The sequence below is a fragment of the Mesocricetus auratus genome, unplaced genomic scaffold (genome assembly GCF_017639785.1).
Source record: "Mesocricetus auratus isolate SY011 unplaced genomic scaffold, BCM_Maur_2.0 Super-Scaffold_100009, whole genome shotgun sequence".
NCBI classification, from domain to species: Eukaryota; Metazoa; Chordata; class Mammalia; order Rodentia; family Cricetidae; genus Mesocricetus; species Mesocricetus auratus.
The window spans coordinates 43,270,311-43,558,668 of record NW_024429193.1 but is presented as its reverse complement, the minus strand read 5'-3'; the positions used below and the strand labels follow the sequence as shown (position 1 = coordinate 43,558,668).

At 35.6% G+C, this 288,358-nt stretch overlaps 1 protein-coding gene across 8 annotated transcripts; it reads left to right on the top strand.

Annotated features, from left to right (window-relative positions):
* Positions 1 to 62,821: 62,821 nt before the first annotated feature.
* Col11a1 (collagen type XI alpha 1 chain) lies at positions 62,822 to 252,525 on the top strand. 8 transcript variants are annotated; one of them, XM_040752004.1, is made up of 68 exons: positions 62,822 to 62,843; positions 65,065 to 65,256; positions 86,078 to 86,245; positions 90,788 to 91,001; positions 95,544 to 95,706; positions 116,066 to 116,191; positions 123,691 to 123,843; positions 124,030 to 124,122; positions 125,782 to 126,036; positions 126,535 to 126,597; positions 128,576 to 128,617; positions 129,301 to 129,363; positions 130,999 to 131,073; positions 132,103 to 132,186; positions 134,696 to 134,752; positions 137,880 to 137,933; positions 140,823 to 140,876; positions 140,986 to 141,039; positions 141,201 to 141,254; positions 142,287 to 142,340; positions 142,459 to 142,503; positions 143,595 to 143,648; positions 144,077 to 144,121; positions 144,300 to 144,353; positions 144,846 to 144,890; positions 150,021 to 150,074; positions 151,535 to 151,579; positions 151,932 to 151,985; positions 152,073 to 152,117; positions 160,061 to 160,114; positions 161,973 to 162,080; positions 164,619 to 164,672; positions 171,632 to 171,685; positions 171,814 to 171,858; positions 171,963 to 172,016; positions 172,146 to 172,190; positions 175,720 to 175,773; positions 180,865 to 180,918; positions 185,459 to 185,512; positions 186,561 to 186,668; positions 187,041 to 187,130; positions 187,353 to 187,406; positions 193,989 to 194,096; positions 198,610 to 198,717; positions 199,517 to 199,570; positions 201,205 to 201,258; positions 201,932 to 202,039; positions 206,042 to 206,095; positions 207,948 to 208,001; positions 209,266 to 209,319; positions 213,473 to 213,526; positions 214,111 to 214,218; positions 215,088 to 215,141; positions 215,707 to 215,760; positions 216,888 to 216,941; positions 229,786 to 229,839; positions 229,960 to 230,067; positions 230,563 to 230,616; positions 238,531 to 238,584; positions 239,690 to 239,797; positions 240,267 to 240,320; positions 240,418 to 240,453; positions 240,547 to 240,600; positions 242,041 to 242,290; positions 246,254 to 246,366; positions 247,391 to 247,459; positions 249,142 to 249,375; positions 250,885 to 252,525. In XM_040752004.1, exons 2-68 carry the CDS (start codon positions 65,154 to 65,156, stop codon positions 251,029 to 251,031), a joined length of 5,451 nt encoding a protein of 1,816 aa, XP_040607938.1. In that variant the 5' UTR covers positions 62,822 to 62,843; positions 65,065 to 65,153; the 3' UTR covers positions 251,032 to 252,525. The 8 variants fall into 8 exon arrangements, with proteins under 8 accessions (XP_040607938.1, XP_040607936.1, XP_040607937.1 ...); XM_040752002.1 differs by lacking the exon at positions 62,822 to 62,843 and adding an exon at positions 64,793 to 64,903; XM_040752003.1 differs by lacking the exon at positions 62,822 to 62,843 and adding an exon at positions 64,808 to 64,903 and having other exon boundaries at positions 65,068 to 65,256.
* The last annotated feature ends 35,833 nt before the right edge of the window (positions 252,526 to 288,358 follow it).

Below are 288,358 nucleotides of genomic sequence, written 5' to 3'. Positions count from 1 at the left end.
GAGCAGTTTTAGCAAAGTTATGGCAACTGATTATTTTCTAAGGTCTGTGACTTCACTAGCCTCAGGAAGATGGCTACATTTTCAGTAAAAAACAGGATGTATCTCATATTGAGTAGTCCTTAAGTCTAAATGAATAGCTGCTGTCATTGACGTGTGAGTGGCACTTACTGAATTTCTTTATGCATATTTGTTATGTTTGCTAGTAATTGTGGTTAGATAGGTTGAAGCTGATCGGGCAACGTCAATGGATATATTAAGGTGTAAAGGGAACATTTTGCATGGTCCAATGCCTTCATCAAAAACTACAAGCAACTAATGACTACTAAGAGAAGGAAAATTAATGTCTCCTTACTGGCTGTCTGATGCAATAGCAAGCCTTGAAACTGTATACACACAAACAAGAAAAATGGACTCAGCAGATTGTGTGTGTGTGAGAGAGAGCGAGAGAGAGGGAGAGAGAGAGAGAATATACATACATAAACATATAGGTGTGCATATAACAATAATAAAAGAAAAAAGAGACTGGCAACTTGAGGGAGAGGGAGGGACATGGGGCAGATTTGAGGGAGGGTAGCTTAGAAGGGCTGGTGGAGGGAAAGTGAGGTAATTCTATTTCATTTAAAAACATAAAGTATTTTGACATGATATATGTAAAGAAGCTATAATTGCTTCTTGTGTGATATACATGAAATATCAATTTCCAGAACTTAAAATATCAATTCATGTTCATGTGAAAATGTCTATTCATAATATATGCAAATAAATGTCCAACATGCATATGAATATCTCTCTGTCCTCCATGTTTTTGACATCATCTTGCTATGTAATGCAGAAAGGTCCAGAATTTAGAGTTTTTCTCAAAGTATTGAATATAAGATCCTCCTGACTCAGTCTTTCCATGCGGGGACTGTGTGCACCATCTTCTGTTACCGGATAAATTGTTATTAATCATTTCATTCTTTCCTCAGTTATTTTTACAATGATCCACAGGATTAAATATGTTTCAATAGAAGTGAACTGGTGAAGATATTTCTTTTCATTAAAGAATCAAATAATTTTCCTTTCAGAGTATTTACTTAGAATATCCAAAATCTATTAGTTTAGTTTTGTATTACTCATGGTTCTCTAGAGGAACATAGCTGACAAAATGAATACACACACACACACACACACACACACACACACACACACACACACATATATATATATATATATGTATATATATATATATATAGACTGTGGTATAGCTAGTCTAAAAATGGTTATCTACTAATGGAAGTTTCAAGAATCCAGCAGTATCCGGGCAGTGGTAGCCCACGCCTTTAATCCCAGCACTCGGGAGGCAGAGGCAGGTGGATCTCTGTGAGTTCGAGGCCGGGCTGGACCGATAGCCTCCAAAACAATACAGAGAAACCCTGTCTCGTAAAAACCAAAAAAAAAAAAAAAGAAGCCAGCAGTTATTCAGCCCACAAGGTTGGATTTCTCAGCTGGTCCTCAGTATTTGGCAGAATCCCAAAGAAATAGGTTCTAATGCTATGACCAGTGAGAGACCATATCTAGTAAAGAAAATCCTTTATTTTGCTCGGGCAATGGATGCTGGTCAGCTGGAGATGAAGCTAGCTTGTGTTCAGCAGACCAGCTGTGTGTGCTGCAAAGGATGGGGTTAGAAAAGCCTGATATCCCTTGACTTAGTGTTGATGGAGAGATTTAAAGACCCAAGGGCATCGCAATGCTATAATGTGTACACTGTGTAAAACCTTATCCTCTACAATAGGAAGATCAAGAAGACATACCCTCACTAATCCTATAAGACACAAAATGGTGAGAAGTGCACCAGAACATCTGAGGAGATTTGTTGTCACCCTCTTCATTGTGCCAGGCCTTAGGGTTGGAGATGCTCCAGCTCTATTGGATGAATTAAATTCGGCGGATTTAATTGGACCCAAAGATTCAGGGGTCAAGTGATAGCACAGAATTGCAAAAGGCAAGGTAGTTGTCATTATCATGATGGGAAGTATAGACAAAGCAAAGTCTATACTGGCCTAACTTGTAATGGTAGTACAGGAAAAATTATTTTTATGATGTCATGACTCGTATGGCTTTTTAGTAGCTTCTAAGCAAACATGGTATTTCCAAGCATGGAATAGGCAAGAAATCTATTGCAGTTTAGTTTGATCTGTATAAGAAGAAATATTCTCAAACAAATTAAAGAAAAGCTACAGTAGACTATGGCAAAAGGAGTCTGGGCCTGTGGACCAATTTCTAGAATGGAACAATTTTCAGGCCCAGAAATCCTTGAATTAAGGGACAGCCAGTTTCCTTGTAGGAAGGACCTTGATAAAACTCTATAGAGCTTTACTGTTAGCCTTTTTCCAGTCCTTCCCCAGAGGGACCTAAGGCCTTTGGCAAGGGTAACTGTATACTACCAGAGGAAACAGACTTTCTGGAGAATCTGAATAGTGTCTCTGAATTGACTCTGATTCCTGGAGACCCCGAAACATTGTGGCCCTCAGTTAAAGTAGAGGCTTACAGATATCAGATGATTACTGAAATTTTTGCTGAAGGCTGACTCACATTAGGTCCAGTGGGTTTCTGAACTCATCCTGCAGTTATATCCCAAATCTCAGAATTTATAACTGGAATAGATACACTTAGACTTTGACAGAATTCTCACACTGGTTCCTTGAACTGTAGAGTGAGGCCTATTGTGTTTGGAAAGATTAAATGGAAACCTTTAGATTGCCTCTGCCAAAGAACATACGAGACTCAAAAGCAGTATCACATCCTGGAGGAATTGCAGAAATTCGTGTCATCATCAAGAACTTAAAAGATGCAGGGGTGGCTTTTCCCACCTCATCTGGCCAGTGAAGAAGACAGATGGATCATGCAGAAAAACAATTGACTACCAAAGACTTAATAAAGCAGTGACTCTGAATGCAGTTGCTTTGTCTGATGTGATCCTGACTTGAGCAGATCAGCACATCTCCTGGTACGCGATATATAGCTGTTGATCCAGCAATGCCTTTTTAGTGGCTTGTGGTCATAAAACCACCAGAAGCAATTTGCTTCCATTGGCCTAAGACTGTGGTATACCTGTAAATAGTTTCACCTCGAGAACATATTTACTCTCCAGTCCTGTGTCATAACTTTCGGTAGATGGAATCTTGATTGTCTGTCTCTTCCACAAAATACCTCACTGCTTCACTATGTTGAGCCTTTGCTGATTGGACCAAGTTGAGCAGGAGGTAGCAAAAGCTTTGGACTTGCTGATAACACATATCTTCATCAAAGGATGGGAAACAAATCCCATTGGAATTCAAAGTCCTTTCCTCGAGGAAATTCTTACAAGTTCAGTGGTGTGGGTCATGCAGAGATTTTCCTCCAATAGTAAAGGATAAGTTATTACACCTGGCCCCTCTCACCACTGAGAAAGAAGCCAGCCAGTAACCAACAACTGTCCATGGGGTCTGTACAAGTTCCTGCCTCCAATACTGCCTTCCTTCAGTGATGAACAGTGATATGGATTTGTAAATCAAATCAATCCTTTTCTTTACAAGTTGCTTGATCATGGTGTTTTTGTCACAGCAATAGTAACCCTGAATAGGGCATTTATATTGTACTAGATATTTTATAACATATCATGCATGGATTAATACACTTAAATTTGTCAAGATGACTGTGAGAAAAGCTTTTGTATGCAGAGCATTTACAGTTAAGGAAGTTGACATTTACAGATATGAGTTGGATCATTTGTGATGAAGTCAAATAAATAAAAGAAATACAACCCAAATCCATATTTTCTTTCTTTAAAATCTGCATTCTCAAAATCTACATAACTTCAAGAATGTGTAACCTTGGCTACTCTGTGGAGGAGCCTCTGGACAAGTGACCCTAACTTATTTGCCAACCTCCTTCATTGTTTGCTTTGAATATTTAAGCCTTAAAATCATTCTGAGTTCTTGGTTTTGTTGTTAATGAGAAAAAATAGAAAAAACACTATTTTTGTAACTTTTATTAACTATTCACTTGAAAACAAAAGAAATTTTCCTGGGAGAAATCACACAGAAAAAATAAATCAACTACTGATGGTTTTACAGTTGTCTAGACTTCAGGAATCTTTGTTTTCAGAGTCATTCATTGTATTTTCACATCTTAATTAAATTCATACTGTGAGATTTTTGAATAGCAACTTTTCCAGACAAAAGCATTCCTTTCCCCATCAAATACTGCTGATAGTCATCCTTTTGAATTTAGAAGTATAGCTTTTTGAATACATTCTGCCTTTTGAGGGAGATTGTGGATCAGCCTTTCTGGAAAATCTTAATTTTCCCCTTATCTTTGTGGCAATGACCTCTGACATTACTAAAGCCTCTGAAAGGTCACCAGCTTGAGTCTATAATATATTAATATTTTACGTCAAATGCTATGATGGTTCCAAACACAAAAATGAACAGAAAATAACCAACCCAGGAGATAGCATTTTGCTGGCCAATAAATTTTCCCCTCTGTTATTCCTGAAAACAAATGTCATCTTAGAGAATATTTATAATAATCTTTAATGCCCTCTGAATTTCCTTTTCTATCTCACATAATAACCATACTTTAGAACTGAAGACATTTCTGAGTAGCTCCCTCCTTTTCTCTGCCCGCAAGATGATGGCTTCATCACAGTAGTTGCTTCCCACTCATATTTGTGAAAGTAGAACATGAGTTATCCACTTTCATGTTTCATGGGAACTGATAGACCTACTGTGTAAAAGAAGACATTATTCTATACTGTGATTGAAGATTCAAACTACAAATGCAGATGTATGGAGATAGAAAGGTATTCACATGTGAGCATTCCTTAAATACAAAGAAACTCACCTTTGGTTCTATTTAAGTTTATAATTTTTAGTGTACTCGATAGTTTCGAAAATTAAATCTTATGGATCAAATAAAAATTCCAGAATATAATTATTTGCTGTAAAACCATTGTAAACAATTCGAAACAAATCTTCATGGCAAGTGATTTTATTTGTTATTATGGTACAAATGTTGATGGAGGCATCTGTGTGAGAACGAAGAAGCACTGGGTTTCTTCTCAGTCTGCTCAATGTGTGAACTTCAATGTGCCAAAATGTGAACTTCAACTCACATTTCATGACCACTAAGCATATATGCAAACCCGGATAGGATAGGGAATGCGTAATTTATGTATAGACTTGTGTAAACTATAAAACAAGTAACACATAGTACATGCATATCTTCATATGGTGTTACTATTAAAGATAATATTCCTCAAATAACATAATTATCTGAAATCTATCATTTATTTCACAGTCAATATTCAACTGATTTCTAAATATATATTGCAGATCTGTTTTCTTTACAAGGGACTAAACCTCTGTTGACTATGAAACAGTTTATTTTAACCACTCTCTCACTATACTGCAAACATGATGGACATTCATATTATCTTAGCTAAACTCTTCCATCCCTGGCCTGCTTATGTTCTCACCCTCGACCTCTGAATATATGACTAGCTTTTTGCAACTTGTTGTGCTGTGTTTCTGAAGGGAAATAGAAGAGGAGTGGACCTGTGAGAGAGGGGAGGTGGAGGACACTGGGAAGAGGGAGGTACCAGAAGGAGGGAGGGGAAACAGAGGTTGGAATGTATTGAAAACAAAACATTAAAAAAAAAGAAAAAGTCTTAATTAAAAGCTTTCTAGAATATACACAAAAAATAGAGAGGTCACAAGTACTTTTCACTCCCTTCCTCAAATGGTAATACCTAATTTGTTTAACTTTTTATACTATTAAAACTTGAAGATTATCATCACTACAATTTCAAGGGTTTATTCTAATTTAACTACTTTTGTTCATTTGTTGTTACTCATATACTTTGTATGTGTGGTATATTGCATGTGTTCTGTAGGTACATATGTTAGTACACTGAGGCCATCAGACAAGGTTAGGTGTCTTGTTCTGTTTCTCTGTCTTATTCTTTTGAAGAGTGTCTCGGTGACCCGGGATCTGGATAGCCAGCATGGCCCAGCATTCTGGGTTCTGCCTCTACTCCCCAGTGCAGGTATTACAGACATAAATAGATATAACTGACTTCTTACTCTGGTGTCAAGGACTCACACTTGGCTTCACATGCTTGGATAGCAAGCAGTCTTACACATGGAACCATCTCTCCACCCCCGGATTTCACTTCTTTTCTTTTAATATTTTTTACTCTTTTAAATTAAAAGGAAGTTGCATCATTACAGTTCTCTCTTTACTGTGATAAACTATGTGGTATTAACCAGTGGAGATGGATATTTTTACTCAGGATTGTTTCTTTGGTACCCATCAGATTTTTATATTATTTATTTGTTTGTAATACTGTGTAGAATTTCAGAACATGGATATACCACAGTTTTAAGTATATTTTGATTACTTGCCATGTAAAATGATTACAAATAAAACTGATGAGACTCTTTGTGCGTGTCTTGTTGTGTGAATACTTCCTGACTCATTGGGGTCTCTGTACCAGGATGGCTAGGACAAAGTCTTCACAAAAGGGTTTGTGTGTCGGTGTTGACCTCACCACTTGTCTTTCCTCACCACTCACCATGCCCAACTTTTCTTCTCAAGGCAAGTAAATAAGTTTCAGCTTGATTCATCCTGGTTCTCAAAGTATCAGAAGGTGGATGTGAGCTGCCAATAGAGAGGAACTGTCATTAGTCCTACCCTGTTGTAAAACATAAATTACAACAGTGACTGGACTTGCAACATATTCACAATGGTGAAACAGTAGCACTTGGGGGTAAGTATCAAATTTCTTCCCTGACATAAGGTGCCACTCAACAGGAGGGACTTCATGCCTTGCACTGTAAAGCTAGTCAATTGTTGATAGCTGGAGAAGTGGTAACCTCTGAGAGTAAAAAGAGATAAGACTTGGTCATCTCTAGCTCTACTAGTAACTGGTCATAGGCCCTTAGGCAATAAAATTGATTTTCTAGGTCTAGTTCTCGAAATATCTTTAATTCGAACTATTAAAAAATATTGCTCGCATTATTTATAATAGCCAGAACTTGGATGCCCCTCAACTGAACAGTGGATAGAGAAAATGTGGTACATTTACACAATGGAGTACTATTCAGCAGAAAAAAAAACAATAGAATCCTGAAATTTACAGGCAAATGGATGGCACTAGAAGAAACCATCCTGAGTGAGGTAACCCAGTCACAAAAAGACAAACATGGTATGTACTCTCTCATATATGGATTTTAGGCATAGATCTGGGGAGTGCCAGCCTACAATCCCATGGCCAGAGAGTCTGGGGAACAGAACCTTCATCCAATGGCCGAAGGAAGCAGAGGCAGACTCCCTCAGCTAAACAATGAGCTGAACTCAAGGAACCCAGTGACAGAGAGGGAGGACTGATGAGCAATGTGGTTAAGACTGGGCTGGTTTACCCCCCAGAAACAGCTGACCTGACAAGGGTTAGCTCTTGAATCCCACACTGATGGCTGGGACTCCAGAAAGGGACTGATCAAGACCCCCCTGGGTGTCAGTAAGGAGACCTAGATAATCTATTGAGCCTTGGGTAGTAGATCATTATTTATCCTCGGCATACAAATGGAATCTGGGTGCCCATCCAACCCTGAGAGATGCACTCTCACCCTGGACTCTTGGGGGAGAGTCTAGGCCCTGCCCTGAATGAAATGACAGACTATGGACACCCCCATGGAGTGCCTTACCCTCCCTGCGGAAATGAGGGGATATTGGTGGAGTTGGTGGGAGGGCATGGGAGGAGGGAAGGGAAAGGGAGAGGGACCTGGGATTGACATGTGAAGCAACCTTGTTTCCAATTTAAATTTAAGTTTAAAAAATGTATTGCTCAAAATTCTTCATTTGAATTATTAATGAATGCTTTGTTATATGAAGACATTTTCTATCATATTTCTTAAATCTGGAAAATATCCAGAGTATTTCAAAGTTGCAGTGTCTTTGAATAGTAGTAAATAGAAGAGCATCTTACTACCATTTACCTAAACCAATATATTTTCTGAATTTATTCTCCACATTTATACTCACAGATATATGTAGATTACTCCTCACAAAGAGTCTTTTTGCAGCAAATAGAGAATATTATGGATGGGAAGAACTGGTCAAAATTCAGAGAATAAGTTGTCTGGGGATCACCAACCCCAACTTATACATCTGCAATGTAACACTTACACCCAAGGCTTGGGGAACATTAAGGAAGAGGGAGCAGAATGATTGTAAAGGCCAAATGTCCATAGAGACTGCTTTTAGATAGGGTCCCTTTTACAAGAATCTTATTTTCCAATACACACTACAATGTTTTGTTCTTGGAAAGCACAAAAAATACAAATTGAATGAAGCATGGCACTCAATATTTTCCCTTTATAAGAACTATAGTCCCTGTTGTACTTAGTGGTCTTTCCCTATGTTCTCAGCACTCAGGAGGCTGAGACAGTAGGACAACAAACTTGAGGCCAGCCTGAATGCATAGAAAGACCCCACCTCAAACAAACAAAACTATTAGTAATAGGGAGTTTACTCTGTAAGAAATAACCTAGGAATATAAAACTTTAGACAATAGAATATGTTGGAAATCATCTGTCTTTCCTCTGAGAGTAAAAGGTGATGAGATTGGGTAGTCCCTAGCATTAAGACTGATGTTCTAAATCTAATCCTCAAAATATCTTTTCAATTGAAATCTAAAATTGTATTTCTCAAAATTATTCATTTGAATTATTAATGAATGCTTTGTTATATGAAGATGCTTCCCATCTTATTTCCTAAATTTGGAAAATATCCAGAATATTTAAAAGTTGTAACTGCTTTGATTTTTCTGGTTACTGGGTCTCATATTGGTTTCTTGTGATGAGTCATGGTGATGGCACTTAAATTAAAACTGACATTTTGTGGTCTTTTAAAGTCTGCACACTGAAGTAACGTAACGAGGTAGACCATAAGTAGCTGTAAACCTTCCAGCTCCTATGTGTTTCCATTATTACTTGCTAATGTAGTACTTGTATGCCCAAGGGAACTCAAGGAAAATGTTTTCCATATGCTGTGAACACTATGTTGGAGACTTCCTGTATTCTAGGAGAAAATCCTTAAGAGCACTGTGGTCGTCGTCATGCCACACTAGTTTTTGCAGAGCTTTTCTTCCCAGCCCAGTGTAGGAATGCTCTTTAACACTTCCCCAGTTTGGGTGGAGTTGTATGATGAGTGTCAACTAATTTTTTGCAAATGGAAATGACATAGGGTGTCTGGACTTAAGCATTTATTTATGGAAACTCCCTTGGTTTCAGTTAATCACACCTATAATATAGTCGTTTCTCCCTCCACCTGTGTCACAGTCAGCATATGTGATGGAAAATCTGGACAATCCATGACAAACGTGTAACCTAAATAAAAAAGAACACTTCTGTTTAAAAGTCATGATGCTTGTCTCTCACTGCAGTGTAAGCAAGACTAATATTATCTATCTAACTTTAAAGATAAAAATAACTTCTATAGCTGATAAGGGAAACAACTGAGACACAGACTTGTGTATACTGCCAGATGTGAGTTTCTCCTGTCAATGTGTGCCTGTTATAACTTTCATTAACTCTTGGACATTCAAGGATAAATTTTAGAGCCTTTGAAAATAGTAAGAAGTATATGAAAAAACAACAAATGACATTCTTCTATACTTATAGATCACGTTCAGTCATCATCAGAGAATATTCCTCCTGCAGTAGACAGGAAATATAGAGACTCACAGCCAGACAATGTGCACAGAGTGAGAGACATTGGGACACTTGACTTTGTAAAGGATATTTTCATCAAATCCCTCCTTTCATGGCTCTGAAATGTATGCCAAAGATGAGTTAGAAAGAATGGAAGAGGCAGAGGAGGTAGAAGACACCAAGGAAGCAAAGTCTTCTAGACACTACAGGAATGACACACGTATGAAGTCATAGAGACTGTGGCAGCATGGACAGGGCCTGCACATGTCTAAGCTAGATGGGGCCATAGTACTGACAAGGGAAGTGAACACAAGCTTCCACCCCTAACCAGAAGCTATCTCCATTTGATAACCACTCATGAAGGAAAAATTACTTTTCTTCAATGGAGTCTCACTGGTTTTAAAGACAACATTTAAAGGTAGAACCTATGCTGACCAATAGATGGCAAATACTAAATGAAGTCTGATTTTTGGAGATTTTTCTTTGTTTACACTATGGGTTCTGATTTTGTGTGTTTCTGGGATTCCTGTGTGTGTCTCTCTGTGTCTATATGTATTTCTTGTGCTTTCACTTTGAATCTTTCTTCTTTTTGCTTGTTTTGTCCCACTCATATTTGTTTGTTTCTTTTATGTATTTATTTGATACCTGTGTGCTTTCTGAAAAATGGCATGGATTGGGATGGTAAGGAGTTGACAAAAGGGAAGGATGGAGACGGGAAGGGTGAGGTGAGAAGGAAGGTGGGGATGAAGGGGACCTGCGAGGGCTTTGGGGAAGGGAAACCATGTTGAGAATATCTTGCATGAAAAACCCATTTTCAGTTAATAAAGGAAAATACATCAGATGCTTGATATTGTTAAATATATACAAGGGTCATTTCTCCAAAAACTATATTAAAATGGATAATTTATCTGAGGCTTAAGCTCTGTGAGGTTCTGCATAAGAAGTGCATCAGGAATTATGCAGAATAGCATTTCATGGTTTTGATGTTGCATAACTCCCAGCTGCGGCCCATATGAAGGAGTCACACAGACAATAGCAAAGACACAACAGAGAACTCTACAGAAATATGTGAGGTTTGCCACTTGAACAAACTCAAAATTTTTCTATGACTTAAAATATATAACAAACATTACTATCAATAGTTTAGTTACAATGCACAGTGCACAATTCCAACTCTTTTCTTTTTTGCTTAAACTAATATTTTCTTTAAAGGAGACATGTTTTATTATTGTTATTTTGATTCATTTTCTATTAAAATCAGAAGTTAGAGGGAAAGTGGGCATTCTTTGTAGGACATTAGTCACTTAATTACTACACAGATTTTATTCATTTCACATTAGAGATGCTGCTTTGAATAAATTAAGATCCAGTTTTCACTTAACCTTGCAAAATATGAAAATGAAAACTGGAACATATTTTATAGGCCTCCAAGAAACTCTTTTCAAGTTTATATTCTTTTTTGTATTTATTTTTCCTTTAGAACACTCTTATTTACCTATCAATCCTCTCAATCCCTTGCCCTTCCATTCTGCCATGCTCCCCACTGACCCCGCCAACCCACTTTCCAGGGCCCTCTACAGGGGACCATCAAAGTATGTTACATCATTTGGGGGAGGTCTCAGGCCCTCCTTCACTTAGCTGGGCTGCAATAGTATCCCTATATAGGTAATGGGCACCCAAAGTCCATTTGTGCTCTAGGGATAAACACAGACTCCACTGTTAGAGGTCCCATAGACTGCCCTTGCCTCTTAGCTGGCACCCACATTCAGAGGGCTTGGTTTGGTCCAATGCTGGTTCCCCCGATTTATCTCTGCTCTCACTAGGTCAGGTCAACTGTTTCTGTGAGATTCTCCATCACCTTCTTGGCTCCCTTGCTCATCCCTCCTCCCTCTCTACAAATGGATTCTAGGAGTATGGCTCAGTGTTTAGTTGTTTAGTTGTGGCTCCTGATTATGCTTTGATCAGCTACTAGATGAAGGCTCTAGGAATGGCAACCAAGGTAGTGATCAATCTCATTATAGGAGACGGACATCAAAGGCAGCCTCTCCACCACTGCCTATATTCTTAGTTGGGGTCATCCAGGTGGATCCCCTATCATTTCCCCTGTGCCAGTCCTCTCTCCAAACCTATACTGAATCCCTCTATCAAGGGATCTCCTTTCTTGCCCTCCCCTATTCCTCCCCTGTCACAGTCCTCCTGTTCTCCTCCCAAACCCCCATCTCCCCCTCTCCCCTTCCCAACTTCCTCCTCTCTTCCTCCCTACTTCCAATTTGCTCAGGGGTTCCTGTCTTCTTTTGCTTCTTCGGGAGACCATTCATTATTCTCTTGGGGTCCTCCTTGTTTTCTAGTTTCTCTGGTGGAACAGATTGTAGGCTGTAGTCGTCCTTTGCTCTACATCTAATATCCATTTATGAGAGAGTAAATACCCTGCTTGTCTTTGTGTGATTGGATTACCTCACTCAGGATGTTTTCTTCCAGTTCTATCCATTTGCCTGTAAATTGCAAGATTTCATTTTTTTCCACTGAGTAGTAATTACTGAGTAGTACTCCATTGTGCAAATATACTACATTTTATCCAACCATTCTACACCTGAGGGGCATCTAGGTTGCTTCCAGGTTTTGACGATTACAAACAATGCTGCCATGAACGTAGTTGAACATATGTCCTTGTTGTGTGAATGTGCATTCTTTGGGTATATGCCCATGAGAGGAATTTTGGATCTAGATGTAGACTGATTTCCATCTTCCTTAGAAACTGCCATACTGATTTCCATAGTGGCTGTACGAGTTTGCACTACCACCAGCAATGGAGGAGTGTTCTCCTCTCTCCACATCCTCCCTAGCATAGACTGTCATTGGTATTTTTGATTTTTGCCATTCTGACAGGTATAGGATAGTATCTAAGAGTTGTTTTGATTTGCATTTCCCTGAAGGCTAAGGATGTTGAGCAAATTCTTACGTGTCTTTCAGCCATTTTAGATTCCTCTATTGAGAATTCTCTATTTAGTTCTACAAGCCACTTTTCAATCAGATTGTTTGGTGTTGTGGTGGCTAGCTTCTTGAGTTCATTGTATATTTTGGATATCAGCCCTCTGTCAGATGTGAAGTTAGTGAATATCTTTTCCCATTCTGTAGGCTGCCTTTTTGTCTTGCTGACTATGTCCTTTGTCTTACAGAAGATTCTCAGTTTCAGGAGGTCCCATTTATTAATTGTCAATCTCAATGTCTGTGCTACTAGTGTTATGTTCAGTAAGCGGTCTCCTGTACTAATTCATTCGAGGGTACCTCCTACTTTCTCTTCTAAGACATTCACTGTTTCTGGATTTATTTTAAGGTCTTTGATCCATTTGAACTTAAGTTTTTTTGCATGGTGATAGACGCAGATCTATATGCAATCTTCTACATGTTTGAATTTAGTTATGCCAGCACCATTTGTTGAAGACACTTTCTTTTTCCCATTGTATAACCTTAGCTTCTTTGTCAAAAATCAGGTGTTCATACGTGTGTGGGTTAATATTAGGGTTTTCAATTTGATTCCACTGGTCTACCTGTCTATTTTTGTGCCAATACCAAGCTGTTTTCAGGACTATTATTCTATAATAGATGTGGAATCAGTGATGGTGATGTCTCCCAAAGTTTCCTTATTGTACAGGATTGTTTAGGTTATTTTCAGCATCTTCTCATTCTGTGTTTTCTTTATTGTTTCTGTTTCAGCTTTCAAGCCTTGAAATGTTTGAATTGTTGCCTTCACTTATATTGGTTGTTTTTCTTGGCTTTCTTTAGATTTTTTAAGAGACTTGTCTATTTCTTGCATTTCTTGGTTTGTCTTTTCTTCCATTTCATGTAATTTTTTGTTTGTTTTTCTCTTCTATTTCTTTAGGTGATTTTATCATTTCCTCTTTAATGATCTCTATAGTCTCCATAAAAGAGTTTTTAAGGTCCTTTTCTTCAGCTTCATCTTCGTTGGGCTTTTCAGATCTTGCTTGTTTGGAGACCCTAGATTCCGGTTATGTCATGTTGGTCTTCCTGTTGCTGAGTGTGTTTTTCTATTGCTTTCTTCCCAACCCTTCTTCAAATGGGTGCAGGTGAGTCTCTCCTCCTTGCCTAGTCTCCTGGTGGTGTATGTGGGCCACGACTTCAGTCTTTGCAACTCTGGATGGGCAGAGGGTAACAAGAGTGAAGGGTGGCCAGACTCAGGATCGTCCTTCCTTCCGGAGCAGATAGGCTCTATTCGAGTAGCAGTCCCAGGATGATCCAAGGAGGGGATGATTGATGGAGTTAGAATCTGAGAATAAACCACACTCACCTCAAACACAGGGTGTGGGAAGGAATGGGAAACCAAATGTGAGGTGTACCTGGACTCAGGGTGGTCCTTCCTGCCAGGGTGGATCCACTCTATGTGAGGAGCAGGCCCAGGAAAATTCAAGGAGGTGGCGGTGGTGGGAGTTGGGGCCCAAGCAGAGCCCACACTCACCTCAAGCAGAGGGCAGAGGGCCAAATTCATGATCTTACTTAGTGTTTTAGTATACATGAATCCATGTGTTTCACTAGGTTTTAGTTGCTAAGATAGGTTGATTTTGCATTCTCTAATGCCAAAAGCCACTAAGAACATCTCAACTCTAAACACAGGGTCAAGGGCCCACAATAATGTACTGGGGAAAATGACAAAAATACCTTCTTCACAAGCCTGAAGACCTGAGTTGGAATTCACAGGATCCATGTGAACACATTGCACACATCTGTAATGCTGATGTTCCTTCAATGGGGATTGAAGACAGGAGAATTGCTAGGCAATAGGAGACAGTCTGGTGCATGAGTTTAATGAAATAATGTCTCAGAGAAGGACCAAGATTTGAACATTTGAGGTATTCACCAACATCCATGTGTGCTCTGGCATGGATGAATATCCCCCTACACACACACACACACACACACACACACACACACACACACACACACACACACAGAGAGAGCTTTAATATGAGAACATGCCTTTATTTTAAAATAAAATGCCCTGAAAATCAGTATGTTATGAATAACGATCAAAAAAATCCTAGCCTAGAAAAAAATGGTTTTCAATGGCAGTTCGTATTGGTTCAGGAAATAACCTTTCCCCTTAAATGGCATTTTATCCCTTAAAGAGTGGCATAATCTGGCATAATCTGGCATGTTATTCCTTCGGCAGCATAGCTTCTCTCCCTCAGCCTTTCTCTGCCTTCCTCTTCCCAGCCTTCTTCTGGTCAGGTAGCCCCACCTGTGCTACCTCTCTAGCTATTGGCCAGTCAGTGTTTTATTCATCAACCAATAAGAGAAACATATATGCATGAGTAAGGGACCAGATCTGGGAAATTTTTTTTTTGTTTTTACGAGACAGGGTTTCTCTGTATTGTTTTGGAGGCTGTCGGTCCAGCCAGGCCACAAACTCACAGAGATCCACCTGCCTCTTCCTCCTGAGTGCTGGGATTAAAGGCGTGCACCACCACCACCTGGCCAGATCTGGGAAACTTCTGTGCCAGCTCATTGTATAGATTTCAACTCAACTATTTGTGTGTGAAATAACAAACGATACATAACACAGAAAAGAAATGTCATTCTTTCTTTCCTTTCATTAATTTTATTTCCTTTTTATTCATTTATAAAGAAAATATCAAATACTGTAGGTTCAGTTGCTAGGTAAAACTATACTATTTCTGCTTGTGTCCCTTTTCTATTCCTGTTGTTACTGAGCACAAACTGAATATCTCCTGATATTATTGGAATTTAGTTGGTAGAACTAAAACCAAAACAGCAGAAGTTAATCCTCTCACAGTTGAGATAAAAAGTCTAAAAATATGTTCTCTTGGCCAGTTTAGAACAGAGGCATAGGAAGTTTCTCTCATCATCAAGGATCAAAAAATACAACAATGTAACACTGATAACTTGTTTAATAATTTACCTTAAAAATCTTGGTAATCTGCAATTTCAATTATACCTATAGTTGTTCCAGAGTCAGAAACTAAATTTTCAAGTAAACTGTTAAGCTTTAGCATTTAATCAATGTGAATTGTCAATTGAAATCAATCAAAGTATGTTGTATACAGTAAATAGTGCCTTTTCTTACATGTCTGCCATTGGCGCTGGTCTGTCTGTCTGTCTCTCACTGTGTGTCGTCTCTCTCAGGTGTGTATGTGTGTGTAAATGTACATACTTGATTTGTTAGTCTTTTCCATTGATTTCTATAATGTAAGCAATATTTTAAAAATGGCCTTGTGCTGGGCGTTGTTGGCACATGTTTTTAATCCCAGCACTCAGAAGACAGAGGCAAGAGGATCTCTGTGAGTTCAAAGCCAGCCTGGTCTATAGAGCAAGTGCCAAGAGAAGTGCCCAAACTACACAGAGAAACCCTGTCTTAAACAACAACAACAACAAAATGGCCTTCCTTAGTATCCTAATGTCACCAAGCTTGTGTCACTGACAGACTTGTGTTCATATATTCCTTTTGAATAAACTATTCCAACAGGTCTTAAGTTAGGATACAGTCTCCTTCATACAAGCATTGCAATTATCCATAATACACAATGAAGAAAGAACTGTATAGCTTACATTCTTTAGATTCTTGTCATTCCAACAGGGGAAACATCTTTTAGGCACAATCACAGAATATCACAGTCATGCAATATGCATGAATTTAATGAAGGGATATTAACATAAAAGAAAAGGGAATAAGGTTTAGATAAGTCTACATTTCAGGACGTATACAATAGGAAATTAAAATGCACTTTTGTCTATGATAGATCTATTTTTTTTTGTATTTACGAGACAGGGTTTCTCTGTATTGTTTTGGAGGCTGTCGGTCCAGCCTGGCCTTGAACTCACAGAGATATGCCTGCCTCTGCCTCCTGAGTGCTGGGATTAAAAGTGTGCGCCACCACCGCCCGGCAATAGATCTATTTCTAATTTTGATCCAGTTATACATCTTCTGGACGTAAACACAAAGGACTATATGTTACTACCAAAAAACAGACTCAGCTATGTTCATGACTGCATTTTTCATAATAACTAACATCGAAATAGACTAGATATTCATCAACTTATGAATGAATAATGAAAATGTGATGCTTGTACACAAAGTAATTTCATTTAACTCTAAAAAGTGAAATTACAAAATTTTCAGGTAAATGGATTAAACTGGAAAACATTATATTGAGTGACATAACCTGATCCACAAGATAAATATTGCATGTTCTCATTAATATGTGAGATCCTAGTGTAGATACTTACATTTGCACATTTTGTTTGGAAATCAGGAAACAAAAAGGAGGTAATTTGGGGGATAAGAGAAGACAAATCATAAGTGATTAATACAAATCTTAAGTAGACCATAGGAAATATGATGTGGAAAGAAGAATTAGTGAGGAAGTAGATTTAAGTGGGGGAGTAATGGAATAGAAAGGAAGAGGAAAGGCTTGAAGGAAGGATTTTACAATAATGATGTCTGAGGAAGCCATGTTAATTTTCTTACACTTGTATCACAGACAAACATACATGTATTCATTCAAACATATGTTCCTCCCAGAAAACGAAGCTACCAAATAAAAAAGTATAGTGTCAGGTTTGGACAACTTCCTTGAGTTATTGTCTGGATTATCCCAGAGGTACCCCAAAGAATATAGGTTATTCACATTGTTCTTGAAAATAGGATGATTTTGTTGAAGACACCACATACTTTGGTCACAGGACATGGATAAATCAAGTTAGTTATGACCAAGAAGTGGCATCCCTGCTGGGTAGTTTTCATAGCACCAGAAGTTGCTATGCAGACATCTACAGGAGAAAAGTCATCAGTCATCTTAGTCTGCTGTGAAGACATATAGTAATGACCAGCCTGGAAAGATGTGTCTAATGAATGAAATAGTGGCACAATGTTTATAGATGTAATCAAATACTTTGCAAGGGTTTAAGGCCACCTCCACAAGGGAAAGTGGGGAATGTGTGTCTGATGTTACAAATCTGGTCAACAACTGAGACTGGAGAACTTGTAGGCCTCAGGAGTAAACATATTGTTATTATTTTGCTAAAGATTCATAGTATCAAACTGCCCTCTCAATTTGAATTTCTGTACCCTTAGATTAGTGCAGCTCTCAGACCTCATAAGAGAATTTGCAATGTGCCTGGGATCATGATTAATGCAGAAACTCAAAAACTTATCAAAATACATAAACTAAGAGATTGAGTAGAGCTTTGAAATAAGTAGGACATCTGAATCTCACCCTCTCCACAAATTCTGGGACTATTGTGGAAGTGTGGATGGAAAGATTGCAAAAGACAGAGGTCAGGCAATACTGCTCAAAACAGTGTCTCCTGGATGTGACAGAACCACTGCATGCATGAATTCACATAAGCTATGGTTGCCTGCATTAAAATCATGACAGTTAGCATTTATGCATGGATTGGAGGGAGGAATTCTCAACCATTAGCACCTGGCCGAAGAGCTGTGGACAGTTGACTGCTGCAAAATGAGAAAGAGCAAGTTTTCTTTAGGGGTGTGGTCCCTGGTAAGCCAGTCATATTCCATTGTATGTCTCCACACCCATGGGCATATGGGCAGCATAAATTGAACTAAGTATGTTATTAACATAGAATAAAAAATAGAAAGTGGGGAGTTGGGTAGGAGAGGACATAAGAGGAGTTAGGGGAAAATGTGGTGTGGATATGAGCAAAACACTAGTGTGTTTTGCTAATAATTAGGCATTTATGAAATCCTCAAAGAATTTGTGAAACTATTATGTTTAAAAACAAAGCATAGCAGCAAAAGACGTCTTTCACTTAATTTTTGCAACTTTCATAATTAAAGTATATGTTAGAGTTCCAATGACTTCAAACTTTTGTTTTCTACAGACAGATTATTTTCTTCTCATGAAAATGAAATAATTACTTCATTGAGAGAAACTTACTTGCTGTTGTCTCAAGCAGGCCAGTGCAAATTGCTGGAATTAAAATTTTTGATGGTTTTAATCACATACCACTTTTGTTTTCTGCAACAAAAGGATTTTCTTATACAAAATCAAGCTAAAGAAAGTAAGAATGGAATTTTTAAGTGTCATTACGGATTACATGCATACTGGTCAAGCGGTATTATTTTTTTAGACACACAGTTGAGTCTTCCTTATCTTTAAGACTTGGAAAATATTTTGGATTTTTTTATATTTGTGTATGTGAAATATTGACTTTTGGGAATTGATCCCAAGATTGGACACACAACTTATGCTTCATTTATATTTACTTGCTTCTACAGGTAATTTTGTCTAATTATTTTCCTGTACTCACTTGCATTTTTATTGGTTTCAACCACTGGAGATCAGAAACACAATGCTAAATTGGACAATAAGTAGGTACTCAAAAGAGTGTTGGGTTTTAGATAATTTCTAATTTGGTATTTTCAGATTAGAGATGCTGGGCCCGCACTTAATTACACATAGGCCATTGCCTCTGTGAGAGTGAAGTGCTGCCTACATTGCTCACTGGCTGTATAAGTAAGTTTGTGAATCAGTGAGTGCTATGCAACCATTATCTTCTGGTACATGTATTTAATTTTTGTCTATAATACATGAAGATTGTGTTAATCTCAAGCAATGCTGACTTTGACTCCTAGATTCTGCTGGGCTGCCCCTCCTTGGTCTATTTTTGTAAATGCAGAGGATCGGAATGCTTATTGAGTAAAGCTTGCTTTAGGTCTATCTCAAGAAGCACATAGTAAGATCATTCTCTATTTTTTTGTAAAATTAGTTCTTGTGGTGAAGTCAGACAACAGAGTGAAAAATCATATTCACCCAATGTTTCATGATCCATCTAAGCAGAAACAAGTCTTACAGGGAGAATGGGTGAATGAGCTATGGTACTATCTACCACACCAACTCAACCCAAGCATTTAAAATGACATTTGTCCAATAAGTGTATACTGAATGAATGTTGCTAAAAATGATTGAAACAAGGAAATAAATTCGTGAACTAAATTTAGAAAACAAATTAAAGACTGTTGATCTAGCAAAATCATATAAAAATAGGCTGTGCATTCATCTTAGCACATTCAAAAGCTTTGTGGTGAACTCTGAGAACAGCAGTAACGTTTAGGGAATCCCACATCCAAGTCTTCCATGCATGGGCAATTTTTCCTGAGAGTGTTCCTTATGGAGAAATATTTCTAGTATAGCCTTTCTAAATTCTCTTTATATAGTTGCTCTTCCTCCATGTTATCAAGGAAGACCTACTTCTTACTCATTAAGAATCTTCACAGTCACTACGTCCAACTTCTCCAGGACACCCAATAAAAATGTAGCTGCCAGTGAGAGCAAAGCAAGGGTTGTCTCATGAATACAAGAATATCACTCATTTATACTTTGATGAACTTCCATTTCTGTCTCACTTTCTTTCGTGACTGTTTTAGGATTAGACAGGGTTTATCATGTGCATGTGTGTATTGATGCATGCATTTTCATTGAAATGATATATACATGAGAATGTATTAGATTAAATAACTTGTGATATTTCTAACAGAAAATAAAACTTATTTTGTTCATTGATTTGACAATGAGGACTGACAGACTGTGAACTGGATAATATTGTAGAAGTGTACTATGTGTTGAGTTAGGTAAATATATTACTCCAGGAATATATTAATATAAAGATGTGTAGTCTTTGTTGCTATTTAAAAGGATTTTGTATTAAAACTTAGCAAAAGGGGCATAGTTTTTCATATTTACTTAACAAGGCATGCAAGCAAAGCTATTTCACCTTGAAGATGGAATGGAGGATAATGAGCTAGCACTGTGAAACTGAAAAAAACTGAAGATATCTTCTCTCTAATGATGGTACTGCCCCTAGATACTACTAACAAAAGACTATGTCTTCCTAACAAATCTCTAAGGTCTCTACACAGAAAGACAAACTGCTTGGTCTTGCAATTGATACTTTCCAAAGTTTTATTTTGATGAGCTGTTACAAGAGCTGGTGATTCAGTTGCTGCAAAATAATCACAGGAAATGCAGTGTAATGATATGGGTCTCGCAGCCATAATAGCTATTCTTTTTTACCTAAATTATGTAGTCACAAGTCCTTCATAAAGTTTTCATTTGCACATGCCAAACCCCAATTACCAAGCTGGAGGGGCTTGTGTTGAGGGTGTAAAGTCAATCATTTCAGGTCTATAGTGAGTATAGAGTTGGGCTCAGCATCAATTGTTTTTGCTATCAGAACAGGAGCTGAGACAGTGGGATTTAACACAACTAACTCTAAAAGTACCCATGCTACTCATACAATGCCTGCAGTACATAGAAACAGAAAGCACTGTTTGAACTCATTTATCTCCATCAGAAAAATCCTGCTAGGCATTTTAATCTATATTCTTTTATGAAGCATTCATCAATAACATTTCTTTATTCAGATTTTGAACCTGTATAAACTAAAATTGCTTGGGAAATTCTATAAGATTGTTCTTGTGGATTCCTGAGAATTTCCCTAGCACCAGGTTTCTCCTAAATCCAACATGGCTCCCTCTATCAAGATACCTCTTTCATTGCTCTCACTCTGCATCCCTCTCCAGACTCAAACTCCCTGACTCCTCCTGTTCTTATCCCCCAGCTAAGACTCCTAGCAATAGTAGAGAGGGTGCCTAAACTGGCCTTCTCTTATAATCAAATTGATGACTACCTTCATTGACACCATTGAACCTTCATCCAGTAACTGATGGAAGCAGATGCAGAGATCCACAGCCAAACAACAGGTCAATTTCCAGAAGTCCAGATGAAGAGAGGGTGTAGGGATTGATTATATGTACAAGGGTATACATCATGATGGGAAACCCAAATAGACAGTTGACCTGAGGTTTTGGGTGTTCAAGGACTCTAGACCAATTCCTGGGGAGCCTACATAGGACCAAACTAGGCCCTTTGCATGTGAGTGACAGTTGTGTGGCTTGGTCTTAATACATACTAATAATTTGCTAAGTAACTAATCCTTTTCCAGATGTTGAGGCTATATCTGTAAATAAAATAAATGGTTTAACTGAATTATGCATACTTATTAATGAGCACAACTCTTAAATTTATCATAATATGTCCTTTCTCCTGGGGAGGGCATGGAAATTTCAGCTGGAAATGTCATACTAAATGTTTTCATTTAAATATAATTTGTTCTTGATTCATTTCTAGAGGAAGAGAATTTTGAAGCAGTAGATGAAACAGCTCTGCTTCCCATTTAAGAAAAAGGAGAAAGTAGCAGTTTGCAAAAATGTGAGGCAGACTGTAATTCTCAGTTCCTCTTTCTTCTTAGCCTTAAAATAATATACTCTTTATTCTAGTTTGGGAACATATAGATAGAATTTTCAAACAAGAGGTCATTTTCAATTTCTGCAGTTTCATGCTGGAGAAAGAAGCCAACAATAGGTGCCAGTGAGAGGGCAGTAGCCCTCTGTCTAGCCAATGCTGTGGAGCAGTTTGCCTCTCTCCCACTTTCATTCTTAGAAACTTGTTAAAGGCTTCTTTGGGGTTTCTTCTCTCTCTCTTTTGAAAACTTCTATATTTTGCCTTTCCTTTGGCTGCATTTTCAAAATGTTTCTTTAGTGCCTATGAACATGTGTCAATGAACATAGCAGAACATATGTAGTAGCTGTCCTGTATTTTGTTGTGGTTGGAAAATGAGGAAGAGAATTTACTCTTAATATGCTCAGCCTCTGTGCTTATTTGAATACTCATAGGTACACATAAATGTGACACTTCCATGGCAATGAGAGTATAATTGAGGTGAGTGGTAAATTCCTTACATTAAAGGCAAATTGGTTGCCTGTCCTTCATGCCTTTGAATTCTGAGTAGAGGAAAAAGCAAACAGTAAAACAGTGCTTTAGCCAAATTCCATATGTAATGCCATTGGGAGAGTATTGCCTGAAATATCATTCAAGTCAGGGAGATAAATGATAATTTTTTAACATACTTTTCCTGGGTAAATAAATGAGCCTTCAGTTTGTATACATTCCAAATGCCCCAAAATGCATCTGCAACATTTTGTTCTTTGAAGTATTACCTCTTAACCTTTGTTAATGCTTTTCATCTTGTCTTATATAATTCGTTTTGAAAGTGAATTCGATCATTTCAAATGTCACCTTTTTATAAGTACTTTTTCATTAAATTATGAAAACTATTAAAAAGTAAAGAGTAGTTCTGTCCATACTTTATTTTTATTTATTTTGAATTTTGGAAAATAAGTGTGACTGCTGCAGAAAAGCTCCAAAATATGTAAAACTTGGGTTTTGTTTTTTATTACTATTTGAAGGGTTTTTTTAAACTTCAATTTTCATAAAGTATTTTTCATTGGATAGATACTGGTATACTCTCATGTCGCACTATTTAAATTAAATTTTCATATATTTTAGCTAAGAATCATTTTTATTGTAAAGAGATGTCTGGGAGTTCAACCCAGTATTGTGAATAGTGAAATTTATAAGGTAAATATAAGCAAAGTAGGGACAGCACTGGATTGGCTGCAGCAAGGGGATTTTTCTGACTTGGGCATGCTTTCATGAGTTGGCTGCTTCTGATAGTCTGATGCTCTGCTACCTTTTTTATTTGATTGAATCATAGCTCTGAGTTGAATTAATCTTTATGATTCTTCTCTCTACCCTTGCTTTATCTTCCATCATCTACTACCAATCATATATATCAGCCACCTATTTTTAAGTGTATTTTTCTGCTAGATAATATATGATTCATTGTATAGAAGCTCAAAGCGCAGAGATAACCTTATTTAATAAGACAACAGGACAAGGAAAAAACAGTGTGGGAGGATAGGCTTCTCTTTTGATGGGGAATCTGTCACTTAAGAGCTGCATATTACCATGATACTAAACGTCTAGAAAATCAAATTGGGAACTGACACAGTTTCTGAGAAAAAGACATGATAATACTATTTATAAGGGCCTGAAAGAAAAACATGAGACAAAGACAACGCTGGATAGAATGTCTTTCCTATACTTTTACTATGATAAACGTATGATATCTGATGCCTGCTACACAACTTCATGGAGTTCTGGGGACTGGGTATTTCAGGAAAAATTCAGAACATATTAAAGAAGAGTGAAATTCTCCTGAAGGTGAGGTTTTTTTTTTTCAGAACATCCCATTAGTTTTGTGGCAAAGATTACTATCACCCCACATTCAGGGCTTTGTTTGCCTGCAGTCAATTCCTGTGGTTCCCATAGTTGGCAGGCAATCAGTAGAAGGAGGGAAGACAGATGCTGGGCAACACTAACCCTTATTCAGCAACAGCAGCTTCACATGTTTGAAATCATGTTGTGGTTTTTTAAGTTTGATTTTTATTATCTGTTTGGGCTACACACTTGCCACTCCCATTGTGAAGCCATGTTCCTTAATACCACACTGCTGACACACTTCACCATCCTGGTGATGGCCATCCATCTGGTTTTCACAGGAAACATATTAAGTCACAGATTCTGGCAGTTCTCTTCTCTCTTCTTCTGACATTTTTCTCTTCTCCTATCCTTTCTTCTTGCCTTGCCTTTTCTTTATTTTTGGATTTGAGATAGGGCTTCACTCTGAAACCAAGGCAAATAATCTTCACCTCATTATGTAACCCAGGATAGCCTCATACTTACAGTGATTCCTCTCCCTTATCCTCCTGTGTTCTAAACCCACTGAGGTTTGGTTCATCCTGAAGGTTTCATTTGTTTGATGGGAGATAAGTATTGTCTGGGGCTTAATATTTCACCCTAACTTCAAGCCAATGTATTGACTATTTTAATTGCCATAGATACTGGTGAAAGATATGAAGCTAATATGTCAGAAACAAAAAGAAATTGGTTTGTCACAGTACTAGTAACAGCTGGAAATCATCATTTTCTTGTGTTAGTTCTCTAGTTTTAATTGCCACAGAGAAACACGGTCCATGATTTTGAGTACCCAGGCATAGAAGAAACTTTTATGCTGACACTGACTTAATCAACGGTATTTTTGTACTTAATTTTTCAAACAATATATTCTGATCATGGTTTCCCCTCCCCACATCCTTCTCACTTCTTCACTCACTCTCTAGAAAATAAACAAATGGGCAAAGAATTAAAATTAGAAGAAAAATACTACAGGAAACATGCAAAAAAACCCATAAAAACAAAATCAGAAACCATACTATAAAAGCAAAAATGAAATAGTAAAACAAACAAGAAAAATTCCCAAAGCAACATGAGGAAAAAAATCTAGGAAAACAGCATTGATATATTTTGCATTTACCAAATAGCACTAAGCATGGACCATGCCCATAAGTATGGTTAATATGCTCAGTGAGATTCCCTCTGCAAGAGGATGACAATTAGAGGTAACTTTTTGCTGTAGATGGGAACTCATGTATACTTCCCCCCTGAGCACTGGGACACTATCTATCTTGAACCTGTGCAGGCCCTGTGGATGATGCTACAATCTCTATGAGTTCATACTGTGTCAGTGCTGCTGTATTTGGAAGACATTGCTTCCATGGTGACCTCCATTCCCTTTGATTTTCACCACCATTCAGCTTCTTCCTCTTTTGGTAGTTCCCTGAGCCCAGAAGGGAGGAAGTTTGGTGAAGACATCTCACTTAAGACTGAGTATTCCAAAAATCTCTCAGTCTCTACACATTGTCCAAAGTATATTCCCATGTCTTTTAAAAATAACATTGCCTAATGCACTCCCTTGGTTTTACTTCTGTCTTTGGGTGAAAAGATGACTTATTCAGGCTGTGCACATTCTTGTTCCAGAAAAACTTTTGTAGACAAACTTAACTATATTTTCAAACAGGAGAAAGGCTCATAGTCTGAATGTGTCTTACAGGATTGATATTTGTTAACAGTTCTTCCCTAGAGATACCCTATGCCTTGGGATTCTAAGACCAATTGGATTATTTGGTATAAAAGTTTTATTTCCTGACTTCCTCTCTATAGAACTGGGTTTTATTTTCTTCCAATCTTCTAAATCTAGTTGCACTTTCCATCATAAAGACTTCTAGAAGATTATTGACATGACCAGTGTATGGTTGTTTCTTGATCCTCTCTTTTAGTCTTTCTTGGCTTCTGTCAATATACTTCCCTGGCTCACATTAAAATCAATACTCAGGGTAACCCCACAATATAGTAACAAAGATTCTGACAAGCATTGTGTTTCTGGATGTTGCAAGTGATTTGTGGGATCCTTTTGATAGTTTGTTTTGCTAATTTTTTACATTAGTATAACTGCAAAGTTAGTAGTTTGTAAACACAAACTGAAAATAAGTGGTTCTACAACATTTGATCACCTTGTTTAATCTTTTCTCCACTAGCAATTGCAATGAAGACCTCAAGACACAAATGCATATTCACTAATTTCTTAAAATAATGACCATTATTAAATCTTTGGAATAAATTTACATCATATGATGTAATGTTAATTCTTAACATGACCCTTTGTCTAATTTGTTCTGCCACTGGGCCTGTTTTCATCATAAGTTAGACCAATGTTTTGTAAACATTGACTAAAGCATTATATACATTCAGATTATCTGGAATATATTCCATACTCAAAGAACTGATTATTAAAAAGAAAACACTAAATGTACTTACAAGTTTATTAAAACCATGACATTTTTGTAAAAGTTACCAAATTGTGGTTTTAAAATTCTATGACATCCACTTACTTTTTAAGAGTGCTGTGTATCCTTTCCTCTTAGACATCTTTAAAAGCAAATAACCAGGGCTAAGCAGAGTTCTCTCTGTCCTAGTGCATTACAATAATGGCAAGCTTTTGAAAAATATTAGGAATTCTATTTTAACAAATGTCACTGTGATATCCAGTTCTTCAAAAATAACCATATCCATTTTCCAAAACACATGAGGAAGTCCTCTGACCCTTCAAATTTTATTTTCACTATATGGATACAGCAGTATGTATTCACTGAAGATTTCTTTCTCTTGCACATCCAGAAATCCCTGATTACACAGTGACACTTTCAGTGTTGACGATGGCTTTTAAAGAACAAAACTGTAGAGTAGCAACTGCTATCTAACATCATATCCTTTCAATTACAAGCTTGCTAGGTATCTTTAAGATCAGGGATTCACTACAAGTAATAAGTGAGACTGGCTCAGAGGAGCTGGATATTCAGTCCTAAATCTGGAACTTAGCATGGGAAAACTGACAGTATTTGTAAATCAAAACCTGAAAATTGAAGTGATCTGATATCTATCACACAAAGCTAGAGTTTATGATAAAATGTTTGTGTTTATTTTAGCTTATTTTTTCTTCGACCCTTTGATTGAAAAATACCTTTTTTTCTCACCTTTTCCCTAATTACAGTTTTCCCTCCCTTTACTCCTCCCATATCCTTCCCCTTCCCACCTACCCTTTCTTCATCATCCACCCCCATTCTCTCTCATTAGAAAAAAAAGGCTTCAATGGGATAATAATAAAATAAGAGTGTTAAAATAAATGACACTACCAGGTGTTGGTGGAACACACACCTTTAACCCCAGCACTCAGGATGCTGAGTCAGGGAGATCTCTGAGTTTGAAGCCAGTCGGGTCTAGAGAGTGAGTTCCAGGATAGTCAGGGCTACACAGAGAAATTCTGTCTTGAAAACAAAACAAAACAAAGGTTAAGCAAAAATAACGTATCAGAATTGGACAACACAATCGGGAAAGAGGCCAAGAGAAGGAGCAAGAAACAAACAACTACTTCCTTTTATTCTAAAGATTTTTATTTAGAAACAATCTTATTTTGCATATCAATCCCCCTGCCCCATTCCCTCTCCCTCCCATCCTCTCACATCCCCCACTGACTCCTCCCAACCCACCCCCACCCACTAACCAAGGAAAGTTAAGTTTTCCATGGGGGATCATCAAAGTGTGTCACATCATTTGGAGGAGGTCCTAGACCCTCCTCCTTGTATCTGGCTGGAAATAGTATCCCTCCATAGGGAAAGGGCTCCCAAAGTCCATTTGTGCACTAGGGATAAATACTGGTTCCAATGTTAAAGGTTCCATACAATGCCCAGGCCTCCTAACTAGCACCCACATTCAAAGAGCTTGGTTCCGTCCAATGCTGCTTCTCCAGCTTTACTACTGGGGTCCCTGTGCTTGTACTAGGTCAGGTCAACAGTTTCTGTAGGTTACTCCGCATTGGTTTTGATTCTTTGATCATCCCTCCTCCCTCTCTACAACTGGATTCCAGGAGTATAGCTCAGTGTTTAGCTGAGGGTGCCTGATTCTACTTCCATCAGCTACTGGATGAAAGCTCTTGGATGGCAATTAAGGTAGTCATCAATCTCATTATAGAAGAAGAGCAGCAAAGGTGGCCTCTCCACTACTGCCTAGTTTTTTAGTTGGGGTCATCTTTGTGAGTCTCTCATCGTTTTCCTAGTGCCAGATTTCTCTTTAAAACTATACTGGCTCCCTCTATTAAGGTATCTCTTTTCTTGCTCTCCTCTAGTCCTCCCCTGACTTAGTCTTCCTGATCTGTATTGTTCTCCTCTCCCTCCTCTTCTTTGCTTCTATTTGTCCTACCCCTACCCCTTTCCCTCTCCCTCAGCTCCCACTCCCATGATCCCAATTTGCTCTGGAGTTCTTGTCCCTTACCCTTCTTCAGGGTCCTCCTTGTTTCTCAGTTTCTCCAGTGGTTTGGATGGTAGTCCTTTGCTCCATGTCTAATATCCACAGATTAGTGAGTATGTACCATGCTTGTCTTTCTGTGACTGGGTTCCCTCACTCAGTATGGTTCTTCCAGTTCCAGTCATTTACCTTTGGATTTCAAGATTTCATTTTTTTTCTGAGTAATACTCCATTGTGCAAATGTATCACATTTCCTCCATCCATTTTTAGGTTGAGGGGCATCTAGGTTACTTCCAAGTTCTGGCTGTTGCAGGCAATGCTGCTATGAACATAGTGGAACAGATGTCCTTGTTGTATGTATGTGCATCCTTTGGATATATGCCCAAGAGTGGAATTGCTGGGTTTTGAGGCAGACTGATTCCTATTTTCCTGAGAAACTGCCATACTGGTTTCCAAAGTCACACAAGTTTGCACTCCCACCAGTAATGGAGGGGTGATCTCCTTTCTCCACATCCTCTCTAGCATTGTTTGTTTTAGCAATTTTGGGTGGTGTAAGATGATATCTTAGAGTTGTTTTGATTTGCATTTCCCTGATAGCTAAGGATGTTGAGCACTTCTTAAATGTCTTTCAGCAATTTTAGATTCCTGTATTGAGAATTCTCTAATTAGTTCTGTAGCCTACATTTTAATTGGATTGTTTGGTGACTTGGTGACTAGCTTCTTGAGTTCTTTGTAAATTTTGAAAACCAGTCCTCTGTCAGACGCGGAGTTGGTGAGGATCTTTTCCCATTGTGTGGGTTGCCATTTTAACTTCCTGTGTCCTTTGCCTTACAGAAGTTTCTCAGTTTCAGGAGGTCCCATTTATTAATTGTTGATCTCAGTGTCTGTGCTACTGGTGTTATGTTCATGAAATGATCTCCTGTACCAATTTATTCAAGGGTACCTCCCACTTTCTCTTCTAAGAGGTTCAATGTGGCTGGATTTATGTTGAGGGCTATGATCCATTTGGACTTAAGGTTTGTGCATGGTGACAAATAAGGATCTATCTGCAGTATCCTACATGTCAGCATCCAGTTATGCCAGCACCATTTGTTGAATATGCTTTCTTTTTTCCATAGTATAATTTTAGCTTCTTTGTCAAAAATCAGATGTCCATACATGTGTGGGTTAATATCTGGGTGATCAATTCGATTCCATTGGTCTACCTGTCTATTTTTGTGCCAATACAAAGCTGTTTTCAGGACTATATCTCTATAATAGTGCTTGAAGTCAGGGATGGTGATGCCTCCTGATGTTCCTTTGTTGAACATGGTTGTTTGTGGCTATCCTGGGTCATTTGTTTTTCCATATAAAGTTGAGAATTGTTTTTCAAAGTTTGTGAAAAATTATGCTGATATTTTGATGGGGATTGCATTGAATCTGTAGATTTCTTTTGGCAAGATTTTCATTTTTACTATGTTGATTTTACATATCCAAGAGCATGGGAGATCTTTCCATTTTCTGGCATCTTCCATAATTTCTTTCTTTAAAGACTTTAAGTTCTTCCTTGGTAGAATTTTTGGGTCACTTATGTAAACTATCATATCATCTGCAAATAGTGAAAATTTGACTTTTTCATTTCTAATTTGTATCCTCCTGATCTCGTTTTGATGTCTTGTTGCTGTAACTAGAATTTCAGGTGCAACATTGGAGAGATATGGAGAGAGTGGACAGCCTTGTTAGTTTTCTTAATTTTAGAGGAATTGCATTGAATTTTTCTCCATTCAGTTTAACATTAGCTATTGGTGTGCTATATATTGTTTTTAGTATGTTTAGGTATGTTCCTGTTGTCCCTGATGTCTCTCTCCAAGACCTTTATCATGAATTGGTGTTGCAATTTTTCAAAGGCTTGTCAGCATCTAGTGAGATGATCATGTGGTTTTTATTATTCAGTTTGTTTATATGGTGGATTACATTGATGGATATTCAGATGTTGAACCAACCCTGCATCCCTGGGATAAAGCCTATATGATCATGGTGGATGATTTTTCTGATGTGTTTTTCAATTCAATTTGCCAGTATTTTGTTGAGTATTTTGCATCAATGTTCATGAGGGATATTGGTCTGTAGTTCCCTTCCTTAGTTGTGTCTTTGCGTGGCTTGGGTACTAAGGTAATTGTAGCCTCAAGAGAGTTGGACAATGTCCCGTCTTCTACTATTTTATGGAACAATTTGAGGAGTACTAGTATTAGCTATTCTTTGAATTTCTAGTAGAATTCTGCGCTGAAACAATCTGGACCTGGACTTTTTTTGGTTGGGAGACTTTGATGACTGCTTCTATTTCACTAGGCGTTATAGGTTTATTTAAATTGCTTATCTGTTCTTGATTTAATTTTGGTTAGTGATGTATATGCAGAAAATTGCCCATTTCCTTTAGCTTTTCGATTTTGTAGACTACAGGTATCCAAAGTATGACCTAATGATTCTCTGGATTTCTTCATTCCTGTTGTTGTATTCCCCTATTCATTTCATTGAATATATTATTGATTTTCTCAAGAACCAATTCGTAGGTTCATTGATTCTTTGTATTGTGTTCCTAGTTTCTACTTTATTGATTTCAGCCCTCAATTTGATTATTTTCTGGCATCTACTCTTCTGGAATGAGTTTCCTTCTTTTTGTTCTAGAGTTTTCAATTGTTCTGTTAATTATCTAGTGAGACTATTCCCCACTTTTTCCATGTGGGCACTTAGTGCTATAAACTTTCCTCTTTGCCCTGATTTCAAAGTGTCCCATAAGTTTGATTATGTTTTGTCTTACTTCCATTGACTTCTAGGAAGTCTTTGCTTTCTTTTTTATTACTTCCTTGACCCAGGATTGATGCAGTTGAGCATTGTTCAATTTCCATGTGTTTGCAGGGTTTCTGCAATTTGTGTTGTTGAATTCTAACTTTAAAGCATGTTGGTCTAATAAGATACAGGGGGTTATTCCAATTTTTTTGTACTTGTTGAGGTGTGCTTGTTGTGGTTGATTTTAGAGAAGGTTCCATGTGGCTCTCAGAAGAATGTATATTCTTTTGTGTTTGGATGGAATGTTCTGTAGATGTCTTTTAAGCCAATTGCCTCAAAACTTCTGTTAATTCCTTTGTTTCTTTGTTAAGTTTCTGTCTGGTGGCTCTGTCTAGTTCTTTGCCTTCTATAACTATTATTAGGTTTGGCCTTTTTATGGTATCCTGTATTTCCTGGATATTTTCTGTTAGGGATTAGTTGGGCTTAGGATTTTCTTTGGTCGATGACTTTATTTCCTCTAGTTAGTCTTCAACCTTTGAAATTTTCTTTTGCATCTCTTGTATTCTATTGGTTATACTTACATCTGTAGTTCTTGACATTTACACAGCTTTTCTATTTCCAGCATTCCCTCATTCTGTGTTTTTTTAAATTTATTTTTCAGTATAAATTTAGATAAGAAACAAGGTTGCTTCACAAGTCAGTTCCAGGTCCCTCTCCCTTTCCCTTCCCTCCTCCCGTGCCCTCCCCCCAACCCCCCCATTATCCCCTCATTTCCCCAGGGAGGGTGAGGCCCTCCATGGGGGTGTCCATAGTCTGTCGTTTCATACAGGGCAGGGCCTAGACCTGTGGTTTTTTTTATTGTTTCTGTTTCAGCTTTCAAGCCTTGAACTGTTTGAATTGTTGCTTTCACTTGTTTGTTTTTTCTTGGCTTTCTTTGTTTTAAGAGATTTGCTTATTTGTTGAATATTTTGGTTTGTCTTTTCCTCAATTCCCTGTATTTTTTTGTTTGTTTATTTGTTTCTTCCATTTCTTTAAGGAGTTTTCTCATTCCTCTTTGAGGATCTCTATCATCTTCAATAATGTTGTTTTTTTTTTTAGGTCCTTCTCTTCTGCTTCATCTGTGTTGGGATATTCAAGTCTTGCTGGTGTAAAGTGTTTTATTGTTCTTTCCAATGTTGAATGTGTTCTTATAATGTCATGTTGCTATCTCTTGTTCCAGTGGGTCTCCCTCTCTCCTGTCATCTCCCAGTGGGAGTAGGTGGGCCAAGGCTTCAATGTCAGAAACTCTGGATAATCTGGCCTCTCCTGGAGTTCTCCTCATCCAGAGGGTTTATGTGTGTCAAGACTGAGGTGTGGGCAGACTCTGGCTGGTCTGGTCTGCCAAGGTGGGTCCAATGAAGATGGAGTAGACCCTGGAAGCTCCAAGGAGGGAATGGGGGGGCTTGCGCCTAAGAGGAACCCTCACTAACCCCAAAGGGAGGGCGCAGGGGTATCAAGACTGTGATGTGGGCAAACTCTAGGTGGTCCTACATGTGGAGCCAACCTAGGAAGTTCCAAGAAGGTTATTGGAGAGTTGGTCCTCTCATTCTAAAAATGTTAGGACAATATTTATATGTATTAAAGGCTTCTGTGGCACATAATTTTATATGCATTTTTATGCAATGACTATCACAGTCAGGCTAGCTCCACAGCCATTGCTATTCATGTTTTTCACTTAGTCTTCAGAACGTTTAACCAAAAAGTCAAGAAATGACTTTATTTCTACACAACTCTACCCCTTGGCACCCACTTAACTTTTTGTTTCTATAAACATGATGTTTTAGATTATGTATATAAATGAAATCACATGCTATTTTTATTTCTGGGTCTGACTTATTTTATAATCATAATTCCCTCCAGGTTCTCTATGTCTTTATAAACAGTGGCAGTTCTTTTTCTAATCATGAATAATATTTATATGATAATTAAATATGTATCACAATTAATTAATTCAATTATCAATGAATATGTAGGTGGTTTCTAAGTCTGGATTACTACCAATGATGCTGCAATGAATATAAGAGTTCACTTATCTCGCCATTGATTGACTCCTTTAAATTCATGTATGAAATTACTGGATCATGTGGTAGTTCCATCAATAAGTTCCTGAGTTGTTTCTATACTGTTTTCTATGATAGACATAGACATTTTTTCTTTAAAATTTATTTGATGGATATTGGAATTTTTTTCTCTGTTCACCTCTTGTATGCCTACTGCCCATGGAGTCTAGAGCTGAGAGTTAACAATCTAAAACTTCAGTAACAAATTGTTGTGAGTTGCTATGTGGGTGCAAGGATGAGAGCCTGTGTCATCTGAAATAAAAAGCAGTGCTATTAAGGACTGTACCACCTTGAGTTTTCTTTTCACCATACCCTTGAAAATTTTGTTAGCACTCATCTTTTTTTGAAACACTTTCTTTATTATGTATTTAAATTAGAAACAAGCTTGCTTCCCATTTCAGTCCCAGCTCCCTCTCCCTCCCCTACATGCCTGCTCCCACCCACCAGCCCCTCCAACCCAATCTCCACTCCATTCCTCCTCAGGGAGGGTAAGGCCCTCCATGGGGATCTCTAGAATCTGTCATTTCATTCCAGGGAGGGCCCAGGCCCACCCCAAAGTGTCCAGATTGAGAGACCATCCCTTATTGTGGGATGGGCATGCAAAGACCATTTGTATTTCAGGGATAGATACTGATCTTCTACCCAAAGCCCCATAGATTGCCTAGGTCTCCACACTGACACCCACATTCAGGGGGTCTGGATCAGTTTCATGCTGGCTTCTCAGTCATCAGTCTGGGGTCCAAGATCTCCCCCTTGTTCAGGTCAACTGTAGCACTTATGTTTTTGACAGTAATCATTAGTGGTGGTTGGGTTGATATGTTTTCTGGATAATTCTTGAAGTTCAAAACTCTTTTTGTATGCATCTTTTTGTAGATTGTTTGTTGGGTCTTTTTGCCATTACTAAGTCAAGTTTTCTTCTCCTGTTGTTTGAATTCCTTAGTTGTTTTGCATTAACATCTAATATATTTATTCATATAGTCTATAACACAAACTTTCTAACCTGACAGGTCCTGCTGCCCTTCTCTGCCCCAAATGAACATGCAGATGCAATATTAGTTATAAAACTGTAGGTCGCTGGCTTGGGTTTCTTAACTAGCTAGATCTGTCTTTATCTCATTTCTATTAATCTAAATATTTCCATGTGGTCTGGTCTTACCATCTTACTAGGGAATGCGGGACCTGCCCCTCCTTTGCCTACTACATTTTGATTGCTCAGCATCTCTGCAGAGAAGAGATGACAGCAATTTCCTGTTTGTCCCAGTTTATATCCTGATTCTGCCCAGTTTTGTCATTTCCTGCCTGTCTGTTCAGACCTCCAGACCTGTATGGTTAACTATTGGCAGTTTCTTCCCAGATGCATCACTTCCTGGGATCACATGACTACTCCTCTCTGCCTGCACTTCCCAGAATCCTCCTCATATCCTAGTCCCACCTACCTCACTGTCCCATTGGCCAACAGTGTTTTATTCATCAAACAATAAGATAAACATATACACAGAAGAACATTCTTCATCAATAATCTGTAGGGTGGCTTTTCCAGAAGCTTATGGTGTCTTTAGCAATTGAGTTTTATCAGTCAGATGAGATGTTGTCAATTGCATTGCAGAGATCACTTTCTCAAATATTATCAGCTACTGTCATTATTGTTGGCTATCCTCCAGTTTATTTAATTTAAATCTTTTTCCTTTTGTGTTCTTTTTACAATACCATACCATGAAATGGCCTTTTTATGATTTTCCTAACTCTTTCCATGTATTTTATATATATTTCCCACATTTCATGTGAACTTAGTTTTGGACACATTTCATCTTTTTCCCAAATTATAGACCTAAATTCTTATGTAAATAATAAAAATCTGAAAGGACGATATTGTAGGCATTTTAATTCCTAAATATATTTACTCTGTGGAGTATAAATGGCCTGTTTATCTCTTCTCTCAATGGCCTCAAAAAACTTGAATACAAAACAAGTTTAACACTGTCAGTTTTCCCTTTAAAACACCTCTTGAACCTAGTCATTATCTCCATGTTTTGCAACCACTTACCTTCAAGCTCACGTCTTCTCTGACATGCATTCCTTCAGTTGACTTTAAATACTGCCAAACATCCACTGTGACCTGTGTCTAATCTGTTCTCATACCACCAGAAGGGAAAAGTACTTGCAATGCAAATATAATTGGGACCACCTGTTCATAGTTTATTACTGGTTTCCATCTAGCTCACATTCCGGGTAGAGTCAAATTCATTTTTTAAAACTTTAGTTTTAAAAACTTTAGTTTAAAGGTAAACATGGTTTACTTTTCTTATACATTTAAACATAGCAGTTTAACGATGACACCATAGTGATTGTAAACAGACCGGTGACTGCCAATCACCTGAGAGTTTGATTGAGTAAAACAAAATATTTTATTGTTATGAAGCTAAGTTGTGTGACATTTAAAAACTAATATTGTAGTGTGAAACCCATATAAATACACAGCATAAAAATTTAACTTAATGTATGTGTATTAAAATAAAAAAATTCTGACTGGAGTTAATAATTCTGAAACTTCTCTTTCTAGAAGGTGATGATTCTGGTGATGATGGTGGTAGTGGTGATGGTGGGTATTTATTGAAAGGAACTAAGATACAACCAAATTGTCCAAAATGACTCTCCATAAACCCACTCTACTTTATATCTCTGGATAAGAAATTAAAACTTATTTGACAACTTAAAACAACAAATTTTATTTTGTATAGCTATGTGGGATTTCTTCTTGAGGATCTCACTAAAGCATAAGTTACCTGTTGGACACAGTCTCATCTAATACAGAACAATACTTTGGGTTTGGGACAGTATTCATTTGCTTTATTTGAAAGGATTGGAATATTTGTAGTAGTTGTTTGGAGGTAGTTCTTGACCCCTGGAAGACATTTCTGTGCCACACAGTCTTCTTACTTGGCTTTTTGTTATGTTGCCAACTTCTGGAGGACTGTAAGGAAAGCACTTATAAGTTTGTAGTGAGCATATGCCTCACACAATAGAAATGAAAAGAGAATCAACAACAGAAAAATCTCAATATCTCCCAACCAGAATTGTTCAAATAAAGACAGTAAATGACTACCAGGTTTAAAACCAAGTGGGAACTTGATGACTCCAGACTGACAGCTGGGGAACCTGCATAAGACCAAGACTGAAGTAGGACTCCTGAATGTGGGTGTCAGTTGGGGGACTTGGGCAATCTATGGGACCACTGGCAGTTAAATCATTATTTATCTCTAGTGCATGAATTTGATTTTTGGAGCTCTTCCCTATGGAGGGAGATGTTTCTCAGCCTAGACACAGGAGGGGTGGTCTTGGTCTTTCCCCATATGATGTAGCAGACTTTGAATATTCCCCATGGGAGGTCTTAAACTTTCTGAGGAGATAATTGTGTGGGGGCTAGAAAGATGGGATTGGTATTTAAAATAATATTGCTTTGAGAATAAAATAAAAACAAACGAAAACCCTACATAAATGTAAAATGCAATAATAGATTAGTTACATAAATATAAACCAATGCTGTTGTAACCTTAGTGTTGGGTCAAAAACAATTCCAGCCACATCTTATCAAAATCTTCTGACACTGACCCTGAACATGAAGGGGCCAATATCATTTGTTGAATATTTTGTTTCCTAGAAAATTACCCTGGTGAGTTTTAAACTGGGTTGGAAGGCCTTTTATTCATGACATGCATGGGATCATTCAAAATGTATTTTTCCAAATGTTTTTTTTCAGAAAATATTGAAAGTTTTTTTGTGGAAATTTGCACTTTAGGCAAACTGTGTTCTACCACACTTACTACTCCACTTATAGATGGAAATTTTTCCAGGAAAAGAGTGCGCTCTCACTTGATGCTGTGTTAGCACTCTCAAATGTCCTGAAGAGCTCTAGGCATGATTGCTTTTAGATTTTTCCAAAAAAGAAAAGTCAGAGTTTTCCCCATACCATTTCTATTAATGGACTTACAAAGAATGCCATTTCATCATAGACTTTTGGTTGGGAAAAATTTAATTCCTTTGTAAGTGTTAGAAAGAACAAGTGGCAGTTTCTACTGGTGTTAGTTCTGTCACGTTATTGCTAACACAGAGCAAGGCACACTGAAAGTGTTCAGTTTTGTAAACACATTCCTATACACACACACACACACACACACACACACATATATATATATATATAAACACAAATATACTTACAAAGCTAAAGGAGGGACAGAAGTACAAATTTATAAACATAGAAAAAGCCCAGCATAGAAAAATAGGAGGAGTCTATAGGCAGACTGTAACAGCGCTCTCTGAGAGCTGGAGAGATGGCTCTGTAGTTTGGAGAACTTGCTGTAAGCCAAATAAGGTTTATAGTCATATCTGGCAGGTCACTACCTTCTAATTCTAGCTGCATAGCATCTAATACCCTCTTCAGGGGTCCACAGTCTCCCATACACACTTAGCATACACTTGCTAACATACACATACTTTAAAAATTAAATAAAACTTCCCTTAAAAAGATTTGGGAAGTAGAACTGAAAACAATAGCATATGAAAACAAATTTCAGAAGAAAACCAGTATGTTCTTAGTATGGTATATCTGTTTCTCAATATGAGAAAGTGCTCTAGCAAAAAAAAAACTGAGGGCACAATCTACCATATCCAGGAAGTCATGATAGCAAGGACATGTAGTAGCTGATCTTCACTGAGAGACGCATGCTACTGCTCAGATTGCTTACACAAATATATTTACAAAACTAAAGGAAGTAAACTACACAAATTTATTCAGATAGAAAAAGCACAACATATAATAGTGGGAGGCATTTACAGGCTCAAGGGTGACTGGTACAAGACTCTGGGGCTCTGGAGAGATGGATTAGCAGTTTAGAGAGTTTGCTGCTCTTCTGTTATTACTGAATAAGTTGCCACCCATATTCAAAGTAACTCTTCCTCAATTAAACCATTTTGAGAAAACCATCACAGACCTGTCCCATGAGTATCTCAAGTGAATCCAAGTTCCTTTATGTTTCCAGCCAATATTAAGCATCATATAAGGCACCAGATACAAGTTATATGAGAATATTGATTTATGGAAAAATATAAATTTTAAGGAAAAGCTAAATCAAGAAACCAATCTGGAACAGTCTACATGTAGTCAGGCAGGCTAGTTCATAAGTAAGTAAATTAATTTTTAGAAGTTGATAGTTTTGTAATGAGGCAAAACACCAATTAATATGCACTGTATTCCTACAAATTTTTATGTAGCTGAAGCTAATTTATATTGCTAGATTTCAGAAATGACAATTAACCTAAATATCATGGGAGCATCTCAGAAGAAGAAAATACTGGTTTAGTGAAATACAATTGTATACTTTCCAAAATTCTTTAATATATATATATATATACATATATATTCTCCACATTACAATTATAGATCAAAATATTACTGTTTAAACATATCCATATTATTTAGCCAATACAAAATGTGTAATCTTATAAAAGTGTTTTAGCACCATGCCTATTAATAATTGAAAGATGATTGTTGTTCATTTTTTCTAAAAAAATGAACTGAAGCCCTATAACAAGGTTATAAAACTCTGCCACTCTCTATTTTCCTACCATATCAATAAAAATCTATTCAGAAAAACTCTTCATACTCAATACCACATCTGAAAATCAACAAAATATAACCATAAATACTAACTAAAGATTTTATAGAAATGGAAATGTTGATTTCTTCTATAAGCTCAGAAACTGCAATATCTTAACAAGCAGATTTGTGAAAGAAATGGAAAGTAAGAGGCCATAAGAACAAAAGGGGTGCTTAAATTTAATACTTCTTATCACTTTTGCATACATTCCTGTCTTGCAGGTGGGAGTGTAAACTTTACAGCCATTTTGGAAATCAGTATGGCAGCTATGAAATGAATGATGACGAAGGGTGATTCCAAAGAATGAAAGCAGGACTTAGTTGTGGTATCAAGGAGAATGCTTCCCAGACAATAACACACTTGTGCACTTGGTCTCTCATTGGTGGTTTCTTTTTGGAGGTTGTAAAATCTTTAATATGGGGCACCTAGCTGAAAGATGTGGGTTACTTCAAGTGAACTTTTGAAACGTGAAAAGATTACTATTGTTCTAGGCTAGACTGTTTCTAGTTTGAGGTCATGATATAAACATGTGGTTATATCATGGTTAAACCTTACACAGTGATGCCTTGAAATCCCCAGAAAATGTGATCCAGAATGAATAATTTGTTTTAAGATATTTTTGTCAAGTATTTTTAACAGCAAAAGAAATAATACAGGTTCAGAAGAACATAGTCTGAAGGCTATGAAGAAGAGAAGGCATTAAACATCATGCAAGAAAATGCCTGAGGCTAGTGTTTCAGGGATGCAGACTTGGAAAATGAACACCTAGCACAGAAACAGGAAGCACAGGTTGTCAAACTGCTGGAACTGGATGGAACATTGTTACTGTTGTTTTGACATAAGCTACAGTGGCAGGACATCCAATAACCTAAGGAAGGAAGTTTTTAAAGCTTTCTTTATGCAGTGTATGATCATGTGACTGCAAAACAACAAATGTATATACATCTGAGCTATTAATGAAACTTTTATTGACAAATGTCACACTTGATTGACTTCTATGCTCTGTTCTTTCAGCCATATTGTTTTCAATGAGAGATTCTGACCACAATCTCTGTATGCTGCAGAAGTCTTACATTATTTTTAAAAGCTATTTTAAGTGTAGTCTGTTTTGTTGTTTTTGTTGATATTTATAACTTGAAGTTACCAATTTTAACATAAAACCTTAATGATTTTCTCAGAAAGAATTACTTTTTATACTCTATATGGTTTTCTTTTTTCATGTTGAAGTAACTATTTTTTAAATTTTTTATTCATTTCACACACCAACCACAGTTCTACCTCCCTCCCCTCCTCTAGCTCCCTTCCACCTCCTCGCAACAGACTTCCTTCTACTCCTCAGAAAGGGTAAGGCCTCCCATAGGGAGTTAACAAATTGGCATATTCAGTAAAGGCAGTACCTGGCTCTCCCTCCTGTATCAAGGCTGAGCAAGGCATCCCACCACAGAGAATGGGTTCCAAAAAGTCAGCTAATGTACTAGGGATAGATCCTAGTCCTATTTCCAGGGGTATCTCAAACAGACCAGGCTACAAATCTGTCACCCACATACAGAGGAACTAGTTTGGCCCCATGCAAGCTCCCCAGCTATTGGTCTAGAGTCCTTGAACTCCCAAGACCTCAAATCAGCTGTCTCTGTGGGTCTTCCCATCATGGTCTTGACCCTCCTTGCTCATAATTCCTTTTCCCACTCTTCAACTGGACTCCTGGAACTAGGGCTAGTGCTTGTCTGTTTATCTCTGCATCTGTTTCCTTCAGTTACTGGATGAAGGTTCTATGATAACAATTAAGGTAGCCACCAATTTGAATACTGGGGAAGGCTAGTTCAGGAATTATCTCCACTGTTGCTAGGAGTCTTAACTGGGGTCACCCTTGTGGATTTCTAGGAATTTTCCTAGTACCAGGTTTCTCCCTAACCCCATAAAGGCCCCTTCTATCAAGTTATCTCTTTTATTGCTCTCCCTTTCAGTCTCTCATCCAACTCTACCATAGCATTCCCTCATGTAACTATTCCCCTTGCCCTCCTCTTGAGATCTCATCTATTTCCCCTTCCCAGGGTGGTCCATGCATCCCTCTTAGGATCTCCGTAGTTACCTAGGTTCTCTGGAGCTGTGGGTTTTAGTCTGATTATCCTTTGCTTTACATCTAGGATATACTTATGAGTGAGTACATACTGTGTTTGTCTTTCTGGGTCTGAGTTACTTCACTCAGGTTGATTTTTTTTCTAGTTCCAGTGCTTTTCTTAACTGTCTTCCAGTAGATGTAAACTGTATTGTTACTTAGTTATGTATGTTACTTCCAAAATAAGCCACGCATTCTATGGAGGTAGGGACACCATTATATACTATTTGTATTCTAAGTCTTTGCATTGGTATTTTGTGTCATAATAAGGCCCAGAGATGGAGTCATGAGAGAATTCTCATTGCTTGCCAGAACACTCCAAGGAAACAAGAGTTTGTGACCCCAGTTTCTTCAAAACCGGATTGTTCTTGAAATTTATTTTTGCATTCCTCCCAGGTGTAGTGAGTAGGAGTGGGCTTATTTCAGATCATGCAATATTGCTTGCTGTTGTTATTCAATTAAATGTTTGAACTCTCCTTTATATGCTGCTATGTAAAAACATATCTTGGTCACATACACCTTGTCCTTGAACTAATAGGAACTTTACTCATGTGACCTTTCTTAACCCCAAGAGCATAAATTATGTGAGTCTATGCATAAATCACACTCTTGCATGAGACTTTATTCTCCTTCATTTATCAGCTTTTTTTTCTCCCAGGTCCCACAACTTCTAGAGTGATGACTTTTGAATGAATGATAAATGATAAGTAAAGAATGAGAGTTCTATATACAAGACTCACTTCTGGAAATTGACTGTTTTACATACATAGTTACTGTGATGTTCATTCTGCGAAATAATGAAATGGGGCTACCAGCACAATCTCAGGACTCAAAGAACTGATGTGGATATAAAACAATACCTATCACTGCATTGTTTCACTGAAAATTCGGATTTCATAACTCAGACAAAGGGCATATCCTCAAAGCCAACTCACGCTGAATGCACCAGTGGAATAATTGCAGACGTGTTGTAGTGAAGGACCAACATTCACTTCAATTTTCCTGTTTTTACTGTATGTTTGTACAGTTTATTTTAGGATTATTAAAGTAACTGATGAACTATTTCCAATGCATTCCTTTTTGGTTCAAGGTTGCCACAGGAGTTTCAGTTATTTATAGCAAAGTAAACTATAGAATGCAAGGAGATATGGACTGGATATGGAATGGTGGGCCATACTTGCAGTGACTTCTGATTACTGCACATGGTAGGTGCTAGTGAAGAAAGTGAGAAAAATCAGGGAAGTAAGACACTTTAATGATTCTATTATGAAAGGTTGGATCAGCAGGCACATTTGAAAGAAAATATTAGTTTCAGTTGTGTAGGTGATAGAATCCATAGTACTTTGGAGGAATGCAGAAGTCACTCACTACAGCCATTTCTCAGGTAGACAAATCAGTCTACAAATGTCTAAGTAACCGTTGTCAACCACAGGCTTGCCAGAAATAGAACTCAAGAAATTAAGATATAAGTCTCCTTCTCTAACCGCTAACACCACTCCCTTCCTACAGTGAATTTAGTGTGAAATAGTTTCTAGGTTTCTGTTCATGCTTGTAGGCGACTGAAGTAGGATGGAAAAATTAAAAACAGACTCTTCACTACAAATGCATTCTTTCTTCCATTTAAGGACCTTGAATCTACAAAAGAAGTAATTTCAGTGATTTCATGGAAATTAGAATCCCAAACTGTAGTTTTATTCTAAAAGATCTCTTTAAAAACTCACTGCAGCTCCTAAAAATAAGCTGAGACGCTTTTCAACTGAAAGGGACCAAACAGCTTTTCATTCTCAGAAATAGCATCTCTCCAAGAGAGACTTATTTCTTCAAACAAATCTTGACAGAAGATTATTAAAAAGATGAAACTACACTTTCTCCCTAAATTACATTAGATTATTAATTTGCTGCATGTGTTAATTTTTCCAGGATAAAAGTAAGTTAGTACTTTTTCCATGCAGAGAATTCAGAGGTGAAAGGAGCTTGGAGTCTAGAGACTCAGTAATTCATGAAAGGGCCTCTTTTTCCCTTCCATTTCCTGTTTTCCAACTCCTTCCCCTATCACCATTCAAGCTCAGAGTAGTACTGAACTTCAACACAAACAGCTGAAAGTGACGTTAATTATTGTATTTATTTACTTTGTGTTTTGTTGTTGTTGTTTCCTTAGGCAGCCAGCCTGAGACAGAGGAGTTTGGCTGGCTGTCCTGCCTTGCAGATGTGTTACATTTAATTTTTTCTCTGACAGAGACAATAGCTTAATGATACTAACTTACATGGGACAGGAGAGTTAACTCCCGGAACATTAATTGGAAATGTTTGTCTGACAGTGCCTAACATTTAGGCAAAATTTTTGTGGCCATGTATTTATCATATTGGAAAATGTAGATGTAGACAAGTGATTAAATAAACATTTTTAAATTTAAGTACTGTGCAATTTACTATACCCCTGGAATTCATTTTGTTGTTCAGAAAGGCTGAAACTGCAAAGTGTTTTTCATGTGATAAGATAACTATCTTCTTCAAACATGTATTATATATTATCTTAAATATGTATATCCTAAGTAGGATCAATAGTTAGTGGTAAAGAGTAATGAAATTTCATTTTCAAACAATGAAGTCTTTTCCAAGTAAATGTTTTTATTAAAATGATTTTGCATGGTGTAAAGTTGTAGTTGAAATAAGGAATATGAAACTGAAGAGTCATGAATAGAAGTATTCAGAACACCATGAGCCTTGTAAGGGTGGTTTTAGGGTACCCCTGGCCTTCCCAGAGTTCACGCCTACCTAATTTACTTTGGTTTTCAAACCTCACATTCTTTTCCTCGCCTCAGACTCCTAGCTCTCAAGACTTTGAATTCTTCTTTAATAATTTCAGTTTTTCATATCTCTTTGAAATACAAAGTTTCCAGAAATAGAATATTAGTACCAAGTAGGAAGTTAGTTTGGTTTCATCGTCAGAATTCTCCCTCATATTTCAGTTTGTCCCATAATAAAGCAAAGAGATCAAATTTTCAGACTGGAATGGAATTTTCCATGTCCCTTACATGCTTAGGCTCCAGTTTTATTCTATTTTGCTAATTGTAATGATTATGCAAATGTAAAGAAATATTTAATTCTGTGATTAAATACCTTTCTAGTGTGATTTTTAAAAATAATTTTGATATTATCTTTACGACATTTTGACAAATATTTTCTGAACATGGTCAAAGATATTTGACAAATGGGATGTCAAAAAAATATGAACATGTTAGTGGTAGGGCTTTTTCCCCTTTAAAAAATGTTCAAAGCAGGGTGTTTCAAACTACCAGTTTGCAGTGAACAGTTATTTACTGTTTGAGTGAATGATAAATCAGCAAACATTTTTCCAATTTACAGAAGCAGACACTGAGAATATAGCTCTGGCAGCTGTTGGGGACAGAAGTTTCACACAGAATTGTAGAGTCAGACTATTGCAAATTTTGAAAATTCAGTTAACTTATTTTTGAATGAATATTAGATTAGTTACTAATGTTGAACAAATTCACTACTATAGCACCATATATTGGTGAACTTGAATTGTATTTCTTATCTCTTTAATGTCATGATCACATAATTTCTACCATGAAAAATGTTTCCCTTTCATATTTTAGATTCTTGGAGAAATTATAGATTTAAACGCTCCCCCACACACTCTTGTACACAATTCAGGATTTGAGAAGATAAGGGAATTACTTCCTTTTTAAAAATTTATATATCCAGTGACTGCATATGAATAAAAATATAGATGCTTTAATGATTTCATATTTTTCCATGACTGTAAACCAGTGTTTACCCAAAGCTTTCAGTCCAAACTTCATGTTTTCCCACATGCCAAGGCAAATGTGAAAAAAAGAACAATTGTCTTAATTTTATTAATTAAATTTGGTTTTAGACAATTTCTCACAGATATATAAGCTTCCCCAGCCACTTTTACCCCACACCTCTCTATTAATCTTGTCTGTCTATTTTCACATTTTGCCAATTCTCCAATTCTTTTATGAAGCTATCGAAATTAAACTACAGCTACATTGACTCTTCTTTAAGAAAGGGAATTTATCTACTTCAATAAAACTGTGAAGTTGCTTACCTGAATGTTTCTCATTAGGCTATAGGTACAACCAGTTAAGTAATGATGAACAGAGTCATGGTACATTTATAACACTCAGCAGCTACTAATTTTAATTAATGCCACTCCCCCAAATTAAGCATTGAAAATAGCTGAACTCATATCATAGTATGTTGGAAGTACTTTCAGTTCATTAATTTGAGTTTTTCCATACTTTATCAAATTACTTTCAGACATATACTTACTAAACTAATGATTACTGATCTCTAGTAAATACATCTTTTTTGATCTGGAACTCTGTTACTTTTATCTAAAATTATTTTTATGCCTTCTTGTTTGTTTGTGTGTTTTGAGACAGAGTTTAGTATGTGTAGCCCTGGCTGTCCTGGAACTCAGTCTGTAGACCAGACTGGCTTCAAACTCATTGGCTCTGTCTCCAGAGTGCCTGGATTAAAGGTGTATACCACCACTTACCATTAAAAATGATTTGTAAATAGAATTTTTTGGGTTTGTAGCCTACTAAAAAGGGACAGTTGATTATTAACACTGATAAAAATCATTCCTTCGGGTGCTTGGGCAGTCTCTTGTAGGATAAGTACTTCCAAAAAACAAGACAACTGGGCAGCAGTTGCAAAGAAGAAGCAATTTTACAAGTGAAAATACACAAAACAAGTATATAAAACTTCAATGTTTGTCAATTTATTACCAATTAACATTCATAAATTAAAACAATAGAGAATTACTCTGTCAACAGTAGAATAAATTCAACCTCTTCTTGCATTATTAAAGTAGAACCTACTTTTTTCAAGTCTTGGAAGCCTTAGAAAAATAAAAATTTTTTTTGGTTTTAACAGTCAGGGTTTCTCTGTATTGTTTTGGAAGCTGTCGGTCCAGCCTGGTCTCGAACTCACAGAGATCCTCCTGCCTCTGCCTCCCGAGTGCTGGGACTAAAGGCATGCGCCACCACCGCCCAGCTAGAAAAATAAAAATATTTAATGATCTTACCTTTAGATTTATGATTTTAAGTTTTACAAGTATATTTCAGTACATGACATTTAAAAGGGAAAGTAGCAAACAATAACGCATTGGGAAATCAATTCTTATACATGGAAATAAAAGATCAAGTGTAGTATCTGTTCTTTTTTATTTTAATTTTAAATAGCTTGTTTTACATGTCAGTCCCAGTTCCCTCCTCTCCTCTGTCAACCCCCCATCCCCCCATCCGCCCACCCTATTGCCAATTCCTTCCGCATAGGGGATATCTAGAGTCTATCATTTCACTCAGGGTAGGGTCCAGGCACTTCCCTAAGAGTCCAGGCAGAGACAGCAACCCTCTTTGTGTTATGGACACACGATGTCTGTTAGTATTCGAGGGATAAACATAGGTAGCCCAGGCCTCCTCACTGACTCTCACATTCAGGGGGTCTGGATCAGTCCCATGCTGGCCTCCCAGCTGTCGGTCTGGGGTCCAAGAGCTCTCCCCTGTTTGGATCAGCTGTCTCTGCTGGTTTTGCCAGCCCATTCTTTGCCAATTTGCTCATCGCTCCTCTCTCTCTGTCGCTGGGTTCCTTGAGTTCTGTTCAGTATTTAACTGTGGGTGTTTGCCTCTGCTTCCATCAGTCATTGGATGAAGGCTCCCGGATGGTTATAGACATCAAGTTCACTATCAGGAATGGTCAATGTTTAACAGAATTATATATAGTAATTGAAATATTATTGAAGAAAAATGACAGAATTAAAAAAGCTATGTTAAAAAACTAGTAAAATGTAGATATGAGTAAATTGCATAGCATATTTCAGTATTTATTTTAAAATACTTTAGAGTTTAGTGTGCAACAGTGTAGAAACAGGATTCTAGCAACCACACTAAAAGATTAACAGGTAATATGGAATTACAGAATGTTTTTACGTATTGTGTGCTTTAATCACTTGAAATGTTATTTCAGACAAGCAGCAGGATAAATGCAAAGGCAGCTAAGGAATAAAAGCATCAGGAGTTGACCGGGATTCTGATAAGTATGTGGAGGAGGTTGTTAGGAAGGAATTTATTTTCTTGGTAACAGAACAATGTATGTCCTGAGTGTTTCCTACTGGAGGAAAAGTTACTTCGTTGTGTGACTTGATCACAGGAAGAACAATTATCATTACCTAAGAAATTAACGGTTAGTTGTTTGTTAGAAAAGATTCCATAGCCTTCCTGTTATTGAAGTAAACCATTAAAGCTTATGGGAATTAGAAATGTTTCAACTTTAAACACACATTCAGATGTTTTACCTTTACTTAAGTAAATTGTGGCAGAAAATGAGTCTCATTATTCAGATTCCTATGTTGAAAAGGAATGAGCACCTTACTCAACACAGATGCTCAGTTACCACCTACTGACTAAACTGTATTTTTGTTTCTTTATAATCCTTCAAATCCCTTCCAGGGAGAAGCTAGCAATACAAACCCCTTTCCCACTGTGCACTTTTCTAAGCATGCCAACACTTGGCACAGCTATGTCTTAAGTAACATTAGTCCCAAGTCCAGCTATGTGTCTGCGTTATAATTCTAAAATGTAGTATCTATAGAAAGTCAGTCATCACTTCTGAAGACAATGGTGTTTAGTAACCCTATGATTTTGGATTGTGTGTTGGCCCTGTAATTGGGGAATACATAATTTGAGGAAGAAAGAAACAAAGAAATGAATCTTAGTTGCATATATATATATATATATATATATAATATATATAGGTAGAAGCCAAGTTACTGTGTGCTTGAATGCTAACAAAAATTTGTACATAGCAAGAATGGATCTCTTCATTCATGAGAGAGGACCCACTACTGCTTCAGGATGATTTTCCAAGAGGGACTAGTCTGTTGAATCATTTAAAAGTTGTCTTCATTTATATCTTTATTAAAATTCTTCTCGTGGTTTTTTACCAATTTGATGTTAATTGAAAATATAGAAATACTTGTTCATGAGAGATATTAAATATGGGGACATTTTTATAATATATGTCTCATGCATTTCCTACCTAAATCTCAAGGTAGTTTGTATTTATAATTGCTGATTAACTTTCAGAGGGGTTTAGAAGCATTGCTGTCTTCCAATGAGTAATAATAATCTGTGTTTCATGATCAATCTCTCCATTTTCTGCTTGAGGAAGAATTTTAGTTGTTTGTATAATTTGAATAAAAAACTTTAAATTTAATTTTAAAACAATACATTTATATTTTTAGCTTTTATGATATCAGTGATCAAAACAACTTCATTTTCTGCAACATTCAATGCATTTTATTAATGGCTTGACAGACATTATTTACAAAGAAGCATTTTGCTTAATATCCTGGCTATTTCAGTGAAGGACTTGAGTCCTCAGTGCAATTCTGAATGCTCATATATTTCACATAAATTGTTTGTAGATTCAACAAGTGTAGTCCTTCATTTGCCTTTGAACACTTAAGTCAGTACAATTTTAAAATTGTTTAAGAGTGCGGCTACAACATTGGATCACTCCACTCAGAATCAGACAACATTCCTAGTAGTGTGTTTTTAAGCATTTAAAAGACAGAAAATTTAATTCATAAAACCCAATGAATAAAGTTTTTGTCTTTGAAGAACAGCAGGCACTGCAGAAATTAGCAGCTACTCCCAGTGTCATCTCTAATGCCAGGGATAGCCAGACCCTGGAGAAAAATACCTGGCTTTTCCCTATAATCTATCCTCTAAGTGCAGCCAAGGCCTGCCATTCATGATCTATGCACGCCAGAATCAAGTTGACTATAGAGCCTGGGAAAGGGTGCTTGCAGAGGTCATTTAGCTTGTGTAACCAAGACTAGACAAGGGAACAGATCCTAGGATAAGCAGGACAGAGCCAGCACAAACAGAAAGCACTGACTTCGGAAAGAACAAAACAATCTTTTTCTTCCTAAGAACCAAACGTACCTAAAAAAGAAGAGAAAAGCACTAGTAATAATAAATGAGTCCTAGATGAACCAAGTGTAGTGATTTGTTTGGTTGTCAAAATATTAAGAAGAAAATGGGAAGGGGAAGGAAATCCTCTTGCCTTGGGAATGTCTTCACCTGTTTTATACTATGTTAGCTGGTGAACTCCTACTCTAGTCTATTTTTCTTAGTATCTCTGAGTATGTTACCACTAACAACTCTTTTTACATTTTCTTTTACATCTGAATATCAGTAAACACCAAGAGATTCCCTGTCCACAGGTGAGAGAAACTAGATGAGGTTTTAGAAACAAAGGAAAACTTTGACATTTCAGAATGTATAAAAAGGTTAATGAAATCCATTATTTTGCAGAATGAACATATGCTAATAAAAACTTACGTAAATATCTAACATGTTTGCTTGTATTTTCAAAGATTTCACTTTCCAAAAAGGCATGTTTATGCCTAATCATTTCATGAATTTACTGTAATCTCCATCGAACATAAGTAATACGATCTGATGATGTATAACAATAAAAATAAAATAAGAGATTCTTTTTTATTTAGGAATTATGAGAAGTGTGCATTTCACATGGTGTGGAAGTGTAATTTTTACTCATTCATTCACAAGGAGCACTTCACCATGCAATATGATGTCATATCTCATAAAAAAAGAGAAATTCTTTTCTTTTATATGTAGTTTCCATTATAATGAAGAGAATAGAAAATAAGTGAGAAAATAACTAAGCAATATCATTACAGATTATTATATATTCTGAAAAGTATGTTGTAGGACCTTACCATAGCAAAATTGATTGGAAAATTTCTTTTTGAGTAATGTTGAACAAGATGAGAGTCAGAAATTAGTCCTGTGCATTGACTCAAGAATTCTAACTGCATGACCCAAGACTTTCATTTTGTAATTTGTCATGTTCTTCATCTGGAAAATAGGGATGCTGTAGAATTTACCCCACAGAAATGTCAGGAAAAGGTGAATACTGATGTGGAGATACTGAAAATATCACCACAAACACATTACATGTTCAACAAATATTGACAGTCTTTCAAAAACAAATTTTATGAACTACACAAAAATCAGTAATAATCAGAAAATTTGGTCAGAGAAAAAATGACTATTAATAGCATTTACATGCAATTTACTCTTATTAGCCATTCAAAATGTAGTATATACAGAAGATCAGATTGACAGAATTATAGATGTTGTGGGTGAGAAATGAAAAGTACCTATTCTTTTAGGGATATGCCTATGGGAATTTTCCTGTGCTCCAATGGATGTCTGTATTCTCATGCACATAGGAATGACAGTAATTGAACTTAGTGCTTTATAGAAACAATAAAAAGGAGAGCATATCAAAATAATTGATATTTTAATTTCAAAAACATGAAAACAATGAATGACTACATCTTGAATATAAAGAACTTCTATTTTAAATTGTTATTAATCTATAATTAAAACAAAAGCCGAAGACTAATTGGTGGGTGGTGTAAAAACTAGCAGTTTGTTGGCCAATTTACAGAATTGAGCAAGTTCTCTTATTTTTATCTGAATTGATTGGGGACAAGGCCATGCAACTGGGAATAAGGCTATATACCACCACACTGGGAAAAGGGATATCTAGAAATGATGGTAAGATAGGGATATCCTTGAAGCAAAAGTCATAGCTCCCTTTGTTATCTTTAAGAGCAGGATATGAAGAACTGAGAGTGTGCATATATCCTAGCCTTGGTCTACTTTTCTATGGGCATTAGCCACAGGCATTCATTTTGTCCCTGAGTGTATAACTGTAATGAATATACCATAACCTTATCTCAACCCTTATATATGTTTTCTATGCTGAAGTATAGCAAGTACTGTAATAGGATCAACTAAGCTACATAATTCAAGACTGAAGACCTAATACATATAAATTTAAAACAAAACATTATTTCAGTATGAAGTGAGGGTCAAAAACTTGCAATTAGAATAAGATAAGTAAGCACATACACTGACTGTTCTAGCTGCTATTCCAGATAAGACATTTTTATTACTTTGACCTTGGGTATATGGGTTATACTGATCTCATGAACCATTTCTGTTCATCCTATTGGGAAGACAGTTAAGGACATTACACATTCATTCATAAAGGAGTATGTAGTCAGGGTTAAGTTTCTACCTCAATAAAAAGGGGATTCTATGTTATCTGGAAATTATATATAAAATTATACTGGCTAACAATATCGATGTCATATTAAATTGAATAACTGTTGAGATTACTATATTGAAGATGTAGACAAGGTGCATATGTATGTGATGCACAAGATAAAGTATAGAAATATAAAAATTGAGAGACTGCATATCAGCGTCTTACAGGATCCAGTTATGTGGCCAAAAATCTTTTATTGTAAAAAGCATTTTTCATTACATTAAGGATGATACTTAACATGAAGTATATTCTATACTATGACTACTGATCTATGCTCTGTGATAGGTTAAGGATATGCTATCTGGAAGTTCTGACAATATTAAGGTATCAGTAAGGCTACAAATCTCTGTGAGAATTTTATGAAGTACACACCTCAAAGAATCTGGACTTATTGGAATAGGAATTCAGTTTAAGACTGACTGTCCTGTGGTCACTGGAGCGTTTCCTATGAAAAAAGCAGAAGCAGAGCACATGAAGCTAAAGCTGGCATCTGTAATTAGCTGCCTTAGGGCGAACACAATGAGCTTAATGACAGCACTCAGGAGACTGTGCGTGGGCCCGGGACTTAAGAACCAATACAGATAAAATTACTGCCACTCGTGATGTCCAACCAAGTCATGACCAATGCTGACTGCCAGTATACTATCATCTTTCTAAAGAATCCAACAGCATTTTTGTGGAATTTTGTGACATTGTATATATCCTTACCTTTCAAACCGCCAGAAATTCATCTTAACTACGGATCATCACATCCATAGGTATGACTTTGTCTTGATACTTAGATGTCTTCCACCTGATTATGGTATGCTTGGTCTATCAGATCAGTTGGATCACAATAAATCTGAAAAAATACATTGTAATAGAAAAAAATAAAATTTATTTAGCAATAAGAGTTATGGTATGGAACCTATTGCTCTATCACATAATGTATGAAAAACTTTTGTCTGAATACAGTGATAGAATAAGTTTTTTAAAGGTAATAATTTGGAATTAACATCTGATTAACCATAAATATACAATTTGTCACTACACACATTAATATATATATAAATATACTACTATATGATATAATATTAATATATATTGATCATACATACAATATATTTTTATACAAAATGCTACACAATTACTTAATATTTGTAACATTAAAGTTTACATAAAGATTAACCTGTGACAAAAATCAAATTTGTATACTCAAAGTTTTCAAAACTTTAATATATACATTATTTGTAATAACATTACTGTATTCTTATATTTTAACAAATCCATTTTTTAACGAATTTATTTATTTTACATCATGGTTGGAATTTCCTCCTCTGTCCTCTTCCTGCAGTCCCTCCCCTTGACTCCCTTCTCTGTTCCCATTCTGCAATCCATTCCTCCTTTTATGTTTAGGAAAGGGCAGGTCTCCCATGAGTATCAACAAAACATGGCATATCAAGTAGCAGAAAGACTAAGCCCCTCCCCATATATTAAGAGAGGGCAAAATGACCCAGTTTGAGAAATAGGGTCACAAAAGCCTGTAAAAGAGTCAGGAACAGACAGTCCCTGTTCCCACTGTTAGAAGTCACACAAGAGGACCACGTTATACAACTGTTCCATTTATGCAGAGTGCATAGGTCAGTCCCATGCAGGCTCATGGGTTGTCGGTTCAGTCTCTGCGGGCCCCTATTAGTCCAGGTTAGTTGTTTCTGTGAGTTTTCTTATGGTGTCCTTGGCCCCTCTGACTCCTACAGTCTTTCCTCCCCCACTCTTCTGCAGGATTCCTCTAACTCTGCCTAACATTTGAACTTGAATCTGCATCTTTTTCCAACACTTGCTGGATGATTCCTCTCTGGTGACAATTGAACTAGGTAGGCACTGATATGGTTACAAGAGATGACTGGCTTAGAGTTTTAGCTGTGGTAATCCTTATAGATCCCTGGGAGATTCCCTTGTGCCAGATTTTTACCTGGTCCTGAAATGGACCCTCTTTCCAGGAATCTCTTTCAGTACTCTCCTCTGCCCTTCCAGCAACTTGATTGCTCGTGTTCCCATCCCCACCACGCTTTGTCCACTCAGGAATCTCTTCCATTTCCCCTTCCTAGAGAGATCTGCTCTTCCTTCCCCCACACCCTACCCTGGACCCTCCTGCTTACCTCTTTGGGTTAGTGGATTGTAGCATAGTTATTCTTTATTTTAAACGTAATATCCACTTATGAGTGAGTACATACTGTTAGTATGTGAGTATTCAGGCAACTGTACTGGCCTGCCCTTGGGGTTCTGACAGGATATGTCCTCAGCTGCAGCCACTAAGAATACCCACTCTGCACATTCTCTATATTCCCTTTTAAAAGGGACCCGCTGACCTCCCATTTTTCTCTCTTTGTCTATTCCTTTTTCTCTCCCTATCTCTGCTTCTCTACCTGTCTCTCTGTTCCCCTCCCCCCCACCTCTCTTTTCTACTACTCCTGTCCCCAGAGACAAGTCTCCCAGTTGCCCTCCCTCTGCCCCCTTTTCTCATTCCCCTTCCCTCAATAAAAAAAAAAAAACCTTGAACCCTTGTGAGTTCTGTTGCATGGTGTCTTTCTCTCTCATGCCACTTTTTAAATTATAACACATGCAATGTTTGTCTTTCTGGGTCTGGGTCAGGACGATTTTATCTTCCTACATTTTGTCATGGTTAGATGGGTGTTTTGTTCCTTGGTTTCTCTTTCTTCTCTGGTGTTCTTGCCCAAATGGCCAAGGGTACTGGTGGTTAGCATTTCTGCAGGTTCATTAGGATGTGTCCTCTAGCGGTTTGGTGGCTAGGGTATCCCTAGAACTGAAGTGGCCTCTGGTAAAGCTGACATCTTCTTCTGAAGTTGTACACCAGGATATGGAGCCCAGGGGTGGGGGTGAAGACTGTGGTTGTTGGACAGGCTTAAAAGGTTTTAGTGTGGTCCATAGGATGACTCTGGCCTCCATAGGCTGTAGTGTGGAGCCTAGGGGAAGGGATCACCAAGTCTATTCTCAATTTGTATTATTGTACGTGTGTCTGTGGTGTAGGCGCATGAATACAGGTACATTTATACCGCGTTTCAAATCGTTAATTTAAAAATTATTATTATTAATAAATGTGGGACACACACATGCCACAGTACATAATAGAGTCAGCAGACAATTGGGCAAAACATATTTTTCTCCTTCTATTTTTATATGGATTCTGTGGATTTAACTGGAGTGATTAGGCTTGTGCTTGAGGCCCCTATACATATTCTTGCTGGACCTACAAATTCATTATTAATACTTTTGACTCTGTTTTAAAGTTTTGTTCTACTGAAAGGCTCTTAAAGCTTCCAAACCGATTTCATGGTGTCCTTTCTTCATATGACCCACTTTCTGTTTTTTTGTTTTCAAAATGATTGCGAAATGTGACTAATATTTGTGTAAATAGCACAAATATGAATTATGTGTGGGTAGATTTGGGTAATGCCAATGATCAACCTATTCCTTTAGAAACATACATGATAGGGCACAATTATAAGGTGAATTTATTCTTTGCTACCTACCTCTGAAAGTGAAGAATCTGCTGTCAGTCCACAGGTCCCAGAAGTATTAATAACTCATGTTTTTCAATTATGATTATGTCATCCATGTGTGATATTAAAACTATAGACTCTCATTCACTTAAAAACTACAAGGAACATTAGTAGTTGGATTCCTTCTTTCTTTTTCCTTTATTTTTGTGCTATCTTCACAAAATTGCAGTCTTTTGGAAGACAGAAACTAAGCTGAAGAATTGCCTCCATCAGATGGGCCTGTGGACAAATCTATTGGGACATTTCCTAGATTAATTATTGAAGCAGGGTAGCCCAGCCCACCGTGGATGGCATCATATCTGGGCAGGTGGTCTTTGAACGTACAAAAAAATCACACTGAGCAAGCCATGAGAACAAGCCAGTAGGCAATATGAAACCATAACCTCTGCTTCAGTTCCTGTACCAGGTTCCTGCTTTGAGATCCTGCCTGACTTCCCTCAGTGCCAGAATTTGATGAAACAAATGTAAGAAAAATAAATATTTTCCTTCTCCAGTTGCTTTTTATAAGTGATTTAACCCAGCAACAGAAAGTAAACTAGGACAGATGTATAAGACAATATAATATATATGGGAAAGAATGTGAGCTTCTGTCTTCTGTCTCAATTTGCATACCTGAAAAGATGATCTTCAAAGTAAATGACATTAGAAACATAAAAGAAAGGATGTGGCAAATATTATGTGCACATCAGTTTGGGTCAAGAAACAATTATCTCTGTACCTAAAACATCATACTGGAAAACAGCGAAATTCTAGTTCATGTTTTATTTTATATAGCCTCTTGGGCTGCTTAGTGGTTTTTGTTATTATTATTAATTTGAGACAAATCGGGTCACCTGGGACAGGGAATCTCAATTGAGGACATGCCTCTATCAGTTTCTCTTGTAGGTAAGTATGCATTTTCTTGATTAATAACTTTTGTGAGAGGGTAAAGCACATTGTGGGCAGTGCCATCCCTGAGCAACTATAAGAAAGATAGATGAGTGGAAAAAGCCAAGCAATAAATATATTCCTCTAAAATTTTTCCTTTAGTTCCTGCCTCCATGTTCCTGCCCTGACTTCCTTCAATGTTATTAATTGTGGCCCACAAGCCAAATAAACACTTTCCTCTTCTAAACAAGGATACTTTTCAATTCAACAACAAGATTTATAGATGCATCATCTTAAAAAGTAGAAGTGTTCATTTAGTTAAAAGTCTGCCTGAGAAAAACTATCTATTTAACTTTGTATAAGATTCATGAAAATATGTTTTCTAAGATATTCTCTTGTCGTCCTAAACTGACAGTTAGGATGCCTGACTAGCTGACTGTAGAAGGGTTCCAATTAGAGTCCAGCATTTATAACCACTTCAGCTGAGACACTAGAGAGGAATAAATCCATCTTTTACATTTAAACTCTAGTCTACTCCCTTTTCATGCTGGTGTGTGAGTGGCCTATGTAGGGGAAAGATCTCATTCCTATGATACTGGGGGTGTGGACAGGGATATGTGGGATAGGTGAGGATAAAAGGGGAAGGGAAAGCAAATCTCTCTCTCTCTCTTGGACCCTGATCGCTGAGAGGACGTTAGAGCTATTCTCAGTAAGTGATATATTTAAATCCAATAAAATATCTTAGACCTCCTTGTCAGGTAGCATTATTACCATTGTCAGGCCCAGGCCTATTTTTTAGGCCCCTCATGATAGTCCAACAGAGCCCAATAGATTTATAGAATCAAGAGAATTTGTTTACATTGGTGAATCCCTTAATTATAAGTTGGTTTGTTTTGCTTCTTAGATAATTGACATAGGATGCTAATAGTGGTTCAGTTAAACTTGGAGGACACTTGAATTCTCTCATCTGTAATTTCTTTATACATGGAGTCATACTTATCCAATAGGTGGCCAATCTACACCCTACTTAGCTTTTATATTTTATAATGCATTCTCAGACAACTTTGTCAGATAACATATCCTTTCAACAGAAATCCCCAAAGTTTATTTGGAAATAAACGATTCAGCAAACTAAGTATTTTTCCTTAAAGTGGGGAGTGAGACTGTTAGAAACAAATGCCTTGGAGCAGTGTTTCCTAAGAGCCTTCCGGGCTTCTCTTTCAGCACTCATTTGCCCACGCTGTTGCCAGTGTCTTCTTTCCTGATCCCACATGCTCGCTTCTCATCTATTTCTTCCACCATGCCCTAGCATTTTCCCCGGAGAGTTGCAATTTTCTCTCAAGCTGATTGCTTTTCTTGAAAAATACCCTTTTACCTTTGTCTTAACCACTGAGATTTTTGAAAAATAAAATCCTCTCCCAATTCCAGACACAGGAGACTTAGTAATACATCTGGAATTCATATCAAAGACACCCATATGTTAATACTATATGGAGTAAGGACTAAGAGACATTCCTTGTGAATGTCCCTTCGAACTCAAAGATCGGGTATGGTATAAAATGAATCAGGTTAAAAAATCTTTTCTATTCTGCAGTTAGAAACTAAACAAAACACACATCTGTATATTCATTCCAACTCCTATGTATGCATTGCCAGAATTTTGAATTGTTTTTACTTTATGTTTGAACTTTCTATGTATCTATTTCTAAATATGTGTATGCATGTGTGCTTATATAATTAAAATATCATTAAATTTCACTTCTTATATTTCCAAATAAAGTTCCATTTAAGACCACACTAGTAAATAAACAGAGATCTTGTAAATTTGCTTCCAACTGTGAATTCATATGGAAAGTAATTGTTTCCTGGTAGTTAATTAACTTATTACTGAACATTTTCTCCCTTGAATATAAGTTAAGTTGTAGGATTTAGGCCAATTCAAACATTTATGGGGCTCCTCGCTGTGCATACAGCATAGTGCTTTTATATTTCATGCCACTGTTTGATATGTTTCTTTAAACATATTGTGTGAAAACAGATAAACATATTTTTGTAACTTAGGTGCTTGCAATCTTAGTAAGAATCCTTTGATATTTTCTTCTTTCCATTATTAACAATGTATTAAAAATTTCACAGAAATCTACCTTCAAAGTGTTGAGTGCAAATAACAACGAGGAATGTGGATAATACAAGTGGTAGTGATTATTGGTTATGTTCATGTGATCATAAACACAAATTACACAGCATCCTTATGTCTATGAGGAGTTTTTTGGCATTTGATGGGTTCTCTATGTGCAGAACTGATATCTCTGATTTTTTATTTATTATTTGTTTTTGACTCTGAAATATTAAATATTCTAGTAAGCTTTGACTAATGCAATGTCAAACTGTCTTCATTGTCCTCATTTGAAAAATTACTGTTTTGCAGGTAGATAGCTAAGCTGTACTTTTCCTTCTGGGTTGGTAAGATCTCCATAGCATAGCTAGTTATAGTACTCTTGCCCTAATCCACGCCTCTCCTAAAGCAAGACAGTGATTTTTATATAAAGATTCAATTCTCTTGAATAACAGTGAAAAAAATCAATCTGGCTCCTTTGTGTGTTTTAGAATACCTTTAAAAACCCAAATATTTAAATGTCAGTAAAACCTTAGGACAAAAAAAATGAGAAGAGGAAACAAATATTCTGAATATAAAATGAGGGCTTCTGCTTTCAGAGTTTGTAATATGTAGAAAATCATTTTCCCTGGCAACGTTGCCTCTTCACAGTGAGATTCATGCACCTCATGGTGACCCTCCTTGAACCTTGCCTGTGACCTGGGTAAGGGAACTAGAAGGATTAATGGAATTGGGAACAGATGAGTCAGGTGCGGGGAGGATGGAAAGAAAGAGTACTGGGAGAGGCAACTGGAATCTGGGGGCATCTCTGAGATGAACAAGAAACCTAGAGCAATGGAAACTGAAGATTCTAGAGGGTGACCCTAGCTAAGACTCCTGCCAGTGGAGGAATACGAACCCTGAGCCAGCCATCTCCTATAACTAGGCAAGATTTCCAGTGAAGTAAATAGGACACCACCCCAGCCACTTAGATCTAAAATTTTTCTGACCTGAAATATGTTCTAGGGTAAAGACGGAGCAGAAATTGTGGATGTGACCAACTAATGAGTGATCCAGCTGGAGACTCATACCCTGAGAGGGAACTCACTATCCCCTGAGATCTAGGACCCAGAGGCCAGATACTCCAGAGATCTAGGAGCTTGGAGAATTCCATGGAAGAGGGGGAGGAAGGATATTAGGAGCCAGAGGGGGAAGGAAAACCCACCGAATCAATTAACCTGGGCTTATAGGAGCTCACAGAGATTGAATCAAGAACCAGGGAGCCTGTATGGGATGACCTAAGCCTTCTGCATACACGATACAGTTGTGTAGCTTGCTCCTCTTATGAGTCTCCTAAGAGTGGCAACAGGGGCTATCTCTGTCTTTGTTGCTTGCTGTAGAGACCCATTCCTCCTGGATTGCCTCATCAAGACTTAGTAGAATAGTAGGAGCCTAGTTTTACTGTAACATGATATAACTTGGCTGGGTAATATCAGTGGGAGGCCTGACTATATCTGAAGATAGTCAGGGAAGGAGGAATGGCAGAGGGGAATGGGTGAAGGAATTGGGAAGACACGAGGAAGGGGAAACTTGGTTGTGATGTAGAAATAACAACAAAAAATAAACAACAAGGACAAAAGAAAATAGTTTTCAAATACTTATGAAATTTAGTGGCTCAGTTTAGTTCAGGCTACTTATGACTTTCATAACATTTTTAGTTTCGTGAAATATTAGCATATCAAATCTTCCTTAGAATATATTATATAAGATCTAACATCAGTGTTTTTTATTTTATAGACTCATATGAAATAAGTTTATAATCCTCTAAGAGAGTGAAAACAGAAGATAGGTTCTCAGAAAAAAAACAACTCCCTTCTCATTGATTTTCTTTAAAACACGGTGGGATTTTTATTTAGTAGAAATGTACAGAGAATATAATGGTTGATTGATTGATGGGTTATTTATTGGTTGGTTGTTTTTAGATGCCTGTCTGTATGTGTGTGCAGGCATGTACTTCCTGTGGTGCATGTGGGGAGATCAGAGAACAACTTACAGAGGCCAGTTCTCTCCTTCTACCAAGTGGGTGCTGAGGATCAAACTCAGGTTGACAGACTTGAGAGCAGGCACATTTACCCACTGTTGAGGCTCACTGGTCCTGAGATGTAAGTGTTCATTTAGACTCACACTTAACACTGAAGCTTTAAATGGTTCTTACATTATCTTTCCATTATCATAAGAGTTATAGTACTAAATTTTTCACTTATTTTAATATTAAGCCTGCAAGATATAAAATATAGTCTAAAATGCATCTTTTAAAGAGAAAGAATTAATAATGAGAACAGAATTGTGCAAATTCTAATGGATCTCACATATTCCATCTGTTTCTGTATTCTTAATTTAAACTTTGATTGTCCCAGATCTTAACCTTAAAAATAAAACCACTTATGTTGCCACATTCTTACCTCATGAAGACGCTATGAGGGCTAAGCAAAACATTAAGGATTTTAAATAAAAGTAACATTCTTATAATAACAAACGCATTCTACTTTTGATAAAGAAAATCTTTCAGATTAAATGTTACTTTGCAAACATTTATGTCCATATGTGGTTCCAAGTCTTTCCAGATTAGATCGCAAAAACTTTTGAAATAGTATCTATTATTGTTCGTCCAGTATTTGAATGTTCAATAATTTGACCATACTGAAACTGCAGAGAATACAATATTGGGAGGACTACTAAGCACTGAGGAGCTGTAAAACAAATTAACTTCAAGTTATTCAATACAGATGTTTTAAGAAGCAGATTGCTGCTGGGCGTTGGTGGCGCACGCCTTTAATCCCAGCACTCGGGAGGCAGAGGCAGGTGGATCTCTGTGAGTTCGAGACCAGCCTGGACTACCAAGTGAGTTCCAGGACAGCCTCCAAAGCCACAGAGAAACCCTGTCTCGAAAAACCAAAAAAAAAAAAAAAAGAAGCAGATTGCTTTCCATTTATAACCATGTTTACCTGTCCTAGATATCCTACATGGCATCTGTTGGGAAACATATAAGAAGGGCACATAAAAATAATATCTTCATTGAATATGATTCACAAATATTCAGATCTCCTGAAGCTGGAGTTACAAATGGTTGTGGCCATCTCATAATGCTGTTGGGAATGGAACTTGGGTCCTCTGGAAGAGCGGCAAGAGCTGTTAACTGTTGAACCATCTCTTTTGTTCCACTAAAAGGTCTTAAGTAATAAAAAATATAGAGAAGCAGAATAAACACACACAACCATACCGTTTTCATTCTTGGAGTTCACTTATCTTTTTTTTTTTTAACCCTAGACCCTTTCAGACAGGGTGGACCTCCATTTTCTCTCAATTGGTTCATTCAGTGTTCCAACGTAGAAAATGTTTATCTGAAAATTCTGTTGGAAATTGACCTAAATTTGAGTTCCTCTAAAAGTTTTGTGAGTTATTTCATAGTAAAATTACAAACACAACAATCAGTTGCCATTGTGAGTTCTTGAGGACCTGGTTATGTTATGGAAGTAAATATGTCTGGCCCCTCTCGGTTCCCACTTTCTACAAGACAATGGCCCATCTGTGAGGTAAGAGGAACTAACTGCACTTTTAAAGAGACTAATTTCTTCCACTCATGTAATAGGAAAACTATAAAGTGAATGTCAAACTGCTTTTTCAGTTTTTCCTCAAAATAATTGACCTGAAGTTCAGAAAAGAACACGAAAGGCAAACCATGAGATTTTTGTAAAAGAAAGACTGCATTAAAAACACTTTATTAAATATTTCTGGCCACTTCATGTCTTTTCTTAGTAATTAGTATGTCAAAATATGGTAAAACCAGAGAAAATTTTAGTCTGGTTATGTATATATGTATGTATGCATCTATTCATCGGTTGAAGCTAGGAAGGATGAGCAGATGTAGTTCAGGGATGTGGTCCTAAGTAGCACATGGAATGTGATGTTTCTATCCCCATCACTTCAGGAAGGAATAGGTTAAAGCATGAACATGGGAAAAGAGAAGAATGAATGCCAAATATTTTAGAACATATGACTTTTGTAATATGTACTTCTTTACCTTAATTCTGCCTATAGCAATTTAAAATTATTGAACAACTCCTTCTACCTCCACTACTGTAACAGTGTTTACATTAGGGACACTGAACTTAGATAATGTGTCTTTGGTGTCTATGTGGTTATTGAGGTCTCAGTACATGAAATATTGGCTCTGAAACTGGAGAAGATGATATTAGGGAGGAGTTTTAGGTTTTCCCCAATAGGTAACAAAATTTCATGAACTCTAAAGATTTTATAGAACATTCCATCTCTTTATCTGACTTCCCAGTCCATAATAAAAAATGCTGTTTTAGTATAGAAATATGGACAAACGGTTGATTTAAAATATTGTTACAAAGAAAGTGATTGTTCTTTATTTGGCTTTAAATGGCTGTTATGAGACTCAGAAATCAAAGTTGACAACATGCCTTCAACATTGTTTTTCATTTGACAAAATGGAAGTATGTTACAAACTACACTTCAAACCTAATAACTTGCATCAATGAAACTGTCACATTTTATTACGTTCTGAATCTATGTATAAACAATTAGCCATTGCAGGCTGAAAGATCACCCAGGAAATAACTACTAGAACTTCCCCAGGGTGAAGCTGAAGGCAACTTGGAGTGGTGGCTCTCTTTGGTTTTTCCCTGTTTGCTGCTTTTATCCATTCTTTCATTGAGTTCATCTGAAAGTCCGTGGACAGGTTTCTAGGAGACTCAACATCTGGCAGTCAGCTACAGGCTAGAAAGGTTAGACATAATTATACCTCACTGTGACTCCAGTATGTTTCCTTCCAGCGGCATAAATTCAGACCTAGGTTATGCCTTGTTGGGCAAGGACCAGAGGAATTCAGACCACAGAGTACAGATGCATAAGACAGCAATAACTCTATTCACTCAAGATATTTTGCCTGAAAGAACCCTTTTACAAGCTGTGAGGTCTGACTGAGATGTGAACAGAAGGCAGAGGCTGAATCATTCTCACCTAGAACAGGACCACGCACACCATGGAGCTCTCAGTACAGTAGAGAGTGAGGGGAAACACATTAGAACACTAGACAAGCTCTGTAACCGACCAGCTCACAGGTAAGTATTTCTAAACTAATACATATTCATTTCACTGCCTTATGCTTAAGTGAAGACCTAGAAAGTGATTTTTACACGCAAAGAGAATTGGGCAGAAAAGGCAAGTTTAAAAAGGGTTGGAAATTGTAAATGAATAGAAAATGTCCAATGAAGAAGATGAGGCTGAATTACTTATGTTTTCAATGCCAGGTTCTCAATTTGTAGCTAGACATTCCAGGGTCAAATACAATATGCTAGTAAATTGTTTCAGTAAAATATGCGAACAAACTGCAGTTCTAATTTGAAGAGCTAGTTGGCACTATTTCTCTAATAAATGGCATCTCAAACATTCTCTGGCCTCATTAGAAGAAGAAATATTTCTCCTCCCCTTCTCCCTCTCTCTCTCTCTCTCTCTCTCTCTCTCTCTCCTCTCTCAAACTGTGATCTCAAAGAAACTCCATGATTAGGAAATGATTCTTTGGTGCAGAGACATGTATGTATGTATTTCTAATTGCCTTTAATATGTTCTGTTCCCTATTTTTATCTATTCTAGCTAGTTTACCAGTATCGAACCACACGAAAAATTTTTATCTAGTTCAATTAGTCATATTTTAACGGATCATTTATAAAAGACCCCATGGTTTTAAAGACCAGTGGCAAATAAAGAAATTAACATGCATGCCTGATAAGCTTAATTGAAGACCCTTGAGCACTGACATGACATAAACACTGACAGTAGGCCTTTGCTTCTAGTATCTGTGTCAATAGAAAAAAAGCAAAACAGAAAAACATGATGGTATTCATTCATTCAAAACTTCTCTGTTGAGTGTCTAATACATGCTGGTATCTTTTTCCTACTTCAGTCCACTGTTGGATTTGTCACTCATTGCTGAGAGAAATATTTCAGAATCTATTAAAAGCAGAAAGGACCAGTCAAGAGGATGGAACAATTCAGACATGGGAAAAACTGAGCAGGAAATCTAATATTTAGGGTTAAAATGACAGCTCTAAGGAGAGGAAGTTTCTCAGAAAGAAGTCCCTCCTCTTAGGTTTTCCCTGTGAGGTGACCATGTATTTGTCCCTAAGGCAGTGCCCAGTATACGAACTGTGGGGTCTGCCAGTTGGAGAATTCTGCCCTTAGGTTTCCCTTTATAATTCCCTCCTCTGCCTGTTTCATTCAAGTTCGGGGCTGAATTTGCTGGAGAAGCAGATGACTGATATCTTAGCTCCAGGAGCCATGCTTTCTCCCTCTCCCTTTCCCTCACAGAGCAACTCCGTTCTTGAAGAGGCTAGCCCCTCTGTGAGTCCTTAACAGGCTTTGCACAACTGAGAAGCCTTTCACTTTTCAGCTCCTCACTGCTACAAGATGAGCACTGCGATCTTTAGAGTCCATCCACACCATCGTCTTGCCTTCCTTAGTCTCTTGTTTAATATAATAATAAAAAATACCTCTGGGATCAGGCAGCGTAGAGCCCACTGATTCCATGCCTGCCTTAGGAAGCAAGGTTTTTGCAGAGGGATAAGGTTACAACTGCCAGCCCAGGACTCAAGCCGTTCGGCCAGGGAAACGTGGACTTTCTCCCCTCTTCTCCCTCTCGCCTCTTAGGGACCAGGGGCTCCCAGATCGGAGCAAGTAGAGTATCTTTATTCAATACAGAAGCTCCTCGAACGACCCGTGTGCTCCGTGACTCCTCAGCAATTCCTTTCATTCCCAAAGTGCAGTAGCCAAGCGCGGGTCCCGCCTAACTCCCTCCCATTTCTTTTCGGGGATTTGGGGGGGGGGGTGAGGAGGGGGAGGAGAATAGGCAAGACTGGTGGGGGTGGCCGGTGGGCTGGGCTTGCATAAGTCTGGATCCTCCGGCAAGAGACTGGGCGGGCTTGGGGCTGCGGGGAAGCGTGTGATTGGGTGTGACCTTCAGTCTGCTTGTCAGTTTCGCTGGCACACCGGGGGGGAAGGGGAGTGGGCGGAGGAGGGGGCTGCCTGCGCCTCTTGTCCAGCCCACCGACAGCATGAAGCCTTTAGGAGTGCTCAGCGCTTTGAGTTCTTTTCTTGAAACGTCTCATCTGCCCTCAGTCTGAAGGTAGGGCTAGGTGTAGGACGCATCTCAGGGTCCCGGTCTGGGGGACCAGAGAGAGAGAGAGGAGGGGGCGAGAGACAGGAAGGAAGCAAACCATTAAATTAAAAAAAAAATAGAGCCCTTTGACTTTTTTTTTCACCCCCTCTCCCTTCCGGATGGCTCAGTAGCAAACGTAGGCGACACCTTGGAAGGGACGAAGTTGGTCTGCAGTGGCATTTTCGTGGGTTCACAGTCCTGAGCGCGGAGCTTGGAGATGGAACCCTGGTCCAGGTGGAAAATGAAACGGTGTATCTGGAATCTCACCATCTCAACCATCGCCTGGACTTTCCTCTTCCAAGCCAGAGAGGTCAGAGGAGGTAAGGAGAAAAAAAAAAGTTTGGGGAGGTGGGACATTGCCACCCGGCTTTCTTCTTTTTGTGCCCTTCCCCCTTGTCTTCGCCCTACTTCTTTTAAATAAAATCCAGATTGTAGCTGCCACCAAGTTAAGAGTGGAAACTGGAGAGACAGCGAGATGGATGGAGGCGGGACAGTAATGGGAGAGGAGGTAGGTGGCAGGATTAAAAATCTGTCAGGCACACATCAGGCTGAGAAAGTCCTGCATCCCTTTCCACTAACTTTGCAAAAAGGAAAAAAAAAATTACTTTGAACGCGAAGGCAGTCGTACAAAGCTTTTGTTTCGAGAACAGTCTTTGCTCAGAGTACTCTGCCCTTTGAACAACTCTTTGGGTTTCTCCAGGTTCTAATGGGGATATCTTTTGAAGGGTGAACTGAGGAGAAAATGTAGAGAAAGGGTATAAAGTGAACTGTGATAAACTTCTTTGTCTGCGAGGAAGTGAGAAACAGGCTGTTTTTTACTTTGGGGGATATAAGAGAAACCAGGGGGATGAATTTAGAAGATTGGGAGCACTTTGTGTGTGGCATTTTGAAATGCTTCTCAGTGGAATAATTTTCACAGATGATAAGTGGAGTTCAGGACAGCGCGCGTCTGTGTGCGTGGGGGGGCACTTTCCCCTGATGTTTAGCCCCCTCCTCCTCTTCATGACTCCCACACATTCATTAGTCCCCTGTGCCCACAAGCAACTTCTTCTTGCAGGTTGGACACGTAAATGTCTTGGAGGGTAATGAAAGTCTTCAAGCAAATAGGGTGGGGGGCAGACGAATAGGGATTGGGAGGAAGAGGAAGGGGCCTGGGGTGGGAGGAGGGAGGTAAGGAAAAGTTCCTACGTGGCACCACCAAATATTGAATGGCCAGACCTGTGTAGCTCACTGTAGCCCTGTCAGGACCGGAGGAGGGAGAGCGACTTCACTCCTCCCACCGCTTCCTCCCTCCCCTGCCCCCGCCCTTTCCCTAAAAGGCATCTGGCTGCAGCGGTCCCTTAGGTGCTGTAGACTCGGCTGGCAGGAGAAAGCCTTTGGAGTTGGGGAGCCAGAGCAATTCATAGTAGAAAGCAAGCTTTGTCAGGAGTGCGGAGAGAAGTTGGGAAATAGGGAGGAGAGGAGAGGAAAACAGAAAACAATGCCAACCCAACTCTGGACGTGCAAGTTTAGGAGAAACCTGAGTCAGGTCATTGGTCTTGTTCCCCAGATCCGAGAGCTCCTTAAAGAGAGTTAGCTCTTCAGGAGGCCCAGCCCTATCCTTGGCTCAGATGCTTGGGGACTTTCTGCTCCCAGGAGCAGGCAGCTCCTCATTCAGCCTGTGATGAGCACTGGTGATCCTATGGTCACAGTTGAACTTCGTTCGAATTTTGCAGTGATTTAGGTTACTTACGTTGATTCATTTCAAGTTCTTCAAGGACAAGCATAAGCATCCTTGAAAGAAGACTACTTCAAAAAGTTTGCATTTTACCTTTGGTACTCTGTTGCCTGTTGGGTTGGCTAGCAGGTCTGCCCTCTGCTGGTTTGCTTTAGTATTCAAAATTCAAGCCTCAGCCCCAGCAAGTCTACTCCTTAGTGTTAATGAAAAATGTCACTTGCCTAAGGAAGAATAGATTGCTATTGCATCTCAGCTTGTCATATACAAGTTTAGATATGAATGTACTAGTGACAGTTATGTAAAAGTACAGAATCTGAGGCACTCTGCAATAATTGCCAGTATTTTGGGTTACCTGAATGCATTATCCTCCTCAAGATATTTATTTTTCTTTTCTTGTTGGGATTTAGAAAGTATCTCAGGACCACACTACATACATTGCAGGAAGTGATGTTTCCGTGTTGTATAAAGAATGAGAGAAACAGTGAAGCATAGGGTCAGATGCTATTCCTGATGAAATATTTTGAAAATATTATAGGCCGTTAGACAGTTACATGGAAAGATTTAAGTATTTATCTTTATGAAGTTGCTAGGTCCTTGTTACTTAATGGAAAGCTACTTATGCCAGTCTTGTTGGCATTCATTCTTTAAACCCATTAAAATTCAGAATAAGAAATAATAGGAAGTACATGCTTAAAAGAGAAACATCATCATCAAAGCCCCGATCACTGCAGAAGGAGAAAGTGAACTCTCTTTCTCCAGTTCTAAAGTCAGCATTTAGAATTGTAGCTGGAAGACTGAGTTATTTTCTAGATAGAGGTATAATTCTAGTATCATCCTGACTTAACTGATTTCCCAAAGGTATGCATGTATGCTTCAGTTGTCAAATCAGAAGATAATTTAAAATGAGCTGATATCCATATACAATTTGAACATTAAAACAACAAGGAAGTTTTGGTGGTTTTTTGGAAGTGAATGGATTAATGAAATTGATTTCACATAACAGTTTATTTTGAAAATCTAAAGTAATTTTAAAATCTTCAACATATAGTCTCTACCATGACTACACACACACACACACACACACACACACACACACACACACACTTTTATTTAATGGGTATCCATTGGTATTAGCTTTTTAAATGTTTGATATAGTTGCTATGTTTCACCTCAGGACTTCATGGATTTTATATGTGCATAAATTAGTCCATAACTTACCATAAAAGGACCTGCGATTTAAATTTATAGTGACTATGCTATGCCTATATTGAAATACACTCCATATTGTGTGAGTTTTAAATAACAGTCTCAGAAAGAGCAGGCTATAACTGAATAGTATCACTGTAAAATGTCTCAATGAACTTAAAAAAAAAACACTACTTGTAATGGCCTTTAGTCTTAGGCTATTCATCCAAATGTGTCCTGTAGACTGTTTGTGTATTCTAAGAGGGATTTTAATGGCTGACCAGCACTGGGTAGTGAGTACTGTGGAAAAGCTAGCTGGTTTGAGTGCCCGGGATCAGCAGGTGAAATGGTGCAGACTCCCAGAGTGTGAGCTAATTCAACCTGTGAGGAGCTCATACTTGTCTCTCTAGTTACTTAATTAGAGTAAGTTAAAGTATGAGTTATGCTCTTGCTATTAAGTGTGGTATTTGGTAGGATAATTAATATTGTATATTTTCATAAAAATTAAAGAACTCATGAGTAAAACCACTTTTGCACAGATTATATATCAAGGGTGAGTTGGAGTAGTGCATATTTATTTAGTTAACAGGGACTCTTTCATCTAATGCCTATTTGTTTTGTTATCATAGTGTGTAATTTATATGTTTGAAACAATTTTATTAAATAGACAAATAAAAACTATATGTACAAAGACAACATCATTGCTTACTCTTTAATTTTTTAAACTGTAACTAAAACAAAAGGTCAACATTTTAAAAATTATTCTTAAAACAGCAAAGTAAACACTGCTTTTTGTATTAGGTTGAATTTACCTTCTAATTATTTTTGGAGATTGATTTTACTCATGTTAATTTCTTATGGCTCTAGTGTAGTATGAAAAATAATTTAAGAATATTTATAAAAGGTCAACTCATTTACAGGAGTTAAAAGTGCTCAGATAAATTTCTCTCTTGAGAATTCTAGTGTTAGAATCTACAGTAAGTACTAATTCATTCTACTTTTTCATTTCAGTAAAGAGGAAACTGAGGCACAAAATGGTGTTATTTAAATAATCCTTATAAAACATTAAATGCAGTAAAAGGTTTTCTGAGTATGTAGAATGAACCATCTGTAATGTACCTCTCAGATTGATGTACAAGTTTGTGTGATGTTGGAATTTTGATTAGCAAGAAACCGCTTTATATGGTAATTTAGGGAAAATCAAGTTGAAGGGCATGCATTTAAAAATTTTAATTTTTTTAAGTTTGGAGAAAGGCAATGTCTCATCACATAATCCTGCACATATTGTTAATACACCCTGTGAAGTTGATTTCAGATCACGAGGATTGGAGTAACTCTTAAAAAAATATAGTGTACAATTGTTGCTGGTTGAGGACAAAGTGTTTAGTAATAGTATTGGAAGTAATAGCAATAGAAGGCACAATTTAAAAATTTAAATAACCCAAGGAAATTACATGTATACATATGTATATGTATTAGATATGAATATAAATGTATTTCAAATGATCATACCAATTCCAATCAAGAATCATTATGTTTTACTTCATATATGTTATTCTTTTTAACAATGTGTTGATTTTTAAAAATAAAGAAATATAGTAGTTCAAATTAATATCAAAGCTTTTATTTTCCATTGATAAAATTGGAATAACCTTTAAATTGTGAATAAGTGTGCAGTTAATTAAGAAAAAGTTCAGTTTGAATGAGTGGCCATGATGTCTTTTATACTGAGGATTTCTGAGTAATTGTTGGGAAGTAGGGAAGAAACTTTCAATTCTGTATTGAATATTAATTTCTAGAAGTACTATCTTCAAGAGCTAGTGTGTCTTTTGAAGTAAGAGCCATTAATTTTTTCAGGAATCACTGTTCCTAGGGGCCTGAAGCTGCTTCTATGGATTCACCATGAGTTCTCTTAATAATGTTTAACAGTGCATTGGTATATGGGGGTTATAAATAATCAGTCATATCATCATTGTAAATAACTTTGAATGATTTACTTTTAAGTACTTCAAAGGCAGATTTTTATCATAGCCAAAGTATGCTCTTCTTCTACCACTCACCTATGGAGAAGTAATTAAGGGCAGTTGGTGTAATCGTTAAGAAATCAAGTTGAGGGTTGGTCTGCAGTTCTGCTTTTGTTCCTTTATGCTCCTCATTTAACACTGGGGATATGTGATCTAGGCTGAAGTGGTGAGAGGAAACTTCCTTCCTTCCTTCCTTCCTTCCTTCCTTCCTTCCTTCCTTCCTTCCTTCCTTCCTTCCTGCTTCCACCTCTCTCCCTCCCCCCTCTCTCTCTGTTTTTCTTTTCTTTCTTTCTTTGTTTTGTTTTCTGTTTTTGTTATTTTTTTTGGTTTGGGTTTTCGAGACAGGATTTCTCTGTGGCTTTGGAGGTTGTCCTGGAACTAGCTCTTGTAGAACAGGCTGGTCTCGAACTCACAAATATCTGCCTGCCTTTGCCTCCCAAGTGCTGGGATTAAAAGAGTGCTGGGATTAAAGGAATGCACCACCACCACCTGGACCTATTTTTCAAACCCTAGCAATTTTATTCCCCAGTGACAAAGAGGACTACATAGATGCTATAAATGTCACAACTTTCCACCTTCCTTAAATTCTCTAACCTCATTCCTTTTAAGTGCAGCTTTCAGATCACTCTCTGTACACTGTCTAAATGAGACTCTTCTCATTTCTCTTGCAATTTAATTAAAAATTTATGGCTTTTAATTTAATTTTAAACTATGTCTATAATATTTGAATGTGTCAAGTACATTCATTTCTCCTTTCAAGACTATAATATGATTAATTTGTACAGGTAAGAGATTTCTTATTAAAATTCTGTAATATTCCATTGTGTCAGGACAACATGAATAATGCTTGCTTGCAGAGAAGATGAAAAAACAATTTTAAAGTGATTTAGAGAGTAATATCTATCGATCAGTTGCAGTCTCTGGCCTACTACTGACTTGGCTAATGGTTCCTTAGGCGTTGGCTGATCACCAGACCTACTGTTATCTGGTAAAACAAACTCTTTGCTTGCTGCGTGTGGAATTAGAGACAGTGCTATTAGCTTAGCAGAAAGAACTCAGAGAAAAGAAAGGTTATCGGATTTCAGAGTAAGAGACCAGCTTAAATACAACTTGACAAATGAGAACTAAAACAAACCTGTGTAAAAGTGCTCTAGCACAATCAACTTTTGCAATCCCCTCAAACCTCTCTCTCTCTCTCTCTCTCTTTTTTTCTTAAAAAGCATTTCTTTCTTATTTTAACCAAATTTAATTGCTCTTGAATGGCCCAGGACTGTTCAGCAAATGAAGGTCCCTATTCACAGAACCTGAGCTCATAGAATATCAGTAGATGCTTCCTTCCTCTGTCTCCCTGGTAAACTGACATCCGGGCTTAAGGGAATGAATCCTGGACAGCATGCACTGGTTGGCTTAGCTTCCCCACTGTGATGTCACATACAACTTTTGAAAGGATGACTACCAGAAAGAATGGTAGCTGCAGTCTTTGACAAGGCTAATAGGGACTCTACTGAATTTTCATACTTGATAGTCCCAGTTCTGCAGGAAAACAATTAAAATGATGTTGACTATTTCTCCTTAGACTGAAATCTAACAGATGGACAAAACCTACTGCTTGTTGACATAATTCCTTTGAAATGTGGATGGTGCTTTATTTTCATTGAGAACTAAAGTTACTGTCTAAATGACTTAGTGGTATAGAGTACCCCTGTATGTTGTTCAGCCTGTGATAAATCTCTTCTCACCCTTCCAGTTGGCCTTCATTGAACATGCATTTGTGCCATGGTAAGGCTATTGTCTTTATTCCCTTTGTTTTGGATTTATTTCTCTAAATTATTTGTTTTTTTTTCTTGCCCATCTCAGATACACTCATACTTTATATCTCAAGTAACTCAAATATCATAGTTCTATAACACTTTTTCTCACATTTTCTGGCCCATATAATAGTGAGTATTAACACCAAATAATTGCTTGTTGTATACAATTCTCTATTGTATATTGTTTGTGCAGAATATATCTTCGTTGTTATCAATCTCCCAGGAATAAAGTAACATAAAAGACCCAGATTACCTGTGAGGGAACTGGAAAAAATAAAATAATTACCTTATCTGACATCACATAGGAAATTGTAGATCCAAGCATCAGACAGTCTTGTATCAGGGTCGTAACCTTGGCTCTGCCTACTTCATTGGATGTTTTAATGTTATAGATTTATTAACCTTATGATAATGGCGAACTGAAGCCTAAAATTAATGTGCATATCCTGCAGCTTCACTAAGCAGATAAATTGTCAACTGTGAGTGTCTCTAAAGGGTTCTTGCGAAGCACACTCTTGGAATTGAAGTTGCTCCTCACTCTGCATTTAAGTAATGATAAAAGCCCATTACTCTTACTTTTTGGACAAGCGAAGTCAAGAAGGTGTTGGGAAGCTTGAAAAGGCGTGACTCGAAGCTGTGACTATTATTTTGACTCCGACTAATTTAATAAATATTAGTTTAGCGATCTGATTATTTACTCAACTAACAATGACACTTAGCAATTGCTACTTCTTCTAATAAGAAGCAATAAACATCAAGTCAGTCTCTGGGAATTGATGGCTATGTACTAACTTATTGCCTCCAGTGTACAAATATCTGCCAAGATTATTCAAAAGACTCTTTGAATATAATCAGTGTGAAGAATGCAGCAAAAGACAGAGAGCTAACAAAAACAAAACACTATTATGATTATGAAGTTCCTCATGTGTTATTTTTCTTCCAGAAGTTGCTGAGTGGATGATAATTGATACAATTTATTTGTGTTCCTGTTGTCTTACCAAGTTGCAGATAAAATGTATAGGATAGTATTACAATCTGGTTTGTAGTTATCTTCTTCTACCATACAGAAGAATGGAACAAGATAAAAACAATTTAGTTAACTTAGTCATCTAAAGTGAAAGTTTGAGGACCTTTTCCCTTTCTGCTCCCCAGAGAAGATGAAGCTTTCCATGGGGGGATATCCAAAGTCTGTCATATCATTTGGAGCAGGGTCTAGTTCCTCCCCCTCTAGGCTGAGAGAGTATCCCTCTTTGTGGAATAGTCTCCCAATGTCCATTCATGTACTAGGGATAAATACTGAACCACTACCAGAGGCCCCATAGATTGCCAAGGCCTCCTAACTGACACCCACATTCAGGGGGTCTGGATTCAGTCCTATTCTGGTTTCCCAGCTATCAGTCTGGAGTCAATGGGTTACCACTTGTTCAGGTCAACTGTTTCTGTGGGTTTCTCCAGCCTTGTCTTTACCCCTTTGCTCTTCACTCCTCATTCTCTGTAACTGGATTCCATCTTAGTTTTTAAAATCAGCATCTTTTATAAATTTTTGTAACAGTTATCCATTCTCAGATTGCTTTTTAAATTTTTTTGCCATACTGTATTCATTTCAGTTCATGTAAGCTTTTATGGTATGAGAACTTTGAGAATTCAGTCTACTGAACAACTTCAAGAATTAAGATTTTTTTTCATTTCTTTGTATAACCACTATGGTAGATGCTAGAGGTACAATGGAAGGCAGTATACCAGTATGTGCTACCGTGGAGTATGTGTGTAACTACAAGAGTGAGAGTGAAATTGGAAATGTACTTCATCAATTTATTTGCTTAACAAATACATGTTAACTCACTATTGTATACTTATGCTAGGCTGGGCTCTATGCTGGCTCATTTATTCACAAATACAACGAGTGGTGTGACTTCCTTGCTTGAAATATCCTCAGGCCAGTGGCAGAGACAACAGCAGAATCTGGTCTTAAAGAATTAATGGTCTACTTGAGAAGCTAGTAATTCACGAATAGTCACATGAGTAAATATGTAACAATAGTAATGATAAATGGTATTGTTTTTTCATAAGGCACATTGTTCATAGATGTAGGAAAATAGAACATAGAAAAAGAACTAAAGAAAGTCACCCGTGAAATAACAGTTGAGCACTGAACAACCAAGTGAATTCATTCTGAGAAGTAGCATGAATGCCCTAGACAGAAAAGCATCTGACACTATGGAGTACTTAAAAGAAAGCACGTGAAAAAGGAAGTGTGGACAGAAGATGAAATGCAGGTATGATGTGAGATAGGGTTGAGGAAGAGTGTAGAGGCCACATGATCTTATGCATATTTTTTCCTCTGCAGCTCAGAATAATGTGGCAAAAAGAAGCCTTGTACTTCAGCTAATTTTTCAGGGTCGGTGTATCAGCACATGGGAGAAGCTCCCAGCTGTTTACCTCCCTGGGTCCTCAGACATGCATATTATGGAGCACCATTGTTTTCTGTAGAATACCCAGAATACTAAAACACCACCCAGTGTTCTCAATAGTAATAGTCTACTTTGAAATAGTTTCAGCATATATCTGACTATGTTCATGATGTGTCTGCAAACATATGACTAAATAATCCTATTTATAAGAAAATGTTTGAAACAAATGTGCCTTCACATCTATAAAACCCCTTTGTAAGAAAAATAAACATCGTAAATTTCTAAATCTTGTGTGATTTTTCTGCAATCACTAAGTATGGCTCAGTTTGGAGCACAAAATTGCAATGTGATTTTAAAAACATCTGAAACATTGTACCTCTAAAGCAACTTTGGCTTAAAGAACAACATATTTATTATAAATATTTGTTAAGTTTTAATGATTTCATGCAGATGAAATTATATAAGTACTGTTTAAAATAACCACATTATTAATTAATATGACTTTGAATAATATTGGTAGACTCTGAACTCTTGATGTTTTCTTCTAGCTTATATTTTTCCTTAATTACTCTAGTTTCTAAATTTGTATGCCTATTCATCTGTAGTGCTTAAGTTAGTTCAAAGTTCATATTCTCTAAACTGAATTTGCCTTCTTCCTAAACTTGTTTGTTCATTTTCTCAGTCTCAGGTTGTGTCAATATAGTTAGTTGTAATGTTCAAACACAAAACAAACTCAGAATCTGCTTTGAGTTTTGATCCCTTTCTCCCATACACCACAGGCAGCCCTTCATCTACTGCTATTTGTGCTGGCCTCACAGGATGTTCAGAATCTGATCCAGTAATTCATCTCTCAGCCCCAGATTGCACCATCTCACACCTGCAGGATTGCAAATTGCTCTTTAAGACCATGTGGCTAGGCTTCAGTGCCCTCAAGGATTTTATCAATGCGGAAATCTCAATAGCTTAAAAAATAGTTGAATGTGAAATCTTTATTTCACCTTAGTTTTCTATGAAATTTAAACCTCACAGGGCTGGGGTGGGTAGTCATAAAAATTTTGTATTCTATCAGTTGTCTCCTGTTAACCTACAAATGGTTTTCTTAGTCATTTGTAATAAAATTCATTTTCCATGGAGATACCCATAGACTTTCACATCATTCTTACATCTTTGACCTCACCTCTTACCGTTTTTTTATTCTCTTAGCAGGAGGCTTTGTTTCCTCTCATTTCTCCACCATTTTGAGTTGCTTCTTGAATTAGGTTCTTTGTGCTCATTCCCTTTGCTTCTAATCCAATTGAGCAAAAACAACCAGGATAGGGCGCTTTCTCTGACTTCTTAGAATTTTCTCAAATATCATTTACTCAACTCTTTCTTAATTGAGTAATTCATGTCACTGCAAACTTTCATGAAACCTTTCCTTATTACTCATTTTCCTACTATGAGTCTGAAACCTGTTACATATAACGAATAAAGCACTAATAGTTAAAGACAGAGAAGTTATTTTCTGTTACATAAAACAGAGAGCTGATAATGTTGACCTATAAATGTTGTCATAAATTATTTGCATTTTGGAATGTTAGTAGAATCCAGGTGTTACATAGCCAATAATTCCCATTGTTGATAAGACTTCCACACAGTTATTACAGTCAAATCTCAAACAAAAGTTCAGCTTTTCTGATTTGGAGGGTGCAGTGGCCATCTACAAATATGTTTGGAGAGATTGTATTGCATTAAAATTGCCATATTAGTTTCTATTTTTTTCTAAGACTTTGAACTCTGATGATAGCTAACTCTAGACATTCCTAGACAAAGAACTTTAAAGCAGATTAAATGCTGTCAAGGATATAAGCACACATGCTTCTGTTCATATAAAGTATTCTTGATAGAATTAAACCCAAGATTTTCTGTTTTATGCACGTTTCTTCAACCTTAGAACCCATAATTAGAATAACCACTAATGGAGTATAGATATATTTTATTTTGTTGAGATTTACTTTGTCTTCCTTCTTTTCTTTCTTTCTTCCTTCCTCCTTTCTTTCTTCTTTTCTTCTTCTTCTTCTTCTTCTTCTTCTTCTTCTTCTTCTTCTTCTTCTTTCTTCTTCTTCTTCTTCTTCTTCTTCTTCTTCTTCTTCTTCTTCTCTTTCATCTTTTTACAGTAGGTTTACTTCAGTATATGTCATGGTGTAGTTTTTCTTGACATTTCAATAGCAAAATTTGTTGTGAAATTAAAAGCATATTTTCAAAATATTGTAAGATACCATATTTATATTTGATTATTTCTTTTTCATTTTCCTAAAAATTGGCAAAATAGGACTATATTTTTAATAATGGAATTAATTATAAAATTCAGAATACTGTAGGTAACTGACTTTATTTTTTTTCATGTCATTCTCAACTTGGTGCTCTCCCTTGTATGAATATTGTATACTCATATTTTCTGAGAATGGCTATTAAAATCTGTAGCCTTGAGAACTGACATTTGCTTTATTTGTATTAATTATAAGTGTAAGTCAATATGCAAACATAGTGTGTTAATTGTGATATATTTAACTTGATTATAGAATGGTTTGTGGGAAACTGAATTTGAAATGATATCATTAACCTATTCCCATGCACAATAATAATTAATACATACTGAGCAATTGTAATGGCTTCTAAATGTATACTATAATATACTATTGTTTGCAAGCTGCCCACTTTAGCTTACACACAACACATCAACAGATCATCAATAGGAATGAATGGTCTTGGAAAGCTCTTCAAGATGATGCTGAAAGTTAGAACATCTGAAATGGGAGTAACCGATATGGGTGCTAGGAAAAAACTTAATTTTCTTCAAGAGCAGCATGTGCAGTTAACCTCTGAACATCACTCAGCCCTTTCCTCCTCTTCTAGAGACAGGATCTCACTCTGTAATCGAGGTTGGCTGGAGTTAATTACGTAATTTAAATTCTCCTCAAATGTGAGGCAGTCTCTGTCTCAGCTTATTTTGGTGCTAGGATTACAGGCATGAGCCGTCATGTTTATACCAATTTATGTGCAATAAAAAGTATTTTACCTTCATGTTGTGCTGGAGGGTGGCTGAATAGGAAAGCATAGGCTCCCAGAGAGGTCTGGGACACAATGAGAACACAGTCCACAGAATCAACTGACCCGTACTCATGGGGTCTTGTAGAGATCAGGGAGCCAGAAGGGGTCTGACTTAGGCCCCCTACATATGTATTATAGCTGACTGGCTTGATGATCTTATGGGATTCATAACAGTGGGAGCGGGGACTGTCTATGACTCTTTTGCCTGCTTGTGGGACCCTTTTCTTCTTACTGGGTTGTCTCTTCAACTTTTCATGTGATGGTATGTGCCTGGTTTTGTAGCTTGCTGTGCTCTGTTTGGTTGATATCTCTGGGAATTCTATTCTTTTCTGAGTGGAGGCAGAGGAGGGTAGATCTGGAGGGAAGGGGGGGGAACTGGTTTGGACATAGTATAGGAGAAAATTATTAGAAAAATGAAAGTGTAGGGCCTGTACTCATAGGTGCATTAGCTATTTACAACAACAACAAAAAAAAAACATTAAAAAGCCTGAGTGTTGTATATTCTGGTATAGCAGGGCATACTTTTTTCTTTTTTTTTTTCTTTTGAGAATTTTATGTATGAGTAGTATATTTGTACATCCCCTCTTCCTCCCTCATCTCACTTCTAACTCCTATATTTCCTAAATTGTTCCATATATTCCTGACTATTTTATATATATAATATTTATTTATATGTAAATATTATAGTAACAAATAAAACTATCACACACACATGTTAGGAATGGATAGCCTATCTGGGGCTTATCTCTAGAAAAGATTTTCTCCTTCTCTCAGCAACCATTAATTGCCTGTAGCTCTTCATCTAAGGGTAAGGACTTGTAAAATTTCTCCCCTCCATGTTGCCATGTCAACTGGTTTTGTTCTGCAGTTCCAATTCAGGTGACTATTTTTGAGATTTCCTATGAGAAGCTATCCTGTCTGTGGAGAAACACTCCCTCAGTACACAGCCTTCTCCTCTAGCTCCAGCAATCTTTCTACCCCTTCATATGTAATGTCCTATGAGCCTTAGATATAAGGGCGTTGGTTGTAGATTCACCAGGTTGGGTTGGGAACCTAGTGTTTAGCTGTTTTCAGCATTTTGATCAGTTGTGGATTTCCCCTGTTTATTAATTTTATTATTTTTTCAAACAATGTATTTCAGTCATATAATTTTCCTTTCCCTTGTTCCTCCTACATATTGCTACATATTGCCCACCTCATGTAACTTCATGCTCTCTCTGTCTCAGAAAGTCTATGAAAGTAACAATAACAACAAAAATCAAAACAAACACATTTTTAAAAGTATAGAATATTAGTAAGACCCCCAAAATACCAAAATAGAGTGCACACACACACACACACACACACATACACATACACACACAAAGGAAGTGTGTTTTGTGTTGGCCAACTACTCTTGAGTGTGATTGATATACTCAGTGACACTCCATTGGAGAACACTGATTTTCCCTGTTCCAGCAGGTATCAGTTGCAAGTAGCCTCTTGGTTAAGGATAAGACTTTGTGTCCATTTCCCCTTCTTGGTAGTGGGATTTTGTTTGGTTTGAACCTCTTATACACTGTTGCAATCTCTGAGTTCATATATGTATTAGTCTTGTTGTGTCTGGAAGACACTGTTTCTTTGAATTCATTCATCACCTATGGCTCTTTAATCTTTCCACCTCTTCTTTTGCATAGATACCTGAGTCTTGAAGGGAGTCATTTGGGGCTGAGTGCTCCAAACTCTCTTGCTCTCTTCATGCTGTCCAGTTGTGGGTCTCTGTGTTTTCCCATAGACTCAGAACCTATCCAATCTCATCTTGTCCACTTTAGTATCCTTGGATATGGGTTGTATCCATGGAGGGAGCTTTACATCCTATCAAAAAGTGGTTAGTTACTCCTGTGACATTTGTGCTAATAGTGTATCAGCATATCCTGCATGCAAGTTGCTGATATAAATTACAGAGTTTGTAGGTGGGTGATAGTAATCATATTGGCCTTTTCAGGAAAATATTCTTACAAAGAACCTTCCATCATCATGGACTCTACTCAGTAGGATTGGTGTTTCTAGGCAGGCACCAGCATGTCTTTTCCGTGTTCTATGACATACGCAAGTGTTTTCTTCAGCAGTAGGGTTCTACCATCAGGTTTTGGAGAACAACAACCAATAGCTTTGGTAATATCCTCTGATTTGGGGGGAATGTTTATGGGACACTCCTGGATAATTATTTAAAAAGATGTAATCCATTCTTGGCACTGGAGGTTTTACTTTTTGCCATAAGATGTCTAGTTGTGACTTTATATCCTCCATTTTATAGTGACTTCATTTAAATTCTTTTCATATATGCGTATATAATTTAGAAACCTTCTATAGGTGTAGATTTTCATATGGATTTTCAAATGACCTTCAGTGTTAGTTTCCCCTCCTCATATTCTCTTCACTACTTTGTCTTCTCATCCCCCTCCCAATTTTATCATCATACTCTAATTTCCCCCTTTTCTCTATACTCTATTTCTTTTTTCTTGGAAGAGCTCCTCCTCTGCCCTGATCCCTTTTTAGCTACCTAAACTCTATGGTTATTTGGATGTAAACACACATATGAAAACATTAAAAGCTAACATTTACATCTAAATAAAACATGCAATATTTGTCTATTTGAATCTGGGCTACCTCACTGAAGATGATTGCTCCTAGTTTTGAAGTTGTGGATTTGTATATGTGCTCCGTTTGCTTCAAAAGAAGCTTCTTTGATGAGGTGTGCAATCTACACTTATCTGTGTGTCTATGACCTCATCAGGCATGGGTAGTTAATCAAGTTCTAAGCACCAGGCATGGATTCCCACTTATGGAGCAAGCATTAAGTCTAATTACTCAGCTATTGGTTACAGCCAAGAGCAAATAAATGCCACTGTTGTACTAAAAGAAGTTATGCTGGGCTGGTCATTGCTGTGGCCATAGGCTTTACAGCTGGGTAGTGATGGTGACTGATATTTTTCCCATAGCAGCTTGCTTATCACCTAGTCCTCAAGGAGAAGACTTTCAGGTCAGTTCCATGTTAATTCCTCCAGGCCTGTGTCTGAAGCATGTGGTGTCCTCTGCAGTAGAGATCTATCTTCAAGTTCTGGGAGGCAACCAAGGGCATAATTTTTATGGAGGATATGTGGTAAATATCTAGAGATACAATGTCATTTATTATTCTACTCTACTGCAAAAAGTATTTCCTAATGTAGGCAATAAATGCGGGTGTAACAGGAATCAGCTTAATTATGGCTTAGAGAAGCAAGTTTGGGGCTTTTAGAAAGCAATCATTATAGAAGTGATTTTTGATGAGTATTTATATGTTTCATCGTCTTTACCCTTTATTCATTATCATGTTAAATTCTCAAAAATGAGGTAAAGTTGGATAAAGTATTTGGGGGAGGATATAAGTAGCTTACACAAAGTTATTTAACTGCTGCGATTGTAGAAATCCCTCAGTAAAGAGAACTTGCTATACAGCATGCAGGACACTGGGTGTGGTGGGGTGAATTTTAACTCCTGCACTAGGTAAGGGTATGTAGAGATGGGTGGATCTTAGAAGCTCGACTGCCAGGCAGCTCTGCTCTGAATCAAAGAGTTCTGGGTTTAGGAAGAAACCTTGTCTGCAAACGTAAAGAGAGTGTTAGAGAAAGTCATGCCATGTTAACCTATGTCACACAAGCACAGGTATGCATATTAACATACACATGTATGCATCCAGAAAGATAATAGTTTCTGAGCTTGAGTTAGAACTTCAACAGCTTCAGCTATAGAAATTGAATTATTGATTACCTATATAGTTGGCAGATAAATTTTGTTAAGGAATCTTATGAGTTTTGTAAAACTGTCAGAATATTGGTAGTCAGTAAATTACAATAAATGACCACTTTCTGTCATTATTTAATACTATATCTCATAGTATTAGAATTATAGTTTTTTAAATTGTTTTTTATTTATTAAATTTTATCTACTTGTAGGGTATGGGTCAAGAAAGGTGAGGAATGGTAGAAAATTAGGTGGTGTACATCAGGAAACAATTCAGTGACTTAATCCATGTATAAATGCATGAAATATAGAGTCACAATGAGATAATTTAACAAACACAAACTAATGTGTTGCTTATGGGAGCATGAGGCACTAGAATATGGTCACACAACCTATACAAAGGAATACGATTTTCTGAATGATTCTGTGTTGTAGGTTCAGATGAAGATGCTTAGTAAATCTAAATTTATCAGATCTTATTACTGGCTGTGCATTAGGTTCATTTGAGAAAAACAAAAAATATTTTTGGTTTGTCTAAGGTGTAGAAGAAAGACATTCTAGACTGGCCTGGTGGTATATGCCTGCAATTCCAGGTGTTAAGTAGGAGAAAGCAGAGGGAGTGCAAATTGAGGGTCATTATGGTAAATGAAGTGATATCAAAGCCAGCCTGCTACTCAAATTAGTAAGATTTTGTTCAGAAAATATAGGTCAATTGAGTGCCTGCAATGGCTGAGGCCCTAAATCCAACCCCAAGTCAGAGAGAGACAGAGAGAGAGACAGAGAGAGAGAGAGAGAGAGAGAGAGAGAGAGAGAGAGAGAGAGAGAGAGAGGGAGAAATTACAGATACCTGATTTTTATGATCTGTTTAGACTTTGTTGAAGCCATGGATAACTGACTTTAGTATGTCAAAATAGCTGTGGGTAACAGATGAGTGAATGCGTGTAGTTGTTTCCAACACTTCCCAGGTGGATACTAAGTTTAAGTTGCATACAGTAGTTCTCTTGTCTAGCAAGGTCTTCAACCATTTAAAATGTAAAACAATATATATATCAGGCACCATAAAAAGTCCATGTAGGAAGGCAGTGCTGATCATTAGAACTGTGTTCCAAGCCTGTTCTCCAAGGTTTCAACAAATCCACTGGAAAACAGGTCTTTGAGGTCAAGATTTTTAATTATTGCCATTTTTTGTTTGTTTTTGAAACTGTGGCACACAGAGTGTGATATTTTGCTGTGTATTCACACCACAATACACTAAATGGTAGAGGTGGAACTCAGAGGCAGTCAGAATTTCCAACACTATCTCACATAGGCTTTAGCTGCATATGGAGAAGCTTAGGGAAGAAATCCATATGGATGCTGTAGGCAACAGAAATATATGATCAAAAACATAGGAATGGACTGATGAATTGATGGAGATGTTCAGTGGCTAATGGAACACACAGAAAGTCCATTAAGGTCCTTACAAGTCTCGTTTCTTGATGAGAACGTATGTGGCACTTAGACAGTCATTTCCATACAGTATCTCTTGCAGATTGCTCATTTGTTCAGCATTCTCTCTCTCTCTCTCTCTCTCTCTCTCTCTCTCTCTCTCTCTCTCTCTCTCTCTCTCTCTCTTTCTCCTCTCTTTATCTCTCTCTCTCTGTGTATGTGTGTGTGTGTTTATATATTGTGTAAAGACTCATGTATGTGTGAGTATGTGAGTGTGGTACACATCTCTGTATATACATCTATTATCCTATAATTTGGGAATAAGAATCAAAGGATAGCCAAATGAGTGTGAATGGTACAATGCCAGAATAAGCACACCAGAATAAGATTCAGGAAAGAGATGCGTTTTAAATATTCCCATCTTGGTTATCTTCTCTTTCCCATTCAGGCAAAGTATGTTAATTGTTTCAGACAGTGGATAAGGATATATAAAGTCTAAGAGTAGACAAAAGTATGTGATATATTTTTTTCTATGAAGTCTCAACTAGTATTTCTACAACACTGACTGTGGTGATATTTCTGGGTCAGTGAAACATCAGAATAGACATGTACTGTGTTTGGTGGGGTGGGGAGTTGGAACCAAGAGGGAAATTGGGTATGACTAGATCATCAAGATTTTCTGTGGAAGGAATGTGGAATGTGGATGCCATCTGGAAGTCAGTGGGGTTGACTGAAGGAATTTAAGCAGCAGAGTTGCTTGAACCATGGAATTTAGGAAGGTCAATAAAGCAGTGGAATGCGAACGGATGGGGAAAGCATGGAAGTCCTTTAAATGGTGTCCACAGTGATAATCAGGCTCTTGTGTCCTATGTTCCTGATTGATAAACCTACTATACACTAGGACGGGTATTTACTGAACGGGTTACTGACTGAATTATATATGCCATAAAATGCTTAATGATGGAGGTATGAAAGACATAAAATACCAGGAATATCTAAGAGTAGCTTTGAATAGTAGATATTGCATTTTTCAGATATACTGTAATTATACATAATAAGTGATTGCTTTTTATCTTTAAACAGTTGGAACTAAGAAAGGCAGAAGAATATTGTTTTGCACATACCTGTACATATGTGTGTAAAGCAACAGAACCTGTATTATGAGAGTTTAGTAAATACTATGGCTAACAGGATGACAAGATTAAGAATCAGGCAGAATTTCAAAATGATTTACCATTCTGTTCAGTAGAAAGAGAAAAAAATAGACCTTTTCAAGCTGAATTTTATCTTTAAACAATAAAAAATTTACATTGCTTTACAGAAAAATAATTTAAACTGAAATTTGTTTTTAAGCTGTGAATTAGGGGCTGAATGGTGATATTACATCCTGGCACTGGTGAGAAATTTGTTAGACATTAATGGCAGAGCCTCTCCGTTGAATCAAGCAATTGGAGGGTGCTTTTATCACATTCATGTCAAACTGGAAATGTTTGTGCACTGGTAGATGTCCTGTGTTAGAAATCACTGTGAAGAAAGGGAAGTTGTGCCTATCCTGTGCTCTGTCTTTTGATACCTGTTATCATGGAATTGCATCGTTCTGTCTTGCTCATCTTTGAGCAAGAAGATAAAATAAGCAGATAATATGCCTTGGTTTTCAGGCACATTCTCTTTCAGAGTAATTTTTAATCCTAAAAAGTAAATTGAGTTTAACCTAAAGTAAATATCAATATCAGGAATCAATTAGCTGACTTATGATAATTTCAGACTATTTGAAGTACGTTTTAAGTTTTCTTTTGTAGTTTTCATCTGTGGGTTATTACAGCAAGAATGGGGGAAGGGGGAAACAGGCTTGAGATTTACACAGATCCAGAGAGTATCCTTAGCTTAGTCTTTGATGCTCAGTTCTCTTCTATGCATAACAGGAAAAGACATAATTTGTGAAGGTTTTTGCTTTTAAGGAAATAGTCTGGTTACAAGCCACATATTAGGGTCTTTGAACATGGCATTTAATATATTTTCCTAGTTTTATCACTTTAGAAAACAAGACAGCAAGAATCACTTTAAAAACCTTTTGTAGCAGGACTAGTGAAAACAAAGTTTTTCAAATACTATTCAGATTTTGAAACAAATATTCAAAGACTGAACTAAAAGTCCACTGTATTTGATCACTTCATCCTCTCTTATTTCCACAAAGATATTTTTCCTTTCCAATAATTACACTGTATGCTATATTGAATGTGGATTTTCATTTGTCAGCTACATGCCATAGGTGCACATAGACTTGTTATTAGACCAAATTATATTCATGACACCATATAAAGCAGGGTCTATAAATCTCTACCTGTGTATGCTGGCAGACGAAGAAGCCAGTTCTGGAGTTAATAAACTCAGGGAATTGTCATGTACATATATTTGACAACTTTCATTCAGTTGCTCATTCATGCATTCTGTGACAAGCTGGCTATTAAAATTGAAATGATAATTCTTGAAGACTAACCAGTTGCTGGTTAGTCTGTCCTTTGAGAAAAGATGTGGTGATGTTTTCTCTCTGTTTCTAGAATCAATCCCAATTTCTTTCTGACCAAATTCTTGCACAAACAACATCCTAAGAGGGGCAGTATGTAGGTAGTGACTGTTAAGAGCTCACCATTGCAGTATTTTGTATTAGCTAGAACTTTTAGTCATAAGTGAACAAGGTAACTATTTTTGTACACTCCTAAAAGTACACCTGACTTCTTACCTAGCTATTGAAACAATTTAGTACTGGCTCCATTAGGATCTCAATATTTTAAAGGCTATGTCTCAGACTGTTGAATTACAAATTGGCCAGCACATGGACTGTTTGGAACATTTTTGTTTATTTTTGAACACAGACAGGAGCTAATACATCATAAGCATATTGACATTACGGGTTTCAATATTCATTTGCAAACAAGAACTAATTACTCAGTGGATTAAATTCATTGTTTGAACCAGGGATTTTGAAAGTCCAATGGAACCAATTATACCTTTATTTTTCTGGTTTATTCCATGTGGTGAACCCTCAGTGTTTTGAAGGTTCATCCATGCTGTCATAGGGTCAGCATATCCATCACCCCACAGAGCTAGCTAGGTAATTTCCTCTATCAGAACGTCACTACTTTAAATGACTAAATAGAATTCTATCATATGTGTATATCACATGTTGTAGTCACCTCTTATAGTAGACTCACTTTGTTTTAGACTTACTGAATAATACCATAGTGAACACACTTTGAATTTGTTTGACATATCTATTGGGGTTTTGGAGTTATATGCTGCTTCTTTGTTTTGAGATCGTTCATGATATTACTTTCCTAAAATTTCTAGAATAAGGAGTTATGATGCATGTCAGGGAGCATTTGGTACCAACAGAATCAGAAAGAGGAAAAGTATCATTGTCATCATTTGTGTAACCACCAATGAATCAATTAGTTCCAGTGATGGTTCAACCCAGGAGTCATACAGTTGGCCCTGGTTACACTAAACAGGTCACAAAATCTGAGAAAGGAACTAGTAGGGACGAAGAAGTTTTGGTAGAATTAGGGAGTAAGAGAAAGTAGGGGGAAAGAACGATCAGAATGCATTATATCATATATGGATAGAATTGTTATATAACAAATTTCATAATTAAATATTGAAACCAAAAAAAGTATTTTTGTATTAAACTTTTCAATTTTCTTCACTTTTTTCAGCTGCTCCAGTTGATATACTAAAAGCACTAGATTTTCACAATTCTCCAGTGGGGATATCTAAAACAACAGGATTTTGTACAAACAGAAAGAATTCTAGAGATTCAGACACTGCTTACAGAGTTACAGAGGAAGCACAAATCAGTGCCCCAACAAAACAGCTATTTCCAGGTATGTTCACTTCATCTTTGCTCCTGCTGCTATTTATTGTTATCGTTACAGTACCTCTTTTCTCTTTTAGCTTATTATAGCTTATTAGTCTTACCATGGAGTTCTCCATAGTGTCTATTCTTCAATACCTGAAGAACTCATGTCTGACTTCATGCATCAGTTTTTAAATCAGTCAGAAAATATGACAGAGGAATTCAATATTATAAATATAAGATTATTTTTATGGAAGGATGTTATGCTATTTACCCTATCCCTTCCTTCCTTCCCTCCTTCCTTCTTTCCTTCCTTCCCTCCTTCTTTCCTTCCTTCCTTCCTTCCCTCCTTCTTTCCTTCCTTCCTTCCCTCCTTCTTTCCTTCCTTCCTTCCTTCCTTCCTTCCTTCCTTTCTTCCTTCCTTCCCTCCCTCTTTCCTTCCTTCCTTCATATCTTTTTCTTTCTTTCTTTGCTTCTTTGTTTGATTGTGTGTGTATGTGTGTGTCTTTTTTTCTGCTAAGAGGAGTGTGCCAGACAGGGCCTCACTGTGTAGTAGAGTCCTGATCCAAAACTAGTGAACTTTCTATATTAGCCTCCTTCAGAACCACCATACTCTCTTCTAAAGTATTTTGAAAACACATTTATCTTTGGCAGTCATTACATTTTCCATTATGTTTTCTGATTTTCATTATGTTTTAGTGAATAAAAGCAAAATATTGACACAAAATGCTATAATGAAAATTTGACCGAACTTAAAAGTTAAAGGTTAAAAGTTCTTAAAATATTAAGACCATGCTCTATTTTGCAACTCATTTTAATTTTTAAAAAATAATAGTAACATTACTTTTACCTTTTTAATTAACTATGTATCTTCTATATCTAAGAGGAAAACAATAATTTTGAGAAGAAAATAAAAACAAAAATGTGGGCTAAAGGAACTGTTCTAGTAATACTAAATAAGATACAGTTTATAATGTTTTTATAATTGACTCATTATCTCAAGGTCATGGAAGTTAATTTAATTAATTTGGTGTTTGATTATTTCTTCATGGAGAGTGAACATTATGTATGCCTGTGGAATCTTCTACTCCAGTTAACAGAACTTATGTGTATGAATGTTCTACCCCAGTTAGCACTCGTATTCTGGCCTAGGTTTTGGTAATAACTACTCCAGTAAGAGACTCCTATGATAGGTGTCTCCTGTACATTTCTTCTTGGACAGAAGAACTTCCTGAAAATTATTCATTAAGGGTAATTAAAAATAATTAATGAACATTATTTAAAAAGTAGTGAATTTTCTGATGAACACAGTTGGAGGACTGGACACTTTAGCGTCATCATTGAAAGGGTGGACATATTTCAGGGAGAGAGATTAATGTATTTTTTTTGGTTTGTTTTGTTTTTCGAGACAGGGTTTCTCTGTGGCTTTGGAGGCTGTCCTGGAACTAGCTCTTATAGACCAGGCTGGTCTTGAACTCACAGAGATCTACCTGACTCTGTCTCCAGAGTGCTGGGATTAGATGCGTGTGCCACCACTGCCCAGCTGAGATTAATGTATAGTTGCAGAATGAGAATATATGTCCTCTAAAGCTCCAGGAAAAGATAAAAATCAGAAGATCTGAAAATGTGCGCTTTTAAATTAAATAAAGCTGTTGTTTTTCAAATTCCCATTGTCACCTTTGGAGTATTTGATATAAATATCCTGCAGAAAAACATGTATATGGACTTACATGTTCATAACCACCAAAGGAAGAGGGCATTTAAGTTCAATTCATAGGTGAGGAGTTGGATAGATGGAGTATTTTAGTTAGGTAGAAATGTCAAGCCATCTAAGGCCCTAGACCAAAACATATTATATATTTAAATATAATTGTAATTATAGTAGAGAATATCATTGAATCATTATCACCATGAAAACATACAGATATTTTTGAAAGATATATTCTGCTTGCAAAAATATTGAACAAAATTTAGACTCTTAAAATCATTGCTGTTATGCCATTTTTCATATTATTTATTAATGATAGCAACATCTATTGATATTAACAACCAATTCTAATAGTTGTAGCTGAACCTATAATAATCATAGTAGTTATTATAGGCACATTCTTCTAGATAAATGTACATATCAAACATTGGACACTGACACTTTTAACAACAGTCATTGAGCATGTCTAAAATCTGTGTTTATATTTCAAAATAATGGATTTTAACAGATGTTAAACTTTACATTTGATGGGTATGCTAAGTGTTGATGACTGTTGTTTCATGTATTTAATGTAATGTAGTATTAGTACTGTATTAACAAGGTAGAATTTTCAGAACTTAAATATACAAAGTCAATGGCTTTTAAAACTTCACACAATCCCCTTACTCTTGTATGAGTACAATTATTTCTGATGTTTAACCATACGTGAATATCTCTATATACACTTATTCACTTTTTTGGTTAAAATGTACAAAGTATTTTTCCCCAGATCATAATGTTTTAATTCCCCATTTTTTTCCACTATGAGATCATGGAAAATTTGAGTTTATTTACCTTGGGCCCTCTTCAGTAATAGACTAAATTACCTAACTATATGTTTCAATAGCATAGCAAAAATAAAGCATGCCGTTAAGTGATGTGCTTTACAGTTTTTCCATTTTACTTCTATGATTTCCCTCCTAGTGATTTTCACAAAACTATGAAATCAGAGTCATATAAAAGCTGAAATTTCCTGTTAGGTTTAAATCAAGTTAGAAAACAGAGATGTACTTTGAGGTAAAGTTCTGGAGCAGTATGTATGAGATACTTGGTTTAATCTTCATACCAAGTAAAAATTCTAGTTGAACAATATACATTTATATAGGAACATGCATAATTCATTTCAACTGGTTAGAAATAATTTGATTACTTGAGAAATTGAAAAATACCTTTTATTGTGGAAATTTGTTTAGTATTAACTTAAAAATATGAGACCTCATTATCAGCCCACATTAGCTAACATTAGTTCGCATCAACAAATATTAGTTAACATTAATTGACTCCTTTTAGGTGGCATACTACTTAATTTCTATAGAAGCTCTAGAGTTCAGTCTACATCATTACCTCAGTTAAGGGATATTATATAATATTCTAAGAACGTATGACAAAAATATCTTGTGGCCAGTGGATCTGACAAAACCTAGGAAAATGACATTTTATTTATGTGCATGTCTAAATTCATTTATATGATTGTGTGTGTGTGTGTGTGCATTCATGTGCATGTATATGACAGAGGATAACATGTAAGTGTTGCTTCTCTTTTTTTCACCATGTGGTTCTGGATATTGAACTCAGGTCATCAGGTTTGGCAGCAAATCCCTTACCCATGAAGCCATTTTACCAATTCAGTACCCCAACATTTTAACTGAGATATTATAATACTTACCAATTCCTGTGTAGATGTGCAATGCAAAAATATACTTCAACACAACCTGTCAGTGTTCCCCTTTAAACACATTTGTAAGATTTCACATTCAGGAAACATCTTTCTGTCACTGTTATTTGTAGCAGATTCATAAAGTTCCATTTTGAATGATATTTACTGAACCAGCCTCAGTCATTTAAGTGTATTTGAAAAAACCATTTGTGCTATAATAAATCATGCCTTGATGAGATGCAAACATAATATCTTTACAAATAAGCATCTTTTCATCATGAACAGAAACAGAACTGCATATCTTTGTAATCCTTGGTATTTGAACGTATGGCAGTCATATTCACAGTGCCTTTTAAAAACTCATTTTGCACTACAACCTGCAATTGAATTAAAATGAATGGATTTAACATGAAAGCTCTTGATACTAGCTCAGACATAATCCATAACAAAACACCTGTTTTGTAATGGATAATATTTTAACTGAAGTAATCAATTTCTCCTAAAGGATGTTATAAATATATGTATTACATATAATCAAATACATACTATATATGAATAGTGGTTATATATCATATTTATTGTTACTTTGAAAAATAAAACCTACCATGTAGTATGTAATGTGTCCATAATACTACAAAGAGTCCAATTATAAGAGAGACATATTAAGGCAATCCCTAAATTGACATATTCAGCACATGTTTAGTAAGCACTTGTGTAGGTTAGGTAGTAGGCTCGGTACTTGAGATAAGATCATGGCAAGAGAAAACAAAAAGGAGAGTATTCCTTCATTACTTAAAAGTTCTGATTTTCAGTGGCATGCTTTTCAATGGTGAAACTGAATTGTGTGACAAAAATTCTACTAAGTGTTTACATAGATGATGAAATAATGCCTTTATATTATCTTCTTACAGTGCCTTTTTACAAAGAACAGTGTGGCCAAAGCTTAGACATACAAAGCTTATGTCAAAACTAGTAGCTAAATAAATGTTTGATTGTTTTCTGGGGCTGGAGAGATTCCTCTGCTGTTCAGAGCCCTTACTGCTCTTGCAGAAGTATGGGGTTTACTCCCCAACACCCTTGCCAGGGTTATATAAAAAGTTCAGGTAAAATTGTGAGCTAGGAACAATTTAGAAATCTGGACTTTCTAACTCATTTTGTCTTTTCAGGTGGAATTTTTCCTGAAGATTTTTCAATACTATTTACAATAAAACCCAAAAAAGGAACTCAAGCTTTCCTTTTATCAATATATAATGAACACGGTATTCAGCAGCTTGGTGTTGAGGTTGGGAGATCACCTGTCTTTCTATTTGAAGACCACAATGGAAAACCCAGTCCTGAAGACTATCCCATATTCTCAACAGTTAACATCGCTGATGGAAAGTAAGTCACACAGTGAGAGAGTGTTAGCCGTGCTGAAAATTTTAATTAATCATTCAGCAGTCTTTATGAAGTGTGTTTTCTAGTGACTATTGATGGAAAACACCCCAAAAGACCACCACAAAATCCCCAATATTGGTGTACTCTATTTCATAGTCTGTACTGGTAAAGGCTGAAAAAAAAAGAAAACTTGTGTGGATGAGAGGGAAAAGCAGGGCAGGAAACTAAAAGATGATACAACCTTAAGAACAGAGATGAGGGAAGACCTGTGGTTCTGATGGTTCAGCGGATAAAGGCACTTGCAGCCAAGCCTGTCCACTTGGTTTCAGTCCCTGGGAATGACATAGCGGAAGGAAAGCACACATATCTTGAGGCTCATTCCTGGATAGGACTGATTCTCCCTATGTTAGCAGCTGTTAATTTCCTGTAGCTCTTCGTTTAGGGCTTGGGCCTTGTAAGAATTCTCCCACGCACGTTGGCATGTCAACTGGCATTGCCACTGGTCAGGTTTTATTTAGGTGACTGAATTGGTAAGATTTCATGTGTACAATTCCTTCTCAAATATAGAAGACTATCTTTTAGCAAATGCCTGGGTTCTGGCTATAACCATCCTGCCCACTCTTATGTGATGCTCCCTGATCCTTAGGTATAGCGGTTATACTATAAATTTATCAACTAGGGATAATAACGCATGGTTAGTTGTGTAGAAGACATACTTAGTGCATCATATTGCAGAAATATTTTTAATCTATGTTGTTTTTTTTTAAACTATTTCATTTTACATACCAGTCCCAGTTCCCTCTCCCTCTACCTCCCATTCCCCACACCAACTCCCCCATCCCACCCACCATCCACTCCTTAGAGAGGGTGAGACCTCCCCTGGGGATCATCAAAGTCTGTCACATTTGGGGCAGGACCTAGGCTCTCCCCCATGTATCTAAGCTGAGAGAGTATCCCTCCATGGGGGAATGGGCTCCCGAAGCCCATTCATGCACTACGGTTAAATAATGGTTCCACTGCCCAAGCCCCCCAACTGACACCCACGTTCAAGAGGTCTAGTTTAATCTTATACTAGTTCCCCAGCTGTCAGTTAGGGTCATGAGCTCCCACTTGTTCAGGTCATCTATGCTGTCTTTTTAACCGGAAAAAAATCTTAGTGTATCTTTGATCTAATTTGATAGCAATTGTTTTAAGTTTTAATAATTCTTAAAATAAAAATAAAACTCAGTAAATAATTTTGAGATGATTATGAAGTAGATAAGAAGAAGTTGTATGTATGTACTCTATAGTGGTAAAATACTATTTGATAATATGATGAGTAAATCAATAGTTAGAAATATTCACTCATTTTTCTTTTATTTATTTCTTTATTTATTCGTTCATATAATGCGTCATAACTGCATCTTCCCCTCTATCTCCCTTCTACATCCTCTCTTTCCCAGCACCACTGCTTCTCAGTTTCCCTTCAGAAAAGTACAAACTCTCAGTGGTATCAACTGAATTCAACATAACAAGATGTAAAAAGACTAGGTTTATACCCTCATATCAAGGCTGGGCTAGGCAACCCAGTAGGAGGAAATAGGTTCCAGGAGCAGAAAAAAAGAGTCAGGGGAAACTCCAGTACCATTATTAAGAGTCCTTGACTTCCCTCACTCCTACAATCATTCTTCCCTCTCTTATGCAGAGCTCCTCTAGCTCCTCTAGTGTTTGGTTGTGGGTCTCTGAATCGTTCCCATCAGCTGCTGGAGGAAGCCTCTGGGATTATTGGCCTGCTAGTCACCAATCCTATGAGTATTATGAGTATAGCAGAATATCATTAGGAATAATTTCATTAACTTTTTTTTGTCAGTCCTGTTTGATTCTACTCTATGTATCTGAGTCATGATTCATTTCTATTTCAGGAATTTTTAGTAGATGTTTAGTATGCACAAGTTCTGTGGTCTTTTCTTGAGACTACTAAAATGTGACGGTTTATTAAGATCAAATGACACAACAACAGTTGGAATGCAAAAATTATTGGAATTTAAATACACTTTAGTTTGTTAAGAACAACCTCATGGATTTCATCATAATTGACTACTCAACCCATAAGTATTTATATACTATTACTTTGCCGGCAGTTACCAAGGTACAGGTGTTGAAGCCATGAATATTGTAGGAAAAGTCCCTCCACTCTTATTTACATGGATATTGTTAGTGTTTTGTAGATCAAAGTAACTTAAACTTAAATTCAAAGTACTGGTAATAATGTCTGTGAATAAAACCACATGAAAGTAAAGGAAGAAATGCACTATGTAGTAGTATTTTGTACTTGGCAGTCTGTTATGAAGAAAGTACAGGAAGTAAGTCCCTGTTTGCATGAGAATGTGGAAGGAAAACTGTTCATATGGTGTGTTTGCATGGAGCAGTCAGGAGACCAGTATGTGATCAGCAACTGGATATCAGAAAGCAAACTTGTAGGAGGTGGGGGTGAGAGCACAAGGAGGTTTCTATGAGAGAGACAAGAATAGAAATGAACAGCTCTGGGAATATTTGCTGGGCTTATTTAATATAAAGATTTAATTTGATGTCTTTTAATTTAATTTATTCATGACTGTGTGCTTTGCATCTCTCTTTTTCTCTCTCGCATGTGTGTGTGTGTGTGTGAGAGAGAGAGAGAGAGAGAGAGAGACAGAGACAGAGACAGAGACAGAGACAGAGAGAATATGCATCTTTGTACAGGCTGATGCCCAGGACAACCTTTAGGGTGTCAGTCCTCAGGAACTATCCCCCCTGCCCCTTTTTTTAAGATGGTCTCGCACTGGGATAGAGCTTTAGCTTGAGGATTAGGGTAGAGTGGCTAGTCATAAAACACCAGATGACCACCTGTCTTTACTATGCTGGCACTAGGGTTAGAAATGCATGCTGCCAAGTCTCTGATCACATGGATGCTGGGAATTGGACTCACGTCTTAATTATGCATCAGTTATCTTCTGGACTAAGTTCTTCCCAGTCCCTTCATTCATGTTTTGATGGTTGCTAGGGTCACAAAGGCGAGGAAGCACAGAGCAGTTAGGAGCATAAGCTAGAGAGGTGATGGCTTCTACTAAAAGCTGAAAATCACCAGCTTTTGTTTCATCATAAAAATACATGATGTTCTATTGTAAGTATAGATACCATGAAACAAAAGGAGCAATTGAGAATTCAGAACTGAGTTAATATTATACTATTTAAATTATTATTACTATTATTATTTAAAATGCTATATTTAATTCTTTGGTTTTTGTCATCTCATTAACACAGCTTAACCTAACTAAAAAACAATTGATCAGATTTTAGCAATTAAAATTATTTTTATCTTCTGCTAATGAAAAGAACATACCTCAAGACTAGGAGTGGTTTAACTTAGCACACAGGCTTCTTGGCATAAAGTATGTGTAGATTTTACTCTCAGTGTATGAAGTTCCTCCAAGGCTCCTTATATAACCCTTCACTCTACTCAAATCTTCACTAGTTGAGTGTGCTATTGGAAATACCAAACACAAAGCCTGTATGGAAATTTACTTGGTCATCACCAGTACTCATGCCAAATATCATGAAACCAACATTTGGGAACACTCATACAAATTTCTGGGTATTCTATTTTATGGATCTACTCCTAGACACTTCTGGAATATTAATCTAGCACTTTTCATTTGGAAGAAAATATAAACCACAGTGGCTTAAAGAATCCAAGCGAGTTTCACTTAATGGTTTCTGTTAGCAGTAGACATTGTTAATAAAACCCTTTCTAGGATGCAGGGAGAGCATGCATGCTTCCAAGGGCTGGTCAAATTCTCCCGTCTAAGCCTGTCATCACTGCCCTGAATTAGCTGGGGCAGTAGCTACAGTGTGAATTGAACTTCCCACTCCACACATGCGCTGACTCTGCTTTCTTTCAGTGTTTCTTCTTGTTGCCAGACCTGGAATAAAGAAGAGATATTGTTTCTCAGTTTTGGATCCTGCCCACGGTGGTGATCTATAACTGTCTTGAAATTAAAGTGGAAAAAGAACATGAAAACACTTGAAATAAATGGAGTTCAGGACAGAGTAGCACATTGTGTTTTACAATTAGGACATTCAGCTGCTCCAGATGGAGCTGCCATTCAGTCAAGAGACAGAACCTTTCACAGTCACTCTCAGGGGATCACCAGAGCAGAAGTTTTCTCGTGGAATTCCACTTAGGAAGAAAGCATTTGCACACAGAGAAACCCAAATCCATCTCAATCTCTGTCAGATGTGCTCATCAGAAAACACAAAGTGAAGCAGAGGGTGGGCATGTCCTTATCAGCACAGGTGCCTAATCCATCCCTGTATCTTAGGAACCTGGGCCGTTTGAATAGTTGGTGTTGTCCCGGATAAGCAGGAAGCTGTCACTAGCTAAACCACTGAGGCATAAGTGTGCCTCTGTTTTTATACCATTTTGGCTCTCTGTTGCCATTTAAAGCTCACGTTCTAATGAATGAGTCTGTTGATTTGGCAGCCAGAGGCTCTGAAGTTTACACATGAATTGGTTCGGTTTTACAGGTGGCATCGGGTCGCAATCAGTGTGGAGAAGAAAACTGTGACAATGATTGTTGATTGTAAGAAGAAAATCACAAAACCCCTCGATAGAAGTGAGAGATCAATAGTCGATACCAACGGAATCATGGTGTTCGGAACAAGAATTTTAGAAACAGATGTTTTTCAGGTAAAAATCAATCAAGTTTATTTAAGATGAGTTTTGTTAGGTCAACTAGGCTAATAATACTAGCGATCATTACGTTGTAAAACAGTTTAAAGGTCTAAAGGGTGACCTAATTTCTCCCTCTGTGAGTGGAGTGGTGATGATTTCTGTTGTTGGGCCAGAGGAGCATTAGACAAAGGTTTCTACAGGGCCAGGGAAGCTTTGCAGAGATTGGTTGATTTGAAAAAAAAAAGTGTCCAGTTCTCTTGGCAAGTGCAATTCTTTTCACTCTTAAATTTTATTCTCAGTACTTTAGCTTAGAGAAAGTAACTTCTTAAATTCCCATTCTAGAAGATTAATTCAGAGATTATGTTGATAAAGATGAACTTTAAATTGGAGAATCTACTTTTAAAAATGAAGTTCAAGTCACGATGGAAGCTTGTCCAATTGTATTTTGCTAATTATCACTATGAGGCTTTTTTAAAAATCTGTCAGTCATTGTATCTGACAACTTGCATTTGTCTTTTTATTGTATAAATAGAACTGAGGCCTGACTCTACTAGGGGGTGCACTGAGGCATTATTAACACAAATTCTGACTCAGTATTTGGAATATAATTGCTTAAAGCTGAATAATATGATTTATGTATTTTGTTTACACATACCCATCTATTAATATGCACATATGTATACAAATTTAGATAGTATATGTTTTTTAAAAATAAAAGATTGTAAAGTCAGAGTCTCAGCTAGACCACTGCATATGCATTTATATGAACCATCTAGGGCACAGTATTAAATAAAATGAACACTCATGATATTGTCAGATTCTGTATTTGGGATACTATTCATTAATGACTTTTTCCATTACTCTGCACTTAGCCATTTGACTCTATATAAAATATTTGAATCCCTTACAATATGATGAATGAATTGTGGATATATATAATGACAATATGCTATCTGTACATTATTACATATTAATTGTATACACAAGGATGACTACTGACTTATTGTATGTTCGGATGTCATAGAAAAGTATTATAACTTTTCTTCCCACAGAAACTTACTTGAAAAGTTCATTAACAGTTTCATAGGTTAATTTTCTAGTTTTGTAAATAAGGGTATGAAAGAACATGACTGGATTTCTTTATTTCTTCCCTTCTGAACTTCTCTTTATCTTCCATCCTCCAAAGACTGGTTTTATGACATAACATTTAACTTCTGAAGTAACGGCAAGTGTTAATTTGAAGAATGTATTCAAACATTAAGAACAATAATGTGGAAACAATTCTTCTATGAAGCCTGTAGTGACTATGACAAGGAACTGTGGGACATTTCTCTACAAATATGCTTTGTATTTTGAGCTTTCATGGAACCATATGAAACTTTTAAAGTGAATTTATTTATTATTAGTTTTTAAAATGTAAATGAGCTTAGGAACTTCCCATGTTAGGTTTACAGCATACCATATTTTAGTTACTCCAAAAGAAAAATCTCCTATTTTTGCTCATTAAAATAATGCACAAATTTTTAAGAAAACAATTAAATAGAATGAGATTTTATATTTATCTAATTCAAATATCCACAGCTGTCATCCATGAGAGTAGTATTTACTTTATTTACTAAATACTGTTATTGTGTGGGTATATGAAACTTCAGACTAGACTCTGTCCATGTGAACATAGGGTATGGAGAAACTGAATGCTTAAAATAAATACACTTGTTCAACACTCCTTTTTTTAATTAGCTCATAAGATATGAATAGTATCACTGACTTGTTTTTTTCTAAAACTTTACTGAAATTCCTTTTTTATATATTTTGTTTATAATTTGGTACTTTCGTAGAACTTCCACTCTTAAAAATTGTGTGAACAATGCATAGTAGAATATACCTTATTTTAGTGTTTCATAAATAGTTACAGTGATACTGTTGCTATGGTAACATTAGATATTCATTAGTCTGAACACTGCAAGTGCCAATTTGTCACAAATATTGTGACTCAATATTTATCTAAGAACTTAATATATATAATTCAATGAATGTACTCCTTCATACTGCTGGATTGATACAATCATGCTAAAATAGACATTATAAATCACAATATGTTGATTTTTTACCACTTCAAATTACATAGGACTGAAAATGATTTAAAGTTTTTCTAGAATGGTTTTCATGTGCATGTAATGAGATGTATTTATTTACCGTCCATATATCTATAGAGTAAGTATAATGACTTATTCTGGATGGGGAACATTCTTATTCTTAATCCCAGGTTCTGGATTCCTATTTAAATTTCTCCAACTTTCAGTTCCCCATTTCTCAACTGAGGAGTATAAAAGACTATCCTTCACAGTAATTGAAAATATAGTAATTGAACAGGTGTAGGAAAGACTTGCATGGTAGAGTTTGAGAGTATACATACGTGAATTTGTAATTTGTAAGAAATTATGGTTTTCAATTTACTCTTGAATGATAATACAGCTGTCTCTTTCATTATGATTCCATGTATTTTGATAGCATTGCATTTAAATATTTTTGTAAATTTTTGAATTGGAGTAACTAGTGTGACCTATATCTTTTTTATTAAAATACTTTATTTATTTATTATGTATACAGTCCTCTGCATGCATACCAGCAGAGGGTATCAGAGCTCATTCAAGGTGGTTGTGAGCCACCATGTTGTTGCTGGGAATTGAACTCAGGACCTTTGAAAGAACAATCAGTTCTCTTATCCGCTGAGCCATCTCTCCAGCCCCAGTGACCTATATCTTAATGAAAATTTCTAGTGGGTCTGTTTGTTTGTTCTGTAAACAGGAGTTCTTTTTAGGCCTACTGCTTGTGTACCAAACACTTTGGACTGTTTAAATCTGCTTGTTCCCTCTATATATAACAGCACCTTAGATGGGCCTTCTTAAGAGGAATGCGGTGTGGGTGGATGTAGACTCCAAGCAGGCACAAAGTGTCCAGCCAACAGAGGTCTGGTTTTTCCACCCTGATGATACGCTTTGAAGACGTGAGGAAAGACTTACCAGGAACAATGCATCATTAAATCAGAACTCAGAGCCATGATTTCTTATGTGTTCTAAGCACTATCATTTTAAACTTCAATATCTTAAAGTTTATTCATCAAACTCTCTTATACTTTTAAGAAAAACTGACTGGGGTAAGAGTCTCATGAGTGGTGAATGAATTATGATGGCAATTTTGCAAAACCACTCAGAAAGCTTAAGAAAGATTTACATTTATTATTACTACTATTATTTTATAAAGTTCACACATGTGTGTGAGGGCAGCCACAGATGATGGAAATGGGTATCTGACTTGGAACTTACTTTGTAGACCAGGCTGGCGTTGAACCTACAGAGACCCACTTGCCTCTGCCTCCCAAGTGCTGGGATTAAAGTTGTGTGCCACCACCACCACTTGCTATAAATTCATTTTTACTTAATACCCAGTCCATGCCAGCAAGATGGAGTAGAAAAAAATCCAAGAGCCAGAAGAACAGGTAGTTGCTATGAGATTATGTCTCCAGGGAAAGTCAGAAGCTACACCCACCAAGGCTCACCAACATAACTCCTTAAACACGACCTATATTCCCATAGGTCTAGAATACTCTGTTCTTGTTTTTTGTGCTCCCTCATTGTTTCTGTTGTGTGGTGGATCCCACCTTGAGTCTCATGAATGTTATTTTACAAATCCCCTACCACTGCACCACCTTCCAAGGTTTTCTCTTTTCATTTATTAATTAATTCAATTCAATTCTTTTTTTCCCCTCTTTGCTCTTTAGTCTGGGTAGTTTCCATTATCAGTGTTTGAACTGAAATTCTCTCCCCTGCTGTGTCTGTGCAATTGATATTCTTATAAAGTTACACTCCATTTCTGTTAGCTTTATTGATCTGTAGCACATTTTATTGTGATTATTTATTCCTGAGTTCCATTAGCCATATGTGCTTGCAAAAGGTTTGCTTTGTTCCATTAAAACCTTAAGCATAGTAATCAGAGATATAAAGAATCCTGTTACATTAATTCTGACCTTGCTATACTGATTTATAGTTTTGTTGCTATTTGTTGTCATAAATTGTATGCTGGATCTAACAATAAGCCTTGAAATTTTGCTCTGGAAAGGAATACATGATAAGCTGAGTAAACTGATGTGTGGTAAGTGTCAGGAAGACAAAAGTTTGTAGCTGTATTAAGTGTGACTCTTGTGAGGAGTTTGAGCTCTCGGAAGGTCAGTTTTGTCAGTGCTTCTCAGTTATGTTCCCTGAGGTGTCTAGGAAGACTTGGGTGATTGGGTATTATGCATTTTCCTCCTTCTGTGTAGAAGGCCAAATTATGATCTGCAGTTCTGAATATTTCTGTGTATTTAAAAGCTATTCTTCCACACTCTTTTCTAGATACCTACCAGAATTATCTGTCTATTTGTTAGTGTGGTATCTTATAGAACCTTTTAAATAAAACTCATGGAAGTATAACCTTTACCACCCACGAATGAGTTCCAGTGGAGTTTTTAACTCCTGTGGGGGCGTATTTCATAGAATTTTGTCTGCTCTGCAAGAAAGGGGGGTGGGGTAGTTTTAATTCCTCTTTAGTATTTACTAAACTAGTTTTAATTGTGATACATGCTGTAGTTTTGTAGATAGTTTAAAATTTGTGGTATTAAAATAGAAATTTAGGTGATTCTTCACTTTTCCTACTGCATATCCCATTTGCAATCTGTTTTCCTTTTTCTTCTATGCACAGACTCAGAATTTCTTGCATAGTTTTAGCTACAGCATTTCCTTTCTTTATTCAGATATTGTATTCTATACCTGGGGCAAAAATCAGGACTAAAAAAAGAGCGAAATAAAAAGAGAAGGCCTGGGCAACCTATGGGGCCCTGAGCTGTGGATCAGTGTCTATCCCTGGTATACAAACAGTCTTTGTGTGCCTATAGCACAAAGAGGGATGCTCTCTCAGCCTGGACTCTTAGGGGAGTGCCTGGACCCTACCCAGAGTAAAATGACAGACTCTGATATCCCCTATGTGGAAGGATTTGGCAATAGGGTGGGAGGGTGGAGGGGAAGGGGAGTGCGGGAGGAGGGGAGGGAGAGGGAACTTGGATTGACATGTAAAACAAGCTATTTAAAATTTTTTAAAAATGATAAAAAATTAAAAAAAAGAAACCCCCAGACCAGGCAAAGCATCACCAGTGGATCTGTGTGATTCTCTTCCAGCGTGCCTACATTTTCATAGGTCAGAAAATGATGCTGTTATCACCAGCCAGTTCACGTGTACTTCTACTGCCCTAGGATTAATGGCAATATTAATGATGATATTTGAAGGTTTAATTCTTTATAATAAAAACAGGTACTATGGAAACTGCATCATAATATCATGCTTCATCTTATCCTCTAGACCTCTAAAATTAGGATAACTTTACTATCTTACCATTCATTTATAAAACAGTCTTGTTCTGAGTTCTCTGTGAAATGTCTGTGATTAAAAAATACAAATGTAAATTGTCACTGTTACATTCATGAAACACTTTTCATAGTCTTTGTTTCACAAATATTGAGAACGTATTTCATAGAATATAAATCTTAGAAGGTTTCAAGTGAATAATGATAACAATTTCAGTTATTTCACTTGAGAAATTAAAGCTGATGCTAAAGGCTTCATTCAGTATCTAAGAAGTACAATGACTGTGGAGGGAACAAAGTTATGATGAAGATAACCAGGTGTTGTAACTTGATAACTAAGTGTTGTAATTTCAAGGAATCAAAGCTTTTATCTCAATATTCCAAATTGATATGTTATTTTGTACTCTAATTATTGGAGTAATTTGCTTAACTGAGTGCCATTTGCAGTCTTTTGAGAGAGATGTCTTTCCCAACTTAAGGTGGAAAATAACTTTAACCACTAGAGATGGATAATTGAGGCTGAAATGAACTGAAATAAATAAGTACTTGTCTTCCAGAAAGTTTTACATCCTCCCCCATGTCTAATGAAATCTGTAAAGTTTTTACCTTAGGACAGAGACTTATTTGTTTAGCATTCATCATGAACTGTTTGTTGGCTTTTTTGAGAAGTGTAAAATCAATAACGAATGATTCTATCTCTCTCCCTGTAACTGATGGATTTCCCGCGCTTCTGTGGATGGCCCACCTAAGATGTCAGAAAGTACAGATATTTACATCATTACTCATAAGATAACAAAATTACAGTTATTAAGTAGCAACAAAATAATTTTATGGTTGGGGATTCACCACAACATGAAGAACTGTATTATAGCGTCTCAGCATTAGGAAGGTTGAGACCCTCTGTGGCAGAAGGAGTGGAATTTCTTTCTCTAGGCAGTTGTGTAATCAAATGCCAGGTTGTTAGTATGTTCACTCTGGAGTCACATTGCCATGATGTGATGCTCAGAATGAGAACGAGAGTGGGGATCATGGCTCTATTTAATCTCACACATAAAATGAGGAGTGTTGTTATTATTACTGAAAATTTGAAGATTAATAACTTAACATTTGAAAAGACACATCCATGCGAGGAGAGGATTCTGTGAGAATTGACTTAATTCAAAACTGTTGTTTACTTCTGGAATTTAGTGGAAATGTAGTTAACATAGTAGCTTCATGTCACTTTGTATATAAAGTCATAATTTATGGTTTTAATGAACTTTCCAGTACCTGAAAACAAAAAAAACAAGTGTTATTACCCACTAGGACTTCATTCTTTACCCTCCTGAAGCACTATACATTATGTACAGAAGAAAAGGAGAGGCACTTTTCAGTGATTTATGGTTGTTTGCTTTATTCTTGCCTGCAGGCATTTGGTTAACTGCATTTATTATATAGCTCTGGCTTTGAAAGAAAATGTCAAAATTCTTATCTAAAACATTTGTGATTCATGTTTTGTGTAATATATTCTAAGACCAAAATTATTTGTTCTATAAGTGTAAGAAAATATATGATTGCAAGAGGAACAGTAAGCTGTATTTGACAAATATGAATTGATAATTTGTTAAATTTAATATTCACACTTAAAATCCAAATTGGGCATTGTAGCAAGTTCAATAGAGATTTGTGTTAAAATGCCTTCAACCTATCCAGAAAAATCTATGCATCCTGCAGCTTTTCTGCTAGAAGGACTCCGTGTGTTCATAGATAATTGTAAATTTTCTAACATGTGGTGGAAAGCTTTTTCATAGAATCAGCTAAATGTAAATACACAAGTGTCTTATATCAGGTTTATAAAAATAGTTTTATTACTTTGTTGTGATTGTGTGAATGTGCATGTGTGCGCATGCACGTATGTGTGTGTGTGTGTGTGTGTGTGTGTGTGTGTGTGCTCACCCACTCATTAAGGTGAGAGACAGGCATCAGGTGTCTTCTTCAGTTTCCTTATGTTTTAGTTTTTGAGACAGACTCTCTCACTGAACTTGTGTACTGACTTGGCTAGACTTTCTGGCCAGCCATGAAGAGGGACTCTTCTCTCTCCAGTTCTCCAATAATAGTTTGAAAAGGCACATGTATCCATGTCAGACTGTTAATCATTTGTTTGTTGTTTTTAAGTGAGTATAAGGAATTGAATTTAGATCCTCATGCTTATACACCAAGTACATTATCAACTGAATAATTGCTCTTTGGTCCCCAGTCTTGTTATCTACTAGTTTAGCTTGTCAGATTTTGTTTAGAATTGGTGTAATGAAGTCTTTACAGGTTGAAACGCTAAACACGACAATTTCTCTTCTGAGTTTCTGTTTTAGGAGAAACTTAAGTTCTGCTTCTTGCTATATGTACACAACATTGGTTTTACCCAGTGTCTAGAGTTTTCCATCGTCATGACTGGAAGGAGCATCTGGTTTTGGATTTTCAGTGTGTAATTACATTCCTGAGTGCTGCAGACTGAGTTCATATGGCATGTGTGGTGAAGAACAACACACAAAAATTCACTACATGAGTTACAACCAGCCTTCAGGGAGCATGTGCAAACTCGCTTAGTCTGCTCTTTGAGATGTCACTGTACTTCATTAAAAGGCTGTTGGGTGTCCGATTGATCATCCGCATGTGTAGGATCACTTATGCATCAGTGAAATTTAATTGCCAGATGGGGGATGTATTTTATATATTAGGACTTTATTGACTTCTTGTTAAATTTCATATTTAGTATGCTTTTTGACTGAGATTGCTTATAGATACAAATGAAGCATTTGATGCAGAGTCAGATTTCGGTACTCTGTACAGACACAAAGCACCACCATGCACACAATACTTTTTTCTCTAAGAGGAACTCAATAAACTCCAGACATTGTGTATATTAAAATATCGAATTTGTATGTCTCTGCTTTTACAAGTTTGTCTCTGTATAGCTCATCTTTGAAAAAGGCGGTACCTCTTCCCTTGTCATTTCAAATGTTAAGAACTAGTATTCTTCAGCATTTTGTTAACTTTTAAAAATGGTTGGAGCATTTCATACCATGCCTATAATGTGTTTTTATGATAGTCACATTCCATTCCCTCGGTTCAATTATCCTTTCTATGTTCCCTCACTACCTTTTTCTCCTGACTTTATGTCCTCTGCTCTGCTCTTTTTAAAAATCTACTTTGTGCTGTCTATGTGCACATAGGCGCCAGACCATCTACTATGGTTAGCTCACTCAGAAGCTTCATGATCCTCTCTGCCATCCTTGTTGGGATTTTGACTGTCTTGATCTTGTGCGTGTAATTACTGCCTCTATGAGTTCAGGTGAACAGTAGGGCAATCATGTCTACAAATAATTGTTACACTATGGATACCTACTACCTCTGTGATAATACTTGAGGCTTGAAGAAAAGTTATGTGGTATAGTTATCTAGTAGAACTTGGCACTTGTGCTCGTTGTTTTTTGACAGCTTGACAAAAAGCTAAAGATACCTGGGAAGAGACAGCATCAGTTGAGGGAGTGTTGCCATCAGACTGACCTATGGCACATTTTCTTGATTGCTGATAGATGGAGGAGGGCTCAAACCAGTAAGGTTGTCACCACTACTGGACAGGTTGCCTTACATGTATGAAAATGGTGGTTGGAAGCAAGCAAGCCAGGAGCACCCCTCCTTGTTTTCTACTTTAGTGACTGCCTCCAAGTTCATCCTTGAGTTACTGACCTGACTTCATATGGACTGTGTCATGTAAGTGAAATTTAAGCTAAATCACACTTTCCTTACCCCGATGGGCCATAGTGTTTATCAAGCAACAGGAAAAATAATAGGCCAGCACTCAAGAGGACTGTGTGAGCACTTGGAGCTATTTGAAAAGGAACTATTTACTTTAGGTTTCTGATGCTGCTACTCTGAGTAACTATGTGGTGTTTACAGAAATGAATTCTTTGGAATGTTAGCTAAAAGCAAAGGGCTTTAACTCTCTTTTTATAGTTTATGAACTACATTTACAACTCTTAAAAATCTTTAAAAGGAATATCCTGGACAGAATTTTGTTTCATCATCTTTTCTATCCTCTATTTTCTGGTAAACACACCATTAATGTGAAAGCATCTCTATCTCAAATGAGTATACAAGGGAAGTAATTAATCTCATTATTGTTGAGCTACTTTTAGAATGTGATAGTTTAAAGACATGGTCTAGTTCACTTCTTTCTATGAATGGCTGTATATAGTTCCCACATGAGTGAAAAGAATGCCATTAAGACCACTGAAGGCTTGTCTATTAGTTTCCTCTGTTCAAGCCTCTGTGTAATGGCTCCACAATTCCTAGTCTTTATTTCTCGAAAGCAGCTTCTGAGTGGATGATGGAATGGGAGAATGGCTGATGTCACTTCTTTGTTTATAATATCTCAGGGACTTTTCTTTTGATTTGAATATACACTTCGTTCTTTCACACGTCTGCAGATTGCATCTCATCCTTTGCAATTCTCTCCAACTTCATCAGTGATTTCTTTCCTCCTTGCTCTTTCTAGGCCACAGTGTGTCCTTTTCCTCAAAAATGCTACCCCAGATTAATGGCTGAGAGGCCAACAGGGGACTGATCCAGACTCCATGAATGTAATGTCAGTGATGAGGCCTCAGAAATCGCTGGGGCCTTGGGTAGTAGTTCAGTGTTCACCATGGTGTATGAATGAACTTTGAGAGCCCATTCCAAATAGAGGGATGCTCTCTCAGCCTGGACACATGGGGAAGGTCCTAGGTCCTGCCCTGGATGAAATGACAGACCGTGGAGATACCCCCAAGGAGGGTCTCACCTTTCCTGGGGAATGATATGGAGATTGGGTGGGGGCTTGAGGGGTCTGGTGGAGGAACAAGTAGGGGTGGGAGAGGGAGCTGGGATTGACATGTGAAACATTCATGTTTCCAATTTAAATAAAAACATTTATCGAGGAAAAAAAGAAAAGTAAAACATAAAAAAACATGCTACTTAGAGCATAGTTCCAACCTATTCTTCTGACAGTCTCTATGGTTTGAGGGTTCTGGCTTAGTTCCATTTTTCCCTCCTTAGTTCATTCTTGGTGTTCTTTAGTCAGTCAAATCTTCCATTATTGAATTAGCTACATAAGAGTCTGTCCCTCTGATATATCACCCTTTTTCATTATTGCTGTATTTTTCTTTTGCAATAGTTTCTGGAATTCTGCATTTTTTCCTTTCTACTTTTAGAATACAAAGTTTGTGAGGGGAGAAGCTTTCTGTAGTACTAAAAATGTATATGCGTGTCTTACAAATCATTTAATTGATAAAATTTAAAAGCCTAATATACTCTCCCGAGCTTATTAATTTAAGAAACATAGATGACTTGTGGCTTCAAGGAAGCACTGGATAAGGTATACTACCTTTTTACTAACTACTGTATTCATTTCACATGTTCACTGTATGGAGTGGGTCCGCATTAATACTTATACTTAAAAATCAACTCTTTTACAACTGATCGTATAGAAAGTATAAGATGAATGTGTTCTTTTGAGGAAGAATTTTCTCTTGTGTCAGATGTTTTCTGTAATGCTTAGTAAATGTTTATTGAATTAGAAATACATTTAAACAATGTAGGACACAGATCAACTTCATGAAATTGGTTTCTTCAGCAGGCTTTGATGCACTATCAGGGCTGTGTGGGCTGCAGTTATGACAGTGACTATGTGGTTTCTCTCATTCTTTCCTTTGAATTATGGCACTGATGCAATCTCTGGTGTATATTTCAATCACACTAAAACTCTAAGCATTTTGGCAGCTTTCCTTCATCCCACAACACTTGAGAAAGTATCAGTAACTTTATGGAATGTTTGAAAGCCAAACACTGATGAGACTTCCTGTCTCATCAAATCCAGAAGTCTCAGTGGGTGGGAAGCACAGAACAGCTGATTGATATTCTTGACCAGTCCTTAAGAGATGCAACCCCATGTAAGAGCTATTGTCCACCTTCTTTCTGGGTACACAATTAGAAACTCTACCAAGACCCACTTGGTTTTTTACAACATTTCAAGTATAAATAGATAATTAAAAATGAGGGAAGCATGTATCAGAGAGAGAGTGTAACATTGTGCTATACCACTGCCTTTACTGCAGCCAATGCCAGACAGTTCAGCTGCAAAGATTTTTCTTTTCTATTACATGTTTGTTTTTCTTTCCCTTTTCCTGGCATGCTTACCTTATGGATAATCACTTTAAGATTCATGAAGCTGATTTTCCTGGCATAGAGTAATTACAAGTGAAATCTATAACCACATTCCTTAAACTTCATACTGATATTTCACTTGCCTCAACATTTTTGAAAAAAAAATGTCTTTACCATTTTCAATTTAAAATTTACAAACAGCTTAAATTTTACTTCTGATTTTTCAAACTTTGGGGGCAATTCAAGACAACTAATGAACCTTTCTAAATATTTATAGTTGTAATTTATTATAAAATAACAAGAGAGATTAACATCGGAATCGGGGAGGCTGGGGGGGGTGGCTTGGTGGTTAACAGCACTTGTTGCTCTTACAAAGGACCTAAATTCAGCATCTCCATAGATGCTCATCACTGGCTGTAACTGCAGTTCCAGGGGATATGATGTCCCTTTGTGATCTCTGTGACCTCCAGGCATGCTCTTGGTACACTTATGTATATGCAGACAAAATAGTCATCCACATTAAAAAAAAAACCTTTAAAATCACCAGCAGAAGAAGATGTCTATGGCAAGGTTCAGAAGACAAGGAACTTGTTTACTTGTTCTTAGTTTACACATATTGAAATGGAATCTTTTAATGATGAAAAATATTTGACAGGAAATCCAAATATTAGGTCTTTACTTAAAACCTAGTACATGTAAGCTAAGTATGGACACAGTGAGCATCACAAAGAATACAACCCCTGCTTTTGTGTAGTTTACAGTCTAGTGAATTAGACTGTCTTCCAGTATATGACCAGATCTTTTCTAGCAAATGACAAACCTACACTTTTTATATAAATGTTTATAAAGATATTTACTTGTATGTATGTATAATTATAATACAAAATTGTCATCTTAGGGCCTTTAAATACATCGAACTCCTTCAACTTCTTTAGGCAACAAAAACCTCACTTGTAGAAGTTCAAACTGCAAAACTGAGCACCACCATTACCTTCTTGGGGGCTAAAGAGGAAGGGAAGTAAAGAGATGTGTTAATAGTACCAGCTTTGCCTTACAGCAGTGAAATACCCATGATACGCCACACAAAGAGAAAAGACTTATGAAGCTCAGGTTTGAAAGTTCAGAGTCCAGGGGAGGGTCCCATTTGTCTGATCTCTGGACAGGATGGTGGATGTCAGCACATGCTGGCAAGAATGCACATAGCCTTTCAAGACTAATGGCTCAAACCATAGTAGAGGAAAGGAAAGTGATCCTAATCCTACCATCTTTAGTAAAGTAATGTCTATAATGACCTTATATATTGCCACCATTTCTAATCAGTAGTACTAGACTAACTTTTAATGTTAGGCTTGTTAAAGGAATTTTCAATATTCAATGAATAATATCCCATCCCTGCTTTCCTTAATTAGCTCTATTCTCTGAATAATCAAAATGAATTCATTCCCATAAGTTCCAAGTCCCTAAGTCTCTCAACTCTTCCAGTGCTGCTCAAAACTCAAAACCAAATTTTAATCCGAGACACAGGAAAATGGTCAGTTGTGTGCCACTGTAAAAGTAAAATATCAACTTACATGCTTCTGATATCTAGTGATGGGGCATGTATGGGTTGAATACTCCTCCCTATTCCAGAAGGGAGATACCAAGCAGTAGATGGAAGAAATTAGCCAAAGACTGGATATTAGCAAGATAATTGCTACATCCTTATGTTTCATCCATTGCATATGGCTGACACTGGGGCAAACTGGGCACTCAAGGGCTTGAGGAGTCCTGCCCATACTGCTGTGCTGAGTTCAATCACGTGATCTTCTGGGCTCCTTTCATATGTTGTTCACAGCTTTCCTCAGCAACCATTGCATGCTGCTGGAATCTCTGCTGTGACTTCAACTTTATGTTCACTCAGAGAGCTCTTCTATGCCCTGCTGCATCAGGAATTCCCTGTGGAGGTTCCATCCATGCAGAATACTACCATATTCTAAGGCTTAAAGGAAAAAAATCTCGGTAGAATCTTCCACTACCCTAACTCTTGTATTTTCACCTAAAAAGTAGATTGCATGATACATGCTGAGACTAGTCATCATGTGGGCCCAGCTGTAACAGTCGTGGTGTACTTAACTGCTCACTGTGCAACAGAAGGTCTCTGAAATAAATTTGTTCCTCCGAGTCCTTAATAACCTATAATGGGATTGGGGCCTTGAAGATATTTGAGATTCCTTCCATAGTTAACATCCCCAGTATTTTCTTTGGCAAGAGGCTGTTCAACCACACACTTATTCCAGTGAGCTTTCTTTGCTCTCTTTGTCCAGGCTGCAATATTTTAAAACAATTTTGCCTTGCCTCCTTTTTGTCACTCTGCATGTAATTTAAACCAGTCTCTCACTGCTATCAGGATGCTTTTCTGTGTGCAATAAACAAGTCAGTTGTTTCTAAATTGAGCCTTCTTAGAGGACACCTACAATGCCCAGGATAATTCTCATTTTCACATGAAATCTAACCAGTAGATCTTTGCTATACTCATCTATTGTGTATACATGCCACATTTTCATGGCCCATTCATCCACTGAAGAGAACCGATGATATCATAACTTGAGTAGTGATACAGAGCATGGGTACCTCTACTGTGTACTGACTTAAGTACATTTCCATATATACCCCTAATATAGGTGTAACAAGGTAAAATAATCCTCCTTTTATATTTTGAGGAAACTCCATGCAGACTTCCATTGTGACTGGATAACACTTCCAATTCGTATGTATAAGGGTTTGTCCCCCACCACACATTTGTCTTCCTAGTGATTTTTACCATGGTGAATTTCACTGCAGCTTTGATTTACGTTTCCATTACGAGTAACCATGTTAGAGGTTTTTTTTTTATGTCTTTGTTGGACATTTATATTTTTGAGAGCCATTCACTTGATTGGGTTATTTATTTATTGGGGGTATAAGTCTTGAGTTCTTTATATGTACTGAATATTAATATTCTTTTTGATGAAAGTTGACATAGATTCCCTCCCAGTCTGTAGGCTGTCTTTTCACTCTGTTGTTTTATTTGCTGCACAGAAAGAGTTTAGCTTGTTACGATCTTACTTGTAAAATCTTAGAATTATGTTTTGAGTTCTTTCAGACCTATTTTGGAAATAGCTACCTAGTTGATATTTTGAAATACTCCTAGTAGTTTCAGAGCTTCAGGTTTTATATTAAGGTGCTTGACTAATTACAAATTGATTATTTTCTATGGTGAGGCATAGACTTCTACTTTGTTATTCTACACCTGGGTAGCCAGTTCTCTGAGCACCATTTGTTGAAAAATCTAACCTTCCTACTCTTCAATGTTCAGTGAATCTAAACCCTGCTTGTCATATTTAGACAAATCATTATAATGGATTCACTAGTTTGTAGAACTTTTGCATTAGATGATTTTCAATATTTAAATACAATTACTGAGTCAGCTACCTTAAGGAAACGTATGTGTACTTCATTATTTGGAAATATCAGTTACTACAATAAGTGAACATCACTGGTTTGGCATTTGATGAAGGCAGCACATGAGACCACATCATGGTGGAATTATATGTTTGAGAAGTGACAAATTGAAAAGGGAATGAAAAATACTCAGAGTCCCAAATCTACTTTGAGAGTCTGCCTACTCCATGATCAAAGCATCACACACTTGACTCAACCTTCTAAAATTTGACCACTTTCCAAGAGCAAACCCTCTACTCTGTAGGGACAGTCTTAGGATGACAAACAATCTATTACAAAAGATCAATGAGAACAGGATGTCTTCCTAAGTACTTCTCAATAGTAACATTAATGATAAGGCAGGGAGACACCAAACTAGGCATGGAAGTGAGGGTTGGTCCTACCTTCCCAGCCCTAGGTGATCATTTCTGTTTTCTATACCTGTAAAGGTTCTAATAAAAAAATTCTTCACCATAATAAAAGAGGCAGGAGTAGTAACAATGTGATTCATGGAGTCAGAAGACAATAAACATTGTTATGTTAAAAAGAAAACTTAAAAGTAAGTCATCTCATTTATGTAGCATATTGCTGAAAAATTCCTCTGATTTTGCCATGTAAAAGTCCTGTCCTTAATTTTCGCAGATTTCTGTCTTCTTTATAGACATAAAATAAAGCAATAAACAAATTGTGTTCTTGTAATTATTTTGGTGCATAGTAACCTTAAGAACAAGATGGAGTAGCTGTGTGAAAGCAGTATGTACCGTTCACCTTCTTCCTCGTTCCTTTCACTTCTCCCCATTTAGTCAGCACGGTAGTTAGCCTTCAGAAGCATTTACTAAACGAATGGATTCAAGATCTATCTGTACACAGACAAAATAAGGATTCTGGAATTTACCTGTTAAAATCCTTGCAGGAGTTACTTTAAAATTATTGGGAAAATATTTTTTTTAATATATCTGTAGTATCAAGCTACGCTTATATACAAAAAAAGAAAAGTATTTTTCTGGGTAGATTTCTGAGATTTCAAATACAATAAAGTGGGTTTCTATTGCCAACTGTTAAAATACTAGCTCGCCCTCCAAAATACTTCCAATGCATTAGGAAATTCTGGCTTTCAAGTTTGAACACGCCTCCCATCTTTGGCTAATCAATAGTGGTTATACATATAGACTATAAATCCTGATGTACAAAGAAATTTGAAGATTTGAAACTTGATAATCTCTGTTATTTTTAAATAAAGAAAAATATAAGGTATATAAATTCATGTATATGTACATATATACACATATATTTCATCATTTCTCTTGGATGTATTGCATAACATGGCTAATTTTGATTTAATGAAATTTTCAGGTTCGTACAGGAACTGTATCAGTCATTTTTTAGAAAAGCATACATAAAGATAAAGATAAGGACATAATTTTAAAATAGTTTTTTAAGAAAAACTTAGAACAGCATCATTTTATGTAGATTAGAAGAATAAGATAACATTTCTATACGTTTATATAAGATACTTTTTTGCACCTTTTTTTTATCAGAAATATGAGGGCATGTAAGAAGACAAAAAATGATGATGCTGTAGCTGACGTATCTGATCACTCCCTGGTTACATTTGTGCCTGCCTTCCGCGTGTCTCTCAGCTCCCATCTCATGACTCGACATTCATAGCTTATCTCTTTTCCTTCCCTTCTGTAGAGAGCTAAAATCTGAATCACTTATCTGAGACAACTTATCTGAGCCTAAGTTTCCATTGTTTATTCTGTGAGGTTCACTGCTGTATGGCATAGTCAGTGAGTGGGTGGTCAGACTTGGAGTTGACCAAACTCTGAGTGGTCCCACACAGAGGGGACAGCTGGATTTGAAACCAGACTCTTAATATTTACATACAATAGACATATTTTATGTGAAACATTCTTACAGTAAATGTAGTTCTTTATTTATAAACTGAATTTCAATTTAAAAATACTACATAGAATATTGTGTAAACCCTATCTAGACAGAATATAGATATAAACCATCGTCATGGAAATTTACTAAATAATGATGTGTGGTGTGTATGTATGTATACAGTCTATATAAAAATACTATATTGTATAGAGCTAGTTTATACAGCTGTGGATCACATGGTAATTCTGTGCTCTCTACCTTAGCCTTAGCTTTTAGAGCATTAGAGAAAGAAGATGTCTTTTTCATCCCTCTAACGTTACAGTAGTACAGATGCCAGGTTTGCTTCATAATTTCACCCCTTTCTATCTCTAGAAAATTTTATAGCATCTAAAATAATATTTACAGGCCACTACACCTGTTATACTCAGGTTCACTTATAGACTGTCTCACAACACAACACATGATTAATACAAAACACTTGGAAATATATTCTGGGAAAATAATACTATTGGATTTTTACAGAAATTTCCAGTTTTTACCTATACTATAATTTATGGCTAACCATTAAATACTAAAATGGGAATTTATAGGGGAAACACTAGCAACACTCCATTAGAGAAGTAAAGCCCCAAAAATAGAATAGTAAGTGGTTGCAAAAACAATATGCCTCTCAAAATCCTATTTAAAAATAGAATTCATATATGAGGCACTAAATTTTCTGGGTTTCAGCAACTAAATAAGGAAGTTGATAATTTGTAACTCTGGAATGGATGTTAGGTAGGATTTCTCAATTTGTTCATTTGAATTCAATTAAAGGAACTCAGAAGTCCAGACAATTGGGGAAGATAATTTGGAATTAGAGGTCCTAATTAAGACCATTGGTGAAGTTATTCCTCAGTGTATTGGTTGTGGCCAGGGTTGCCAATTATTGTTTTGTGGGCAACAGAATAAAGAACTGTGCATTCAATGTTCCCCTTTTATTCTTGGTGAATCTTGATCTCTAGCACCTACTGTGTGCTTGATTGATGAGTTTTGGTTCATCAAATGCTGTGAACATATTTTAGGTACTTTCCTGCGTTTATTTTAAGCCTGCCAAAAATCAGTAGTCAATGACATAAATCATCCACATATTTACAAACTATTGCAAAGTCACACAGAAAAATGTTTATTTGGTCAACTTCCTATACCGTTTGTGATATATGCAAGTAAATATTGGAAAAGTTAATAACAGTATGACCATTGAAAGTCCCATCATATTTTTACTTGGATATTAACTGTACTTGCTGTATTTCATGTTTAGTGGAAAATATATTAGTTTTTTTCCTCCTTATGTATGTACCACCTGAACATACATAGAACATACATATATATGTTTGCTTAAAGGACTTTTAAAGGGATCAAACTAATGAATTTAATAGCAAAATGAAGGTTCCTTGAGGTTCCGTGTACTTGAGGTCCCTGATATAAATGCAGTTTCTTGAATAAATGTAACATATTCAGAGTTCAGCTTCCTTCCCTCTGATTATAAAGAACTGTGTGTAAATCCAGTGAAGACCTAAAAAAGGTCCTCGTAATTCATGTATTGCTGACCTTGAGCCTGTGCAGCAAGCTTGAAGACTTAATTTAGTAGACGTGCTCTAACATTCAGGAAGCCTTCTGAGACACTTGAAGGTTCTAACCAGTTAGCATGGCAAATATCAAATCCTTGTTCATCACCATAAAATGGAACTGATAATTCCATGTCCAAAATAAAGAAAAAAATACAGTGTTACAAGCAAGCAGCAAATACCACAAAAAACCAATAGGCCCTGACACAGTTTTCACCTAAGATGTTCAACTTTAAACTAAAATAAAATTATGAATAAATTAGTAGCAATACATGTATACACATATATAGTATAAATTTCTCTTGACCTTTCAGAACAAAGATGTTAAATTAACAATTGGAATGCTGTATACTAGCCCATCTTCAAGCACATATTTTTATATTATGTATTTTTATTATTTTTTAGAGAATTTCATATAATTTATTTTGGTTATATTTATCCCTACTACTCTCTTACATGTCATATATGTATATATATATTTAATGCATAGATAGATATATTACATATGTATGTTGTGTACATAGTTCTTTTTAAAATGGTAATAATGTATAACTGTGTGCATTATCAGGAGTTATATATATTAGTAGAACATATAAACAATTAAGTATATTTAAAAATCCTAATAATCAGTAGGCACAGATTGGTGTTATTAGATCTTTGCGTGTCTCATTGGGTCAAGATACTGGTTGCCAAGCTTCATGACTTGAGAGTTAAATCCCCAGGAACTAAAACATGGAAGTGTCCCAAGAGTTTTCCTGCATGTATACATTCTTCCACACATAATATTTACTTATATTTACATAAGTAAATAAATAATACAAGAAATGAAATTTTATTATCAAAAAGACAGAAAATAGCTAATGTTAAGGGGATGTGGAGTACATTTAGTTACTGTTGGTGAGACTGTAAATCAACCTAATCATTTTGGAAAATGTTATGGCAGGTTTAAAATGAATTAAAATAGAAATACTGTGATATACAGAAATCCCAGTATTGACTGTACTTTCAGAGGAAAGGAAGTTTGTAGACCGAGCAGTAATGAAGTTAAGTTTATGTCTTGTCTGTGACAGTTACTTCTCTCAATGTCATGATCAAGTACTTGGCATGAGGGATTTAAGAGAAAAATTTATCTCAGCTCACACATTGATGGCACAGTCACCTACAGTTGGGAAGGCACAGCAGCAAGAGCTTCAGGCTATTGGTTTATTGTGTTCCTATACAAGAGAAGAGACCCATGAGTACCAGTGGATGCTTGCAGTGAATTTTCCTTTTGATTCAATCCAGGGCCCCATATCCATGTTGACTCATCCCAATTTAGTTAATCCAATAGAGACTTTCTGGAAGATGTTGCTAGAGGGATTTTTTTCCTAAGTGGTTATATGTCTAAATATATTGATAACCAAATTTAACCATTCAGTGTCTATAATACTGTGTTCAATATTTTGTATGTAATACTTTCTCAATAAGCATATATTCATGACTAAAGGGTGGAGAACATTGAGTTGCTATTGGCGAGACTGTAAATCAGCCTAATCATTTTGCAAAATGTTATGGCAGGTTAAAAATGAATTAAAAATAGAAATACTGTGAGATACAAAAATCCCAGTATTGACTGCTTTATAATGATGTCATAAGTTGTTTATTGGTTCTTAATTTTCAGACATTTATATTTAGTGTTCATACTTTCATCCAGTCTTAGGTAACTATAACACTCATCTTTATAATGATACACATTTAAGTAATTTGTCCTCTTTGTACGTTTAAATGTAGGCTACTGTGATCTCACAAACATGAGGAAGACATGTTTGTTTGCCTATGCTGACTATCTTTGGGTCTGACTCTTTGCAGGGCGATATTCAGCAGTTCTTGATCACTGGTGACCCCAAGGCAGCATATGACTACTGTGACCATTATAGTCCAGACTGTGACTCAACATCCAAGGCTGCTCAAGCTCAGGAGCCACAGATAGATGAGGTGAGGATGAAGGATAAAGGGGGCCTTCAGGTCCAGAGGTATGGCTGTGACCTCCATTTAAAGAATACTTACTCAGTTTTAATTAAACTATACTTTTAATGGAGAGTCTGAATATTTTGAGGAAGAATTTATGCAAAGTTAATTTGTTCTTTTTCCTTTTTTGTGATTAATTATTGATTGCTATATTTCAGCTCTTTGCTTTAACCAGTCAATACCATTTGCTGTGGGGAGAGTACATCTTATGATGTGGTAGCTATTTGCCATCTTTTGACATTTCATAGTGAACAGAAAAGACACTGAGATTGGTATTGAAGATTTTAGGCCTATTATATAATCAAAAGCTTACTTATTTTTTAATTTTCTAAAATACTTCTTTTCTCATAGGAAAATGCAGAAATAAAATAGAACATAGTTTGTGCTTTAATTTGTATTGAAAATATTGATTTTACCTTAATAAAATGTAGAACACCTTTGAGATGATATAATTACATTTCCTGCCTTCCTTCTCCTACTCCTAAGCTCTCCCATGTACTCCCCACTCTTTTTTCAAATATATCTATACAACCTGATTACTCCCTAATGTGTTATTTGTGTGACTAAGTTTTCAGGGCTAAACACTGGTACTGAACTCCAATTGATATACTATTTTCCTAGATGACTATCTTTTTCACATTTATTTTCTGAAAACTAAGAGATTACAATTGTGGAAGGGTATTAAATTTTGAGAACAAAATTCTATTTCAAAAATAACTCAAGTATTATGTATGTTATTTTTAAAAACTACATTATTAGTTGCAAAATTGAATTTTAACTACTCACAATAAATGAACATTTGATTTGTCTTATTGTCATAACTGATACAAAATGTGTTGGTTTTTATAACTCAAAGTTGCAAAATTTTGATGATATTTCAGCTTGTAATATATCCCTTTGACTTCTGTTGTCCCAATCTTTCCCACAATTTAACATTAGCATCCTTTTAAAGAAGGGTAAAGTCGTAAGAAGCCAGTGAAAGAGCTAAGAAAAATTGCTTGGATCTCTCCTGTGTTCAATTTTCAAGTGCCTTATTCTTTTGTTTCTTTATGACTTATTAATATGTGTTTGGTAATTTTGACAGAGAAAAACCATTAGGTTAGGTTTACGTTTCTATAGCTGTTAGGTTAAAAGTATGTCACTAGTTCTTTGTTCAAAAACTAATGTTATTTATTTGGTATCTGCCACTTTCATAAGTAAAATAAAATCTGTTTCTTATAGCAAAGAAGGTACTCCGCTTAGTGGAAGAAGTGACACAGATGTTCTGTGAATAATGATTGGCAGTGTGTCACAATGAAGTTTACTTTAAGTTTTCCAGGAAGAATTGACTCTTACCCCCCCTAATTTGCTACATTATGTTTGAGTGGAATGAACATTCTATATGAGCACCAAAGTTAAAAAAATATGCAGTTTTTATAATAATTTTAGATATTAGTAATTACACTTGTCATCATATACTGAATGTGTTTTCCTAGTGAATTTTCAGGTAGTCTGCCTTAAAAATATCAAAGCAATGCTATCTTCTCAAGTCTAAACATAAATTGTAATGCGGAACATGGGTCAGAGCATTGCTTAATATTCCATTAATAATTTTTTGAATTTACATAGGTAAGCTAATTCAAATATTTTATTTTTTTCTAACTATTTTTTAAAGTAACATATCTAATCCATTCAAAATTCAGTTGTGTGTGCATTTGCCACAGTTATATTCTTATCATTGGAATGACAGATGTGCTCTGTAGATAGGTTTCTGTTCAGTGCTAACATCTTTACTCAGCAGTGAATTTAAATTTCCCTGATACAGCAGCATAAGTGATATTGAGATTATGTCTCTTTGGGATATTCTTACCTTGTTAAAGTGTCTTCCTGATTTATATGGAATTATAAGAAATTAGATACTGAAATTCTGTAATTATGTATGACTTCTTATGTTGGTTTTTGGGACCAGGTTTCTCTGTGTAACAGTACTGGCTCACCTGCAACTCACTCTGTAGATCAGTCTGGCCTTGAACTCACAGCCTATTTCTGCCTGCCTGGTGCCTGAATTAAAAGCTTGTGCCACCACCACCCAGTTTGTATTATTCATTCTTAATGTGTCATACATGGTCTACTTACCTGTAAAAATGAAGCAATTGACATTCTTCACTGACTAAAATCAAAGCTGAAGCAAAGAGGAAAGATGATTTTTAATGAAAGACTATTTGAGAAACCTGGCTTCCTGACATGGCAGTCTCCCACCATAGTTATGTTAGTGCCTGTTGTCAATGACAGTTCTTGTCAAGGCACACGTTTTTATGGTTGCACTATTCTTTGTTTTTTCTAAACAAACACGTAACGAAAGAAAAATTTCAGAAAACTCATCTTCTAGCTAGTTCCAAATTTCTCCTGGACTACTGATGGAGTCAAGTTTAATTTATTTGTCATATCATACTTCTGTTTTTGTTTTCATTTATTTTTTTATTGAACATAGATTCTCTTCTCATACTATACACCCCTATTATACTTTCCTAGATCTCTACTCCTCTTTCCTTTCCTCTTCCCATCCTCTTTGGATCCATTCCCCTTCTACCTCTCATTAGAAAAGAATAGGTCGCTAAGAGGTGAGAATCAAACATGACAAAATGTAATAAAATGAAGCAAAACTGAAATTGGACACCTCCACCCAACAAAAGGAAAAGAGTCCCAAGACCAGGCATAAGTGTCAGAGATCCACTTGTTCTCACAGTCGAGAGTCCCATAGAAACACCAAGGTATAAACCACAATCTATACACAGAGGACCCGGCGGTGACACATGTAGCCATGTGCTTGCTGCCCCAGGCTCTGTGAGCTCATATGAATCTTGCTGAGTTGAACCAGAGGGACTTGTTCTCCCAGTGTCAGTGTCCGTCATCCCTTCTGTTTCCCACATCCCTCCAACCTCAGCCTATGGGAGACTACTAGAGTCCCAAGTGGAGAGACCTGATTGAGACCTCCCATTTAGACTCTCTCTCTGCATAATTTTGGGCTGTGAGTCTCTGCACCTGATCCCATCAGCTGCTGGAGGATGACTCTCTGATGATGGCTTGTACAGGAGAATATAATTGGAAGTAATTTTATTGATACTAATTTTTGTTTTGTTTTGTTTTGTTATATTTTTTGTTTTTTTTTTGTTTTTTTGAGACCAATAATTTTTGGTCTTACCCTAGGTCCCTGGGCTATTTAATCTCTGATTCTTGGTCACCCAAGCAGTGATATATTTGGGCTTTCTTTCATGGACTAGGTCTTAACATCAAACCAGACTCTGGTTGACCACTCCCACATGTTCTGTTTCACCATTGCTCTAGCATATTCTTCAGGCAGGACATATTGTAGGTAAAATAGTTTTGTGGCTGGGTTGGCTTCCATGCATCTCCTAGCCTGTAGAATACCTTCCAGTAACAAAGAGACCAGAACATAGGGGTGAAGGCTCCATTCAGACTTGAACTTGACCACTCCATGTTCAAAGAGTTGTATGGGTGTAGTCCTCAGCAACAGGGCCCCACTGTTAGTTTTCAGGAGAGCAACCCTTTGTTTCAGCAACAGTCTGGATTATTTGGGGATCTCCCTGGGATCCCTTTTGTTAACAAGTCAATACAACTCAACCCAAACCCACTATTGGAAGCTTTGTCTGCTTACTAGAGTTAGGCAGATGTGACTGAATATTCCCCACCTCTAGGAGTCCTCCATAGGATCATCATCACACATTCCAGGAGGCTTCCACACCACCACTAATGTGCTCTCCAATTCCAGTCATGTATCCCCTCACTGTCTCCCTCCATCATATCTCCCCATACACCTGATCTCTCTGGTCCCACATCTACCCACCCCCATTCCTTTTGTAAAATATATTTTATTTTCCCCTCCCAAGGTTTAAAGGTTTCATTATATTTATTACAACTGCTTCTTTTCTATACCCATTCTCTGCACATTTTCAAAATTAGCGAGAAGTGAAAAGTAGTCTCCAAAGTATGCTATACAGCTTCATGTGGAGAAAGAATCGTATCGGTATACTAAACAGTGCTTTTTTAAAGAAGTGACTCAGCAGACAGAGAAATATTAATACAAGGAAGTGCAGTCCTTTTGATTGACTCCTGAGTAATTCTCTAAGAAAGTTGTGGTCCACTGCCTGAGGAAGCATAGTCACCAGTTCCTTCACTTCCCCTGTAAGCATCTGGCATTCTTCATTTGCGGAAATATCCAGGAGTAGAGAGAACTGTGAAGACTGGAAGACATTTCTTCTACCAGAAGAAACGCGACATATATTAATTACTTTGATAAGCGCTGACAAACATTGACAAGTGCATCTCCAAATCCTAGAACTTAGCCTAAATGTTTTTATTGATCATATTTAAAACTGGTTTTCATTGTTTTACTGACATTTCTTTTAGTAGTTTATAATGTACAATTTGATTACATTAAAAACTGTGAACAGTAAAGTAATCTGCAAATATTTCTTGTTTTTCATATTTTATTTCAAGCCAGTGATGAATAGTTATAGTTATTCTCACATGAATGATGGTAGCTACAGAAAATTACTCTTTGGTGCATCGTTCTCTTTAATACATATTATATAAAATATATATGTATATGTATATATAATCCTATATAAAGTATATATATACATGAACAGTCTGTTATATAAAAAGTAGACACATATATGGAAAATCTATATATAAAGCATATATTCATGTATATAAAGAATATATATATATTTATTTCAATATATACAGTCTACACACAAGTATATACATTACATATATGCTTTATATAAACACTCCATGTATATGTGTACATATATATATTTATATATATATATATATATACACTTTCTAGATATACATAGACTTCCCATATATGTATAGATATTTACATATATGGAGAGAGAAAATTTTTCCTAATAGTTGTAAATATTTTATTTAACTTATTCAATTAAAATGGTATTTTAATATGCTGTTTATACATATCCTTATATTTTATTAAATTCTAAATAATATCTACTAATTTTTGTCAAGTTGGTATTTTGATTCTTACCAAACTCTAAAGGTATTTTTGTGTTCATATTTCATTATTATCTTTGGCTACATCATCTAGAAAAATTCTCAGAGACCGAGGAAAGGTAACTATATACCAGGTTTGCAGACTTGCCACAGGATCAGTTTAGACATGTCTCATAGTCTGCCTGTGGAACTGCATTTGTTTGCATTGCTGCATATACTAGAGCTTAGCAGAAGGTACTGTGATCACAATTTTCCAAATGGTTTGTCGTCACTAGTTACTTTCCTGGAGGATTGGAAAGAATTCACTGACAATCAGGAGATGCTAGCAGAGGAGCAAGTTTTAGCAATTACAGTATCTGGGGAATTTTGTAGATGCTGCCTTGTATTATTTTAGGTATAATATTTGGGGATTTAAACACTGAGTTTAGCTCTTAATTTGTATATACTGTATAATCTTAGTGTAGTTATTCTGATTAAAAATATAAATTGAAATTTTCAAAAGACAGCTTTGTGGATGAACACACTGTCCTCCCATCATTCCATAAATAGGTTGTGGCTGTCCTCAGGAAATAAACTTGGTACCCAATTAAATTATTAATGCAGAAATATCTAAGGGTAAAATATTGTGAATCAAGTTAAACTATTTTAAGATATGTAAACATTGAGCACTAAATTCAGTAAAAAATAGTAAAATGATGGAAATGATTTATTAATTGATTATACCTAATTTTGAAAATGTAATGCTTCAGCAGTTCTTGTGTTCGCTTAGATTTTAGTTTAGAGAAGTAGTTCTTAACCTGTGAGTTATAGCCCCTTTAGGAGTCAAATTACCCTTTCACAGGGTTTGCCTTAGACTATTGGAAAACATTGATATTTACATTATGACTCATAACAGCAAAGTCACAGTGATAAAGTAGTAACAAAATAATTTTATGATTGGGGGTCACAACATCACCAGGAAATGTGTGGAAGGGTTGCAGTGTTAGGAAAGTTGAGAATCACTAGTTTAAAGAAAATGAGAGATTGGGAACAAATCTTAAGTTAACTATATATACAGTCATATATATTTCATGCTTTTTTTTCAATTTTCCCTTGATAGATGTGAAAATTATCTCACATTTTCATGAGACTGCTCTCCATGTTTTTCTGTTTTTGTGGGTTTTTTTTTCTTGTTTTTGTTTTGTTTTTCAAGACAGGAGTTCTCTGTAGCTTTGGAGCCTGACCTGGAACTCACTCTGTAGACCAGGGTGACTATAACTCACATAGATCCACTTGCCTCTTCCTCCTGAGTACTGGGATTAAAGGTGGGTGCTACCACTACCTGGCCAGGCTTTATTTTTCATCTGGCCATGTTTGTATTTTTCTTCATGTTACTTATTGAAGAAATATCCTTATTGAAACACTGTCTGTTTTTATCTAATTTTCTTTTTTTCTTCCTTCTTTTTAAAATTTAAGTTAGACACAAAGCTTGCTTCACATGTCAATCCCAGCTCCTTCTCCCTTCCCTCCTTCCCTACCCACCCCACTAGGCTCCCCCAGTCCCCCACTCAATCCCCACTCCGATTCCCAGGAAGGGTGAGGCTCTCCATGGAGGATCTCCAGAGTCTGTCATTTCATCCAGGGCAGGGCCTAAGCCCTCCCCCAAGAGTCCAGGCTGAGAGAGCATTCCACATTATTGCTTGTGATTGAAGCCAATGCCTGTTGAGTGCTTGCCTACTTAGCTGCAGCCCCAGAAAAATTACTATTTTTATAAGGAAACATTTCACAGAATATTTATTACATATAAAAATTAAGGTAGATATTTAACAAGTATGTCCAAAACTATAAATCATATCTTTGAATTAATATTTAATGTTTAATAAAAGTTTGAATTATTATTCAAAACTTTTATTATTCCCACAGCACTAACCACTTGCTCTTTTCTTAGACTGCTTAGTGGATAACTCTGATGTTGTCAGCTTCTATGTACAATAGAATAATATTCTTGTTTAAAACCAGATCTCTCTTAACATTTACTTTGAGTAAAGGTTAAGCAGATGATATCCACTCTGTCAATAATATTACTTGCAACTAACCAAATTGCCTAATATTGTTTCCTTTGTGACATAGTATGCACCTGAGGATATAATCGAGTATGACTATGAGTATGGGGAAACAGACTATAAAGAGATTGAGAGTATAACAGAGACACCCACTGTCACTGAAGAAGCAGTAGCCCAAACAGAGGTAAAACCAACTGCCTGTTGTGTGTGGTGTCCTACTCTTTGTCCTCCCTCATATTCACCCCACACCTGTCGTTCACTTCTGTGAATTAAAAGTATATTTTATTTGACAGAGTCTGCCTTGAGGATTGCTGACCATTTTCCCATTTGCACTTCCTCACTTTTCCATGGTCTTTGTTTTCTTTCTCACTGCATGTTTTCCATTCCATCTTTCATGACATTTTACAGAAGATGAAATCCAATTACACAAAGAAGAAGAGGACAATGACCACTAACTCAAAGAAAAAGTCTAAAAAGTTCACATCCCCCAAATCTGAAAAATATGCATCCAAGAAGAAGAAACGTTACCAAGCTACAGCCAAAGCCAAACTAGGGGCTCAGGTAGCCAGAAAAAGCAATCAAGATCTGTCCTAGATGAGATGGAAGATCTCTGATGAGTCTTAGTCTTAACCCAATTAGACCAATTCCAATTTGGCTAACACTTTACCTCATTTATATCATGGTTTTCACCTACAAGAGGTTACTTTACAAATTTCCTAACCCTCTTTCTTCTCAACTTATCATCAGGCAAATATTGTGGATGATTTTCAAGACTACAACTATGGAACAATGGAAACTTACCAGACAGAGTCTCCTAGGCGCTTATCAGGATCAAATGAGGTAATTCACTTAGACAACAATGATCACAGCGTAGCTTTCTAAATGTGTGATGTATTTTGATGGATTTCCTTGGAAAAGTATCCCAGTCCCTGAGAACTTTGAGTTGTCGTTCTTAGAGAAATGAGGTCATTGGTTCATAATTACGAAACACTTTACATTTACAGTGGATGCCATTTCAAGACTTTCATGACACTTTGCTTCATGCAAATACTATAAATGTCAAACTGAATTGACTGCTACCATTTTCTTTAATTCTCCTACAGCTGAGCAAGCCTTTGTAACATCTTACAAAGAGTGTTCACAGCATGATCCTTCCAGGAGAAGAATCCTCTGATGTGAGAATTGTATCAGCAATTGATACAATTTGCAATTATTGCAATCATTCATTTTGATGACAGCAAGCATTTTAGCAAATGTGGTCTTAGACTTCATAGTTACTTACATTGTAAACTTTCCTTACAATATTAAAGTTAATTATGATTAAAATAATGCTGTTTAAACATTCAATTGGTTTCCATGAAAGTGTTCCAAGTTAGGAAGGTCTAATTAGGTCCTTTTAAATTTGATATTGCATGTAAAATATGAAATTTTATGCTCATATAATAACAATCAGCAAAAATTCGGTTTAGTATTGTTAAATTTTCTGCTGCCATTCTTTATATTATTATCATCAGTGAGTACTAGAGTAGTGAAACTAATTAAGTTATTTGAAACATATTTGTCCCAATAGAATATAACTATAATACAAACATATTGTTTATAGTTGTAAGCATTTAGGGTGTGTAAATAGATTTTAACTTGACCTAGTCACAGTCCTGTCTTATGAGATGTTACAACAGCTAAAGATGTTGACTTTCTTGTCTAAATTCATTCTGGTCTATTTCTTGAGTGCTAAGAACATAATTACATCATAGGTGAGATGAAACATATTTGCAGAAGCACGTGTTTCATATTTAAGAGTAATATTATCTGATTGTTTGACTTTGTATACCTACTACACTAATGTAACAGGTATGCATAATTTTCCATATTGCTTATTATGTAGTCCATACTTCTCTATTATCTATATTCAGTTAGTCTTGTAACAAATTTTTACATGTAACTCAAAGGGTGACAAGGAAAATTGTTTAATTTTTAACTTGATTACAATCATAAGGCATGATAACATCACTTCCTTATGTGAACAACATTCTGAATAGATAATGAAAAAAAGTTTTAAGGTATTGGTACTAATATTTAACTGAGTGAATAGCTAATTACAAGAATTATCTTTGTAACATATTATCCAATATGATGTGAAAACTAAGCAAATATTCAGCTATATACATAATTTATTTGTTCCGATCTTGTGCTACTAATAAGGTCTCATTAAGGAACAAGTTTTCTTAAGTGAGAGTAAATACACATGTTGACTTCATGTGAATATTTGCAGTCGATGCAGAAAGGCACTTTGAAAGAAATATTTCTTTGTACATATCAATGTATGTACAAGCTTATTTCTTTCAGTGGTAGTGAGCAGCCTCTTCCCAGGCTCTGTTCTTGCTTGATTAGTAAGCTCTCTTCCTGTCACATGCCATTAAGCTGTAGTTACAGATGCTTGCCTTGCTTTGCTAACAGTAAACTTCATGTTCTCCAATTCCCTGCAACTTAAATGAATAGCCAAATCCAGTTGAAGAAGGTTTTACTGAAGAATATCTAACTGGAGAGGATTATGATGTCCAGAGAAACATTTCTGAGGATATTCTATATGGAAACAAAGGAATAGACGGCAGGGACTCTGATCTGCTGGTAGATGGAGATTTAGGCGAATATGATTTTTATGAATACAAGGAATATGAAGAAAGGACAACAACTTCCCCTAATGAAGAATTTGGCCCTGGTGTTCCAGCAGAAACTGATTTCACAGAAACAAGCGTAAGTCAGTATGTGCCCTGCAAGTGTCTTATCTGGGGATGCTTCTGTGTTCATTCTTATGTGTTTTCAGGCTGTGTCTTGGATTCTCACTACGGTCTCCATTTGAAAGTACTACAAATAGAATTGTACCCTAAATTTTTCATCAGTGATAAATTTATATAGTTTTGTCATTATTTTTCTGACTACTAGCTCTTTTTAATTTAGATTCTTTTCTACACTTGATTTGATGACATTTCTTATGTCTTTGAGCACTTTTGTGGCTTCAAATGCACTTAACTTCCTGCAACACAAATTTAAAGAAGCAACATTTTGTTCTTAGTTAAACAATGTTGATGTGTATTTGGCAGTATTGAAATCATTAGCTTCTTTTAAAAATGATCACATGTTAAAAGGTAGCTTAAATATATCTAGAGGGTTAAATTACTTTCTGGCAAAAATTGAAACATTTCCTCATCTATTAAAATGTATTTTGTCCATTTTTAATTTGTCACTTAATAGATAAACGGCCATGGCGCATATGGAGAGAAAGGGCAGAAGGGGGAACCAGCTGTAGTTGAACCTGTAAGTATGTTTAATGCATTTTAAAGATTGCTATAACTGTTTAATTTGTAAACTACTATTAGCTTAAGTCATTATGTATGTCCATGCATTTTCAATAAAAATGATACTGTTTCTAACTTAACACAAGTAGGTGAGCTGGCAATGACTTTAAGAAGCAAGTTTTCAGTAAAATAAGACACTTATCTATTTATGGAGTTTTGGAACTTGAAAGTGGCTGACATTTTTTCTCCTCCAATTCTCTTACTTTGCAAATCAGAACTTGCATATCTTTCTCCCTAGTTTCAAATGTGTAGTGGTTGAGATATAATGACTTCAGCTCTTTTAACTTCAGTCTATGATTTTACTATATAATTTATATAAGTGCATTTTTAGAAATGTATTATTTGGCATATGTTGTGATTGTTTTTGCTACTTTAATTTTTCGAGGGGCCCGCCATCTAGCTCACAAATAAATCACACACAGAGGCTTATTCTTAGCTGTGAGTGCCTGGACCCAGCTTGGCTTGTTGCCAGCGATCTTTTCTTATCTTTAAGTTATCCCATCTACCTTTTCCCTCTCCGCTTTTATTTTTACTTCTGTGTATCTTACTTGCTTTGTTACTCCATGGCTTGCTGTGTAGCTGGGTGCCACTATTCTTGCTCTTTCCTGCTTCTCACTTCCTTTCTCCTATTTATACTCTCTGCCTGCCAGCCACACCTGTTCTTGCTCCTGCCTCACTATTGGTCGTTCAGCTCCTTATTAGACCATCAGCTGTTTTAGCTTGGCACATAGCACAGCTTCACAGAGTTAAACATTTGCAGCATAAACAAAAGTTACACACCTGAAAATAACATTCCATCACAGGCATGCATTTTTTTTACATCTGATCCAAAGTATATCATGCAGTAATAAAACAGACTGAATAGGCATGGAATTGAGAGAGAGAGAGGGAGAGAGGGAGAGAAGGAGAGAGAGAGAGAGAGAGAGAGAGAGAGAGAGAGAGAGAGAGAGAGAGAGAGAGAGAGGGAGGGAGGGAGGGAGGGAGGGAGGGAGGGAGGGAGGGAGGTAATGAGGGAGGAAAGGAGGAAGGGAGGAAGGGTGGGAGGGAGGAAGGGAGGTAGGGTGGGAGGGAGGAAGGGAGGGAGGGAGGAAGGGAGGTAGGGAGGGAGGGAGACTGATTTATGGAGAGTGAGGTGGACAGGAGTGTTAAGGAGGGTACTGGTGAGTGTGGTCAGGATGTATGATGTTATGTGTAAAATTACAAGACCAGAATATTCTCAAAAATATTATGTTTACTTGCACTATTATGTGGAGTTTTGTGTATATTACCCCAGATTATTGCTCTTTCTGTTTGTATTAATTCTATGAACTGTTAAGATACTGTTAAGGTGTATGGGTTTTCTAGAAGAAATTTTAAAAACCACAATTTTAATTAACCATTGACTTAGGAAAAGCAATGCATGAGACTTGGGAGTTGTGTGTTTACCTGTTCACTTCAGATACATGTTATTCTTTCAGTAACCACAGAGAAATAGAGTTTTCTGGAATTAAAGTGTTTATTTATCATTTCCTTTCATTGTTTTATATTTCAATTCATCAGATAAATTTATGAAGCTCCTGTTTTTATTTTGATATTTTTGTTGTTTTTATTGTTTTATTTTGTTTTGTTAGAAATTATCAAAGTGCTAGTGAAAAGATTGGTCAGGCCTTTCTGCTGTACTCTCCACAGAAGCATTAAGTATATTCTGTCTCTAACATATTCTTTCTCTTTCCTAACATTACTTGTCTAAATAACTATCTTTCTTCCAATTAGTCTACAGGCCCTCCGATATCAATAATTATATCTTCTATCATTTTAGATGGTTTCATTTTGCAATAAAACATTTTTTCAGTGGTTCATATACTAGGAATTTAGAATTTACTTTAAAATTATAAAGTGTAAAGTGATCTGATAGTCAGTGGAAAGGCTAAAGCTTACATGGCTATTTTCGCTTATAGGGGATGCTTGTTGAAGGACCACCTGGGCCAGCAGGACCAGCGGTATGTAAACTTGATTGTTAAAATTACTGATATTAGTATTCCCATTATGTAGTGAATAGTTTATAATTTAGCCTGACTTGATTTATAGAGGAAAACTACCAGGTTTAGGAGCTGGTAGTCACCTATCCTTCATTTGTCTGTAAAATGATACTACTTACAGCACTGAAGACAAATTTTGAATTTTTTTCTTTCTTCATTCATTTTCTTTGTGCACATGTATATGTGCATGTGTGAGTTATGAACTTTTTGCCATATAAATATATGACATTGATGGATTTAAGTGGTAGCAAAAACAAAATATTAAAATGCTGAAAAGCTAAATGCTTCCCTGTTCAACTTTGCAAGCACATTTTTGAGGTCTAGCATTATGAATAGCCATTTCTTCAAGAGGAGCTGGGGAGCAGCTTTCACAACAGCAACTTTCATCAGCATACCCTCTTCCTGTTTCCCTTGGCATCTGCTTCCACTCTGAGCACAGCCTCATAGTGGAGTAGTTGTGCGGGATACAGAACTGTTTCCTATATGTTGTGTTTTCACAAGAAACTAAATAGAGCAGTTGTTTTGGAGTCAAGTGTATATTTATAAAATATAAATGAAGCACCCTTTGATTTTTAGGGGAATTCCTTTACTTGAATACTAATGAGTCAGGAAGTTGCTTCTGATGCTGTTTTGTTTCTCTGCAGGGTCTAATGGGTCCTCCAGGTCAACAAGGCCCTTCTGGGCCCCCCGGTGACCCTGGTGATAGGGTAAGTAAAGCAAGGATGTCACATTAAACTGCACAGCACTTGGACTTAAATTTAGTTTAGTCTTCAACTTACCATGGTACCAGTCTTCTCTAAGTAGAGAGGAAGTGAGAATTCTACAAATTCGAGGTTGTGCAGCCATTTACTTAACTTTTCAGACATGTTTAGATGGAGATAAAGAATTTATTAAGAATTTTTAAAGAATTTATCCGCAACATGATTAATAAGCCAATTTCGTTGTCAAGTCCCCTTTGCACAGGAACAGTTAGCGTAGACACGAGTTTTCAAATTTGAATTTAAGACATTTGTTATTGATATTCCTGTCGATACCCTATTTTTAAATCCTCATCTATATAATTTCATTGGATGGAAATGCTTATTTTTTATTTTTTAATCTACATGGGATGTGTATGTGATGTGTGCATTTATGTATCTGTATTCACATGCTTGTTAGCACATATGTGTTTGTGCTGAAAGTGTGTATATATGCAAATATGTGTCAGCTTGTGTATAGGACTGTCAGATGTTGATGGCAGATATATTTCTCAATCTCTCTCCATCTTATATTTCGAACAAGTTTCTCTAGTTGAACCCAGAGGTTGCTAGCCAGGTTGACCAGGGAACTCCCAGGCTCTGCTTCCTCCAGAGTTCTAGAATTTTAGGCCAGTAACTAACATGCTAGTTAGGCATTTGTGTGGGATCAGAATATTTGAATTAAAATCCTCAGGATTGCTTGGCAAGTACTTTACCCAATGATGTATCTTCCACAGCCATCAATATTGCTATTTATTTTTAAATTAATTTTAATTGAGTTTGAATTGCATCCTTTATATCTTGTTATTAATTTTTAGAAATGTATCATTCTTTTACTAAATATAATTAGACTGTATAAAAGTAAGTTTTCTATTACTGAATGCTTATGCTTATATACTTCACAAATATGTATCATCTACCCACACATGAATTCATGTATCTTTATATATATATGTATACACACATATATATATATATTTGATTCTCAATGATCATATATAGCTATGTTTTAAACATATGCAACTTTCAACATACATGTATATGCATGCATACACACATTGAGTATATTCTGTTTTCAGCATATTTTTAAACACAATTTTAAGACAAATTAGTAATGACAAAACTCAATGTTAGTCTTATGTTAACCTTAGTTATTATGCTAATAAACTAACTATTTTGAAGGTAATATTTAATTTAATATAGCTGGAAGATACACTTAAAACATCTATTTACATATTACATGATTATTGCCTAAATGTATATTAAGTAATACTTAAACAAATTTGTTTAATTATGTTTTCAATTGTTGCAATTGAACACTTTTTCTTCACACTGATACACCTCCAGAATATGTAAGAAGACTTCATTTACAATTGTAAGCTGTAAATCAATTTTGAACATAATTGGCATTATACATTGATCATACATTAGTAACTATGCTTTATTTGAGTTCTTTGCAACTAGTACAATGAGATTCAATAATGCCTATGTATATTTGCATAAAGGAGATTAACTAACTTGGAATGGACAGGTGCATGTTCAGCAATTTCAGACTCCCTGCCATAATTCATTGCACTAATTACTTTTGTCTATTTCTTTTCCTAGGGACCCCCAGGACGTCCTGGCTTACCAGGGGCTGATGGTCTACCTGGTCCTCCTGGAACCATGTTGATGCTACCCGTATGTTACAGAAAGTGTTTTATCAAGATATTTTCATTATTGTGATAAATCTGCTCTTTATGTAATGTAACTAAAATAATACTCTAGCTGAATCATTGAGTAGAAACATTTCTGAACGATGGGAATATAGGAAAACAAGGACCCTTGAAAGTAGGTGGATTTTAATGAACAGAACTCTGGTAGATAAATATCTATCTCTACAAAAAACCAGTTTTAATTTCTGATTATTTTTCATTTGGCAAAATTTACACAATCTTTCTAATCATGTCGGCAATCCTGGATTATGGATTACCATTAGGTTATTTAACACATTAGTATACGGTTTCCCCTAATATTGACTACCACTGAAGTTTTTTGAAGAATCTAAGTCCTTAGTGTCATCATTACTCAAAAATTATTTATCTTAATATTGAGTCTCTTGTAAAATGTATTGTTTGCCTCACAGCTATGGAAAATGTTTTTATTAGGTTTAGTAGAATAAAATTAAAGGAAATAATTATGTGGATTGGAAAATTGACTCAAGCTACATTTTAAATAAAAAAATTAAGGGAGAACATAAGAATTTTATGTAGTAATAAAGAAAGCAGATGCTCATGGTAGATAAGGGAGACATTTATGTTTCCTTTGTCTTCTTGGAGACTCCAGAAGTTTTGATCAGCAGAACAGAACTGTATCTCTAAATTTTACTGAATTTATTATACTTGAAATTCTTATGAATGAATTTCTAGAGCAGGAAGCATTTCCATAGACTAAATAAGGAACGACATTTCAAAAAGAATAGAAATAAATGTAAAATTTGAAATTGGAAAGTGATTTATTTTTGCTTTGAAAATGACAGATTGTATGATACAGTACTGTGTGAGGTAGAGGAAGAATTGCACTCACACACATATATATGCACATATATCTCAATATGAAGTGACTTTGGTAAATATTAGCTTCTTAATTGACTTTCAATCTAATGGTTAAAGGACCTAATTCCATAAATTTGCCAAAGGCCAATTTTGAGCTTGCCTTATCCATCCCTAGTTCCGCTATGGGGGTGACAGTTCCAAAGGACCAACCATCTCTGCGCAGGAAGCTCAAGCTCAGGCAATTCTTCAGCAGGCTCGGGTAAGACAACGTTAACATGTGTTCACATGATTTAATTCTGTATCAAATCTCAGTGTGTAGGTCTGCAAAATGTGTTTCTAAACATCACATGGAATTTAAATGGAAAAGTTCTGAAAGTATATTAATCTTTCCAGTAGTGATAATTGCTAATTTAATATTAAATAAAAGACCTTGTACATGTAATTCTGACAATATCCCACCAGGACATAGAAACATTCTATTCTTAACAGAATATCTAGTATTCCTTCTCCTTCACATCCTGATTTTTCTCTAATAAGGTGTAAGCCGATGATTACAGCAATAACTATGAGAACACAGTATGAAATTCTTTTTGAAAATTAGCTTTATAGCAGTTAGGTTTTACATAGGAAAATTCAGACAACAAACAAGAAGTTTTATAATGTCTTTGTCCATATGCTTCTAGTTATTATCAAGGAAGAAAGCAAGTGTAGTATTTTGGATTGTTATGGATATGATAACTTATTTGTATCATGTCTAAGGGAATGTTTTATTCACCACCATAACTTACATATGTGTAAAATACTGAATATGTAGGTGAAACTATTAATTCATTTCTAATATTTATTCCCTAATGACTATTTCATTTGAAAATATTATTTGATTATTTGATGCTTTGGTGTCGTCTGCCTTATTTTTGTGCAGGTTTTTAGCGCACCGTCACGTTAGTTCTCAGTTCATGTTCTGTTATATTCAGAGATCACTGCCTCATTGTGTTCATACACTGTTTCTGTCCCTCACTATCTTTCTGCCTCTTCTGCCATGGTCCCAGAGTGAGGAGAGGCGTGGTGTAGATGTCTCATTTACAACTGTAAACTCTTCAATCCCTCTTTCTCTGCACACTGTCCAGTTGTTGGTCTCTGTGTTAATCACCTGTTGCAAAAAAGAATGAGGATTGAGAGTTCACTATTGATCACTGATATCATCACTGCAGTATAATGATGTCTTTACAGCCAGCTTATACTAGTCTCCTTTTTAATTTTTTTTTAAATTTAAGTTGAAAACAATAATATTTTATATACCAATTCCAGTTTTCTCTCCCACCTGTCCTACTCCTCTCCCCACCTCACCACCTATCAATTCCACAGAGAGGGAGGCCTCCCATGGGGAATCATCAAAGTCTGTCACATCATTAGGGAGGAAACTGAGGCCCTCCCCCATATATCTAGGCTGAAAGAATATCCCTTCATAAGGAATGGGCTCCAAAAAGTCAGTTCATGCACTATGGATAAATAATTGTTCTGCTGCCAGTGGTCCCATACACTGCCCATGCCTCCCAGTTGACACCCACATTTAGGGAGCCTAGTTAGGTCTTATGCAGGTTCCCCAGCTGTCATTCTGGAGTCTGTAAGCTCCCACTTTCTTGGGTCCCTTGCTTCTATGGGTTTTCCCAGCATGGTCTTGATCCCTTTGCTCATCACTCCTCCCTCTCTACAATTGGACTCCAGGAGTTCAGCTCAGTAATTAGCTATCAATCTCATAGAGGAAGGGCTTTAAGGTAGCCTCACCACTATTGCTTAGATTTTTAGTTAGGGTCATCCTTGTGGATTCCTGAGAATTTCCCTAGTGCCAGCATGATTAGTCCTCTTAACCTGTTTTAAAAGCAAATAGCAAGATTTTTGAATTGCATTTTTCCAGATTTAATCTCAAAAATTAAGATATATATTGTTCAAACCTCTTGGTGAATTAGTGGTAGAATTTTAAAGATCTTACTGATTTAGGTTCATGTACTTTTATTTTATGATTTTTCATATTTTCTGTTACAAGGTTGTTTTGGAAATGCACATTCATATTTCAGTCATTAATATATAAAATAGTACACTAATTTAACATCTTTCAAGTATTTTTCTTTGCTCTGTTTTCCAGCTTTTCAAATATCCTAATTTAACATTTCTGGTTTTTGAGTCTAACGATAATGCATCCTTTCAGTCTGTTTTGTCTGTATATAACAAATATATGAATTGCATAGTACTAAGTACAAGATTCATTTAAAAATATTTATTGCCATAAAACTTTCTGCCCAATTCTTCATGTTACTAGCTCAATTTAATAATCTTGCCTTTCCTAAAATACAACTAGAAAAATTTAAGTGAAAATATGACTAATTGTTCACCTAATAAATATCTTCAACAAAGATTATGCCTGCACAATGAAGACAAAGAATGCTGTAAATTTTGTGAGTTCACTTCATAGTAAATATTACTAAACATGCTATTATTTTCTCTGAAATCTATTTTGGTATTTTTTAACTGGTTAAAATTTGGCAGTATAGTATATAAAACTATATAGTGTAACAGTGTGAAACATGACTGAAAAATAAACAGGATATTCTATCTAGTTGAATTTCACCATTGAGTATACTTTTCCTAGCATGTAGCTATTATACCTTTGTTTGTTATGTAATACATAAGACAATCCTGTCCAAATAACTCTTGTGTTACCATATATTACTAAGCAAGTTTTTCTGAACTTGGTGAATTTTATCTTTTAGATTGCTCTGAGAGGCCCACCTGGCCCAATGGGTCTAACTGGAAGACCAGGTCCTGTGGTAGGTTACATAAAATATATTTTAACAATTTCCTATTTATATACCTTCCCACTTCATACCTCATGATAGCAAACCTATTATATATGACTGATATTGACTCATTTTAAAAGTTTTCAGTTTAATTTTTAATAATTCTAATAGAATTTTTATTATCAAAGCTCCCATCAAATTAGATTAAAATATGTAGTAAAGTCATATATCTGTTAATCAAACTATATTTAGAATTTATTTTCATTCCATTTAATTATTAAAATGTAATTGTAATATTACATTTAATTCTTGAATATTATTTATTAGACTTTTCACTAAAGTTCATTTGAAATCTTTGATAATTATTGTGCAAATATTTATGCTTCATTTTATTGAAAATATTTGTTATACAACATATTTTGGTTAGTTTCTCTCCCTCACCTGTTCTCAATTGTTTTTCACTTTAGTCCATTTTCACTATTTAAGACAATTTTTAAATTTAAATTGGTTTTGTTCATATTTCTCCATTCCCTCAGGTGGAAAGAAAAAAATTAAAGTATCTATTTGCAGATGAAAAGATAGAATATAAAAGTGACATTAAAAACTCCATTAGAAAACTCCTATAGATGGTAAACACTTTCAACAAAGTATATGGATGGAAAAATAAACTCATACAAAATTGTACCTCTCCTATATACAAATGACAAATGAACAGAGAAAGAAATAAAGGAAACAATACCTTTTACAATAGCCTTAAATAATATAAAATATCTTGAGGCACCTAACTAAGGAAGTGAAAGAGGTGTGTGTCATTAACTTCAAGTCTTTGAAGAAAGATATTGAAGAAGGTATCAGAAGATAGATCTCCCATGCTCATGGGCTGGAAGGATTAACATAGTAAAAATGCCAACAAAACAGACATATTGATCAATGGAAACAAACTGAAGACTCAGACATAAATACACACATCTATGGACACCTGATTTTTTTATAAACAGGCTAGAAATTCACCTAGGAAAAGAGACAACATAGCATATTCAGTATATTTTCTCATTGAGAATATTAATATGACAGTTAGTTTTGTTGATGACTTTTATGTGTGCCTTGTTACAATCCATCCTGATTATTCAAGCCTGCAACCCCAGGTATTCAAGAGACCATCGTAAGTAGATTGTATGCTCATTTCCTGGGGTTATATGGCCAGCTTCAGTTATGTAGGAAGATCCTGCATCACAATGAAAGAGTTAAGGAGCCTAGAGAGATGGTTCAGTGGTTAAGAATATTTACTTTTTTTCACGAATTTCTCAGGTTTTTTTTCCCAGAGCATGTAGGGTTGGAGCAATATCTCTAGCTTCAGATCTGACAACTACTTCTGACTTCTGGTGTACCTGCTTAGACAAGTGCATTTGAACACAGAAACACACATGTATAGAGAAAAGTAAAAATTTAAAAAAATGAATATTTTTTTAAAAAATTAAAGCATTGACAAGAGCTGTATATATCTGTCAGAGTTGCTGCTTGTCCAATGAGTATGAGGCATGTGTGCAATTCCTGAACTATAATGACTGTACATTAACTAATAAATACTTATATATACATATATTATAATAAAATGAAAGTGCAACTATTTTCCATGAAGTTATAATTCCTTTAACTAAATCTTAAAATTGCATGCTACATATGTTTTGATATATAGTCCTGTGTTAAATGTTATGATTACATATTCAATATACCTTTAATTATACACACTATTGAGCAGAATATCAATGTTAATTTATTCTTACAGTTCTGCTTTTTTAAACCCAAGAAATAAAAAAATAGTAAGCCACTTAACAAATAAATTTGATTTTCATTTTAGTGATACAAATGTATATTCACATTGGGGAAATGTAACATTTTACAAAATTTTGAGATAGAAGGGAAGGTAGAAACAATATTCTTGTTCATGATCTTTCCCATCAATTGTGTGATATTTTTGGTTACATGTAAGAGAATGTACCTACAGTCTTTTTTTTTTTTTTGGTTTTTTACGAGACAGGGTTTCTCTGTATTGTTTTGGAGGCTGTCGGTTCAGCCTGGCCTCGAACTCAGTAACTACAGTCTTTTGATCAATAATACATATGTACAGAGGATATAATGTGACCAATTAATTAAATATAAACTGACCCCTCTATAATTGTATTCAGTTTAAGGATTAATAAAAAATTCAATACAAATCTTCAATTTTTAAAAGGAAATCAGTTATAAGACTTCTTTGTTAGAAGCTTGGAAGTGATCTCTATAATTTAAAAAATTTAAAAATGCATTCGACTTGACTGCACAGCTTTCCTGGGAGGCAGAATAGGAGTTACTTTACGATGAAGCCACCAGGGGGCCCTGGAAAGCTGCTTTCAGATTTTGCAATTTTTACTGTGTTTTATCTTGTTGTAAATCAGTTTAGTAGAGTGTATAGTGATTTAAATAAATCAGAATACATGAGGTAAGTTACTGTAGCCATATTAAATTTTTACATTCCAAAGCTTTCAGAGAGTATGGATGACCTAGTATGTGTTCTTAAATTCTACTCCTTTATAAAGCAATTTATTTTTTCCCCTCCAGTTAATCTACCGGGCCTTCATTGTGCTGTTGAAATTATATGAACATTTGTAAACTTTATGTGCTATAATGATTCATTTTTATGGGAAATAATCAAAACAATATAAGGGAAATATGTTGACATTAATCCACAAAATTATAGTGAAAACAACAGCATCTTTCCCCAAACAGTTTATGTATATAAAAGAATCGATTTTGTAAATTCCTTTCGGTGTGAATGAATTCAGTGTTCACCATACACTGCCAGTTAGAAGGTTACTCACTCCTTGTTTATCAGGCGACATTTGTTACAGTAAAAACTTTAAAGAAAATTTCAGTATGATTTAAGAGTTGGCTTCCATTCATTTGCGAGTGGAATATAGTGCTTTATGTGCAGTCCATACATTGGCATGCACTTGCTATGCCTCGAGGAAGCACACCAGCACAGGACTTGAACAGGTCATTACATTAGTAAGATCAAGCTAATTAAGGAAACATGTTGATTTATTTTGGTTGAAAGTAGTGAAATAACGAGTTTAGGTGACATAAATTAATTAGTTTTCTGTTTTACTTTTCTCTTCAGGGGGGTCCTGGTTCAGCTGGAGCTAAAGGTGAGAGTGGGGATCCAGGTCCCCAGGTAAGAAACAACTTGCTTTCTTGCTTATTTATCATTGTCTATATTTATGTAGTAAAGCTGTTGAAATGTTGAGTAAAGAGTGCATTTACGTTACCTTTAAGCCAAAAGCATGGTTTCCAAGTAGACGGTTGGTTTTCTGTTAATTTGCTAATTAAACAACTTTAAAATGTGGACCTACTCAGCTTGAAATAGATGGCCCTTCCAAGGTGCTATTAGTTAGAGAAGCAGTTGCATCTGTGTTACAAGGTTCTCTCCTCTGTTCTGGAGCCTATGATTCTGCAGACAGTAAACCTAGTATATTGTCTCATGAAGATTGCTGAGCACACTCAATGTAAGCTAATGTTAGACCTTTGTGTATTAGATAGTATGTAGATACATAGGTAGGACCGTTATATTGACAGATTACTTACAGCAGAAACAGGAAACTAAAAACAGTGTTATTTCCAAACAGACTCATTTTTAAAAAATGAAAATGATGCATGATAAACTGAAGAAATATAAATTTACACTGACTGCAGGAGTTTTGATTTATATATCCTCTTATTGTTTTCCTTTCTTGAGGTTTTTGTGTTCATACTTTATTCCTAATAATGTATTTTTATGTCATTCTTATACATGTATATATATTTGTAACATTCTCCATTACATTCTCTACATATTCTTAACTAGAATTAGATTTATTTAAACATGAGAAGGTGTAATAGAATCATAGTCTACTATGTACCTTTTTAACCATAATTAAGATAAAATACTCTATAAATCTAAACAATTTTCTTTTAAAATATTTTATAATGCTTTGTTATTTTTTTAAGAATATCAAATGTGGTATTTCAACCATATTTACTTCCAGCTGCTCTTCCTAACATATCTCATGCCTACCCCTAACCTGCTACCACCCACTAGCCTGGTGTCCTCCCTTATTAATTTTTCTTTTGAATAAAACATTTAGTAGCTTGTACTGTTCATACACTCATAGTGATAGGGCCATCCACTGGAATATGGTTGAGCTACAAGGAGCTATACTTTTATAGAAAATGGACTCTACCTTCCCACAAAGTCCTCAATTAAGAGTAATGGTCACTCCATCCTAGAATGTTGAATGCTTTATCGTGTGCAGGCAACCAAGCTGCTTTGGTTTCATGAGCACAACATTCCTACTATGTTCAAAAGACACCCATCTATTTTATATTGCCCTTTTGCACTTAGAACCTTGTTTAACCCACAAATACTGGTAATCACTAGTTTATTCTTTATCATGGAATTTTTCTATTTTCCAGAAAAATAAATAAAATTATATCTTATATGATCTTCTATTATTTGCTCTTTTGATACAGGGAAAGTTTACAGGTTCATTATACTTGAGTACATCAATACTACATTCATTTTCTTGTTGATAGATAATGCATTGTATAGACACTACTACTTCTTGTGACAAAACACAAAGAAAATTGATAACAATATTTAACTAGCTCGAGATGTGTTAGCTTTGCTTTGAATGTTTAATTTACATTGCTGTAAAGGCATAAACCACCATTGCCCTGGCATTTCTGAGTTTAAGTCCAGTCTGGTCTACTGAGTGAATTTCAAGACAGCCAAGGCTACACAGAGAAACCCTTTTCACAAAAATCTAAAGAAAACCAAAACACAAAAACCAACCAACTAAACAAAAAACAGCATTGCTCTGAGAAGGAGGGAAAACATTGACTGGTTCACTGTCAATTTCAGGAAAATATTAAAATACATTACATAAAAATCTTGGAAGTTTATTTTTTCATAAAATTTTTGAAGCAAAATGTGTGCTTATCTCTATTTACAGAATTATGAATCTGAAAGTGTGCTATGACAGTGTTTTAGGATATAAAGTCTGAATGGATTCTCTAAATCCAAAGAGTTAGATGATTCATAGATGCCTAGTTTTTATTAAAGACTATCCTTATTGCACAGCTGGATACATGGCTTGGCCACTAAGAGTATCGTTTTCAGAAGTCACAGCTTTGATTTCCCAGCACCTGTTCACAACCACCTGTGAGCACCAGATGCCCTCTTCTGAAGTTCTCAGGCTCAAGCATATTTAGGATGGTGGTCTATAGGCAGCCTCAGGCATATGTATGGTGTGCTTACATAACCAAGATACTCATAAAATAAAACTAGCTAATTAAGAAAACAAAACCTAGCAGCAATTATGTTGGTATTCATTCTCTTTCCTTTCTGGCTAGATTCATGATAGACCCCTCTCCATCAGTTTCTAAGCTATACTCTTTGATTTCCAGCTATTAGACAGTCTCATTCTTACATTTCCAGTTAGAAAATGATGCTCCCTTACTTTGGGGATGGTTGTAGTCATGCAGCAAGTACTGTGCAAAGTTACATAAGGATATACTTGAAAGAGGTTTTTGCTGAAAACTGTAACAGACAATAGTGTTATAGGAGAGTTCACTGTGCCATAATGGTGATTAAATCCAATGTGATCAGTGGATTGAGAGATGAATCATCTAGGAGAGTACACTGAAATAATGAAAAGAAAGGTGATTGGAGAAGGTCTGGAATAAAATCAAAATGACTGTTGTTGGAGCTCAGTGACTGCTATCTAGAAACCTTTTTTCTGAGAATTAAATGAGTAATTGATCATAAAGGCTTACAAGTATATTGCTATATTTCTTTTGTTTGAATTTTTCACATGTACATAAAACAGTATGCAATATAGTCACATATTTTTTAATATGAAAAGCCACTTAAGAAAATTGCTTTTTCTGACCTGCCATGTCAGAATTTTAAACCAAAAAAGATTTCCTTGTATTTAAATAATTACAGAAAACAGAGTGTATCTATACCTAAAACCAACTCTTTTGAATATACTTATCAATATTTCTGTAATGTGATTCCCTATAGGGCCCTCGAGGTGTTCAAGGTCCACCTGGCCCTACAGGAAAACCTGGAAAGAGGGTATGGCTATTTTTACTTGTATGTTTTGAGTTGTAACTTTAGCCATCAATTAGTCTTCGTATACTGCTAGTAGATTTCCTTTGCTTAACTTTGCTTTGGCCATTTTCAGGGCCGTCCAGGTGCAGATGGAGGAAGAGGGATGCCAGGAGAACCTGGGTCTAAGGTCAGGACTTGAAATTTTAAGTTCAGATTGTGTATGCCAGTTTAACACTGACAATGCCAGGTTTTAAAATAACATTTCTTGATATGAAGTGAACTCGACATTAAAATTAGAGTCCTTATCCATAATGAGACTGTAATGGTAACATGTTTGCGATTTTACAGGGAGACCAAGGATTTGATGGACTTCCAGGTCTGCCAGGTGACAAAGGTCATAGGGTAAGATGTAGTTATTGCTTTTCATCCCAGGTGTAATAGTAGTATTGGTATACTTTTGGAAATCAGGAGAAATCATAACACAAACATTGGTGACTCCTTTGGGAAATTTTTACATCTAATGGATATTGACAAATATAGCTACAACTTTGTAGGTGGTACTAATATAGTTTTTCACTATTTATAGGCATCCAGATAGATAGATGTAGAATGTCTATGATTACAGATGTGATTAAGATCACATTCATAGAACAGTTAGAGCATTTAAATGAGAATTTTATTTTTGAACATTGGCAATTTTTTTACATCATGTTGTGGAAATAACTCACACGAGGACATCTTCAGGCATCCTGGCTACATTGTTTCTTTGTGATGCACAATTCAATGCAGGAGCTCAATAATTGTAAGGCTAAAGTAGGTTCTCTTTTTGTGGGAAATTAGGGAGATGGGTATTTTATTTTGTTTTATTTTATAAGATTGGTTATTTGTATCTTTTTCACCAGAATGGAGAAAAAAACCTAGGACTATATTTAGGTAAATTGGAGGATGAAAAGAAATTTAATCATATAGTCACCTAACAAAATAACTGAAGTTTGCCTAACACATGCTAAAATGCACCTGCAATCGTGTTTCGTGAAAGGAATCCAAAATATCTTTAAATCTTTATCAGTTGTGCTGTTTTAATATGAAGTATTCCAAAATTTTTAAACAACAATGTGCAACTGTTTTTAGGACAATCATTAAACAAAATCATTTTCTAAATGATTCACCTTAATAACTGCCTGAAAATATTTTACCTATGTATTCTTTTAATCAATTTTATTAAAACTTGATAAACATTTTTCTAGCATATTGACTTGTAAAACTGGTTAGAGTTTAAAAATTTACCTATCTGGACACTATTCTACTAAAGGTAAAGGCAACATAAGTTTTCCTTGGCCAGTTTCTTGTTTTACCTTGTTGTGTTGACCATCTTATGTAATTACAAAGAATCACCTTCTTTCTATATTTATCCTGTTTATGTTTATTCCTTAGGGAGAAAGAGGCCCACAAGGTCCCCCCGGCCTTCCTGGTGATGATGGAATGAGGGTATAATAACATTTTACTCCTTTTAGAATAAAATTATTTTACAATTAGAATACAAATGACAAAGTCCTTCTGAAAGATGCCTCTCTAATAGTAGTCCCTTCCCTCTTGTGAATGCCAGGGAGAAGATGGGGAGATCGGGCCCAGGGGTCTTCCAGGTGAAGCTGTAAGCAATTATTTTATTTATTTTTAAGTACCAGTGTCTTCTTTGAGGAATAGCTACTATTGTTTCTTATTTGGGCAATGCTAACCTGAGTAACATTGCATTTTACATAAATTCACCAATGACTTACATATTAAAAAGTGAAGTGAATAGTCTTTTGTTGTTAAGAAAAACTTTGTAACTTGAAAAAAGGAAACGTGGAATGCAACATCTTGCATGTCATAAACCTTATTGTTTAGTTTTTATTGCAGATGAAAACATTTTTTATCTTCAAATATTACCAGTAACCTCAGAATTCATTTTTCTTGTGTGTAAATTGACCTTGTCAGAAGCAAGACACAAAGATGACACATACTAGACATGAAGATTATATGAATTTTCTCAAATGAATGTTGATAATAAGGAAGCTCAGCTGTGGTAATGCACTCAAAGCCAGACTGGAAAAAAAACACTGGAAAACCTTTCCTAACTTCAGCCTTCTGTTACCAGAAGACTGCCAGCTCAACTCTAGTCAAGGATGTAGATAGAGTAATTATTACCCTGACTATACTAAAGCTGGAAAAGAACATTGACCAGAAGAGGAGAGAAAGATTCTGTGAATGTAAATGTTAGTAGTTTAGAACCCCTTTATCTAGAAAATGGTTTTATAATCTGAGAAGATAAATACCCAGCTATTTGCTCATAACTGAATGCTCTCCCAAGATGGAATTTAAATAAAAATAAAATGAATGAGATTCAGGCGTTTTGTGTTTGTTCAAGATGTGTGATCATAACAGCAAAACTGAGTGTGTAAATCAAAGTAGAATATTATTAAAAACATTAAACTATTTTTAAAAGTATTCCTAGTGATGCATCTATAAATACATTGGTTTTAGAAGGTGTCTGTGCTGACCACTATTATCTACTTGCCTTTGTGTCTGTATAAACATTCAATATTTATATTACATAAGATGCTACTAGAACATTTATGTTCAATGTACTGAGAAATGAATAAATATTTTAATCCATATTTTCTATTTAAAATTTCAGTGACAGTGGTCTGTTTTGAGGGCATTTATGATACGATCTTTCTCTTTTCATTTTATTCCTTCTAGGGTCCACGAGGCTTGCTGGGACCACGGGGAACTCCAGGACCTCCCGGGCAGCCTGTATGTATTTCTGGGAACAATCTGGGTTTTGTAGAGGAAAACTTGTTGCCAGATTTCCCACAAGATATTTGTATAGACTATAACATAGAACCTAGTTAACGGTCTTGCTAACTTTAGCTAACTGTCTTAACTCTGCGTGCTGTCTGTAAGAGTAACTGATCACTTTCTTATAATTGCTCTTTCCTGCTGTTTCAGTAGGTCTTACAGATTTTATGCTTAATCCCTGGCACACAATGGAAGATGATGTTAGCTTATCTTTAAGGTAGAAATATATGGGAGAGTACAGACCTTCCCTAATTTTTGTTAAATCCTGAATCCCATTTCTGTTTATTCTTAAAAGAATCATAAAGCACCATAGGCTATTGTCTCTTCTTTATATTTTCCTTTTTAATACCTTGATTTTAAACCTATTTTGTTCTTCATTGAAGGGTATTGCAGGTATAGATGGCCCACAAGGACCTAAAGGAAACATGGTACGTACTTAAGATATACAGATTCATGTCCATAGACATTTCTTTGTTAAATTAAAAAAAATCTTACACATTGCTAAATATATTTTTCAGCACTGATTTGGGGATAATTTTCAACAATTAGAATAAAATCTCCTATAATGAAAATGCCTTATTAAGTATTTTATTTCTTCCAATACAGGGTCCTCAAGGAGAGCCTGGACCTCCTGGTCAGCAAGGGAATCCAGGACCTCAGGTAACTCTAATCCATCATTTTTCCTGGGAGATAATAGGTTAAGATGGTATGTTTTTAAATAAAACACAGTGCGTCACAATGTTATGTACAGAATCAAATATAGAGAGTATTTCCTTTGTCAATATATTTAAAAATAAAAAAGAAAAGACTCATTCAGCTCATGGGATGCCATAGAGAAAATTCACTCCTGCAGAAATTTAGGGATAGAATCATGCTACAAGTTCTTGGCAAAAAGGAGCTGTGTAAAACTCCTCAAAGTTCTCCAAAACTTTCTGGTGTAGTGCTAGAGGGAGTGTGTGTGTGTGTGTGTGTGAGAGAGAGAGAGAGAGAGAGGGAGAGAGAGAGAGAGAGAGAGAGAGAGAGAGAGAGAGAGAGAGAGAGAGAGAGAGAGAAAGAGGTTTTGTGACCCATATGTCTTAGATTTTATCATCTATTGTGAAGGTGAGTCCTTGTGAAATTATTCCTTACAGAAAATAAATTCTTTTATTCTAGGGTCTTCCTGGTCCACAAGGCCCTATTGGCCCACCTGGTGAAAAAGTAAGTTGTTATTTTATTCTCATAATCACTGGTAAGTTAGTTTGTGCCTGCCACCCTCAGTAGGTGTTAGGTTTGTGCCTCTGGATGTCTCTGTACATGGTTTTATGAAAGTAATATAGTAACTTGAAGTAGAGGAATTGCATAAAAGTTGGATAGAATTCATTTATCAACGTTAAGATGTAAATAAAAAAAGAAATTTTTACTTAGATTGTGATGATTTCAGAAACTATATGAGTGTTTCTCTTTGTTTTGGTTTATCTTGTTTTCTCATTATTTAAAAACTGTAATTTGAATCAAAGTCTGTATACTTTGAACTTCTATACTGTTAGAATTAGGCATTCAGAATGGAAGCCTCGAGACTTCACATTAAATTTTATATTTTCAGTATTCAATATATTTCATGTACTTATCGATCACCAAAAGCAAAGTATCCATGACAATTATAACTAGAAAAACAGTTAATATAATCTTTATGTCTGGCTAATGTTTCGTATGTAATGTTTTGATTTACTTCCAAGATTTTTTTAAATAAAAAGTATATAATATATTTAAAGTTTTATTTTTTATGTATAGTAATGAATTTCTTTCATGAATGTCTCTACACCTCATGTGTGCAGTGCACACATCAGTGGTCATAGAACGTCTGGAACTGGTATTACAGATGGTTGTGAGCTGCCAAGTGGGTGCTTGAAATTGAAACCAGGTCATTTGGAAGACCAGTCAGTGCTCTTCACTACTGTCTAGTCCATAAAATATATAGATATTTTCAACTGTAATTAGGTTTGCTTTTAACCAAACTTGTTTCATGATCTCCTTAAAGGGAAATTGGAACTTTCAATTGGCTCATTTCTCTTGCATAAATGACAGATGCTGGTCTTGTTACTAGCTCAGGTCTTGATCACAGCAGCAGAAAGTAGTACTTAAAAGGATGACTTTCCCTGGTTTCCCTTGTAGATTGCTTAAGTATTTCCTATCTGCTAGGTTGCAGTACAGTCATTAGCTTGCTCTTTGTGTGATTTTTTTCTTCTTATTGTTGTGAATTTCAGCGAATGTAATTGGTTCTTCTGAGAAAAATCAGTACATTTACAGATGTATAATTTATCTATTACAAAGTTCACTTATATGCCTTAGTATGAGACAGTGGATTTTTAGTAAATTTTCTGAGTTGTGCAAACATGTAACTTTTAGTTTTTATACCACCCTAGAAAAACTTTCTGGGTCTAGTTACTGTCCTCTTTTCCACACTACAATCCTAATCAACAGCTTGTTTTCTTTCTGACTGTGTACATTTCTTTTACCTGAATATTTCATAATGCAGAAATGTTAATGTTTTAATGCATAAATTTCATCAGTGGACTGAGTATATGGCCTTAGTGCTTATTCTTCGTTTTTATAATGATTTTGGGATTTATGCATGTCAGAGCATATATTTATAATTTTATCTCTTTGACAATTAGTATCACACTCAGAATTATATTTATTTATCAGTTGATGATCATTTAAGTTGTTTATACATTTTAACCATTCCCATAAATAGTGATGCTACGAATATTTTCAGGCAAATGTTTGCATAGACATAGTTTATTTATTTATTGCACATACTTATAAATTGTAGGTCATATAGTAACCATATATATATATATATATAATGTTTTTACAAGATTCTAAAGTATCAAGTGGTTGTACCATTTATTTTTATTTCCTTCAGATACACATGGAAATACTAGTTTTTCCACATCTTCATTAATACGTGTCATTCTTGATTTTCATCATTTCCCTTGAGGTTCCAAGTTCTTCTCATCATGCTCATAATTAGCATTTATTGTACTGGACATCTTTAGTTTTTCATAGCTTATTGGTCATTTCCACTAATCTCTGTTTTCTTTATTTTATCCTTCTCTTTCTTCTTCTATTTGTTTCTGTTTGGTTTGTTTTTGTATTGTGTTTTAGACAGGGTTTCTCTGTTTATCCCTGGCTGTCTTGCAATTCACTTTGTAGCCTGCGCCAGCCTTAAACTCACAGAGATCCAACTGCCTCTCCTTCCTGAGTAATGGAATTAAAGTCATGTGCCACTACTACCAGGCTTCCTTCTTTCTTTCTGACCTGAAACTCTATGTAGTACAGATTGACTTCCAACTCACTGGGACCTGCCTGCCTCTGCCTCCTGAGTGCTAGGATTAAAGGTGTGCACTACCAAATTTGAACAATTTACAACACAACTTCATTCTGAAGTTATTATTGAAGTGCATTATTTTTATGAATAGATGTCTGGTGCAATATAAGGGTGGTTTTGAAACACAGTATGAAATTTAGGTGTGTCCAGCAGAGTATTTTTATGCCATTTATGTAGGCAAGCAGTATATCATTGAGTAGCACAGCCCTCTCCATCTTCGGTCTTTATTTTAAATAAGTGACTTTTCCACTTGATCACTCTAGCACTTCATAATTATTAGGTAGCTAATATTTTATTTACATGTTATCTTCTATTATTCTGTCTAAAACACTTGTTTCAGTCTTGGTGAATTATAACTATTTCATGTACAATTTAGCATTTACATATGATCATATTGGCATTAGATGTTTTAGTCTCTAAGAACTTTCATATGAAGTTATTATATCTTATATTTTATTCTATTTCTAATAAAGGTTACTAGTGGTTTGCAGTGATAAACTACCTCTGTTATTTATTCTGACAATTTTGACAAGTAAAATATTTCCTATGATTTAATTTGTGAGTTCAGAGTTCATATTACTCACATGTTAATTGATTTACAGAAAACAAGTGATGTGTCTCTATGAGCTCAGTGAGAAATACCAAGACACAAAGTAAATGTCTGTTAAAGACAGTGACTTTGAAAACTTGAGTACGTATCTACATGTGTTCAGACTATGTGTCTGTAAGTCACCTAATAACAGATGTTGATGTTTCCCAGGACTCACTGAGAACATGTGGATAATGCATATAAATGGCTTAACATAGTGCACAGAAGCACTTCATAAATTTAAACTTTTATTAAAATATGAAGCATATGATGTTCATTCATCTTTATTTTTACCTTACCAGGGAAAGCACAGGGAGTTAAAAATTTAGATAAAACATTCATTTGTCATGAAACTGCATTAAAAAGGAGATGGATTGAATTCAATTTCATTAAATATCATCTTATTTTGTGAGAATTTTAATATTTCTTGCTTTTCCTCAAATATAATCAATGGTAAAGGTTCACGTAACATTGCTTGCTAAGTCATTGGCACATCTCCTGGTAACAATAATTAATAGACTCATTCTACGTTGGTGTACTGTATTTGTTTGAAGAAACAAGACTAGTGTCTTGAAAGTAAAGAATAATTTAAATGACAGGCAAAATATTGTAATTAAATATTTAGTGTTTTATGGTAATAACTGTTGAATGCAATAGGACTGCTGATTGGTGGAAGGGATTGAAATTGTAAGTCTTTCCAAAAGGAAGCACGTGATTTAGGGTATAAAAACTATTTCTCAAAAAGTGATTTTCCTGCTCTTTCTTCCACATGGTTTAATTGATGCTTTCCTGTAAAGCTCTGCAAGTCCAGTCCACATGGGTACAACGCTTATGTTAAGTACCCTCTAATAACAGAAGTTCTGTAAGCTGTGTTGGAGACTAAGATGCAATGATGACACCCTTATCCTCTATCAACTATTTTCATGTCTTTGCTAGTGAAATGACCTGAAAGCAGTACTGCCCTAAACTTGATATATTTAATATTCCCATTAGAAGAATGCCTAATATTCTCTCAAGAAATGGTACAATTACAGTATTTCTCTTTCTCTTTTTTTTTTCTTTTTGAGACAGGGTTTCTCTGTGTAGCTTTGGAGTCTGTCCTGAAACTCACGTTGTAGATCAGGCTAGCCTCAAACTCACAGAGATCTGCTTGTCTATGCCTCCTGAGTCCTGGCATTAAAGGTGTACAACACTACCACATAGCTAAAGTATTTATCTTTATAATATTCTAAACATTAGCAATGATAGGTGACACGGAATTAGAGACACTTAGTAAAGAAATGAGTAGAATGACCCACTGAGTAGTTATACTTTAGTTTTCTTTTAGATGCCCATAAGTTTATGCACTACTGACATCAGCATAGATGTACATGTCTTCAGGTTCTAATAACTGACACAGGAACTTACATTTACTAGAACAGTTTAAAAATCTAATATCCTGTCACTAGAACTCCAAGATGTACCCTTGTCTACTAACAATATCATCAGGCAGCCAGCTACATCATGATATAAGCAACACATCCAGCATATGTGCATATCTAGTTGACAAAGGTCAGTGACCTGATGCTTGTCAGAATCAACAGATGTAAATAGGGCATGTATGGGCTGACAAAATGAGAGCATTGTTTTATAGTAAACTTTATCTTCACTAACTGGAAAAGTTGGAATCTAATAAAAACATAGTATAGTAAGTATTGTAATTGTTATTGTATTCATTCATCACCATAATCAAGAGTCATGTACTATATATAGTTATGTATGTGATACCCTTATAAAACTGGCAGCACAATGCATTTCTTTATATCACTGCAAACACCCTGGCAATAAGTTGTTTTCTCTGATATCAAGAGGAGAGCACCAGGAATTTTTCATCTCTGTTTTAATCCTCAGGGGCCTCAATTGTGTATATGGTCTGCTATTTACCAAAGCCTTCAATTCAGCTATGGCTGAATCTTTGGATAGGTATTATCATGATGTTGTCAAGGGGACTACCCAAAGCTTTACTTATCAGTGTCGGAAGTGAATGCATTTCTCAGTTTCATTATTTGCATTTTTGTTCTGTTAACACCAGTTTATTGTATTATTTAAAAACTAATTTGTCAACCTTAATAGCAAAAGATTTAGAACAGCCAAGCTGACTATACATAGCATATTTCATATCTTCTGACATCTGTTAAGTTCAGTTTTTATTTGCTTTTATGTAGTATGTTTTTCGTTATCAAGAATTTAAAACACTTTCTGCTTGTCTTACATATAGAAGCCACTCTCTCAAGTGAATGCTGTTACTAGTGACATATTGATACCCACAATATTGAGTCTTTCATAATTTCCTTTCTTTTAAATCATATTTGCTCCTCTTTTTGATTAGGGACCACAAGGAAAGCCAGGGCTTGCTGGTCTACCAGGTGCAGATGGGCCTCCGGTAAGTCAATGCTGTCTCTCTCCTAACTGACATTTCCATCAGCAGTCTTAAACAATAAAATTTACATGATTCTTAGAAATGTTTACATGTAGGTAGTCGTAAGAGTGAGTTGATTCAGTAATTATGCCTTGGTTTCTTTACAATGCAATATCATTTCTTTATATCACATTTGTTGAGAACTCTTCAAGAAATTCACAGTAGCCTCTAGATAAACTCATCCACACACTACATACCAGACCCTGCCAGAATCCTTCCTTCCTAATTCCACATGTTCTTCTCTGACATCTGTTTGAGCCTGCTTTGATTTTAAGTGACTGTAGGGTTGAAGAAACTGACACTTAATGCAGTGGATGAGCTCATCTAAAACATGAGCTCATCTACTTTCGACTTATTTCTCAGAGTCTGTCAGTCTTAGGATTTTTATTGCTGTGTTAAAACTCCATGGCCCAAAGTAAACTGTGGAGGAAAGGTGTTCATTTTCTTCCAGGTAACATCACTAAGGGAAGTCAGGGAAGGAACTCAAGCAGGCAAGGAACATAAGGAGGGCATAATGCAGAAGTCATGCAAGTGTGATGAGTATATCTTGCTCCTCTTGGCTTGCTCAGCCTGCATTTCCCACAGCACTCAAGACCACTTTTCCAGGCTTGGCACCATACTCAATGGGCTGGGATCTCAAAACACCAATCAAGAAAATGCCCCCACAGGATTATTTACAGACTAGTCTGATTGGGCTAGTTTCTCATTTAAGATGTCCTCTTCCCAAAGGAATCTAGCTTGTGTAAGTTGACATAAAATTAGACAACATATAGGCCAGTTGAGGGTGCACAGGACTGAATTCTTTCTTCTTATAATATCTATGAACGTTCTTCAGACTGTAGGGGAGTTTCCTCATCCTCTAGAAATCTATAAAGATCTCCACCTATATAGAAATATAGAAATATCTCTCACACAATATAATTTCTACCTTCATTTAAAAATTATTTTTGATGTTGTCTCTTCAAACTTCTTATTTAAATTTGTGGCAAGCAAGATACAAAATTTCCTGTCTTATTTCTACCTGCAACAATAGAATATATTTGTCTTATAACTATGTATTTTTCTTTATGGAATCTCAATAAAATAATAAAATGATTACTTCCTTTGCTCTTTCTATGTATTTCCTTCACATGCTTTTGTTGCCTGTTGAGGATGCGTACATGCATCATCTTTTTATTTCCTGACAGAATATAAATCAGATGTAACTTACTGTGTGTAAGAGTATGAGACTGAATTGTTAATAGCATGATGTATTGCTCTAATAGCCATAACTGAAAGTCATGAAACTTCTACATTTTTCAACAATTTTTTAAAGAAAGTATGCGATCTCTGATTTTTTTATAAAATGGGGAAGAATTTAACAAGATTAACAGTTACCATTAATGTCATATCTTCTTCACCAAGTGTATGTTTGCTCCATATAGGGACACCCTGGAAAAGAAGGCCAGTCTGGAGAAAAGGGGGCCCTGGTAGGTACAAAGTCTGTCTGAAGATGCTGCCAATTATAAGGTCCTATCAATTATAAGTGCTTTTGGTATAACCAGGAAGTTAACCTCAGGATCGTTCTTTTTTAATTTAGGAAATAGACTGTATTATTATTTTTGTATTAGTAATTCTCATAGTGGTAGATCTGCATGCTAAATATTTAGTATATATAGAGAGAATAAATTATGATGAACACTAATAAGACTTACTGAGTATCTGTACATTATGTAAATATTAATCTTTTACCTACTATTTCATAAAATCATTATTTGAAGGATGTAAATGAGCAGTATTGCCAATGTACAATCCATTTAAATCACAATGGATCTTTTCCAGGGTCCTCCTGGTCCACAAGGTCCTATTGGCTATCCTGGTCCCCGTGGAGTAAAGGTAAATGCTAAATTATTGGTACATTATTTCATTTCAAGGTGAAGTGTTACTATCTTTTAATATTAACATTTTCATTTTGTCCCATAGGGCGCTGATGGTGTCAGAGGTCTTAAGGGATCTAAAGGTGAAAAGGTAAAATATTTTAAGCAATTTTAATTTCTAAAAAACCAGTGTATAAAATTAAAGTGTACTCAGCATTTATTTTTCTCTTTGAAATATACAGAGCAGTTACTTATGAGCCACTGATTACAAGTATCAGTTTTTTTCTAGTACCCTTAAAGATACTTTGGTATCCTAGGTGTGAACTACATTGTAGCAGATGCAAAAGAATGTGGAGTTACTCCCAAATCCCCTTTTAATTACATGTAATTAACTTGAGTAAACTACAAATTCTTCTGTCTATATAGGTTGGCTATGACAGGAGGACAATTTCTAGTTTCTCAAACCAGGGATCATTCATTTCATCTCTTATGAAATCCCTGAAACTCATAAACTGAAAGTAGTAGAAAATATAAGATTTTGTTTTGTTTTTGTGTAAAAGAAATTTTCGTACGTGAATCTGCGTGCACTAATGATATTATTGGGAGGAAATAAAAAAAAACAAGCAAAGGTTGATAAATGTAGGTGCCTCAGGCTATGTAAGGTTATGACTTCTTAATAGGACTTTAAGTGATTACCCATCTTTTCCTAAAGAACAATGCATTTGGATTCGTTTTGGTAAATATTTAACGTATTTGGACATTCCTAAATCCTTCAAAGATAGTTTTCAGTGTGAAGGAACTACTTCTGACAATCAGGATTAGGCTAATTTATACTAAAATTACATAACATTTCCAACTCAAAATATAGACACAAGACATTTTCATTAGTAGCTTTGTTGAGGTGAATGAAGCTATATATAGTAATATGCATTAGTATTAAGTGAGTGATTTATTTTTGAATCACAATATTAGGAGATATTATTGAATATATTTGCTAATAGTTGGTGTTAGATAACTAAACATAAATTTATTATCACTACTAAAATTTATTTTTGTACAGAAAATATTCCTGTGAGATAGTAAAGGTGTACAAGATACTGTTAAATGTATTCTTAAAAAAGTGTGATGCACTATCCACTAAGTTAGCTACTTTGATGACAATCCTAATTCTTCTTGATCATCATGACTTAAGTCTTTTTGTTGTGACAGGGCAGTGCTGTGATAGTCTGACAGTTCTGAACTTAAAATATCTGTATTTTATTTTGTCTGTGCATAGACATTTATTCATGTTCATGTAAATACCTATATACCAATTCAGTTTGCCTACTGGAGTCAGCGCCCACCAAAGATTTTTAAGTGGCCAATATTTAAAAGAAAGGTATTTAATTGAGGAGGCATATGCTAAATTTAGGGAGTGGGAATTAGTTGAAAAGTGAAAAATAAATTATAGATGATTAGAAGCAAATGGGAAAGCATCCATGCAAATAAATGTAGCACACTTCTCCAAGGAAACACCAAATAATTATTGGTTACTTTGAGTTGTGTTTAGTTTCAGAAGAAACAAGGCACAAAAACAAAACTACTTGAAAGTTTTCATTGGAGTCAAAGTTCTGTATTCTGACCCAAGTGTCATCGAAAATAAATGTATAAAAGGGAAACTTAGGATCTGGGATGCTTGGCTAAAATAAAAAACACCAACGACAATTTATGCAGGAGAGGTGGTGGTGAAAGGGGAATACTCATCCAACTGCTGGTGGGAGTGCCAACTTGTACTGCCACTTTGGAAATCAGTATGGAGATTCCTCAGAATAACGGGAATAAACCTACCACAAGACCCAGCAACTCCACTCTTAGTCATATATCCAAAAGATGAAAATTCATACAACAAGGATGTCTGTTCCACTATGCTCATAGCAGCATTATTTGTAATAGCCAGAACTTGGAAGCAACCTAGATGCCCCTCAACCAAAGAGTGGATAGAGAAAATGTGGTACATTTACACAATGGAGTACTATTCAGCAGAAAAAAACAATGGAATCCTGAAATTTGCAGGCAAATGGATGGCACTAGAAGAAACCAACCTGAGTGTGGTAACCCAGTCACAAAAAGAGATATGTGGCATATACTCTCTCATATATGGATTTTAGACATAGATCTGGGGAGTGCCAGCCTACAATCCCATGGCCAGAGAGTCTGGGAAACATAACCTTCATTCAGTGGCTGATGAAAGCACAGGCAAACTCCCACGGCTAAGCACTGAGCTGAACTCAAGAAAGCCAGTGAAAGAGAGGGAGGACTGATGACCAAAGGAGTTAAGACTGGGCTGATTTAACCCCAGAAACAGCTGACCTGACAAGGGTTAACTCTTGAATCCCAGGCTGAAGCCTGGGAATCCAACATGGGACTGATCAAGACCCCCCTGAATGTGGGTGTCAGTGAGGAGGCCTACGTAATCTATTGAGCCTTGGGCAGTAGATCAGTATTTATCCTGAGTATACACATTACTTTGGACTCCCATCCAACAATGTGAGATGCACTCTCACCCTGAACTCTTGGGGGAGGGTCTAGGTCATGCCCTGGATGAAATTACAGACTATGGACACCCTCATGGAGGGCCTCACCCTCCCTGGGGAAATGAGGGGATATTTGGGAGGGTTGGAGGGGGGCACGGGAGGAGGGGAGGGAAAGGGAGAGGGACCTGGAATCAACATGTGAAGCAACCTTGTTTCTACTCTAAATTTAAATTTAAAAATAAAAAATGAAATATATATTATAAAGAGAAACTTAACATTTTTAAGCTTCACTTTTAATCTAAGTTTTAAATGCTATGCCTTTATTTCTAACTAATATAACAGTGTATTAATATGTATCTTAATTTGGGAATTCTAGGTAAATGAATAAAAGTTTTTAAAATAGAATTATTCTTGTTATACTGTGTTGAAATGAATTTTAATATACATTTGTCTTTTTGAAATATGAAAATAATAGATTAAGAAGAGACAGAAAGGTTTTTAAAGAGCAGTGTACCTCAGTGGTAGAACCTTTCCTAGGATGTAAAGTAAGGAGGTCAAATCCCCAAAGCCTCTAAAATCTGAAGAAAATAAAAATCCTTACTACTCAACAATGGTGTTTATGGATATCAAATGGTGAAAGAGGAATTTAGCACACTGAGATTAAGATTCTCTTTGATTTTGAATTCATATCATTCTCTAAATCTTCCACTATAACAGCAAATAAACCAAAGCACATAGCTTTTGTTCTATAGCTCTAGCCAGATTCTGCACTTTCGTTTTGTTACTCTAAAATTAATTAATTTTAGCACTTGAAATCTAGTGACTTGACACATCATTTGCTTAGTCATGGTGATCAATGATAAACCTAAAGAAATCGGGTATTATATTTTTTAATGTTTTAAGAGTATTTCAGGCCTGGCAAAAATTGTTTGAAAGAATTAAATAAATGAGTAAATAAATAAATTCAAATGAAAAAAATAAAATTAGCCAACTAACTAGGATTGTTCAAAATAATCCCCAATACTTTTACTGATTCTTAGACACAACAAACAGCTTTCTTTAAACTAAACTTGGCAACTGTGTAATTACCTTTGTCTCAGGGGAAACAGTAATGACAGTAATGAATAGGCAGTGAATGGCCATTTCAGCTCTTCAGCCTCTCTCTTAGCTCTAGTACCTTTGAGCACACAGAGCAGACTGCTTTTTAAAAGGCCACTTTTCCACTAGGATCTTGAAAACCGCATTGTTTACTCCTGAGGAAAAAGACTACAAATTCTTAATTTATATGTGTCTCAGGTTTGTGTCACTGTTTCCAGGCTTATGTCTTTGTGCTTTCCTGCATCAAAACATTTCATGCAACAATTCAAGGCCCTCGGATTTTTATAATGGCTAAGTATTGCCTTCCTTTAAAAGCTAAACAACATTTCCTCACATATATCAGCTGTTTTCGCATACCCATTAGTACATCAGTGAACACTTTGATTGCTGCTATAGGTTTGCTTATCATTCTCACGACAAGTGTATGAATACATTTAAGATTCTGCATACAACTGTCATGTACATACTCAGACCTAAAATTTCCACTTTAATTTTATAATTTTGTAGTACATCTACTTTCCATTCTCACTGATAGTACAGTGAACTCACAGTTTCTCTGCACTCTCATCAACACATATATCCTTTCCTTGTGTTTAACAGCAGTCATCCCAGTAGCTTCATTTTCATTTTCATAATGATCAACAACGTTGCACATTGATGTTGAACATTCTTTAATGTACTTATGAGTTTTTCCTATTTGTTTTCTCATATTTTGTGAGTTACCTCTTTATTCTGTCCTCAATGTCTTTTGATGAACGTTGAAAACATACTATACAAACATTCAAGGTTGAAAAGTTCTATTTGCAGGCATAGTGCCAGCAGTTTCAGTCAATCATGGTGGGGAAGCTATGGCAGATAGGACTCCATCTGTGCAGTATGGACATAGCAAGAACTCAAGGCTGGTTAAGATGCTCAAATGATGCCTTAGGGAACTCTTTCTGCTAGAGTGGGCACAGCTTATGAACTCCCACAGCCTTCAAAATGGTGTTAGCAGAAAACAACAAGCATTCAACACATGAACCTGGGGCTCACATTTCATGTAGCCATAATAGCTTAATGTATGCCATTTTCTGGACCTTTACCTAATTTGTAAATCACCAGCTGAAACATGGACATTTTCCCATTTGTTCACTTAATGCTTATTGAGCATCATGGATTTTAAGGTGTCAAATAGGTTAAGCACCAGGGATTCAATGGCTAATCAGGAATGCTTATTGGTTCTACTGTTTATTGAAGACAATGCTTTCTTGTGATTAAGTGCAAATTGACTTATTTTTGTCATAACAAATACATATTTGGGGACACACAGGAAACAGAGGTTAATTATATGAGGAACAATTTTAACCAAGGAAAATTTATGAATTATGGGTCAGGAAAGTGAATGAGCCACCATGTGTGGTGTGAAGGACTCTGACGATATAGCTCAAACCCCAGTTTTATGGAAGTCAGTCCCAGGACTTGGATGAGGATGGAAGAGCAATTCAAGACAAAAGGCATTAGAAGTGATTAAGGGTTAAATTATGGCTTAGCCTGGGTCTAATTTAACTTCATCATTAAGGTATTTTGAGGTAAAAAATGGTGTTTGTGCTTTCGTGAAAATATATAATGACAATGAAAAATATATTCATGTAATAATGATTAATAAAAGAAAAGGCCAAGAATTTGAAAGACACTAAGGAGGGATATATCGGAATATTTGGAGGAGAAAAGGCAAGGGAGAAGTGGTGTAATTATAGTATAATATCAAAATAAAGGAAAGGAGTAGGAATGTGTATTTATATGCGTGTCTTCAATTCTATTCATTGACTGATGGCTCTGCTTTTATGTCAGTACTAAGCTGTTTCTGAAATTTGATCTAGAAATCTGTAGTATAATTTTACAACTAAGATAGTGATACCCTCGGCTCTTTATTTTTCCTTAGTATTACTCTGACTGTCATGGATATTTTGTATTGCCATATGAAAAGTGAGATTTTTTTCAGTCTCTGTTAAGGATTACATTGGGATCATCTTTTTTTGTTACTATAATATCCATACAATATTTCTCCATTTTCTTTCTTCCTACCAAAGCTCCCATGCAACTGTCCACATTCTCTATCAAATCAGGGCCTCTCATGTCATTATTTGCATATATGTTGGTGGGGTTTCATTGAATGAGTTGATTTTGAAACACAGGGCAACCTCATGATATTAAACTTGCCAATTCATGAGTACATACTAGAATCTTTCCTGTCAATATATTTCACTGGCAATATTATTACAAATTCTGTTGTCACTTCTCTTCTAAATCTATTCATTATTCATTTATATATACCTTTAATATATCTTTCTTCAATACATAAATTCTTTTCCTCCAAGCATTTAGGAATTATTCAGCACCTTGGGGAAAGAAAACTTTTTAATTCCATATAAACAGTGTATTTACAGCATATTGACCTCCCCTATTATTTCCCTTCTAGGTCTTTCTATTACCCTCTTCAAATGCATGACCTCTTCTGTTGGTAGTTTTATACATGTACATATACAAACAGCACTCTCTCTATATATTTAAACATAACCTAATGACTCTGTGGGTTTAGGGCTGACAGCTTAAGATCATATAGCATATAAGTGGCTCTTTCCTAGGAGAAGGATGATCTCTGTTAGTACTCATTAAATGCCCATAACTCTTCATTTCAGGGTGAAGCCTAGTGAAAATTCTATCCATGTTGGCTGGTCAATTGGTGTTGTCTTTCCACAGGTCATGTTTATGCTACCATATGGTTAAAAGTTCATATAATCAGAATATTTTTGAAATCTTATAAAGCTGTATAAAAATTTGAAAACTTTTATTTTTCTTTTTTGGGCAAGATTTATTGCAAAGATATGTATCAGAATAGTTGAGTATTTTAATAATTATTTTAATTAATTCCATGTCTTTATCTTAATGATATATTGTGATAGGAATTTATTTACATTATAAGCACAGATTATAGTATACTCCTCATTATCTAATGTCATAAATAGTGGGAATGCTAATGAGATAAAATGTGATGTGATTACTTTTTGTGTTTTAAAGGTAATTTTATTAATGTGTGTACCTATATACCTATGTATATATATTTAATAACAATTAATAAAAAAGAGGCCAACAATTTGAAAGAGACCAAGGAAGGGTATTTGGAAGGGTTTGGAGGGATGTCTGGAGTCTGGCAAGAAGGAGATGATGTAATTATAGCATCATCTCAAAAATGAAGGAAATATTTAAAGAACAACGGACATAGAATTTAATGTAGGGAAGGGTTCTGTGTCTGAGAAGTGTTGGGAGAGAGTATAAAAGTCATCAAAATTTAATATGTAAAATCCTGAAAGAACTAATAACTATGTCTATGTCATGTTCTGTTTTCATCTATTGCTGGTACCAGAAAAATACACAAAATGTTTTACATTTCTTTGTACACAGTAAATGTCCATTTAAAGTGTATTGAAAAATAAATCAGTTTGTTTTATTTGAACTTCAAATAGCAGTAAGACTCTTCCTGAATCTTTCTAGTTCTAGTTTTCTAGTAGATAAAAATATTTCCATAGTCAAAATATCCCCTCCCTGTGCCAAAGGATGCACCATTTTTAGTGTCACCTACCTTATCAAGTTATGGATAATTGATAGTCTCTACCTGTAAGATGTATTATAAATTTTCTAATTCATCATCAGATAATAGAGGACAGTTTAAACAATAATTTGAGTTAAAATTTATTTATTGAATGCAAATTACATAAAAATCATGAAAACTCTCCTTTTATAATATTTCTATAATTTAAAAAATTTTAAAAATAAATTATAGTTTGATCATATGCTTCCCCTTCTCCAAATCCTTCCAGATCCTCTCCCCCTCCCTACTCACAGAACTTTAAGTTTGATCAAAACAAACAACCCCCTCTCAAACCAAGAAAACAAAACAGTACCCAAAAGAAAAAAAGACAATAAAGCCTCATATCAAACTATACCTAATAAAAGCATACAAAAAATTATGGAGCCCGTTTTTTGTTAGTCAACTACTTCTGCACATGAGGTTGATAAGCCCAGTGTCATTCCATTGAAGAAAACTGAAAATCATGAACATTCCAATGTAACAATGTGTCTCTTTGAGTAAAAATATTTTTAAGTTAGTTAATTTATGTTAGTGATAACTATTTAAATACTCTTTCTTTGTTTATATATTGAAAAGGAATGCTATTATTAATAAACTATTTTTCTTCCAAGAAGCAGAGAGATAGTAATGAATATTTTTGTAAAAATTCTCTAATTTATAGCCAATCACTATGGAAGGATGATAAAATTCTGGGGATACAGAAATAAGTCCAGGATGGAACAGAGAATCTGTGGTTTCATGACTGCAAATTTTTTGCTCAGAAGATATTTCTTCTAATTATTAATATTTATTATACATAGACTTATATTTTAGTAATTCAAAATAATTGAGTAAAATCTTCTTTATTCATAATAGGGTGAAGATGGCTTTCCAGGGTTCAAAGGTGACATGGGGCTTAAAGGTGACAGAGTGAGTAAAAAGATTTACGTGAATATATAAATTTGAAAACATTGTATGTTTTAGGTCAGCTTTCTACTGCTATGGTAAAACACAATGATGAAAAGCAATTTAAGGAAAAAAGGATTTATTTCCTTCACACTTCCAGGTAGCATTATATCATTGAGAAATTTAGAAGTAAAGGGAAGAATTCAAGTAGGAGAGGAACCTGGAGGTATGAGCTGATACAGAGGCTGTGAATATGTGCTACATACTGGCATTCTCTTCCTAGCTAGCTCAGTTTGCTTCTTACAGCATCCAGGACTATCATCCCAGGATGGCACAAACATTCTACCTCCAACTTCAAATCATGAAAACGCATTGCAGTCTTGCCTTCAGACCAATCTTGTGGGGGCATTTTTTCGATTGAGCTTTCTTTCTCCAAAGTGACCCTAGCTTGTTTCAATGGGACATAAACATTAGCTATCACCTTGTACAAATATATTTTTCTTAGCAAGCAAAGGTTAAATAAAATACTGTCAAAGGCACCTCATTTCAATTGTTGTATGAATATTGGACAATATAACGACAGTGGGGAGAGTATAGTACCAGTGTTTTTCTAGTTATTGTGTTCAATTTTATAGGACACACACACATGTATGAAAATACCTCTTGGGTTAAATTTTAATAAAGCCATCATGTTAAAGACACAGTTTTAATGGGGAATGAATTTGATACCTCTGGCTCCCAAAAATGCTTGCTTTGTGTTGGATGCTAGATGCATTTATTCTGCTATTCATCAAGTATATTTGTCATTTCTTTTCATATTTTGCTTTTGCTTTTGTTTTTGAGACAGGAACTCACTATGTAGTCATAGATAGACTTGAACTAGTTAGTAGCCCAGCCTGTGACAAAACTCACAAAGACCACTTGCTCCTGCCTTCTGGGTGTTGTGATTAAAGGCATGCACCTACCAGCATGTCTGGCATATTTGCCTTTTTAAGATAAGCTATGCTTAATTGATTTCAGGAGGATGTGTGCATGATGTGCATTTGGTTTTTTTTTAGTGTTGAGGATGTAAGTATGTACTTTCACAATGCTAGACAGACATTCTGCCATAGAGTTACACAGCCAAATACAAGTTTGATAGTCTCACCTCAATAGTAGGTTTATTAAGATAATACCTCAACAGCATCTCTACAGAGACGAATACTGTTGTTTATGGCAGTTTCACAATAGTATGATAGTATGGTCAAAATTACTAGAAGAAAGAAATGCAGTTTTACTGGTAATGACAGATTTTAAAGTGGATTAATTCAACTAGCATAAATTAAATACTTTATTTCATAACTGATATAAACACTTCATCTAATCAAAGAAGCAGACGTTAGAGTGGTTATAATTCCCTGTATTTCATGTGAAGGCTGCCAGGACGGGAGACTGTTTGAAATTCAGCTCCCAATTGGCTCAAGATAAAAAAATTCCAAACGAAGGCTTCTAAATGATAGTTTCCAAAGTTGCTTTCTAATCTTTATTCTTCCTTCTCTCCCATATGCATGCTTTGTCTCTCTGTGTCTCTGTCTCTGTCTCTATCTTTGTGTCTCTGTCTGTTTCTCCTTCCATTGCAGATAAAATGTAAGCAGTAAGGGAATACGTTTTACCATCAAGCTTCCACACTTTTTAAATATTAGGCCACATACAATTATTTATTCAAGAATGAAATGCTTGTGGACATCAAATATTTCAACTCTTTTCTCATAAGAAAGCAAGGAAACAGAAAATGAGGCAGCAAACCAAGAGTCAAAAAAACCCCAATCTTTTCTGAAAGACTAGAATCTCCACCTCCAAATGTGGAAGTGTTTTAAATGAACAATATTATTTTTTATTTCAGGGAGAGGTGGGTCAAGTTGGCCCAAGAGGGGAAGATGGCCCTGAGGGCCCCAAAGGCCGTGCAGGTCCAACTGGAGACCCAGGACCCTCTGGTCAAGCAGGAGAGAAGGTTGGTGGGCTTTCATCTATCAGAGTGCAGGGCAGAGTACTTCTGTGTCACTTTAATCACAAAGTCCTTGTATTCAGTGTGCAATACTCTTACAGTAATGAGAGAGCTCTCAGTTTTGAGCTGGCTACATTTGTACTTTTCTTCCCATGGGCTAAATCAGGTGCAGCCATTCCTAAAGCTTGCCAGCACTTGATGATGATTATAAATATCCTGAGTTTAAAGCAAACAGTGGATGATGGCTTACTTATTGTATCAGATCAAACCAAAGTATATTTGTCCCAAAACAAAGTAGGTCTTTTCTTTTTGTGTATAAATGTATTTTCTTGGGTACTATATAAAGTATATATATATGTATGTATTCAGGCTTCTTTACAAGAGATTTTAATTTAACCTGATATTAAGAAAGTATTTCCAAGTAAATACAATATTAATTGTTTTGAAAGAACCTAGGTCATATGGGCTATGACAAAATATTTCCATTATCATTTTTAAATGTAGTAAACAACGTTAATTTTGCCTCATGGACAATCTAGCTATTTAGGAAACTTTTTATTTAGTATGAGCTTAAGTTACTATGATTTAGGAGTCTATTGAGGATTAATGCCATGGCCTTAAACATGCCAGGCAGGTTCTGTGTTTATCCACAATCTAAGAACTTAATTGATGGAGGGAAAATGAGAAATATTAAATGATAATAATTGTTTCATAGGAATAATAAAGCAACGTAAAAATAGTTGCTCTATCCAGTTGATAGAGTTCTTATGAATTCCCTTCTTTGTTTAAATATTTTTCTCCAGCAAGAACATTGCTTGTCTGGAAAATGAAGAAATTACGTTCTTGATTAGAAAATTGTAATATTTCCACCTGCACACATTTTGTTGTAGAAGTAAGTTTGGTTGTTACTGTGTAGATATTGTGGAGAGATGAATGAAAGTGTCTCCCTTCTAGAATCACTGCTCTGGCAGTTTTACAGGGCTCATGCTTTAGAAACCATTTACAAATGAGCACCATAGTATTTAAGAGTAGGGCAAGAGATGACGGGAAGCCAAGGCATCGAGGTTGTAGATGCTTTGATGTTCATTTTCATTTGGTCAAGGTTCTCTGATGACCTTCCTCCCATTTAAGCTATACTGTTATGTACAATGATCCCAGAAAATATTCTAAAGCTCTGCCCTGCGCTTTTCCACATGTAGCATCTCATTATGAAATGCCTATTTATAGATATTTGTATCATGATCATCATTATTTAAAACAACACAAGTTTTCTGTCTATATTTATTATAAAATGATTCTATAATATAAGAGTATATAGTCTCATATAGCAATTAAAATAGAACACAAATAGCCTGGTGATCATTAGAGATTATCATTCGCCTTGAAATCAATGGCATATAAACAAGAAATAAGCTATTGTAGCATAATATATCTAAAGGGTTGTCATTAAAAGCAGCTTCTTAGGGCTTGTTAGCATATTCTCCATCTGAGAATTGCTTGTCTATGCAGTGTCAGTTGTAACTCTTATAATTCTTTATTTCAGTGTGTATGACAAGGTCATAAACTCTGTTCTTGTCTGACTTTCTCCAGGAAAACTTTTGTTTTTGTTTTTAAAAATTTGTTTTTATTTAATATTGCACCTGTGAGTTTATGCCTATATTGGCTCCTATTATTTTTGAAAATGTACATTATCAGTAATGATACTTTTATATGCTGAAGTTTAAAAATTTAATGTAAAATTATATGGTACTCATTTAGAATTTTGTTGTAAAAAGAGATGTCCAGAATTCCACAAAAAATTTAGTCAATTCATTTAATGCATTTCTTACTTGTGCTATTTTTTTCTTTATGCAAAAAGAAATATATGAGACTAATTCATCAGAAAAACTTCTTAAGTCACAGTATTTGTTATACAACTTTGGAACTGATTATAATATAACTTTTGTTTTTAAAATTTTTACTTTGAGGAATAACTTCATTGGACTGGATCAAAATAGTTACATACTCAAGCACTTACTTCCAGGAATAACACTTCATGTAAATTATCATCACTTGCTATAGTTCTCAACATATGTTAAATGTATTGACCTAGATTTAACCAGTATTTATACAAATGAACATTTTCATTTGTAAATTTAAGTAGGGTATTAAAATACAATTACTTAGAAAAAGTTACATAACCCTATAGCTTGATTTACTATTAGAATGTGACAAATAAAATATCTTATCATAAAGGTTTTCTTTGTTAAATTGGTAAATTCTGAATGTATCCCAACTATGTTAACTAATTTGTTCTCATGTTTAATTAAAACCTTGTTTTCTTCAGTTATGCTTTATAATTAAAAAGTGGGTGAGAATAGTCTTCTATGTCCTTAAAGAAGATATTATCATTTGCACAATGATGGTTTTCAGGTATCAGTAAAGCATTAAACACTTGCATTATTACAAGTATCTGAATCGTTTGTTCAAGCACCCAGAAAATTCTCCCTAAAGCATTGCTTCATAGGGTGTTTATATTTATCTTTGTGTTTTTCATAATTTTAGGGGAAACTTGGGGTTCCAGGATTGCCGGGATATCCAGGAAGACAAGGTCCTAAGGTAAAATAATTTGAACATTTTAGTTTTGTCTGTGTGATACACAGTTAAACTAAGAATCTATTAAACAGTTAAACTAATAACGTATCTCTAGAGACTTAGTTTTTGAGATAGAGAAAAAAGAGAAACAAACATCATTTTCCTCTGATCAATACTTATCACCAAGTAAAAAATACGCTTACATGTATAATACTATACACACAAACACACACACATACACACACATACACTCACCTGAAGTGGTGTTTGGGTGTTTCAGAGAGCCTGTGATTGTGTGATGTCCTGCAGAATTACTAGCTTGTTATGATAAAAATGTTTAGTTGTATAGTTATTGTTTAGTTATATAGGGGATATAGTTGGAGGATGTTTGAGAGAGGAAAACGGAAATATTTTTAATTATATACTGGATATCATGTGGAAGATAATAGATTTTTATTTTACTTCTATTAACCTTGTTGTTTGACCTGTTTTTTTCTTTTATATCCATTTATTTATTTGTGTGTATGTGAACATGTGTGTACACATCTACACATATGTGCTCACATCCCAAGGCACATATATAGAAAATAGGAAACAATTTTCAGGGATCAGTTTCTTCCTTCCACCATGTGGTTTCAGGGATCAAAGTCTGACTCTCTCTTTTGGTGGGAAGGGCCAATAGCCAAAGAACCATTTCATTCCCTCTGTTCCATTGTTTTAACAATTCTGAATTTTATTTATCACAGCATTCATTTTCCTAGAGTTTCATTGCAAGTCTCTGAAATTTGGTTGATTTCAAACAATATAAACATTCACTGATACATTTCTCGAGGCCAGGGGTCTGTGGTGAAGGTGCTGTTAAAACGATATTCCCTTCAAAACTTCTGGGAGCCAGTCTGTCCTGGCTGCTTGTGACTTACGCTGACTCTGGGATTCCCTAGCTGGGGGCTGCACCCTTATATCCCTTCTATTTTCCCATGATCTTGTTTTGTTCCTCCCTTCCCATCTGTGTCTCATAATACACTTGTCTTTGAATTTAGGAAAAACCTATATGATCCTGAATCCTTTCAAGATTCTTTTTTTTTTAGGTGAAAGAACACTTTTATTTTTTAATTTTTATTGCTTTTATTTTTTATAGTGATCTTTTCTTTTTTTGTCATTTTTTTATTTTAAATAGCTTGTTTTACATGTCAATCCCAGTTCCCTCTCCCTCCCCTCCTCCCCACTCCCCTTTCCCCCCACCCTCCCACCCTATTGCCAAATCCTTCCACATAGGGGATATCAGAGTCTGTCATTTTACTCTGGGTAGGGTCCAGGCACTCCCCTAAGAGTCCAGGCTGAGAGAGCATCCCTCTTTGTGCTATAGGCACACGAAGACTGTTTGTATATCAGGGATAGACACTGATCCACAGCACAGGGCCCCATAGGTTGCCCAGGCCTTCTCGCTGACACTCACATTTGGGGGGTCTAGATCAGTCCCATACTGGCCTCCTCACTGTCAGTCTGGAATCCAAGAGCTCTCCCCTGTTCAGATCAGCTGTCTCTGCTGGTTTTGCCAGCCCATTCTTTGCCAATTTGCTCATCACTCCTCTCCCTCTGTCATTGGGCTCCTTGGGTTCAGTTCAGTGATTAATTGTGTGTTTGCCTCTGCTTCCACCAGTCACAGGATGAAGGCTCCCGGATGGTTATAGACATCAAGTTCATTATCAGGAATGGGCATTCGAGGTGGTCTCTCCACTATTGCTAAGCTTGCCAATTGGTGTTATCCCTTTAGATCACTCGAGGTCGCTCTGGTGCCTGATCTGTATTCGATCCTATGATTCCCTCTTCCCCCTATTCTGCCCCCACCCCCTCAACTTCCTTTTCCCCCATGACCAACTCACTTCCTCTTCACCCCCTCTCTTCTTCCCAGGTCCCACTCCCCCCCACTCCTCTCCGTGTTCCCCATCCATTCAGAGGATCTTGTCTCCATCCTCTTCTCTTGGATACTATGCATATATGCATATCTTTTAGGTCCTTTCTTGTTTCCCAGACTCTCTATCAGTGGAAGTGCAGACTGGCACTATCCTGATCCATGTCTAAAAATCCATATATGAGTGAGTACATACCATGTTTGTCTTTTTGCGACTGGGTTACCTCACTCAGGATGGTTTCTTCCAGTGCTATCCATTTCCCTGCGAATTTCAAGATTCCATTGTTTTTTTCTGCTGAGTAATACTCCATTGTGTAAATGTACCACATTTTCTCTATCCACTCTTCAGTTGAGGGGCATCTAGGTTGCTTCCAGGTTCTGGCTATTACAAATAATGCTGCTATGAACATAGTGGAGCAGATGCCCTTGTTGTATGAACTTGCCTCATTTGGATATATGTCTAAGAGTAGAATTGCTGGGTCTTGTGGTAGATTAATTCCCATTTTCCTGAGGAATCTCCATACTGATTTCCAAAGAGGCTGTATGAGTCGGCACTCCCACCAGCAGTGGAGGAGTGTCCCTCTCTCTCCACATCCTCTCCAGCATAAATTGTCTTCGGTGTTTTTGATTTTAGCCATTCTGACAGGAGTAAGATGGTATCTCAGAGTTGTTTTGATTTGCATTTCCCTGATGGCTAAGGATGTAAGATTCTTAATGTATTTACCTCTTACTACTTTTCAGTCAAAATAACATTACAGGTTTCATCTTTTGGATGCTCAGTATAATCACTTATACTGCTCAAGTTTCAGTCTGTGATATTTGAAACATTTACAAATATTTTAATTTTAAAAGATATGTGATTTTTTATGATTGCCCATTTAATTTGAAACGAACTTTGCTTTAGCTTATAAAAAAACTGTCATTGAATAGCCTTAATATATTTACTAATCATACTGGTAGGTCTATTAATTGATTTGCAAATGTTAATAATTTGGATAGTTATTCTTTTTTTCTTTAAAGACAGGGACTTGCTATACAGTGCATTCTGGCCTAGAACTCTCAGTCTACCTGTTTCAAACCCAGTGTGTGTAGATGGTCCTGCAGCCATTCAGTCCCAAATAAACACCAAGGCTTATATTAATTATGAACTTTTTGGCCAATTGTTCAAGCTTATTACTTACATACTCTTTCAGTTTAAATTAACCCATAATTCTTATCTATGTTTATTCACGTGGCTCCGTACACTTTCTCTGTAAAGGGGACTGCTTCTTGGCCTTTCCTCTTCCCGAATTCTTCTAGTCTGGTAGCTGTGCCTACACTTCCTGGTTACTGGCCATTCATCATTTTATAAGACAATCTGAGTGGGAATTCTTTACAGTGAACAAGAATATTATCCCACATCAAGTGTGCTTTTATTACAGCCATGCACCACCATACTTAGTTCATTTTTAAAATAGATGTACATGAGATGCATTTTTACATTAGTCTGTTTTCTTATATTTCCTATTTAAACCACTAAGCATAGCAAGTATAACAGATAAAGGAAATTCTAGTTATATTGCAACCTCAAGCATTTGCTAATAAGCTTCACAGATAACACATGGATGGAAAAACTCTCCTTTCTCAATATGTGGACTGAATATTACTGTTTTCACTCATTTTCATGTACTGGGTGTATTAATCTTGCTATGTGTTTTTAACTGTTTCCAAAATACTGTTTATTTCCTTATGTAATAAGATATATTTTTAAAATGGTATGTGTGAGTTAAATGTATTTGAGATTGAAAATGCTGTTTACTTGTCCTTTACATTTTCTATCTTATATGTAATATATTGCTCAATCTTCCATTTACATTCTTTTCAAATGTTAGGAATTTGCAATACTTATGTCTGTAGAGATCCATTTATTGTTGTGAATTCTTAATCTGTTTACTAAGATGCATAGAAATCATGATATACTTTCATTTTGATTTAAAAATAATAGGAAACTCTCATAATATCATTTGAATGAGCACAATTGTATCTTGCAAGTTCATATGAATTTATGATGTATTCCATTTTGCCAGCAGCAAATTTCTGATTAGTTTTCTCTGAAATCTTATTACTCAAATGCAAGAGTTAACAAAAGTAAAGTGTTCCTTAAACAAGATGATGCTTTTCTTTATCCTTTAACCTTAATGTCTATACTTGAGGCATCCATATTTAATAACACTTTTCCTTATAACTCCTATTATTTTGCTGTGATAGAAACATTTGCCTTCCACTTAAAAACATCAGTGATGCTTATAGAGATCAAAGAGAGCCTTAAGTCTCTTTTCTATATAGAAGCTAGATACATTACAATATGCAATATTTCATGAAAATTTAATTTGACTGCTAAATCTAAGTAGTTGAAGACATATAGTTAAACACTCGTTTATTCAATGTCTTAGGAGTGAAATAAGCCAGGAAGACAAACCACCAAATGTTAAAAAAATAACAGTTGTCTTAAAACCTAAGATAGCATAAATAGAATACTTTCATAATTAAACATTATGTACAAATAATTTGCAAGTTTTTTTATTGACAGAATAATTTCAGTACTAACTTTGACATGTCATCTTTTGTTTCTCTTTTTGCCATTTTAAAGGTAGTATTTACTTTGAACATGCATTGTGTATATTTTTTATAAAATCTTAAAAGAAAAATTGGTGGACTGAGAATTTTCCTATTTTTCCACATACTATGTAAAAAATAATTTAAAACAACAAAACTTAATATTAAGAATTTTTCAATAGTGCATTTTAAAATAGGGTAGTTATCTATTCCAATAGTCGTTTGTATATAAAATTTAGGGGACAAATGTCATTTAGGTCTCAGGTTGTACTTACACATTGAATTCATAGTCACACAAAAACTAACAGATATGTCTTCTCAGACTCTGAAGACATGGAAAGCAAAGGTTTAGAATCCCTTAAGGTTGTAATATACAGTTTTCTTCTCTGGTTTAAACATATTATCATTGGTTCTCAAGTGAATCATGTTACCTCTATACTCAACACAAAATATATTGAAAATCAAATCATGCAAACAATATTGTATGTTCTTTGGATCACCATTTGACCCCGTGGTGAAGTGGGAGATCACATACAATTTTCTTGACCAGATTTCTTTGTAAATATGAAATATTTGCTACATTCAAATGGCACCGAGCTTGTAACATTCTGGATGTGGGTTTACAGGTGACTGTTCTTAATGTCCATTCATTACCTCCAGCATCCAACTTTTCTCCATCATTAGTTCAGGACTACAATTTCTAAGTGCCTATCTGAGTTTTTCAGTTTCAGTAATTCTGGAGTGCTAGTCACCATTTGCATTTTTAAAGCATTACAGTTTATTTTGATATTTTTGGACCATTTCTCACTTGGAGGGTATTGTTCTAGGGAGCAATTAGATGCAAAGAAGTTGATTTAAAAACAAAGACAAAAAGTCAAGGAATGTTGCTATATACCCCTTAATACATGGAGATGTGTATAAAATTTTAAAGTCAGCGCTGCTCTCACCAAGGTATTTTATATATTATTGAATTTCAACCATACAATGATTTAAGTAAGAAATATAGGAGTGTTTTTTTAAGTCATTCCACTCCATTTTTAGGGGAATATTTAGAAAATTGAAAGGAAAAGATTTAAAATTCTATCTTATCTATTTCTTTACTCAAAAAAGACATAAAATTACTTGGATAGTGGTCAAAGAAATTTCTGAGAAGATGAAAGACTGGGCGTATGCCCAAGATAAAATGGGGTATTTTATTGTTGGGAATTAAGTTGTATTTCACTTCTAAAATATATCCATTCATATTAAGTGCTCTATGGGCTTTTTACATTTTTAAACAATCATTGTTTATTATCCATGTTTCTATATTGGTGATCCCTGAATTTATTTTTTCCAATCTCCCATAAATTTCAAAGTATTAAGACGTATTAATAGTAGTTCACTGCCCTCTTTTGCAACAGAAAAATGGACTCAAAGTAGACAAGATATATCCTCGGTTTGTTTGCATGGTTCTTGGGAGGCATAAGATGTGAATTAAGGTCTTTAGGATTCTAAACACAGGGTTTTACATCTTTATCTAAAACAGAGTTTCAAAATGTAAAGGAAGCTTTTCAGGGTGTGTGATATACTACAGTTTAAAAATAAAAGTTTCTGGAGACCCACAGACAAACATTAGGCTCAATTTGGTAATTCCTGAAGAAGAAGTGGAGGAAAGATTGTATGAGCCAGAGAGGTCCAGGACCGCAAGAACATGGCTCACATAGTCATCTAAGTAAGACTCACAGGGGCTCACAGAGACTAAAGGGGTGTATCCGTATCAGGGAATCTGTACAGGTCTGAGATATGTCGCCTGCATATATGTTACAGTTGTGTAGCTTAGTGTTGTTGTGGGACTCCTAACAATGGGAGGGGGTTGTTTCATACTCTTTTTCCAGCTTTTGAGACTCTTTGCCTCCTATGGTTGCCCCGTCCAGCCTCGATATGAGTGTATGTGCCTAGTCTTGTAACTAGTTATGTTGTGTTTGCTTGATAGCCTTGAGTGGCCTGCTCTTTTCTCAGGGAAACAGAGAAGAAGTAGATCTGGGGAAGAGGGAAGGCATAACGATGTTTGAAACATGTTTTATATTGTAACTGCCCTTTAAGAAAATACGTTTTTTCTTTAGAATTTGAACAAATGTATGGACTATTAAAGTTTATTTTTCATAAAATATCCATTAATTTCTATTTCATAATAATAACTATGCTGAATATTTTATTATTTAGTTTTTAAATTTAAATAGTAAAACAGTTTTTATCAATTCATGCTTCCAGGATTTCAGACATCACTGTAAGTTAACTATCAAATGCAAGAAGAGATCTTCTGTAGTGCCTTAATTATTTTTAAAGATTTTTTTTATTTTTATCATGAACTTCCAAAGCAAACACACACATTTTACCTTTTCTGACCAAATCAATGTTCTCCAAAATAATGGGAGCCTGGATGGGGGTGTGGATATTAAAAATATCATATTCATGTTTTGTGTTTTTATTCTTTTAGGGCTCCACTGGATTTCCTGGATTTCCAGGTGCCAACGGGGAGAAAGGTGCCCGGGTATGGAGCTTAAGTACATTGTCCAGACATGACTAGTGAATATATCCCTACATGATCCCCTGTTTCTCACCCCCATTTACTGTGACAAATTTACTATACACTGAAACTCTTTGAACTATCTTTGTCAGGGAGTTGCTGGCAAACCGGGCCCCCGGGGTCAACGTGGTCCAACGGTACGTACTTTGTTTCACTATATGGTTTCCATTGTGACATTAGTTTTTCACATTTGTTTTTGAATTTGCTTTACACTGAGTATATTCTCTCATCTCTTATGCAGGGTCCTCGAGGTTCCAGAGGTGCCAGAGGTCCTACAGGGAAGCCTGGGCCAAAGGTATCATCCAACTTTACTATGATTTGTATTAACAAATCCTTGTTTGTGAAAGCAGTGATATGAGGAAGTTTGACTTTCTTTTCACTCTTTTTATTTCTTTCTTTCTTTCTTTCTTTTTTTTGTTTTCAGGGTACTTCAGGTGGTGATGGTCCTCCTGGCCCTCCAGGTGAAAGAGTACGTATTACCCAGCTGAATAATACACAATGAAAATCAATACTTTTGCAAGCACTTAAATTCTGAAAAAGGGGTGTCTAAAGACACATTGTACATATTCATATACAGATTCCAGTCTGAGTTAAGAAATTCTTACTTTTTATAATTCCTTTCCTCTGCTAATTTAAAAGCGTGCTAGGTAAGGTACCAATAATATTATAGAAATGAGAGAAATGATGTGTATAATTGGCCTAAGTTATAACAGTTACTCCAACTAAAATACAGTTGGATCCCTATGCTTCCTCTTGTTTTCCATATTAGTACTCGGTTTGTCAGTGGAACTGACAGTAACATTGTGTTGGTAAAATGCAAGTACCAGAAGCCATTAAGTCACAATCAATATGCATCCAAGGCAAGATAAAACAACTATTCCAGTAAATAAAAAACTATTTAGTAAATTGATTTTCAATTGACATAAAATAAAGCCAGATACAGATGAGCAACCAAGACCTTTGTTTGGCTGTTTTGGCAAGAGGCAGAAAGCAATATTGGAAAGCAATGGTCTTGAAATCATTTTAAATTTTAAAGTTTGTATTATATCCAATGAAATTATAATCAGCCTTTGTTGTCTATAATGAATCCAAGTATTATTAATTTATGCTTCTTTAATTTTGTAGATCTTTTGTGTGTAAGATATGTAAGTGTGTGTGTGTGTGTGTGTGTGTGTGTGTGTGTGTGCGCACGCTTGGGCACCACTGTGTCGTAATGAAAGTACATGTGTGGAAGTCAGAGGTCAACCTCTAATAATGGTTCTTGTTTTCCACCTTTTTTTAATTTTGAGATGCGCTCTTTTTATTGTGTTTCTGCTCTGTGTCACAGGCTATTTGGCCTAAGTGAGTCCAAGGATTCATCTCTCTGTGCCTTCCATCTCCCCATGGGAACAGTCAGATTACATATGCAGTCTCCAGCATCCAGCTTCCTTATTAGGCTTCTGCGTTTCAAATATGGGTCTTTGTGCTTGAGCCATCTCTTCAGCCCATATTTTTTGTATATTTTTATTTGAAACTCAAGTTGATGTTTCACAAAGGGAACACAGAGACACCTGTTATAGATAACTGGAAACAGAGCATGAAAGTTTGAGAGATGGCTCAGCTATTAAAGGCTAGGCTCACAACCAAAACTACAAGAAAGTTTGAATTCCTGGATAAAAAAATGCAGTGAAATATAATTTCTATATTTTAATAAAATAGGAATAGATTAGAAGAAAAGAATAAGCATTTAATTAAAATTTCCTTATGGCCTGGTTCCTATTTAATTAAAATACATATTTTTTCTGTAGATTAACTATTCATCTTCTACATTTTGAATTCATAAATAATGTACATATTTGATATATTTTATGGTTCAAGTAATGTTCATAAAAAGATATAGTTGACTTAAATGATTGAATCATTAAATTAATAGGAAAATTTAGCAAACCATCCAACAGCTGAGTTTTATCACGCTTTAGAGCCCCTATGAACGTGCATGTTGATTTGTAAGACAGCATGATTAAACAAATGGAGTCCGTGGGAAAAGACATTGAGAGGGAGATTGTACATTCTGAATACCAGAATGAAGGGTGTTTTCTTTGCTTTGTTTTTTTCTGTTTTCACCCTAGAATGGCTCATTTCCAATAAAACTATTCAATTATTCATTTTCTCCATAGGAGGAAAATATTACTGCTCTTTTTTGGTAAATGACATATATCTCTATATTATTCCCCATTTATTGGCAGGGATGTAACTGTTCTTTATTCTTTTACTATGTTGTATTTTGCTTTAATTTTTAATTATCATGTAAAGTATCAGATTTCTTTATGACATTTCAAAACAGTTTGTTTCTTCTGCCCTCACCTTCCTCTTCTTCCCATATTCCTTTCCACATACAACACCATTTTGTCTTTGTGTGTATGCGTGTCACAAGTGTCGTGTAACACATTCTTCAACTCCTCTTTTTCACCTGATATTTTCCCAAGTGACCATCAATTATTAATTCTTCAGTGTTTGGTGATTTCATAACAGTTTTCAAAGCTACATGAATACACTGAAGTTTCTTTTTGATTTTAAGATAGATGCTGGCAAGAGCAAAAGGTCAGATTTTTTTGTGATGTGCCATTGGATTAGAATGGTAATAAAAATTTTCCTTATGAAGCCAAAGCTGATAATGTAAAAAGTAAGGTATTTTGAAGACCCACTTCAGTAAGCTATTGTTTTTTTGGCTTTGGAAACAGTAAATTTAATATTTGTTTTATTATACAGGACATTTCATATGTATTTGTCACATTTTATATGTCTTCATTTTATAGATATAATTATGTGCTTGTCACGTACAGGCTTAACTTTTACTGATCCATTTTTTGATACCAAAACAATCAGCATTTTAAAGATATGTAAATAAGAACCTGAATAATATAACTAATTATGTATCAAGATAGGAATAGTATTATGAATGCACACTGGGGTAGAATGTTAATAAGAATAATTATGAAGTGAAGTTCATCTTGTCTACAAAAGACTCTAATGAAGGGAGCAGAGCTGACAAATGACAGAACTATTGTCACAGCTTATTTGGTAAGGACAAGGCTATGTGATGCATTAGAGATGATCTCATATGTTGACTATATTACTAGAGACATAACTCTATTGGATTCTATTGCGGTTTACATTTTGGAGGTCTATTGAAACTATTTTTAATGTCTTCCTCCATAAATGTTTCCAGTTAATACTAAAAGTGTGAAGCCTCTCAGTACAGATGGATATGCTCTGTTTTTTTTTTAATGATTTTAATTAATAAAATTTCTCCTTAGACAAGTTCATATCAATGCACAAAGTACTGACCAATCTCCCACCATTCTTTTCCTTTCTCCTTCCCATCATCGTTTATCACTCCATTCTTTCCACAAACCTCTCCCTTACTTTCATGTCTATATTTTATTTTGTAACGTACCGACATTAACTGGGGTATCTATGTGACCCTTGGTTTGGAGCTGTCTGTCTGAGCCCAGTGGGTTCATCCAAGGGTGCAATGTAAAGGCATCGGATCCTAATCTCCCAGATTCTATCACTAGCCAATAGTTCAGTGGTTAAGGATAAAGCCACCACAAGAAACCACCCACCTTTCATAACGGATGTTTGATAAGGCCAGTGATATGGGTTTGTTAGTAATTGATGTGTGTGTGGTGAGTTTACTTCCTGTCCTCTCCATTATTTCCCAAGCCCTTGGAGGGTGTATAACTGTCTTGTTTATGAATATTAGCATTTTATATGAACTGTAAATATTCACAATGATCTTGAGATAGGAGCATTGGTGTGTTGCACATTTTACAAGATTAAAAATTGTTTGGCTTCTAATTTAGGACTGGCCAAAATATTAAATTACCATGCATTCATGTCTAAATTAGGGGATATTCATTCTTTCAGTGTTTTATCTAAAGAAATGAACTGCAAAAACTCAAGATATATTATTGAAACTTTATTGTTAAATGTTCTCCACTGTTTTTTATTCTCAGGGCCCTCAAGGACCTCAGGGTCCAGTTGGATTCCCTGGACCAAAAGGCCCCCCTGTAAGTGTAACAGATTCTCTTTTGCTTTATTTGATAGTATTTTATTGCTTGACAGTTGTAACTTACACTTTTACACTTTCTTTTTAAAAAGTTTATTTATTTAATTTTTTACACTCTGACTGTAGTTCTGCTTCCTCCTTTCTTCCAATTCTCTCCCTCTCCAACCCCCCTCCCTGCCTGGTCCACTTTTCTTCTGTTTCTGTTTAGAATGGGGTAGGTCTCCCATGGGAATCAACAAAGCATGGCATATCCATTTACAGTTAGGCTAAGCTCCTCCCCTTACATTAAGGCTGGACAATGCAACCCAGTATGAGGAAAAAGGTTCCCAAAAACCAGCCAAAGCATTAGGAACAGTCCTTGCTTGCACTGTTTTGAGTCCCACAAGTAGACCAAGGTTTTCAACTGTCACATATATAGAGAGGGCTTACCTCAGTCCCATGCTGGCTCCCTGGCTGTTGGTTCAGACACTGAGAGCTCCTATGAGCCCAGATTAGTTGTTTCTATGGGTTTTCTTGTGATGTCCTTGCTTTCAAATGTAAATATTGTAAGAAATCCTTAAAAAATAAAATTTGATTTAAATATTACATAATATATTTTCAGTGTTTTAAGTTCATGTGTGTTTTTGGAAGATAGTTTAAATGTCTCTTGTTAAGCAATATCTTAAATAAAAGCTAGTGTAGTTGTTATTTGTCAGTCATTTTTATAATCAGTATAGTTTATAGAAACTGAAAGTAATTGCTAAATAGGACAGACAAGATATGCTTGAATTTTCCCATTAAATTCTGTAATTAAATGGATTCTTCCATGTTTCTTCAGTGATCACTTCCTAAACTCCTTCCAACATCATGATGCTTCCTAAACCACCTAAAAATATTTATTCATATATTGCCACTGTTGTATTTCTAAAATATATTTGCTATTGAATTTCTCATTATGTATCCATGTGTGGCCTGAATGTACTATGTCGACCCAGCTGAACTCCAATTCACAGCAATCCGTTTACTGAATGCTAGGATTAAAGTCATGTGCTACCATGCCTGGCTGCAGTAGATTCTTAGAACTTTTTTATAAAATCTTTATAAAATCTTTGTAGTCCAGCACTATTTTGGATGTTTTCCTTATTAATCTCCACAAAGTTACCGAAAACACTGTTTTAAACCTTAAATACTTAAGGAAATGTCAGGTAGGATATGTTCACTTGTTTCTCTCTCTCTCTCTTTCACTCTCTCTCTCTCTCTCTCTCTCTCTCTCTGTGTCTCTGTCTCTCTGTTTCTGTCTCTCTCTCTCCCCCCCTCTCTCTCTGTCTCCCATTGTGAGCTATAATGAGTTTATTCACTTGTTTGGTGCAGAAGCACTAAAGTATAGTCTGTCCCCAGCAGCAGCATCACGTGGGACATTTTTCAAGATGCAATCTACTTAAATAAAGTCTCAGGAGAAAGGTACCAGCCACAGTTTAACGGATCTCCACATTGTCTGAAAATGCTAATGTTTTGAACCATTACTGTAATCTAGGCTAGCCAGTCTTCCTCAGAATTTATCATTTACGTAAGTCATTCTGATAAATTTCTCAGTTTGAAATACCAGCATGAATGAAATGTGCAACACAAGCACCTTATCAGAAGTTTTACAGTAATTTTTGATGGTGATTAGATTGTGTTTTGAAACTAAACAATTCTATTTATCACCTTAAATGTATCAAGAAACATTTTTGTCTGTACTCAGAGGTGAAGAACAGGTCAGGTAGCTGACATTAAAATAAACTGTTACTTTTTTCTCTATGTAAATTTTTTACATACTGTCTGTATATTGTTTAAGTGAGCAGTAAACTCTATGTAAAGTTTCATATCCAAGTGAAATCATAGTTCCTAAACTTATACATGCATATTGTTTGTGATAATTTCCATAAGTATTTTGATATCATGTATTTAGATCATTTTTACCAAATCAGTCTAATGAAGTGTACAATATTTTCATAACATTTTACTCCTTTTCAATGTTACAAACTGCTTCCTTGTGTAATATAACCTTGTTAAACAAAGTCATTGGACTCATTTTATTCAGATATTTACAGCATTCTCTTCCATGTTTTTCAGTAAGCTTTGGATAATTGATCATGCACTCTTATTTTTTTTTCACTGTGAGGGATTAGAGACACAGTAATGATCTACAATTGAGAAGAGAATCATTTACAGTTGATTTGATAGATGTCACTTTAAGGAGAATTATTTACTCTTTTCTGACAAATAAAATTAGTAAAGCTTGAAATAAAGCTATCTTCCATTTTTCTGACATTATTATATAACCTTTGGCAAAAAGAATACTATATTTGTGACATATATAGTATTAAAATTGAGAACTAATTTCTACAATTAATTGTTGCAACTTGCATTAAAATATTATGTAAAAATACACATATATTAGACTTGGAATCTTTCATTTATAATCCGTAAATCTCATTTCAATTATAGACTGTTGTTTACTGTTTTTTGAGGTTTATGTTTTCATGGTCATTCCCTCTTTTCCTCCCTCTTTTCTTCTCTTCCTTCCTCACTCCCTCTTTCCCTCCCTTCTCTTCCTTTCTGTCATCTGTCTGTCTGTCTGTCTTTCTAGATGTCATCTCAACACTCTAATGTAGTCTCTCCCGGACTCCTGGCTTTCCCTCTTGTCTCTGTCTCCAAAATATTGGAATTCCAGTCTCAATGTTACCATATTTCAATGCTGTATAGTTTTGTAATTTAAGAACAAATATTAAAATTTGTAGCATGACTATCATGAGGAATTGCTCAGGGTCAGTTAGAAGGAATCAAACAGCTCTAAGCAATTACTTGTATCATCACAGAAGCCCATGGTCAATATGTGAGTTTTCATGGAGATTAACTTGACTCTTCTATTCATTTTCCAACCCTATTGAGGGAGCTGTCTCCTTTCATGAATAAAATAATTATTTTAAAATTGGTGTTTTGGTCTGCTGGGAAATTAGTTGGCTTTATTTTATTGATTAGTAATATAGATTAAAAACAGTTAATTCAGAATAGTTACATAATTCTGAAATTTATACTGAAGAAAAGCCTGATGCTGTTGTTTTTGGCCCAATAACTCTATCCCTCAGATTGTCTAGGAACTCCATTCAAAGTCATGATGTGTTCGTTCCAAGTTAGCATCCTTTAGATCTAAGGTCATCATTTCAAAGGATGATCATTTTAGTAACTGAAATATAATTTGTACTAGTAAGGAATGGGATGCTTATTGCTTACACCCATGGGTTTATTAGAAATATGTGTAGGTCTTGCACTGATAACTATGCATATATTTGATGGCATTTTAGTGTCCTGGGGGAATAAGCAGGGTACATTTTGTAATCCTTCATCTAACATCCTATGGTCTGAAAACTTTATAATGGCCTCAGACTGGAAGCACATTTCTTCCATCTCTGTTAAAACAGTAGCAGTATAGAAAAAAGTTTGCTTGCTGGTTTGTAAACCTGTGTATAGACCAGTCTACCAGCAATTAACTATGTATATCTTTGTCTCTCTAAGCTCTGGGTAAAACTTCATACTTTATTACTACACACCTAATGGCTAAGGCAGAGATAATTGGCATATGGTGTTAAATGAAATGAAAGTTATTTTACAAAATGTTTTGGATCTTTTATTAATGACTCCTAATTTTGGCTTTGTGGGGGAGGATGACAGTGAAATCACAACACTGATCTTGGACAATAAGAAAATGAAAACATTCAACAAGCCTTATTATATGAACTGTCATAGTCACAATGTTTAAATAAAATCTGATAATTTTGTGTTGAAATGGATGGGTCAGGTAGAAGACATGGTACAGGGCATTGTCAGAAGCAGCCATGAAACATGCCAGTGACTCTAAAAGTCTCATCAAAATGAAAGATACCCATGGAAGTGTTCTTTTTTAATTCAAAGGCTTTTGTTCAAAACAACTCCATATTAGCATATATAACAATAGACCCTTGAAAACAACACTACTTAAATAATTAACAGTAGTGAGGACTGATATGCCTGTCATAAAAATACCTTGATTAAAATGTCTATCTATCCTCATTTATTTAGAATAGAATGTTTGTATAAACCTACAATTTATGCTTTGAAAAATGAACTGGTGTCGAATAGCTTCTTTTTTGTTGTTGTTTTTTTTTGTTTTGTTTTGTTTTTCGAGACAGGATTTCTCCGTATTGCTTTGGAGGTTGTCCTGAAACTCACTCTGTAAACCAGGCTGACCTCGAATTTACAGAGATCCCTCTGCCTCTGCCTCCCGAGTGCTGGGTTTAAAGGCGTGTGCCACCAATGCCCGATGTCGAATAGCTTCTTAGGAGTATAATCTATAAGACTGTTAAAAGAACCGATCAATGTCTATTAGGTTTTTAGAATATGGAAACCTTATAAAGTTGCTTTTTTAAAATACTTAGTTAATTGCTTCATTTCTTTCCTCAGACATGGCAAACAGCCCCCTGGCAGAAAGCTATAATGTAGTAAAAATTTCCCTAGTAGTTCATAAGTATTTTGCTTCTTGGAGGACATGTTAGGAAAGATACAACTCTTTTTGAAGACTTTTACAATTGAGCGGTTTTTCCATTTGCTTGAAGTAGTTTTACAAATTAGCATTTCTTTCTCATTTTTTGTCAGAAATTCGATGACCACTAGAGGGCACTCACTTTCTCTTTCACCCACAGTTTATTTCCTTGGAATTGAGTTGTGAAGAAAAAGCACAGGGAAATCTCATTCTGTTTCAAGCACTGAAAAACTAATGCTTTGCTAAAGTAAAACTATGCATATGTATATGTTTTCAAAATACAGAGGCATATGAAAAAATTCATTGAAATGCCAAGTCCCTGAATAGTTTTACAAATTTCCCATGGTCTCCGTTTTTCATTAAGAAGTCAATTCACAAACAAGTATACATAAAATCAGTCAAATATCACCTTTTATAAGAGTAAAACCATCAAAATGAAATGTGCTATGAAATGCAAGATGGTGATTTCTACAATACTCTTGAGCTATAACGTCATGCAAGAAGTAGTTCTGCAGTATTTATGACATGGATATTTAATGTTTTTTATCCCAGGGCCCTGCTGGGAAGGATGGACTACCAGGACACCCTGGGCAGCGTGGAGAGACCGTAAGTGACTCATGTTTTTGTTTTTATTTTTTATAATGAAATTTACTCTCACACAACACAATTTCACAAAAAACTACAAAAACCAAACCTGTATTATTATCAGTTAAATTACTTTTTTTCTGTACAGTGTCATAATTAAGTTTCTTTAATTTGTAGTATCTCACTCAGTTTAATTTTATTCTACTCATGCCCACTGTAATTAACTTTTTCTTTTTTCTTTCTCTTTTCCATTTATTGAAGAAAAATATTTACTCATACAGTATATCTTAGAGTTTCCCCTCCCTCTGTTCCTCCCAGTTCCTTCCTACCTATCTCCTCTCCAGAATCCATTCATTTTCTGTTTCTCACAAGAAAAGAACAGGCTTGTTAAAGATGACAACCAAACACTAAAAAATAAAATATGATAAGCTAAAACAAAAACTATCACATTGAAGTTTGACACAGAAATCTAATAGAAGAAGAAGAGTCCCAAGAGCAGGCACCAGAGTCAGAGACCCTCCCATTATCACAGCTGGAGTCCCATAAAAATACTAAGCTAGTAGCTATTACACATACTCAGAAGACCTGGTGCAGACCGATGTAGGCCTTGTGATTGCTATAAGCTCACATATGCCTTGCTTAGCTGAGTCAGGCATGGGTCCTTGCTTTCCTGGTGTCGTCTAATTCCTCTGGCTCTTACAATATCTGTAGCATTCCCTGAGTATTGAGATGAGGGATTTGATGGAGATCTCCCATTTAGATACTCTTTGCACAGGATGTATGGCTGTGGGTCTCTGGATCTGTACCCATATGCTACCACTGAGCCTTTTATTAAAATATTTTAGCAAATGCATAAATAGACCCAAGTGTTAGCCTTTTCAAGTTCACCTGAAAAAATGAGATGCTTGTTAGTATGATTATTGATACAACCAGCATTTTTAGAAGGATCTAACAGAGATGACATCATAGCTGGGATATCCTCTACTAGATGCCACCTGGATTCATCCACTACAGACTGTTTATAGCTATACCTCACCTAATCCCTCAGTGCTAGAATATTCTAGCAGTCTTAGAGGTTGAGATTTTTCTGAAATGGCAACTGTAAGGAAAAAGTTGAATTGAAAATAAGCTTTATGTCTAATAGGAAATGTAGGTTGAAAATTGTAATTTGATTTTTAAAATGTCAGTGGGAAATACAACTATAACCTGATTGAACAGCTCACCCTATTTTGGAATTCATGGGCAGAGGGAAAACAAAGCTCCCCTGGTGTGCTGCTGTGTTTGTTTTTTTGCTTATTTTGCTTCTCTTAAACTCCACATCTGTTTAGCTCAGTGGGTTGTTATTTTAATCAAAAATCCTCACTGCTGGCCATGATTGCATGGAGCAAATCATTGGATCTCACAGTTAGTTAATTTTATTCACTGTTCTTGAGGAAACCAGGATACAAACTACCTTTGACTATTTTGTTGAAAACCCCATTTAGTGCATGCATTCTGTCTGCTAGCATTAAAACATATTTATAATTACATGGCAGTACATCATAACAAATGCTGAACTTTTTTATTAATTTTCTGCAATGGGAAAAACAATCCATCATTAGTAATATAGTTCCCGTCTTGCTCACCATCTTACAATTCTTGGTTTATCAAATATTAATTTTAGCTGACATTTTCAGTGTAAGTTTTCCAAAAGAAAATCAAGAAATACATACTGGGGCCCAAAATAAAATTTATTCTTGGAATGGTATATCCAGAGGAAGAACAATAACTCACACTCAAATTTACAAAGACCGTCTTATTAAAATCCTGTAACCCACATTTTTTACCAAAGTCATGGACCTCCTGAGAACAATTCTAGCATACTTCTAACGTGTCATTGAAGAATCAATAACTAGAGAATTAATAATTAAGAGTTTCCTCATCTCTAAATGTAAGGTTGAATATGATGAAAATATGTTGTTTGGAATTCTCTAAAGAATTAATTTTAAATACACCTTTTTTTTTAAGAAACTGTATCATAAAACATTAAAATGTAAAACAAGAGGAAAAAGAATTTGTTAGTTAGAGCTTCAGGGAAGTTTCTATCCAGTTATTTTTCATGAAAAGATGGTTAGTTTTGAAAAATTGTATCATGATTTCTACAGTTAAGAGAACAGTGAACAACCCTATAGCTAGAAATTAACTATTTTCTTTCAACTTTTTTCTGTGTTGACTAGAATTCAAACATTTCCTTTAAAATATTCCAAAATTAATGTGGATATTCTTTGTTGTATATGTGTTTCCTTATTTCAAAGAAGAAATTATTTATTTACATTTGAAACTCATCTCCAGTTAAAATCCTTCCAAATAAATTTTTGAGTCTTATTTGAAAGCCTTTTTGTTTTTGTTGGGGTGACTGCCCAATAAAAACTATTAATAATTTTAATATATCTTGAAAATATACTAATTCATGTGAGGGCCACTGTAGAATTCATTATTGTCCATGAAATGAATTAAGTTCATTTTGATATTATCACAATAAAAACTATTTTTTGTTGGGCATTGCAACAAATTCTCCAATCACTCATTAATGTATGAGGTTAATTTCTGTTCACAGAGACTTTGAAAAGTACTACCTTAACTTAAACTATTCCAAAATTAAGCCAGGTGATAGTGGCCCATGCCTTTAATCCCAGCACTCAGGAGGCAGAGGCAGGCATATGTCCGTGAGTTTGAGACAAGTCTGGTCTACAAGAGCTAGTTCTAGGACAGCCTCCAAAGCCACAGAGTGAACCCTGTCTGGAAAAACCAAAACAAACAAACAAAACTTCCAAACACAGTTTTATAATGTGGCATTCTGAAGTAAGAAAATTCCATTCTGAATTGTAATAATTTAATTTATTTATATGATTCTAATGTCAAATCCATTAGATATTTATACATGCTCTGGATGCTTTGTATGGGCAGGCATATGGACAGGACTACTTTTCCGTTCTCTCCAAAACCATCATTTACACTATTGAGCTAGCAGCCATGTGGCTCGTTGTATGTAAATTTTCAGTTCTCCACTTTTTCTTCATCACTGACGTTAATCAATTCATTGTAGTAAGTTGTTACTCAATTAATTCTATGTACTATCCATGTTCCTGCAGTTACTAAGACAAAGCTTCATAAAATGTTATGTCTTTTAAAGGCCAGAATTGCATATTTTGCCTTAAAATCAAACTTAATTGATCAGAAGTTTAGAGAATACAATGCAGGCCTCAGGAATGGGTAAATTCAAACAGGCAGTTATGACTGTTTAAGAGTGAGAGAGGCAAGATCAATGTGTTTCAAAACTATGGCCACTTCCAAAGCAAAGCCACACTGTAATAGCTGTCTAAGATGATACTATGTGGAATTTTTTTTTACTGATGTGGCTTGATACATGTATGGGATCTAGTTGAATAGATCAGATGGATTCTGATGGTGGTTCGGGGTAACATGCACAAGTGAGTGAACCTGATATAATGTCTGAAGTTATCAAGGAAAGAATTCAATATAGCTTGAATGTCTACTAGGGAAGTAAAGAGAAGGTTGTATGTTGAATACTTTCTCACATGATGCAATGCGCTTTATGTGAGATTGAAGGAAGCCTAGGAACTGAATGGGTTTTGTCAATAAAAATATTGTCCATAGAATCTTGTGTCATCCAGGAGGAAAACTTCCAAAGAATCATAGCAGGCCTCCATGCTGAGATGGAAATGGCAGCAGACACTGCTGGTACTGTCCAGTGGAGACCAATTGAGAAAGAGCAGAGTTCAGCACAGATCAGCAATTTATAAACAGTATTGGGTAAATGGAAGAGTTTCCCAGTATGGGGATATGATTGCAATAATAGAGGTCGTTGGCATAACATGGAAGCATTAAGTATATGTGAATACATTCTACATTTGTGTATACACATATACCATTTGAATATTCATGCATATGGTGTACACACATGTAGATATGTAATTATATGTGAGTGTACATAGCATGTAGTCTGAGCATGGATTTTTCAAACTCATTAGTTGATTCCATGTTAAAATTATAAAATAGTAAATAAATTCTATTAATTTTCTTAGAACATCATCATTTTGTCATTGAGGATTATTGCACAAGTAGAAGTCTAGTGATCTTAAATTTAAAAATAGGAGAAATATACTTTCTTTCCCTGAAATATGAACTGTAGTATGAAAAATTCAGACTTTTTTTTAACTTTCCTATAATTTAAAAATCATACACTTTTGTAAGTTTTAATACAATCATAGAAAGAGCATAGAAAGGCCAGTTTCTATTTGTTTCCTGCTTTTCTTGTTTATGCTGTTTCCATATTTTATTGATTAAAGATAGTGTAAGCACTATATGCTTTTATTGTTTATGGGGAGAAGACTTTTCTCTCCAGGTTTTTGTATTTATTTTTCCAACTTTTACTGTAGATTATAATACTTGAGAAAGAAATCTATAATAATAAAATCACATGAAAAAGTTAATCCATGAATATGGAAAAATGTTCAGAATCTTGCTTATAGCTTTTATAGATTGTACTTTACTTTCTTAGGGATTTCAAGGCAAGACCGGTCCCCCTGGGCCAGGAGGTGTCGTTGGACCTCAGGTATGTCTCCACTCATTGTGTAGCTGAGGGCAGCTTTGTGGAAAAATTATATACACATGTTTAACTTATTTAACAATAAGTTAAAGAGTTTTCATATTTACAGACAAAGGAACTTGAACCTAGAAATGTATGCGAAAAGTAGGGGCACATTCTCTTTAATCATGTCCAGAGAATAAAAATGTGTTGTTTTTTTAGTAAAATGTAGGGGATGTCATTTCATAAGCAACTGCAGTAATGGGTTTCACTTTCAGAGAGTCTTGGCTGCTAGAATTGTTCTCAGTATATGTTTTTAACTGAAATCATTCATTTTGCTGTGGCAGCGGAGAGCAACTGGTTGCCATTCCCTCTTTACACTGAAAGCTTAACATACCACAGCTTTTCAAACAGCAGCCACAGGGGGACACACAGAGAACCTGGCATTTCCTCTCAGCAATTGCTGTACCTTCAGGCAGCTAGTTTTTGATTACAACTTTAAGTAAAAACTCAAGGACTGGACTCCCGGACTCCTTAGCTTCATTCCTCAAACTTTGTCAAGTGAATATGAATTAATTATTTGTAGGGGAGTTCCCGGGACAGGAAAAAATGTGCTTCATTTGTTTGGGGTCCAAGGAGCTTTGACTTTATTGCCAAGTAATGAATGACTCCTTGAGTATGCGCCAGAGTGATATCAATGTCTCTATATTGTGAAGCTGAATTGACACCTTGTATAAAAAGGGGAATAAGGCAAAACTGTCATTTATAACACATAGTTTTAAAGAATAGTTGGGCTAATTCCCTCTCAAGCAATTCTAGTACAGGACAAAGAATTTATCCTTGCATACTTCATACAGTTCCCCGGCACATCTGGTCACTCTCACCAAGACTACAATGAGTTTCTCAAACACGTTCCAGGTACACTACCGTCATTAAGTTCTAGGAAATATTTTGTTGGGCATTATGAAAATAAAGAAAAATAATCTAATGAAGGAGAGTAATATTTGAGTTTGCTTTGTATTTATTTGACAAAAATGAAAGGACACTCTAATATGGCTTTGCTTGTTTTATTTAGGGACCGACTGGAGAGACTGGTCCAATAGGTGAACGTGGGCATCCTGGACCTCCTGGTCCTCCTGGTGAGCAAGGACTACCTGGTGCTGCAGGAAAAGAAGGTGCAAAGGTACAAGATCAAGGGCATTTGCTTACTCAAAGCTTCCATACACTCCTCTCCAACTAAAAGTGCATTTCACACTACTAAATGTCAGAGAAATTTACCATGGAGATATTTAGGGTAAGGTTGTTATATCTCAAAACATTACTGAATAATAACACAAGAATAATTTCATTGACCATAATACTACCAGTTCACATATACCCTATCTATTTTATTTTAATATGTATGGCACTCCTAATGACAACTCTTTAATTAAATGATGTTCAAAGTCTCCTTGCATATTTTCTTTAATTAAGGGTGAGAGATACTCACAGTTTTGTTCTTAGAAACTGTGTAGAACAATTACATTTTGCTAATGGTATATATTTTATCTCTAAGGGTGACCCAGGCCCTCAAGGTATCTCAGGGAAAAGTGGACCAGCAGGAATACGTGGTTTCCCAGGTGAAAGAGGTCTTCCTGGAGCCCAGGTATACTCAATATTTATGTCAAGCACCTGAATGCAGTTTTTGCTCAGAGTCATGAGCAAATAAGGAGCGATATAAGCTATGTATTTCATTATCTCTGTATATGTATATAACTGCATGTGTTGGTTTCAGAAAACACTTCCGGTCATCTATATTTTGTCAGATGTTGCCTATTTATAGTCAATTTATATGTATTAAATTGCCTTTTTTCTTCACTTTTATCAGGGTGCACCTGGACTGAAAGGAGGAGAAGGTCCCCAAGGCCCACAGGGTCCAGTTGTAAGTATGATGATAATCGATAGCCTTGCTCTCCATAATTGCAAATTATAGCTCTTCTCCCATTACTCTCATGCTGTGATCCCACTGTGTGTGCAATAGAAAATAAACATGTGTCAATCAAAGCACTCAATTCTTGATTTCTGCTAATTGCTGACATTAATGAGTGCAGAAGCACAGACTTTAGGAGGTCGGAAGGATTTGCTTTGGCAGGAGATAAAGAACTGTCTAACCTGTTACTATTCTCAAATAAATTGGAATTTTAAGCAAAAAATGTCATGAATAGAAAAATCCTGGAAAGGTAGTTTGAATTTGTCTTCTAAGTCAATGTTTTATTTAATAATTTGTCATAAGATAGGCTTCAATTTCATATATATTATATTGTTTGAATGAGACTTGAATTTTCTGTTACATGAAAGTGTCAAATAAAAATGACAAATGTCATTTCCTGGGCTAATAGCGATTGCCACACAACAATGAAGCATCATGAAATAATTGGCAATGAGCAACCATCAGTTTGACTTCACATTTGTTCCTGAAGATATGTGAAAACTCTACAGAGAAACAGAGTACAGCTCTCCTGATTTTCATGCCACCTTTGTTCTTTGCAATGCTCTGAAGTATCTCTGCAACACACAAGATGCAGTATTCACAAGCCTATTCTCATTTTATCCTCTTCCCCCACGTATATAACTGAATATTTTCTTAAATCTCTTCCCAACTTATATTCAGTGCAAATTGGAGTCATGCTAATCATCTCATAATACTTTATGATTTCATCGTCATTTCTGCTACCAGTTCCTTTGTTTAAAACTTTTGTTATTTTACTAACAATGTTAACTATTTTCCATGACTCCATTCATTTTGCTACCCATCCTCTATCAGTCTTTTTCATTGGTAGTAGAATATCAGTTTTATTTACTTCCCTAACTATGACATTATCTTATTGAACCACTCTTATGGGTCCATACTGCCTTCAAAATCAACTTACTATTTGTGGCCTAAAAGCCATCTACATTATGTGATACTAATAACAATGATATACCCATATCATTATCCTTATTGCCCCTTAATTTCTGCCATATGATGTTTTGACAACCCCACGTAACTCAAATCCCTATGATTTTTGACAGTATTATACAATTATTGCTTACAAGCCTTTACCTAATCTTCAGGGGGTTCCCCTCCTTTTTGTGACCTCTGAAGCAATTGTTGAACTCACATGCACAAACCTACATCACACACATACAAACCTAAAAGGAAAATATTTGAAAGTAGGACTTAAAGGAATAAAGCATGTATATTGTCTAAAGCCTTCTTTTTATGTTTTTAATTAATTTAATAATTATATGCTATTTTATTTACTGACTCACAGTATTTGTTGTTTTGGGTGTGGCATAACTTTATATAGCGAAAACAGATGTGTAAAAGGAGAGACAAATTTCCCAAATTTTACAAACTTGCCATGCATTCTTTACCCCATCACTGTTGACTACTCTTTTCCTTACTAAGACTTAATATTTTGGATTCTATTTCCTCCTTATTTCTTCCTTATCTTACATGTTTTTTTTGTGATAATTCCTTTTTCTTCTCCCTTTTCTACCTCTCTGTTCCTGAGGGGATTGTTTCCATTGTATTTTACTCGTTTTTCAGGTGAGAGAATAGAGATTTTTGGAATAATCGCACTGATGACTCCAGTTTTTTATCCTACTTCCTAAGAACATAGCTGTTTCTCCCAAGTGGGTTGATCTGTATTCAGACATAATGGCCAGGACCAATACAAAATATTGCAGCACTAGTACAAAACTTGGAGATGATCCCTCAGAGTTTATACTTTAAATTCTAGTGAAGTTCTTCTGATCTTCTATTTTGTGTTATTTAAAGTATATCATTAGGAAAGTGTAATGACTTCACTTCATAGTGTTATGATGATGCTCACCTTGGCCTTAAACATATGGAAATACTGTTTTTGTTTTCTGCATGCATAGCTTTGTAACACAAGAACTTGCTTGTGTTTCTGTCTCTCCTCAGTGACCTACATTTATACTGAATGCTGATAAGATTTGGCTGTTTTCTGCTTTCATATGCTTTTCAAAAATCTCCCTAGAATATGAACTAAACATGAAAGAAACTGATAATATATGTTCTCTACTCTATTCTTCTGTGCAATGCCTAGAGAAACAGCCCTTATCCTCACCAGTTCAAGAATCCACACGGATGACATAGCTTCTAGTTTTGTTACTGTTAAAGGGTTATAGGGAGATGTTGCAACATTTTAAGGGATGTGTTAAAGAAGGAGGGAAAGATACTATTAAAGAAAGATATTGAATAGAAGGTTTAATCTTCATAATGTGAAAAGCACATTCTCCTTTTAAAGTTAGAAGCAATAGAAAATATGTTTTCTGTAGTGGATAATATGTAGTATGGAACATTGCTCATAGGAATAAAGAAAGAAAACAACCTTTGTGAACCATTGCTTTATAATTCAAAATTACACAAATAATAGTTCTGTGATTTTTAGCTTTTTGGCATGTTTTTTCCAATTGGGCATTTTTGATACATTGCCATTGCTGGCCAAGACACAAGAACACAGTAATACTTTGTGTTTTAAGCTCTGCCTACTTAACACTGTGACCTTTGTGGCACAATGGAACCTTCTAATCTTAGAGGTCTGTTAGTGACTTCAGTTTTATAACTACTAAAGATTATGCATGTCTTTTATGTGTAGAACTGCTGGCATAATTATCTAAATTACGAATCAATTAATTGTATTCATATTTTAAGATAATCACTTTCTGAAGATCTCTACATACATCATAATACTAAACATTTCAAGTAACCACAGGCAATTTCTAATCATCTTTTATTGATGAGAAAATGAGCTATAGAAAATATGCTCAAGATCAGAAAAGCAGTGGTTCCATGGCTGGGAAGAGAAGGTTCACACTAGCAATTGACATGTTTGTTTATGGCATGCTTTGTGCCAGTCACTACCACAAGTGCTTTGTCATTGGAAAAAAATAACTGGAAATCCTTGCCTTTGTGACCACTATCAATTTCTCATTTGAATCTGTGTGTCTGTTTTATACATAACTGTTAATGTGATCATTTTATTTACTACACAAAAGCAATTTACTACACAAAAATTCAAATGTTTCTTTTAAATAAGGTTAGATACCTAAATTTTATGAAGAATACTAAGCTTGAAAATGAGTTTCTTAAAGCTAGGAAGTACTATATTACATACTGTTTTCCTAGAGTCTGTCACATGAGCACAGAATACCAACACACTTGTGCTGAGTGTATAAATAGGACCTTCTTCTAAAAACGTATAAATAGGACTTTCTTCTAAAGCTGAAACTCAAAAAAAAGTGACAGAGTACCTTACCACTATTTCAGTTATGACTGAAGAATTAGACACTTTTATTTGTTCAAAGCTGCTCTGAGACTATTTACGATTCCCAAGTTTGCTGTACATCATTTGTTTAATCAATAGGTATCATCAGAGATTTTCATTTTACATTTATTTGTATATAAAATAAAAATCATTGCTGAGCCTTCCATTATTACAGATATCTAGGCTTATGGAATTTCTGTAATAACAAGTAAGAAAAGGGACTTGCTCTTATACTTTTGGGCACAAGTATACACTGAAAAGCCTCTTTGTGTTTGATCATTTATTTTAAAGCTGATGAAATCTGACAAGATCATGAGAAATATTCTAACTACAGAAAAGCAATATATTTTGTTATTAATTTTAATGTAGCCTACAAAAGCAAGATGATAATCTGAAATTTAATCTTGGAAATGCTTTAAGGTAGAAAGTACAATAGTTTGGTTTTTAATAATCACATATATCTACATACTCTGCACAGTTTCTTAGGTTCAAAACAGCATTCTATCTCTGCTTAATGCACATTAAAATGACTATATAAAATATTTAGTTTAATTTTAAATATTAAAAATACTTTACTTTCAGCAAACACATTGTTCCAAAATAAAAGCTATGTATCACACATCAGTCATAATACATCAATTAGGGTGATACATACATCTTTAGATTTTTTCATCACAACTTATGGGAAAAATATTAAATTAATGTTCTGAAAATTTCTATTGACTGTCCTTGAATGACTCAGGTTTTAACAAATGCATATCCTCAATACATTATTTCATTATATTTATATCTATATGTTTTTTCTAAATATGTATGTATTTGTGTCTGTGTATATATATATGTGTGTATATATAGAGAGAGTGTGTGAGAGAGACAGGAAACCAGAGACAAGGATACACAATACTAAATACTAATGCAATTATTTTACAGTTGTGTTCTCATATTTATTATTTGTAACATTTGATTAGTAAGGAAATTATAATTACACAGTTATTTATTGGTTATTTCCAGCATGCCAAATATTTTCTGTGATTTTTTGTATTACTCCAGCTGAATTTTAACAAAATTCTTCAAAATTCCTTCCCTTAAATTTGATACCTCACAACTATAAAAACACAAGTCAAATGCTTCATTTAGTCATAAAATAACTGAGATGAAAAAGATATCACATTTTCATGTTAATTTTTCCTTTTATAACATCAAATTTGAATCTTTCAATTTACTTAATTACTATAAATAAAATTCATGAATGAGAAGTACTTTGTTACAGAAAAAATTAACGAATTAATATGAAGAAATTTAAGGAACAAATGTATCTATCATCATATTCAATGAATACATTAGGCAAATTATGTGGGATTAAATTCAAAGAATTCCAAGGTGGTAGTCATTGAGTATTGATATCCACAGAGAGGAGGAGCAGCAGGCTTCTCATAGTGCTGAAGGAGTTCCAAAATTAGAGTCCCCCATTTTAGAAAATGACACCCCTTTAGTTTCTTTGAAACTAAATGAAAATTGAAAAAATTACAGATTAAAAAATTGTGAGATGTTATGTAAATATGAATTGTTGAAGGTCATACTGTTGTTCATCTAATTAGTGTAATTAATTGCTTACCTAATGAAAATATAAATTACAATAATTTAGATAAAATGTATTTGCTTAATATTATGATTGCCAATATATGGAAAGTATTATGTCAGCAAATCACTACTAGAATAACTAGGTGTTTTCTTTAATTGGTTGCTTTTTACTCTTTTGGCTCTTTGGGGAGCCCTACTTCCTCTATCACAAAAAAACTCTAAGTGTTACTTATAAATGCCCTGCCGGTCTTATCTTTACTTGTTTCTAACCAGCTTCCCTTAAATTATTCCATCTACCTTTTGTCTTTGGGCTTTCATCTTTCTCTAGTTCTGTATACCTTTCTTTACTTCCTTCTACATGACTTTCTGTGTAACTGAGTGGAGGGTCCCTGGAGCCTTCCTCCTTATTATCTCTTCCGTAAATCTCCTATTCCCAGATTTCTCCTCCCATTTAGGTTCTCTGCCTGCCAGTCCCAACTATCCTTTTCTGCCAAACTATTGGTTGTTCTTCTCTTTATTAGATCAATCAGGTTTTTTAGACAGTTAACACAGATGTACACAGTTAAATAAATACAACATAAAAGAGGACAACATATCTTTGCATCATCAAACAAATATTCCAAGCATAAACAAATGTAACATATCTTAAAATAATATTCTAGAACAAGTTTGAAATGTTACTTATATGTGTGTAATAACTTAAAGATTCTAAAAATCATATTTTTAAATTCATCTGTATCATAAAATTACATGGTAATTTGTAGTTTCATGATCCATCTAGGAGTATAACCCAAAAACTGGAGTGTACTGGATACTGTAACTAGATTGTATTTGAGCTGTGAATAATTTAATATATACATTTTTCACATTTCCTACACTCAATATTTTCTCTAAAATTTACATCAGATACATAGAAGGATAGTCTTTTCAAGATTATGTTTTAAATCTTTGGAGTATAATTTACAGCAAATTAGTTAATAAATATAAGTTGTCTTTTTTAAATAGGTTGTACAAAGTTTACCATATGTGAGTTGTCTCATACTGTTAATGAAGCCAGTGGTCAATAAATGGCCAAGATAAGTTTACAGGTTCTGAGCAAAGTTCCAAGTCTGCTCTAATAGGATACTTTACTGTATAATGCAAATCTGAGAACCTGTAAGCTCAACTTTCAGGACGTAGAAAAAATAATATTTAGCAACTTTGAAGTGAAGCTCAAAAAGCAATTCAAGCAGTAAAGAGTGTAGGGAAGGGATATGTTTACCCTTTTTTATACAAGAATAAAATTATGCAATGTTCAATACTGGATGCATATTTATATAGCATTGTGTACAGCTGTGAAGGCAGATTTTCAAAGCTACCATCTTAAAAGCACAAAGTTTAGGGTGTCTTTCATTTCAACATATTTTCTTAATGTCAACATCTGCCCTCAATAATAGAATTAGCATTTCTTCACTCAAGTGGTGGGTATAACTACGAGTGGTTAAAATTCTGTCAAATATAGCTTCAAAAACTTTTAGTAGATTATGTTTTTGTTATTAAATAAATATTTCATATGACGGTATCTGTTTTCACTCTGAATGACAAGATATCTGGTTCTCATGTTCTAGGGCTCTCCGGGAGAACGCGGCTCTGCAGGCACAGCAGGGCCAATTGGTTTGCCTGGCCGTCCAGGTCCCCAGGGCCCTCCTGGACCAGCTGGAGAAAAAGGTGCTCCTGTAAGTACTGTTGAGGAAAAAAATATATGACACTGACAACCTGCACACATGATTACTTTTTATTCGAGAATATTAGCTCTTCATACTTCAATGCATCTCCCTGCATATGTGCCTGGCATGTGAAGACAGCTCCTTATTTTCTTACAATAGAGAAACTTTGAAATTTAATTAAACAAGATGGTGTTTTCTCACCAGTCATGATATCTGTGAGGGAGTGGAATGTTATTAAAGTAAAAGACTTCTAAATTTTGCTCATCTAGAAAATAAAATGGGAGTTTTGATTAAACTTTATATACCTCACTGCTTTAGATTTGAAAAATGTTGAACTTTTTACATCTTTCAGAACACAACTTTCATCTTAGGTGTTTCCATGTGCCATAGATATATCTAACAGGACACACTTGAGGTTCCCATGTAATTTGAGTTTGGCTCTATGATGAGTGAAACAGGAAATGTGATTATTTCATGCCATATTTTTTCGATTTAAATATTTGTATCTCAATTATTGTGGAGTTTATTCTGTTTATTAGGTTTGTCTTTGTTTCTGTTTTTGATTCAATCACATTGAATTTTATAAAGCATCCTCTAAAATGAATACACAAACTAATTAAATCAGTATAGATTAAAAAGCGCTATGATGCTCATAAAATATAACAATACTTTTTTCTGTTATGTGTGAGATACACAATTGAGTTTTAACTTGTAATTCAAACATCACTGTCCTTTAATTACTGTCTTCATCTCTAGTAATGGAATTATACTCATTGTCCATATATTTTTGGTTTCAATACCCTGTTCTGATCTTCAAGTCCTGTGATAGAAAAATACAGTCCATTTCAGAACTGTGATAGAATATTATACTGAATAATTCAGAATGAATAGTTATATCCTGATCCATGGTACAGAAGTTAGGAAATCTGAAATGAATCGTCCTCATCTTAGGGGGCCCTCGTGTTATTCAGTCTTAGGACCAGGGAAGTCTAAATGAGCAAAACCCTTTTTTTACTATGCATTTCTGTAACAATTAACCCAATCCATTTCTAATGCCATAATTTCTCTTTGCCCTCATGCAATGATCCTCTCTCATTAGGCCCAACCTTCTAATCATTTCACTGACAGTGACCTTTCCATATGCTTTTGGGAATATGTTCAGACCTTGGTAGGCATACTGATTGTGTTCTTTTTAATTTAATCAGAAAGTTAGAATGAGTCCTTGACACTGTTGAATATAGTTTTTGCTTTGCAGCAGATCCATATTGCATATTTCTCTGAGAATTTTTCTGAAGTTGTATGCTTTACACTATACTGTTCATTGCTAAGAGATAGGGGGAAATGGGCTCAATGTGTTTGATTCCAGTTAATTAAACATTTAGGTCATACATAACTTGTGCAATAAAGGATGAATGCAGATAAAAGGAAATTTGTTGCTTTTCCTTCAAATTGAAAATATAAGTTCTATGGTGATAATGTATTCAATCCTATGATTTAAAGTGAATACATATTTTGGTTTATAAAGAAAATATTCAATCAAATACCAAAGTAAAAAATAACTGACAGCTATTTTAAATTTTAATTTAGATAGAATAATAGCAATTATTTTTATTTTAATTTTAAATAGCTTGTTTTACATGTCAATCCCAGTTTCCTCTCCCTCCCCTCCTCCTGCACCCCCCACCACTCCCCCCATCCTCCCACCCTATTGCCAATTCCTTCCACATAGGGGATACCTAGAGTCTGTCATTTCACTCAGGGTAGGGTCCAGGAACTCCCCTAAGAGTCCAGGCTGAGAGAGCATCCCTCTTTGTGTTATGGACACATGATGTCTGTTTGTATGCCAGGGATAAACACTGATCCACTGCCCAGGACCCTATAGGTTGCCCAGGCCTCCTCACTGACTCTCACATTCAGGGGGTCAGACTAAAGCCCTACAACTTTTGATAGTTGGTGATATCATGGCTAACCCTGAAATCTTTGCTCAACTAGGCTTTTTTTATTTTTTCACACCTAGAGATTCAGATTTTCAAATTATCGTACCTTTTGTTCATCAAATAGTTATTGAAAAAAAACTAACTGGTAGATACTGAAGTCAGTATCATTTAAAGAGAGAACAGCTTACACACAGTAGCAGAAAGTAGTTCTGGCAGTGTTGGGTTAAACTACCCACAGATATTCATGCAAAAGTCTTGTGAAACTTCAAGGAAATATTGGCCAAATTTTTACTAAAACATTCTCTGTTTTCTGAATTCCAAACATAATTTTTTACCTTAGTTGATATGCTAAGCAGTTACCAAAAAATAGAGGTTCACATGAGGTAAAAGACATGCTAGATCTTGTGGAAGTCAAGCTTGTAATGTATTTCACCTAAGACCCAGCATCTTGAAAAGAAAGGAGAATGGAAAACAATATCCAAAACTATGCAGAGTCACTCCTCACAATTATAGTTATGGCCTAGACATGATCTCCAAATTATCAGTCAAATTAGGATCTCTTGGAGGTGGAATTGGAAAGGGTGGATAAACCTTTTCAACTTGTCATTTGGCGATGAATATATTGATTGTGTGTTTGATTCTTAGAAAACACTATGATTTGTGTAGATGACTGCCACCTCCTTGTATTATAGACAAATTCCATTAATTCTGTGTATTTTGGTAGTGTAGTTGTAGTAATGTGAGATGAAGAAATGTCAGTCTGAAAAAAGGGGAAGTCAGTGCTGTATATTACTGTGAACTAGACAATATGAGTCAGGAATTTCAAGGAGTATCTGTTTTCATTTTTTTTACTATGCAAGTATGTGTTTGTATGATTTTAGAATGGTGAGGGGCAGACTGTAAACCTGTGGTGCCATTTAGAGCTATTTTATTCCTCTTGCCATTAGATGTCATTGGGTCCCAGTAGGAACTAGATTAAAATTATGTGTCTAGTTTCTTCTCCTACTTAGGTGACAAAATACTGTTACACAAGTACTTGCTAGGAGAAAAAGTTTGTTTTGGTTCACACTTGAAGGTACCCACAATCAGTGGCAAAAACTAGGCAGAAACATCTTAAAGTAGCTGATCACTTTGCACCTCTAATAAAAGTAGAGAACAAAGGATGAAGGTTTGCTTCTCCACTTAAAATAATCTAGAATGCACCAGCATAGGATTGGTGTCAACCATTGTTGGGCAATTCTTTCCAACCCAATTAACATAATCAACAGAATCCCCCACAGTCTTGCCCAGAGCCTGGACCTAGATAATTCTAATTTCCTTTAAGCTGACAGCTAACAGTAAGAATCACAGTGAAACAAGTGTTTACTCTGAGGAATGATAAGCAAATACATTCACCTAATGATGTCGGTTATAAATGACGTGACCCGCTCTTTGATTGTAATGGTGAAATGACGTTGGAGGAAGAAATAGATATGAGTGCGTGAAACCAGCAAGTTATTTCAGTAGCTCAGAGAACTACTAATATTTGAGAAGATGAAAAGAGGAAGAAAACTGGGAATGCTTTTAGAAAGTAAATTTGATGATGACCAGGAGGTAAACTTCTAGTAAATGGATTTCCTATCAGTCATGTGGTCCTGAATTTGATACTTAGCACTAACAAAATAGTGTTTTTAGAGGTAAGTAGAGACAAAACGCATAAACATACATCAACATAAAGGGTCAGGAGACTGTGAGCTTAAATGGGTGACAGAAGGGCAAGACTATCACTTGTAGCTTCTCTGGTAATGCAACAAGAGAAAAAAAAACACTGAATGTAATCAAGAACATTATGTCCATCAAAACCAGTGGAAATTCTAGTATGGGAATTGCATGATTTTAAAGCCTGAAAGCTAGCCTTATTTTTTTTTATATCAGCAGAAGTTGTTTTCATCAGCAACGCTCTATCTTTCATTGTGCATCAATTCACAAGTAGAAAAGCGGTGCTTCTGCTAGAGAGGCACAATAAAAACCAGACAGAAAGAGAAAGCCAAAACACATGCTGTTTGGCACCAAGAAAATAGACACGAGTTAAAAAATCGAAGCTAGTAGATCCACGAAAACACCTGTAAAAACAGAAGAAACCCACTTCATATGAGGCGTATCAAAATTTCATGTATGTTTAAGTTTAACTTCAGCTGAACCTCATTAGCTCTGGAAGGCAAAGCATAGCCTCAGAGAGACAGTACCCACCTGATTTGTCAAGGTTTGTTGGGTAAAATTATTTTCAAGTATTTATTTTATCAGTTGTATCTAATAAACTTTATAGAGTGTAATCAGAAACTGATAAATTCTTAAAACTGACGTAAGTTTTCCTGGTATTGTTAATTACCCACAGAGTGCACCTTGTTGTTTCTGTTTGTTGTTTATCGCTTGCAGTTTGTTTCCCAGAAATATTAAACAATTTCTTTTCCAAATATAAGAACTGAAGTGTGTAGAAGTGTGTGTGCATTGTTTTACGTATGTGTGGATGTACCATTTTTTACACAATGTGTAGCATTCATGGATTTCTTACAGCAATTTAATGGCATGTTGTATTTTGAATGCAGGGAGAGAAGGGTCCTCAAGGCCCTGCAGGTAGAGATGGAATCCAAGGCCCTGTGGGTCTTCCTGGGCCTGCGGGTCCTGCTGGCTCTCCTGGTGAGGATGGAGACAAGGTTGGTGTTATTGTTTGAGTTAGTGAAGCATATTAAGTGCTTTATCAGGGACCACATATCTAGCCAAAGATTAACTCCAAAGTGGAAAATTTTTCAATTTTTGATACCTTTTACATAAGAAAAAGTATCATATGCCCTTAAAAGATAAATATGCCTTTTATAAAGCAGCATACAGAATAGAAACATAAAATATAAGAGAACAATGGTTTCATATTTTTAAAAACTATCTTCCTTAAAGCACTGTAAATAGAACATAATTATTTGTACATTTAGTCTTGAGTTATGCCATAAGATTTATGAATAAGCTGCATTAGCATTGGTAAAGGATTGGTAATTCTTTTTAGCAACATATGAATAATAAATGTTCTGATTTTTTGTACAAAATATGTGATTTTATTATTTCAACTTAGATTTTACTTCTTTTATAATATGTAGAAATTTTGTGAATTACTGTTATTGTAATCTTATTTCTTGGTAAACTGGGAAGAGAAAAAAATCCTTTTTGATTACCATGTGCTTATATGTATGTATCTCAATGTACTTCCATTGTCATTCATAAAACCATTGTTTTAAGCTGTGTTTGTAGTTGTAGTCCTCAGTGTCAATGCTGACTTCATCTTCCTGTATATTGCCCAATTATAGAAAACCAGAGGCAGAGAGAAATTTTACACTGAGATCATGGTTTTGAATACCATCACGTAATTTTATTATGTGTAAAATGTTAAAATTTGATGATAATGATGAAATTTCAGGTATGATGACTTGGAAATAAGCTTTAACATGCATCTTTCAAACACAGGGTGAAATTGGAGAACCAGGTCAAAAAGGCAGCAAAGGTGACAAAGGTGAAAATGTAAGTTCCTTACAACCTGGTGAGGGAGCACCATCCTTTTAATCTATTTGAATGGGTATTTTTCCATGGTAACATTTAGCTCCAGCAGTTTTTTGTCAATGTAGCTGTTATATTCTGAATACAAATGGAAATACTGTAATTGTACATTGATTTATATAAAAAGTAAAGAAAAGAACTATTACCTTAATAAAAATTTGTAGTATAAGGGTTTGGGCTTGGGGAGATGCCTTCGCTCAGAAAGCAAGGACACTTGTTGCTTTAGTATGCATATCTATCTTGAGATCCCAGAATCCATGCACAATGCAGGAGTGACTGTAAGTCAGTCTAGGTCATGGTTCTGTGAGAGATCATTATTCAATTGAATAAATCAGAGTGATAAAACAGCTTACGCAGACACCTTATTATGTTGTTCACCTGTACATAGAATGCACATATATGCATGCACAAACTAAATCAAATTAAGCACATTATTGTATATGTACTTATGCCCATGCACACTACAAAGGTTCCAATTGTTTTATATTGATTGTAGTTTCCCTTTGCAAAACTGAATTTTATTTCATTCAGTAGTGACAAAAGTTGATTGAATACCAGAATCACACAGATATGTAGGTGGAAAAGATGCAATTTATGACATCTTACACTTCCAAATCATAATCATCAAAGCATGTCAGGGCAGGAACTTAAGGCAGGGATGTGGAAGAGGAAACTGATACCTAGGCTATGGAGAAGTGCTGTTTACTGGATTGTTCATCATGGCTTGCTCAGCCTGATTTCTTATATCATTCAGTATCACAGACTAATGATAACACAACCCCTCTCATGGGCTGAACTCTCTCACATCAATCATTAATCAAGAAGATGTCCCCCAGTTTAGCACAAAGTTCAGTCTTGTGAGGCATTTGCTCAACTGAGGTTTCGTCCTTTTAATGACTCTTACTTTGTAGAAAGTTGGTAAAAGACTAAAAACAACAGACTTCATTTATGCAAAGCATTATCAGTTAATGAAAGAATAGAGGATGTGTCTATGTGTGGATGACCCATTACCTGTTGAAACCTATTTTTCAAAAGAGTTTCAAAAAATTGGATGTAAAACTCGTGTGTGTGCACAGAATTCTCAGTTTTCTTATATTGATATATTCTATGTACAACAGCTTAGAAGCCTATTGATTATTAGAAGATGACATTAGATATGTTTCATGTGCTTCTTCTAATAAATATGTATATGTATATATATAGAGAGAGAGAAAAATTAAATGTTAAGAACATTTTAAAATGTAAGTCTTGAACTGATATAGATTATTGGGAAAATCTATCTATGTATCTATCTATCCATTTATACACATATATGTATATAATATTCAGAGGCGAATATTTTCATATTTTTAATAAATATCAATTTTATTTTGTAGGGAATAAAATAAATGATGGTTTTTGTAGTAATTACAAAGTCATCTAAATAATATCTCTCTATTTCCAAAGGAGTGTAAATTTACCTAACTGATGTGGTCAGTCATCCTTTATCTTGGTCAGCCATTGTTTATCTTTGCAAGGCTTGGTCAGCAATTGTCTTTTGTTGTAATGTTACTGATGCCTAAAGCTTTTTAAGATTTCTGATTTGTTTGACACTTCAGGGCCCTCCTGGTCCGCCAGGGCTTCAAGGACCTGTTGGTGCCCCTGGAATTGCTGTAAGTATTGATACCTCTTTGTTCCACATATTTAGGTACTTTTAACTCCCTGATAAAATTAATGATTATATGTCAATCCTATATTCAGTTGGAACTTTGTGTTACTAAGTTTATTTATGTTCTAAACAGTGAGTCACACCTAAGTGATCTATTATAACCAGCCACTTTTGAAAACATGGCTTCCCATGAGGAGTCAAGGAAGCCTGAGGAATGAATGGAGGGTTGGGTGAGGGGAAGGTGGAAGGACAGGAAGAGGGGAGGGACTAGGAAGTGGGATTCGTATGTAAAATGAGAAAAGATTGTTTTAAAATAAAAAAGATTTATAAACTTTTAAATGAAAAATTATAAATAAATTATCTTAAATTTGAATATTAAAAAATAGTTGCACATTTTAAATAAGAACCAGTGTAACATCATTTAATATTTAATAATATTTGAACATTATATTTTCTACTGGACCATTTTTACTTTATTTGATGAGATGATCAAATCAAAATCAACTAAACTCCAGAAACAGGGATGCTTGTAAGCCAGACAATGGCTTATTTGGAGAAGACCATGATAATTGAGTCTACTTTGTAATTATTAAGTAGATTATAAAAATGGCTGGCATATTTATAATAATGTGTCAGAGTGTTTTCTTTAATACTGATATGTATTTTGCGGTTTCAAGGGAGGAGATGGTGAGGCAGGTCCCAGAGGACAGCAGGGGATGTTTGGACAAAAGGGTGATGAAGGTGCACGAGGTTTCCCAGGACCACCTGGACCCATAGGTCTTCAGGTAAGAAGCTTCTGCATGGTTTTCATCGACTACTCACTATTGGTTTCCAGGGCCAGAAAAAAAAAGCAGTGTTCATGTTTTCTATGAAAAATTAAATGTTGTGTGTACTTCATTTGGGATTAGGGTGTGTGTGTATATGTGTGTGCATGTGCCTCTGTGTTTGTGTGTGTGTGTGTGTGTCTGTGTCTGTGTCTCTCTCTCTGTGTACACATGCCTGTGCGAATATGTGTGCCTGTGTGTATATCAAAATGTTACTTGTTTTTCATTAGGCATTAATAATTTTGAGCATACATTCAAATATGCATCTGCTTGATTTCTGTTTCAAACACATAAAGTTACACCATGATTGTCATTTTGTTTTAAAAGATGAACCACAGTGTTGTAGCTCTTGCAATTAAAATAAGCTCTTTGTAATAGTCCTCTCCAAGAGTTAGTATTTCAGATGAATAATAAAATTTAAAGGAATTTGAAGTAGGAGACAGACTGCAGGAGCAATTGTTAAATAATGAAAAAAATCAATAGATAAGATATCAATAAAATTGCTTATATGATAATTCTGTAGTTTATGAAATGTATTTGAAAAATTGTGGTTTATGAAAATGTATTTGAAAATTGCTAATATAATTAGCAATTTCAAAGTTGCACCTGTATTGTTTAATTGAGTCTCCATGGATAAATATTAACATTTTTAATAAACATAAATAATAAAATCTCATGTAGTATAAATGATTTGGCTTGGAATTTGTTATTCATCTGTATATAAAACATTCCTTTTTTTCTCGAGATAGGGTTTCTCTGTGGCTTTGGAGGCTGTCCTGGAACTAGCTCTGGTAGACCAGGCTGGTCTCGAACTCACAGAGATCGACTTGCCTCTGCCTCCCGAGTGCCGGGTCTAAAGGCGTGCACCACCACATTCTTATAGTTGGTAATAAATTGTGTATATTAAATATGCTTACATCTAATTTGCAAGCTGTGACAAGTGTTGATTCTTGACCCAAATTCATTTTGTATTCATCACTTATATGTCAATTGACTTTAAATTGAAAATATTAAAAAATATCTTCTTCATCTATGAATTGGGAAAATGCTAGGACACTAGGGTATGTGAAGACTGAGTAATGGTGAGGTATCATTAGCTCATTTATTCCTTGAAACAAGAGGATTTCATTCATTACTTCTCCATTAACTCTAATAATGAGAGCATCATGCCTTAATTTGTTCAAAATAAAGTCAAAAATAACAAAATATTTATTTTTGACAGGCTCTTTTGAGCTGGTAGGAATGATAACATGTGTAAATAATACAGACCACCTAAAACCTTGCTTGCAATGTGTATAAATGAGCACTATGTTCCAATTTTGACATATACTTCACCCACATGTGCATTCAATATTTAGAGGATATATAGCCATAGGTAAAGATGGAAAACATATAATTAACATTTTGTGTGGTTTTTAAAGACTGTTTTATGTTTAACTTTCAATGTATTCTAAAGAAAATGGTGTAAAGTAAAATATTTACATCGTCAGTTTTAAATTATACTTTAATTCCCTGGAATTCTTTCTGTAAAACAAAAAGTATGAAATTAAAGTTATTGGGCCTAAATCTTTAGTGATTTCCCCCAGGAAAATTTTAGGTAGAGTGGTATGTTCCATATGTAGTCTGATCAGTTCTTCTTTAAAAAACAAAAAAGCAAACAAACAAACAAAAAACCAACTGATTTAGATTCTAGAAGCTGCCATCAGAAAATGGATGGTAACCATTTGGGGAATGCACAAGCATTTTTTTAGGCATCATTCTGACATTTGAGAAAAAGCAGACAGAATTCACGCATATATTGTTCGTCATAAATCACTACTTAAGGATTTTTACTGAAAAAAAATGGTTTGTGCTCATTGGAAATAATTACAAGTCTGTCCACGTAAGCATTTCTTTCCTAGGAGTCAGGTGTTAGGAGTAGACCACAAGAGCAATTTCCTGGACTGTTACCTGCTCTAAAACAAGAAAAAGACAGTGCAAGTTAAATGTAATGAATTTATCAAAGGTCATCATCTGTGGAAATGAGCAAGCATTGCTTTGCAAGTCCCATTTCCACTCCTTGTCCTGGAACACAGTAAAAAGATAGGGCATGGATGCTTTACTGTGAACTAATCAATAATATACAGCTGTTGTATTTAAGTCCCAAAGCCAATAGTTTTGTTAGTATGCTAGCTTTTAGCAATGTTGATGCTTTTATTCCTTATTATATTTAATAAAAAATTTATAACCCCCACATTAAAATTAATTTCATATAATTTATAGTATGTATATAGGTAATCATGTCATTAAAATTGTTCAAAGTTGGGGCAAATCTATACTCTTAGTACATTAAAAACTAGATGCCACTTACATTATTTCTGCCCAATAAGAGTCACACTATTTCAGATGCATATTCCCTAGTCATGTCATGTCGGCTCCTTTGTTCATACATGCATTTTTTACAGTTTGCCTTTCACTACACATTAATATCACATTAATTGTGCCATATTAGTTAGTTAAATATATTGAGTTATTTTTCAAGGCTTAAAATTTTAGAATAATCGAGGCTTTTGAGTATTTGCAAATGTTGAAATAAGTTCTTATTGAGTAACCTTTTCTGTTTACCTAGGAATAGTGCATTTTTTACATGAAACAAATAATTTATGAGACACTAGGTTTTGCTTCATGCTCCCACTACTTACAAGAAATTAAAAAGTTAACATCTAAGCAAAAACTATTGCCTCCAAATAGATTGTTAATGTGATTGCATGAAGAAGGAACACAAAGTATTGCTATGACAGAAAGAATACACACAGTTGTATTTGGAGGAACTCAGAAGATTAAGCAGTGAAGGGATTTCTGCATGGAGATGTAGGAAAGCTGAATATGGGTGCAGCCTGCCCTCGCTCTGCCTGAGTTTTTCCCTGACATTGGGTTTCTATTGTTCACTTACATTCTGGCTAATACAAAAGACAGAAATTAGGAAAAGCAAAAGGACGTGGTCCATATATTCAGGTTTGCCAGACATTGGTGGTGCATGCATTTAATCCCAGCACTTGGGAGGCAGAGGCAGGTGGATCTTTGTGAGTTCAATGCCAGCCTGATCTACAGAGTGAGTTCCAGGACAGCCTCCAAAACAAAACAGAGAAATCCTGTCTCGAAAAACTAATATATACATATTAATAATATATATCTTGGGTTTCATGACTTGTTCAATTTTAAGATTCAGGAATGAGTTAACAGACTGAGTCTAACAAGGTATGTGTAACTTTGGAAATACGTATTTTAAAACAGTTTTGCCAAACTGTTACTTGACTAGGACAATATAAACAGAAAAATGTAAAATATAAATCAAAAGTCCATACTTGAGTAAAAGAAATAGAAAGGGGGCTTGCTGTGTGTGATCAAATTTTATGTGTTTATTGATTTATTTATTTTAGAAAACTCATCTTAAAATATGCAAAACATGGACTTTAATTATGAGTATAGTCAGATTCTATAACATGTAGGAAACAGTTTACTGTAAGTATTTTAATATGTATTTTCCTGTATATTAATTTCTACATGTATTTATTTATTGGTGGTGTAAATGCACTAACAGCTTTTTTTTGTCTTTGTGATGAGTGTGTGTATGTGTGAGCACATATAGGCATGTTTCATTGTGTTTGATTGTATATTATGGGTAACTTCAGGTTTGGTTCTGCCTTCTACTGTTTGAGACACTGTGTCTTAATGTTTGCTGCTGTGTTACTACTGCCTAATAGGCCAGAGAGCTACAAAGCTTTCTTTTGTCTTTGCCTTCCATCTCTCTGCAAACACTGCTATCACAGATAAGAGCAACTAATGTTACACAGGCTCTGAGTCTCCTAACCCAAGTCCTTGTGTTTGTGCAGAAAGTGTTTTACTTTGTTAACCATTTCAGGATCTTTCAAAAATATCTTTTAAAATTCATGGATGACTTTCTTTTAAATTGTATTTTCGCAGGGGTTGCCAGGCCCGCCAGGCGAAAAGGGTGAAAATGGAGATGTTGGACCCATGGTAGGTTGTGTTTCCCAGAGATTCCATGGTATCATGCATGCCAACACTACTCACATATTAATGACAATTCATTAATGTTAACAAAATGATTGTGAAGTTGTGCTGCTCTCCCACTAAATTCTGTTTCCTAATCAATTATCATCAGTAATAATCAACTGTTGATAATATTTCAAATTATTTATCTTTTATCTTCTATGTCAAAATAATGCTATGTGCATATTTGACATTCAGTGATCCAATGCCACACTAGCATCTTGTGAATCTTTGCTTTGGACTTTGGTGTGGAAAAAATAAAAGAATATATAGCATTCATATCGTATTTCTATAATTAATAACTATGGAAGGGGAATAAAGAATTATTGTACTGTGAAACAACTTCTAAATTTAGTGAAGAATGTATTATTAATTCAAGTAGTATAACAAATTCTTTCCCTTTATTAATTAGGACTTTTTTACTTTGAAGCATGCATGCATGTTTCTAAGGCATAATTTATTTTAATAAAAAAATTTAAAAAGAAATAACCTAAACTTTCAAATATATTTTATAAGGAAATATTTTCTCAAAGTATTTGATGAATATATATTAATTGCTTTCCTTACATCATGTTGGCAATTTTGATTTATTTCACAATACATATTTTAGTATTTTTACCTTAGTAAAAATTTTTATACTATATACTCTGATCATGCTCTTCCTCACCTCTTTCCTACCTGCCTACTCCAAAGTCCTCTCTCTTTAAAAAAATAACTAAAGCAACAAAATCCCAAAAAACGTAAAATCCCACAAAAACAGTAACCAAAATATATAAGGAAAAAGACAAATACAACCAAAATAATTCTACAAAAATACCATTGAGTTTATTTTGTGTTGACCACCTATACCTGGACATGGGGTTCTATTCATATTTTGAAGTTTAATAATTGTAAGTTACATTTATTATACCTTAAGAGCAACATCTAGATATATAACATACTTTGAAATTATTCTTATCACTAGCAAATCTAAATGTGAGGAATAAACACTATAGATAGATGACGAAGTCATACTCAGAAACAGCAGGTGACACATTATAATTCATTTTTCTAGATCTAGTAGTGTAGTTCCATGAGTTACTGATACATTCTCCTTGAACATATGATAGGTCAGATTAGAGAAAGCATCAATTGTGGCATTGGGTTAAACTGAGATTTTAAAAAATATTAATGACTAAATAGTAACTACTGTCTATTATCTTTATTTCATATTATATAATCTTGTTTTATTTATTTCTGTACTTTGAACTATCTTAGTTGCAACCTAGAAGTAAGGGACTTTGGTCAAAAGTGTTTTAACAAATGTATCCTGGGATAATTTTAATGTATATTCAGGACATACAAGATTCATTGTACGGAGGCAGCTAAATAGTTATTTCCAATGTTAAAATTTCAAACCTGAGAATTCAGACACTCAAGAATGTTCACAATATTTTTACTTGATTACCTAATTCTAAACTTAGTCTAATTTTGGTTTTCTTTTTGTTGTTTTTCCAGTGTTATGATTATTTTATGCTGTGATATATTCTTCCATAATATGACATTGTCTATATTGTGAATAATTTGTACCAGCAATAAGCTTCCTGTGTTGCCTTTCTGCTCTTTTATCTTTTTTCTGAAATGTTATTTTCCTATCATTGAGTAACGGTTCACTCATTGGGTGATGTGATATTATTGTCTTCATCCTGCATATTGGTAACCCTGATGTCTTCTCTGCCTGTGATCTCACAGCCATGAGCCTTTTAGTTAAATTAATATATGAATGTGTTAACTGCATTTGTGTATGATCTTGGTAAGCTTTGTTTTTTGTCTTTTCTAGGGTCCACCAGGTCCTCCTGGCCCACGAGGTCCTCAAGGTCCCAATGGAGCTGATGTAAGGACTGCGAAGTGTATGCTAGTTAATTCCAAATGACATTCTGTGCCAGCATTTTATTCTAGCAGATGGTTTATGACATACAATGGAGATAATCATATCATGGTTTACCCTTACAAGTAGATGAGAATCCAATGGTCATCTACTCATGCCACTTCATAGTAGAAAGAAAGAAATGGCTTTTCTCCTGAACAATTCACCACTGATATAAAATAGACACTTATTTCACACAACATATATTTATTGTTTAAAATATCATTTGTATCATTATAAGCCCTATTGTTCAGAATAGTATACTTACATTGTAGCTGATACGTGATAAATGTTCTGTAAATGGTTATTGAAATCTTCAGTTTAAGCTTTCTCTCTGGCAATGATGTTAGAGGTGTGTAATTGCCTTTGAATGTATTGGTCTTGGTGTGTACTTTACACATCTGTTACATATGTATCCACGTAAAGGTTTTACCTCATGCATTTCTAGCCTGTAAAGCATTCAGAGAAATATGTACATTTGTGCACCCTTTCTCACTGACAGGAAATAGTTCCTTCTCAGTTATTTAAAGAAAAGAAGGCATTCCTCTTAGAAGCCAGTCCAGCATTCTCATGGAGTGCTATAGAATGTGGAAATGTAATAATGCATCCATGCTACTGTTATCTTCAATACATTTCTAGGCCTGTGTGATATACTTCTGACTTCATGTTTTGCAAATGATGCTCCCTGCTGTCCACATTCTTTTGGGTAGGATTTGTTTCCTCTTATGCCTGCCTTTAATTTTATTAGGTCAAAACTGATAAAAGATATCAGCAGCTGGTAAACTAGAAAAGATGTAGGACTTTCAATCTCCTGAAGGAATCTGATGCCTAGCATTTTATAAGGGATTTGTTTTCCAATGCAGTAGGCCATTCTTAAATACGGTCCCGACAGTGATTCAGTATACAATCCTATTGTAAATCTGTCCTGATTTTTCCATGGGCAAACACATTGGATTTTGTGTCCACTACCAAATACATGACCAAATCTGGAAAGACTCTTTGCCTTATGCACCAAATACTGGGGAAGTTGAAAGCTGATGTAATTTAATATATTAAATTATTTGTTGTTAGTAAATGAAACTGAAGAAGCTGAAGAAGCCATTACCTCTTGTTCCACCCAGTTTTGCTCAGTATTCCTGTATATAATGCTCTCTTTTGAAAACTCTATATACTTGTGTGTAACTGAAAATTCCATTCAAAGTATAACACTATTTCTTTTTCTACATCCCAGGGACCACAAGGACCCCCAGGCTCTATTGGTTCTGTTGGTGGTGTGGGAGATAAGGTGAGGACATGCTTGCTAAAACAGCCAGAGATAAAGAACTTTGATAATTATGGGGCATATTTTACATGCTGCTAATATGTTTGGTGTACGTATTCACAAATCCAGTATTATTTATTCTAGAACCTACACAGATAGAAATCAAATGCCTATGTGTGCTTTGTATTGACACCTGTGGCAATGAATGCGGCACACAGATTATTTCCTGTTTCAGTGCAATGTAGGAGTCATCGTGATCTGCCTTCATGAACAGGAAAAGCTGAGGCTTAGTTAATTACAGTGATTTGGTGAATGTTTCTTCATTAGAAAGTGACAATGCCAAGCTCCACTTCAGCGTCTGAATGTCTGACGAGACTACAGTGTCTTTCATTAGTGACACTTGGTATTTAAAGCAGAGGAAACTCTGTCCTACAACTGAGCCACAGACTAAAGGAGTCTTTCACATCTGAAAACAATTAATCACTGATTGTTGTCACCTTCTCATTGCTAAGCCTTTAGCCCATCTCTGACACGTTTCAAAGCTCTTGGCATGTGCCATAACATCTGTGCTCAGAACAGCTCCTTTCCCTGTTAAACATTATTTCATCTTAAAAATCTAGTCTTCCTTTTTTGAAAATGTCAAAATGATTCTTTGATTTCTTATTTATGTATTCAACCTCACATCTTAATATAATCTTAAAGAAAAATATCATTGGCATTTACTTCATTTAAGAAAATGATTTGCTAGTTTTGAAGAACAAAAACTAATTCATAAATCTTATACAGGGAAAATATGTAAAATTTCACATCTATTCTACCTGTTAAGGAATAGCTGCAGTGTTTATATCCCAATCTTAAAACATGATTCAATTCCTTGCTCTGAGTTCTTTTTTTAATTTTATTTAAATTAGAAACAATCTTATTTTATGTATCAATCCCAATTCCCTCTCCTTCCCATCCTCCCATGCTCACCTCTGCCCACCCTACCCCATGCCCCATCCACTCCCCAGGAAGGGTGAGGCCTTCCATGAGGGATCATTGAAGTCTGTCAAGTCATTTGTGGCATGACACATTTTATTTTATAACTAATTCATTTATTTTCATTAAAGGAACTAACCCTCCCAAAAGCAGTATAATGTGATTAGACTGTGTTATATTGATGCTTCTCATTCTGACTCTTGTATTTATAATTAACTGCATGTGACTCACTGTTCAAATAGCTCATTAATTAATAAATTAGATAAAAAATTTACTTTCTAGTTCTTAGTGGATAAAGAATGCAGTTTCTTTGAAAATTGCTTATAGGGGCTTTGCTTATACTCTTAAATAAGTGAAAGCTGTATGTTGAGACACACAGTTTTTGGAAGAAAAGTTCTCGTTGAGTTTAATTTTTCTAGCATAAAAAGCCTAAGACAAGACCAGTATTCAATACACCGTTGTCTTGAAAAAGTCCTACCAGCTTTAATCCCTCTATCTTCTTTAATGGGAACATGTCCTCTGTGCGATGATTCTGCCCAGAGAGTTAGGGCTAGACATTTCATGTGTCTCACCTATATCATGAAGATTGTAAATCCCAAGTATATGAATTTATACTTTGTCTTCTATGAAAGATAATATTTTGCCAATATTGGTAGTTTGGGCGAAGTCTCACATCATTACCATGTAGGTTATAGGTCAAACAATAACAATTTGCTAATTTTGAGTTTTATAATGGTCAATAAGGCTAGTGATTTGACTGTTAGCTTTTAATTTAATTTGAGTCTATTCATTTGAAATTTATTTTGATTTAAACTTACTTTTCTATGTGCTAGGATCTGTGTGGGGTGACTTTTATATTCTATGGGTATCTAAATTGAAACTTATTACTTGATAATATTTTCCGTTAAAATTTTTCCTTATGATAAAAAATTATAGAAAACTCTAATCTTGACTTTTTAAAGAATGTGGCATCATATAATTTGGTATGAATTATAAGTTTGTGACATAAACATGAATTCTGACTGATTTCATTGCAATTTCTACTGTCATTTACAATGGAAAAAAGAGATTGAAAATCATGAGCCATGACTTCTTTATCTCATCTTCATGGACTGTGTGCTTATGGGAGGTGCCACAACAATTTTCTTGGAACAAATAAGCAACATATTTTCTTAATAATAATAATTTATAATTACTCTGGACATGCAAAACAGTTTGTTGTTGCTTCTGCAGGAAGCACTCTTGAATAAGCAGAGAGTGCAATAACACTGTGGCATAATAACTGCACACTCCTTCATTCCCTTTATGCACCAGTGCTTTTTCAAATAACATCATTATATTTCCATAAAGTAAGTCACCTTGTGTTATTCATACCATAGGATGGACATCAGTAACATGATGTATTCTGTTGCATGGCTGTGTTTATTTGCAATTTTGTCAGCCCATTCTTAAGAGATTTTAATATAGTCATTTTTAGGAATTACTGATTTTATCTTCATTAGATATGATTTATGTCATATGCATTTGTTTTTAGTATAAATAAAGGCAATTTCAATATTCTGAAAACAAGTGAATATTGATATATTATTCTCAGAGATTGTGTAGTTTTCACCCTTACATGTTACCATTTAAACATTTTTCTTGACTACCATTAATTTTAGAAAACTGCAAATAATCTTTTCAGAATCACTTCTTTTATCTTTAACAAAAATGGAAAGAGATGAATAAAATAAATTGATACTGAATTGAAAATATATGCTTTTATTTCTAGTTCCAAATTTCTACAAAAATACAACAGGATAAAATGGCACATAAGAAAAAAGATTTTGTTTTCAGTATTTCCAGGGATTTTGATTACTGTTGCATATATTCCATGTATTAAATACTTAGTATGGACATTTTACACTTTATTTGAATGACAGAGTACTTGTTACATTTCAAATATGTGAATGGCATCCCCCAAATTACTGATAGATCATTTTATCATATTACAATAGTTTAATGAGCCCTTTATTCATAAATAATGTAAATGCAATATTTTACTTGTTCAAAATACAGGTTATATTTGCCATTTATCTTGGGGAAGACAAAATTTATATGTAATTCCACGTCTAAGAAATTCTTGGAAAGTACGTAGTGTCATCACAGCTATACGAATACCTTATGAATTCAAAATATGTGTGTATCTCAGAAGACTAAGAAATTTCATCAATTAGTTTCTTCCCTGGAATGATGTTTGTACTTACTATGGAAAATTTCAAGCCAACCTGGAATCACTAGTATGTGCCAGGAAGACCTGTGATACCAGTGTTTATAATTAATAACTAGGAGAATTCCACCCATTTCAGAATGCTGATATTCACTGTTGTTGGAGTGGTTAGAAGAGGGCTGAATGAAACATTGGTGTGTGTGTGTGTGTGTGTGTGTGTGTGAGCCAGCAAGTGCGTGTGCTGCATCCCTTCATTTAAGTGGTCACAGGAATAAGAAACTATATTTTTATGCATTTCTAAGAAGGAGACACTAGCAGTTGATTTTGTAACTAAATCTCAGGAAAGTGTTCTTTGTGCATAAGCATTACAAATGTGATACCCTTCATGATACATTTATATAAATATGGATTGCTGTTCCCTTAGACAATTTTTAATGGTTAGATAACCTGACAAATATCTAGTTTGATAAAATGAGAACATAACAGCTATTCAATTTAGAATATTTAAACACTCAAATACAAAACTTTGATTAAGTACATTCTATATTTCACCTGATCTCCACTAAACTCATTCTACAGTCTTATTAATATAGTGCCAAGATTTATGCTGATATATTTTATTAGCAAGAGAATATGTTTATAGTTTAGTACTAAAAACTTTCTTTTTAAAATCAATAATCCTGATTATAATATGAAATTTGATGCCATATGAATGCAAACTGTTAAAAAATGTTCTGATTTTTGTCATAACTTGGGTTGATTTGCTGGATTTAGTCAATCAACACTGAATCAGCATTTAATCTGTTCCTTCACTTGAGTTATTGAGATAATTAATCCAAATTCTCTTTCTTCTTATTAGATTTTTGAAGTATTTTAAGCAATACAGTAAGGTAGAGGCTGATCTAAATTATGATGGCCATAACAAAGGCATTATTACAGATAGAAAACACCATTTCTTTGTTCTTATCTTCATATGATACTTCTTTGTAGGGTGAACCTGGAGAAGCAGGGAACCCCGGACCCCCTGGTGAAGCTGGCTCAAGTGTAAGTCCTAATAGTAGTAGAACCATTACTAGGATTAATTTAATAATTAGAAACTCTTTTTAAGATATTTGAACATTGAATTTGAACCAGAAGAATATTTGTTTTTACTCCTCTTTTCCAACTTATTTAATGTGACCACGATGACAAAACCACTGTTTAATAAATGACAATACTCTGTGTTTTTATTCTTATCCAAGTTTTAAAATATTCCATTTATATGAGTTAAATCATTAAGATGACAAGGTGTTCATTATATACATTGTGTTTGATGAACTGTCAACAACAGAAACAAAGCAACAATTTCCTTGCTGCATTAAATAAACATTTGTTAACTAAAGTTGATTATTCAATGTATTAAACTGCTATTAAAACTACTACATTCCCTTGACAATCTACAAATATCTTGACAATCTAGCTTGCAGGGTTCATGGCTATTGGCATTTAATAAATTTAGTTTGTATTCTTTTACAAATTTTGTAATGTAGAATACAGACTATAAAAGGGGAGAATTGTTCATTCCACTATATTAATGTGATGTTGAAACAGTATATAAAGTAACTATTTCTTTTGCATGTGTTCTTTAGGGTCCCAAAGGAGAGAGAGGAGAGAAAGGGGAAGCTGGGCCTCCTGGTGCTGCTGGTCCTGCTGGTGCTAAGGGGCCACCAGGGGATGATGGCCCCAAAGGGAACCCGGTGAGTTTGTCCTCTTTAAAGTGAAATATGTGTCAAATACACTTTATCTCTTTTTTTGTTATTGTAATTTTAATATTATTTTCATATTGCATCTTTTATATATAAAGCTACAAGAAACAAATTTATACATATGTTCATGTATGAATACACATACACATATGTAATTAGTGATGCTGAGAGCAAATCCATAGCCTTTAGCAAGTTAGACAAGTACTCTATTCCTGATACCTAGTTCTTTTCTTTTTCTTAATGAATATTTTTTTCTTTTCTTTCTTTATTTTTTTGAGGCAGGCTTTCCCTGTGTAGCTGTGGCTATCCTGGAACTCTTTGTAGACCAGGCTCGCCTTGAACTTAGAGATCCTCCTGCCTCTGCCACTGCTGGAATAAAAGGCATGCACAACCACCACCTGCTATGAATACTTTTTATATAGTTCAGCAGTCTAACATTATTTTTCTCTAGATTGTGTGGCTTTGGAAATACATTCATTATTGCTTTATGACTTATGGATATCTACCTATAGCTCAGGAAAAATCCTAATTTCATTTATTTTTCAAGTTGAAATTATAAAGAGTATTCAACAGTTAGTTCATTCAGTTTACAAAACACACTCTCAGCTGGCTAATTTTGAAAATGAAAATTGTTAGCTAATTTATTTAAATAAAATTCACTAAACTCTGTTAAAGTATCTCAGTCAATATTTCCTAGCTTTTAATAGGAAGATTAGAAATGTGGAATTCTGGTGAATCTGAAGTCATTATGCCATTCAACATGTTTGCAAGCATTTTTAGTTCCTTTCTTAAACTAAAAACATAACATTTTGAGACTTCATTTTTATTCCATCTATTTTCCTTTTATAACATCTGTCTAGGGGCCTGTTGGTTTTCCTGGAGATCCTGGTCCACCTGGGGAGCCTGGCCCTGCAGTAAGTATCATGGAGAAATAAAAGGATGCTTTGGTAGGGCAGTTCCCTCAGTCTATAGTAACAATTTTAAAAAATTCTCTCATAAGCGAACTTCTAAAGGTAGAAAGCCAAATGAAACAAACAAAAATCACACTGATGACAAGTTTTATCTAACAGGTATCCCTTGCATCCTTGTCACATGTCTGTCCTCTTCATTTGAACAACTATTGAAGTTGTTCCCAAATAGCTTCCAAATTATCTCAGTAGCAGCTCTACTTTTATTACAAAGTTCAAGACTTTATTTCTTAATGTCATTTATTATGTAAATCCTACTTTGACTGCATTATGTGTGTTCCTGGTCAATGGAAACACTTTATACTTAGTCAGGTGTAATATCAATTTCCCAGGTATTTATGAAAAGAGGAAGAGGTACCACTAACCAAAAAATAAGTATTGTATTTTTGTTTGTCCATCTGAGTACAGCTTATTTCAACACTATACCAAGATAGTCTGTGTAAGTTTTGTACACTTATAATGATAAAATATAACAAGAAATATCTGGGTTAATTTTCACTGTCAATTATAGGGGCAAGATGGTGTTGGAGGTGACAAGGGTGAAGATGGAGATCCAGGGCAACCGGTAGGCAAGAATCTTTGCTATTTTTCCTCTTCTGTATATCCCCATACATTTTTTAAAAAGACAATTCAAAATGATCATTATTTCACAATCAAAACTCATTGTGTATATTGTGTATCCAGTTCTCAAAAGTGTGTCATATGTTTAGAAGCTTGTTTTTTCTTAATTTCTTTTATCTATTCTCCTCTCATACAGTTCATCCCAAGCTTGCCTTCCCCACCCTCAACTCCTTCTAGAATGCTCCAGCTCCCCTCTTCCCCAGATGCATCCCCCCAGAAAAGAGCAAGCCATTCAGAGGCACCAACTGAACATAGCATAAGATAAAATAAACCATGCATAAACCCTGAAATCTAGACTGGGCAAGGCAACCCAGTCTAGGAAAAAAAGGATCCCAAAATTGGGCAAAAGAGTCAGAGACAACCAAACTCCCCCTTGTTTATAAAAACCAATACATCTTAAATATAATGAGTATAAAAATAAGAATAGCAGATTAGTAGCTTGTTGGACATCATATGCTACTTCAGCCAAGCAACTAAATGAAATTATAGTGTAGACATTTTAATATTATTTTTGGAATGATAAAGAAGTGTTTTGGCCACATGGGTAACTTAGGAAAGGAGAAAATATGGAGGGTATTAACTTAAACATGTTTGAAGACAGATGAATCTCCTACAAGGTTTTATCCCTTAGGTGTTCGAAGTCTAAGGTATATTTATGACACACATCTTCACATAGTGGTTTACACAGTGAAGCAAAAACCACAAGTGTTGTGTGAGAAGAAGTTTAGAGGTAGTAAATTCACAGCTGTAGGCTATAATATGGCTTATACATATATATGTTGGGTATTTGCTGAATCCTGTTACTGAATTTTTAATGGCATAGGTTTCTACAGGGAAATTTGAAAAACTTTCCTATATCCATGAAGAAGTTTGCCAAATGAGTTTAGCAGCTCACCTTGGGGATATGTAGAAGCAATTCAGGTCTCTGAATGGGGGCTGAGGTTTTTAGGAAAGATAGATGTGCCTAAATGAGAAGAGAGTCAATTCATATTGGGAGACATTATATTGGCTCTGAAAAATGCCCAGCTCATCAAATTGTCATTTTACATTTATATCTGTCTTCATTTCTAGGGTCCCCCTGGTCCATCTGGTGAGGCTGGTCCACCAGGTCCTCCTGGAAAGAGGGTAAGTTTTTTTTTCATTCTTTATTTGAATTGTTCCCTGTATGTTTAGGTTGGTATTATCCATGCAGGTTCTTGGCTATATCTGAGGCTGAAAATTAACCGCTTTCTTCAGTATGTCAAAATCCTCACTCACTCAGAGTACATATGAACTATTTTTCTGTCACACTTTGAATCAATCAAACAACTCCTCACTGAGAGTTGCCTGCTTCTCTGAGCAAATGTTGACTGCTGTTAAACAGTTCCCATTCCAGCACTCTGGTATTCCCCAAGGGGGAGAAATGTGCAAAGCTTAGTGTACACATTTGAAAGCTTGAATCCATATCAGAAGATTGAGAGTGAGCATCTATTATATTGTAGATGGCCATATGTTGTCAAATTTCATGAACTTGGAAACATTGCTTTTCATGAAAGCGAGTTTTTGAAAAGGACTATAGCAGAAAATCAGTCACACTAATTGTCTCTGTGGAGGTGAGATGTCTCAGCAGGTAAAAGTGCTGGCCAGCAAGCCTGATGTACTGTGTTCAGTTCCCCAGGTCCACATGACAAAATGAGAGAACTGATTTCTGCAGGTTTTCCTTTGGCTTTGACCACCATAGTCACTCTTCTGTACACATAATGACAAACAAAATAAATAAATAGATGTAAAATATTACTAAAACCAAAATACTGACTCCAATAGAACCAAAAAGGGTGTTTTTTCAATTTTTTATTTAAATTAGAAACAAGCTTGTTTTACATGTCAATTTCAGTTGCCTCTCCATCCCCTCTTCCCTGCCCCTCACCAGCCCTCTATTTATCCTCTTTCTAATCCTCAAGGAGCCTGAGGCCTTCCATGGGGGATCTTTAAAGTCTGTCATATCATTTGGAGCAGGGCCTAGACCCTCCTCCATATGTCCCTCTTTGTGGAGTAGATTCCCAAAGTTCATTTGTTTACTAGGGATAAATACTGATCAACTACCAAAGGCCCCATAGATTGCCCAGACCTTGCTCCCCCCTTGTTCAGGTCAGCTGTTTTTGTGGGTCTCTCCAGCCTGATCTTGAAGGCAGGAAGATTGAGTCAGGGGAAGAATAGAGGAGAGAAATAAAAAGTGATACCATAATAGAGGGAACCATTATAGGTTTAAAGAAAAATCTGGCACTAGGGAAATGTCCAGAGAACTACAAGGATGTCCCCAACCAAAGAGATTTTTAATATTTTAGTTTAATTAGAAATAATAAGTTCATGTAGTAATGAAATAAAATTTGGTATTTTAATGCATACCTGTTATATGCATTTATACAACAGGTTAATGACATTTTCTGCACCTGTACATCTTCTATTTGAAGCTTCTGCCTTTGAGATGTTCATAGACTGTATACTAGGTTACTGTGAACTATAGCCATCCCACAGCTACTATTGTCATGTTGATAATAGCTAAAGTTTTTATCTCTACCTCTGTTTTCATATCTGTTAACTAGTAATATTTTATCCTTCTCCCTCCACTCTTCTTTGTAATAACTATCCTATGTTCAGTTTAGCCTCTATGGATAAGTGCGGACAAGAGCCATTTGTGTTTAATTGGCTATGTCTCACATGACATAATGTCCTCCAATTCCATTCAGTTTCTCACAAATGAGAGGATATTACCTTTCTGTATGGCTGACTAATACTCCCAAATATAATCGCCACCTTTTCTGTAGATGTTAATCTGTCTGTTGGTTCCATATCTTAGTCATAAGTGGTGCTGCAAGGATCATAAAGAATGCAGGAATCATTTGGTAGTCAGATATACTTCCCTGTGGAAATAGAATCAGTAAGGGAATATGAGAACATACGTTAGATCTAGACTTTCCCTTTTTGAGGAACCTCCGCACTGTTTTCCACATAGACACACTGTTTGGAAATCCTGCAACAATGTATTACTGTTCCTTTTTCTGTATAACAGCCATTCTAACTGGAGTATATGACCACATTATGACTTTGTTGTACATTTACCTCATGGACATCTTGAAAGTATCTGTGGTCCATTTAAATTTCTTTTGACAAATGTCCACTCAGATCATAGGCCCATTTTTAATCCAAGCTCTCATTTGGTAGTTGTTACTACTGCTGTGCACAGTTTCTTTTATGCTATGCATTTTAATACTTTGTCAAATAGTTGGCAGATATTTTTCCCTCCTATGTCCTGTGTATATATCCTATTGATTGTTTTCTTTGCTGTGTAGAAGCCTTTCTATTTAATATTATGCCATTTGTCTACTTCTACTTTCCTGTGTAGTGGCAACTATCCAAAAATTGTTTACTCAGATGTCTATAAGTGTTCCTGCTATTTAACTTTCAAGTAGTTCCATATGTTGAGTTTTATTTTATGGTCTGTAATCTAGCCTGAGATGATTTTTGTATGGAATGATACTTATGAGTCAATACTCAATATTCTTTCTAGCACTGTTAAAAAAGAAAGGCTATTCTTTCTAAAAATGTCTTATTTTGACCTCTTGTTTAACATTGGTTATCTGTAGATATCTGGCTTTCTCCTGAGATCTCTAATACATTCCGCTGGTCTGACTTTTTTATGTCATGCTGTTTTGGTTACGGTGACACTTCAGTATGATTTGAAGTTAGGCCTGTGTTTTATGATCAGCATTTATTGGCTATTGAGAGGTTTTTGGTGCTTTTACATGTATTGTGGGATTAATTGTAGTTCTATGAAGAACATTATTGATATCTTGATAGATTTTTGTCAGTATGGTAGATTTTTACTTCAGATTTTTACTTCCTTGGTAATTTTCTTGTTTGTAGTTTTCATCTTTTTCTATCATTGATTATCATCTCTATCAAGTTTATCAGTGATTGTCAATAATACTACATCTTTTTATTTTTAATCTTCTCATTTGCTGAATTATATGTTCAATAGTCCTTCTGTGATGGAGTCTTCAGGAGAATGAGTTAGGTTCCTTTCTGTTAATTTAGGGATAGTTTCTGGATAATTGGTCTTAGTTCTTTAAAATTTTGGAAAAATTCAGCAAAAATTCATTGATTTTCTACATAGAAGTCTTTTGCTGCAAGACTTTGTATTTGTCAAGGAACCTTATTGCTTGAATATTATTCTATCCCAATACAGTTTATCTTTACTTCTAATTCTTAATAATTTACCATTTTCCTAGAGAATGTCTTTTGCACCATCCTTATATCTTTTTGTCCTATTTTCTATACTATTTATAAACAGACTGTGGTGAACATAAAATTACTCTCTCAAATAACTTATTCTTCTGTAATCCAGTCACATAATAATTTAAAGCACTATTTATTTTTACAGTTATCTTACTCTTATGAACATCTTTTCTGTGTTGAATATTCTCCTATTGAGCCTTCGTATCTCAGCAGTACAATCTGAGTTGATTTTTTAAAGCATTTCCTTTTCAAACTTTAGGTATTGTAAAATAAATTAAATTGTCAATTGTATTATCTCAGATTTTTTGGATGAATCATGGTGTATAATTTCTTTACAAATGAGTTGAAATTATTCTTGAGAAAATCAGAAATCTTTTGCTTTTCTTTAGACATCAAATGATGAGGTATATAATGTGGTGGGTAACAGGGTTGTGAAATCAAATTTCTAGACCAGCTTAACTTCTTCCCACCTGCATAACTTTGCTTAGTTTACTTATCCTATGTTTCTCAAGGTTACCTGCCTGTTATGGTTTGTTAAAAAAAAAGACAGAACACACACTGTGTCCATATAACCATACATGATTATTAGTTATGGCCTTAATCATAAAATAATTCCTTTGTTCTGATGTATTATATCTACATGGAATCTGGGATGACTACATCAAGTTAACAAAACTATGCATATTCATTTTGGTGTAGCAAATCAAACTGACATCAGTCCTACTGAGCATTAATATGCAGGTTTTCCTTTTTTGAAATGTAAACTCATTAAATCTATCCTGAGTTTTGCTTAACTCACTGTGCTGAATTCCTTTCCATATTAAGTTAAATAAACCAACATGCTAAACTGATGAACTGATTGACAAAATAATCCACTTTTGTCCATCAAAGTAAATCTATTTTAGTGGCATGAGAAGCTATTCCAGTGTCTAAGGCTTTAATAATGAGATATAGTTCACCTTAATATTAGGAATTAAAGCTTGATCTTCTAAACTAAATACAGCCTAATTGATTTATTCAAGAGTTCAATCTGTACTTAATCAGAAAGATTAGATTAACTTCAGTAAATTTGGAGTGAGTAAAGAATATGATCAAAATATAGTGTGTGAACTTTTTTATTTTAAAATATCAGAAAAAATAGTAAAAAATGAAAAAGATTATTTTCTTATGGATTTTCTAACTTGTAAACCTAGGAATGCTAATATTGTAGTGTCACATACAAAATTGCTCATATTAGTAATATAATTCATATTTTACACTGTTGAAATTGATAATTACATTAAGTATTTTAAGCATAAGTTTGTATAACAAATATTGTTAAGTAATTTTTCATGAACTTTTTTGGCAAAAAAATGATTAAATTTATCTATATTTAGCTTTTTAATAAAATATATTTAACAAAAAATATGACTTTGGGAATATGTGATAAGTAAAACTGTGACTACACAGAGAGTTAATTTTGAAGGAAGCTTGCAAAACCTTAAATGTATTCACTCTGTTCATACACTGTACAGAGTGGAATCTGTAAACTAGAACTGAATTGAGAATGCTGTCTCTATATACCTTTGTGTTCCAGTCAACCGGCAGCACTGTCTGGTGCAACAGTTATTTTAACTTTGCCTCTGTGAATGTAGGAAGAACATACTTGGTAGGCATGAAAAGGGAAAGGTCCAGCAAGTGGGTTCAAAAAACAAAAAGAACTTACCCATAATAACACTTCAGGAATGAGGGTTATTAGAGAAAGAGACTGGGGACCATTTTGGGCCTTGTCACATGGGAAAGCACTGGAAAAGGAACAGAACAGTGATACAAACAGCATTACAGCAACTTAAATGAGAAGAATCTGCCGTTGATACCTGTAGAGGGACTTCCTTAGCAGGGATAGGTTAAAATAAGAGTAGAAAATAAAGCTGACAAACATGATGATTAGGCGTGGGAGGAACCTTCGAACAAAGCCTGCAGAGAAATTTCCCAAATAGAATGACTTTTATTCAAACGTTTCCAGAAGTGACTCTTGCTAGAACACTTTTACCAAGGAGATGGAAATAGCATCTTTAGGGCTCCAACTATGAGACAAATATTTGGCTTTTATGACTTATACAAGGATGCAGAAAGCTACATACTATGTAATTTATTCTGAGATAGCCTATGTATAAAGAATGAGCGGAGGATATGAGTATTAAGACCACAGCAAGTGACTTCTTAATTCTCTGTCCCAGAGAGAGATAGGTGCTGGAGCGGGGGGAGGGGTGTTTGACCTGAGTTCTTCAGGCTAAGAGATCTGACTTCTTTGAAGGGCCAGCATCCTCAGATACATGACCAATGATTTAACAACACTGTTACACAATAACTGTAATAATTCTTCAGCAAGTTTATGAGATAGGTCAATACTTTACAAACTATTCTCTTTAACCCACTGAGAATGAGAATGTACAGTTTTCAGCATGCATCATGCAGATTTTATGGAAAGGATCATATATTTTATCTTTTGTTTGCCTACAATGAAGCCAAAAGGAAAGTAAACCAATAAGTAATTTGATGTAATGTCTTATAATGGAAGTTGAAATTACTATTAACTGATGTTAGTACTTTTTCTGCATGAATCTCACAAATAGGTAAGACTAATAGAATATTGATTAGAACATTGTGTGTGACAGCTGTACTTAGAAACATCATTCTAATAGCTATTGATCAAGTAGGAAAATTAAGTTATAATACCGTAGCACATGTACCTTAGGTCATGAATTTGTAATATTTGATTAAAAATATACTTTCTTAAATCACTGGAAAGTTGTGCAGCTTGAATCAATGCACCATGGAATTTCAGGGCACAATTTATCTATACAGTGAGTGTTCAATCCTTGTCCTTAACTCAAATATTTCTAAAACTGATTGTTGCAAGGTATTGTTCTTTGTGGAAAAATAAACAGGATTTACAGAATCACAACAATAACCTAAAGTGTGATTCTACAATGTTCAACCGGTGGGACTGTTGAGTTTAAAGATTTTTTTAAAATTCAAATATATACTCATATATATCATATGTATTATAGTATAAATATTATTCAACTCAGGTACCCTACAAGTTAAGTATGTACTCTTAACTGCTGAGGTATTTTTCCAGACCAAACTAATGAGTTTGGAAGGGGAGGACTTACACTGTGTGTGTGTATGTGTGTGTGTGTGTGTGTGTGTGTGTGTGTGTGTGTGTGTGTGTGTGTGTATTGTGACCCTAGTGCAGCCACATTGGAAAGTCGGGTTGCATAATGGATTCCTCATAGCTATGTATATGGAATTACCCCAACACCCCCCCCCCCACACACACACACCTATATACTTCAGGACTTCCTATTACTACTGATGCTGCAGTAAAATTAGGGGAGGATGGCTTATAAATGGCTCTGAGCACCAGATTAGCGTCAAATGTCCCTCCTTCCTCAATCCTTTGTCTAATGTCAGCAGTCAACAGTCCCACTCAGATGGTTTCCTATAAACAGACACAGCTGATCTGATGAAGATGGTGGCTGTTTTGTCTGTCCTTCCTTCCTTCCTTCCTTCCTTCCTTCCTTCCTTCCTTCCTTTTCATTCTTCTCTCATATATTACATCCCAAACAGTTTCTCACCCTCTGTCCCTATCAGTCCCTTCCCCCCCCATCTCCCCTCCCCCTCAAATCCATTCCTCCTCCACTTCTCTTTGCTCCATTTCCCTTCAGAAAAGGGCAGGCTTCCCAGGGATATGGTTCAAATGTGACAATAAAGCTAGGCAGAAACCCTCATGTTAAGGCTAGACAAGGCAAACCAGCAGGCTGCAAAGGGTCTCAAAAGCCAGAAAAGAATGAGAGACAGTCTCTACTCCTACTGTAAAAAGTCCCACAAGAACACCAAGCTACAAAATCATAACATATGTGCAAAGGACCTAGATCAAACCCTTAAGCACTTTTGAATTTTAGTTAAGTCTCTGTAAGCCCCCAGGAAACCTACTTAGTTGATTCTATGGTCCATTTTCTTGTGGTGTCTTTCACTCCTCTGGCTTCTACAATCCCTCCTTCTCCTACTACTCAGGAATCCCCAATCTCCACCTAATGTTTGGCTGTGGGTCTTTTTATCTGCTCCAATCTATCTATTTCTAGATGAAGCCTCTCTGGTGGTAATTAAGTTTGACTCCAATCTATAAATGTAACAGTATCATTAAGAATCATTTCAATATACTTTTTTAAAATATTATTATTATTTTGGGGGGTGTTTGGTTCTTCCTAGGTCTCTGAGCTAGTCATTCTCTGGTTCCTAACAAGTAACAAGGAATACAATAATTTTAACATTATTGTCTGAAAATTAACATGCTAAATTGAAATTTAGATTTATTTCATTGCAAAAGGCAAACCTAAATTAAGAAAATTAAAACAAATGGTATTTGTCTAATAGTTAATATTTCAAAAAGGAATGATTGCACATTTAAAAATTAAAGTGAATTTATTAATATCTAATAAATTCAAATTTGAGTGTATACATTATAGTGACATATATAATTGTACACGATGCCATATACATCTATATTTTATGCTTCTGTGTTACATTTGTATACTTGTAGCATATATGGATTAATATATTCAAAATATATATTATTTTAAAATTAAAATAAAGATATTTGTTTTTACAAATGCCCTTGAAAAGTTCCTGTGATATATATATACACATGTATATGTGATATTATATATATGTGTGTGTGTGTGTGAGTGTGTGTGTGCAGATAATGCTAAAATAAATTATGCATCGAATTAACATTTCTGTTCATCAGTAATTGATACCTCTCAAAATCATGTGCACAAAGTCCCAATTTAAATTGGGAACCATTGCAGATTATGCCTGTTCTAAGAAACACATATTTCAAAAATGATGTTAAAGTGGCTGGGGAAAAGCTCAGTACTAAAGAGTACTGCTGCTCTTCTAGAACACCTGAGATCAGTTGCCAGCATGCCCATCCAGCAGCTCTCATCTGAATGTAACCCCAGTTCCAGATCTGGTCTTGAGGAGGCACCTGCACATATATGTCATACGCACATACGGACAAACACATATACACATAAATTTCTTTTAAAAATTATATTTATAATAATTACAAAGGGGTTAATTTAACCCCCAGAAACAGCTGACCTGACAAGGGGTAGCTCTTGAATCCCAGACTGATGTCTGGGAATCCACCATGGGACTGATGAAGACACCCTGAATGTGGGTGTCAGTGAGGAGGCCTAGGTAATCTATTGAGCCTTGGGTAGTAGATCAGTATTTATCCCGGATATACAAATGGACTTTGGGCTCCTATCCAACAATGAGAGATGCACTCTCATCCTGGACTCTTGGGGGAGGGTCTAGGCCCTGCCCTGGATGAAATGACAGACTATGGACACCCCTATTTGGGCCTCACCCTCCCTGGGGAAATGAGGGGATATTGGAGGGGTTGGTGGGAGGGTGGGAGAGGAGGAGAGGGAAAAGGTGAGGGACCTGGAATTCACATGTGAATTAGAAAGCTTGTTTCTAATTTAAATTTCAGTTTGAAAGTAAAAAAAGAAAAAGTAAAAGAAATAATTTTAAAAAGAAAAAAATTCTAATTGTTCTGAAAAAAATCCAAAATTAGTGGTGTTTTACTTTTCTTTTTAAATACTCTAAATTATAGTATGTAGTTTATGGAAAACTCGCAATTTTTAATGTAAAACTAATAAATTTCATTTACTTACATGTATATAAATGTTTACCATGGCAGTTAAGTTGATAGTAAATTTAGCACAGTTAATTTTATTAATATTTTAATAGTCAGGGCCCTTCTTAATCTATGAGTTCTTCTTCCTTGATTAACAAGCTACACTTCATCTGCATGCACCCATGTACACTCACATTGTACATGGATCTCAGCAAACAGCCTCCACAAATCACCAGTGGGTCTCCGACAAGTGTCATTCACATCAATCCGGTGGTTTTGTGCTTGCACAAGAATGATAAGAATGTAAAGTGTTTATCACAAAAACCTATTATCTACCCACACTGGAAGATTCAGGTCTGACATAAAATTCCCTGGAAAGATTTTCTTTCCCCTAAAATGTATTAAATACAAATTTTATACATTGACCTCCTCTTCATACATATTTTGTGTATGTTTTTATTAGCCTATATGTCTGCCTTTATAAGAAATTTTGTATACTCCTTATGGTTTTGATTTTATTTTGAAGTTATTTTCATCATGCATAGCATAGTTTGTATCATAAATAATATATATAAATATTTGAGAATTGAGTGATAGAATGAACAAATTATATGACCATATCGTTAGCTATTAATAGTGGAAAGAAAAATTACGTGATTTTTATTTCTCATGAGTAGGAAAATGTAGGAATTGTGTCTTTTAGGGATAAACTTAACTAGTTTCTTTTATGCAAACATTAGAAACAACTAAAACCAGATTTCCCATATGACTTGAATTCATTTCTTTGTGTTGCCATTACAGAACAGAAAGACTTTATAACTTATAAAGAACAAAATGCATTTAGTTTGTAGTTGTGCAGGCTGGGCAGTTCAATGTCAACAGTTTATATTAAGGAACGTACTTCTTACCACATTACCAACGGCTTTAGGAGCAAACAACAATGGAGGTATCATGAGGAAAGATTACAGTAGTAAAGAGAAGGGAGAACTCGAAGAATGGAAAGAAAGAAAGAGCAAGAAGAAAAGAGTGAGGGAACTATTACTCCAGTGAATTTTATTATTGCTCTTTTCTAAATAATCATCATTGTGATGATTTAAAATATGCATTCCACTGACTAGGGCAACATTACAACTTCTGGCCTCTACATTGTAATGTTAGGAAATGTTAAAGCTGTGCTCAATACAGTTACTGCTGAATAAACCCATATACTAAAATGGGTCCTTCAGGATTTGTTTTTCCCTATTAAAAAATAAAACATTAAGCACACCAAAGACCAGCCCTTAAAGTATCTATTATAACTCAGCACACTGCTACCACCTTAATTAACAGCACATACAATTTATACACATCTTATATTTTGAGGCATTTTGAATGTCCAGTATTGAGTGAGGTTACTGTACTTTAAAAAAATAAAATAAATGACTGAAGATATCTTCATGAACTATCACATCTAAAATGAGTTACTGGAACTAGAGTTTGATGAAGTGATTGATATTTATTTAATTTGGCAATTATGGTACTGAGACATAGCATGGAACATAAGCCTGTAGTCACATTAGAATACTGAGATGACATCTAAAACAAAAACATTATCTTCATGTCTCACCAAATACCACCACTGTATCTACACTGTCCAACCTCCATTTCCAACCTCTGTTGATGCCCTGTCCAGCAGGGCAAAATGAATATCGAGCCCACAGAAACCTGGAATGAAAGGGACAAGAGACACAAAGAACTGACAGCAAGACATGCTCTCTGACAAAGCTGCAATTTTTTATTTTCTCACAAGGATTCTTATAGTGGTTGAAACAGGAAGCTTAGCACAGCATGGGGGTTAGGTGGGAGACACTATTGCTTGAAGCAGGGAGCTTGGTCTTGGCAGGGTATGTACCAAGGACACAAGTCTGTGGCTGGGGGAGTCTGGACTGCAGGCCTTGAAAGTATGCTGTACAGGAAGATGAGCAGACATGGAGACATAGAAACTTAAATAAGTGCTAGTCTCTAAGAATACAGTAGGAATATAAAGAAGGTTTTTATTGTGCTATACTTATTTTAGGGCCCTCTACAGGTAGCAATACTTACAAGAGGTCCTATATACCAATGAACTCTGCTGGCATGCTGATAATTTTAAATATGATTATTGAGAAAATTGAACATATGGAAAGCAATAGGAAGTAGATGGAAAATAAACTACTTAGAGATCATTAGTTCCTTACTCAATCTTTCTTTTCATATGCTTTTCTATGACATTTTTCAGTATAAAAAATTTTCATCTCTAGTCTTAGGATTTTAAAAATCAAATTATTTTTAATCTTATATGTTTGTGAATTAAATATTCCCATAAGGATGAAACTCCTCTGATTGTTGACCTTAATGATTGCAAATGTTGTCCTTTAGCTGGTGCATAATTCTAGAATGCTAATATTGGGGACTGTGGAAATGTACCACGTATGGCAATTATCGAGTGTCGACCCACAAGACTCTGATGAAGATAATCCTGTCTTGCCAGGCTTACAGGACCACTGACTCTGAAAACTGATTACCTGTATCTACAATTTCTCTCCTGTGCTACTTCATTTCTTCCCTAAGAACAGCTTTGGGTGTATTCCCACTGCTTGTGTTTATCTCATAAAAATATTATTATATCTATTGAGCATACATGTATCTGTGGATGGTCAGGAAGATAACTTATTGTTCAGACTATAGAAAATATACTAGGATATGATTCATAACAAGATCCATTTTCCCACGAGGACTGTGATGCACTTAAAAGTCACTTTGTTCCTTTTACTCAGACTAGTATCAGAAACAACAAATTTCTCCTCAGTCTTATGCAAACTGCACACATTAGCTCATCTTTTCCCTCAGAGCAAGTTCAAACTAGACTAAAGTATTTGTAAATAGATCATAACTTTAAAACTTTTCAGCTGTGCACAAGGTCAGAGTTCCAGCTGTCTAAACAAGGTTGCTACACAAAGCATGCTGAGAAAAGCGTGTCAATTTTTCACTTGCCAATACCAGCTGACAAAAGACCTATATCTCAAAGTTTGTCACTGGACACTGTCACAGGACTCTGATCACAGTCTTACTCCTGAATCCTTGAAACCTTGTGTTGCCATGGTAAATGGTTCAGGTCCTTATTGCTTACCCATGGAATATGCTTTTGATCAGTGAGAGGTAACTCTTGTAATTTTTTTTATTGCTACAAGCCTCCTGTAAAAGAGAGTTGTTTTAGACTAGAGGAGAAGAAGCTAGGAGAAATTAGAAAAGCACAGAAAAATTTGAAAGAACAGTAAAGAGACATGATGAGCAGCATACATGTGAGACAGTTTGTTCGCCCTCAGATACCCTAAGTTCTTTTTGCTTCTCTGTAGCATCTGATCTGAACTCTAAAGCAAACCTTAGGACTAGACCTCAGAGGCCTTTGTTATGCATGATATCTAAGGTATACTTAGATTGAGCCACATCTGAAACATTCCTAAAGATAAAGATGCAAATAATATTTGATATATTCAAGGAAATCAGAATATTTCAAAATAAACTGCCTCTAATATTTACACTAACACTAAGTTTTCTTGTATCAGCATTTTTTGAGACTTGGTTTCACTATGTAGCCCTGGATAGCCTGGAACTCATTATGTAGACCAGGCTGCCCTCAAACTCACAGTAATATACCTACCTCTGGTTCCTTGTGTTGGATTTAAGAATTATGCACTACTGCACCAAGTTTTCCAGCAGAATTTTTGAGAAGCTGCTTTTGTACTGTCTTTGTTGATGTTATGTGATGATCTTGCCTTTTGTAGTTGTTGGTTTATTTTAAATGATCTAAATGCAGTTTTTACATGAAATTAGTGTTCAGTTTAGTATTATGTTTTAAATAGAAAACTAATATAAAGCCATTCTTTAGCATTCTATCAGTATTTCCTGCATTTGCACAGAGCAACTCAGCACTGTTTCTTTTAAGGTAGTACATCTCTTAATACAGTTTTATTTTTGCAGGGTCCTCCTGGGGCTCCAGGTTCAGAAGGAAGGCAAGGCGAAAAAGGTGCTAAGGTAAGATGTGAAGAGACATGTTAGGCTGTTCATGCATCGAAAGACATGTATTTCAACTCATCAATTGACAACATGTGTTTTATCATTATTCATGTGCCCACATGTTTCATATTCAAACAGGGAGAAGCTGGTGCTGAAGGACCTCCTGGGAAAACTGGCCCTGTTGGACCTCAGGGTCCTTCTGGAAAGCCTGGTCCAGAAGGTCTTCGAGGAATCCCTGGTCCTGTGGTGAGCATCTGTGCTACGGGACTGCTATGATAATAACTTAAATTTGAATATCTGTGAATTTAAGTGGTCCTAAGATTGCTGCTTCATAACTTATGCTTTATGGAAATCCAGTATTTCTATAGAAGTTACTAAGTGACAGTTTAAATAACTTAACAATACATTCAAAAATACTTAGGTATCTCATTTATGTTATAATTTTGTGGTGAAGTTCTATTTACTAAAGCAAAAGAAAACTAAGTTTTAATGTCACAGTGATGAAGGTTTCATATAAATAGCTCTGCATATGTCTGTGGATGTGTTTATATAAGTATATGTAGAAGTATACATGAGTGTGTGTAGATACACGGGTACAGAGAATTAAAAAAAATTACTGTGTTTGTATGTTATTGAGGTGTTACAATTTATAGACACCAATTATTTTCTTTCCTCTTACCCAACATTTAAAAGTCATAGGAATTGTCTTGCTAGCAAACAGTTTCATTTTCTTTTATATAGGGAGAACAAGGACTCCCTGGTGCTGCTGGCCAAGATGGACCCCCTGGTCCTCTGGTGAGTGACATTTGTCATTATTTATAGAGAATTATGATAATAATATTGTTTGTAAGCTAGAATTTGTGAGTGCTATTTTATGAAGAGGTTCGTGCTTTTCAAGAAAGAATATTGCATGTTCAAAGAGAAAAATAATCCTGATAATAACACATAAAGTATACCACTTGGCTCAGATAACATTCCTTCCTCATATCCTTTAGAAGAAAAACATCTTTTCTATTTAGATAAAAATGCAACTTACATTGCAACTAGTTATTTTCTCATTGTAGACATTTCTCCAAGGTACATGTGATTAAACTTTGTCTCGGGGATTTTACTTAGGGAGAAATGTCAACACACAAAGGTGGTACAGTTTTCTTTTTAGATAAATAGGTTCAGAAACAGGACATTATACTGAGCTCTAATAAAGCATGTGACTATTTTTATGATGAAGTTGGACAATAAATTCCATATCCAAACAGCATGCTTTATCATTGAAGCGTGGGATTGATCAACATTCTTAGAGTCCAATATGGGCATGGAGTAAGAATGAAAACCTGTCCTTTAAAGTAATTTTTGCCACTTTCATTTATAAATTGACTACACTGGTAGAGGTTTTTTGAAATGTTGAATTTATATAACTATGTCTGAAGTATGAATCAAAAAAGTAAACAATACTCAGAGCAATAAGGGAATGTGAAATCGTTTCTTTAAAAATCCTTTCTTGAAGTAATTGGAACTTTTTTTGTTTCCCCCTTATCCTAAACATATTTTTTACTTAGTATATATACATATTCCGCAAACATTAAAAGTAGAGTCACATTCTAATTATTCGGGACTATTCAGCTATTCCTTTTATCAGGGAATAAAATAGGTATGACAAAATTCATTAAGTGTTAAAATCTTTTGAAACTTGCCCTGGACAAGTTAGATTGCTTACCAGTAAATGGACAGATGTTGTCCAATCGTTAATTGAGTTGATACAGAAGATTACAAGTTATGTACTCTATACATAATCTCATTATCATAGAAACTGAGCCCTGGGTAAAACTGGAGCAGCTCCAGGTCTGCATGGCTACTTAAATAATCTCCTATGATGTGAAAAAGTCCTACCTGCAGATTCAGCGTCTGAAAGCAAAATTCTTTCTTTAAATATCACCCTAAAATTCACCAGGGTTCTTTTTTTCCTTGTACTGTTAGATTTTCCAATAAGCATTTGACCTTTCAGCTGATGAAATAGAAGCACCTTCCTGGAGATTTCCTTTAGCTAATGTTAAAAATAAAACCATCAGACACACCAGCTGATTAAAGTCTGCAAAATTTATATTTCTAATGCTTAAGCAAATGTGAGTTTACAGTATGAGAAAGATGAACAATTCAAATCATTTTTGGAAAATTGCAATGGTAAGCATTAGGAGGGCCCAGCACACACATACTCATCCCTGGCTGCTGGTTTCATTTGGGAATATTGTGATGTGAATATATTGTGCTTAGCCCTCAGGAGAAGAGGGCACATAGAGAAGGCATCTTCAGAATACCATATACAATGAGCTTTTCTACTCAGATAAGAAAGATTTATTGTAGAAGTAACATGTTTTAATCAGAGTAAGAGGTGTTGTGAATACAGGTTAAATTCGCCCACTTTCAAGACAAACACATCATTTAAAAATATAGCATTCCTAAGTAATTGTGGGATGACATTAGGATCCCTGCTCCTTCTCTAACGTCTATGTTTAAAAGGGAGAATAGTAAGAGCATCTGACCCTATCCTGTAAATTGACATTCACTTTAATTAAAGTTAATAGAGGTGGTGTTTTCCTCCTGATATGTTCTTATGTTTATTAAATGAGCTCTATGTAAAGCACTTAAACACAACTAATGGGTAGCAATGTCACTAAACAAAGAACTGTCAAATGAAAGAAATAGTTGTAAATATTTAGAAATAAACAGTGTTGTATTTTTATTTAGAGTGGCTAAATAGTACCTAAATTCACATTTATGTATAGCCAATACTCTTCTGGATTAGAAATTTCTGAGGAGGCCAGGTGGTAGTGACACATGCCTTTTATTCAAGAAATCAGGAAGCAGAGGCAGGCTGATCTCCGTGAGTTTGAGGTTGGAAGCCAGCCTGGTCTACACAGTGGTTCCAGGACAGACTCCAAAGCTACACAGAGAAACCGTGTCTTGAAAATAAAAGGTTGCTGGCAAGCAAGTGGGGTTACTCTTAGAGCAGCTATGATGTAACTTGTGACAGACAAGCACAGCATGTCATTCCCAGGTCACCTGGGTATTTGATTCCAGTAACTAAGAAAGCAGAGAGGCTTAAGCGAGGATAAATGTGAGAGGTGAAACTAAAATATTTGAAAGTTCAGATAGGTTTATATAGGTCTTAAAAACTAATGCACTTGAAATTTAGCTGAATAATTCTTTTTTCACATTATGTTTCCTCCTAGTTATAAATACGTTCACACTCACATCCAAAACTATTCAGGTAGATTTCAGCAGCTACCTCACTATAATGTCTTTTATGTGCTTCGAGAAATTGACTGCAACTTGCTATATAGAAATGTGGAATTGCTAGATCTTGTGGTAGACTGATTCCCAGTTTCCTGAGGAATCTCCATATTGATTTCCAAAGTGGCTGTACAAGTTGGCATTCCCACCAGTAGTGGAGTAGTGTTCCCTTTCTCCACATCCTTTCCAGGATAAACTGTCATTGCTGTTTTTGATTTTTAGCCATTCTGAGAGGAGTAATATGGTATCTCAGAGTCGTTTTGATTAGCATTTCCCTGATGGCTAAGGATGTTGAGAGCTTTCTTAAGTGTCTATTAACCATTTTAGACTCCTCTATTGAGAATTCTCTATTTAGTTCTCTACCCCACTCTTTAATTGGATTATTTGGTGTTTTGGAGACTAGTTTCTTGAGATTTTTGTAAATTTTGGAGATCAGTCCTGTCAGATGTGGGGTTGGTGAATATCTTTTCCCATTTTGTAAGCTGCCGTTTTGTCTTGTTGACTGTGTTCTTTGCCTTACAGAAGCAGTTTCAGCAGGTCCCATTTATTAACTGTTGATCACCATCCCTGACTCCAAGCTCTATAATAGAGCTTTAGTCCTGAAAACAGCTTGGCACTGGCACAAAAATAGAGAGGTAGACCACTGGAATCAAAGTGAAAACCCTGATATTAATCCCCATATCTATGAATACCTGATTTTTGACAAAGAAGCAAAAATTATACAATGAAAAAAAGAAAGCATCTTCAACAAATGGTGCTGCCTTAACTGGATGCTGGCATGCAGAAGACTGCAGATAGATACATGTATATTGCCATGTGTAAAACTTAATTCCAAATGGATCAAATATCTCAACATAAATCCAGTCACACTGAACCTCTTAGAAGAGAAAGTGGGAAGTCCCCTTGAACAAATTGGTTCAGAAGACTGCGCGCCCTGAACATAGCACCAGTAGCACAGACACTGAGATAGACAATTAATATGTGTACAGTTTTCTTAAAACCAAGTGCTTTACAGTTCTGAGTTTTAGGTCAAGGCAAATATTTCAGGGGATATCACAGTTCAGGGATGAGTGTTCCCTTGTGTATTTTGGACATTTATGAATGCATGGTTGCTGTTTTTCTTTTTCTCTTTATTGGTGATGAGTTATGTATTCTCCTAATGGCTTTCCATTTATAATATCTTTAAGAAGAAATACCAAGCACAAACACTTGGAATCATATATTTATATACAGAGTTGAAGTTTTTAATCTCTTCCATACAAAAAGAGAAAGACTTATAACTGTTTCCACTGTCATGATATCACTAATTTTTGTTTCCTGTCACAGAAAACATAAGACTAATTTGTATTAGCAGCATCATATCCATCATGGTTTATAATTTTTTAGGATCTTAGTAACTTATAATAATGCCCTTTACCTCTGAACTCCTTTATGACCAGTATTTATATATAAAAAAACTTGAAAATAGATTTAACACTCAACCAATGTCTAGAACATTTCTTCTTAATCCTGAGCAATTAGAATTGCTAACATTTCCCCTTACAGTTATTATGGAACAAGAAAGTTGTGGTAAGATTTGCACTGTGCTTCGGTATTTTTAGGCAGATTTTAAGCTACTTATCTCTTTACTTTTGTTAAGATTAACATATTGATATTCATCAATATTGTGAATGAACTCAGTATTTGACTTGAACATGTGTGACTGATTGTGGATGCCCATTGAGTGTGCACGTCAGTTTTCCCTCTGATAGAAAAGTTTCTATAAACCGTTTCATGTGCCTGATAGACTGAGTACAAAATGAGGAAACAAGAAATATGGCTCCTTTTCACATTTTCAGTATATAGATAATGTGCTAATTTTTGACTGGCATGTGTCAAATTCAACCAAGATACTTAGTAGTTTCTGCTACTTATACAAATGTGTGGTTCTTGAATGCAATTATTGTTAGAAATGCTCAGTCATGCTTTCACACCTCTTTGTTCTAACACCGAGTGTGTCACCTATGCCAATGATGCCATCAGATCAATATGTTATTATTTGATGATTTCTCTTACCCAAGTACACTATTCATGTGCTGCTTGAGATTCATGTAAAGCTGTTTTAAAGGTGTGCTCTATTATTTTGGGAATCGCTTGGACTTCTCCGACAAATCATTTGAAATGTGCTTGCTTGGCACTGGGACTTTGTTAGTCTGTGGTTCTTTTCGAATAGCATGGTCAGGCCAAGCGGCCTAACTCACACACACACACACACACACACACACACACACACACACACACACATACACACACACACACACACACACACGTGTGAGAAAATTAATAAGATATAAGTGGTATGATGTGGGAACGAGAATAACAGATCATTGGCTCCAACTGAAGAGGGAAGGAGATCAACAGAGGATGAGAGAGAACAAGCAACACCAAAGAAACCTCAAGCAATCAAATAAAAAGTCATTTACCTCAATCCCTCTCCTGACAGTATCTGTTTACTCAAAAGTTTCATTTTCAGTGGTTCAGAAATTACAAAGTTGTTTTTACCAACTCAAGCTGTTGATAACAAAGTCTGGATTTTTTTCTTCTTTTAAAATTTAAATTAGAAACAAATTTATTTCATATCTCAATCCCAGATCCCTCCCCCTCCCCTCCTCCCCCGCCCCTACCAATTCCCCCAGCCACTCACCCCACTCCCCCTCCATTCTTCAGGAAGGGTGAGACCCTCCATGGAGGATCTCCAAAGTCTGTTATATCATCCAGGGCAGGGTCTAGGTTCTCCCACATCTATCCAGGCTGAGAGAACATTCCTCCATTTGGAATGGGCTCCAAGGGATTAAATAATGATCTACTACTTGAGGTCCCATAGATTGCTGAGGCCTCCTCACTGATACCCACATAGAGGGGGGTCTGGATCAGTCCCATTCTGGTCTCTCAGTCATCAGTCTGGGGTCCATGAGCTCCCCCTTGTTCCAGTAAGCTGTTTCTGTGGGTTTCCCCAGCCTGGTCTTGACCCCTTTCTTCATCACTCCTCTCTCTCTGCAACTGGGTTCCAGGAGTTCAGTTCAGTGTTTAGCTGTGGGTGTCTGCCTCTCCTTCCATCAGTCACTGGATGAAGGCTCTAGGATGGTATATAAGGTAGTGGTCAATCTCATTATAGGGGAAAGGCATTTAAGGTAGCCTCTCCACTATTGTATTCATTGCCAGTTGGTGTCATCCTCGTAGATCTCTGGAAAGTTTAAGTCAGGGGAAGAATAGAGGAGAGCAGGATGAGAGATACCATAATAGAGGGAGCCATTATCTGTTTGAGGAGAGATTGGGCACTAGTGAGATTTCCAAAGTCTGGATGTTTGCTTATAAAAGTTTATCCCATGGTCATCCATTTGGACATCTCTGTGATTAAGGTGATGGGGCTAGCATGATGTCATACTTTACTTGAAATATTTACATAAATGGAAGAATGTTATAGTTTTGTACTATGAAATGTTAAATTTTGAATGAGATAAACTAGTATGGAAGAGTACATTTATTTATATTTCAGTTTGTTTCTAAATAAGACATTTAATTTAGAAATTATGCTTAATATGCATTTTGGGAAGAATAATTAAGAAAAGGCTAATAGTATCCATTGTTAAGATACTTTCAAAAGTTGAAGAATTGTGGTGGGTCTCCAATAAATGACTAGTAACCAAATCCAATTACTTAACTGATCATGAACCTTACACTTTATATTTATATGTGTTCTTCTCTACATAATCGAAGAAGAAAATAATGTTGGGTGAAGTATACAAACTCTAGGTCAAGTACTTGTATTTTCTTGTCAGGTTTGTAAGCTCATGTCTGCTTCTTTGTTAATATAAGGAATTGTGCTACATTGACCATTTCTAAGGCCCAGGATAATCTATCGCTAATCTGAAGCGTGCCAATCCTCTTGACTTTGTCATCTAAAAGCCTAATTGATATGTTGGTCCTGTGACTTTCTAGCCCAGTGTATACACTTGATCTTTCTAGAGTCCTTAGTTTACAAGCATTTAAATCACAATGAACTTTTAAGGCAAAAAAATAATCAAGTATCATGCATTCTAAAATATGGCTGCAGTCAAAGAACTGTATTACAATTTGCTAAAACCATTTCTGGCTCACGTGGATTTTCAATTAAGATTTGAGGAGGTTTATACATTTCTTTTTATCCCTCAGTTATGTTCAGTAAATTCTTATAATGGATGATGTTTTCACTCATCCAGTCTACTATGTGGAAGCCGGTTCTGTCTTTAAATTTTAGAATCTAATTCAGCGTACTTCCTTTGAGATTTACTTTCAATGGTTTTCAAAATTGCCTTGCCATTCTCTAATACATATTTCCTTACCTTGCTAAGTAACACTATCTTCTCCTGGATTATTGTCACCATTCTGAGGAGAAGTTCATTGTGACAGGCTAAAATAATGTTGGTCTTTCAACTAGATTACTGAATTTAAATTCCATGTCAGTTCTTATAATGTAAGTGACTGTTTCTAACAGGTTAACCAGACACAAAAACTACTTTTTATTATTGCTGTGAATATTGAAGATGTAGGATTAAATTATATTGGGACCATTGAGCATCTTAATGTATAGTTCCTTCCAAAGATCACAGTTAAATCAGCTTATTTTCAAAAGAGTATAAACAGAACTTGAAATACGAATTCAGAGAAATAGCTATAGCCTCTTATGCTTTCAAATTAGTATCCCAGAAGTCATCTTTCACTTTTCTATAGGATTAGATATCATTCTAAGTCATCCCAATATACTTGTTGCTGAAACACAACCATATAATATTTACCTGACTCGTACTGTGTTTTCAAATATCATTTGATTATTAAAATCTTGAGAATTACACTTTGATTTTACTGAAAATATTACTCACTAACTCTATGACATCTAAAGACCATGAATTTCTCTATATCCTAACAAATTTAATAACACCAATTATAATTAACCTTGACTGAACTCTGTATTTGAAAAAACAAACCTCTGCAACTTAAATGTGGATTTTTAGTCCATAATATTTTTTGGATATTGAGACACAATACTTGCCAGAAACAACGTGGATAAACAAGGATTTGTTTTAGCTCTAAATTGCAAGGCAGGGAAGACTTAGTGACTGGGACCAGCAACTGTCCCTAATGCAGGAGCCTAAGACAGTATGCTCATGTAAAGAAGACTGAACAGAAAGCAGAGAAGAGGTCCTACCCTGGCAGCCTATAGCCCTCCTGCCCATCCCTACAGCTGTATGTCAGCCACTAGGCCTGGATCCCAGAGCTTTATAACCTTCCTGAAGAACAAAACCAAAGGGAAACAGTATCAAATACAGGGTACTGTGGGAGACATTTTACATTCAAAACATAATAGTCATTGTCAGTACATTTATTTGTTTTCTTTTTATCCAGGGACCTCCTGGTTTACCTGGTCTCAAAGGTGACCCTGGCTCCAAGGGTGAAAAGGTAAGAGTAAATCATGTCATTAGGATTTTATAACAGTAATAGCAGACATGATAACTTTCTCAAAGTCACTCAAATGGCATTTTCAAACTGTTGTTCTGATTATGGATAAAGATAGCATTTCTTAGATTATCAAATGCATTTAGAAGAAAACTATGCAGATAGTGAAAAAATACTCCAGCATAAGAGCTGTTTCTTTTTTTAATTCAAAAAAATTTTTAAAAAATGTTATTTTACATACCACTCCCAGTTCCCTCTACCTCCTGTTCTAGGCCCTCCCCTTCACTCCACCCACCACCACCCCATATCTAGACTGAGAGAGTATCCCTCTATAGGGAATGGGCTCCAAAAAGCCAGTTTGTACACTAAGATGAATACTGGGTCAACTGCCAGCTGCCTCATAGACTGCCTAAGCACATAGTCTGACACCCACATTTGGGGTGCCTAATTCGGGCTTATGCAGGTTCCACTTTTTCTTCTTAATGATTGCTTTTAGACACTGTGTGGGGAGAGAATGTGCTGATGCTAAATAAGTCCCCAATGGCAGTGACCATTGTTGTGTTTTTAAACATGAAAGTAAAAGTTTTATGCGAGAATTGTTTTTTCAAGTAATCCTAGAACTTATATTGTGCTTTCCCACATAAGGAAAATGAGTCATTTGCGTAATGGAATTAGTACGATTTGGATGGTTTTTTTATCTCCAGAATTCTTTAAAGACAAAACAGTCCCCAAAGAATCGGAAACATTTCATATTAAATGAGCTGCTTACTACAATAATGAGTTCTCTGGTTTTATGTTACCAATACTCCATTCGAACATTATTTTTTTAATTTTATCACAAACGAATCACTAATGATGATGATTATTATTTTTAGAAAGCTCTTTCATCAGTAGTATACCTACTCTGCCTGTAAGCAATAAATGATCCACTCTATTAGATGGAGGTTCTAAACTTTAAATTTCATACAGAAATGTTATGACAAATCCCTTCATTCCTGTGATATTATGTTTCATAAATTGAATAATAAAATACTTTCTGACTGGAATTTAATCATGGCCATAACTTATATATAATATAACTAAAGTTTGTTTTCTTTGTTTGCCATAGGGACATCCTGGTTTAATTGGATTGATTGGCCCTCCAGGAGAACAAGGGGAGAAAGGTGACAGAGGACTCCCTGGGACTCAAGGTTCTCCAGGAGCCAAAGGGGATGGGGTAAGTGCTGTGCAGATGGCTCTCCCAGTTCCTTATATCAACACAAATGCAGTTGTGCAATCACACATTTTTTTCATCATCATCCTCGGAGTGCTTTAGAGCATCCATGTTCTAGTTTGCTTTAACCCATGCTGTTTTTTTAAACATTTTAATAAATTAAAAATAGGATTTAAGTTAAAATAATAAAAGGTAGAATGCTCTAGACATTTGTACAAACTGTGCTTGAATCCACATCACATGCAGACCTTATTTTGAAAACTACAGGAATGCCAAAATGCATGTCCATGTAGTCTTCATGGCAGAAACGTATTGTGAAAGCAGAGAATGCCGCAAAAAGAGTCTCTCTTATTCATAATTAAAACCTTCCTAGATAGCTTTAAATTTTCAGAGCTTTGCAATGGATGTGTCAAAACATGAAAGTGAAATGAACCGAGAACCTAATTAAGTGTGATACTGTTTCTCCCTCTAGGGCATCCCAGGTCCTGCTGGTCCCATAGGCCCTCCGGGTCCTCCAGGATTACCAGTAAGTTCAAAAGAAAAGAAAAGAAACACATGAGAAGCATGTCAATGCAACTTGTGGCCCACACTTTTACCTGCATTTTTGTGTTTGTGTTTTCTAGGGTCCTGCTGGCCCGAAGGGTAACAAAGGATCTTCTGTAAGTGTGTTTCTTATTTTCATATTAATACTCCAATGATGTCTGATGAATTTCTCTCTCACTTCATAAATTTTCCTGTTTTCTTTCTAACAGGGACCTACTGGTCAGAAGGGTGACAGTGGTCTGCCAGGGCCTCCTGGGCCTCCAGTAAGTGTTTGTTATTAAGAAAAATGCTCTATTAGTAGGCATATCAGTGCAAGCAATTGTTTCTTTGGACTTAACATGACAAAGAAAAAAATCACATTCTGTTCAAAACATTGTTTTTGTAGGAAAATGCAGCTAGGCCCTTTAGGTAATCAATCTACATGTCAAGATTCATGTTTTAATTGATATCACTCCTTAAATATAAATATTTCTTAATTATATACTATAATAAACATCAATTTTTCAAGTAAACCATGAATACTTTGGTCACATGTAATAAGACTAACAGAATATATGCCCACAGAAATATACTTATGCCTGACTCCAGAAATAAAGGTGAAAACTCATATCCCAGGGTGGTTTTTTCCTACTTCATATATTGACAGCAGTAGATGAAACAATAATAAGCTAAGTAAGTGGTATTTATTAGCAGTGACATTTTCCAAAGTGCTAGTATTAAAGTGTAGACCTCTATATAAGAAATAGTATTCTGTTTTTTGGGATTTTGTTTGTTTGCTTTTAGCTAAATTGTCTCCAACTATATGCATATAGATTTAGCACCACCATGGAGGCTGGGAATCCTAAAACAAAGTGTCACCAGCTTGTTTTCCTCTAAAATCTGTGGGTAGTAGAAACTATGTTGAACTAAGTTTATGCATGACATTCTTGTCCTAGTACCTCAACCTTGCCTAGATCTGTGGTTCTGTAAACGTATTTCCTTTTTATCCTAAGAGCACTAGTCATAATGTACTAGGCCACTCCCAGTGACTTCATCTTATTTAATCATATCTTCAACCATCCTAATTATAAGAAATATTTCATTCTCAATTACTGTACTGAGGATCAGAAATACTATCTGTACATATACATGGGGCACAATTTAACCAGTGATGATGTATATTAACTGTTGGTGTGGGTCCACTCTCACACATGGTTAACTCAAGTTGATTTACTTCCAGATTAATACAGAATAATGTAAGTCTATGCATATTTGAATATGATAATGTGCAGACTTTTTAAGCCTTCAGAAACTAAGTTATTATTGAATAAAATAGACAAAATTGGGATAATCTAAGAGCTTTGTAACAGTGTTCACTTCCCCAGAAATTATAAGTCAAGACCAATTTAATAAATAACAGAGTAACCAGTATGTCAGCAAAATTCTAAGCTATGTTACTTTACAGATAATATACTAGCAATGATCTGATTTGTATACCTAGCTCAATATGTTCTTCATTATGTTCTTCTAAAAGATATTTTATATATATATACATATGCATATATATAATATGTGAGAGTAATAATGCTTTCATATATATCATATTAACACTTTAGCTACTGATAGCTAGGCCAAATATTTCCTCAAAAGAATACAAGCAGTAAGTAAATTCACAGGATGTTTTGTTTTCTGAAATAATGCTGTTCTTATCAATTCCCTCACAGGGTCCTCCTGGAGAAGTCATCCAGCCATTACCGATTTTGTCACCCAAAAAGACAAGAAGACATACTGAAAGCATTCAGGCCGATGCAGGGGATAATATTCTTGATTATGCAGATGGAATGGAGGAAATATTTGGTTCCCTCAATTCTCTGAAACAAGACATTGAACATATGAAGTTTCCAATGGGTACGCAGAGCAATCCAGCACGAACATGCAAAGACCTGCAGCTTAGCCATCCTGACTTCCCAGATGGTATGTCAATAATGACTAAGTTAATGCTCTGAGCTACTCAGCCACTGAAGTGCCTTGTCAGTTCAACTGTTTTGGTTAATATAAGTAATATAGTCTCTACATAAAGCCAAAGCAAGTAACTATTACTTTTAGTCTTGTAGATGGAAAAACAACTTATTCACAGCATGCAATCCAAGTAATGCTTTGGAAAATCCTCTGCAAAATCATGTTTCATTAAATTTTGACACGACTATTTCTGGATGCTCATTATTAGCACAGATATATTTGGCCATGTAAATGGCTCACAGCATAGCATTATATGTGCACAAACATGCATGCCACAACATTTATTCCTAACTTACTGACTTAATATTGATGACTTATCTTATATTAAAATGATAGCATTAATTTTAATTAATACAGATATGTTAATGTGACTTAGGGCATTAATCTAAATAATATGTATCAGATAAAGTAGCTCAACAGCAGAATTTTGATCCATGGGATTAATGAATACAATATTTAGAAATCATGATGACTTGTGTCAAAATCTTGTGGTTTCAGAGCTGGAGGGAATTGAGAACACTGAATGCTCTTGTAAAGGCCTGGGCTCAGTTCCCAGCATTCACATGGTAGCTTGCAATCATCTGTAACTCATGTTCCAGAGGATACTCGAAACTTCTGGCCTCCATAGACATCAGCATGTACAAACTTTACATTCACACAAAATAATTATAGACATAAAATAAAACTAAATATCTTATAATTATTTTCCATTGATGCACCAGAATAACTACAACCAACTCACTACATTCTTCACTGTGCCTACAACCCAAAATGTCTTATATTTTTACTTTCTGAGGAATTAACAATTTTGGGTTTGATAAACAGTTGGTAAAGACATCTAATTATTAAAATATTGAGTGGTAAACACTTATCCAATTCTCAGTCTTCCACTTTATTCTGAAGTATGCCCATTACTCTTTCATTACCAGGAAATTATTTTTTGCATGATTGATTTTAAATTAATATTAAAATTCATGTATAAGTAACTCAGTACTTCTAGAAAAGTCAAATATAATTCACGAGTATTACTACAAAAGAAAACAATTATAAAATCTTATTATCTTAAGCATAGTCCATTAACACTACTACACAGTAATTGGGTCCTACATAAATGGGTGTCCATAGTTTTTAAGTCAGTGTTTACTTCAAAAGATACATTTAGTTCAGTTACTTTATAAGAGATTTTTGCTTCTAGCTGGCATCATATAAATAAGGAAATGGTGTGATTTATCTTAACATATGCTAGATAATTACTCTCCCTACTCTGAAATTTAAAATCACTGGCAATCAATAGGTTCCTGTTGGGTTCATAGGACACTGAAATGAATATAAATGCATATGACTATGCCATGCAAGTCAAACACTTCAGAACTCAATAAATGATTCAATCATGCGAAACTAATCACCAGGTATTAAGATAAGAACCTGTGCTGAATTATGAACCACTTATGATGTAGAAGCAAAACTAAAATGAAAAATACTCTAAAATCCAGGAATAGCCTGTGCATTGTGGGTTACACTTTCCAGTAATCTCTATATAGTAACCCACTTCACTAATACTGTAGAGCACATTAAATGAGATTGTCTTTATTTTTGCATATTTATGTGCATTATTGAGCAGTGGTTCTATCTACAGGTACTCATAGTTAAATACAAAACTAATGGCCCAGAGCAGATCCTCTAACTATATAGCTAGGAAAACACAAGATAGTATATTATGGTATTTGTGTTGAAAATAATACGAATGCATGCAATAAGAAGATGGGTCTACTTGGATGAAAATAATGCTAATAACTTTGAAATTTTTATTTCCTCTGAATCCATAAAGAGCTCATCAGTCATGCTAAGAATCAAAAGATTATTCCAGGAAAATAGTGGCAAACATCTGCAAAATTATGATGAAGCAGGACCCTCATGGTTTTGTAAAACCAAATAGTAGCTCATTGAGACTAAGCAGTGGTGAGCAGCCTGATGAGTAATTTGTAGCAAATTAGAGGAACACAAATACTGTCAATAGAATCCAGTTAAGGAGCTAATAGGTTATTCTAGAGAGAAAATTATGATGCCAAAAATCTACAAATAAATAGACTTAGCTGAGTGATGTATAAATTAGAGACAAATGGAACATAATATCTATGGGATATGGAACTAATTTGGCATCTGAATGTTTCTTTTTTTATGTGCTTGGGTAGTGTGTGTGTGTATGTGTGTGTGTTGTATGTACATGCATGCGTCTGTGCACCACATACATACCTGGTGCCACAGAGGACAGAAGAGTGCAGTAGACTCCCTGGGACTGGAGTAACAGAAGGTTGTGTATCTTCTGTGTGTGGTGGGAAGTAAATCAAGATCATCTGGAAGAGCAGCCAGTGCTCTTGAATGCTGAGCCCTCTCCAACACTGGTACTCAACCATTTTACTGAACAAATATGTCTTGAGAATTCATCTGTTAATACTCAGTTATGAAGGATATTTAAGGATACTGGTAAAGAATTGATAGAAATTGAAAGAAAGATACAAATTTGTTTTTATAGGTTTCAAAATTATATATTCCTATAAGTATACAAAATATCAAATATAGTGTGAGTGCCAAAATCATGTATTATATTTTTTCCTTTATGGTTTTCCTAAGAATCTCGGCTTGTTTCATGTGTAAATAAATGAATGATGTAGTCAGAAAAAAATGTGAATATTTTTGTTACTTACGGATTCAAGTTACATGAAATATATAATATACAAGTCATTAAAATTAAAAGAATTTATGAAGTATTAGATAATATAAAATTAGATAATACTATATTTATTAATGTCTCAGTACTAAGTAATCACTATGAGCTTTTTAATTTTAAATGGGACTAGAGAGATGGCTCATGGGGTAAGTCTGTTGCATAAGCATGAAGATGTTAGTTTCGAACTCCAGATCTCCCATAAAATCTGGTTATGGACGTTCACATCTATAATCCTAATTTTGTAGAAGATGAGTCAAGAGGATTTCAGTAGCTCGCTAGCCAGTCAGTCTGGCTGAATGGATGAGCTTCAGTTTCAGTGAGACATTTCCTCAAAACAAGATGGGGAGATAGAAGAAAACAAACAACATTTATCCTTGTTCTCCACACACTTGCCCATACAAGTTCAAGTACAAATACACACCCATTACAATCATTTATCCCACACACACAAAACTTAACTTCATAATCAGTGGATCCCTCAATTTTATTTGAACAGAAGTAACAACCTAAGAATGGTAGGAACAGTGCAAAGGAGTTACCACATATCTAATTTATCTTCTAATATCCCTGAGTAAAAATGTGTCATTTAGTGAAACAATAGTGTTATGTTATTCTCGTTATTTACCATCTGTATTCACAGAACACCAAATAATAGTCATTAACATAATCAAGTTTGATCTACAACATTTCAATGACTTTAACAGAAGAAAGAAATCGATTATAGGATACTTTTCAAAAAGAAATGTTAATTTTTTATAAGAAGTTTTGCAATAAAATAATATTAAACCCTCCAATACAATGTAGATCAATCACCTTCTTCTGTTACACATAAAAGTATGTTGATTATAGCACCGAGATTACTATGATGATACATGTGTAATCTGGGCTCCAGCACACCTAACTCTAATTTAATGAAGTTTTATTCATTGGATGGATAGACATAATATTCATAGTTGAAAGGGTTACATTTAAAGTGAACCCTAAGCATGACAGGAACACGAGGAACTAAAGTGATTATTCCAGAACCATTGTTTTGGCTCTTCACAAAAATTTGAAGCAAAAGAGACATAAAAATCACTCTACTCAAATAAAAACTGATATATGGCAAAAAGCATGACATTTCATATCAATTGCATTTCATGTTGATACTGTCGGTTTTATATATGAGATACTATTATTTTAACTTCCAGGTGAATATTGGATTGATCCTAACCAAGGTTGTTCTGGAGATTCCTTCAAAGTGTACTGTAATTTCACAGCTGGCGGGGAGACATGCATCTATCCAGACAAAAAATCTGAGGGAGTAAGTACCAATCTGTTTGGTGGTGGATGTTGACACTTTCTGCCATGTTTTTGCAATATTGAAATAAACAGGAAAATTACACTGTGGTATTTTCATTTATCTGCTTTTCTTACAGGGTAATTAGAACATTTCATTTGCATAAAACATGAATAAGACACCAAACTGATGCACATGGTTTACAGACACTTTTTTCCTTTATTTTTTTTTTACTCAGATGAATTCTTTTAACACCTGGTTGCTCTCACAAATTCCATGGCTTTCCATGACACAGCACAGCTGACTCTCAGATCGTAGAGTGTGTGTATGGTAGTCTCTGCCCAATTATCACATGATAGAATTTGCAGCTGCATATTATGCTCAAAGTGCAAAATTTTGTACAATATTAATCTCCTCTTTAAATGAACATATGCCAACTTTACATTTATTTTGAACATTTGGTGTCACCGAAGAAATTCCTTGATTTTAGCTCACAGGATTTGGATACTGGTGATGTATCTCTAAAGATACAGGTAGAAATTCCGCATAAAGAAGTGTATTGAACTGACATAATTATATTTTTCTGATATTTTGTGAGTAGAACAAGATTTATTTTTTCAGTTAATAAATCTTATTTTTCTTAGTATGCAGTGTGGGGAGACAAGGGATGGAAGCTACTTCAGAAAACTGGCTAATTTGAGAATGTTTGATGGTTCAGGCTTTTCTCTTGGAGAAGACATAAGAGGTCTTACTTACACGAGACACACAACATCACATTAGGCTGTTTCGTAATAGCCTGTAGCATTCTTTTTTGAGTTAGTCTCTCCCTTTTCTCTATTTTTTGGCCAGAAAATGTATCAGGAAGCAAATGACTCAGTCTTCATACCATGAAATTCACAGAATCTAGCTTGAAGTTTGCTCAGAGTTCATTTTGTATAATGTTGGGCCCATAGAATATGGAACACTTTTTAGCCTTAATCTGATTTAAATTTCCTGATATATATGTGAACGATGATATTCATCATTTTTTCACATTCCTTCACAACAGGCAAGAATTTCATCATGGCCAAAGGAGAAACCAGGAAGCTGGTACAGTGAATTTAAGAGAGGAAAACTGGTATGTTGTTTCTTCCACATGCAACAAAAACTCAAACCTCTTAGGTGAAACTCCAGTTATGTGTCCTGAGAAATTCACTGGCAAAGCACAAATGAGGCTATGCAATACAGTTTCTCATTTGCCACTGTGTGAAATTTTAGACACCAATAGTACCTTAAAGCCTAAAGCTTGGGGTCAAAATAGCCAAAAGTATTTCCAAAAAAAATAGCATGATCAAATTTAAAAATCCAGTTTAACATCATATAGTACTTTTTCTAAAAGTAGCAAGAATCAAAACACAACATCTATTTAATACCTGAGACTCCACCTATTTCAGTTTCTGTCTGCTTGAAACCCAATTATTCTTCCTCATTTCCATAAGTACTTATGGAATTGCAGATTTTTCCCCTCGTTTATAATTTCAGGTATAAACTAAACCAATTGACCATTTATTTGTATGAAACCTATTTTTACTTTGGTATTTCCATATGATAACAAATTAAACTTAATAATTTGCTAAAGAAAATGTAGGATTAAAACCCTAACTAAAATTATGTTAAAAGTTGCTAAAATATGAATTATTAATTAATTCGGAATTTCTCAAAATTTCTCACTATTTCTGGTATTTAATTATAAATGATATTGCTTGGTCCTGGTAATGATTTATACATTTAGTTTCCTTATCTATATACACACCCATCCACATTACATAATGGTTTATAGTGTAGTTCCACCTGACCTAAACTTTGCTAGTTGGTCATCAAGTTACATGGTAGATATCCCTGATTTATTTTCTTCCCTACCAGGTATAATACACATTTTTAGAATTGTGTATATTAATTTTATTCATTTTAATTTGTGTAAAGCACATCTCAGATATATCTTCAACCTCATAAGAATCATCATTCTAATTTGTTAATTAGTAAGATTAAGTAACTGAATTTTGAGAGAGAAACAGATTTGCATGGTCTCAATCTATTATCTGACTGGCTTTTAAATTTGGACAATATACTTTATAAAAAACATGGATATTTCAATCATGCCAAATAAAATAATTGATAAAGAAATTACATCACAATAATTTGCAGCTAAGAATATCATCCTTATGCAATAACAAAGTTATTTATGCAAATATTGACTAAAATTTTCTGTGGTACTGTGCTTGATAATGTTGATTTAAAAAAGTTATATGTTATCTGAAAATGGACAAATTGACATCTATGCTAAGAAACAAAATCATCATAGAAGACTATGGTCCCTGGGAAATGGTTAAAGATTCAGATAACGTGGATACATTCAAAATTTCTAAAACTCAAACACTGTAAAAGCATTTACTTCACACCAATATTTCTTGATTTCTCTTGTTTTACTATCTTACCAACTAAAAATGCATACCTACGCTGAAGTATATACTGGAGACCAACATTTGTTTTCTTATAGTATTTAGTGATTAGAAAGCAAAAACAGAGATACAATGAATTTGTCATGATTATAAGCAGTATTGTAGTAACTGAGGTATGGTGTTGGGGGAGTCACAATGTTCTTAGCAAAGCCCCTAATTGGTTCAGGTCTTATTTATTCATAAAGTGATAATATTCCATTGAGTATCAGGAAGCTCTGGCAGCAACATTCACGGCCAGTGTTTAATGCTTTATATCAAGAAAGAAGAGTCCCCATGATCTTTTTCATCGTTTTCTTTCCAGCTTTCATATTTAGACGTGGAAGGCAATTCCATTAATATGGTGCAAATGACATTCCTGAGACTCTTGACTGCTTCTGCCCGACAAAATTTCACCTACCACTGCCATCAGTCAATTGCATGGTTTGACATGTCATCGGCAAGTTATGACAAAGCACTTCGGTTTCTGGGATCTAATGATGAGGAAATGTCCTATGAGAACAACCCACACATCAAGGCATTGTATGACGGCTGTGCGGTGAGTCCAGTTTCAGTCTGCCTTCATTCCTTGGTGTGCTTGAGAGGCAGCGTGGATAGCCTAATTGTAGTCTAAAACCAGATGTCTCTCTGAAAGTGGATACCAATTATCATTAAGACTTAGTGCTTATCAATGACATATCAAGATAAAGCATTTTAGAAACCACTAAGGAACACAACACAACACACACACACACACACACACACACACTAATACTCACTAATACACACCTAAACATCACGTTTTGAAGATGAAATAAAAAGTAATATTAGATCATGGGTTAATGTGTCTACACCCCGGTGTTTGAAAATATTACCAACAGTCATTCAGATAAAAAATTAAAAACACCTTAATAGTTCCCTAAATCCTTGATTTAAAAATGACAGAGATCTTGCCATTATATCATTTATAGAACAGATGATCTTCATGTCTGTTCTTTGGAAAGACCAGCATACTAGCTTTGGAGCTACTTTTTTTGCCCCCTCTGGAAAGAAAAACAAAATTTAGCATAAGGGAATACCATATCCTAGCTAATGCTTCAGCTTAGTGTTAACGACTAGAGATATCTAAATTGCAAGTAACAACGTTCATGATTTTAGCAAAATGAGTATGGGCCAAGAGGAACAAAGGAGAGAAAATAAGTGAATGAGGCAAAGGCTATGGAAAACTCTCCAGGGTTTTGCACTATTTATAGAATTAAAATACAGTAGTAGAAATTTTTTGATTATTGTTTTATTGGTTTATCACTGCTCTAGTTGATGGTGTGAACCTGGGAGAGTGAAGCCTAAAAAATGAGGAAAACTAAAGTGTTATACCATGGCCAACTTTATTTGAAGCCTCAGACAATTTATATTCTGAGGGTTAAGCAAGGTCAAGTTCACATGAGTTCAATCTGTAAAGAAACTCAAGGACAGGACATACTTGGAAACAGTTTTGAATGATTTTGAACATTTGCGGTAAGCAGCAATGTTCAAATCTAAGGCAAACCCACTTTAATGTACTACATCTGGGAAGTGGTATGCACGCATAATCTAAGAACAAACACATGTTTAGAACGAACAGCTGTCACAAGACTCATCTTGTTCTTTTGGAGTTTTGTTGCAAGCCCTCAGAATTACCCTCATATAGCACCATTCAGGGGCCATGTTCTGACACACTTTATTCTGATTTTTCATAAAAATGTTTTTGCACCTATATATCCAAAATAGTAATGTTTTCTTATTTATGAAATATTGAATATAAGCACTTCATATTGAATTCTATGCTTTAACTCCGATCCTTTTTAACCATGAGTAATCGAGTAATTGAAATAATACAAGTGTAATTGTCAGCAAAGTTCAAAACTTCATGTGACATCTGTGATAACAAATTAATTCTTACACATTTATCAGTGACCTCTCTCACTTTATTAGCTCAGATTAGATAGGTAACAAAGAAAATAACATGAATTTTAATATTTTAACAATATTACGTGATGACATAACTTTAATTTTCTGCTTAATTTTACAGTCCAGAAAAGGCTATGAAAAGACTGTGATTGAAATCAATACTCCGAAAATTGATCAGGTACCCATCATTGATGTAATGATCAATGATTTTGGTGATCAGAATCAGAAGTTTGGATTTGAAGTCGGTCCAGTTTGCTTTCTTGGCTGAGATTTGGATGAAGAGTATGAAACCAACAGAACAAGTACCTTGGTGCCTACCGCCAACCCAATTCATGCCACATGCAAGTTTTGAATAAGGACAGTAGACAACATGTGTTTAGGAATCACCGACGTCTGCTTCAGGCACAGCGAGAGGGAAGAAGTTTGATAGTCATAACGGTGTAAGTTAGTGTGGCTGAGATCGCAACAGGGCTGATTCTTGATCGCAACCATCATCTCTCCTTTCCTATTTGGATTTTTTTGGTGCTGTAGAAAAAAAAGAGAGAAAATATATATTCATAAAAAAATCATGGTGCTCATTCCCATCCATCAAAATATAGTAAAAGTGTGTTTAATAAATTGTAATTATTTTATATGCAGTTCTACACTGTCATTCATGTGTCCATTTCCAAAACTTGCACGTGACTCTGAATCCCACTTGGCTCTAACTTCACAACAATTGTGGAACTGTGGTGACAATAAATAATAGTGTTACAAAGACTAAAGCTGTAATTTCTGATGACTCTAATTCCCTTTCTTTGATTAATAATAAAATGCCTTTGTATATGTTGATGTTGAAGAGTTCAGTTATTTGATGTCACTCACAAATTACACAGAGGGCCAAACCCAGACTTTCAAGAGCACACACCACATCAACTTTTATTTGCTGGTAGTAAATTGTGGAATTTCACCCCAAAATATCATGCATTTTAATGCTTAATTCAGTGCTATACCTCAAATATTTTCTTCTCAGAACCCAGATTTCACAGGATACTTGTATATATGGAAACGAGAAAGTTTATATTTTTGGACAGGAACATATGTATGAAAAACTATTTTCACATCCTGCCAGTAAATAACTTTATGTTTGATTATTTCTCTACTTAATCTTCTCTCGTTGTCTTCAGTGTGCTTCAGTAATGCCAACTAATATTAATCTTGGCAAATGTTTGCAGATCTGTGCAATGTTAGATTTTTGAACAATGAACATTTTTGCATCTGATCTAAGTGGCATAGTAATAACAATCCAAATTATTATTTCATTTGCCCATCAAATAGAACTTCCTTCTTTTTAAGATAATTCTATTCAACATTTGACCAACTTAGCTAAACAAATGTGGGTGGGCTGCTTTGAAAGTCATATTTATTCAAAATAGTTAAGCCCCTTCTTTTCCCACTAAGGTATTGTCTTTCACATAGCTTGAATTAGCAGTAAAAATTTAAAATCACCAACTGAACTTTGTATCTATTTTAAATAATATATGTAAGACTTGAAAATAAATGTTTTATTATAATTTCTTATATGAAGTGTTAAGTTAATTGATACCAGATTCCTCTGGAACATTTATTAACTGATAATTTATCAGAAAGAACATAATCTGTAATATTGACATTCAAAAGTGAACATTTGTAATTCAGAATTTCGTTATTTCTGAAACAAAGTTTGTAAATGTCCTTTGGAGGAGGGAGATATGAATTTTATCAATAAATCAAGTCTTGTCTACCTGGATTGGTCATTTTCTTTCTTAAACAGGTTGCAAATCACTCTCTTCTACAGAAAGGATTTTGATTGTCATACTTGACCATCCAGATGAGATTTCTCTAACACTTGCATGTCAGTCCTCAAAGATATGTTCTCAAATACATAATGTATCAAACAATGCATGGCAATACTATATTGCCAAGAAAATGATGTTATGTTTAGTATTTCAAAAAGAGTTTTATAAGCAAATGTTTTATAAAGTTGCAAATATCTTCAATATTTCATAACTGAAAACATTTTCCAAGCATCATATTTAAAAGTATTAAAATCACAATAATATTTGTTTTCCAAGAAAGGTTTTATACATCAGATAATTTATGAGTCAATGTATATTAATGAGAGATTATGTCGCATACCAACTCATGTCAAAATAGTTGTATTTTTAATTGAAATAAATTTGACACCCGAGAGAAGGAATGCAGAGATAACTATTCTTTTCTCATATGAACATTATTGTCTACTTGACAAAAGGATATTTTTTCTCTTCCCTGTGATTGACTTATGTGGAAATAAGTAACATTCCAATGTACAAATCACATTTATTAGATGAAATTTGAATAGGTGTAAGCTATTGGAATAGAACATACAAATGGCTATTTTGATCTTGTGGGAAGGATGGGTCACAGCCTAGCACACAGGACTTCAGCATAATTCTCTTTCAGAAGTTAAATTATAAGCCCCAAATAAAGTGATAATGGATTATTTGGAATGAATCAACATATTTCATCAAATTTTGTTTTAATGGAACCCATTACAAATATTATAAAATTTATAAAAATGATAATTAGCTCTCAGATATACTTTAATGATACCTTAGTTATCTGTACACCACACATTTATATACATACACAAACACAACACACATTTAACAAATACACACACACCATATCTCCTTAAGAATGTTTTCATAGGAAAAGTATATAATTAATGGAAGACTACATTTCTCCAATTATACATGAAAAACAATGTGTTCCATCCTTACCTTGTTTTGATATTAGAGTCTGTTAGGATTGCTTTTAAAACTTGAGTGCACTCTAATAAAGTTTATTAATATGTACACATATAAATTGCCTGAATTTTTCACAAAAGAGATTCTTTCTCTGTAGCAGAAGAATCTTTCTCTATAGTTTGAGGAACAACCACAAACCCACCATGGCAAAACTTTGTCAGTACTCCTTCTAGTCATGCTGACAAGATTATTTAGAAAAGATTAAAGTATCAATATATGTATAATATACAGAAAGTTTTATAATTACATACATCTCTGTGAAATTGTCATACAAATGCCAAATGAATAACTCCTAATTGAACACCTTCCCAGTGACTTCTTCTATACCAAATGCAAGGATGTCAAAGAGGCATAAGAATGCAAATGTAGTGTTCTAAACTGACTACATGGTAAAAAATCTCATATAAACATACAAATCTTTTTCAGAAACCTTATATTTTTTAAATAAAGCAGTTCAGGAGAATGTTCCTGAAATTTAAGGGTTTTTTCTTTAACTTCACAGTCTTCTGAATTCAGGATAATTTCATGGTATTAACTAAGCATCTATCCCACGTCATCTAAACAGTTGTAGCTGCTATAGATTTCCTATTGTTACTGTTATCACTGCAGTGTCAGTTTCTGACATGTAGCCAAGAATATTCACACATGACACACACAGTCTGGGAAATATTCTATAAATATTTTCTTGTTTGAAGTAAATCATTTTACTAATGTTGAGTCATTACATAGACCCAAACTAGCAAAGTCTCACCTATCAGATAAGTAACAACTTACAACACCACCAAATGTGTCACAAGTCATGTTAATAAACAGCAAGTCCAAACTCAGAAGAAATACCTCCTCACGTCCCGTGACTCTTCTTTGTACTGGGATGTTTTTCTTTCCAGAAGGATGAGTTTAATGGGTTCAGAGTTTTCTTGACTTCTATACTTGGCTCATCCCATCTTCTGGCACTCGCTGTAAGATTAGCCATAGCTTGATTCACTTGCATCCCAGAGAGCCATGAAGATTTCAAGGTGATTTACTGTGAAGGAAATGACAGGAAAAAAACTCCTGCATACAACATTTCTAGTTCAGTAATTACCACCTATCAGCCCCTGTAGAATTCTCAGTTATTGTTTCTCTAAGTCCAGCTGAGGATATTTGATCAGAACAAAACAAAACAGAGTGGCAGAAAAGAGTTACAGAAACATGATTAACTTTTCTCTTTGAAAACCTCAAATTGTAGTCATTTCTGGAATGCCTTTTCACTATAGTGAGGACTTATTCAATAGCATCCTTTCAATGGCATGTTTGCCTGCAGGACTGTTGACAAGAAAACAGACAAGAGTACACAACCCTATTTTTCAAATCACCTTTCTATGTGTATAGTTAAATAAAGAGGTAGACATTGTTTCTAACAATAACAGAAAGATTTGTTTTTTATAAAATGATGAGTAAACTTGTGTCCTTATACCTTTTCTATCCAGTGGCATTCTATCACACACTCTGAGCAGAGAGTAATTACTAAATTCACTAGTATCTAAAGCCTCTTTTCTAAACAAAATATTTATATGTTTTCCCACAGAAGGGAATAGTTCTAGAGCACAAAATAAAATATATCTGAAATGAAAGATAATTCTTTGATCAAACCTATGTGTGTTTAACTTTACATGTAGTGGAACAAAGATATACAGTGGGAAAAGTTACTTGAAGAAATCACCAACCTTGTGCAAAATTATATAACTGGACCCTTAATAACTGAATCTTGGGTACCTCATCTATTTCAGGAAAACAACAAAAATATTTTTAATTTCTTAAATAAGAATGAATTTCATACCTTCGTGTATGTATAAAGATTTTATCTCAAAGCATGCTTAGCTCAAAAGCATAATCAATGTAAGTTTATAAATAAATGAAATCGCAACTGGAAAGAGGCTCAGAAATTAAGGCACTGTTCTATTCATACAGAGTTTGGTTACCAGCACCCAAGCAAGGTAACTCACAACCTATAACTCCAGATCCATAGAATCATGTAATCTCTTCTGGGCTCCTTGCCACCTGCACATACAGACATATGCAAACACACATTAATAAAAATAAAAATAAATAAACAACAGTTTTGATGTTAACCATGTTTATTTGCAATGTGATAAAGTTGTAGAAACAAAATTTATCAGTTATAATGATGAGATTCCTGACACATTTGTAAGAGAAAATCTTCTAAAATTCTAGAAATATCATGTTTCACAGGTCATTTGCATATTCTGAAGATAAATGCTGCCTTTTGTGCCACATTCCAGTTTGGTGTCTCAACTACGACTTGTCTTTGAGAACAAGTCCCAACAGTATCCTGCTCGTGTCTTCAAATTAGTTCTTTTTATATAAAATCTTCATCTGTTAGACACAAGAAGAGATGAATCATCAAATAAACATAAAATGTTATGAACAGATATTCAAACTAATTCTAGGTAACTTCATTCAAGCTTGGCATCTGGAAGCAAGCTCAGTGGCAGGCACAGCAAATCCTCGCCAGCTACTATGTAAGCTTCTCAGCAAATCCTCAATGATGCAAATCTCTCAGAATCATACATATTGTTATCAGAAGCATTAGTGTTGCTGAAGTCTCTGAGTTGTCTTTGAGCAGCACATCTGTGAAAAAAAAAACGACATCTTCAGATATGTGTGTCTTTGGAAAGTCAGAAGACCCAGTCAACTGAAGGAAAAAGAAATAAGACAGTGATTATATTTCATCAAGTCCTCTGCACTCATTCATTTACACATAAGTATTTGTTTAATTGAATGCTTTGCTTAGAGGAGCCATAGGTAATAGTTTCAGGAAATTTGGGGAATTGAGAACATTAAATTATCTAATTAGCAATGAGGGGCTTTCAATGACAAACATAGTTCTTACTATTAACTTTCATATATCAAAAACCTAAATTAAAACATTAAGTTAAAAAATAATTATCACAGAGTTTTTGTCTATATTTTCATTGTTTTCTGTATGCAGACAGATTCCTTCCAATTGTTTTCTGTGAATTTATCATATCCTGGAGAGCACATTTAAGGTGACTGGATGTATTTTTGCAAACCTTCAGGACTTAAAAATGACTTCTGGAAGATACTCACTTGAGCTGCACAAAGGATAACTTTACATTCGCTTGACAGAGCAAAAAGTTAGGTTAGGATAGGGAATAAGCCAGATAAGAGCACTTGCTGTACAAGACTTGCTGACACCATGTCCCAGACTGTTCCCAGTCCTTTATCCCACATAAACATGCTTGCATTTTCATTTAAACCTTGTCTGTCATCTCAAGCATACCCCAGACCTTAAATGTCTTTATTTCCATGCTTATTCAAATTTCATTTTCACTATATTCAGCTTTACATTTTATTAAATCTTTGCTACTATTAAACTCTCCATTATTTTATGATCATTCAAAAATCCATGATTTATTCACTTTTGAACCACAGTAAGAACATAACCTCTTCACAGTTTCAGTCCTTGGTTGCATAGCTCTTTCATATTATCATTACACATTAGTTTGTCCTATACAATCGAGTAAAAATATATAACATTCATTATCAAAATTATATCTAATTATATAATAAACATGTTATAGGTTAAATTCTATTATCTGTCTGTGTTTAAAGACTTTTATAGAGGTAATCAAGTTTAATATAATGGATTCTGATCCACTAAGGATAAATCCTCAAAGAAAGAAGAAATTAGCTAAAGATAGATACACACACACACACACACACACACACACACACAGGCAACGCAGGAAATCACTCTTCCCTTATTCCTCACAAAAGACAAGATCTTTCAATTCCTAATCTCTAGAAGAATAACACAGTCAACTTAAGTTTTTGCAGCCTCTTGGTTTGTGGTTTGTTGTCTGTGCAGGCCTGGCAACTTAATTTGTCTGTTATTATTACAGTATTACAGATAGATGAAAGAATCATGAGTGTTCCCCACATGTGTCACATACTCCTCAGGAGAAAGTTTAAAGTCTAGCCAAGAGATTAAATTTATAGATCTCATATTTCCCGTGCAGAAAATAGAGAACTTTGCTTCTAGGTCTGCTCATTCAAAACAAACCTATAGATCATTAGGCCAGTTATATTCTCCACATATCCTCAGATATGAAAAGACACCTGCAGGAGGGAGGACAAAAGTTTGTCAATGAATATTGAACACTCAGAGGACAGTGGGGTGTTTTGATTTGTGCAACTATCAGATAGTCTTTGGCAGACTTATTGCAAATATAAATGGAGGGCATGAAATTAAATTTGAATATGCAGATAAAAGGACAATAGATTGAGCTAAAACTTATGTGTATTTATTCCTTTTTTTGAGAATATAATGGCATCTGAGGCAGAAATAGTTTCTTACCTTTCAGAATTTAAAGTTAATCTAAGCACTAACAAAAATAATTGTATTCATTAAGTTTTGTTAGTATAAGGAACTGGGAGTGCCACATTAGTATTGATAAATATTAGCCCACAAACAACCACAACTATATTTGTCATTCTTGTTCCATTAATAATCTTAGGATTTTCTGTAGCTCATATTCAAGCTTATATTTTACCCTTCTTGCTAGCCTTTATGCTAGCTACATGATAACATATAATGGCCCACTGAATGTATGCATATCATGCATTTAACCCAAACCCATTACCATTAAATGCCAACAACATAGCCAGTAGAATGAATATGTATTAAATGTGATTTACTAGATTGGCTTACTGAACACTTTTTGGGAAGTCCGAAAGTTGCTGGTCCATATAGCAGAGGCTGAACACTGGCTGGTACCTGCTTAGTACACAAGGTTGGATGCATCTTCAGTCTAATTAGATGCTAAAGAATGGGAGAATACCTGGAGTGCCATTACTTTTCATTCCATGATGGAATAATGAAGATTTTGGGTTCTGATGTCAGCAAAGCACAGCTGTGGCAGAGTCAAAAGACATAGTACTTGAACACCAAATATCACATAGGCAAGCTGCAGGGAAAACAAGGCTTTTCCCTTGCTCTTCCTTATATGAGGGCCACTGCAAAATGCCGCCCTCCTATAGAGTGGGTCTCTGGACTTTAATTTAGTAACAGAGAAAATCCCTCACAAAGTTATCCAGAAATTAGTCTAATCTAGATAATCCCTCAGGTGTGCCCAGAGGCTTGAAATTAACCCTCAGAAACATTAATAGGAACATTAGCAGTAACAATGATACTAAGAGTAGCAAGTCTTAAATTATGTCTGTACCCTAAATTAATGGCCCAAGAAAGTATGAGTGTTAGAATAAAGGCCTAAAAATATGGAACATTTTACATTTCAATGACAATGAGAAAGAAAATGTAGGTGTATTAAAAAATGGTTTCATTACAAATTTAGTTGAAAAAAATCATCTAAGACAAACAGCATAATGGAAAATTGCCCAAATTTTTAAAAATATAAACAAAATTTTTCTTCCATTGTCTTCCTTCCCAAGATCAGACCGTTCTCTGATATGATGCCAAAAGGTCCCGTTGAAAAGGTATGTAGTTTCCACATGCTGTGGGTCATCTAATCCTGACACATAAGAAACAAGGAGAAAATAGGAAGTCATGCCTCAGAGACTGGCTTAAACTTCCACAGTGAAGAGGAACACAGGTCTGACCACTGAAATTGAAAATCCAAAACGGTACTTCAGAGCAAAAACCACATCCGAAATAGAAGCAAGCAATCATCTGGAGGACAATTTCCAACACCTGCTGATGATTTAGTCTCACTGTCCAGCTCGGGCAGAAGAAAATTCAATACTGCTCAATGAAGTAAATAAAGAATTGTGGAAAATAAAATCCCGGCACCTAAGATAACAATTGTATTGATGTCTGCAGAGCCTGTGTGACAGATGCACTCGGCGGCCAATGCAGAGGCAGTTGCACAGCTATATACCAGTTTGTGGCATCATAAACTTTTTAGGGTAGACAGACCCATCCCCAGGACAGAGTGATTTGGCCTGATACCGGTGTTGTGCTCTTTGGGGGAGCCTAGCTCAACTGCCAGCAGTCAGCCAGACAATGATTCTTTGACTCAGAGGGGAACAGTTTGCCAGATGGAGCTGAAAAACTACAGGAGACATGATTCCTCCGTAGGTAGATCTTAAATTACTCTGATGCCCCTTGCCACCTAAGGAATATTATCATTAGCCACAGGAGTCATATTTGGAGGATAACTTTCTAACACTACTGGAGAAATTATTACAGAGATTATAGAAGTCCTAAATTGGGCACTAAAGAGACAGATTTGTCCTTTAGAACTGTGTTATTTGTTCTGAGTAATACTGAATCACATATACTGTTTTAAGTTTTGAATTAGTTGCTAACCTTTGAAAACCCAAATTTTGCACTTCTCATTTAAATTTGGAGAGCCTGATGTGATGGAAATGAGTACCCAGTGTATTGTGTAGACAGGGCCATACATTCTATAATTCGCTGTATCTCTGAGCACTCCCTGCACTCCCCACTATTTGTGTGTGGCGGACTTCCATCATTTTGGTTATTTCTAGGCATTTTATTTCTGTGCACAGAACTAATATCTCAGGAAGAAAAATGATCAGAAGTGGGTGAGGATTAGTAATTATTAATAAAAAAGAACTTTTACAGATAAAAGCAAAATTTTATGAGCAATATATTAATAAATGTAAAAGAAATTGGATTATTGGCCAGTTACTGGAGAAAGTGGGCTAAGTCACAAATGAGAAAAAATATAGCCTATGAAATAGGATCTATGACAGGAAGGTGTTGGGGAAGTCCTGTGCATTTGTCAATAAAGCACTGTCTGGCCAATAGGCAATCTAGATAGGTGGGACTAGGAGTCCAGGAGGACTCTGGGTAGGAGAAACACAAGGAGAGTCAAGATGTAATGCCATGGAGTAGGAAGCCCAGAACTATTCTCTGGTAAGAAACATACTTAGATTAACAATTATGGGGTAATTACTTAAGTCAGAGCTAGCCAGTAAGAAACAAGCAAGGCCAACAGCTTCATTATTAATATAGCCTCCTGTGTGTTTATTTGGGACTGATGCGGCTCTAGAACCAGGCTGGCGGGAAGGCCCTCAAAGAAAAAGCTTCTCTTTACAGGAAGACTTATATTTTATTATCAGGATAGTGACAGCAGCCAAAATCAAGGAAGACCCTATCAAACTCAAAGTCCCCCATCTATAGTCTGCTGCCTTGCCATCCATGACATGTGACAGAATCGATGAAATGTGACAAATGAACTTATCAGTCATTTGAATTCTGCTAACATAAGTTAGTTAGTTTCACTTTAAGTGTCAGAGAAAGAATGTGGGAAGATAAGTAGTTTTGATACAATGGATGGCATCAGAAGAGAGGAAATATAACTAACTTACCTAAGTAATAACCTGAACCACCAGACTGCTACTGATGAATGGCAAACTCCTCCAAGCTATGGAAAAGTCAATAACAATGAAAACATAACTCATCTTTTCCAAGAAAACTCATGAATCTGTAATTTGAACCTAAAGTTAAGGTAAAGCAATCACCTCCTCTGTTCCTGTTTCAAAATTAGAGTAATCTGGAGAAAACGCTCTGCCTGGTCATTAGCATCAATTTCTGAGGTGTTAGAGACACAGAAAACAGACTAAATCACAGTGCACAGCATCATCTAATCTGAGTAGATCCCTTGATTGACAGTTGTTGAAGATTATGACCCTGGACAAGAACCATCATCCACTTCACAACCTGTATTAAAGATGTGGGTAGAATGCTGCAGTATCATTACATATTTTTCTTCTTATGTATGTATTTCTTTACCTAATTTTTAAAAAGAATGGTTCCATTGAAGATTTCTTGAAGATGTTGAAGAGGAAATTCAATGAGAAAACTCTCTAAAACATTAAAAATAAATTTAGGGAAATTTCAGCTAATAGAATAAGATGAAGCAATTGTATACGTACTCCAACATTTAAGTAAAATGTCCTACAGCTTTTGAAACAATTATGGAAAGATTCTGAAAGTTCAATCAGAGAAAAGCAGAGTGCCCAGGTTGTCCACTTAAAGTCTCTACTGGTGTAAGTGTGAATGACTTTATTACTGCTGAGCAAGTGTGAAAGTCATGGCTTTTCTACTCTGCCTCCGATATCACTCATTGGAGAGAGGCAAGTGCTTTACTGTTTCTCCATCAACTAGGGGTGGGGCTTATTAGTTTCTATTGGCAACAGAAGAGAGAAACCATCACTGTCCAGGAAAAGTAGGACTTTTTTGACATTACTTTAGCATGGATGTTGGGATGCTCTTTACAACTTCACAAGGTTGGGTTTTAAGTTCATTACTCAGTCTTTCCTAGCCTCAGTGGTGTTAATGGGTTAGAAGTGCAGTAATTTTTGACAGGTGATTTTGCTGAACTGAGCTACTTGTAGCCTAACCCTTTGGATATGGAGAGCAAGTCTTCTTTCAGACTTTGTTTTCTGCCCATGTTGCTGACACTATTGGGTTGCCAGTTTTCCCAGCACCAGGTCTTATAAAAAAATAAAATAAACAAACAAAAAATTAGCTGCAATGGACTTAATAATGACTCGCAAAACTTCAAGTGACTTTTAACCTTAAAATATACATATTTTAAATTTTAAAATAATAACATATTTTTCACAATATAATAGATGTATTCATACTGGATACAGGTAGACTCTAATCCAACATGTCTACAGCTTTACAACATGAGGAGAAAACACAAAAACACAGATAAAGTTATTTAAAGAGAATAAGTAAATTTCTTACTACTTGCAGAAACAATTGGCTATGTAGAAATTCTTAGGTAAAAAACGAAATAGCAATAAATTCTCAATTAAATAAACACATTAAGCAAGAGTGAAAGATATAAGATTATAAATAGAAGTTACACCTATTGTCTTATATGCGTCACATCTAGATTACACATAAGCATTGCTATTTTATATGTATGCGTGCTTCTTATATAGAACTATCTCTTTTGTTACATATAAGAATGATAAACGGCCATTGCAGTTACAAATGCAATGTCACTTAAAAATACTAGACTTTGATATATTTTGGTGAAAATTTACCAAAACATATGCAAGGATACTGAACTCAAAATTTGCTATCACTGATGAAGGATATTAAAGAGCTAACAAAAATGGAATACAAATTGTCTTCATGATTGTAGCATCAAAAGGCAAAATTAACAGCTCTCAGAGTTAATGCACAGGTTTACCTCAATTCCTATCAAAACCTAATCAGGAGGATTTTAAAATGTGCAGGATTGTTTTAAAATGCATACTAAAACCCAAGAACAAGAATAGATAAAACACCTATGACTCATTAAAACGATATTGCAGCCAACAATGTGTACCATGGGCAAAGCAGATAAGTAGAGCAATAGAAAAGAGCCAGAAACTTAAAAAGGACAAAATAAGTTAGCAGATAGGTAATTCAAAGATGATAATATAGATGAATTAAATGCAAAGAATTAAAACTTGTCATGAGTCTCATATTTCATATAAAGTTCGCTCAAAATTAATGATAGGTTATAATAGAAAATAAATATTTAACAAAATGGCAAGGTAACGTTTGAAAGTCTGAGTCTTAACCATAATGTAGAAAGAAATATATAAAATTAACTTAGGCAACTTGATACAGTTGAACACTTTTGCCCTTTGTAAGACCCAAGTCACAGATTAGAATGAGTAATAATTCAAAGAATATTCAGCAAGAGAATACAGCCAGGACTATATAAAGTAATCATTAAAGGATTAGTTACAAAATAAATAACCCAATTAGAAAATGGGTCAAAAGACAGAAATAGATATTTCATCAAAAGATATGCAATTAGAAATAAGCACTGGAAAAAGTGTTTTGTATCATAAGCCTTTGGTGAAATAGGAATTAAAGCCACAATGAGTTACCATGACTCACTTTCAAAAATGAATAAGAAATTACGTCACACCATACCACATACCAGCACAAATTCAAACTGATTTCATGTATTGCTAATATGACTGTAAAATTTCACAACAACTCTGAAAAGTGCTGGAGAGTTTTAAACAAATAATAAATGTGGAACTTCAATACAATTCACCAATTACACCCTGATACATTTATTGCACGGAAATTAAGAGACGTTCACACAAAACCCAGCATACTAAGTTTATTGCAAACGTTTTCGTAGCAAGCTAGGACTATCAACAACCCTTGCATTTCTCAGTCTGGAGGATTTAAATAAAGCCTCATAGTGGCATACTATTCAATAGAGTGAGGAAACAAATAACCGATATGCATAATTGCATGAATGAAACTTAGAAAATCAATTTCCACGAAAAAGAGTCAGAGGGACTGCACGCTATCTATTTCCATTTGTATAGTAAAACTGAATAACAAAATATATATAAATGGACGGCAGAAAAGTGGTTGTAAGGAAACAATGGGAAATATATACATATATACGGTAAAATGAATGGTAAGGGCAACATTAAAGTTAGATTACTGTAATAACATTCTGGTATGATATTTAAAATCAATGTATACATATATAGGCATATGTAGGAGTTATTTGTTTGTTTGGTTTAGATTTTAAAGACTAACATACACTGTAAGTCAGAACTTACTATGTATCACAGATTGGCCTTGTACCCCTTGCAATCCTCCTCTGAGTCTCCCAGGTACCATATAATATTTTACTACTGGAAAAACTATATAAATGGTTTTATTAAATGCATACATTTTTAATTGTTTGGAGTGCTACTCTGTAAAGAATAATGCCAAAATCACCTATCGTTTTGCCACTCAGCTCACTCCTACATGGTCTGTTCTGCTTCTTGTGTCATATGCTATTCAAGCTCTCTCCTCTCCTGCCTGCTCTTTGAATCTCCATTTAAAACTTCCAGAAGTCCTCACTCTCCTAATGCTGCAGAGAAATATAGTGTACTCTCATATAGCAATTTTAATGATGATACATAAAATTAGACATAAAGTACATTTATTTCAGGAAAAATGAAATTTTTCACAGGCTGTTATATTAAGAAAGCAGACTTCTTTTTTTGTTTGTTTGTTGTTTTACAAGACAGGGTTTCTCTCTGTAGTATTGATTGTCCTGTAATTCACTTTATAGACCTGACTGGCTATGAGTGCCAAAGTTACATTTTAAGGTTTCCTGAGTATTCCCTAGTGATCCAGATTCGTGAAAAGAAAATGTCTGTGATCTTCAAGTCCCTTGGCCAAGGACATATAGTCTCTGAAATACTGAAGTTATGGGAGGTTAAAAAGGCACATGTTTTCCACTCCCCTAAGCAAGCTTGTTTGACCCATCTACACCAGATGTGCTGGATCACATGTAGGCGGGACGGTCACAGGCAGGAAATACATCAAGACATATGCTTTTGCCTGATTGCATGTAGGCTGTATTTATGTCAGGAAGCTTACTTGCCCCTAGCTGGGCCTAATGGAAAATATTTATTATGCTGTAAAGCATGACTCAGGGCCATCCTCTGGAAACCCTGAGATGGACATAGCTAGTATTTAATTAAAGCTTGCTTCAAATTTGACTTTAAAATGTGTTAGTGATCTTATTCTCTACTAGTGGGATTAACATTTTCTGGAGGCCTCAGCGAGATATAGACCACTGACTGAAATGCTAAAGCTAGACTTTCACTCCAGAACCCCAGGACTGAGGGGCTACTTCAGGACATTCCAAGTCTCTGAGGCTGCCTTCAGTTTGCAGATTATTGTAGTGAACTTCCATGCTGAGAAATGCCCCAAGTATCTATGGAGGTTTCCTGGTGAGTCACAGTCTGGTTCAGTTTTATGGGAACACTCTCTGGAACATGGAGAGGGTTCAACAAGTCCCTAACATTTTCCCCTCCAGGACATATGGTGAATATCACCCACCCATCTTGTGGTTCTTGTTACGTTTGATCAGGTTTGTTTCCCACAGAAAGTTTTCTTTGTCTTGTTGGAAAGTTTTGTCTGTCTGTTTTTCCATAAGGTGTGTCTCCCTGTTTGGTTGGAAAGTTTTGTCGCAGTTTTCTGGTGTCATCAGTTCTGTTGCAAAGATAATGCTGAGACAGAAGTGGTTTGGATGTTTTCGTCGTCTCTGGGTGCCAGCCATCAGTCATCACAAGGTTACTTGTGTGGTTGGGGCTCAGAATTTATCTCAGAGCTCTCTGGTCACTGAATTCCTGGGTTAGCAGGAATTCAGATGTCTTTTGCATAACATTAAAGTTGTTTAACGCTGTTCTATTGTTGGAAATCTGACTCTAGAGTTGGTTTACGACTCTCCCTTCTCTAGGTCAAGGCATATTTGAAAGTTTCTTCTATATCCTGTGTCAGTAAAGCCCTGACCCTATGATGAGAAAAAGAGAACACGGAAGAACAGCTAAAAATATTAGACTTGGTTTATGTGAACATTCTGTACCTAAAGATTAGTAACTGTATTGGGTTTTCCTAAAAATCTGTAAAATATATGGAAAAAGTTAACTTAAAACTAGTAACACTGGGAGTTGATAGTTAAAATCTATGCATAGATTATCTTAGAGGAACCAGGTAGTGTGATTCCATTTGAGGATATGTGCAACACTTGACTGGTTACCATCTCTGCTATGTTTGGAGAAGTATGTCATCTGACTTCACCGCCATCTTGATTATTGGTGACCACTTGAACTAGGCCAACTAAGAAGGCAACAACGGGTCTCCAATATATTTTGTATTAGAATGCATTTTTCTACAATTCCTGTCCTGTCCTCAAAACAAGGTTTATGGAAGATAGGATTTAAAAACAATGATTGTTTGATAATTGTTTGATTAAAAAATGGTACATCTCTATGCATTAATATGTACATTATAATTTCAGCCAAACTTTGTAATTTAAGAGTCACCCAGGTGGTATTTGTTTTAAAGGGTCTTGGAAATATCAGAGACTTTCCAGTAAGTGGCAGGGCTGGAGTTCCTAAAAAATTCCCAGGTTTGGTGGGAGGGATGTCTGGATCAGTCCCATGCTGGCCCCTCAGTCATCAGTCTGGGGTCCATGTGTTCCCCCTTGTTTAGGTCAGCTGCCTCTATGGGTTTTGCCAGACCGATCTTGATTCCTTTGGTCATCACTCCTCTTTGCTGCTGGGTTCCAGGAGTTCAATTCGGTTCACATCTGTGGGTATCTGTCTCTGCCTCCATCAGCCACTGGATGAGAGTTCTAAGATGGCATATAAGGTAGTCATCCTTCTCATTATCAAGGGAGGGCATTTAAGGACATATGGGGAAGAACCTAAGCCCTTCCCGGGATGATGTGATAAACTCTGAAAATCCTTCATGGAAGCCCTTGCCCTCCCTGGGGAGCAGAGGGGGCATGTAGTGGGGGTGAGGGGTTGGGAGGATTAGGGTGTGGGGGAGCAGGGGAGGGAGAAGGAACTGAAGGTGACATGTGTAAAACGTTAAATAAAAAAATGGAAAAAAATCCCTATTGCAATGAGGGATTAAAACAGTTTTGGAAATGTATAACCATTCAATCAAATTAACTTATCTGACTAACAAATGCTTTTCATTTGATCAAATATAAGTTACCAAAAGGGAAAATCTACAAAGTTAGGGTTGGGGCAGGGTTTTGTTTTTTGTCTTTCTAGGAGAATGAACGTATAGAACTAAGGAATGTGAAAACCACTAGACAAATGAAATAAGAAAAAGGATGAATCATCCAGAGAAAATGTCCCAAGAAAAAGAGTAAATTAGCCTATTTGTGTATCATGATTCCATCAAAATAGAATTTCATAAATCCTCTCAAATGTCCCAGTTCAATTAAATATTAAAGCCATCTTTGGAGTTGGAGGTTGAGAGAGACTCTCTCCTTCTCAAACCAAAGCTTTCTTGTTAAGAGAAAATCCAAAATGTGTGTCTCATGTCAGACTGATTTGAGACTGAAGCAAAACCAAAATTAAGGGACTATTCTACTCCCACTAATCCCACAATTCATGATTTTACCTTGACTCTTTAAAACTTTTCTTAAGGTGTAAATATTATCTCAAAATTTATAAGATTAATGTATATATGTATTAAATTTTGTCATATTTTAATGGTCATATAAGTGCTAATTCTAGAAAAAGTCTTCATCATGTACTTTCTGTACATGATTTCATGTTTTAATGTCTAGCGGATAACTAGGAATTAAGGTTTTGTATTCTGGGTGTCCATAACAAATTACAATCCTTTAACCTTTTCAAGATCTGCTGCATATGACATTTAAAAAGCTCAAGTTTTCTGCAGTGAACTTTGATCACTCCTAAAAGCAACTTCTAATGTCTCCAAAGGGAGAATGGGGTCCCACAATGATGACTGTACCTAGATTGTGGTAATGCCACTAAATTGGTAAACACCACTCTAATATTGGATTTGGACTGTAAACCGAAAATTTCAACATGGATAGCTGAGATGGCCTAGTCTCACAGACTATTCTAGCCAGGAATTGAGACAAGTTCTTCACTTTCCCATTACTCACATACTGGACAACAAATTATACAGTTAGCTCCCCTAAGAGTTGACAGTCTCCCTACAGAATTATTTCAATATTTATTCATGGTTCCCTAAAGATGCCGTTGTACCCAGACAAAAGGAAGTAATTTTAAGAAAATGAAGCCCCTATTCCCAAGAGATGGTGCAGGGAGATTTTGGTCATTCAGTGGGTTAAGCATATTTGTCATCTTTTAAGGAGGTTATAGTTATAAGTTATTACTGATAATCGTCAAAAAAGAAAAGCTGACTAAAGAAGATTAGATTCAGGGATCTTGCTCTGAAACAAAAAAGGAGGAATATATGAATGATAGAATAAAAGGGTAGATTATTGAATATACTTTTAAATCAAAAAAGAAACCATTAATCTTAAATATTTTACATTGGTATGGATTTTTGTATGTACATACAAATTTGTGGTTATTTTTGTTATAATGTGTTTGTGTTTATATTCTCCATTAAGATACTTTTGTATAATGATACAAATTTAACTGTTATTTTTGTTATAACACCTATACTTAAATTTTACTCTTATTGATGGTACTGTACCTATGTAGCTCATTTAATAATGTAATATAGATTCCTAGTCATTGAAAATTATTATTACAACTATTTAGAATAATAAAGAGATGCAGGTCAGTAGTCACCTATTATAATAAAACTTGCAGTCATGTTAGGCATGTTTTCTTTTTTTTAATTTATTTATATTTAAATTAGAAACAAGCTAGTTTTACATGTCAACCCCAGCTCGCTCTCCCTCCCCTCCTCTCCTGGCCCCAACCAGCCTCCATTGACCACCCACCACATCCATCCTCTGCTCCCCAGGGAGGGTGAGGCTCTCTATGGGGGATCTCCAAAGTCTATCATACAATCCTGGGCAGGGCCTAGGCACCCCCCTCCATATCTCCAGGCTGACAGAACATCCCTCCATGTGGAATAGGCTCCCAAAGTTCATTCATGCACCAGGAATAAATACTGATCTACTACCAGAGGACCCATGTTCAGGGGGTCTGGATCAGTCCCATGCTGGCCTCTCAGCCATCAGCCTGGGATCCATGAGCCCCCCCTTATTCAGGTCAGTTGTTTTTGTGGGTTTCACCAGCCTGGTCTTGACCCCTTTGCGATCACTCCTCCCTCTCTGCAACTGGTTTTCAGGAGTTCAATTCATTGTTTAGCTGTGGGTAGATGCTTTTGCTTCCATTACCCACAGGATGAAGGCTCTAGGATGGCATACAAGGTAGTCATCAATCTCCTTATAGGGGAAGGTCATTTAAGGTAGCCTATTGCCTAGATTGCTAGTTGGTGTCATTCTTATAGATCTCTGGAATTCTCCCTAGTGCCAGATCTCTCCTCAAACCTATAAATAATGACTCCCTCTATAATGATATCTTTAAACCTGCTTTCTTCTATTCTTCCCAGACTTGAACTTCCTGGTCCCCCATGTCCTCCACTCCCCTCCTCTTCTTTCCTTCTCTTTCTCCCAGCTCCTTTTCACCTCCCCCCATGCTCCCTATCTCCTCAGGTGATCCTTTCACCTTCCCCATTTCCGGGGTAAAATGCATGTCTCTCTTAAGATCCTCCTTGTTTCCCAGACTCTCTTGCAGTGGAATTGGAGGCTGGCAATCCCCTGGTACATGTCTAAAACCCATATATATGAGTTAGTACATGCCATGTTTGTCTTTTTGTGACTGGGTTACCTCACTCAGGGTGGTTTCTTCTAGTGCCATTCATTTCAAGATTCCATTGTGTTTTTTTTCAGCTGAGTGGAAGTCCATTGTGTAAAAGTACCACATTTTCTCCATCTATTCTTCAGTTGAGGGGCCTTCAGGTTCTGGCTATTACAAATAGTGCTACTATGAACATAGTGGAACAGATGTCCGTGTTGTATAATGTGCATCTTTTTTTTTAGTTTTTTTATTTTATTTTCCAGTTTAAATTTAGATAAGAAACGAGGTTGCTTCACAAGTCAGTTCCAGGTCCCTCTCCCATTCCCTCCCCTCCTCCCGTGCCCTCCCCTAACCCCCCCCCCCGTTATCCCCTCATTCCCCCAGGGAGGGTGAGGCCCTCCATGGAGGTGTCCATAGTCTGTCATTTCATATAGGGCAGGGCCTAGACCCTTCCCCAAGAGTTCAGGGTGAGAGTGCACCTCACATTGTTCAATGGGAGTCCAAAGTCCGTGTGTATACTTGGGATGGGTACTGATCTGCTGCCCAAGGCTCAATAGATTACCTAGGCCTCCTCACTGACACCCAGATTCAGGGGGTCTTGATCAGTCCCATGCTGGATTCCCAGGCTGATGCCTGGGATTCAAGAGTTAACCTTTGTCTGGTCAGCTGTTTCTGGGGGTTAAACCAGCCCAGTCTTAATCCCTTTGATCATCAGTCCTCCCTCTCTGTTACTGGCTTTCTTGAGTGTCTTTTGGGTATATGCCTAAGAGTAGAATTGCTAGTGGTAGACAGATTTCCACTATACTGAGGAATCTCCATACTGATTTCCAAAGTGGTTGCATGAGTTGGCACTCCCACCAGCAGTGGAGGAGTGTTCCCCTTTCTCCAAATCTCTCCAGCATAAACTGTCATTTGTATTTTTTATTTTATCCACGAGTAAGATGGTATCTCAGAGATGTTTTGATTTGCCTTTCCCTGATGACTAGGGATGTTGAACACTTTCTCAAGTGCCTCTCAGCTATTTTAGACTCCTCTATTGAAAATTCTGTATTTAGTTCTGTACCCCACTTTTTAATTGGATCCTTTGGTGTTTTGGAGATTTGCTTGTTGAGTTCTTTGTAAATTTTGGAGATCAGCCCTCTGTCAGATGTGGGGTGAGTGAATATCTTTTCCCATTCTGTGGACTGCCTTTTTGACTTGTTGACTGTGTTCTTTGCCTTACAGAAGCTTCTCAGTTTTAGGAGGTTCCATTTATTAACCATCCATCTCAGTATCTGTGCTACTGGTGTTATGTTCAGGAAGCAGTCTCCTGTACCAGTTAGTTCAAGAGTACTTCTTACTTTCTCTTCTAAAAGGTTCAGTGTGGCTAGATTTATGTTGAGGTCTTTGATCCATTTGTACTTTTGTTTTGTACATGGTGATATATATGGATCTATCTGCAGTCTTCTTCATTCAAGCAGCCAGTTATGCCAGCACCAATTGTTGAAGATGCTTTCTTTTTTCCATTGTATAATTTCAGCTTCTTTGTCAAAATTCAAAAAGTTCCTAGATGTGTGGGTAAATACCTAGTGTTTCAATTCATTTCCTTGGTTCTTCCTTTCTATTTTTGTTCCAATACCAAGCTGTTTTCATTACTATAGCTCTATAGTAGAGCTTAAAGTCTGGGATGGTGATGGCTCCGGAAGTTCCTTTATTGTATAGGGTTGTTTTGGCTATCCTGGATCTCTTGTTTTTCCATATAAAGGTGAGAGTTGTAATTTAAAGCCCTGTCAAGAATTGTCCTGAGATTTTGATGGCGATTGCATTGAATCTGTAGATTGCTTTGGTAAGATTACCTTTTTACTATGTTGATTCTACCTATCCAAGATCATGGGAGATCTTTACATTTTCTGGTATCTCATTTAATTTCTTTCTTTAATGACTCAAAGTTCTTGTCATACATGTTTTTCACCTGTTTGGTTAGAGTTACCCCAAGGTATTTTATGTTGCTTGTGGCTACGTAAAGCGTGACATTTCTCTGATTTCATTTTCAGCCCCTTTATTGTCCACATAGAGTAGGCCTACTGATTTTATTTTCAGTTAAACTTGTATCCTGCCACATTGCTGAAGGTGTTCATCAGCTGTAGGAGTTCCCTGGTAGAATTATTTGGGTCACTTATGAGGACTATCATATCATCTGCAAATAGTGAAATTTGACTTCTTCCTTTATGATTTGTATCCCCTTAATCTCCTTTTGTTGTATTATTGCTCTAGTAATCACTTCTAGTACAATACTGAAGAGATATGCAGAGAGTGTACAACCTTGTCTTGTTCCTGATTTTAGAGGAATCACCTTGAGTTTCTCTCTATTTAGTTTGATATTGGCTGTTGGTTTGCTGTATGTTGCCTTGTTATGTCCAGGTATTTTCCTGTTTTCCCTGAGCTCTCCAAGGTCTTTGTTATGAAGGAGTGTTGGATTTTGTCAAAGGCTTTTACAGCATCTAGTGAGATGATCATGCGGATTTTTTTTCAGTTTGTTTATATGGTAGATTCCCATATGTATAATGGGATGAAGCCTACTTGATTATAGTGTATGATTTTTCTGATGTGTTCTTGGATTTGATTTTCCAGTATTTTATTGAATATTTTTGCATCAAATTTCATGTGGGATATTGGTCTGTAGTTCTCTGTCTTAGTTGTGCTTTGAGAGGTTACAATACCAATGTAATTGAAGCCTCATAAAAAGAGTTGGGAAATGATCCTTCTGCTTCTATTGTGTGGAACAATTTTAAGAGTATTGGTTGTAACTCATCTTTGAATTTCTGCTCTGAAACCATCTGGCCCTGGACTTTTTTTTGGTTGGAAGACTTTGGATGACTGCTTCTATTTCATTAGGGGTTATAGGTCTATTTAAATTGCTTATCTGTTCTTGATTTAATTTTGGTAGTGATATTTATCCTTTAAATTTTCCAATTTTGTGGAGTACAGGTTTTATAAGTATGACCTGAAGATTCTCTGGATTTCCCCAATGTCTGCTATTATATCCACCTTTCATTTCTGATTTTGTTAATTTGCATGTTCTCTCTCTGCCTTTTTGTTAGATTGGATAAAAGTATGTCCATTTTGTTGGTTTTCTCAAAGAAACCACTCTGTTTCATTCATTCTTTGTATTGTTTTCTTTGCTTCTACTTTATTGATTTCAGTTCTCAATTGATTATTTCCTGGCATCTGCTCTTCCTGAGTGAGTTTGCTTCACTTTGTTCTAGAGTTCTCAGGTATTCACTTAATTCTGTAGTGTGGTTATTCTCCAGTTTCTTCATGTGGGCAATTAGTGCTATGAACTTTCCACTTAGAACTGCTTTCAGAGTGTCCCATATGTTTGGGTATGTTGTGCTTTCAATTTTCATTGAATTCTAGGAAGTCTTTGATTTCTTTATTTCTTCCTTTACCCAGGAGTAATGCAGCTGAGCTTTGTTCAATTTCCATGATTTTGTGGGGTTTCTGAAAATTGTGTTGTTGTTGAATTCTAATTTTAAGCCACAGTGGTCCAAGAAATACAGGGTTTTTTTCCTTTTTTAATATCTCTTGAGTTTTGCTTTATTGCTGAGTATGTAGTTGATTTTAGAGAAGGTTCCCTGTGGCACTGAGAAGGTTTATTCTTTTGTGTTCGGGTGGAATGTTCTATAGATGTCTGTTAAACCCAATTGGGTCATAAATTTTGTTAGTTCTTTTGTTTCTTTGTTAAGTTTCTGTCTGGAGTCCTGTCCAGTGGTGAGAATGGGGTGTTGAAATCTGCCGCTGTAAGTGTGTGGGATTTAATGCGTGATTTGAGTTTTAGTAATGTTTCTTTTATGAATGTGGAAGCTTTTGTATTGGGTGCATAGATGTGCCAAATTGAGACTTCATCTTGACAGTTTTTTTTCCTGTGATGAATATGAAATGACCTTATTCATCTGTTTTGATTAATTTTAGTTTGAAGTCTAATTTGTTAGATATTAGGATAGTTACACCTGCTTGATTCTTAGGGTCATTTGATTGGAAAAATTTTTCCCAACCATTAACTGAGGTAACGTCTGTCTTTGAAGGTAAGGTGTGTTTCTTATATGCAGAAGGATGGATTCTGTCTTCATATCCATTGTGTTAGCCTGTGTTTGTTTATAGGTAAATTAACATATTGAGGGATATTAATGCCCACTGATTGTTGATTCTTGTTTGTTATAGATTTGTTTCTGGTGGTAGTATTGTGTTTGAGTTTTTCCCCTATTTCTGGGTCTGGTAAAGTGAGATTATCTATTGCCTATGTTTTTGTAGGTATTGTTACCTTCCTTGCTTTGGAGTTTTCCTTCCCAGAATTTTTTGTAGGGCTGGATTTGTGATATATGTTGTGTAAATCCTGTTTTGTCATGGAATAGTTTGTTTTCTCAATCTATAGTGATTGAGAGTTTTGCTGGATATAGTAGTCGGGGCTGGAATCCATGGTCTATTAGTGTTTATAGAACATCTATCCAGTACCTTCTGGATCTCAGAGTTTTCATGGAGAACTCAAGTGTAATTCTGATAGGTCTGTCATTATATGTTACTTGGCCTTTTTCCTTTGCTGCTATTAATATTCTTTCTTTATTCTGTATGTTTGGTTATTTTGATCATTATGTGGTGAGGAAACTTCTTTTTTGGTTCAGTCTATTTGGTGTTTGGTAAGCTTCTTGTACTTCCATAGACATGTCCTTCTTCAGATTGGGAAAGTTTTCTTCTGTGATTTTGTTTGACATGTTTTCTGCACCTTTGAGCTGGACTTCTTTGCCTTCTTCTATACCTATTATTCTTAGGTTTGGTCTTTTCACGGTGCCTCATATTTCCTGGATATTTTGTGTTAAGGATTTGTTGGATTTAAGATTTTCTTTGTTCAATGAATCTACTTCCTCTAGTTCATTTTCAGTGCCTGAGATTCTGTCTTTCATCTCTTATATTATGTTTGTTATACTTGCATCTGTAGCTTTTCTATTTCCAGCACTCCTTCTGTTTGTGATTTCTTTATTGCTTTCATTTCAGTTTTCAGGTGTGGAAGTGTTTGAATTGTTTCCTTCATCTGATTCATTGTTTTTTCTTCGCTTTCCTTGCTTTCTTTAAGAGATTTGTTGATTTATTGAATTTTTTAGTTTGCTTTTTATTCCATTTCTTTAAAAGATTGTCTCATATCTTCTTTGAAGGATGCTATCATTTTCATGAAGTTGTTTTTAAGGTCACTCTCTTCTGTTTCATCTGTGTTAGAACATTGGGTTCTTGTAGGTATAGAGTCCCTAGACTCTGGTGGTGTCATATAAGCCTTTATATTGTTGGCTGTGTTCTCATGCTGTCGTCTCCCCACTTTCTTCTTCCATTGGATATAGGTGGGGTCTCTCCCTCTCCTTGTGGATATGGGTTCAATGTTCTATCTTCTCCTCTCTTTTTCTCTCTCTGTCTGTCTCTCTCTCTCTCTGTGTTTCTCTCTCTCTCTCTTTCTATCTATCTCTATCTCTATCTCTATCTCTATCTCTATCTCTATCTCTATCTCTATCTCTATCTCTATCTCTATCCCTATCTCTATCTCTCCCCCAGAATGTGGAAGGGCAAGATAACAATGGCGGCTGATGACACTGTATACTTTGTACTGCCTCCAGGTTCTTCTGGGGGATTCGGTGGCAGGAAGGGTCTGGAGGTCGCAGGTCAGGGGACTTGAATGTTGGGAGGTGGGATAGAGGAGCCCCTGGGACTCACCTGTCTACCAAAGTGAGGAGGGGTATGACCAGAATGGTGGCCAATGATGCTGGCTGCTTTGTTCTGCCTCCAGATCCCTCTCTCTACTGGAGGATGGAGAGGCAAGAACAAACTTATGGATGTTTTCAAGGTCAAACAGATATAGATAGACAGGTGGTCGTCAAACACGTCAGATATCTACAATATATGGTATATAAGATGTTTTTTATAACAAAGAGACATATCTTCTCCTGTCAGTACCAATCTACTTCAGAGAAGGTGATGGACAGCAAAGAAAGTCTACATGAAGTTTATTTTCTTCATGGCAAAAGTTAGCCAATGAACAGGAAACTGTTCTACCCTATCTCCTGACAGTAAACTGTCCAAATTAGACAAGCAAGACACAAAAGAAAGTGATTGCCAAACTTTGCCAAAACAATGTGTGACAGTCCTTCAAAAATCTTGCTTCACAGAAAAGTCTGCCAGATATTCTGGACCTGTAGACTGAAGATGGATGTCCCAATATTACTGAGGAAAGTTGGGTGACTCTCAAGGAAGTCAGCTGTTTCTGCAATTTCTATAGTTTTGGAAACTGTTTACTCAGCATTTCCTGTCTACTCAGGCAATATTGCATCATGCTCAGATTTCTGATGGAGCTGAAGACTAGATAGTTATATAGTTTTCCTTACAAAATTCCAAAAGATATTCACAAAAGAAGTATAAACTGTATAAGGTTGAAAGACATAAGAAGATAGTTTAGGTTTGGTAATCCAAGTTAGGATAGAATGTGAATTAGGAGCAACACTTTGGACTCACCAAAATAGGATAGAGATGGACTATTTTCTCTGAATTTGTCAAATGAAAGTAGAGTAACAGTGTTAATTACTGCTTGTGTATATAGTTGCTATACATAATGTATATAGTATTATGTTTAGCTATATCTTTTGCTTTTTATTTAGACAAAAAGCAGGAAATGTGTGATAGTTTGATTGTGTTCTGACAAACAAACCATGCTTGGAGTCAGAGGACAGAATGAGCTATTAGCCAACCACAGAGGCTTGGAGGACTATAGAGATAGGAGACAGGAAGTAGTAAGGTAGGAGTGGAGAGACAATCTCAGCCTTTATGGACACAGAAATGAGAGGCAGTAATCACTGGCAGCTTCTCCAAGTTCTCTGAACTTTCAGGTTTTTATCCCAATATTTGACTCCTGATTTTTATTAATAAGATTATTTAGATTAATGATTCCAAAGACCTTTTTACGGGGGTATCCTAGAACCACATTCATGTTGGATGTTTGCACTGAGATCCATAAGAGTAGCAAAGTTGTAGTTGTGAAATATCAACGATTTTATGGTGGGGGGTTACCACAACATGGGAAACTATCAAAGGATGGGGAGGTTGAGAACCACTGGATAGACAATGTCTCTCCTTACTTAAGGTCTATTCATGCTTGAGAATGTATGTCTAGCCTACTTGTCTTTGCTGACTTTGTTAAGCTTAAGCTATTTTAATAAACTGACTCACAAAAGAAATTGTTATATTCTGTAATGCTACACTATAAAAGGATTAGGAAGTTTCCCAGTCTTTCTGCGGACTGTGCTCATGAGTTAAAAAGTTTATTTTGATATTAAAGGAGATTCAATTCAGAAATTGTTTTTTTTAAGGTTCAGACTTAACAGAGATAAAACTATCAAGTCCTTTCCCAGGGTCAGACATTTAGACAAAAGTCCCCATTCCCTCTGGACCTTGAAGAAAGTTCCTGTTTTTAAAAGAGGAGTCATTCTTCTTATCTCTGACAAAAGGAACTTGTGGCCCTTCCATTAACATATGGCTGTGGTGCCTACTAACTTGTCAAGGTCAAAGCTGGTCTCTAGGCTCCCTCAGTTCCTTCTCACAAGCCCTACCTTTACAATTCCTAGTCTTATAAAAGTTAACAAGCTATTGTAAACTGTTAAGGAAAATTAAAAAACACAAATAAATGGCCAGGTACCGTATAAATGATCAAAGTATTTAATGTGTTCAGAGCTGTACTAGCAGTCATGCTAAGTATTAATGTGATTAATTAAAAGGAAAATGCTTTATTTACACTATATGTGTTTTCTAGGCCAAATATAGCTTTGTTTAGCTCAGGTATACTTAACAGACAATGGTCCTCAAACTTATTGGAGATCTAATAAATATGAAATTTAAATATTTAATAGGAAAGGATTGCAGTGACAGATCCCCAGCTCCTAGCAGTAACACCAAGGTCTCCACAGATGATGACAGTACACTAAAATGACTCCTCTTGGATTGTGGTAATACTAACTGTTGGATCTTCTGGCATTGTATTGACCCCACTCCCCTGAAGACAGGCAGGGCATGCACAGTGGCATGCCACGTCATCGCTACATCACCCATTACAGGTTGTGTAATTACTCAGTATGCATGCTATGCATGTGTAAGGTTCCCCTTTTAAGTGACCACCTCCATGTGGTCGCTCTCTTTACCCTCTTCAATCTCTCTACTCTCTTACACTCTCCACATTTTTCTCTCTACCCCCTCTTCTAGCTCTCCTGCTGCTGTAATAAACTGTTAATATACTCTCCATGGCTCATGCTGTATTCCTCTAGTCCCTGCTTCCATCTCGTGCCTTTTGCCTTTCCTTTTTACTATTTTTCAAACTTTTACAACACTAACCATTGGTGAGACTGTCCCAGTGTTCACATCTGCCACAAGGACCTGGCCCAAATGTGGACAAACAGGACACTAGTTGATTGCCTCAGGTTGGCTAGACAAAGTAAGGTCAGTTACCCCATGTTCCTCCTATGCAGGAAACCTTTCACCTCCTGTGCCTGGCAACCTGATGACTAATGCTATCCTGGTATCTCTGCCTCCAACACCAGGGAGTCCATAGGCATCTGGGATGGTCATCTAGGTAATGAAATAGTCTTTGTCATTTAAATTGATATTGACAGCTAGGATAACTATAGCTTTGTCAGTTTAACAGCAGCAAGAAACCAGGCTCCTCCCCAAGTCTGCACCCACCTTGTTAGCTCATTTCATATGTATAAATAAAGCCTTGTCTTTTCTAGAGTTAATAGTCATCCTATTGAGAAACGGTAGACAGGTTTGCCTTTCTAACAGGCTTCATATTAAAAGACAAACCTGTTTCAGACAAAACTTTCCAGTAAAGGACCATGATTTGTGATGAATGTTCTTGGCAATTGGTACTAGTGTCTCTGGTAAATGATTAGATGGAAAGAAAAAGGGTTGAATTTTATACAATCTTTGAGAGTCTAAAAGAAAATGTTCTAATGTATATAAAGGTCTGAGAATGTGAAAGCTTAAATAAGTCCTGAGGGTCTCAAGAAGCGATTTAAGAAGTAAATGAAAGTTGTAACAGTAAACATAAGTGTTTTACAGTATGTTAAAATGGAAATGTTTGAGATTTCTTTCTCCTTCTATGCTATTGTTACATTAGAATTTCAAAAGATCAGTCTTAACACTAATTGAGTTCTTATAAGCTAGTAGCATCAAATGAGATGGTCATATGGTTTTTCCTTTGCAATTTGTTTATATGGTGAATTACGTTGATAGATTTTCTTATGTTGAAACATCCCTGAATCCCTGGGATGAAGCCTTCTTGATCATGGTGTATGATTTTTCTGATCTATTCTTGGACTCAATTTGCTAGAATTTTATTGAGTATTTTTCCATCAATGTTCATGAGGGAAATTGGTATGTAGTTCTCTTTCTTAGTTGTGTCTTTGTGTCTTGGGTACCAAGGTAATTGTCGACTCATAGAAAGAATTTGGGAATGAACTTCCTGCTTCTACTGTGTGGAACACTTTGAGGAGTATTGGAATTAACTCGTCTTTGAATTTCTGGTAGAATTCTTCACTGAAGATAATTTATGCTGGTGGGAATGCCAACTTGTACAGCCACTTTGGAAGTCAGTATGGAGATTCCTCAGGAGAATGGAAATCAATCTACCACAAGACACAGAGATTCCACTCTTAGGCATATACCCAAAACATACACATTCATACAACAAGGACATCTGTTCCACTATGTTCATAGCAGCATTATTTGTAATAGCCAGAACCTGGAAGCAACCTAGATGCCCCTCAACTGAAGAGTGGATAGAGAAAATGTAGTACATTTACACAGTGGAATACCCACAGCTAAATCTTGAACTGAACTCCTGGAACCCAGTGACAGAGAGGGAGGAATAATGAGCAAAGGGGTCAAGACCATGCTGGTGAAACCCATAGAAACAGCTGACCTAAACAAGGGGGAGCTCTTGGACCTCTGTCTGATGGCTGGGAGACCAGCATGGGACTGATCCAGATCCCTGAATGTGGGGATCAAGGAGGAGGCTTGGACTACCTGTGGGGCCTTGTGTGGTGGATTGATGTTTGTCCCAGGCATACAGATGGACTTCGGGTGCCCCTCCCATAGTGAGGGATGCTCTCTCAGCCTGCTCTCTTGGAGAAGGACCTGGGCCCTGCCCTGGACTGAATGGCAGACTTTAGGTATCCCCCACGGATGGTCTCACACTCTCTGTGGAAAGGAGAGGGTGTGGGGGTGCATGGGAGGAGGAAGGGAGAGGGGGCTGGGATTGACATGTGAAGCAAGCTTGAAATAAAAAAAAAATAAAAAGAACTTTCTGAAAAAAAAAAGTTGGTAATACAGTGACTATTTACTGTTTAGTCAAGCCCAAGATTTTAAATTTCCTTTGGTTGTCTTTTTTTTTTTTTTTTTGGTTTTTCAAGACAGGGTTACAGGGTGTTTCTGTATTGTTTTGGAAGCCGGTAGACCAGGCTGGCCTTGAACTCACAGAGATCCACCTGCCTCTGCCTCCCAAGTGCTGGGATTAAAGACATGTGCCACTACCACCCCGCTGGTTGTCTTCTAATATAGACTTAAAGGTGCTTCTCATCAGGCCAAAGACATCTCTGTCCAATCTATGTCTAGCTCTCTGGACACAGAAAAAATATTCATAATATTGTATAGTTTTAAGAGAAAATTGTTTCTATACAGAGGACTCAGGAATTATTGGAGATAACCTGGCTGTACTCCAAAAATTCACGTTTAAAAAGGGACCTTTTTGTGACTGGGTTACCTCACTCAGAATCATTTCTTCTAGTGTCATACATTTGCCTGCGAATCTCATGATTCCATTGTTTTTTTCTGCTGAATAGTACTCCATTGTGTAAATGTACCACATTTTCTCTATCCACTCTTCGGTTGAGGGACATCTAGGTTGCTTCCAAGTTCTGGCTATTACAAATAAAGCTGCTATGAACATAGTGGAACAGACATCTTTGTTGTATGAATGGGCATCTTTTGGATATATGCCTAAGAGTGGAGTTGCTGGGTCTTGTAGTAGGTTTATTCCCATTTTTATGAGGAATCTCCATACTGATTTCCAAAGTGGCTGAACCAGTTGGCACTCCCACCAGCAATGGAGGAGTGTCCCCCTTTCACCACATCCTCTCCAGCATAAATTGTCATTGGTGTTTTTGATTTTAGCCATTCTGACAGGAGTGTGATGGTATCTCAGAGTTGTTTTGATTTGCATTTCCCGGATGGCTAAGGATGTTGAGCACTTTCTCAAGTGCCTCTCAGCCATTTTAGACTCCTCTATTGAAAACTCTCTATTTAGTTCTGCAGCCCACTTTTTAATTGGGTCCTTTGATGTTTTTGAGACTTGCTTCTTGAGTTCTTTGTAAATTTTGGAGATCAACCCTCTGTCAGATGTGGGATTAGTGAATATTTTTTCCCATTCTGTGGGCTGCCTTTTTGTCTTGTTGACTGTGTCCTTTGCCTTACAGAAGCTTCTCAGTTTCAGTAGGTCCCATTTATTAATTGTTGATCTCACTGTCTGTGTTACTGGTGTTACGTTCAGGAAGCTGTCTCCTGTACCAATTTGTTCAAGGGTACCACCCACTTTCTCTTCTAAGAGGTTCAGTGTGGCTGGATTTATGTTGAGGTCTTTGGTCCATTTGGACTTAAGTTTTGTGCATGGCAATAAACATGGATCGATCCGCATTCTTCTACATGCCAGTCTCCAGAAATATGGCATGTACTCTCTCATATATGGATTTTAGACATAGATCGGGGGAGTGCCAGCCTACAATCCTATGGCTAGAGGGTCTGGGAAACAGAAACTTCATTTAGTGGCAGATCGAAGAAGAGGCAGTGTCCCTCAGTTAAGTACTGAGCTGAACTCAAGAAAGCCAGTAACAGAGAGGGAGGACTGATGATCAAAGGGATTAAGACTGGGCTGGTTTAACCCCAGAAACAGCTGACCAGACAAAGGTTAACTCTTGAATCCCAGGCATCAGCCTGGGAATCCAGCATGGGACTGATCAAGACCCCCCTGAATCTGGGTGTCAGTGAGGAAGCCTAGATAATCTATTGAGCCTTGGGCAGCAGATCAGTACCCATCCCAATTATACACATGGACTTTGGACTCCCATAGAACAATGTGAGGTACACTCTCACCTTGAACTCTTGGGGAAGGGTCTAGGCCCTACCCTATATGAAATGACAGACTATGGACACCCCCATGGAGGGCCTCACCCTCCCTGGGGGAATGAGAGGATAACTGGGGGGGGGTTGAGGGGAGGGCATGGGAGGAGGGGAGGGAATGGGAGAGGGACCTGGAACTGACTTGTGAAGCAACCTTGTTTCTTATCTAAATTTAAACTGGAAAATAAAATAAAAAAATTCACCTTTTCATCCTCAGACAAACTGAGGAATAAAATAAATCAAATAGTTAAAAAAAAAGGGGACCTGCGATAAAGTAAATAACCGATTCCCATTCTCAATTCCAAGGTCCTCCTGGATAATAACGCTGATGTCAGCTATCGCATGGCCTTTAGTCCTTTTGCTTCTGCTAATTGCTGTTGGATCGTGCATCATTGATGCCATAACTAAATGATAATCCCTTGTCAGTTACCATTAAACTGATGGTTTTAGACCCCTATATTAACAGTTACCATGAACAGAATTTAACTTGGAATAAAACTCAAGGGGGGGCAGGGAAGATGTCAGAGCCAAAGTTATACTTTAAGTTTTATTTACCATGCCTAAGAAATCCAGAGAGGGGAAATTCCTCTGATCTGTAAGTCCCTTGCTCAAGGACAGATGATTCCTGAAATGCTGCAGAGTGTTTTTTATGGGAGACAGCAAGCCACATGTTTTCTCATTCCCCTAAACACATTTGCTTGACCCATCTGCACCAGATGTTCTTGATCACATGTGGGTTGGAGGTTCACAGGCAGGAAATATGTCAGGCTGTATGCTTGCTCCTGTTTGGATGCAGGCTGTAGGATGTCAGGAAGTATGCTTACCCATGCTTGGTCTTGATGAGAAATACTTAATCCTCTGTACACTGTGACTTGGAGCCATTTTCTGGAAGCTCAGAGATGGCCTTGGCCAGAGCCCATCCACCTGGCCAGTATTTAATTAAAGCTTGCTTCAAATTTGGCGTTAAACTGTGGTAGTAGCCTTATTCTATATTAGTGGGTTTAACACGATCTTGAACTCACAGCAATCTGTCTGTCTCTGCCTTTCAATGTTGAGAGCAAAGGCTTGTATCAGCACTTATAGGATATATAGTCTATAAAACAACAGATTTTTTCTGTAATATTTTATAAGTGACTAAATCTGGGAAATGATTTAAACAATCTTTCCCAACTGAGTCCGTGTAGTCCCATAGCATCCTGCCCTTCAAAACAAACTGAAAGTAGAATAGTTAATGAATAAGAATGGAATTTTTGCCCTATATCCCAATAACTGATCAAAGGCACTAGAAGGGAAACTTACCCCATTTCTGCTACTAACAGTCAGAATTGTTATAAACCTTACTGAGGTTGCAGATTAGAGGCACAATCACAACTTTCTATTCCCTCAGTAAATCATATATTTTAATGGGGACATTAGCAAAGAATACCTACTTCACAAAGAAAAAACGAGAAACCCTGGAAGATGACCCAAGTCCTGCGTTAGTTCTTTGTAGAGAAAGTCATATGACAAGTCACTGAAAAGGATAAAAGGGGGAAATAAGAGAGTAAGTCACATGTATGCAAACAGCTATGCCATTCTGAATGGAAGAAACCACTGGAATCTCACCTTTCTAAGACCTGACAGCAAGAACAATTAGGAAAATGCAAGCATCTTCAGTATAAGCAGATTAGTGACTGCAGGAGGAGAACTGTATGGCTTGCACTCTGTTGAGGTTTAAAGCCACCGCTAACTTAAAACAGCTTTGGCTAGATACCTTGGCTAGAGGAGTGGGAGTGTTGTTTTGTAATTGTCTTTGAAAAGGCCCTTGACACTGACTATGGGTGGGGAATCTATCCTACTAGTAAAGGTTGCAGTGTGATGAAAATAATGGTATTAAGGCACTGATTAGGACATTTTATATTAAGAAAATAGTAAGATAAATCTTCCAAAATAGCATGATTTTGTATTTTAGCCTACTGGTAGTAGAAACTCTATGCCCCAGGATGCAAGGTGAATAAATCTTTTGTCCTAATAGCCCACATTGTGAGCTTTCCCCGCTGCCTCAAAGTAAATATATTCTGTCAGTGTAATTAACTCTTAACATTAAAGGATGTAAAGTGCTTATGGAGATGGCCAACCTGCAAGAAGTGTGACAATAGTGTCCCCTTCCTGAGTGCCAGTGCATTGGAAAATGCAGTTTGAGAAAATCGATTCTTAGGAACCAAATGAACTTGGAAATGTATTCTCCCCCATCTTTTCAGAGCAGAATGCATTGAAGTCACCATCTTGGCAATGGTGTGATGTGAGCTGAAAATTCCCCAGGCTATACTTAGACTGTGTAATCACTGAAGCAGTACAACAAATATATGTATATTATTTTAGTTATGTCATTCTGTTATACATAAACATATGTAATTATGTCTCTAGAATCAGCTATCCTTGTTAGGAATTAGAAATTCCTGATAATACTATGTATTTATAGGAGCAAAACAATTACATAACCACTTTGTTTGTTTTGATAAAATTGAATCCCAGATAAAATTATAAAATGGGTTAAATCACTGATTTTCTGTCCACCATGAGATCAATAATGTACAATGTGTATTTTAAGGAAAAAGTAGAGTTCTGTTAAAGAGTGGGATTGTAGAATACTGACATGTCAATAGAACACCAGCAGTGATTATTGGATTATTCTTACTTGTTCCAATAATACACTAATTTGCTTGGATTTTTTTTGTTTGTTTTCAGTACAGGAAAAGTTCTCTGCCACTGAGCTACACCTATCTTGCCCAAAAGAATGCTGTCATTAAATGCCTTATGTCAATTTTTTAGACTTCCAGTTTATTAGCAGGTTCTGACACAATATTTTGTACAGTTTCTAATAAATTTATTTTATAGACTTACAATGTATTTAACTATATTTTTGCTTACAAAAGTGTTTATGTTAAAATATTTTAATGAAAGGCAATTGAGATCTATTGCATAACCAAAAATTATAGTATTTAAACCTGTTTTAAAGGTAATAGGAAAATAATTTGGAAAAGTGAAACCATTTTCTAATATCTAATGGTTTATGACTAAATGTAGTCTCTTATCTCTCTGATGATTTACCAAACAAATTTTTGAAATATTTTAAAGTTTGCAGAAGTATCAATTATGTTCAGAATTTTAACACTTCTTTTGCTCATATTTATGTTTGTATGAGTATATTGCTATAAGCCAGGATTCATATGTAATATTCATCACACAAGGTTTGCTATATGCAAACTTTCTAACTTAGTGTGAAATTGCCATGCATACAATAATATTTATCATTATAAATGTAAATGTTTTAGGTTTAAAGATAATTTTAAATAAACTTAGGTAATAAGGATATTGTAGTCAAGCAACTAAGTTGTATAGTGCATAGTATTACAAAACTGCCCAAGTTCACAGAAAAAAATGAAGTGTAGAAACAAGAACTGCTCCAGGCATTGATGGTGCAAGCCTTTAATCCCAGCACTCCGGAGGCAGAGAAAGGCAGAACTCTGTGAGTTAGAGACTCACGTGGTCTGCAAAAAGTTAATTACAGGAAAGCCTCTAAAGGCACAGAGAAACTCTATCTTGAAAAAAGAAAAGAAAAGAAAGAAAAGAAACAAGAACTGAATTAAAATAAGAGAGAAAAACTTACTAAACATTTTAGCAATATGATACCACAGATGATCTGATTAAGAAGGGAAACATTACTGCTATGTGGGGATTCATGTTTAAATTTTCATTCATTTCTTTATATATAATATTTTCTATTTTTAAATTTAAATTAAATTAGGAACAAGGGTGCTTCACATGTCAATTCCAGGTCCCTCTCCCCTTCCCTCCCCTCCTCCTGCGCCCTCCCACCAACCCCTCCAATATCCCCTCATTTCCCCAGGGAGGGAGAGGCCCTCCATGGGGGTCCAAAGTCTGTCATTTCATCCAGGGAAGGGCCTAGACCCTCCCCCAAGAGTCCACAATGAGACTGAACCTCTCATTGTCGGATGGGTGCCCAAAGTCCATTTGTATATGGGGGATAAATACTGACCTAGTACCCAAGGCTCAATAGCTTACCTAGGCATCCTCACTGACACCCACATAAAGGGAGTCTTGATCAGTCCCATGCTGGATTCCCAGCCATCAGTCTGGGATGCAAGAGCTAATCCTTGTCAGGTCAGCTGTTTCTGGGGATTAAACCAGCACAGTCTTAACCACTTTGCTCATCAGTCCTCTATATCTGTCAAAGGATTTCTTGAGTTCAGTTCAGTGTTTAGCTGTGGGAGTCTGCCTCTGCTTTCATCAGCCATTGAATGAAAGATCTGTTTCCCAGACTCTCTGGCCATGGGATTGCAGGCTGGCACTCCCCAGATCTATGTCTAAAATCCATATATGAGAGAGTACATACCATGTTTGTCTTTTTGTGACTAGGTTACCTCACTCAGGATGGTTTCTTCTAGTGCCATCCATTTGCCTGCAAATTTCAGGATTCCAGGTTTTTTGCTGAATAGTACTCCATTGTGTAAATGTTTCTCATTTTCTCTATCCACTCTTCAGTTGAGTGGCATCTAGGTTGCTTCCAAGGTCTGGATATTGCAAATAATGCTGCCACGAACATTGTGGAACAGACATCCTTATTGTATGAATGGGAATCTTTTGGATATATGCCTAAGAGTGGGGTTTCTGGCTCTTGTAGTAGGTTTATTCCCATTTTTCTGAGGAATCTCCATACTGATTTCCAAAGTGGCTGAACAAGTTGGCATTCCCACCAGCAGTGGAGGAGTGTTCCCCTTTCACCACAACCTCTCCAGCATAAATTGTCATTGGTGTTTTTGATTTTAGCCATTCTGACAGGAGTAAGATGATATCTCAGAGTTGTGTTGATTTGCATTTCCCGGATGGCTAAGGATGTTGAGCACTTTCTCAAGTGCCTCTCAGCGATTTTAGACTCCTCTGTTGAGAATTCTCTATTTAATTCTGTAGCACACTTTTTAATTGGATCCTTTGGTGTTTTGGAGACTTGCTTCTTGAGTTCTTTTTAAATTTTGGAGATCAGCCCTCTGTCAGATGTGGGGTTAGTCAATACCTTTTCCCATTCTGTGGGCTGTGTTTTTGTCTTACTGACTGTGTCGTTTGTCTTACAGAAGCTTCTCAGTTTCAGGAGGTCCCATTTATTAATTATTGACCTCACTGTCTGTGCTACTGGTGTTATGTTCAAGAAGCTGTCAGTGTGGCTGGATTTATATTGAGGTGTTTGATCCATTTGGACTTAAGTTTTGTGCATGGCAATAGACATGGATCTATCCAAATTCTTCTACATGCCAGCCTCCAGTTATGCCAGCACCATCTGTTAAAGATGCTTTCTTTTTTCCATTGTATATTTTTAGCTTCTTAGTCGAAGATCAGATGTTGATACATGTATTGGTTCATATCAGGGTGTTCAATTCAATTCCATTTGTCTACTAGTCTATTTTTGTGCCAATATCAAACTGTTTTCAGGACTACAGCTCTATAATAGAGCTTGATGTCGGGGATGGTGATGCTTCCAGATGTTGCTTTGTTGAGTAAGGTTGTTTTGCCCATCCTGGGTTTATTGTTTTTCATACAAAATTGATTATTGTTCTTTCAAGTCTGTGTAGAATTGTTCTCATGTTTTAATCGGGATTGCATTGAATCTGTAGATTTCTTTTGGCAGGATTGCCATTTTTACAACATTGATCCTACCTCTCCAAGAGCATGGGAGATTGTTCCATTTACTGGTGTCTACTTTAATTTACTTCTTAAATGATTCAAAGTTCTTGTGATACAGTTCTTTCACTGGTTTGATGAGCGTTACCCCAAGGTATTTCATCTTGTGTGTGGAAATTGTAAAGGTGATGTTTCTCTGATTTCTTTCTCAGCCCTTTTATCATCTGTATATAGTAGGGCTACTGATTCTCTTGAGTTGATCTTGTAGCCTGCCACTTTGCTGAAAGTGTTAAATAGTTGTAAAAGTTCCCTGGTAGAGTTCTTTGGGTCATTTATGTAAACTAACATATCATCTGCATAAAGTGAGAGTTTGACCTCTTCCTTTCCAATTTATATCCCCTTGATCTCCTTATGTTGTCGTATGGCTCCAGCAAGAAATTCAAGTACAATATTAGAAATGTATGAAGAGTGAACAGCCTTGTCTTGTTCCTGATTTTAGAGGAATTGCATTGAGTTTCTGTTCATTTACTTTGATGTTGGCTGTTGGTTTGCTGTATATAGTATTTATTATGTTTAGGTATGTTCCTGTTATCCCAGATCTCTCCAAGACCTTTACTATGAAGGGGTGTTGGATTCTGTCAAAGGCTTTTTCTGCATCTAGTGAGATGATCATGTGATTTCTTTTTTCAGCTTGTTTATATGGTGGATTACATT

Excerpts from the sequence above, each read along its gene's own strand:
- Col11a1 (XM_040752004.1), top strand. The coding sequence starts at position 65,154 with ATGGAACCCTGGTCCAGGTGGAAAATGAAACGGTGTATCTGGAATCTC. Across the intron at positions 123,844-124,029 it reads AAGCCAAACTAGGGGCTCAG|GCAAATATTGTGGATGATTT; the intron begins GTAGCCAGAAAA and ends ACTTATCATCAG. Across the intron at positions 137,934-140,822 it reads GTGGGGATCCAGGTCCCCAG|GGCCCTCGAGGTGTTCAAGG; the intron begins GTAAGAAACAAC and ends GATTCCCTATAG.